The sequence below is a fragment of the Neolamprologus brichardi genome, chromosome 7 (genome assembly GCF_056152115.1).
Source record: "Neolamprologus brichardi isolate AB-2024 chromosome 7, ASM5615211v1, whole genome shotgun sequence".
Classification (NCBI taxonomy): Eukaryota; Metazoa; Chordata; class Actinopteri; order Cichliformes; family Cichlidae; genus Neolamprologus; species Neolamprologus brichardi.
Genome location: NC_142110.1, coordinates 49449815 through 49738172, shown reverse-complemented (window position 1 = coordinate 49738172; position 288358 = coordinate 49449815). Strand labels below are relative to the sequence as shown.

At 40.4% G+C, this 288358-nt stretch overlaps 14 protein-coding genes across 24 annotated transcripts in view; 10 read left to right on the top strand and 4 right to left on the bottom strand.

The window, feature by feature from the left end:
• The window catches only part of znf532 (zinc finger protein 532), a 15040-nt gene extending 10811 nt beyond the window's left edge, over window positions 1-4229 (top strand). For all 4 annotated transcript variants that reach the window (XM_087843773.1, XM_035907027.2, XM_087843772.1 and 1 more), the window contains 3 exons: window positions 132-244; window positions 493-622; window positions 709-4229. In XM_087843773.1, the coding sequence (XP_087699899.1) occupies window positions 132-244; window positions 493-622; window positions 709-1212 (747 nt within the window). In that variant the 3' untranslated portion in view covers window positions 1213-4229. The remainder of the gene's footprint in view (window positions 1-131; window positions 245-492; window positions 623-708) is intronic.
• grp (gastrin-releasing peptide) overlaps window positions 1-15944 on the bottom strand; it is a 40653-nt gene extending 24709 nt beyond the window's left edge. The window contains exon 1 of the transcript XR_015719365.1: window positions 15725-15944. The gene's annotated coding sequence lies outside the window, so the exon portion shown is untranslated. The remainder of the gene's footprint in view (window positions 1-15724) is intronic.
• Window positions 6046-11208, top strand: oacyl (O-acyltransferase like). Its single transcript, XM_087842710.1, has 15 exons — window positions 6046-6202; window positions 7718-7851; window positions 7941-8019; window positions 8120-8255; window positions 8420-8613; window positions 8785-8997; window positions 9077-9179; window positions 9265-9366; window positions 9495-9660; window positions 9754-9833; window positions 9976-10086; window positions 10268-10391; window positions 10541-10727; window positions 10878-11020; window positions 11116-11208. The coding sequence occupies exons 1-15, from the start codon at window positions 6046-6048 to the stop codon at window positions 11206-11208; spliced, it is 2022 nt and encodes a 673-aa protein (XP_087698836.1).
• Window positions 15945-17484: 1540 nt separating the features above from the next.
• On the top strand, window positions 17485-29112 carry alpk2 (alpha kinase 2). Its single transcript, XM_035906891.2, has 11 exons — window positions 17485-17567; window positions 19322-21204; window positions 22246-23785; window positions 23872-24019; window positions 24176-24303; window positions 24410-24454; window positions 24551-24849; window positions 26460-26548; window positions 26639-26856; window positions 26962-27010; window positions 27110-29112. The coding sequence occupies exons 2-11, from the start codon at window positions 19477-19479 to the stop codon at window positions 27315-27317; spliced, it is 4452 nt and encodes a 1483-aa protein (XP_035762784.2). The 5' UTR covers window positions 17485-17567; window positions 19322-19476; the 3' UTR covers window positions 27318-29112.
• Window positions 29113-31779: 2667 nt separating this feature from the next.
• nedd4l (NEDD4 like E3 ubiquitin protein ligase) lies at window positions 31780-74621 on the bottom strand. 7 transcript variants are annotated; one of them, XM_006789057.3, is made up of 32 exons: window positions 74281-74621; window positions 72455-72528; window positions 68445-68526; window positions 66009-66047; window positions 65246-65299; window positions 56193-56228; window positions 55495-55545; window positions 52973-53034; window positions 52624-52726; window positions 51675-51829; window positions 50661-50796; window positions 50361-50546; window positions 50167-50244; window positions 48630-48689; window positions 47208-47345; window positions 46086-46268; window positions 43462-43659; window positions 43140-43217; window positions 41350-41404; window positions 39990-40048; window positions 39595-39660; window positions 38564-38793; window positions 37746-37867; window positions 37524-37594; window positions 37232-37327; window positions 37047-37120; window positions 36880-36940; window positions 36405-36464; window positions 35989-36096; window positions 35145-35241; window positions 34679-34751; window positions 31780-33725 (listed from the first exon to the last, which is right to left on the bottom strand). In XM_006789057.3, exons 1-32 carry the CDS (start codon window positions 74323-74325, stop codon window positions 33623-33625), a joined length of 3033 nt encoding a protein of 1010 aa, XP_006789120.2. In that variant the 5' UTR covers window positions 74326-74621; the 3' UTR covers window positions 31780-33622. The 7 variants fall into 7 exon arrangements, with proteins under 7 accessions (XP_006789120.2, XP_006789121.2, XP_006789122.2 ...); XM_006789058.3 differs by lacking the exon at window positions 56193-56228; XM_006789059.3 differs by lacking the exon at window positions 56193-56228 and having other exon boundaries at window positions 48630-48686.
• A 6564-nt stretch (window positions 74622-81185) lies between these two features.
• On the top strand, window positions 81186-99965 carry prlra (prolactin receptor a). The gene is made up of 9 exons (XM_006789053.3): window positions 81186-81348; window positions 87613-87707; window positions 88030-88162; window positions 93902-94071; window positions 95083-95252; window positions 95458-95599; window positions 96319-96415; window positions 97909-97978; window positions 98089-99965. The coding sequence occupies exons 2-9, from the start codon at window positions 87635-87637 to the stop codon at window positions 99130-99132; spliced, it is 1899 nt and encodes a 632-aa protein (XP_006789116.1). The 5' UTR covers window positions 81186-81348; window positions 87613-87634; the 3' UTR covers window positions 99133-99965.
• Window positions 99966-101239: 1274 nt separating this feature from the next.
• Window positions 101240-118245, top strand: LOC102783298 (alanine--glyoxylate aminotransferase 2, mitochondrial-like). Its single transcript, XM_006789052.3, has 14 exons — window positions 101240-101419; window positions 101987-102075; window positions 102253-102443; window positions 104608-104731; window positions 104818-104912; window positions 106193-106286; window positions 106957-107050; window positions 107585-107685; window positions 107907-107999; window positions 108523-108655; window positions 109436-109524; window positions 109630-109779; window positions 116825-116923; window positions 117658-118245. The coding sequence occupies exons 1-14, from the start codon at window positions 101323-101325 to the stop codon at window positions 117757-117759; spliced, it is 1551 nt and encodes a 516-aa protein (XP_006789115.2). The 5' UTR covers window positions 101240-101322; the 3' UTR covers window positions 117760-118245.
• A 4401-nt stretch (window positions 118246-122646) lies between these two features.
• On the top strand, window positions 122647-138378 carry LOC102786751 (alanine--glyoxylate aminotransferase 2, mitochondrial-like). The gene is made up of 8 exons (XM_087842709.1): window positions 122647-122682; window positions 125505-125599; window positions 125671-125761; window positions 131718-131850; window positions 132634-132755; window positions 134635-134745; window positions 135509-135607; window positions 138277-138378. The coding sequence occupies exons 1-8, from the start codon at window positions 122647-122649 to the stop codon at window positions 138376-138378; spliced, it is 789 nt and encodes a 262-aa protein (XP_087698835.1).
• A 3905-nt stretch (window positions 138379-142283) lies between these two features.
• On the bottom strand, window positions 142284-155787 carry dnajc21 (DnaJ heat shock protein family (Hsp40) member C21). Its single transcript, XM_006789051.3, has 12 exons — window positions 155407-155787; window positions 154819-154912; window positions 154565-154688; window positions 152909-153040; window positions 152456-152760; window positions 152218-152369; window positions 147601-147694; window positions 147273-147428; window positions 146925-146973; window positions 146690-146823; window positions 143578-143662; window positions 142284-142740 (listed from the first exon to the last, which is right to left on the bottom strand). Exons 1-12 carry the CDS (start codon window positions 155501-155503, stop codon window positions 142579-142581), a joined length of 1584 nt encoding a protein of 527 aa, XP_006789114.2. The 5' UTR covers window positions 155504-155787; the 3' UTR covers window positions 142284-142578.
• Window positions 155788-160783: 4996 nt separating this feature from the next.
• Window positions 160784-164933, top strand: brix1 (biogenesis of ribosomes BRX1). 2 transcript variants are annotated; one of them, XM_006789049.3, is made up of 10 exons: window positions 160792-161230; window positions 162396-162507; window positions 162601-162644; window positions 162728-162798; window positions 162889-162938; window positions 163029-163102; window positions 163768-163818; window positions 164008-164109; window positions 164212-164340; window positions 164434-164933. In XM_006789049.3, the coding sequence occupies exons 1-10, from the start codon at window positions 160916-160918 to the stop codon at window positions 164677-164679; spliced, it is 1194 nt and encodes a 397-aa protein (XP_006789112.2). In that variant the 5' UTR covers window positions 160792-160915; the 3' UTR covers window positions 164680-164933. The 2 variants fall into 2 exon arrangements, with proteins under 2 accessions (XP_087699896.1, XP_006789112.2); XM_087843770.1 differs by having other exon boundaries at window positions 160784-161230; window positions 164212-164933.
• Window positions 163152-169137, bottom strand: rad1 (RAD1 homolog (S. pombe)). The gene is made up of 8 exons (XM_006789050.3): window positions 169035-169137; window positions 168431-168668; window positions 168209-168317; window positions 167962-168119; window positions 167643-167743; window positions 166750-166848; window positions 165469-165721; window positions 163152-164608 (listed from the first exon to the last, which is right to left on the bottom strand). Exons 2-7 carry the CDS (start codon window positions 168623-168625, stop codon window positions 165544-165546), a joined length of 840 nt encoding a protein of 279 aa, XP_006789113.1. The 5' UTR covers window positions 168626-168668; window positions 169035-169137; the 3' UTR covers window positions 163152-164608; window positions 165469-165543.
• c21h18orf32 (chromosome 21 C18orf32 homolog) lies at window positions 169105-170780 on the top strand. The gene is made up of 3 exons (XM_006789047.2): window positions 169105-169246; window positions 170025-170225; window positions 170442-170780. The coding sequence occupies exons 2-3, from the start codon at window positions 170046-170048 to the stop codon at window positions 170505-170507; spliced, it is 246 nt and encodes an 81-aa protein (XP_006789110.1). The 5' UTR covers window positions 169105-169246; window positions 170025-170045; the 3' UTR covers window positions 170508-170780.
• Window positions 170781-171569: 789 nt separating this feature from the next.
• On the top strand, window positions 171570-228582 carry dym (dymeclin). Its single transcript, XM_006789046.3, has 17 exons — window positions 171570-171772; window positions 172788-172994; window positions 177582-177634; window positions 177840-177933; window positions 179541-179677; window positions 180456-180522; window positions 183338-183463; window positions 186533-186672; window positions 194698-194883; window positions 195724-195902; window positions 196853-196978; window positions 197095-197208; window positions 198395-198489; window positions 201584-201683; window positions 216274-216456; window positions 219718-219831; window positions 227771-228582. The coding sequence occupies exons 2-17, from the start codon at window positions 172855-172857 to the stop codon at window positions 227918-227920; spliced, it is 2004 nt and encodes a 667-aa protein (XP_006789109.1). The 5' UTR covers window positions 171570-171772; window positions 172788-172854; the 3' UTR covers window positions 227921-228582.
• A 9701-nt stretch (window positions 228583-238283) lies between these two features.
• Window positions 238284-254607, top strand: smad7 (SMAD family member 7). The gene is made up of 4 exons (XM_006789045.3): window positions 238284-239809; window positions 240679-240732; window positions 243895-243966; window positions 253707-254607. The coding sequence occupies exons 1-4, from the start codon at window positions 239344-239346 to the stop codon at window positions 254243-254245; spliced, it is 1131 nt and encodes a 376-aa protein (XP_006789108.1). The 5' UTR covers window positions 238284-239343; the 3' UTR covers window positions 254246-254607.
• Window positions 254608-288358: the final 33751 nt, after the last annotated feature.

The window sequence follows — 288358 nt, the reverse complement described above, 5'->3', positions numbered from 1 at the left end:
CTGCTAGCAACCACTTGCAGCTGGTAGGGAATACTCATTTTCCCTAGCAAGTGGTGGTTTCCAGGCAGTTGCCAAACAGTCTCTAGGTCTGTATGATTTAGTCCTCAGACGTTCTTCCCTTCCCTCTGCAGATGTTGAAAAAGCACCCCTGTCGACAGTGTGACAAGTCTTTCAGCTCCTCCCACAGCCTTTGCCGACACAATCGTCTCAAACACAAGGGCTTGCGGAAGGTCTACACCTGCCCGTGAGTATCACTTTCTCTGCAACTGTTTGTGTATGCTTACATTTCCTGAGCAAGTCTCACTCTGTAAATGAGCAAAAGTAAGAAATTATTTGTGTCCATGGTCTCCATGACCAACTCACATTTTCTTGTAGGGATTTTACAGGTTTACAAAGTTCAGCATCAGAACAATGCAATGTGCCTTGTACGTAGTAAAGTCTGAAATACTTTTTTTTAATGTGCTTTTACCTTTTTAAATTGTGATTTTACAGGCACTGCCCAGCTCTCAGTCAGCCCTTTACTAAAAGAGTGTTGCTGGATCAGCACATTCAACTGATGCATGGAGTTAAAGATGTAGGAGGAAAGACTCATAACATGGAGGCTTTACCTGACAAAGAAAAGGTACTGTGGTACAATTTTAGAAGGAAATCACTTCTTTGTTTTTTCATGACATCTCTGAGCTAACTTTCACACAATGTCCTTTACAGAGCCTCGGCCCCAAAAGGAAGACAGAAGATGATGAAGGAGATCCAGGGTTGAACTCCAGGGGCACTATCTCGCAGCCACTGAAGAGGCTTAAGGTGAACATCCTCAAAGTTCACAAGTGTGCTGTCTGCAGCTTCACCACTGAAGATTTTGCTGCGTTCCAAGAGCACATTCCTCAGCACAAGTCTGACGGCTCATCTTACCAGTGTCAAGAGTGCGGCCTGTGCTACACCTCCCACCGCTCACTGGCCCGACACCTCTTTATTGTCCACCGGCTGAAGGAGCCTCAAGGCCTTGGCCGATATAACGGACGGAGCAAGGAAGATGAGGAGAGTCAAAGAGAGAACCAGTTCGATGTTACTGATGAGAACAGCGATGGGACACCAAACACTAAATGTAAGGTGTGTGGAAAGATGTTTGAAACAGAGGGAAACCTGAACACTCACATGAGGACACACGGGATGGCATTCATAAAAGCAAAGAGACTAAGTGCAGCGGAAAAGTGAAAGAAAGACACTTTTTACTCATTCCACAATTCAACTTAAACAGCTTGTTAAACCTACAGTACCTCCACTGACTGTGTTTATGTTGTAGGTACATCATGCAAATGCAGTGGTATATAACATGTATACAATACAAACTAAAAAGTATGTGATATACATCAAAGATCATTTAACGTGTCTGAGGAAATTGAACAAAATTTCTGGTAAAGATGTTTCTAAAGCCTTACATAGAACTTTTTTAGAAAGAGCCTTTTATGTGAAATAGTTTCCATAGTTGTCTTCTTGCTAGGACCAGATAATGTATGGACAATATATTCTAATGGGATTAATCCTCATACAGTCAGCAAACTTTCAATGCCCAATGAATGTCTGTCAGAAAAATATATCAAACTGTGGGAAGCTTCAGCTTCCCCATAGCGCAGCTAACTTGATTTGAAATTGTTTTTGAAAATTCACGAATCCCTTTAAGACTTACCTTCTACAAAAAGACCGCACTTCTTATAGCACACCCAGAAGAACATGTGTGCAGTAACTTTGAGCTGGAGTAAAAGTAAATATCAAACAATTCAGGACAATCGGTTAAAGAAGCAGCTTAGTGTCATTTGAATTTTCATAAAGTAAGCTGCTAACATATCAACAAAGTTTGGAATATGGAAACATAAATATGTGACGCAGCATACAAAAGCTAGACAAAGTTTTTTTTTTAATGTTTCCTAAAATTTCACAACTTCTCGATTAACATGCGAAAAAATATATATATTTATTTTTGATTATTTTCTATGAGGTTTAACTTTAGTAAATGATCAAACATTCATTACAAACTTCACGAAGCATACAAGTAACCGTCAGTCGATTACAATTCACAGGCAGACACACACAGACAGAAAAAATATTCAGCATCACTAAGGGGAAAATTTCGTTGAGTATCTGAGTTGCACTCTTATGCCTGAATTACACTTCTGAGGCAAATTTACATAGAGCCTGTGTTTCAGAAGGGTTTATGGTTACAACACACCTGCAGATACAGATTTAACACAGAAGTATAAATCCCCTGTCAGGCATGTGTAGGGTGACCATATTTTGATTTCCAAAAAAGAGGACACTTGGCTCAATCATGGAGAACTTGCTTAAAGAAACATATTTAAACAGCACCTTCTCTGTGCGGTTATTGAATTGTGGAATGAAATATGCCATATTGGCTTTTACAAGTCAACAAGTGCAAAAAAATAACTTAAATGGTACAGATAATGGTATGCCTCATCTGCATAAGTAAAAATTACCAGTACTGGGTCGGTACAAGGGAAATTTCTTTTGCAGTTCATCTGAAAAGATGGACTTGCGCTTTGGGATCTTTTAAACATCATTAGGTGCGTTGCTGCACGCTGACTGTCCCGTCTGTGAGTGCAGAACAAGCGCTCACAAAGCAGCAGTTCGGGGATGACGTCACACACATTCAATTCAATTCAATTCAATTTTATTTATATAGCGCCAAATCACAACAAATGTCGCCTCAAGGCGCTTCATAGATACAGAGAAAAGCCCAACAATCATATGACCCCCTATGAGCAAGCACTTTGGCGACAGTGGGAAGGAAAAACTCCCTTTTAACAGGAAGACACCTCCGGCAGAACCAGGCTCAGGGAGGGGCGGCCATCTGCCCACACCCACACATGGGTCCTCTGTCGGAATAGGAAAACCTGGACATTTTTATCAATCACGAAAATTCCCCCGGACAGAAAGTGAAGAGGACATGTCCGGGGAAAAGTCTGGCTGTGCTGTGTTTGATTTGAACTTTACAGCTGAGAGTTTTGATGTGAGGATTTGGGGTAAAATTGTGCATTGTTTATATGCAGTTTATTCATCAGAAGCACTTACAGAATCTGTATTTGTCAGACAACGAGACACGGTGAAGTTAAGATAAACACTGGCAATATCGTAAAGTCCCTTTCCTGTGCTGCGTCACATATGAGTTCAAAGCTCCCAACTTTACTGATCATAAAGTCAAACTTTACTATATCCTTTAAAGGCACTTGTGGGCCAATTTTTTTTGGAAGTATTTTATAAAGGATTGTGATATTTTTTTAAGTTGATGTTTCATTACTGTCTTAATATACTGTAACTGGCAGCTCTTTGAGATTACAATTCACTTAAAATGTTTATTTACCTAAATATTGTAAATATGAGACAAAGCACTTGTGTTCCTATGAACAGCAGTCCTCTTTACAGTATATTAGCGTAATTCTAACAAGAGCACAATAACATTAAAATTGTAACGACACTAGAGTATCATTTAATTTTCTGCCTTATTGTGTGGATGTGAATCTTTTCTCATTTCATGGTTCTTCAAGTTATGCGATCATGATGAATGTTCACTGACAGGAATTATACTGAAACAAACTTCTGAGGTATAAGAAAACGTCTATGAATGTACGCTTGGCTGTAAATAGGCGACAGCCAATTCAGTGAAATAAACACTGTTGCTCATTGTTTTCTTTGGTCTCAGCCTTTCCCAAAAGAAAGCCTCACTTTGTTTGTTTGTTGTTGTTGTTGTTGTTGTTTTATAATGACAATAAGACTTGAAATGTCTTGCGCTGTAAAACTGCATGCGAGGACCAGTCTGTTGATTAGAATGTGTCTTGCTGCCACTGCTGCCATTTTTAAACATTTCTGATGCTTGTAAACAAAATTGTTCTAAATGTTAATAAATGATGTCTATTACACAGGAGACATCACCTCTTCACTGGGGAAGAAATCCTGTCATGATCATCCTGATGTACCTGATTCTGCTTAATATTACTATTAAGACTAATGTCTAACAGCCAGATTGATATAATTGTACTCAATGATAAAAACAAGTAGCTCCCAGTCCATGAGATAGTAACATGAGGTGAAAAAGAAGGAAACTTTTAGCCACTTTTAGCAGAAATTAGTTTAGGGCAATCATTTTCTGTATGCCTTTATCAGTCTCTCACTTTGTTGTGGAAACATTCTGGCCCACGCTTGTTTCACAGTTCTCTTAAGGTCCCACTACAGCATTTCAATCTGCTTGACATCTCAGGTTTGACTTTGCCATTAAAATAACTTCATTCTTTACTTTTCAGTCCTTCTGCTGTTGATCTGCTGATTTGTTTGGGACCATTGTCCTATTGTGTGACACAGTTTGGGGCAGGCTTTAGCTTTCAGACAGACGCCCTCACATTTGCTTCTAGAATACTTTGGTACACAGAGGAGCTGATGGTCAACTCAGTGACTGTAAGAAGTCCATGTCCTGTGGCTAGAACACAAGCCCAAATCATCACTCCTCCACCACCGTGCCTGATAGTTGATATGGAGTGTTTGTGCTGATTTGCCGAGTTTGGTTTTTGCATCATGTCCAAACATCTCCACTTTGTTCTTGTCTCTCCAAAGGGCATTGTTCCATCAGATGCAAGAGTAAGCTATTCTGCAGTGTTCTTTTTATATAGAGACGGACTTTCTCCGACAGCCCTTCTAAACATACTTTTTTAGCCTTTTTCTAATTGTACTGTCATGAACTTTAACATTTAACATTCTAACTGAGCCTTCTTTTTTGCATGACTATACAATGTTACATCATGTTTTTGTTTAAAAATATAAAAATTTCAACAATTTCATCACTTATTTCAACACTAAATCCAGTAGCTATCAATGCAAAAGAATCACTGACATTTAGAAAAGTTTCACTCTGCAGTTCCCCTCGGCTTTTGCTTCATTTTTAGTATGTTGTGGCACTTTGTTATGGTTTGACTTCCTGCTACAAAAATTAAGAAAAACTATTCTTTTACTTTTATTGATTGCCCTCCTTTGATGAAGCCACAAAATGTGTGTTCTGTGACAAGAACACAAAATTGTTATTTTTTAGCCCAGTGTGACAATTCAAAATCCTCTTAATCAGCATGAAAAACATAAAATAAACATAAATAACCACACTGTACTGTTATCTTTTAGAATTAAATAACCCAGTAAGGACTATGAGTATCTTGCAGCTAAAGCCCAGTATTGCATAGCTCTAAAGGTACCAGTTAGCTGCAATGTAAAAACAGAAATAAATGTCCATTATTTATTAAAAACTCTCCTTTTCTCTATAGATTCTAATGCTGCACTGTCAGTGACAAAATGTTTTAATCATGCTATGGAGTAAGTAGTTAAAATAAGTGGTGATTGTAGGGTCTTTTCCTCTTTGTAAGAGACACAGAAGCACTTAAGCACTAAACTATTATTAATAGATCAAAATAGGGTTGCATTCTATTAAATATGTGTAATTTCCAATGCTGTTGCTAGGTAAAAACGAGACAGCCCAAGAATGTTTTATAGACAATCGCCCCCTCTAGTGGTCAGTTATTTGGAGTGCTGTACTCAGATGGCTGGATGTGGTGTTTCTTCCATCACTAGAGAAAAGTAGAAAATTGTAGTAATAGTTATAACTGAGCAGAGGAATTTTCAAGTAATTACCTTTGTGTCTCTGTGTCTATTTAATGCTATTTAAATGCGTGAATATGTAAAATAAAATTGGTATATAATAAAAATATAACTTAAAAATGTGTGTTTAAATGGTTATGTGGACTGGTCACCCGTCAAAGCTGCACTTTAATAATGTTGTTCTTGCGTAGTGAGAGAAATCACAGCCTGGATTGTTTTGTTAGCCTCTCATCCTCCTTCATGTAACCAAATCCTGTTTACACCTGCTAGTGAAAACCAGTTAAAGTCATTCAATTTAGCCATGGAAGATGAATTTCACAGTACACTCTGAATGGTGATGTGTTCCCTTCTCTGTTATTTAAACACCTTCTTCCCTAAAAAGAAACAGTCAGAGCCAAAATGATCCTCCGTTTGGTGGCGTTTCTTCTTTTTGTGGGGGGCAGAGGAGCAGTGGAAAACACACAGACTTTGACAGTGTCCCAAGGATGCTTGGAGGATACAAACACTTTTCTCCGGGAAATTAACCAGGATGAACCAAAGGGCTATGCTGTTCTAAGTAAGTGATTGTGATTTTTGTATGGCATTTCTTATGCGCTTGTGTGGAGTGGGCAAGTGGCATTTAATCCACTTTAGCAGAGGAGCCAAGATAGAAAAGTCAAAAATACAGAAATAGATTACAAATTCTCCAGGACAATGCAAGACCATAAGCTTACGTTCATTTTCACCTTCTCAGAGAATAAAAATACTGCTGCTGGAAGCTTCTGAAAATTACAAAGATTAGGTTTTTATGACTGTCATGCTTACATCAGAAATGATCAATGCATACATCAAATCTGTGACTTTAACCTGTGCAGCTGGTGTAGAGCCTATGAAACTGTATAAGTGTTCAAAAGAACCGTAACAATATTTAAATGGTTAAGATGACGATGTTGAAAGTGTTCATTTCATACCTACATTGTAACTAATTCATACTCATTGTGTGCTTATGTATTTTCAGTGAGACAGTAAAAAAGACCAGCCTTGAGGCTAATAACTAACTGTACTACCAGCATAAGGAGTAGCACTGGACATTGCGTGGTCAACACCACCCTCCTGATGGAACCACTGAAATGCAAATCTTTGCGGAGCTGTGATAAGAGGCTATAGCTAATAAATGTAGCTGTTAGCTAACACATACTTTTGTAAGCTAACAGCTAACTTATGAAGAACAAAATACCTAATAAATCAAAATATGCTAATGCTACTCAAGTTCAATGTAAATGTCAGTCACATGGTAAGACCGGCAATACCTGTAAATTTGGCTGCACCCTCAAATACGTCTTTCACTAATAGGCTATCAAGGCTATTTAAGATTGTTAACTGTAGTACCATTTTAAAAATGACCAGCAGCCCATATATGAAGAGCGAATCTGACTAATCAGTGATTTACTCACTACTAGAGCCACCAACTATAGACCTTACGCTCTTAGCTTCAAAATTCACCCCTATCTGTTTTATTTAACTCCCCAGTGTCACAGCAACATTAATGACATCACTGTTTGTTTCACACTTACTAATAAAAGTAGGTATGCCAGCTCAGCAGGGGTCTTAGGACACACGTAAATCCAACCTACTAAACCTACTGTTAATGCCCTACAATCCACCTAGAGGGCGCTCGTGAGTTAGTCTTCAGTGAATAGAGCCAAATGGCAGACTGAAGTATCTAAGCTTGCTCCTGCCACGGGGAAAAAAAATCTTTTTTTGTTATCCAGAAGTCCAAATTTGGGGTTATTTCCTCAAAATTTCAACTTTAAAATTACAAATTTCAAATTATTTTCCGAGAAGATACTAAGTCAAAATTTAACTATATTTTAACTATATTCAATTTTTGGTGGATGCACTAGTATGTGTATGTCGTTTTGTGATCAAAATTAGCAAGACACTTCTTCTTTATTTGTTATCTAAAGGGTGTCTTTAAAACATAGAACTTCATGAAACAGTGAGATTTACTTATATAGTAACACCATGCATCTTTATATCCAATGGGCCTGTGAATGAATGTCTTTTTTTCTTCTTCTGTGTGTTTTGTCAGTGTATGATGCTTTTGGGAAAGTGGGTAGCAATGTTGTAGGAGGTAACACCAACCAGCCTGGTTTGCTGCAGCAGTGCCGCTCTGCTCACGGCCCCAGCTTTTCTGGACAGTACTGCCAGGTGTTCCTTCGGCAGGTAACAACTAACACAATAAAAAGTCAAGACAACCAATAGATATTAGATGAAAGTAAGCATACTTTAAACTAAGTTTTCTTCTTAAACAGGGAAGAGTCCAGTACTTTGTCGGTATTTGTGTACCTGACTCCTGTGAGAAAGATGACGTGCAAACATTGGTGCTTTACGGTCAGTGATTTAAAAATGGATTTATGCGGTATCATCTATACAACACAATATCGCTTCTTTCTTCTTTTTTTAAACGTGACTAATTTTCACTTTTCGACAGACCAGCTTCAGTTTAATCAGATGTCCCTCATTCCTCCTTTACCTTCCATCCTGGTCAATCAGTCCACTCAGGAGATGATCATGACTCACTGTTTGTCCAGCAAAATTGCCCCTGATACATCTGATATCACCTGCCTGTCAGTATACGATTACACTGCTCTCACTTTCTTTACTGGTTTATCTGCATATGCACTTCCATTAGGGTTACCTGTGCAGCAAAGATGAGCATCTCTTGATATGTCCAGGCCTTTAGATCAGGACACCTTGTTTTTGTCTTGTCCAACTTTATTTTCTCCTGCAGGTTTGTCTGTTGTGTAATGGTAGCAATCCCTCTCGGAGCCACCCTGTTAACAGCTATGATAAGGTGGCAGTGGAAAAGAAAGGTCGAACCTACATTAGAGTCTTCCTGCTTAAATGCTGCGCTCAACCTTTACGGGACCCTGAAGACCAGCAGCTCATCTAACAGTGAAACTAATAGCTGGAGTTCAGAAGAAAGTAGTAAGTGCAAAGTGCATCATCTAGATTTACTGAGGAGTAGTACTGCATATCGCACATATTATGGTTACTATCTTCAGTAACCAAATAATACGATTATGTGAGCTGCAGTTATTACAGATGTATTTATATTGAGACAATACTGACCTTGTATAATATTGGTTTTGGCAGATAGCAACCACCCCACACGAACATGCGCTCTTCAAAGCCGTTTGTATGGCTGCCTTCAAGCAATCTCTATACAGAAGACCACCCAGGGCATATTTAGCACCTCCACATCAATTCCAGTCGGAGGCTACGCCTCACTGAATGGCATCCGTGTTCTTAGCCTGTTATGGATCATATGTGGCCACTCTGCACAGTTCCCTGTAATCAACAGCTTGGGTATGACAGTACATTGATGGTGTCATTACTCCATAACACACATATACTTTCACTTATGTTTATAAGACCTGTGTTGCAGATAATTACAAAGACTGGAGGAAAACTGTTGAAAGCAGCCCTTTCTATGTGCTAACCATAAGTGGACCTGTTTTCATGGCTGTCGATACCTTCTTACTGCTGGGGTGAGACTGGAACAATTTCAGATTGACAGTGTAAATATATATTTTTAATTATTTTATTGCCAGCTTAAGAAATTTGATGTTTTAGGGGTCTGCTTAGTGCCAGGTCCCTGCTGGGCTCTATCAACAAGGCTGAAGACAAACTGAGCCTCAGCCTGGTTGGGAACTATCTCTTAAAGCGGATTACAAGGTGTTGTATTTTGATCAGTTAACCAAATTAATTTGTGTCTGCATCACTCTATTTTTACACTCAAGTAAAAGAGGCCTTCTGCATGTGTTATTCGTTTTTTAAATTGCTGTTCTCTGTCCTCTTTGCAGGATTCAGCCACTGCATCTGTTCATTATGTGTCTAACCATTGGCCTTATCTCTCTGGTCAAGTGGGGACCCTACTGGTTCCCATTTATAGACACAGTGATGGATTGTAAGACATACTGGTGGGCTAACTTACTATTGATCAGTAATCTGCTCCCAGTCCATGAGATAGTAAGTTTAACTTATAATTTAGTCCTACATTGGGTATTTTAGAACAGATTTATTTACCTGTTCTTACCCTTTTATCTTCATATCCCTGTGCAGTGTATTCCTTGGACGTGGTACCTGTCTCTAGACTTCCAGTGTTATGCAACCACTCCTCTCTTGGTTTATTTATACAGACTGTATGTTCACATCCTTTAATATAATTCTGAAATACTGTTAAAGTGATTTCTCCATTCTTGACCTAGAGCATCACTAGGAGCAGTATACATTTTTATTAACTCTGTGGTTGTAATCCTATCCCCTCCATGTTTCATTTGTTAGAAATAGGAGTGTGTTTATGGTTGTGGCAGGTGGCCTCCTCCTGATGACTATTGTGGCCAGTGCTATTATGACTGCACACCTGCAGCTACCAGTCTTTCAGCCATCTACAATGTAAGATTCAATGCAAAACAGCGTAGGAGCCAAAAAGCATAAACTGTTTGGTGAAATGAATGTCAAGGGTTTTTGTTTCAGTGTTTCCTTTTTCTACAATGCAAAAACATAATTGAGGCTGTCTACCAACTATGCATCTCTTCTTATGATTTCCCAGAAAATGAACTTGTTTATTTTGCAGGACATCTGAGAATTATGTTTTGTATTACTATGTGAAACCCTACACGAGATACGGGCCATTTCTAATAGGGATCTTGACCGGAATATATCTGACAACAAAGAAAAATCCACTGTTAAAGCAATGGGTGAGAGCATTTTGACAGGCTTCAATCCCAGACCGTGGCATAGTCTTTTCTGAGAATTTAAAAACAGCATGTGCCTTTTGGTTTATAGCCGAGCCAGAATTTGAACATTTGCCACCACACTTATGTGCTTATCATGTCTGTTGTTTCAGTGGCAGGCAGCACTTGGTTGGCTCTGTTGTCTGTCACTTTTGGCTCTTTTGGTTGGATTGCCCTACATCCTGAAGGAGACGCCAGCCAATCCATCTGTGCCACATGCCCTGTATCAAGGGCTGCATAGACCACTCTGGGCACTGGCTGTGACCTGGATTATACTGGCCTGTGAGGAAGGCTATGGAGGTAAACCAGGTGTTGGGATGAACTAAATCCCATATCTTTACATTAACAGTAATAACAATATATGAAAGCACATAGTACGTTAAAGGAAATTGAGTCTGTATGTTCTTATTTGTATATGTCTTTATATTTTCTTGTTTTTTATCACTCCAGGCTTTATCAAGAGGTTCTTATCCTTGACTTTCTGGGTTCCTCTTTCCAATATCAGCTTCGCCTGCTATCTCATACACCCTGTCTTCATCATCCTCCACATTGGCTTTCAAGAGACCCCAATCCATTACACAGACATCAATTTTGTGAGTATTTCATGTTGCACGTTCTATTTTAGTGTGCTTATTTCAAATGATTTGGCACGGTTCTTCATAACATCAGACTTTTCTCCTCTGCTCAGATGTACCTGTTCCTTGGCCACCTGGTGCTGACATTGGCAGTGAGCTACATGCTCACTGTGTTAGTTGAGAAGCCCTACATGCTCCCAAAATAGAGCAGGGCATTGGACGTGCCCAGCTATTAACATCTTTAATAACTACCCTCATTATCTTTGTTTATGCATTGTGACACAGTAAACACAATTAACATATCTGACAAGTCGTCGTGGGTTGATGGAGAAAACATCCTGCAGGGTCACATGACATTTTCTTGACTACATTTTTATTGCCTCACACATCCATGTTCTTTATGCCTTGCAGATACCACACAAGAAAAAGATAATTTGTCACCATGTGTTAACGTAAGGTGCAGACATTTTGAGCAACCCCGCATTTCTTTATATTATTTCAGGAAAATGGGAAATATGTGCAGTGATTTACTGAAGCATGCCAACATAGATGGAAATACAGTAAATAAGGCAAGAACAGAGTTCAAATTCTGAGAAACTGACAAAAAGTTTACGTTTAGTATGACCACCTTTAAGCCCAAACTCTCTTTCTTGAAGTAGTCTTTGGGAGTAGTTCTCCAGGCATCTTGAAGGACATCTTTAAATGTTGGCATCCTTTTATTCTGATCTCGGTCAACATGATCCCACACTGCTTCATCAATGTTGCTGTTTTAGTTATGTCTATGTGCCACTGATTGACTGAAATCCCAAACCATGACAGAGACAGCACTGTGTTTATGGCTGTAGATACTGACTGGTCTTCCTGTCTTCTCTGTACATATTGACAATGATTTGAACCAAAACTTTCAAATTGGGATTCATCACTCCATTACACCCGTTCCCATTGATTTCCAGTCCAGATCTTTTGTAATTTGGGATACCTTAACCATTTCTCCCTGTTTACCCTTCTTAAGAATGGCTTTTTGACAGCTACCCGTCTACTGAGACCATTTTTTGGGGGGCAAACAGTAGATAGATCAGCTGAAGGACCAAATGTATGTCTCAGACCTTGTGTCAAGTCTTTGTTTCCTATTTCTTAAGTGCATGACTTTCAGACATTTTTCATTTGTTGTAGATAGTTGGGCTGCCACTTCGTCTTTTGTCCGGTTTCCTCAAATTTTCAAAGAACGCACGTTCTTTGGGAATCCCTTTGTTGCAAAAAAAAAAAAAAAAAAAAAACAAACTATTATCTTCGGTATTTTTCATAGATTTAATGGAGGAAACTGGGTTAAAAAAAATCATGTTCTTTGTAACAGGCTGCCAATATCAAAATGTTTGAAGATATAATTTGAAATTGGTTGTTTGCTAAGCTATGTGTGGACACAACACTGGTTCATCCCTTTAGGTCGATCGCTTTTTTATGCTTGAGTGATTCATACCCATATGGAAAAGATATATATAAATCTTATAAAGTTTGTATCTGTCTTGTATGAAACTTGTATGAAAAGCCTACAAGAGTGAAAACGCATATAAGATCCCTTGAAAAATTATATAATGAAACTTGTATGTTTTGGATACTTACTAAAAAAAAATATGAAAGTAATGAGAAAGTGGCCACTTTCATGAGTAAATCATATATGTTTTTACTATTTCTTTTCCATATGGGATAGGTCAACGTGAAGAGCATATTAAGAGATTTTTTTTCTAGCAGGAGAAAAAAAAGGAAGAAAACCTAAAACATGAGTAGTCATTTCAACACCAGTGCACTGATAATGAGAGAAAAAGTTGCCAATGTATAAAGAAAAGCTTTGAAAGCCTGGAGAACTAGTGCTCATGATAGTCTGGCCTTGGAAGCAAAATATAAAGAAATGAGCAATGGCTCAGGACTGTTGCATAGTAATGTAGGTATTCAAGCCCATTAGCCCTTTAAGAAAACCGAGCTCTGACTGTACATAGCCAGCCTGTAAGCAAGGTACAGATGTGGTTGTGATTATAGTTATATACCTAAAACAACTACTACATCATTTGTGGTTGAGATATATATATATATATATATATATATATATATATATATATATATATATATATATATATATATATATATATATATATATATATATATATATATATATAATTACAGAAAAATACATCAAACACTCCTCTTTAGTGTCTAAGTGCTTTTCTTGCAGCTGACTCATAGCTCACCCCACCATCCTTTCCCTACCATTAACTGTTCTGGTCAAGACAATACGTTTGAATTAGACCATGTTTTCACTTCACTTTCCATGTCAGTGACTCATCTTAAAGTGAAACTGATTGACGAGATCACGGCAAAAGGTTTTAAATGTTTGGTGACGCAAAACACACGGCTACGTTTCCATGAAAGCACTTAAAGTTACGACAAGTGTGGTTCTATCAAGATGCAAAATGTTTGGTGAGCAGCCTTAAAGAAAATCATTGTTTTCTCCATTGTGCTGCTTTTCTCTGCCACATACTCAAAGACACACATTACATTTTTACCTGAGTAGTCTCTGCTTTTGTAAAGTGTTGTCAAGTGGTTTAAAAACTCTTAATAATAGATCTGTTTAGCTCATGTTTGACACTCTAGTGATGGCAAAAGAAATCTGTATCACTCAAATTTTAGACAAGTTTTCCAGCTGCAGCATTTAGTGTGTCATTATGTAAATAATGTCTTTATACAACAGTGTAACATTAAAGCCAAGTATTTCTTTCATAAGACTGGTGTAATGCATTTCTCTGTTCTGGTGACCTCGCCTTAATTGGTTATGGAACATCATCCTTTAGCTGACGCTCTCACGTACACACAAAAACAAAACACGGCTGTGACGCACACTTCTTTCATGTGCGGGACCATTCTCACCCCCGCCATACTGCCCTAGAAGTTCTGGGAGACAGAGAGAGAGAGGGAGCACATGTCGGGCTGAACAAGTTGGTGTAACAACATGGTGTAAAAATACATCTTGCTTTGGTAAGATGATACTTTTCTCTCCATGACTACACGACTCCATGGGGCCACGTCCCAATGACATGCTCGTGATGGAGCAACTTGTCTGTCAAATGCTTTTAAAAAATAGTTTTAAGGTTTGTAATGCTGCAAAAATACTTTACGATTGTGTTTTTGTGTAACAAATAAAACTCTATCCAACCAACAGAACGAAGAAATTGGAATATGGACCTTAGGTTGACTAACATCTTCCTCTCACCCTCTGCTCTATGGGGTCTAGGGGACTGTCCAGAACAGAGCTAGCCCTCTTTACTAGTCTATTAAACCATTTCCTATCCCTCTCCGTGCTTCCACCTCCCCAGCAGAGAACCGTATAAAAGATAGCAGAAGCCATCACAGTGTCATAAAAGGTCCTTTGTAATGTTCTGCACATCCCAAAAGACTTCAGCCTTCCCAGCAAATGGAGCTGACTTTGGCCCTTCTTGTTTTGACCAGTCCAGTTTATTGTTAAGGTGAACACCCAGAAATGTGTACGTCGGTCCACTTGGTACCGATCAAGCCTGCCGCCATCATGAAATGCAGAGTTTTGGAGCCAAATACACATGGATGGAAACTAAACCAAAAACAAAACAAACTCTAACAAAGTCCGTTAGGAGGATAAACTAAATCCACAACTGGCTGGAGAAATGTGGGGAAGGTTAAGAGACGCACAGAGAAGGGCAACCTGGGAAAGCAGACATGGCTTCCCCTGGAAAGGGAAAAACTAAACTAAACCCAAGACACTGAAGAAATCCCCAAATTAAAACTAGAAGTGAGAATTACAAGTAAACAGAGAAACACCATCACAGGTATGTACTTATCATAGGGGTGATTAAGACTCAAAAAGCAAACTAAGACTCCAAAAGAAGAAAATATAAAGCTGAATGAAAAACACCAAACAAAGGATTCAACCACAAGACCCAGAAACAGACCTAGGCCAGGATCATGACAGCCACAGCACCCTGTGAATCTATGGCAGAAAAAATGCATATCCTTTAACAGTTACATTATAACAAGTTCAGATTTATTAAATCAATAATTTTTCCATCTATACAATTCAGGGGAGGTAAAACTCATTCCAACTGCCAATGGACAAAAGGCAAGGCGCATACTCAACAACACATTCACACCTACAGCCTAACTCCATGCATGTGTTTGGACTGTGATTTCATTTTTTAAATCTAAAATGTTACCACAAAATACCAAATCCGGCCTCAGATCTTTTTTCTAAAGTAAAATAACAGAAGATCCCAACAGAAGAATGAAAATTTAAGTAAAAACAAATGCAGCGAAGACAAACAGATACACACTAAATGTCCATTTATATTCCCTGTGTTGCTTGGTAGATTTTCAAAGCCCCCGACAGGAAAGCAACAGCTGTGAGGACGCGAGCGTTACATAATGGCACAAATGAGTAAAATGATATGACACGGTTTTAATGGTTTGTGTCCTCATCCAGTCATTCAGGAAACGTGTCACTGATTTGCATGCGCAACAAACAATTATGACGCAGTGCTTTGTCAAAGCTGTTGTTGTTGTTTTAGAGTTTGAAAGGATTAAACCAAAATTGTCATGGTCCTGGGTCGGTGACCCAGCGCTTTCAGTTGATGATTATCACTTTCTAGTTTATTTCTGATCTTGTATTGGTTGTTGGTGTTTGGTTGTGTTTATCTTCCCTACCTGCGTCTCCCTCGGTGCTCTGTTCATGTCCTCGTGTTGTTATGTAAAACAGTCTGTGTGTTTCCTGTTTTACTTTGTAGGGTTGTGTCTCGTTATGTCCATTAGTTCCAGCTGTGTCCCCTCCTGTGTGCCATTTCCTGATTACCTAGTGTGTGTATTTATAGTGGGTGTCGGTCTGTGTTCGTTGTCGGCTCGTCTGTGTTTCATGGTGTCCGTTCCTCGTCTGTGTCTCTCTGCCGCCCACCCCATTTGTATGATCCGGTTTGTTATTTAGCTATCCCAGTTTTGGTTTATGTTCTGTCCTGCCCTCAGTTCTGTTATATGTACACTGTAAATTAAACCCTCACTCATATCATCATATCGGCTGTCTGCATTTTGGGTCCTCCGTTTCCTCCACACCACACGGCTCACCCCGCCAGCCGTGACAAAAATAGTCATAGAAAATCTGTTACACTGATATTTTTTTTTCTCTTAGTTTTGATGTATTGCTGTTTTATTGGACAGTGCTGGCTCCTAAACTACTATTTACAATGTGCTGATTTTAAAGCGGTAAAATGATCTGTTCCCATCCTCTCACCTGTTCCAGGGAGGATGATGCAACAGCCTTGAAGCACTTAGTTATAAATCTGTCCATCCCTTAAAGACAGGAACATGGGAAAGATTAGCCAAGAGAGAAGATATTTTACAGTTTGTCCTGCTGATAAAGAGCTCCCTTATGACCACACCAAAGTAATGAAGTAATAGATAATAATAAATAACAGTTAACTTCCTGTTTTTTCACCATCTACTATTGGAATGTCTGTTTTGGTTTGTTTTGCTCATAATGGGTCCACAGTGAAAAAATAATCCTTTCATTGTTCATTATAATTCACAAATACTTTCAGTTTTATAATTAGAGGACTTGGATTAGATTTATTTCTTACAATTTTCAGCCCTAAGATTTGTAATGATCTAATTTCTCCATAAGCATTTCATTTTGTGCAGAAAAACTGAGATGAAGTGTACATTTTGAATTTCTTTTTTCCGATATAAAGATATATTTGAGAGTAAATGTGTAGTTAAACTTCTTTGGGCTGATAGAAAAAGTAGTTTCATCCACCTAAGAACAAAGTGGTCCATGATTTAAAATGAATTTGACATCACTGTCCTAAAGTAACCAAATGACTCATCTTCAGATTCTTTCTTCACATTTAGCATACGATGAGTATGGTATAGCACTATAAGACGATCACTCTCTGAATCCACATCTCAAAAGATAATTTGCTTCGTTTCCCAGGACTCTTCACTCTGACAACAGGGCATTGTTGCTTTGCCAGAGTAGTTGAAGAGGTATTAATTTCTCAAGGAAAATGTCCCTCATTGTTAAAGGTGTGCCGCTAGCACAGTTTAATCAGACAGGAACTTTAATTACATGAAAATAACTGAAATAGTATATGCTGTATTTTATTATGTGTGTAATATCTGTTTTTATTTAAATACTGCTGTAAACTGGGGTTACTGGGGATGGGACAGAAACAAACAAGATTTTAAGATTTTTTTTCCTGCAATCAGAATCTACAATTGAGGATAAAAATGATTTGAACAAGAAATCAAACAGACAAAATTAAACAACCGCAACTCAAGTCTTCAGTCTGTAAAGTAGGCCATCATTGAAACGGCCTGTAAATATAGATATCGGGTGTTAGATCGGCACATGTCCACTATATCAGGTAACCGACTTTGTACTTGTGGGGAGACAACATTTAAAAATAGACTCACACCCCGAGACCGCCAGCTCTGCCTATGCTTGTACTGAAGTCCTACATCATAGGTCTATATTCTCAACCATACGGCTATCAAAAGGGTACGTACTACTTGCATGGCTGGAAATCCCCCCCACCTCACCAGATAGACAACTGTTTTAATGCCTTGAGTAATAGTTATACTTTTATCCTTTATGATTCACTTGTGTCATGACTTGTTAGACATTTGTTTGTGGCTTTCTTTGGAATGGTAAACGTGGGCAGTCACACTTCATGTGGATAGGTGGACGCATAAACTCCGCTGTGCTACATGATACACAAGACACGCTTGGTTATTTATTATTATTATTATTATTATTATATTATTTCGGTTTTCATCTCCCTCTCATTTTTAATGTGTGACTGTCAGGAAACTCTTACATTATCAGGCAGCCTGTGCTGATATTATCAAAACTTTGTTCAAAATCTTTTCAGGCAAAAAATTGAAAATAGATGCAGCACACTTGGGGAGGTTATTTGGCTGAGGTTGGCTTTATTTTGAAAGATCCACAAGAAGATTTCAAACCCAAACACATTTACATTACGCCCTTCAATCCTGCCACCAAAACTGCTTTGAATTGTATGTGCAAGAGTGAAATGTGCTGTCATATCTTAACAAAGTCTCAATGTGGGGTTAAGAAATGCACGACATGACACAGATCAAGGAGATCAAGAAAAAATTCAATTTACTTTGGTTGGTATTAAGGTCATTCATCAAATTAACTGGCTTTATTGTGATACAGAAAAATAATATTGGTGTTTTTTACATAGATTTTTTTTCTGTCTAAAATCATTGTGAAATCAGTTTCAAATATAAGTTTGTCAATACACTCAGAGTAGGTAGGATTTGAATTTCATAGTAAACATCTGAGGTGGAGGGCTGTGCGACGTGTCCTTCCGTGCAGCAGGAATGAATGTGACAAATGCAGGTCACGGGTAAAGATGTTCTGGTATTTTTCCAGTGTCTGTGCCACTACCTCCCCTCCAGAAATCTTGTATATCAGTGTGCATGATTTAAAGTCTTCACCATCAACACTTCATATAATGCCCACTGCACGTGTGTCGGATTGTCTGCAATGGCATTTTAACAATGTTAAAGTCACGTAGAGACACCAAATAATTGCTGCTGTTGTCTGAAAAATAACAGTGAGGTATTGCTGTACAACTGAAATTGAAATTAAGATGAATGTGACTATACTAACTAACTAACTATACTATAGCAATAATGATAATAGATACAGACCAGAGATGGTACCTTCCCTGTAGCTTCATGAACATCAGGTATCAGGTTAGCAACAATCATTACATTTTTAATTAACTTTTTTTGTTTTCCCAAAGAATCCCAACTTTGCACCTTTTTTAAATGGTTTCCTTGGTGTGTAAGTAACGCCTCTGTTCATCAAATAAATAGTATATTGATAATGTAGTCAGTACACATTTCACCACCACTTGACTATTCAAGAAAATAGACTTTAGAGAGCACAATCTTCCACTGGCAACAAGAAAAGCATCACAAGGCAGACTTCTTTATCAGCAAAGAAGTAATGGCAGTAAGGCTTCCCGTTGATAAGATATGTCAAGTGTGTCTTAAACGTCCTTGAAATAGATGCAACATGCCACTGAATGAACTATCTTCTGCTGCTTAGATAAGCAAAATGCAAACTGACAGCTGAAAGGAGATAGTAGCTTTTGCTTCAGATACTTCAAGGAAGTAAATTCAAACATAAGACTCAAGCCAGAGATTCTCTTTCACATCTTTGCATTTTAACTGTTTATTTATTTGAATTTTATGCTAACCTCGTGTGTCACTTTGCAGATACTGAATTAGATAAACAAGGATCCAAATGTACTCTGGGATGGAATAATGACAGAAGGTGCAACAAATCTGTCACTGTACACAAAACTTTGTCGGCCTCATGTTGCTGTCAGTTTTTTTGACAACCTCCCCAAGACGCTCGACTAAAAGTCCCCATGGACGCATCACTTCCTTGCGCAGACAGCCAAAGTCAGCCGGCTCTGACAGACAGTCAGACTGTGGATTTTGACTCGGTTATGCACAGTCCCTCAGTAGACAAGCTGTCTGGAACAGAGACTGCGCACTGTCTTTCAGACGCCACTGATAAATCCACACATCCACATGTTTCTGCAGACCCACACAGCCTAAAGTCTTTATCGTCCATCCAAAATGTATCAGAGCAGTTTTCGCTTTCCTCAGAGGCTTCACCAACGGATGACAATTTCAGGGTTCAGCGCTGTTTGAGCCAGTCAGGAAGGAAATCACCTCTAATACGTCAACTCTGTCAGGACCTCATTTTACCTCAATCTGAATCTGCTTCATCTCTTCTCATGGAAGGACATACTCCACCTGAATCTTTTGGGGCTGTGTCACTCACACTTGAAGGTTTGATGGAGCAGTCTGTCACTGTCCCCTACTCCAGTCCCAGTTTCAGCTCTGAAAACAAACCTCCATTATTTAGGTCATTATCACCTCAGTCAGACAGTTCAGATAGCGATATGGCTGTAGCGCCTTTGTCAGATCTTTATATCTTTGAAAGTGACACGCAGGACTTCATTGTAAGCCCAAGTATAGCTCCCGGTGAGATTAAATGTTCTGAATACCAGCCATTATCACAAACAAGTGTGGAACAAGTGAATCGTGACTGTGATAAACATGTACTGATGTGTGATTCATCAGACGTGACAGGATGTCATCACAGCTCTTGTGAGGAACAATCCACAGACGTGAGTGAACACTTGGGGCTAAGAACACCTGCTGTAGATGCTTGTGAGGAATACTTTATGTTTCTAAATGATGAGAGAGAAAGAAAAGCAGAGGTCACTGGAGCAACCCCGCAGCGCGGCAACAGCCCTATGGAGGTCTGGCAGGACGCACATCAGTATCTGGCTGGTGATGATACAGAAGATCTGGATGTTTTGCATCACTCTGTGATCCAGGAAGCTCTCTCTCCTGCCAGTCACTTGTCTTGTTCCCCAAGAGAGACACAGGTTTCACATTACAACCCTGAAGGTAGCAAGGGGATTGGCTGGACGGGCGATGACACCAAAGGTTGGGGGCCACCGATTGAGAGGTGGTCATCAGTAGACAGCTGGGCAAGTGCACTCTCAGATTGGACTGGGATCATTGTAGCTCCATCAGAGGACTTCACATCAGCCTTTTCAGAAATAGGGGCTGAAATAGATGCATTGACACAGGCTCTATCAGAGGTAAATACTCATACAGAAGCAGAGGCTGTGAAAGAAGGACACAATCTAGAAACAACAGCTAAGGCACAAATGGGCGTGCAGGATCTAAGTGCACAAAACATCTCAGAGAGCTCCATCCACTCTGGGCAAGGCTGTCTCTCTTTGTGCCTCGACTCTACAGGACTTGAACCCCGTCACACAGAGGGGGCTGAATCCTTCTGCGATCCAATACCCACCACACAGGGAGACAAGTGCTCCCCATCCAGAGGTGCACCCGGTACAACGGTAGCCTCTTCAGGAGAAAACACAGCAGTTGCAACTGTGGTTACACTGATGCCGGGATCTACTTCTGCTGATCTGGACCTCTCTCCGTTTGATGAATGTGCAGAGTCCAAGGACACAGAACGTCTAATCATCGATGAAAAAACCCCAGTCGTACTGAGTATAATAGAAGATACAGATTTGGACCCTCCTACAGATTTAATAACCAAGGAGGTAAGATGATAGATCTTTGAACACTTGAGAGGTGAAAGTTTGTGATCAGCATGAAGTGAAAACATGAACTATTACAGAATAATTTGCAGTCGTGCTTGGGGGATGCGTGCAACTCTTTCCAGTCTGTCTGTTTGCATGATGACCAACAGCATCGTTGGCCAGCAGACAAATCAGTCATACCCTTTAGAAACACAGGCACAAAGTTAAAAAACATTCCTGCTCTTGTCCTTGTCGGCGTTGTCATACCTTTAATATCACTAAGCCAGTCATGAGTTGCGCTGAATATAAAATCCACATATGTCACCACACACCAGGCTCGCAAGCATTGTCGGCTTGCTTTGGATTGGAGCCATTCAGTTTGCAACCAAGTCCTTGCACCCACAGCCTTGATTGGATAAGTCGTTTGGCTCCCAACCTCAAAGACTGACAGCTGTGGGTGCTGAGGGAAAAATGAGTGCCTAAGAGGAAAACTTTGGATTGACAGAAATGGCACCTAATAATAGCTGAGAGTCCAGTGATAATAGCATGCATCCTTGGCGTGTCAGGGTGAGAGGAGAGCACAGCTGAAAACTGAAACACGACCCTCCATTGCCCTCTCTCTATTTGTACGCACCCTTTGACACACCCATTTCCACCACATCTCCTTTAAAAAGCCTCGATCAGGACCCTGACAGGTTCTTGGGGCCAGGAGACTGCTTTTGGTTGACTTAGAGGTGCAATTGCAGCTGGAGGTACAGTCTTTAACACTGACAGTCAGGGTTCCAGTTGCATGCAGGACATATGGACTGGTGGATTGGGTATAGAAGCATGGTGTTTTATAAACGTCTGATTTTTGGCTCTATAGAAAGGTACGTGCTAAAATAACAAATATCTGATGAGTCTTTAGTGTAATTGCCTGATACTGAACCCTAAGGCAGTATATTAACAGCACTGTTACAGTGTTCTGTGTTTGTCTACGTGCAGCCATAAAGGAAACTGAAAGAGAACTTTCTTTAATTCTCAGTTTAACACTTTGTTGTTCTTTGTCCTTTTCTCTATCAGCCCGTTGGAGATAGACTGTGTGAAGTGACAGATGAACACAGGCTTGTCCAGCTGGGCTCAGTGGCCGAGCCAGAAGCTAAACTGAGCTGTGGGCGATCTGAAGTTAATAGGGATGAAAACAAATCGATAACTGATTTTAGTGTCCTCACCGCGGACGCTCTGACAAACTCAAACGTGCCAGGTGGAGACACACAACCTGGCCTGCATTTTAATGCTGACAACTGCGTGTCTATTGACACTTTGCCAGACCTTGATAGAGCACGTCAGGTGGAGGCGCAGAGGGACAGTCCCACATTTATTATGCCCTTAGCTCCAGTCAGTATTGGCCCTTCCCTCAACTGTAGGACAAGCAGCAGTTTGGAAGGTGATCAGATTTGTTTGAAAGGCTCTCTCAATAACAACAGTTGCAATCAAGTAAGACAGAGTGCTCTCTTGCCAACCCTGGATGGAATTACTAACAAAGCATCTCTGGAAGGCGGTGAGGAGTTGATTCATGAAAAGCAGAATACAACAAAGACTGCTGAGAGATCTTCACCAGAAGGACTACAAGACTTGAAAACTAGTGACACTATAGACTCTTTCTTTTCTAGAAAGACAATATTTGAGGAGATTGATGACTTCAATAGGGAACTAGAAAACTTCATCCCTATCAACGCTGAAAATTTCTTCATTTCAAAAGAGAAACACATTGCATGCATCACTTTAGATATTTATGATCCATTTGTCTCCAAGCCCGTAAAACCCAAAGCTATTAAATCGGAGAAGACTGATCTGACTCATAAAAAGACTGAAAAGATGCCTCACAAAACCCACAAGAACACCTCAGAGGGAAAAACACGATCCAAAAAGGATAAATCGGCCGGTCATCATCATTTCACCCAACCTTCCAAAAAACAGGAAAGCAAATGTCACCGTGTTTCTGCTCAGCAGACCTCCAACCAGCAAGAAACTCACCCTACTATTGGAGAAAATCATAGCAGTGAGAACAGTCAATCTGGACTTGAGGCCAAGGAGGCTACATTGGTTATTGAGACAGGTGTAACCGAGAAGGCAACAAGCAAGCCACACAGCAAGAAGAAAAAGAAACATGGTCAGAATACAGCGCCGGGGGAGCCACTGGATGAAGTGGAGAGTGGAGCAAAATCAAAGACTGCAAAAGGAAGAATCGAGCTGTTCGAATCTAAGTTGGGTGCCAAAGCTGGCAAAGCTCAAAAGGAAAGCGAACAGCCAGATGTAGCCGAAATAAAGTCCCAGCAGCAATCGGAGGCTAAAGCGTCAGAGGGAGAACAACCTCCACATCCCACAGATGATAAGGGCCACCAGCCACAGAACTTTACAAGTCCTCTGAATGATGATGTGGTTAAAAGGCGACGTCTGTCAGAGGATAAGTTTGTGAAGATTGTGAGCATTTTGGAGTCTAAACTACCAAAGTCAGATGTGTCAGCAAAAGGAAAGGAAGCTGAGCTCAAGACGGATGTTGGAGGAACTCGTAAGAAGGCGTACAGTGAAGTGGTCAAACAGAGGATTCCACCCAAGGAAGGTACGGGAATTGATTAAACAGCTAGTCCTCTGCATGGAAACACATATTTCACATGGCATTATTAAAGCCTATCATAATATCTGCAGAGCCCAAGGTGGTGAAGCCTATCCAGGCAGTGCCCGTGAGTGGTGACCCCCAGAGTCTGTGCCTGTGGTGTCAGTTTGCTGCTGTAACCTCGGCCTACACTGTGACCTGGAGCAGAGAGGGTACTGTCCTGGCTGAGATGAAAAGAAGGTAATTCATATGACTTTTATGTTATTTTTAGCAATAATAATGTCCTACTGAGCTGGTTTAGCTTCCCTGCAGCTGCTTTGTATCTGCAAGCTGCTTTGCAACCCACAGGGCGTGTCTGTTTTCTTCTACTGAGTAACACTGTCCCTTTGTCTGAAGTGCAGGGGATGAGAGCAGAGTGTCCCTGACCATCAGCAATGCTTCTCACAAAGATCTGGGCAAGTACCTCTGCCAGCTCAGCAGCTTACATGGCTCAGTCAGCCTGGACTACCTGCTCACATATGAAGGTAACAAAAAAAATTTAGCTCATTTTTGAAAGTGAAAATGTTTAAAATGTTTACATGATGTATATAAATGAAAACTACATTTTTTATTTTCCCTGTTATTTCACAGTGCTCAGTGAGGTTGTCATCCCCCTAGCTCCAAAAACCATTTCATGTGAGTTAAGATTTAGGAGCATGTTACTTTATACAGCTGAGCTTTAAAAAGAAGACCCTAGATGTAATATTGTGTCTGTATTTTTTTCCTCCCCAGCTGACCCTGTTGAGGTTAGTAGTGAAGAAGAGGACGCCCACTTCTCCAGACTCTTGTTCAAAGACGATTTCTTATCCGATCAATACTTTGGAGACAGCCATCCTATCAGTATGATCACCGAGAAGGAACACTTTGGGGAGGGCATGCATCGGCGGGCTTTCCGGACCACGCTGCATGCGGGTCAGATACCCCTGTTACTGCCAGGTCACTCCTGTGTGCTCAAAGTGCACAATGCTATCAGCTATGGGACCAAGAACAATGACGAGCTTGTTCAGAAAAACTTCACCTTGGCTGTGGAGGTACGAATATCACAATTAGTCTGTAGTAATTCTTCATGGCTCAAGGAGTAATTATGAGATTATAGAGGACTGTAGGAAAACAGCCCTCAGCTCTCTTTGCACTACGTCCTCGCTAACTCTTCTGATGATATCTAGCCTCTGTCACTAGTTTCAATTTTACTTTCAATTTACTTTTAATTCTTAATTTTACAAAGTAAAACATGAGGCTAATTTTGGAAATTATGGTCTCCATTAGAGTCAAAAATTAGGACAAAGCAGATCATATTTTAAGGTAATTGCACCTCATTAGAGAGGGTGCATGGGGAGGGGTTGGTGGCTGTTGGAAAGATGGCACTGCACCAAAAACCTCCTTGTGATTGCTTTGGTTGCTAGCATATTGGTGCAGTCACCAGTATTTTGCATGGAAGACACTGACTTGTCTGCAAACACTTGCTAAGCTCTAGCCATGCAGTGGCAAACCTTGAGAAAGTACAACATGAACCAGAATCAAAGTAAAAGTTGTGTCTCGGTGCTGCAGTTGGCATGTTTGCAGACATGTTAGCATCTTCCATGTTATCATGTTAGAACCGCAGCAATCAGCCAGCGATCGAATCAGTCAAAAGAAGGTTTCTGTCAACTGACTGGGGAACACATTTTCTCTCTAGCAGCTGTGGTTGTTAGGAGTTTACCGACTAATCTCTAAGCCTTTGTTACTGGGGCTATCAATCTGAGCAACCACTCACCAGCTGGTTGGAGCATACCTGTTTTTCCCTAATGACCCGCGGTTCCCCTATGCTTTTAGACCAGTCTTAAGTGTGGCTGGGCCTTAGTGATGTGACTTTACACTGTCACACGTCCACTATGGTGGCCAAGTTAGTTATCGTTAGTTATCTGACTGCAAAACCTAATTTGGACTAATTGTGTCCAGTTTCAAAACAGTAAGGTAGTGACAGTGTTAAAGCTCAGGGTAAATCTTCATAACAGGAACCCAGTTACATTTTATACACAGTCTATATATAATTAGCTTTATGGTTGTTGCTATCATTTTTTTTTTTTTTTTGGAGACTGAAGTGACTCTTGACTGTGAGGGAGACATGCTAGGTAGCACTAGCACATTTAAATGTGCTAGTGTGTGGTCTAGCAGCTTAAAACAATTGTTTTAAGCTGCTAGACCACACTTGAATTTCAATCACCAAACACTGCAAAACGGACCTCTTGGGCCAGCTTTAACTGCAGTTAAGCCCCAGTACACCACAGTATTTGACAGCTAATGGCGTATTTAGCACATACCTGTCACTCAAAGTGGCCATTCTCTCAATATTGTAAACTTTAAGCCTGAACGAAAGTTAAACAGGACACTTTTGTAACATCTATAAGCCATAAAGGAAAGATCAAAAGTGCTCTTTTACCAGACTACAAAGGAAGCTTTACATGCATCATAATGACAGTATTCTTATTTTACAACTCCAAAGTGTCTGTAATAGACAGTATGCTGTTCTACAGAACATACTCGATTTTTTTCTTTGTATGTGTGTTAAAAGTTGGATTAAAAGATAAAATTCTCACCAATTGATTCAGTTCACTTCATTCTGTTTCATTTTATTATTTTATTTATTTTTAATGGTCTGCAGGAATGCCAGGTCCAGAACACAGCAAGAGAGTACATCAAAGCTTACACTGCTGCTGCTCAGTCCACTGAAGCCTTCGGAGACATCCCAGAGTGAGTGACACATTTGATAAGCTCGTTATAATTTCTTCACTACATTAATTCGCTTTTAACCGGAGCCACTTTGTTTGGGGCATTCACCAGGATAATTCCCATCTACCTGATTCACCGTCCGTCGAATGACATCCCCTACGCCACGCTGGAAGAGGAGCTAATCGGGAACTTTGTTAAATATTCAGTCAAGGATGGCAAAGAGATCAACCTGATGAGGTGTGATTCAGAGGCAGGACAGAAATGCTGTGCTTTCCAGCATTGGGTTTACCAAAAAACTGACGGCAACCTGCTGGTTACTGACATGCAAGGTCAGGGAAACAATTACAATAAAATTTTTAAAAATATGTTTTTTGTGGGAACTATTTCTTTGCAGGTTAGAAATCTAAACACCTATGTGATTTGTTGCTTTTCAGGAGTTGGCATGAAGCTTACTGATGTGGGAATAGCCACCTGTAAGAAAGGGTGAGTATGTACATTTTTTTGAGACCAAAGATACTCTACGTGCAAACTGTGAATTTGCACTAAACTGATCTCTTAATGTTATTTTTTTTTTCTTTGTAGATACAAGGGATTCAAAGGAAACTGTGGCACCTCCTTCATAGACCAGTTTAAGGCCTTGCATCAGTGTAATGTGTACTGTGAGATGCTAGGTCTTAAATCCCTGCAGCCCAAAGCCAAAAAGCCAGCGTCTGCTCCAAAACCCAAACCCCAGAGCTCCACTGCACCCAAGAAGAAAACATTTGGGCCAGTAGTTAAGGGGAAGTCATAACAGGAGGAGAATGCTGGACTAAGGATTTAATTATGAATTGAATCTGTTACCTTTTCTTTTTTTAGTGATTCGCGTGATTCTCTTTGGACTGAATAATGCAGAGTTTTGTGGACAGTTTCTATAAACTTTTTAGATTTTAGGAGACCTTTTAAAGGTAACAAATGTAGCACAAGCTGCGGCTGACGAGACTGTTGATGAACTGTGATGTCTTGACTGATGAGCGAGGAACGATTTCCTTTTGTTTTTCTACTCCTGGGATATTTTCAAACTATTAGTTCATTAAATTAATGGACTTTTTATTGATTGATTAGAGGAAATGTCTTTAAGTTAGGTTGTATGAATGGGTGTGGGTTGGTTTTGTGCGTGTGTTCGCTTTGCAAACTGGCAAATAATTGATGAACATGTATCCAGTTTAATGTTACATTATATTTGTTCATGTAACTGATTTAGAATGACATCGTGATCCTACTCTGGACACAAAACAAAGACATTTTTACCCATGAAGTTGATGTATCACTTCAATGTATGTAGACGTGTGAGCATCTCTCAGCATTTCTAAGTTAGGCTTTAGTGGTGTAAAAGTCCTCCAGCTACCCACATTCAGTGCATGTATAGGGAAAGGCACGTAGAGTGAACCCTATAATACCACATTCATCTGACATCGAGAGGCTTTACGATCCCAGGAGTATTCCAGCTATTCAGCTGCAGTCTAAATACATTATGCCTCTGATCACTCCTCACGTCTACCTTTCAGACCCCTGACCCACATTGCAAATATAGCACTCAGGTTGCAAATGTTTGATTTCTTTCACATGTGCGTGGTAGGACAGGTGAAAGATGTTGAGTCAACATTACTAGAAGGAATACAAATTCCTGCGTATGTTTGTTCACCGCTTGGTCTTGAAGGCGTCCGTGAAATGTGAAGCTCTGACAGCAACAGATCAAAAGCACTTTATTTATGATAAACACAGAGGCAAATGTGCAATAAGCGTTACATTTACAAAGCTGGCATCAGTAGTAGTAAACCAAGGCCTGTTTTAAGGTCTCCAGCAGCAAATTAGCACCTTGAATCCAAAAAGAAAGTGGGTTACACTCAGAGGCTCAGCATCACATACGATGCATAAACACACCAAATGTCTATTTCCATCTCCTGCCCTGGTGTAGTGTGCACAGAGTCATTGGCACAGCTGATACAGTCTTGCTTTACAGTTTGTACAACAGATTTAGAAAAAAAAACAAAAACAAAAAAAAAACACAAACACAAACACACAACACTTAAACCCAGAAGTGAAGGGGTACGTCGAGGGGCTTTTCACACTGTAGCTATTTAGTGTGATAATGGCGTTTGACGAAGAGGAAACAAACACCATTGTCACACTCCACAGCTCTGGAGGACAAGGTTTTCTGCAGACAGAGGCACTGTTGGTGCAAAGTGGTTGATGGGTGACCTGGTGAAACAAAAAGGGGGAAAAGTGCAAAATCAGGAAAGAAAAAAAATCCAGATTAAGTGAATTGTGCAGTTTATACTTGGCCAAAAAACCAAACCCAAAACAAAACAATAACAGATGTTGAAGGAAAAAAAATAAGCAAAAGCGCCATAGTGTCATGTAAATATTCTAGGCTTATTCAGCATGTTCAAAGTCCAGTCTAGTCTCCCCCCCAACTGATTGTGGGGATGACTGCAGCTGTGTGTGAAGGAGACAAAGACACCCATGTGAGACTCAAATACCAAGTTTGCTTTAACGTCTTTAACATGAAGAAATTAAAGACTGGGTCAGGCTGTATGCCAAATGAGCTTGATTGAATTTTCTTTTAATGTTAAACACATCTGAGCTGAATCGGCACAGGGGAGGGTCCCGAGCTCTTTACAATTTAAACCGTTCATGCACTCATTAAGCTTCAGACCTATTGGAGGGAAATGCCTACTCACCTTAATTTTCAAAAGGTCTTTCCAGATTCATTTATACTCAATAGTTGCACTTTTCCCTGCAGTTACTCGTCTACTCTCGGTCTCCCTGCTCATGCTAGCGTCTCTTTGTTAATGGCAGTTTTAAGTCCAGTAGAGCGTCTGCAGCTGCAGGTTCGTGAAGTGATCCGTGGTGGATTTGGGTTCAGGGCTGTCCCATCCAAGTCTTTATGTAGACAGAGCAGAGTTTGGACAAACAGCCAGTTGCACATTAGTGATAAGCTACGGGGGAAGTATTGATCGACCCTGACCAGAGGTAGAAGGTGGAGGGGAGACTTATTTAAAGAAAAAAAAAAAAAAAACAAAAAAAAAAAACCCTGTTCAGGGCCTTAATCAGGATTCACTGAAAGTCACCCTGAACTCAGCAACAACGAACGACAGGTGCTGCTCCCAAACAGATAGCAGTTTGGTGGAAATTAAATTTCTTATTTTTGTTGGCGGTAGGAATCTAAAATACTCATACTGTCATGTGCTGTTTCACATGTTCTAAATTTTAAACACCAAAGTTCCTATGAGTTTATTCGTGATCAAAAACATCATTCTAGGGTCACAACTTAATCTGCAATAGCTGCCAGGTGAATGAACAGTTAATGGCTAAACCACATGAATCCCACAAGTTTCAAAGGTCACAAGAGTTAGCTAAAAGTAACTTGCTGCAATAGTTGAGTAATAGATATGGCTGGTACTACGGCCAATTGAAACGGATGCTTGTAGTGGAGAGAAGTTTGAAATTGTTTTAAAACCAAAAATGAAATTGAGGTTGAATTAAAATAACAGACAAATGGCAAAAGTACTTGTTTATAATGTTAAATATAAAACCTACATGTAATTAGATGTAATTCATACAGTTTTTTAACCAAACTGAGAATAACAGCGTGCATGAATTTGACAGGCTTTTAATCTCACGGTTGTAATGCAAGGTAAACAAAGGCCTGTATGACACTGAAAACAGCTTTACATGAAGGGTCCAGTGTTTCACTCAGAAACAAGTGTTTAGCCTGAAATCAAATCTATTAAAAGTTCGTGCACCTACAAGAACAAAACAAACCTGTTTCAATAACACCTGTGATTTTTATTTATTATTAAGTGAGTGAAAGCGTTTATAAGGAGGAGCTACGGGAGAAAAGTTGGCTTTTGGTTTGTTTGTGACCAGATTGAGGGTAGGAGGGCTTGATAAAATGTCCCCGGACTGGCAGGGTGGCTTTTATTTGCTCGTCCTTGAAGCTGATAACTCTTAGATTGTCTGTGTGAATGAACTGAGGTCCCTTCACCGCCCACGTGCACACACACAGAAAGATGGTAGTAACTTTCGATTATTTGTCAATGCAGACAAATTTTCTGTAAAAAAAAAAAAAAAAAAAAAAGGGAAGCAGAAGCAGCAGCAGCAGCACAGATACCTGGAAACTGAATTGAAATAGTTAGAATTGAAGAATGTAGGTGGGGGGAAAGGTGTAGCAGCAGCGCTCCATCTGGGATTACAAAGATTTCTGAAACACATGTGAGTGAAGTAAGTTGGCAGAAGGGCTGAACTAATACACTTTAAGAGACAGTCAGTCATTTCTGAGGAAGGTCAACAAATGAGTTAAAATACAATAGGGATTAAAAATATAGGTGCATATTTATCGACCCAAATTTCTATGAACGATTTGTCAGTAATAAAGTTAGACAAAGTCTCTGAATACATGTTAAAAAATACACTCACCGGCCCCTTTATTAGGTACACCTCTTCAGCTGTTGATTGACACAAATGCCTAATCAGCAATGGCAGCAGCTCCAAAGCTTTAGCCAGTGGTTTGATTTCTGATCTGTTTTTCAGTTCCTTTAGGTCATGTCATGATGCCTTTCGAGGTCTTTTAGTCTACTTCACTTTGTCAGACAGGTTCTATTTAAATGATTTCATGATTGATCAGGTCTGGCAGTAATCAGGCCTGGGTGTGGCGAGTGAAATTTAAATCAGCTTTGCAAAAAAAAAAAAAAAGTTAGTCAAGTAAAGTGTTAATGTCATTAATTTGTTTCCACTTTAGGTTAAGAGAACTCATTTTCCTTTAATAAATGAAATCATTATTTAAAACTCAAATCTGGAAGGCAATCAATTTTACACACACTGCACATTTGGGCATTTAAAATGTGAGGAATATGTAGTTGTAGTTATGGCACAATTAGACAAAGTACCAATTACACAGAATAATCCTTACTATTGTAATTTATTATATTTTTACAGTTTTTGATTTATTATTGATGCAAATTACAACTTTGAAGCACAAAAGCTCAGCAAACTTTCATTTTCAAGGGAGTCGTGCAGGTGTTATGGAGGACTTAAGTCATACGATGCCAACCTTTCATATTTATAAGAAGCATATGCACAACTATAGAAAGCAACCAAAAGTTTTTGGCCAACGATTTATCCCATTTCTCCAAAGGGGCTTTATTGAAACAGTAAACAGTGTCTGTTTCATGGCTCTTCCACCTCGTTTTTAAGGAAAGTCGGATCTCGAATGATTAAACGACACAGTGTGTGAGAAGTCTGATTTTTATTTGACTGAAATTAAATGAACCACAAAGAGTTGCAGAAGTCAGCGAACTGTGAACAAAATGATATTAACCCTCATTTGTTTAAAAAAAAAACCCCAACAAAAACAAAACTGTACTGAGTCAGTCTGAGTGTTGGGATCATAGACTGGAAGAAACAGAAGGGAGAGAAATGTAGAGAAAGGGGACAAAGGAAGAGATAAAAGAATATTAAAAGACATGAAGGCTCAGCTTCATTTCTGTCAACTTTTTGTAGCAGCAGCCCAGATTTACAGACCACATATTGCACCAAGTGAGTGCTTTGAATAAGAGGAGGGGAGGGGGAAATCACATTCAAGTAAATGACAAGAGACATAACAGGCGACATGACCTCAGAGTGATCTATAAAGTGCCCTTTAGGTTCAATAGTGTTAGAAAAAGAGAAACAAGATAGAAAAAGGAAAACACTTCTTTTCTTGTAAGAAACGTGCTGCTTTATATTCAGTGGGGATCACAGCTTTTCTCTCAAACATCCACGCGCACACACACACAGCTTCATTTTAGTGTTGATCAGTAATACTTCTGTTAAATGTAATACATACATACATACATTAATTCATATAATCATGAAAGAACTTAAAATTGTTTTTAAATCTCCCCTCAAGTACAATTTACAGCATTATGAACAGCAACAGGCATGAGAATATTAATGTAATCGTGACGTCTCAGAGAAACTACCCCCCCCTTAATTTTAAGTTTTCCCTCCCCAACCTCAAGATCAATTACACTTCCAAATTATTACGTAGCAAACACAAGATACAGTTTCATGCTGCTCTCAAAGCACTACAATAAAAACAGTTTTATTAAACACATTTGCTATCACTGTAACAAATGATATGGATTCATCATTTCCCAGACTAGCCAGATTTTCACTTCACACACCATGGCATATATAGTTGTCAAAATAGCAAAGAACAATTGTTCATCAGTACAAATACACTGAGAGTACTTTCCTGGAAGAGTTATACCAAATGTTCAAAAGAAAACATGTTCCATGATGACAAAACGTTGCTTGTTTGTTTGTTTTTTTAAAGGAGAAAAAAAAATTTCCTATCTCTGGGAACTCATCCCCCATCTTTGAATCATTATTAGTGCCTGAAAAAAAAAGAAAACTTTATTCTACAAAAAGGCTGCATGGTGATCTCTGATCACACAGTGCAGACAAGGCTCTACGGAGGGGCGTGGCCAATTTCCTGAAATGTGATTGGCTAGCATTCCTAAGGTAATCTGGTGTTGGTCTAAGGATTTGAGAGAGTTGTGATCATAGTGCCGTTGCAGTTTCTTAGAGAAATAGTGCATGTAGAAGCCAAATTAAGGCCATGCGAAGCACCCCTCTGTAGAAGGCGGTGCAAATACTGTGCTATAGTGTACATAAAGGAGCTATTGAAATGCATTGGTGTTTTCCAGCACTGTAGATTTTCACAGGACGAGGGTAGAGGGGGAAGAAACAGCGGATCAGGGGCCAGCTCCCGTCATTCATTGCTCATGCCTGTGGATAACAGAATTCAGCATTCGAAACAGTGTGACACTCCCTTCCTTTCCCCAGCACCTTAAAAGGAGGGACCTACCCAAACTGAAAAGATATAAAGACGTAGGCATATTGGCTCGACAAGTCGCTGTACAGTCTCGAACCACCGTGCAGTGGAGGTGGCTCGCAGTCAGGCATTACAGTACAACATGCTTGCACAGAACTGCTACAGCAGCTGGTTTGACATCCCTGTTTCATTTTGTCTTATCGTTGGAGGGTTGGATGCGGTTGGAGGGAGCCGTTCTAGTCGACTCCCTCGAAGCCCTGCGCGTTCTCAACGGCCATCAGGAGCTTCTCTCTCAGGTCTTCAAATGATTCGTAGGTGGGTAGATCCAAGCGGTTAAAACTGGAAAAGAAAAACAGGTAAAACAATTAAGGTAACATTTAAAATAAATAAATTAATTACATTTTTTGGTTCTGTATGTGGCAATTTCATATCATCCACAGTGATCACTCAAGTCATTTTCATTTATATCGCGCCAAATAGTTGCCTGGAGGCACTTTTTACTGTAAGTTAAAGATCCTACAGTAATTCAGAGAAAACCCAACCCCGTCTCATTATTAAAGCCCTACCCCACAGCTCATGATCATAGTTAAGGTTGGGAACGTAGATCGACCAGTACATCAACAGCTTCACTTCTTACCAAGACAGACCAGTTCAATCTCCACATGACCATTGATGCACCACCAATCTGTCATATGAGACTATAGGAAGAACTGCAAATATGCAGTTAACCTCTGTACAAGACTTGTGTAAACCTTTCACATACAAAAGGGCTTCAAATACTATGGCAGTATATAAAACAGTGGCAATAGTGCTACACTGTGTTTGAGAAATAAGCTCAAAAGTACGATTTAGCTCATACGTTCTCCTGCGTGGCTACAGAAAAAAAATAAAAAATACAAATTCAGTCCATGATGCTAAAGAGAAGAACACAGACCGCACACACTGAACACACGACTGGATGACCGACAAACTGAAAACCAAGAATATTACTGCCGAGTTTAATTTGGTCAACAGGGGGCAAAAACATAAAAATGAATGTCTTCACACTAACTGGTACCATTCCCACATTCTAAAAAGATAACATTTAGCAGCTGCACACTTTTACCTTGCATGTGACAAAAACTCTGCCAAGCTGAGATTCCTGTCAGTTTAGCTTTAAGTGCCTGCTGGGACTGCCACTGAAAGTATGTCAGATCTTTTGCTAAGCACCACTGTGCGGTTTCACAGAGCTGCTAGCACAGCTGCAGACGCTCAGCTTTATTGTTCTGTGAGTGTGTGTAGCAGTGACATACCATGTGTGAGCTCTTGGCAACTTATCTGGTGTTCCCCACTGCTCGATGGTGAACAGCTGAGGACCATTAGAACCTGGCACAATGGGAGAAACAATTATGATTCCACTCTTGATGCACATACGAGGACAAATTAAACCCTTTAAGACCTTGGCTGCAGGAAAGCCTTTGGATATTTACTGAATTTTACATAAACATATGTTTTTTTGTTTTGAATGGAAATACTGGGTCAAGTAAAGCTGTATAAATAAATCTAAAACAAAGGATTTCTTTTAAAAAAATCAATGTGACTTTTTACAACTTAGCAAATCTTGACATCTCTTTCTATGTATAATAGAAAGTAATGTGGTAAATTGACCACAATTTGTTAGAAAATGATTTTTGTGACCTTGTCGCATCTTGTTCTGGCCAAGTATATGCTAACACTGCTACAAAAGTAGAAAACACCACACAAACACCAAACACATACCATAAAGCTCAGCAAAACCATTCATGGGCACTCGTGATGTTCCTGTGACAAACTGGAGGAGTCGAATTCTTTTTTCAGCGTCCATCAGCAGGACAACCTGACGAGAGAGGAACGTTTCAATGTCCCAAAAGTCAACAAAATTTTTCAATCAAACAATAAATAAATAACACTGTCTTTATTAATGTTTTCCCATCAACTCAACACAAAATTATATTTGAAGAAAGTTTCTGCATATAGTTTTGCAATCTTGCCTTTGCGCATGTCTGTGTGGGGATGAAGTTTTAGATCTCTGACATGAGGACATGGACGGTCTCACTTTGTGACCTTCAAAGAACTTCAAAGAACTGCTGGACTGCATTTTAGGGTTAACAGTAAGTTATTAAACTAGTTGTTAACTAATTGGCAAGCGGTGAGGGTAGGTTTATGTCAACGAGTGTCCTCACAAATATATGCAGATTATAAATGTACATTTGAACACAAAATAAAAAATTAAAGGAAAAAGTGATGACACAAAATTAAACAGAAGCGGTCGGAGCCCTTAATCAGATGACACGACAGCAGTCTCTGTGGCTAGTGTGTGTTTGCTGTGTGAGTGTGTTAACGCTCAAGTCAAGACAAATGATAACGAGGGGCAGGTACCACTTTCATCAGAGCAAACAAGCCTGTTCTTCCAAATAGACTTTGATCTTCAAAAACGAGGCCAGCAACTTCCACTCGCAGGCCAGATGGAGGGAAACGTGCTTTTATGATGAAACGTCCAGAAACACGTAGACTAACATAGTTTAAATGGTTCTGCTGCATCCAGTTATGAGTCTCGAACTGTGTAACTGAGTAATGAGCATACCTTCCAGAACCACTGTATGACGGGATGATTGGGACAGTAGCCATTCTTGTAAACGGTGTGTTGTCTCCAGTCGTTGACGTCAACGTCACCCAGACCACACATGAGCAGCTACAGAGAGACAGAGGTAAAAGAAAAAGACAGTATTTACACCCAGTGCCACATTTACCATAAAATAAACCCTTAACAAAAATTTTAACGAATCTTCCAGCTATAGCCTTAAATAAGTGGTTTAATATACGTTTCCCAGCAAGCAAGGTTACTTAAGACAGTCTAAAGATGACAAAGCAGCTTAAGAGTAGGATAAAATATTCTCACATAAGTAGAATATTGATTTAAAACAACAATTAATTAATTTTACCCACTGGCTAATGAATTAAACTTTTTTTTTTTCAGCTTTACTAGAAAGATATTCATACCTCCAGTTCGTTTTCGTCAAAGATCTTGATCAGATCTATTTGAATGAGCTCAGTGAAGCCCTGAAAATTAAACAAAAGGAATTATAATAATAGGTAAGCAGGTTTAGAAGAATTTAATTTCAACTCTTAAACTAAGTAATGGTAAAATGAACTGGTCCTTATATAGCACTTTTCTACTTTACCTGAGCACTTAAAGTGCTCTATACAACAACCATTCACACAAGCACTTTTCTATGCTTTGTTTATGTAAGTGCTTTCTAGCTCACATTCACACACATTCATACTTGGAGTTAGTATCTTGGCCAAGGATATTAGGCATGCAGACTGGAGCAGCCAGCGATCGAACCACCAACCTTTCGATTAGTAGATGACCTGCCTCTTAGGCTCTTAGCCACTCCAAAGGCTTAGGTAAACTAACTAAAAGTCAGTGGCCACATTGCCCTCAAGTGGTAAGCATATGACTGTACATAAATACCTCCAAGAAAGCGTTCATCTGCTTCTGGACCCGATTGACAAACCTCCACTGAATGACCAGACTGACGGAGGGAAAATTCATATTTATTATTATTATAGATGAGCAGATGATTGCAATTTTGTTTATAAATATGAGTCAACGGATGACATGAAAATAAAAATACTTACTCTATGTATTCCTTCTTGTTGTCATTGGTGACCACCATGTCTGAGCCACTGGGCTTTAAGTCAACCTGGTAGGTCTGGAAAAAACAGAAAAGCTAAGTTTTCTTCTGATACGCAATAACATTAGTATACTGAAATTAAAATGAGGTTTTAACTGATTAAAAGTGACTGCTTCGATGCCTGCACACCTGCCCAAAATTGTCCTCGTCAATGCAAAACCTCAAGTCCAGTTCAGTGGGATCATTCTCCAGAATCCACTTCAGAGAGTTGTAGTACTCACTGTCCTATTAGACACATAGAAAATTAAAGAATTTATTGGCCTTCACCTGTGAGAAAGAAGCGTTTGACTTCATCAATGTGAAACTGTTCCAAAGAAAGCTAAGCAAAAATATATTTATTTATTTTAGTAAAGCAAGTTCAAGGAATAAATATTTCACAGATCCAAAGTCACTGGCTCTGTAGTGCACAAAGAAACCTTACCACAGACTCCATGTCTTTAAGAGAGATCTGTTTTCCTAGCATCATCTTATAGAATGGTCGGATGAAAAAACCTGAAACATGATGATAATCATCAACATCACTTTTATTTTCTACATTCTACAACACATTTAAAAACACAAGTGACAAAAGTGCTTTAACCGAGCTAACATTCTGTGCTAACTTTGTAATATCAAAGCAATCCTCTACAATCAAGTCGCCTACCATCCAGCAGCTTTCCATGAAACACGGCCATTCCAGCAACACGCCCGATGAACTTGAAATAGGAGAGGTGATCCTCATTGCATAGGCCAGAGTTGGGATTAATTTGGAGAGTGTAGTTGTCCCTGGAAAGACATGAGCACAGATTTTAAAAAGTATTAGATTAGACAGTAATATCGATATCATAAGATTAGACGTTTAAAAGCATACACAGTACAAAAGTAAGTAATTTAGGTAAGCAATAAAAAGAAAAAACAAAAAACACAAACAAATAGGAACAGTGGAGTGGAGACAGACATCTTTTAAGGTGATTTCTAAAAGTTTTATTAGCTTTTCATTGAACCACATCTGTAGACCACTTTTTCCATTTAAAATTTTCAATTCTTTGCCCTTAAATGCCACCATTTATTTTCTTTGGGTACCTCATGTCAAAAATATGTGAGAACAAAGTCGTTACATATTGATGACGGTACAAGATAAGACACTTTGACCACCTTAATGCGTATTGTGTGTGGGAAACCCTTGTTCGACGTTGGCTTTTTGAATAAGAGGAAAAGCTAATCAAAGTAAAAGGAAACTTTCACAAGTCTCATGGGGATGACACGGCAGCACTGCCCCTCAACAGCCAACTCAATAAATGAGTAGAGATGGATGTTTTCATGGCTCAGAACAGAAAGAATGGTTCCTTTACGACTAGCTTTGTGTAACACTGTGTCCTGAGTGGTGTGTGATATCCTGTTGAATTCTCAAGGGTTCAAGGCCTTTCTTCAGTCTCAAAAGCAGCTCTTAAAGGAGGCGCACACAAACGAGCAGACACTTACGTGGCAGAGTATTCGAAAAGGCCGTAATAAGGATTGAACATCTCCTTAGATAAGAGGAAAAACCACTCTCTGGCCACACCACCGTAGTCTAGTCCTTTCTCCGATTCAAACTCGATCCATAGACGTGCCTTCAAAACATCTGGCCTCTTTAGTGACATGATTCGACGGTAAGACTCTTCAAAGATGTTGTTCCTGTGTAGCTTCATCTCAAATCGATTAGGGATGTCAGCCTGAAATGGTTAAAAGTAAAAACTGTAACATGTGTTTTGTTCGAAATAATAATAATAGAAACAGCTAAAACAAGACAGTTTTTAGAAGAAAGTAATGTCAAAGATCATCCACTGGAAAGTTTATATAACAGATGGTGTTGGCTCCCTGTCACAAAATTTGGATTCTCTGACAAGTCGGCGTGGTTGTTGGACAGTGATGACATTCACTGGTGATGGAAATTATGAACAGGAAAAATTTGCTTCTCTTTGGTGTAAAACACTCTTTCCAAAAGATTACTACTGACTACCAGCAACTACTTAGGGAATACACACTTATTCACCAAGAACCAGAGTTAGCTGGGGGGAGTCCCCAATTGGTCTCTAGGCATGTGTGAATCTTTTGTTACTGAAAAATGCAAATACATGATGTTGTGTCAGCAGACAGTCCAAACTAATTTTTGTTTAAAAACTATTGTCACTGTACACTTAAGATTAAATTCAGAAATTAAACAGCAACAGAAGTGAAAAATAATGGACAATAAGTGGTAATTAATACCAACTCCAGTATATTTTAAATAAAAAGAATGTGGAAGAATTGCAATGAATATTTATTTTTACAACACAGATGTTATACTCAGTTACCCAGTGTTGTGACAGTGTGAAGAAAACTGAATAAGTATGCAATCAAGCATAATCAAAAGAGAAGCAATTAGACTGCTTTGTGCAAGAGGAAGTCGGGAAGTTTGAATAACATTTATCTTTTGCATCATTATGCAAAAGTAGCACAGACAGAAACCAGAGACACAGGATAGAAAGTCTTACCGGTTTCTTTAATTTCTTTCTGAAGTAGTCATATTTCTGCTTGAATTCTCTGGAGTAGGGAACCGCCTGCAAAGACAAACAAAACACAGAAGTTAAGAAACAGTCAAAAATTATCAGTCTCCTCGTTGGGTTTCCTGATATAAATGTGTAAACACAAGCGCAACGTGGTGGCGACCTTCCAGTGAGAGTGAAGTCTGAAGTGGTACACAGAAGGACACCAGATTAGCATGTTAAGTGACAAATGCAACAACTAAGTGATTTATCTCTGCTGTGCACAGACGGGCCGGGGCTGATGAGAGTGCACGACAGATAGAACTGCTATGTTAAGAGAAAAAGCTGTCATTTGTATGTAGCGACTCCCTAAATAAGTGGGGCAGTAAGAGGAAACAACTCACGGGTCCAGTGATGGCTGGACTCTGTAGACGCGGGTCCTCCCACTGCGTGTTCTTTGTATCTGGATAAAATGAACACAACAGAACATCATTTCACTTCATTTCATTTGTATCTTTAAGAACTTATGTTCAGGGACACTGGGACGAAACAGGTGTTTGAAACCAGTTTGAGTAAATAAGAAACAAAAATAATGGCAGAAAAGCAATATAATGTGAAAAAGAAGGTTTTCATAGGACTCCATGCTATCCTGTAAAAAACTTAGTACACCCTTACTGCTGCCACAGGAACAAACAGGTCAAAAGCTGCTGAGAGGATGATGAGGATGAGGATGATGATGTAGCCAGAGTCTGCAGCAATGAGAAGGTTGTTTGTGATCTTGATGAGAGCAGTCTCTGTGCTGTAGTGTGTTCTGAAGCCAAAGTGAAAGGGTTCACTGAGTTCATGAATAGGCGTGTTGCAGGGATAGACTATTCAAAGGATTTGATGATGATGTCAACAAAAGCTAAAGCCATGCCCTAACATATCTACTAGGTCTGATTTACTAACAGACTTGATGTGATTAGATGGAACTCAACAAAAGGATGGCATGGAGGTCAGAGTTGGTGAGGTGAAATACTTGACTGTCTTCAAGTCAGATCAGGTGAACACCAACAGCTAGTTTGGAACTTAGCCTTCACGAGAGAGCCAAATAGAGGGAAAAGTCTATTCCTGAGTAGTCTAAAACAGTTTGTGGGAAGTGATGTAAAGTATCCGGAGGAGTTAAACATCCCGGCATTAAAGAAGAGTGCAGTCTGACTGCTATCAGAGAGAATGTTATTAGAAAAAGTCCAATGTAACATAGCGATGATCATAAACTGGATCCAGCAAGAAAGTACAGTAGAAGGTAAGTACACAAAATGTAGTACAGCTGTTAAACTGTAACAGAACAAGGTAACACAATGGGAAATCCAGATTCCCAGAACTCCAGGTAGAGATATCAAAATGGAAATATTCTGCCATAATCCACAGGACCACATTTGTTAAAAATCAAACACACCATCTTAGCACAGCTTAAATTTACTTTGCAGTCATTCCCCAGCCATGACCTGTATTCTAGAGTCAAACATGAGGCCATCTGTCTGACAGCTAAGGCTTAGTCAGGACAATAATCCCAAGCACAGCAGCAAATCTTTATAAAAAAAAAGGGTGGGCCAAAATTCCTCCAGAACAATCCGAGAGACTGATAAGGTCATCCAGAAAATAGCTACCTCATGTTTCTTGCTGCTAAATGTGGCTCTATGAACAACCGAATAACAGGGTGTTACTTGGTTTTTCACATGACTGCACACATAACCGAATGCAAGCATGGAAAAGGTATCTTACTGTGGTCGATGTAAAAGGTGCGTCCGTCTGTATGAACTCTTTCTTCCCATCCAGGCTGAAAAAGAAGAATAAGAGAAGAAGAATAAGAATCTACTAGAAAGCACCAATAAACAGGCCGTGCTCAAATAGCAATTTAAATCCATCCATTTATTTTTCCTTTTCTTCAAATTTATGTTTAATTGAACTTCAGTGACCATTAAATGGTCCAAACAATGACATCCCAGCACTGCAAGCAAGGTAAGCTCAATCAAACACCGACAAAGGAAATGAAAGGATTTTGTGCCTTATTTGAGTTCGGTCTGGCACATCAGCAAGGCAGGGATACGACCACAACATAAAGGTTAAATCACCACTACGAGTTCAAACCAGTATATCACGACTGACACGGTGACCACTCAGTACAGTGTCACAGGCCACACACACTCGTACGGCACCAGCAATCAAGCAAATAAAAACATTACAGTAGACTGAGTGTAAAGGGGTGGGGGGAAAGGCACAGTTCAATCTGTTGAACTAGGTGTAGCTACAAGACGTACGGTATATGTGTAAGTATGCTGCTGCTGCATGAGTGGAGACCAGGCTGAAAAAACTGAGAATACATGCAGCATACAGCCAATTCCTTCCTCTGATATATATGTATTTATATATATAGATAGATATATATATATAGCTCCTTGTGTTTCCTTTGAAACCTCCTTCCCTCATTGTTTTACTCCCATTATGTACTCTAGTCTCACTCCTTCAGTCAGTCCTACTCCAACAAATGCCTGGGAAATCCGTCTAGTGTTAACCGTTTCTCAGACATTGAAACAGACTGAGAGATCCAAGGACAATGATGGGGAGCTCCAAATGTTAAACACTAACAGAAGGAGCGGCAGTGGTGCAAGGAGGCTGCACACAGAGAGAGGAAGTGGGGTAAAATACTAAAAAAGAGGTAGAGCGACAATCCACCCATGCTGGTCATGAAAAAAGAAAAGATTGAAAGAAAGAAAGAGAGAAGAGGAGAAAAAAAAAAAAGAAAACAGAAGGCTGTCTGCAGGCATTTGACCAGACTGGACTGGACCAGACAGGTAGGCAGGCAGAGGGAGGGAGGCACCAACCAACCTCCTCTGGTAGGTTCTGCCAAACAGACATGGCCAGGTGTAGAAGAAGAAGCATACATTAGATCCATCAGAATGAAGAGAAAAGAGAAAGGGGGAGAGAGAGAACACATACACACATGCACACACACCACACAAGCCTGTGAGTTGTACAAACCCATAAAGCTTTTTTATTATTAATGTCATTAGTAATATTCTTATTATTAATACTCCATCTAGCTACAGTAACATTTTGCCCACTTCCAGGGAAGGTTTCACCTCCTAATAAGGTCATTACAGTCCCCAGACCCTCTTGGCTAAGCTTCACACAAACAGCTTCTGTTCTTACAGGACTAAAAATGGAAATGTGTAATGGAGTCTGATCACATGAACACATGAAGTTTCATATTTTACTGTCAAAGTAATTTCTTTCATATTTTAATTTTAAACATAAACAGACCAATCGCAAGCTGATTACAACATGCACCGTAACACAAAAAGCCAATTAATATGTTGGCTTGATTCTACTTTAGCTACATGGTTGTACTGCTCCAAAAGAGCAGATTTGTTACACACATTAAAGACAGAGTACATATTGCTAATGATGAGTGCACAAAGGTATGTAGTCTTTGTGATTCATGAGGTTGTTTTGCATCTCCATTGCAGGCCAAAGGTTAAATATCTACTTAGTCTTATAGTAATTGTACTTACAGGAAGAGGGCCAAGGTCACCAGGCTCCATTGAGTTCTTATTCCTCATATGGACCGGATATTTCAACCTGGGATCCTCCTGATTGTCAGCAGTAAAAGACAGGAAAGTAAACAATTATATTGGAAAAAGCACAACAAACTCTAAATGTGCACTCTATATTAAAGTTAAAAAAGCAGCTCTGTCAAAGTGTACATAAAATTTACCTTACCACCACCAGATGTCACTAAAAGACCAACACTAACTACTGCCCCACATTTTCTAATCACTAGATTAAAATCAGAGTGTTTTTTCCTCATCCCTAGACAGCAATGTGCTAGCTCACCCAGGTGGTGGTCCTGCTGTTGTGGTCGATGAAGAAAGGCCGTCCGTTTGGAGCTATTCTCATCTCCCATCCTGGGGGCAGGAAGCTCTGCTGGGTCTTGTGTTGCGACTTTGGGGAGCTGTAAGGGGACGGCTGGGGAGACTGAGGATTAGAAAGTGTGTCTTTCACAGCCCTCCGTACCTGAATGTTGTTGGCTCCCTGGGGGGGAAAAAAAAGTGATATGAAATAAATAAATAAATAAATAAAGATCATGTAATGCTATCTCCCATTTCATGATAAAATAAGGATACATATCGAAACTTAAACGGACACTCCAAAAGTTGATTCTGTTCAGATTCTGTTCATCTGGACGTAGCGTTTTCTGGGAGACTGAAGGAGTCACTTGGATGAGTGACGAAACGTTTCTCCCACAAAACGCTACGTTCAGATGAACAGAATCAACTTTTGGAGATTTACTTTCCTGGATGACTGAGAATGCATCAAGACGTTAAACGGACACTGACTGACAGCGAGATACAAAATTAGTGATCATTAACAAAGACAGAAACACATCTTCCAACAAATCCCTTTTTCTTTGTCTGCTCATAAAAAAGAGAGAAAAAGATTAGAATTCTTAGCACCATGAGATTTCCATCTAAAACTTGCAACATTTGAACATATCATCACCACTTTTCTCTTTAAACTATTATTTCAGTTAACACCAGGCTCAGTTCTGATTTCCATGTTCCATGCTGTTTACTCCATCAACCTGTAAATGAAAATGTCACACACATCTGATTTATCACCATTCCCAGATAATGCGTAAGACTTCTCTTGCTCTCTCTTGGTTACCTAGATACTGAAGAAGTACAAGAACAACTAACAAATGTTTACTTTAAATCCAGCAGAACTCATTAATCTAAATCTGATAACAGAGCTCTCTGTCAAGGCTGAAAGGAAACCTAATTACAGCATAATACCAGAAACTATTTATATACAGGAAAGTGAACATCTCTGGTAAAAGCTCCTTATGTCGTCCAGACTAAAAAATGTCCCTGCATCAGATAATTTTTTTTTTTTTTTTAATAGCAGTAATCATCACTGATTGACCTTTTTTCCCTTCTTTCAAACAAGAGAGAAGAGTGCATTAATTAACCACATCCCCTGCAAGTTGTAATTACAACAATCTGCTGCAACTATTTCGCTTCCTTTTACATCCACAATACTCGCACACCTTTTAATTAAACCTTGTTCAAGTCTGTTCCCTAGGTAGCATCTTCACCACCGAACGAAGTCATTAAAAGGCTGCAGAAGCACCAGATGAGATCATGCATTTCTACAAACGTGTTGATCAGACTTACATTTGCATTCGTAGTGCATAATTTAGGTTGAGGAGAAAATGTACGTGCAAATTAATGCGATGAAATTAAATTGACAACCTCAAAGGTTATCTGCATGATGTAGCCTGCAGCTTAAAAAAAAACAAACAAACAAAAAATAAACACATTAAAATGTGAAGTAGAAATTTCAATATTTTACCCAGGTGTTATACGGCTAACGCATTAACCACTTATGCTGTGTGAATATTAACACCCTCTGACCAATGAGTGAGAGAAAGCAGTCATGTAAAGCATAATGTTGGGAACAACGTAACATGGAGGCGGCAGGATGACTCTATGAATTGCTATTGGTCGTTAACATTCAGGTTATTAAAAAGCAGTAATGAAAAAAGCTAATATTTAATCTGTCCACTGGATGAGTCAAACACCAGGAATGTACACGGATTGGCTACATAAAATCTCCTTGGCAGAAAGACAGATGTCTATTAAGCTTTCTGTGTGCTTTGTTACTTCAGTTAGACCTTTGATGTTTTGTTAGCATAGAGTAGCATCGGAGAATGAATTAGCCTTGAACGCGGTCTTATTTATATTTATAAAAACTAGTGCAAACACACAGTAATATTGACACAGCCTTCCTTAAGTTCCTTATTTATAATTTGTCACGCCTTCCAAAATAAAACCGATTGGCCATTGCGTTACCAAAACAGTGTTTATTTAATAGTTTTTCCACTCCTTCACTTGTATGTCCCTAGTTTTATTTTAACAAATGACATCATTTGGGGCCCATTATCAATTTAAGTAATTTAGCCATCTTAGATTTACCACACCAGGTTCATGCTATTATTCTTTTAAACCATAGCGTGAATCAAGGTGCTTAAGGAAAGCTCGGATCATATTATTCATCTAATCAGTGTTTAGCTGCAAGGTCCTTTAGTACACAGTCATGAGCTCAACTTTCATTAATGAGGAGAAAGTAAGAGCAATATGAAAAAAGAAAACTGTCATTAATGGAGAAATCCCAACAACGCTTGAGAAGATTTCATTAAGTTTGGCAATGAGGAGAAGACAAAAGCAGCAACCTGAAAAGAGGAGCGCTAACAGGTGGAAATGTTAATCTTTAGAAGGAACAGGCAGAAGTGTGAGAAAGTGAAGATCATGATTTAGTCATTTGGAGCACATGGCAAGAAAGGACAGGAGGGTAAAGATTCAGGAAGGTAGGACAGAAATAGGTGGTCCTCAAGTATGTAGAAGAAAAGGAGATGGGAATGGTGGTGGAGAGGGACAGTACGGGGGGCTAATTCTCACCTCCAAGGGGGTGGAAAGGGTGACAGTAGGGGAGCTGAGGCTACGAGGTCGTCGGACTTGGGGCTCATGGAGGTGGTTGTTGGAGGCATTGGAAGAGGAGGAAGGGGTGGATGCAGGTGCCAGGGCTGAGGCTCCTCCTGATGCTGCTGCTGCTGCTGAAGTGCTGGCGCCGTCTTCAGTCAGCTGTCAGTGAGAACAGCACTTTTGAGGTTAGGTTGGGAAGAAATCAAGCATGCCATGCTGTTTGCCAAAAATAAAAAATAAAAAGAAAGTCTCTTTGAGAAGCATGCTTTTCTGCACTGGAAAAGTCTGGATGCAGGCTTTGTTTTCCTTGGGAAATAAGCCACTAAAATCTCAAAGGCAGGGGTCATTTCAGGGCCACAAACAAAACAACAATAGGATTTTATGTCCAACTAGAAAACAATGACAAAGGTTTGAAATAGTGAGATTACCACATAACTTTCACCCCTAGATGAGGTGGGAGGTACAGCCCACATTTACAGCGGGGTATAACTTCAGAGCAAACGCAGAGGAATTATTTGATAGATTTTCCTCTCCTTCCGAGTACTTAAGAAAACAGATGAGGATCAGAGAATGAGGAGACTATGACATTTATAATACAGTCACAGAGTTACAGAGTTGACCATAAAAAGGCACAAATGCAAGGGTGGATTTCAAAGGAGAGCATCAAACATACACCCAGTCCCCTCTGTCTCTCTGTGAGCACTGCTTACGTGGGGCTGCCTCACTTGCAGACAGAAAGGCAGGGTGGAAAAATGGAGTGGAAATGGGAGGAGGGAGGGAAGAGTAGTGGTTGCGGTCCCATGCCAGGGTTTAGAAACACGTGACCAATACACAGTTGAACTTCATCCTTGTGTTACACAAAATGCTAGACAAGAGAAGGAAGACGCACAGTAAAAGTTGGACAAAGTAGGAAACAAAACAACGCAGAACTTTGACATTTAAAAGCTCTCTTTCTTTTTCTTTCACTCTTGTACACAGAGAAAAGGAGAAACACAGGAGGGGGAATAGAGTGGGAAGAGATCCAACACACAGGCGAAGAATCATGGGGCCGGGTTACGGTCCAGCCAGCCCGACAGCTACACTTCAGACCTGCTGTACCTGCACAACTGGCCTAGTCCATGTAGTGGTGCGGTTGTTATGGTTGACGTAATAAGTTCTTCCTTTGGCATCCTTCCTCTCCTCCCATCCAGGGGGCAGGCCAGGGGTGGTCAAGGTGTAAGCAGTCGACGAGGGAGACTGGCCAAGTGCAGAGAGAGAGCAAAGCAAATATGGCTAATCAGTACAGACTAGTACATTTAGACAAGTGGAGGGGCTCTAATATTTTATATTGAGGTTGCAGGGAAAGACGTGGATAGAAATAAACACATTCAATTCAAGCTGAGAACTAGAGTTATACATAATATCTGATCATTGTTAATATTATTATTTTGTTTTGTTTTTTTTAGGTGGCAATTTTTACAAAAAAAAAAAAAAAAAAAGGAAAAAAAGAAACCCCCCCCAAAAAAACCCTCAACAAACTAGTACTAAAATAAACACCATGTGTGGGAAAAATGGTAGATTATTACAATCCAACTAAGTGAACTATTAACCATTTCCAGCATAAACATTACAGAGTGTCAACCAAATAATCACAGCATAATCTGATGATGTATTACACAGACAGCATGGCTGAACACTGGCAACATTTTACGATGCAGCGTCATGGCTCGTTATCAATGACTGATCAGTGGCATTCGTTATTTACAGCTAGGCTGTCAGTTCTTGGTCAAAACACAACAAACACAGAAACACACACACATAACAGACAACTTCTGGTCTAACACTGCAGATCACAATAAGAGAATAAAGAAAAGACAGGTTTTTAAGCTATGTGCTAATCATGATGATTTATGTTTCTAATGTGTTCAAAAGTAATTGCTTTATTAAGTTGTTTGTGTCCATTATGAAGTATGTGTAGTATGAAAGGGGCAATCTGTTTTTTGATGATTTTCTAAAATACAGATCATCATTTGGCACATGATCTGATTTTTAGGGGAATCAGAAATAATGTTCCTGTCAATAAATTAATAAGTAACAGTGCTGTTTAGGCTTTCCTGGTCCACAGGAACTGAAAAAAAGCTGTATTATTTTCTACACTGCAAAAAGAATTTAAAATGCACGCAAGCATTTCTTGTAAGTTTGTACTTCGCTGAATTTGCAAAGTGATTTCACGCTGTGAAAAATGGGATTTAAATGAATATTACTCCCTTGCATGGCTGCCAAGAAACAGCTACATGGCTTTAGTCTTGACTTAAAATGTGACTCAATTCAAACATTGTGATATCATTTTCTTGATCACACTGCCCTGCTCAGCATATGCTCGTACAGGACTTTACTGGAAAGCAACACTGGTGTAACAATGAGAAAATCTTCCTAATGAGTAAGCTCTAACTGAGTGCAGGATTTATTAGAAGTCATTCACAAAACTAGTCGGGTGACAGTCCCATCCTACATAGTGCTGTGCATAAACTGAGATATTACCATAGGCTCCTCACCACCTGAGACTGTTTGAGCTCTCGTTCTTCTGGACTGGGAACTCTGCTGGTGGTAGACAACATGGAAGAGGGTCTTTAGTTCACAAAAGGTTATGTTTTAAGGGTGTAAGTTAAGAGCCAAGTGTGGGCACAAGTGAAGGCTGAAAGAGGAAAACTGAGTGGACAAAAGGGGGGAAATTCATTCTCAGAGGAGGTGGGGAGTGGCAGAAAGACAAGAGAATCTTTTGGTTATGGGCCTAAGAGCGCAGTGACTGTGAACAGCAAGGACACAGGACACAGAGTGAAGCAAACGGCTGCTGTGATTGGCAAGAGGGGGACAAAAAGAAGTATCATCCCTGTGCAATCTTTGGAAAACAGATTTCCCCCTCCATTCAATGTGCAGCATCTTTAATTTCAACCAGAAACAGGTGCGTCCTGAAAATGTGCAAGCAGGTAAGTGATTTACAGTGCTGAAGGTGGAAAAAGGAACCAGCCTTAACAAAACAATCAAATTCTGAAGGAAAAAAAATGAAAGAAAATGTATTTTCTTTCATATACACATTTTGTTTCTCCGTTTTAAACACAGATATGCAACTAGGTGTTGTTCTGCTTACACAGAAGTACATAAACGATATCAGTCCTCCAACAGCAGCCTTTTATAAAGCAATTTAATAGCTACTACTGCCAAAACAAATAGAAAACTAAAATATGGGAACAATTTTAAATCTGTACCGTCAAATTAAAGCTACCTCATATCCTCCTATTAAGTTAATGACGTATTTTAAAGTATATTACAATCAAATTGACAAAAGAAAAAAATAATGAAATAGAAGGGGGGGGGGGGGGGGGGGGAGATTTCCTGTGGTTGCTCACTACGCCCACAGGAAAACATTAAACCTTGTATAGACCTCAAACAAATGCCCCCCCACCCCCTCTAATGGTTTCTAAACAGTCGTCCAGTTCTGAGAAACGTATCATGGAAGGGAAAGAAAGACACGAGTACCTGTACTGTCACTTCTTGACAATGCTAAAGCTCACTGCTGTGTCTCTGCTGTGTGACTGACAAACATCTGACTCAGATCTTGTGACAGTTTGTTAAGCTGAATCCCAGCTGACGCCATGACTCAGGACTCCAGGGGAACCCTGGTGCACTTCTTAATCTTACTTTTTTGTCTCAGAGTTTTTAAGTGGAATCATGATTCTGGTGAGACGTAACAAATCAAACACAGTGGAATGTGAATCACAAAGAGCAGTGATGAGAGACGAAGAGGTGTGGTAATCCTAGAGAGACAAAAAGTAAAGTAAGTAGAATAAGTGGTACAGTTGAAGCAGGGAAGAAACAAAGGGTGAGGTGGGTAGTAGCATCTGCTGGAGGTTGAAATGCAAGAGGAGCAAGAAAAGTGATTTAGCATGTGGTAAACTAACAGGACAGACACATCCACCAGGAGGAGGTAAATGAGACATTAGCAACCTGCTTAGACAACACAGAAAGAAGGAAAGTAGAAAAAGCTGGAGGAAGGGTTTGTGGCTTTAGAAATATGTACCGTAAGAGGAGGAGCCTGGGCCTGATCACTGACACCATCCGTCATACTTGAGGAACGGAGTCTGTTTGACAGCTGGCTCTGTTCAAAGGAAGCAAAGAGAGAATAAACACCACTGCCAGCGCTGCCTCTTGTTTGGCTGCCTACATTTATACCAGGTCTTTGACAACGGAAAATTAACGGTTCTCCAGTCTCACCAAAGCAGAGCTGGGCCCTGGCACTTCGCCGTTTGTATCGGGAGTCAGCGACAACCTCAGATTTAAGTCTTCTGAGAACTCCTGGGTGATGGGTGTTGGTGTGTGCTGTGGTGTCAAAACGGAGGAGGGACCGGGCAGAGATTGGGCCAAGCTGTCGTTATCCTCTTCTGTGATGAGCTCCCAAGACTACCGGCACAACAAAGAGACAAAATCTTGATGTAACACAGATCTTTAGGAAATTTTACCACTGTAGATGAGTTTAAGTGTGCGTGAGTGGACTGCTCTTTTTTTCCCCCTCACATTATCCAACTCCCTGGGCTCCAGGTGCTCGTTCTCCAGGTCTTCACTGATGTGGCGCCTTGATCGGAAAACGCGGTGGGCTTCCTGATGGATTTGCCGCTGTTGATTGTCACTCTCAATCTCTGAAATCACGTCTCTGAGAGAGATTTGGCGAGAAAATGTCAATGGAAACCAAAAGTTAATAATCATGAATTAATTCTCCTGTGCAGGATTATTTAGTAACAAGAGCCAAACACTGTTATATTTAGTTATTTCAACAACAATTTACAGTCTATCAGGTGTGCTCAGAATAATGATGATATAAAATATGTCCATCATATTTTGTGAACCGTGTATACTTTGTTGAAGGATTACTTTGACGAGCGATATGCTTTTTCATTTTACTGCTAAGAGCTACCTCAGAAGGTTAAAAGCATTTCTTCTATCTGTCTCCTAAATATAAAGCTAAGTCAGAAGGCTAGCCTAGGACAAACACATTAGATTACTGACATTCAGTCCATTCTTCTGTCGTCAGTTTTGTGAAAAGCTAAGCTAATGGGCCCTTATATGCAGGATTTTGTTTTTACCCTGTGTGCACTTATTTAGTTTTTAGCAGAAAAAGTGATAAAGCTCAAAAATTGAACTTTTTAAAAATATTGTAATAAATTTTCTTTTTAATATAGCTATATAATTAATAATTTCCCAATTGAGTGGAGACATGGAATATGGCATTATTGTGTGTATAGAGTGGGAATTTGTGTATATTTTAAAATGTCCAATTATCAATTTTTAAAGGAGTGTAACGTCTACAAATAGAAATAACTGTGACCGACAGTTATTTTGACGTTTAAAAAAAACAAACAAAAAAAAAACAACCTCTTAAATAATATTTTTGAAGAGTATTTCCTCACTAAGCTTGCAGTACATGGGCAAAAATCCTCAACAGACTTTAACACAGTGATTTTTTTTCATGTATAAAAACCAACAGTGACATGTGAAAGGTTCGAGGCTGTATTAGTGCGAGATCAGGCGTACACGTTGGAAGGCCGTTTCCACTGTGTAGTGCGGTTGTTGTGGTTTACGTAGTAGGTGCGTCCCAGGTTGTCCACTTTTTCCTCCCAGCCTTGAGGCAAAGGAGGCAGCAGCTGCTGGGGTCGCTGGGAGCCTGAGTCAGCAGACTCATCCCAACCCTGAAACAGTACGGTAGGTTTAAGCCAAAGATCAGAAAGAAGTACATTTAAGATTTAGCTGGTTATATTTTTCTGCTGTTTTTTTTTGTTTTCATGTTTTACTTAACATTTACTTAATGCCTGTGTTTCATAGCTGCCAGCAGGCAGGCGTATCTATGCCTACAATCCAAGACGGAGCTGATGTTTAAGCAACAATCTCACTCATAGTGTTGGCAATTCTACGCTTAATTTAATACGTAGGCAGAAAAAAAGAGCTACTACAAAGAAAAAAAAGCATTAGTAATGAGGCTTTAATACAATGAAAAAGAAAAAAGAAATACAGACAGTCGGGGGGAAAAGGAAATTTTTTGCAGTATGAACATGAGGGGTGCCATTTAAGCTTTCACGCTTTGGCTGCTAAATGTCACCTTATCTGTGAAGCCTTTCGCTCTCTAGCTCTCTTCCACACATCCAAGAACACATATTAAAGTAGGAAAAGCTCAATTTTCTCCAAATAACAGGCCACATCGTAAATGTTTTTTCCAGACCCTGACCTGGAAAAGACTTTTACCAGATGCTGGCAGTGAGCGGCTTCCCAAATTCTCAGAGAAATAATAAAAGAAAAAAAGAAAGATGCTCTCACATTACTTTTGGTTCACAGTGGGACATTTAAATTCAAGCTTAGAACTATGTTGCCTTCATGTGGCAGAAAGGAAGAATCTGGTTTGCTTTTATTGTGGAAAAAACAGTCCAAAGAATGTCTTAGGTAATGCAAAGTCAGCAGTTTATACTAACAACAGAGGATTAGACCTTACCTCAGCCTCCTCCCTCATATCTCCCCCCTCCTCCTCATGCCCTCCTTGTTTGGGCAGATAGGCCATCTTCAGACGCAGGTAACCCTTCACCCTGGACTTGTGACTGAAAGGAAAACATCTGCTTTAAATACTTCCTGCTCATCAGTCCTAGTTGGAATTCCAAGTTATTGTTGTCTAGACTCCAATATGGCCAGAGTCTAGACAGTGTTGTGAACCAAGATCTAACTTTAATAATGTGTCATTGTCTACTCCACTTGCTAACAGGGGGCAAACTAGACAGACACAAAAAAGCAGATACTATTTGCCATCTACATTTTCTCATTTTATATCAAACACAGCCAAAACTGACCTTCTTGGCCGCAACAGGAAGTCTTTAAACGTGTAGGGCCGCTCCATAGCAGGATCCTCTGTCTGCAAATAGAGGAGGTTTTTGCTGACGGCATTTAAGTGAACACAAGCAAATACACATGTTGCGATATCAGAATATCACAGTCGCCAGCTTTCAACAGAGGGTACAACCCTCTGCACAGACATCCCAGGATCATTATGCAATCCTGAGCTTCTCCTGTTACATATTGAGCAGCCTTTTGTAATTCACAGCAATCTCACACCGCTCTCTGACAGGGCCAAACCAGTCCATGCTGGCTGCTCACCACATAATGCCCTGTGAGATACCGCTGAGGCCAAAAGTCAGTTTTTATATTATATAAAAAAAAAAAAAAAAAAAAAGCAATCTTGAATGCTGGAAAGTTTTGTAAAAGGAAAAGGATGTGTGAAAAGAACCAGTGTAAAGTTTCCAAATAATGGACTTCAATTACAGTCAAAACACTGCTCTCAAAATATTAGGTGGGGCTCCTCAAAGCAGGACTATGAAATAGGTTGGAACAAAATTCCAACTCAAAATATTAGGGGCAGTATTAACATAAAATAATATCTAATATTAATTTTATCAATCAAGCTCCCATTTAGGATGGTTTCCTTGTGGACTAAAGCAAGTTCTGCAGACACTTTTCAGTCCATGGAGCTCCACTACGCCCTCCTCCAATCTGAAGAGGTTAAAGTCACGGGGAGGCAACTCTGATGAGACAGGTGAGTAGTGAATAAGATGGTGCACAGTTCAAGCTTTTTATGATGACTGGTCACCCATAGTTTGAGGTCATTATGGCATAACTCATAGACCTAAATCTGGCCTCAGTGGAGCAAACTGTGAATGTGGCAAAAACGACCAACGAGCTCACTACCTAAGCTCCTGTCCTAACCTTGAACATCAACACCCTTTCAATGAAAACACTGTTCGGTCTCCAAGTTGAGAATCTCTGGAGATTAGTTCTCATCAGCCTGATGATAATCCTTACTACAAACGTCAGCTCAGTTTGAGACAGAAATGCACAGTATGGATGTCCTGGCAGTTTCATGGTCCCATCTAAAATTAGCAGCAGCACTGCAAGAAGTCCAGAGGTGCAAAAGCAGATGGCTTTAAAGGGGAAATTCCAATCATACATGGTTTTTGATTTGCTAAACCTTCAGACCTCACATGCTTTTATTTATCTGGTCTCACCACATACAACACAGAGCCTGGTAAAAAGAAGTAGTTGAGTGTGGAGCCTGCTTAAATACAGACGACCAAGAAAAAGAGGAATGGCGTTGTCCTGTTATTTGCTAAGAGGAGGTCACGGTTCCATAAGGAAAATGTAGCTACCAGATGGACTCTGATGAGTCAGTATTCATGTCCTGTTTCATGAAAAGTAAAAGGACGTTTACAAGAAACTATTACGGAGAAAGGAGACATGACTAAGTTATGCCCAGTAACTATGAATAAGACGAGAAATTCTGTAATGCATGAAAAAATAAACCAAATAAGAACAGACGCATACCTTTTTATACATCGCGTATTTGTATAAGCATTACAGCAGGTTATTCGTGCCAAGCCTCCATGTTTAATCAAATTCATTAATTAATTAAAACCAAGCCTTGGTTTTTTTTTTTTAAGCATAAGTCACATCAGGACTAAATATTATCCATGTTGTCCCAAGGCTTCAACTCTCAACGTGACTCAGCTGTAAGCTTTTATCTGCTAATAATTTCCTGGGCTTGTGGGACCCAAATAGGGCATTAATAATTAACCCCAAAAACTTTTACTGATAGGCTTTTAAGGTCGACAACTAAGACAGAACTTTAGGGAGCTACAACCAAGCTGGCAGCAAAGCTCTCAAATGTGCAGAGGTGCTGCTGCTTCAGGATGATTTGTAGGTCTCTTAAGCCTTTTGCACATAAGAGCTCTACTCGGTTTTGCCATTTTCACAAGAAGCAACTTCAAATGTGTTCTCTGTGCAGAGTATACAGAGGACAGAAGGACATCAGACCCGAGACAACTACCTGGTTTACTCTTGCATCACACCGACTTACTACTAAGAAGGTTTTAAAAACAACAACAACCAAAAAAAAACCCTTCGTGTCCAGTCCAGCTGAACAGTTTCATATTTATTTCCACTACGTAATGTCGCAGGTGTGAGAATGGCTTGTGCTTGCATCAGACCTCAACTGTAAAAATTCCCAAGCACCCTGATTCTGCATGTCAATATTGTGTGTTTACATGCTAGACAGCCCGCTTTCCCTTTCTAATACAGAGAGCGCTGTTTGATCACAACAGAAGCATTACCTGTGACTAGCACTTTCTCACACTCAAGATGGGAAAACACAAACAAACTCTCTCCCTGACCTTCACAGAGGTTAAGCGGGAACAGCAAAATTGTAGATAAGAAACAGCTGAGCATTCAAAACAGTGCTAAACCAGCCAGTGCATCCACACGCACTCACGCTTTACACACATACAGACGTAAATAAATGACAGCAGAGATGTAAATAACTTACTGGCAGATGACTGAGAGGAACATCAACTTGTCCCAGGAAATCATCTCTAGTCTAGAGGGAAAGAAAAAGGTCACGTTTAGAAGCTGAAATTTTAAAAAAATGACTTTTTGTTTTGTTTGAGTGTGTCTGTGAAAAGCCCGAAGTATCAGTAGGGATAATGAAGGGAAAACCACAATGTTGAGGTAAAAATCACCAGATTATCCAGCAGCATTTTGTATGTATTAAAGACAGGTGGAAAGAAAGGCAAAAAGAAGTTCATTTCATGGACAGCCCCATCCAGAAACACAGTGACCTCCAGCCTAATTTGTGAACACATGTGGAAACCTGAGAATCTAAAGTTTAAAGGCAGTAAAGAAAAACTGTTCAAGTATTTCCACGCGGTCTTATTGAAAATTGCACTTGATTAGTTATGATTTAAGATCAGCTTCTCTATCAATCAGGACAGATTTCCACATGTGTCCAGACAGAAGGTTCAGAGCGAGATTTATTTATGGACAGGCCTTTTGCAACACTTTATGGGAGAAAAACCTGCGATCCCAGCAAGGAAAAAACATCTACAGCCACCAGATAAAAGCCAAATCAGCTGGAAAGAGGGAGAGAAGGGCAGATGTGACCACAAGGAAAAATTTAAAACAGGGAAGGTTTGTGTCTGAAATTTAAGAGGCCCATAGATTTGTCCGTTACCGAGTATGGATTACCTGTCCGAGATGGAAAAGTCCATTCTTGGAAGTAGCCTGTGTGTAGGACACAACTGATTTAGACAACAGGCATAAACTAACTGATTGACACACAAGCTGGGTTGAATGATGCAGTGACAGATTTACGCAAAGACAACTACAGTAGTGCAACAAAAAAAACTACTGACTGTCAATTATACGCTCTCCCACTCACCACAATTACAAAAAATTAAATTAAATTAAAAAAAAACAACCTTCAGTCTGTTTTCTACTTTAAAGACTGATTATTGTTAATGTACAACAGAGGAAATTTTTAACATTGTGGCACGTGTGAAAGTTGTGGAAACAATTTCCAGGTAAATTAAGTGTGTGGGACACTGTATATATGCTTAATCTGACAGTAAAATGCGATATTTTTGGTTACTTAACTTGAAATCAGCAAAAAAAAGTTTTCGGAAGGAATAAAAATCAAAAACTGACTTAGTTCTGAAAACAGTATTATACCTCTGGATGAAGAATAAGAACAAGCAGAATTTAAGCCTCTACAGAATAGACTGCATGGCCTGGAAAGGATTTTTTTTTTACACTGATTTGAGGTTAAGGTGTTTAAAAATTTAAAACAAAAAGCAAAACAAAACACCAGTTTATTCTGATAAACAAAGAAAAAAAAGAGCTGTGGAGTGACTGCACTGGGCTCCCACCACAGTTAACTGAGCTGGAATTCAGTAGTGAAAAGGTTACAAATGAGTCACATAAAAATGATGACTGATTAACGCACAGGCATGTAAACACACACACACACACACACACACACACACACACACACACACACACACACACACACACACACACACACACACACACACACACACACACACACACACGAAGTCACTCATCCTCGCACGTCCACCCACCTCCACTGAATAACACACTGTAAATGAGCCCTTCTTGGAAAACAGGAGTCACTACTGTGCAAATTACCGCAATGCATGCTTTCAATTTCTAAACCAACCAAACTAAACGATTCACTTACTGTTAACATAACTCATTTAAAGCAGTCCGACATAAGATTCCTCCAAGTTTGAGAGAGCATCAAAAGCAAACTTGACCACAGCATAACCACAACTCTTTTACCACATGATCACATAAGCAGCAGTAGCACTGTCACTTCCAGTGTATGATATAAGCAATGATATTATCACATGGAAAACAACACCTTCTGCAGGCAAACCTGTTTTGTTGTTTTTTTAAATGTCACTAACCATAACAAGCATTTCAGCTCTGACTTTATATACGGAGTTGGATTTAATTACAGAGTCATTAAGAAGTCAGATTTGAGTCTGCAACTGCCTCCCAGGACCAGGTTACACTTTGAGAGTGCGACCAAAGACCAACAGAAGGAAGTACGGGTGGACAAAGAGGAGTGGCTTGAGGTATGAGAAGAAAAAAAAAAGAAAAAAAGAGGAAGCTAGCCCAAAAAAGTTTAAAAACTGAACACGAGTAGGTCACCGAAACAATTGCTTTTCACATGCTTCTAATTTTACTCTGGCAAGTTTGGATGAGAATATAACCGTTTCAGAGATTTGTGCTGAAATATCACTGCAACATCTGTGGATTACAAATGATTTTGTGGTTCTCACAGCACCAAAAATGATAAAATTAAAGAAAATCCTAAATGCCGCCTGCAGCAACATCTCTCTCTGACCCTGTAATTAAATCCAACAAGCAAAAGCACCCAGACAGCAGCTTTCATGGTCAATGTTTATAGGATATTTTGCTCTTCACTTCAATTCACATGTAATGAACGAGTAAAAACCTAATCTATTATCATTCCTAAACACACTCCAATCTTTCAAGACTATAGGAAAGCAGCTAAAGTGCTAAGAACTGGAAATGCTATGAAGCTACAGGAAGATGTGGTGACAGGGTGTTTACAACAAAGGGCAATCTGGAGCAAGTCCAGGCTGGCACTGAGGTGTAAAAAGGCTGTCTCACCTTCTCAACAGTCTCCCTGCTGACACAACTGTATTACAATACCATGCAATTCAGAGAAGTCCACGCTGTCAGAGAAAAGCCCTTCACAACACAAGTGATTTGAATGCCTCTCACATGCTATCGGACCAAAATAAAAAGTGTGCCCTCACCCCACTCGTCCACAATCTTGCCTCAGGTAAATATAGCCAGCCTACTGGCCTCCAGGAGCTCTCAATGAATGGAAACCGAGGGGTACTAAGGCAGGGCTGTAACGAGGGCATGGCACGGGGGCATAGCCATTTGCAGCTAGTCCATCTGGTGTGCGCACACAAAAACACACACACACACACACGTCATCCCAAGCCCAGTTTTAAAAAGGGGCAATCCAACTCCAGGCAATCAGTTGGGGAAGACCCGTCATTATGGTGTAATTAGGGATTTCCTCATTGCTTGAGAAACGGGATGCCATGGAGTCTCACATCACTACCATGAGGGGCGAAGGAAAAGATTAATTTTTCCCATTAGATCTAAAAACTTTTTCTTTCTTTCTTTTTTTTTTTTTTTTATCAAAACCTAGATTGTCTATATCAACACCACCCTTGCCCTTTTCATCATCACCTTTGCTACTGCTAGCGTGCATCTTGGCATCTCCTTTTTCATCACCTGCATAATGTGAAATCACTGGCAGGACTGTGCATCACAGTATCTGCCTGGATGCAGACTAAGCTCAGTCAAAGTGAGTGGGAAGAGAAATTTTTTATCCAACTGGTCACAACTTCTACACATACAAGCAAGCAGAAACCGATGAGGTGCAATAAACTCAAGCTGATGATTAAATGCAAAAAACTGCAGTTCCTGGAGTGGCCACTTGAGGCTAGCTCCAAAAGAAAAAAAAGCATGTTTATACTTTTACAAATAACCAATCTGGTTTGTGGCGGGGGAATTTTTGGGGGTTGGGGGGGGGGGGGGGGGGGGGGGTGACTCAGATGAATGAAATCAGTGGTTTGGTCAGATGAACTAAAACATGATATGAGCAAATAGCTTCCTGTTTAGGCGGTCCTTCCTGGAGCTAAGCATCTCATGATAAACCTACATCCTGCTTGCTAAACTTCAAACAGTCAATGACGGCCCTATTATTTCATTTCAAAATCTACTATATTTAATTTTAGGCTAAAAATTGAGTTTACATCTCTAAAGTGTCATTTAAAAATAGCTTAAAAGAAACATCTTAAATGTTCTACATCGAAAGTATTTAAAAGTTTAATAAGTAAACAGCAAATTGGGTAACTCAATACAGTGATTATAGCATTCTAGCACCAGAGTTGGAGATATGCATAAGACAGGAGAGCAACACCAAAAGATTTCAGGCTTTGAGCAAACCGACGCTGCTTGTGAAACTTTTTGATCATTGTTTGGGCTGCACTGACATGTTAGTTCTTAATCGCCTGCTGAGCAGCTGCAACGATTCACATCCATACCAGCCAAGAACTGGAGAAGACATGCCGCTTGCCTGCTTTCAAAACCAACAAACACGGTCGAGGTAAACTAAAAATAGACACAGCCAGCTCTTAAAGAGTGCTGACTGCACTTAAGGGTATTATCAAAAACCCCAGTGTCGCATTTCTGTGAAACGGAAGGCAACAAGTGCATGGGAACAAATTATCCATTCATCCATTTCTTGCACAACTAAACTGGCTGACGTGTGTGAGATTTTAAGTCGTTCTGGTTATGAAGTGAAAGAAAAGCAGCATGTGTGATTTAGATCAGCAAGGTTGTCTGGGATTTTTAGGTCCAGGAAAGTCACCACCCTGTATCAGCACCACACAGATCTCTCCCTGTCTAGCCTATATTCTTAGAGTTAAATAGTACTTAAGCAACCACTGCAAATTAGATGTGTTAGACTGGCTTTTTCATTTGTTATGTTCATGACAGTGCTGGACCTCACCCTTTTGGCTACAAGAGGAACAAGCCAAGTCATATTAAACTAAATGTCACATGCCACCCGCTATTTTTGGATTTGTTTACTATTCATTCTAATATCAGTTTCTCTAGGAACATTAGAACAAGTCTATAAATGTTACATAACACTTTTGTAATTCAACAATTTTTCACCAAACATTTCAGAGGCAGAGTATGCTTCTACTAAACTTTTCCACACTCTTTACCTTGGAATTACTTGTCGTTGCTACACTGCCAAAGCTCACATCCTGATTTCCACCTCCACCCGGGGTAAAATATATCTTGAAATGTGGCTGCCTTCTGGAATTTTCCCCACTAAAGTTTAAAGTACAACCATCAGGTCTGTTTCTTGCTTCTGTCTCCACATCTGTTTCATTCTCGTCTATAGTCTGACTGTCTGCACCACTTTTCTGATTATTATTTTCCACCAGCAGCCTCTGATGAGACGAGCTTCTATGTAATCGAATTCTAGGGTAGCGCACCCTATGGCAACCTCTTGAGCTGTTGGGTCCAGCATCTGTGCATTGTTCTTGTGATGGATCATCCGGTTGTCTGCCCTGCTTCTGATCCTGGCTCTGATTTTGCTGGAGCTGAAACACTAGCCTCTGCTTTGTGCCATTAACACCAGAGGACTGGTCCAGGCTTTGCTGCTGGACAGACCAGCCGGTACCGCCATAGGGAAGGATTCTGAAATGCTGGACATCAGAGCTGTCAGGAGAATTCCTCTGGATGTAGATGGCACCAACACTGATGCCAGGCTGGCGTCTGTTATACGTACAATGACTGCTGGAACCAATACTAAAGACCCTGCGCTTGGGAAGGTTTGGCTCCGCCAGAGAAGATTGCACACTTAAAGAATCAGGGCTGTAGTATGGAGGAGGGGACTGCCGCGGAAAGTTAGCTTGACTCTGTGGTTCGGTATAGGCAGGCGCAGGTCCTGGAGGAGTATAACAGGGTGGTGGGACATCATCGGCATGACCACTGGAATCTCCATTACTGGATCCATTGGAGCGCTGAAGGGAGATGTGCATGGATGAGCTCCTAGTAGGACGTGGCTCAGTGTAGGCGGCAAGCTGGGGTATGAACATGGAGGAGCTGCGTTTAAGCGAAGGCTCAGAGTGGAAACCAAAAGCCGCTGACGGGACGTGCTCCGTAGCAGAGTCCTGGGAAGGCCTCGATGCTGGATGTGGCTGCACGAGGTGTGCCGTGACCCCATCGTCGTCTCGCTGCTGCACCTCAAAGTCTCCTTCCAGTATGTCCGGGGCTGTGTTACTGTGTCCTGAGCCAAAGTACAAACGCAGACGCTGTGCCATTTTCACCTCACGTCCAAATCTCCCGTTGCCTCTCACTTTCTTACTGAGTGGCTGCTGGTTCTCTCCTCTGGCTCTTGCCTCAGTATCCTAACTGTTGCCCACTTCTCCTTTGGCTAGACAACTGATCCTCTTTTCTTCCATTCCCCCCTCCCCACTCCCCTCTCCCAGCCTCTTCCGCAACTTTCCTTCCCACACCAAGCTGAACTGAGAAAAGAAGTACTCACACCACAAAAGCAAAACAGCCACTGCAAAACAGCTGACAACTTTATACAACGCACTCAAAGGAGAGGGAGAGTGAGGGCTGATGGCTACGAGGAGGAGGGTGGGGGGGTGTGGGGTGTTTAAAAAAAAAAAAAAGGAGAAAAAAAAGAAAAAAGGAGGAGGATCCCTGTATACCAGTCTCTTAGCACCATCAAGCACTAGCGACAGACGGCAGAAATAGCCTGAGCCAAGTGACAGCCAGCATTCCCGACATGATTGGATAAGAGTGGCCGGCACTCCTGGTTTCCGAGGTGACAGTGGATTGCCTGGCAGTCATGTGACTACAAATGGCCCTGCCATCTCCTGTTACGACCCCATAATGCCCTCACGTACCAAATACCCCCCGCCCCCCCCCCCTCCAACAACCCCACCTACATCCTGCTTGCTTACTCCTATCCATCCTCCCCTCTATTAACATGAACTTTTTCTAACCCCTCCAATTCCCCTGCCTCCACATCTCATTAATGTCCTTTCATCTGACTTCATGAGTTTTTAAACTATTTTCTTCATAATTTAAACATCATCTGGAATTTGATTTCATTTGCTAAAATTGATATCTCAGTAAGAGTAGCTCAGTTTCCCCAGAGTAGCAGTCAGAATCAAAACACCACTCACCAAGAGTACACCTATTAAATTAAATCGTAACTCATTCCTTTTTCAATATTGTGGCTCATATTATTTAACAAAAGAAGTTCCCAACGTATTCATCTTAAATACAAGTCATTTCGTCTTTTGACTGTGGATTTCTTTGACTGTAAAAATAAGTTAATAGAAACTTAACTAAAATGACAAATGGATGAACTACTGCATGCTCACCTACAGAAACGTTCTTCTATCATTGACTAAACACTCTTTTTGGATCAAACTGAACTAAATGGCAAGCAGCTTTGGATTTTTAGGGAGGGGTGAAAGTTTAGCAATGTGATCAAAATGGGAAAGCTGGATCAAATTAGAGCATTATTACGAAAATGAGTGCAGCAATGTTGGCAATGCCAGTCAGCTGTTTATTTGCTCCCACTCAACTCCTCTGGCATTGAATGGTTCCAATCATTCAGTGCTGCCTGCAATCAGGCTGTTCTGCTGTGACATGCTGTGAACTGAAGGAGCAGAAAGAAATGGAAGGGAAAAGGAAAGCATCAATAACTTCTAGATTCTAGATTCACAGCAAGGTTACTTGTTAATTGATCACCAATTACCATTTGGTGCCAATCATGTCAAAAATTCAACACCAAGTCTGGAGAATATAATTTATCCTATAATGAATAATTATTTATCCTATAAACAGAAAAAAAAGAAGCATAAGGAAGTTGGTGCTAAAAATGGATCAAGAATAAAAAAAAGTGAGATTGAGAGTAAAGAGCAGAGTATCTGACAGATCACAGAACAGCATGGTCCTCACTCGGAAAAGGCATGTCTACTTGAAACAGAATAAACATGCAATGTCTGCCATACACAGCCAAACATTTGACGCTGCTTTTATAGGTCATTCCTTTTGCATCCAAAAGCAGTCCGAGACACAACTTGGCTGTGATCCTAGCCTGTAATGCTGAATGAAATCACGCACAAATTCTAATGCCTAACTCCAAGTTGCAACACAGAAAAAGACGCTTTGTATGCAACATACTGTACATTAATGTAAAAAACGCTCCTACAATTTGATTCACCACAGCATCATCATGTGAAAAAGTGGGAGTTGGACTACTTTGCCCTGAAGCCAGAGTTAGTGGGGGAGTCATCCGCCTCCGTGCACAGAACTGACAAAGCCCCTATCACATCTTGCCATTTCAGAGCCACACACTTGAAAAGTAACTGCCTTGTTTTAACCGCTTGGACTGGTTCAACCTATGGCTTAGACCACAGTGCGTCACCTTATCTTTTTCAAAAAACAAGTTGCACCCAGCAGCCGGTAGTAGTTCAAACGAATGAAAAAAAGAAATAAATATCAAAGGTCTGCATTGTGGACAAGAGGGCATCAAGAAACAATACTGACTGGACAAAGAAGCCAAAAGAAAGACATTGTAATACACGAAGACTCACGGCTTGGCAGCCAGTTACACTTAGTGATGACACACTGCCTGCAGTGTTAGGCACAGTCAATAAATGTGTGTCTGTGTGAGAAATGTTATGGGGAATGTTCTGTATAAAAGAAACAAAATGCCAATGTGTGGTCCAATGGCAGCGAGCCCAGCTTGCCAAATGACATAACATGCCTGCTTCAAACTGCACTGTGCTGTAGGTCTATTCAGCCGCTTCTTCAAATTCAACCATCAGTGTCATACATAGTTCTCTTATATTTGTACTATGCTCTAGTACAAAACGAAATGCTGACCAGTGGTGGGGGAGCTGCCTTGGCACGCACCAAGAGAAAGACAAAAAGCACCTCTTCGGACATATAAGGAGAGGACCGTGCTTGAGGCTGCCTGTGCTGTGCTCTCGTCTCATCCTCTTATACAGAGAGTGTTCACTGTACTGAAGGAAAATTAGAGCTGCACTTTTTAGAAGGGACGGAGTGCAAATGAGCAAGTTAGACATGTGTTACATGCTTAGATCAATGAAATAGTCATGTCTTTATATGGTTCACCTAGAAATCGTGTTGTTACAAAAAGACACTCCCAAACAAATCCCAAATGTTTTAACCTCCCACGATGGTCCTCAGCAACAGCCCTGAATCTGAGAGGCCCCGACAGAATGTGCCTTATCCAGCCAAGATCACCAAAACTATGTTGGGCTGCATCCGTTTGTTTGTTTTATACAACATCAAACCCAGGACCCAGAGTTACTGAGAAGACATAGGAAACAAATAACACTGCTAGCAGAGCCTTTTGCTTATTCTACAGAACAATGACTCCACGGTGTCAGCAATCACTTCTCTTATGCACGCCTTCTCTGAAGATACTCCAACCAAGGTGACGTTTAGAGCCAAGAGTGAATTAGTAAATTGATTACAAGACCTATTTGTGATGGTTTTACTCACTGCAAGACTTGACAATGTGCAGACATTTAATTTAGTTGTCAAGGCAACTGAGGGCCTAAAAGGGGTTTTAATTTCACAAGTCAAGGAAACCAGTGTTCTTGTCTGTGGGGGAAATCTGAGAAATCTGACATAAGAGGAATGTAGGAGCCGTTAGTGGATTACAGTCCGAAAGCAGAGTACCGAAACTAGCAGTCAAACAAACTGTACGCTGTTTATAATCTACAAAGCCTAAAGCTGAAATCATGTCATGTTAAACTGGGAAAATGGTTCACATCTCGAAAACTGTTAACACAAGAGGGAGGGCAGACAAAGTCAATAAAACTTCTTCTAAGTTATTGAAAATCTCTGCGGTATAATGAAAGCAGAACTGTTTGAGACAAATTTAGCAATATCAGTTTTACAGTCATTATGTTTTATTGGCGTAACTGAGACTAGAGAACAAAATAAAGTGCCTCTTGGAAAGCAAATGATCACCATAGGACATTAAATGAAAGACAATATATTGTGCAAATATTTCCAAGGAGAACAGATTGCACGAAGCAGATTAAACGACACGAGACAACTAAATAAATCTACAAAAGTGGGAATCTTACCAATCTGTTTTCATCAAACACCTCAAAGAGTAGCCTGTGATTCTGTGGACACACCTGTGGGAGCAACAAAATAAGAAGGAAGATGTTAGAGACGTTGCTTGCTGTTTATGTCAAAGTGTATGTGCATTTGCGGGTAACTGGCTGCTTGCTTTTTGTTTTGTAATAATTGAAAACTGTGCAGAGTCTTAGAAGGCAGTCAGCTGTCTAATTATCGAAATAGAAGCCTGAGCTGCACTCATTTTACTATAATACACAAAATCTGTTTCCTTGCAAACAATTCCTACACTATCAGGAGTTGAGCAATCAAAGTTGACACAAAGGTACAGCTTATACTCTTAAAAGGCTGTTATCCATATTGCACATTATGACATCATTATGCGACTTAACTACCTAACAACAGGAAATGACCAATTTGTATCATTTATTCACCCATGAAATCTTATAAACTATTCTATCGTTTTAATTTCACAAAATGTTATTGATTTATCTTCACAAAACTTGAATTATAGATGCCTAGCAACCACCTAACAATGAACTAAACACCCTCAGTCTAGAGTTATCATATGTATGTCACTATACTTATAACGTCCTGTTTGATTACAGGGGTGGAAGACGTGGGTTTCATCGCCATGTTAAACTGCAACCAAAGATTCACAGCTATACAACTCCTGCTCCAAAGTAGAGCAATAACAGACTGTCAAAGCAAAAATAAATAAAAAATAATAATCATCATTCACGAAAGCATTTCAAAATCTGAACTCACTCTAAAGTAGAATTCTTCGTTCCATTTTGGGTTGAGGGTCTGAAACACAGTGTACAGAAGCCACAATGAATAACTGCATTAAAACACAATAAACAGCATCATTAGTTTACACAGAAAAGAGAACAGATGTATGAAAACCATCCCACTCAGAGTGAGAGAAGAGAGGCCATGTGCAAAATTAGGCTCTATCTGGCATGCCAATGATCCTCTCTTATATTGTTAGAGGAGGTTTGTAGCAAACTTGCTCCTGTGATAAGAATAAGCCTTCCGATTAACAGGCGTGAGGATTTTCACCCACTTTCTGGATGCATCAGCTCAGCAGTTACACCCCCCCTCCAATCCACTCTCCTTCTGCCTCACACATTTGATGTTTTTATTAGACTGGGAACTAAGTGACAGTTCTCATTAAAATTCCTTTGGTGACTCAAATGACTTAAACACTCAAATGTCAATGAAACCTGAATTCCACAAGTTACACTGAATAATAAACATTAAATGTTTTACAGCAGTGATAAAATAACATCTGTACTAAAACTACTGAGATACCACAATTACAAATTAACTCGCTGTACTTGGATGAACAATATTAATGAAATCTGCAGCTCACGAGGCAAAAACAAAAATAAAAATATCCAGAACAGCTTAACCTCAGCTCTTCTGTGCTCAGGGCATCATCTAGCTACTGATGTTTGCCTCAGATTGGCTTTTTATTTCTTTGTCATATCCCATTTTTTTATGTCATCTTGCCACAAGCCAAACTCTTAGCTTCAACAACAAAGATGCCATCAAAGGTGTCCCACTTAAAGACACATGAAGCCCACAGAAGAGCGAAGTACCACGGCTTCTTTTTCTGCTCCACATAGCAGTGCTATTGTCAGCTATTTATATCCTATAAAGAAAACCATGGCCACTGGCAGCATATGTTTGGCTGCATGTAGGCCTGAGCTGCTTGACTCGAACACAGGCTTTCGTTGGCAGCTTCTTATAACCAACTTTACTACCAGGAAGTAAGAAACTGAGTCAAGCTATGCTTTAAAGTTTAACCCCTGCATATTATAAAGTACAGCCTCAGAAAAAAATAAAATGGAGTGCAGCAGAACCCAGTACATTTCAGATCAAATTTAAACCATGCAGCTCAGAAATTCAAAAATCCTGGAAATCAATATGCACTTCCACTCAAATTACAGCTTCCTTTGAATTGGAAATATCTCCTGTCCTGGGTTTACAATAATGGCAAGTAATAGCTCCCCCTGCTGTGAAGAGATTTCCTCCTCAAAAATAGGCCACGGGGGAAAGAGCTCGACCAGTGTCTCCCTCTATACTGTCAGGATAACAGATAAAGGAAGCACTACCTTTTTGTGCCTTTCTGGAGCTTTGCCTTGATTGGTAGGTGTGGGGGTAAGGAGTGTGTGTTGGTATTAAGATGATCTGTGATCCCACACCTGTGACTTTAAAAGGGACTCAATAAGTGCACATTTAAGTGGCTGAAAAGGCCCATCTAAAGTGCAGGTGTGGAAGTAGATTAGTTTGGCAGGAGTGGCCAAGCTAGCCAAGCAATACAAGTAGGTTCATTAGAGGTCATTGGGCTTTCAAGGCTCAGGTGGTCGAGCGAGCTCTCCACTAATATAGGGGCTGGCCATTCGATCCCTCCATGTGCCAAAGCACCATCAGGCAGTACAATGAACTCCAGATTACTTCTTGCATAGCAGTCTGCTGCCATTGGTGACTGAGTGTGTGTGACTAAGGAATAAAGCTACGGCTCTGTTCTCACCTGGAATTAACATGCATCTTGGGTGATCCAATCACAAGGAGAAACCTCCAAGTACAGGTGTGGGAATGCACACGCAGATTTGACTGCTCACACCATATTCAGATATGCCGTGGGCTACACAATGCCATTCGCTTGTTTTAGCAGTGTGTACATAAATTTATCTGGAGCCACATTTAAAGAACGCCTACACAATCTGTGTTCTTCCTACCAGTGGAGAAACACAACGTCCTCCTGCACTAGTACTGGCTAACAGACTTATTCCCAACAACTCTGTTTACAACTGTAAATGTACACAATAAGAAATCTCACCAGCACATTAGTGTGATAGCATGAAATATCTCCAAACTACTGCCCATTTCCCGTTAGCTTCCGCCATTTATAATAGTTCTCCCATTAGCGACAGGTGCCCTGCTGGTGAGACCGGCTGTAAAATGAACATAGAGCAGCACACTGTTTTGAGTCAAGATTAATTAGACTTTAATTTGAGTCCCTGAATAATTAAGCAGGTTTGCAAAACTTCTGTAGGCTGTATGTTTATTTGCAGAGTAGCTGTCCACTTGTGACTGCGTCACCCAAGACATAAACAGGACCTCTAAGACAACAAACATCAGACTAAACATGCTACAGTTCAACGCTTCAAAGTCACTGTTTACTTATGGACTTACCTTTTTAATTGTTTTTGTTTGGACTAGGGCAAGCTCTCTAGTTTCATCAGCAACATAGAGGGAAAGCTTGACATAAGGATCACTGCAAAACCAAAGCAGAAAAAAAAAAAAAAGTCGGAAGCATATCCAAATTCAAACCATCTGCTCCCAGCAATACATATTTACTAAACAGCATACATCTATAATAAATAAGATACATACATTTCATATTACATTTAATTTCCATATCAAAACAATGATTTCCAAAGTGATAAAAGACCAAAGCAAATTACATATTAGCATATACAAACAAATTAAGTTTTTTTTCTCAATGCAATCAGTTATAGTTCCAGTGTAGACAGTTCACACTTAGAAGAAAAAGAAAATTGCGATTGGTGCGCCTTAGTTAGAAACTCCTTCCATTTGAGTATCCTGAGAAATAGAAATCCTGCCTTATTGGTAAAGACTGCTAAAAATAGAAACAGCTAAACATTTTGAGGAGAGAAGTACAAACAATAAGCAGACCATGTGTGACTGTGCTATTTAAAACTTCCCACGTGGCTTATTTGAAGGTGCTGACAGGGTAGAAATCTCCAGTGAGCTCTGGTCTGAGCGGCGATCTACTGTTCACTGCGAAGACCAATTAGTCTGATGTTAGTCACAGCAGGCAACACCTGGTACCGTGTCACACTTTGCCAAAACCCTTCCTTGGGAGAACTGACTATTTAAAAGGTCTGTGTACATGTGGAGGGGGTGGCTTTGCAAAGTTACATAGTCCTACATGAAACTTTCACGTTAAAATTACAGCGCAATTAACACAGGATGCTTTTACTTGTGCATTTGTATATCTAAATAGGATATCTTAAAGCATCCTCTGTGTTAATAACTTTTTATTGATCGAGTTAATCAACTAGGTTTACTGAAAGCTAGAGTTTGGAGGTTAAAAAAAGAAAAACTAAGAGCAAAGCAAGAAAGAAGCTAAGCAACAGCAGGGTTTCTGCACAGACTTTGTTTTTCCTTTGCTCAACCTAATGTAATAAGATATTTGTGCTGCAGAGACAGTTTGGTGTGAATTACACTTTTCTGCATTTGCAGGTTCAACTTAGTTTCTCTAGTAGTGTTAGAAGAGAGATGGCTATATTGACATTACAGATTTATTCAGTGAAAGCAAATGTAATACACTTTAATTGGTACCTCACAGTCCACAATTTATAAAAGCAACTGTAACTTATTAACAGATGCATATTACTTGCATTACAAATGAGTGGTGACTTGCCAACTTGCTATCTCGTCAATATGTAACCTGGATTCCAATCAAGAGAGCCAAGTCCAGACTTTAAATCATTAAAATATATTCACACACCTTAGCTGTTCCCCAACATGATGAAGAGAACTGAAATTAAGTGGTATCAACACAGCTAATATACGTGTTAGCCACCACCAGACACTGTTATCTGTGGTATATAAAGATGATGTGGAAGATAATGTTAGTAGGGCAATTTAGGCAACTCAATAACTGCCTACTACTACAATAACCCTTCCCCTGCTACTTACTCTTCAATCCACTGCAGTCAAGAACACGACTGCTTTGGCTTCAGATGTCTTTGGTCAAATTAGCAGTATGCTGAGTTGACGCAGGTGAACGGTGCGATTGCCGTTTTGTGTTGAGATGATGATTTGGGGTTTCTGGCACGACCCACATGGCACATTTCAGCACCCTTCACAGAATTTACTGCCACAGCATCCTGTAATAACCTCTTGTGGTCTCAGGAGCTACAATTGTGGCTGCTTAGCAAGAACTGCTTAGTGTAAGGTTAAATACAGGATTTTAAACACTTTTTAAATATCAAAATATTAGAGAATGGGTTTTAAATCTATTCAGACATAATTAGTAACCATAGCATTATGACTGACCTAATCAGCAATTCAATTTCACTTCAAATATACCAAAATTAGATTTTGCCTGGCAGCTACAGTGCAGTCTTACTTTCATTTGAAGGAAGCAGTTGAGATAAAACAAAAGAATAAGAACGAAATTAGACGGGCAGACAGATATTGAAGGAGTTGCAAACATACCCTAGGCAAAACAGGTGCTGCTAGTTAACATCTTCAGAAACCCCACAGCTTCTAATTGTGTGTTTGTGTGGTTCTGTGATATGTTGCGACTAAACAAAAACAATGAGACCACTGTATCCCAGCTGCACGGAGACTTCTTGTCTCCTTCCTTCTATGAGCAAAAATCCTTCTAAGGGTGAGAGAAAGGCTACTTGTGGTCAACACAAGATTAAAGATACCAAAAGCAGCCGGAATCAAAGCATAGCCCCGTACACTTGTTCTTTGAAGTTACTTCCTTGAGTTTCTCTCATCGCCGCACACAAACGGTGAAAACAAAACCTCAGAGTGTTTCATTTAATCTGAAACAACAGAATGTAACACACGAGCCACAAAGGAGCACCGACAGGAACACACTGGGAGCAAAAAGAAGAAAAGAACAGGCTGGAACTGTTTGAGCATCTTATGAGGTGACAGACTGCCAAGTCAGCACTGTCTCCTGTGGTAGCTAGCCACACATCAAGACCTCATTCAGTGCACTGCATTACAGTTCAGCTTTCTCCTGAGCCAGGCTGAGCTGTCCTGCCAGCAGGGCATCAGGATGCTAACACATGCACTCTGGCATGCGAGTAGCACTCACACAGTGCTACACATGCCAAGCTCTTCCTCAGACAATGTCTGCATTCTTACAGTTCAGATACATTACTGTGATCAACAGTAGGCACAGAGCTCAAATTCAGAAGAGGCTTCCAGTGCTCCTGTGGTGATTTCAGACAGATATACAGTTTAATATAGTTAATTTTTTCTTTACAGTCTCATGCAACATGTTACTTTAAAGAATGGTGATAAGCAATCTTCAGTGAGTCTGTCCTGCGAAGTCTTGCTACATGTTTTGCATTGCAATCACATTTGCAAACCTACTCAGACATTCAATAACATGTAGCTAAAAGACCTATAACAGCAAAAAGCGGTCACATGTTAAGATTTAGATCTCTTCAGCTGAAATGCTGTGCCATTTAAGTGACTTACTGGTCACTGCTATTTCTAATGGATGTTTGCGCTTCAGCATAATAAATATTCCATATTTAGTTTGACACTAGAAAGCTAGTTTCTAATTAAGAAGAAAGTCTCTGATTGGCACATGGAAAAATACAACAACAGCCAGCAGGATGGCAGAGGTGGTGTTGATAGAAGTGACAGCGAGTCATTCAGCATATTATTAGAGCAAAAGCAAAGCTGTGGGTAATTAAAATTCAAGGAGCAGAAGTTACACTGCTTAACAAAAAAATTACAATAACTAAAGTTATTATGTAACATTATGTACAAGCTGTATTAACAGTCTGTTGCACTTCACAGACTCACACATGGGAAGGGGATATTGATGGACATAACGCTTCAGAGATCATCAAATGTTTAACCACACTGTGTTCCCACATGTGGGAAGGTATGTGGCATGTATAAGAATTAGTCAAGCGCTTTTATCTGGAAGAAGGGTAACAGAGGTGGGTTATGAGTAGGACAGGAGAGGCAGGATGAAAATCATTCATTAACACTTGAGGTGCAACGTCTGTAACTAGAGGGAATGTAGGAACTGTGCATAACACTGTGCTGCTCAAGGTTAAAAACGACTGATGAACCCCAAAGAGTTGGGATGCTAAACACAATATTACAACTAAGGCCTGTCTAGTTTTCCTTAAGCATGGATTTCTTCATGTAATGATCCATGGCGAATCATTATTAGTGAGTGAAGTAGCTGACATGTTTGGCATGACCTAACTGTGATGATGTGTATGCAATCTTGAAGGTCTCAAAAGACCTAGTTTTGTGAAGGAAGAGAACATGTAGAGCACCAGAAAGAAAGAAGCCCAAGTCCACTCACTAGGCCTTCACAATGACAGCAGGAAAGCAACCTAACACTTCTATTATTAACACAAAAACAGTATCTTCCGACGTGTTCTCAAAAATTCCATGATACGCACCTGGCTCCAAGGATGTCTTTCTTCGCCAGATCAATTCCTGCAATGACCTTAACGCGTAACACTCGTGTTTCATGCTGCAGACAGAGGGAAAGAGATGATGGGTCAAAACATTTAATCAGCTAAGTTAAGTCATCTAAGATATTTCAAGCAGCCAGCTGCAATGAGCTGCCTTTTAAATCAATAAAGCTCACCTATAAATAAATGGCCGTTTGTAACTTGGCACCAAAACTCAAACGCAGTATCCGAAAATATGTAGACACTTAATACGCTAAACCACCTCATGCCAGGCTGTGACTACACTTTTCTCCAAGTCACTGCAGCTGCAATTAATTTACTGGGGAAGCCTCTGATATAGTTAATGATGTTAGCATAACACCAGATGCCAAAGTGAGAAGAAAAGGGGAGTGGGGTGCCTTACTGAATGTTTACCTCATGATCACAGTAAATGCTTTGTTTCATGGTATAATCATCAGTGAATACTATCCCCATCTGTTTAGTGTGTGTGAGGGATGTTTTTACAGACAAGCCTCATGTCAGCAGGGTACCACAGAGCTATCAAAGTGGGTTAAATGATAGGGTTCACCTTTACTTCTAATGATTATTTAAAAAAAATATATAATAAATACAATGTTAACATAAGAAGGCACCTAAATTCTACGCCAACATTTCAAACCTGATGTTAAAAATATTTTCTAGCCAATAAAGATCCTTCCCCCTGTTATCATGATTTTGGTGGTGCTGTTGGTATTTGTTTCCTCTTTGCTGTCACTGAAACATTTAATTCACATAACATACTAAAAACTGGAAGTGACAGAACAAATTACCAGTGGCTAATACAACCAATATTGATAATCGGGAGCTAAATCGGCCAATCCCTACATAGATGTTAGAGAAACTAACGTCACAGGGTTCAAAGTGCATCTACGTAACACAGATTCAGTGAATTGCTGAAGCTGAACCCTCTTACATCCTTCCTGGTCAGACTGACAGAGGAGTCAAATGCAGGCAGAGTGCAAATTCAACAATCAAGAGTCACACCCCTATTTCCCCTTTGAGAAACCATTAAAGATATATTTTTAGCTGTCCACCAGGATTATCCAAAAAAAAAAAAATCCACACTGCTTGCCATTTGAGAGTACACTGCTCCGATCTCACATATAACAGCTCCCCTATTTAAAAAAATGTTTGGACTCTCATAGATGCCCAATGTTTGACTCGTGACTATGATGCTGCAGTATTAAAAACAAAAACAAAAAACAATAACGCTCGAATTATTTCATAATTAATGGCTACATGCTTTATGTAAATCTGAATGCCATGGCAACTCAGTCGTCTACATCCAAGATCACCTCACTTATCAGGCAGCCACGATTACAAACAAGAGGTAGTGTTTAAATCTGACACAGCGGTCGAGCTTGTACCGGGATCGAGCCATCGCACCCGAGAAATCGGTCGGTTTCCCTTCTGCACATCTGGGATTCAACAGAGCATTGCGAGGTAGCGGTTAAGCTCTAAGTCGCCCATAAATTGAATTAAACCGAGGATGGAACGAACCAACAGAGGCTGCTCGACTAACTTGGACTGCTTGGGTTCACGACTGTAGGCACAGTGGTGAAAGCGCTACTGAAAATGAGCTGAGAAAACTAGTGGACACGAAGACAGGGAGGAACTGACAGCTGCCGAACATTACACTGGAATGTTATCCAGGGTAAGGGGTTGTTAGCTTGCCTATCGGGCTAACGCTGGCCATCTCTGGCTGCACCCCTCTTGAAGAGACTCCTGGTTGTAGTATACTTTTTATGGGCCCGGTTGAGTTTAAAGCTTACCTCATCTTCTGAAAGTCCATATATCGGTTCGTAATTCGCAGCCATATAGCCTGCGGTCCACGCTAAATACACACAAAAACAAGCCGCTTTGCAAAGCTAGCTAGCTAGCCTTGAACAATAAAGTCCCACTCTCCTCTCTGTGCCGAGCTGTGAAGGTAAAGTCCACTGTGAAAGCAAGTCCTCGGCACGCCGCGGGTGGTTGGTTCGCAACCGGATAACGTAATCCTTTCCCGCGTGGTCCGTCCAGGAGCCAAATTAGAAATGAAAAAAATAAAAAAAAAATTACAGTGTAGCGAAATGTTTCGACTGAGGCAAACCGCTTTTGTCAACTCCAAGCTTATCCCTCCCGAAATGTTGTGACACTTGACTTCCTCCTAAGAGCTCAGCCAATCGTGTGCCAAGAACACGTGATTGCTGTCAAACTCAGCCAATAAAGTGCGCCTTGAATTCCCTAACGCGCCTGGCTGGCCAATTAAATAAGAAGAGGACGTCGAAATTAAGTGGGTCGTTTAATTTTTTCTCGCTCTTTTTGTGTTATGCAGAACTATGTCTCACTGTTGAAATAGCCAGAATGTGTAAGATAGTTTTCACATATAATATCACCATCTCCACCTAACTGACGTCACGGAGAACCCGAAGGGGATCGTGACGTGGGCGGGGCTTGTAACAGGCAGCCAATCACGTGCTGCAGTCACAGCAAGCAGCAGGTCTGGTCTGCTGCAGGTATTCATCTGGATCACGAAATTAATTGAGTACAGGATGGGCGAAAACTGAGAGTCACTTTTGGAAATCGAGTTAACTCAGCTCAAAGAGGAGTCAGGTATTGTATATTCATTGTATACCGTAAAATTACAACTATAACTTTTATTGCATGTGCGATCACATATGTTGGTGGAGTCTGTGAAAGTGACATTGTAGAAGTGGTGAGTAAACTCAAGAGTAAAAAATCCATGGATTGTGACGACCTTGACATATCGCTAATTAAATAAGTTCTTTATAGTGTCCTTCAACCGTTAACATATATTTGTAACAAATCATTTCAAACTGGAATTTTTCCAGATAAAATGAAAATTGCCAAAGTGATCCCATTATATAAAACTGGTGATAAACAGATTGTGTCAAATTATAGACCGGTATCTTTACTGCCTCAATTTTCGAAGATTCTTGAAAAACTATTTGCAAACAAACTAAATTATTTTATTGATAAATATGATTTATTGAATGATCATCAGTATGGGTTCAGAAGAAATCGTTCAACATCTCTAGCTATGGAATTTATTGAAAATATTGCAATGGCTGTGCATGAAAAACAGTTAAATAGGTGTGTTCATTGATTTACGTAAAGTCTTCTATATGATAGATCATTCTTTACCTTTATGGAAGTGTGAAAGGTATGGTTTAAGAGGTGATGTACAATTCTGGTTAAATAGTTACTTGAATAATAGGTTCCAATATGTGAGTATTAATAACATGAAATCTAAACTTAGAAAAGTAACTTGTGGAGTTCCGCAAGGATCTGTTTTGGGACCTAAGTTATTTTTATGTTATATAAATGATATTTGTACAGCCAGTGATACTTTAAAATATGTGATGTTTGCTGATGATACAAATTTATTTTGCTCTGGAAAGGACATAAAGAAATTACTGAAAACAGTGGAAACAGAACTAATGAAGTTAAATAGATGGTTTGTATTTAATAAACTATCATTGAATGAAAGTAAAACAAAATTTATGTTATGTGGGGGTAGTAAAAGTAATATTAAAGTAAAATTGAATTTAAATAATGTTGAAATTGAAAGAGTAAATGAGACAAAAAATTTTAGGAGTAATTATTGATGATAAACTTTGTTGGAAGCCCCACATAGAACATGTGAAACGGAAATTATCCAAGCCTGTTTCTATTCTTTATAAAACAAGAGACTCTTTGAACAAGAACTGCCTTTATTTATTGTATACTTCCCTTTATTTGCCTTATATGACTTATTGTGCGGAAATTTGGGGGAACACATACAAAACATATTTGGATTCAATTTTTAAATTGCAAAAAAGAGCCATTAGAATAATAAATAAAGTTGGATATAGGGAGTCCACCAACCAGTGTTTTGTAGGATCATCTATGTTAAAATTCATGGACATTATATTTTCTAAAACTTTAGAAATGATATATCGAGTGATGAAAAAGAATGTTCCAATTCGTATTTTAAGTATGTGTAAACTAAGAGATGGAAAATATGATTTGAGAGGGTCTTATGTGTTTGAAATACCTAAAGGAGAACTAATGTTTAGTATAGATTTGTGTCAGTTTTGGGAGTGAAATTATGGAATGGACTTAATGATGAACTGAAGATGTTTTTCTTTGACATTTTTCAGGAAGAATTTAAAAATTTGTATCATACAAGGTTATAGAAATTTGGCTTGATGAATAATTTTGTGTTGATTTAATTTCTTGATTTATCATCGATTTCTTTTCAAATTGTTACATAACTTATTTATCAATGTTATTTATTTTCTTGGTTAAGGATTTGATTATTCCTATGGGGGTAAAGGACAGGATAATTATAAGCCACAAGGCTTCAGCCTATTCCTTTTTCAGTTACTGTTTGATTGAGTACTTCTATGTAAAATGTTTATCTGTTGTTGTTGTTGTTGACCGAATAAACTTAAACATAAACTTCAAATTACGATTATTCTATTATGCAAACTGCTGTGGAAAAGAAATCTGTCCGGTAACACTCCCACACATTACAAGCTTGTTCAAGTAAATGATTTGCAATGACAGAAAGAAATGACAACATTTCCTTTCGTTTCTTTAAGTAGTCTTTAGGAATAGTTCTCCAGGCTTCTTGAAGAGCATTCAAAGCTCTTCTTCTTTAAATTTGCCTGCCTTTTTGTTCTGTTTCCTGTCAAGTAATATTGATATCCAGGCTCTGAGGAGGCCCATCATTGACTGATAGTGTTCTACTTTGTGTTTTTCTATGCTTTTACCGCACTGGCATTGAGTTTTGGGATCACTGACACTGAAAAAAAAAAGCTGGTGATAATCAGACACTTTCCAAATGATATTTCATTGTAGATCGAATCCTAATGGTGCATTTCTGCATTCACAATTCCACCAAATTTAACAAGGTCTCCAACACCACTGGCTAAAATGCAGTTCCTATCATGACAGACCCTCCACCCTGTTTTACGGTTAGCTGTAGACACTCATTGTTGTATGTCTCTCCTGACCTCCTCCATACATATTAACAATAATTTGAGGCAATATTTCAAAGGTGGATTTATAACTCTTGTTGCCATTCATCAGAATGGTTGCCACTGATTTTGAGTCCATTTCCTGCGTATTTTGCCATACCTCAACCTTTTCTCCCACTCCTTTCTCAAGAATTAGGTTTTTGATAGCCAGCCTTCTTCTGAGACCATTTCAGATGAGGCTTCAGTGAACAGTAGATGGCTCAACCTTAGAGGCAGATGCATCTCTCAGGTCCAGCGTTAGGTCTGTGCTGGATTTTTTCTTATTTTTAAGGACATGATTTTCAGATATGACTGCCATAGATAGTTTTTTACACCTACCTCTTCTCCTTTTTCTCTCGAATTGTCATCATCTAATTTATTAAGGACACAGTGGACACCATGATGAGATATGCCAAGTCTTTAGCTGTTTGTACAATTTGAAATTAATTCTTTGTTATGTGTAGACATGATGCGGGTTCATCCCTGGAGCTAAGTGCCTTTTTTAATACTTGTTAGGGTTGGCTGAAGACTCAGGACTTTAAAGGAGAGTTAGCACTTTAGAGGGTTAGACATGCCAAACCCTGCAGCTGGCATAGTAACAGATACCTGAACCATTAATAATAGATTGATTACACCATGTAAACCCGTTATTAAAGAAGCCTTATCACAACTTGCACACTATGCACTGACTATTGTGTGCAATGAATACAGGAAATGAATCTGATGATCTGATGAGGCATGTTTGTCTTTCATTGATCTTCCATTCATAGCGCGCCAACATTTGAAGACTGCAAATGATTTTTTGTGTGTTTGTGTGTGTTTGTTTCACTTTTTAGGAGCAACACTGGTCCTCTTCTACGGTCTAGACGCTTTCTTCCCTAATTAAAAGCTACCAGCGCATACAGACAGGCCTGCGACAAACACCCGGCTTTTATCAGCCAAAGCAGATATGTTTTATTTGAGCCTTTGATTTGGTCCATTTAACAGACTTTAATATTTAGAAAAGAAACAGTTCCAGGAAGTAACGCTAGATGCCACTGTAGAGCTGTAATTGCTGTGTTGTTTGACCCGTTCAGTCCTCGAACTGGTGCGCTTTTAGTTAGAGAGCGCAGACATCTATGAAAATTAGACCTCCCTCGCTGCTGTTATTTTCGAGGGGGACCTCAGTCCTTCATCTATGGTTGCTTGACGTGCCTCAGGCCTATTCCACTGCAACAACGCCAGCACAAACGGACGTGCACAGACACGAAGGTTCGCATACCAAAACAACTTTCCCAAATAGACGCAGTTTATTGGAAACGTGTATAAATGGGTTTATAAATCCGCGCACCTGTGAGCATTTCAACGAAGGGCATCCCATCAAGGAGCATCCTTGTTCAGATGTTGACTGGCTTGGCTTACACATGGCGGTGTGGCAGTGATAGTTTTGAATCCACGTGGAAGAGCAGATGGCCATATTATGTAACATTGTTGCATGTAAGCAGAGCTGAAAAGGGGGACGAAGAGAGATTTCCCAAGCTGCCACGGTTTGAAGGCCTCCAACACAAAGCGTGCTTTTACTGTGTGATTACTCACAAATAGTTTTTTTCTGATGTGAATGAGTCGCTCAGAAGCTCATCGATGTCTCCAAAAGCATTATAATGCTGTTTTCATTTGTTGAACAAGAAAAATACGAGAGGATTTTTGTAGTGATTGATTGCAGATATGGTACATATTTGTGTATATTAAGGGTCTCAAAAAGAAACCCCCCCAAAAAAGCGAAAAAAATCACTGAAATGTTGCAAATGGAATAAATATACTGCATGAACAACAACAAGGTTTCACAACGCTTATATATCCAAATAGATGCAAAGCGTATAGAATATCTGCTGGCCTTTCATTTTATTATCAATATTATTATCGTGACATATACACAATAGCGCCTATTTCATTACCGTTTTCCAGGACCTTCTATTCTTTTGGCCCCCATCTCTGGCATAAACTCACATGTGGGCTGGCATCTGAGCCTGTTAGATCTCTCTAGGTGTGGTTTCCAAGAAAGTAAACACAATGAGAAGAAACGAAATTTACGTCAACAGACAATGATCGGATACACGTACGATCCCTAAAGATCCCGAAAGGAATCTGTTCCTGTCTCCGTCTGTATCCTCGCTGCATCCAGAGTCGATTTGGAAACAAAGTCGCTAGAAGTGTATTCATTTCTGCAAACGCTGCAGCGGCAGGTTTGGGATCTTTTTTTGCAGAGATACACATAGAGATACTTGCCGTCTTTCAAGCGGGAACATAATGTTCAGGGTTATGCTACATCCTGTTGTAAAGTTTCAACAATGCGCCATTCTTTCGAGTTATTTGCACGCTTCTGTGCAATTTTCTGTTTTACTCTTTTTTTATATACAATTAAAAAATGCACTCAGTTCTTTCCCATTCAATCTCTGCAGCTAGTGGTAGCTGACTCGTCCTGTGTATAACCTATGTGAGGATGACCCCGTATAAAGGCCTGAGGCTGATGCTGCTAATAAAAATGGAAAAAGAGAGAGAGAGAGGGAACAGTAGGGACAAATCTTCCACTCACACATGGCTGGAGCATAAATTAAAACAGTGAATTACGGGCGGACGGTGTCGCCTATGAAGAGGGGAAGAAGGACTTCAAATAAAGCCTACCGGGAGACCTTACAATGTTTACAGCTCCCCGTGAGAGGACAGGACGAGCGCTGTTTTAGCAGGACACATTGTTCTGATTGTCTGATTATGTGTTTTACAATGTTTGTTAATACACAGAGGGGGTAAAAGTTACTAAGGTCGCAGCAAAGAGGCCGTGGCTCTCCTCAGCTTGAAACTTGTGTGGTAGTAACCCTTACCAAACCATCAGTGCCGAGTCTTTGACGCACTTTCACATGATTTTCATTAAAGTGCAAAAAAAAGGGAAAAAGAAAAAAAATGTGACTAGAAAAGATAGAATATCACATGTTACATTCTTGTAAGAAAAAAAAGCACATGGGCGGGCAATTTGCCCCCACAACCACACGTATGCACACACAAAAGCATGACACTCAAAGCACAGTACAAACACCATGAGCAGCAGGTAAATAACAGTCATCTTTGTCATGAACCATGTGGGGGGTTTTAAAAAATGTTTTAATACAAATGCATGTTGTTTTTTATGTCGTTTTTGTGTGCAGGGCATCCACCAAACGTATACCTTCACACACACACACACACACACACACACACACACACACACACACACACACACACACACACACACCTGGCCATTTATTTTGCTTTGCGTGATCGTTGATTTCCTGGAACGTTACCTTAACCATAACATGTAACCAAATTCCTCCGGGTGACACAAACACGTGTACAAATAAGGGGGGGGGGGCAGACAGGGGAGGGAGAGACATTGCTGTCAGCACTTATTAAACATTCATAAATCAACTTTATCTACAAGACTTTACACTAAACGCATTCTTTCTTCTTGTCTTTTATTCTTTCCCCCACATGTCGTTACGCCTTCTGATGGCTCCATGTCAAACTTGTTCTGCCAGTCGATAGTACTTCCTCGAAACCTCAGGTCCCCGGTGTCAACCTTAACCGTACATGGGCGGAGCTGCCATACCACACCCCACCCTACCCGGGATCAGAGCAGAGCGCACAGTGGATGTTGGCGATAATCTCGCTGACAGGACGGCTGAGCTGACCGACGCGCGCTCCTCTTCTCAGCTGTCGGTGAAACGCTTTGAATCGCAGGCACAGGTCGGTGTCTAAAAGCCCGCTCTCCCGGGAGCCTGCGGCGAAGTCGCTACGGCGGCGGAGACTGAAAAACTTTCGATCCAGGTAAGTCATAAATGCTCTCTATGCCCACTCCATATTTTATTATCGGGAACAAGTGTGCGTGACGTGGAGGTGACTTCTCGGCGCGCTGCCTGCGGAGTTATAAAAAGTGAGTGTAATAGGATTTAGTTCTGGATGAAGACATATTCCCTTGCTGACAGCTGACACGCAGGGGTTGAGATTGTCGACCTCCCTCCCGGTGTGGGAGGATGATGATGATGATGATGATGCGCGGGGTCAGAGGAGTAATGAGGTTTCCTGTGTCTGTTCCATGCTTTATTGGCTTTAAGTCTAGTTAGGAAAAGGTGAGGAAGGCCACTGGCCCTTATAGCCTCAAGCTGATCAACTCAGTACTGGATTACAGTGTTAGTTCCCTGCAGCTCACCGAGTCTTTCCGCTATTAGCAACCCACACTGAGGCTTTATAAAACCACAGCTATTGCGTGCAGATTGCTTCTGTGATATAAAGTCCATGTAAGTTTCTTCACTTCTGCCGTTTTGGCTTTTTTTGTCACTTCACCAAAAAGTAAGGATCACAGTTGAAGAGCAAGGGCAGTGCGAGTGTTCCAAGATCCAGCCTGTTCAGTTTAACAGATATCATTTGTGTGTGTGTGCGTGTGTGCATGTTAGGTGCATGGTTGACTGGCTTTATATTAACATCCATAGTAGCTGGAGCTTTTGCGGCAACTGTTGCTATGGAAAAGGTTGTAATTGGCGTCGAAATTAGTGATGACTCACAAAAATTAAGCGCCTTCAGAACCTCTTTTCCAATGCTGTTTTGTAAGGGAATTACATGCTGATACACACTTCTTATAGTTTCCAATTAGGCATTCATTTTGGTCTCCCACCACTTTCCAAGTGCATTCAGCCCAGTTAGTTTATGCTTTTGTAATATTTCACAAGAAGAAACCAGACAGAGGTGCACTGGGATGTCAGTATACACCCACTATAAGAAATGCACAAGGCAGCAGATACAATTAAACGCTGTTAGAGCCACCTACATCAAGTCTAACACATGCCTTAGGTATTTAAGGAGACATTTCACTATCAGAAAATTGTTATAACTTTAAAAACATGGAGCTTTAGACCAACTAGATTTGTCATAGAAGCTCACAGGAGACACTCGAAGGAATATTTCTCTTCAAAGACAGACGCAAGACGGCCCTAGTGGTCAATAAATACATGTTATCCCCCTTATCGCACAAACCAATTTCTTATCATAGCAAGGCCGAAGATCAGTGGGATCATTATTGCTGCAGGTAGTGAGGAGTGCATGGTCTGACATCCTTAAATCTCTTTTCCTGCAATTGAGTGGCTCAAAAACACAAGAGGTCACAGGATACAGGTTGGCCAAGAAAATGAGGCAAGTATCATTTCACAAGCGGCACCTTATAATGCAACAATGAAGTAAAGCTAAAGAAAAAAAGCTGTTCCTGAATGAATGAAAGAGGCAACCCATGATGGATTTTCTCTGTGATCTGTACTTAAGAGTAAAGAGAGCAGGATCTGTTTTTACTGTTTTGGTTCTGTTTTCGCTGCTTTGCCTTTATTGATATGATATCAGATAAACAATGGACACTGCCACTGGTCTAAGCAGTTATCCTAGCAGCACACAACAAGCCCAGTTCCGAGTGATGGATTAATGCATCCACAGTCTGTATGTAAAAGAGGATGGAAATAGCCTTTAGCAAAGGCTGTTGTGACACCTCAAGCTGAGCAATTTTGCCATTGCCGTCGTGGTGTTTCAGATTTGAAATTTTAGGAACACGAGGTGTATCTGTCTGACAAACAGAGGGACGCTGCACTGCCCGTAGTTACCAGTGTTGAGCACACATTACAGATTGTCCTGCTTTATCCATGGGCTGCGGGCTATTTAGACAACAAATTCATTAGGAAAGCGATGACTGAGATTACGGAGCAGGGCTTGTTTTCCCACTTTCCTTTGTTTTTCAATGTCCGCACTTCTTTTTGAAACCAGAATATTGCCCCCTGTTAGCCATTAGAATGAATGCAGGCCTCATCAGACCCCATACACTGTATTAAAAAAAAACAACTAAGAGTCTTTATGAGATATTTTAAATGTTTTACACCATTTTATGCACTATGCACCCTGTCTTGAAGTAGGTAAAAGAGCAGGTACTTAGCAGAGCACTTAAGGTGCCCATACCTTAGAATTAGTGGAGCTTAGAAGAAGTTTCAACAGGGAGGCAGCTTGCTGAATCTGGTTTTGGTTAAGATGGCTGGTCATTCTTTGATTAGCTAAGCAGACGTTATGGAAATGGGTCACACAGTCATGTAAATAAGTAATGGAAGAAAAGACAGGACTACAAGCTGGGTGGGCTTTTCAGGCCCATCCACGTATCAAAAGTTTTATGCTTTGATTGCTAAGGAGCATTCCAGATTCTTGCTGTGCATAAGATTTGCCCTCTGGTTGTCATTTAGTCACCTCTAAGTTAAGATTGGCTTCAGAAAATGGTGCCTGCCCATTTCATATCACCAATGGTTAGTCGGCCTGTGATGGCTTTAAGTTGATGAAAATAGGGCACTAGAAGAGAAGAAGTTCTTCCGCACATGATTGGGCCTTTCTTACTTTTCCAAACCTTCCATTTGGCACATAACACATGGAAAAACACAAAAAGCATAATACGGACTTTGATACATGTGAAAGTTGTTGCACTGACTTTATTCAAGTGATGAATAACCAGATTGGTGGGCTGTGTTTTTCTTTAAAAAGAAAAAGAAGAAGCCAAGCTGTCATTTTAGTGGGATGCCACTATATCCTAGTTACTGTGTAATTTAAGCCCTGCCAGTGTATTCAGTGTTATCTTGAACCTTTTCCACAAGTGCCACAATGACAATAAAAGCCTGGATCCCCAACAGACCTTTCGCTCTGCTGGTTATTTATGGCAAAATATGGACTGAAAACAGCTACCTACAGTACAGTGAACCTTCTTAAACACAAGCACGGGTCAGTGTAATTTGCCAACTGTGACTTAAAGTTTGTCCTAACAAGGTCAATTGAAGTGATCAAAGGCCGTGTTTTTGTAAAGTTTAGAGGTTGTCACTTTTAGATTTGTTTAATTGCTGTGAAAAATGCTCTGACATAACTTTGCATGTCATTTTTCTGCTGGTTTCTACCCTTGATTGTTCCTCGAATGCCACTGGAACTAGTGTTCAAACCAGTTTTTACTTCAGTACCAGGAAGTGTTTTTGGTCTGTTCCAGTCTGAGCAGGAATGCAATCTGAGTGATTTACGGTATCTTTTTTATATATTCTTCACCCAGACTGTGCAGTAAGTCATGGTCAGAAATACAAACTGTACTGTACAGTTTATTATCCTTTTACAAAGATAATTAACTTTGCGAGCTAGATCATGGCAAACCTGCGGGCTTGTTAAATCGATGTCTTCTCAACGATACTGCCCCGAAACGCTCAAATGTATTAGTGCCTCCGCAGACGTGCTTACGCCCCAAGGAGGGGAAATTGTTATTTTCTAAATAAGGACATAAGTGGATGCGTAGTAAATGATTGAAGATATGTTATGCACTTTGCATGCTCAATCTCTATAACCTTCCAGGAGAGAAAAACAGGTTCCCAGAAACACGTCTCCCATAGCTCAGCTGTGTCGGTCAGGTCTCTTGAGAATAGTGTGACCCTGCATAAGAAAGAAATGTTCTTTATTCATCAGCTGTGCAAAGGTGAGCTGTTGTGCTGTGGAGCTGTTGTACAACCACATCAGACGATGCTTCACTGCTCGCATTTTACCACCTCTTCATCCAGCACGTGTACCACGACACTGGAAGACTGCTGACAAACAAAAATCCTGAATGATTTATAATCTCTAGCATGAATCTATTTTCACAGTAACCCGACTGAGTGATTTTGGATATTTTTGTCATGCGTCATCTTTACATTGCGTGTGGAGATCATGCTAAAACCAACAGAAGGTTTATCGGGCATTGATTTCCCAGCTTTTAATTTTTATTTCTATTTTTTAGATGAAACCTTATGCACAACAGCAACTCTACCACCTCTCTGCACGTTTGCCTTTTTACCTTAGAGGTCGACAGTAAATGCAGTTACTTATTTACAGATCACGAACAGACATGTCTGGGTTTCATTCTCAAGACGTGCAGCATTTTATTTTATTTTTTGAATGTTACATTACATGTTAGTGACTCGAATGCTGTTTTTTCCATAATGCATGATGCAGGTCTCATCATAGTCAGGAATGATATTAATAAGAGGCAAGATGTTAAAAAAGTACTACAGCAAACTTTAAAATTCATAAATGTGGTGGTAAAATCTTTTGTTTGTTTATTGCAAAACACACTTGAGAATCCATACAGTGAGGATTATTCCGTAATATTGAGGGAAGAGCTTCACTCTGTTGGCCAGCACTTTTCCAGCTTAGCAGCTTATTCAGTTTGGACTACTGGTTATGTAAGAAGGCTATATGCAGCAGGAGGCTAATCCAGTGCCTTGATCTTAATGCCAATTATCAGATCATGGTGACGTTAGTAAAATGAAGGCACCATAATAATAATAATTTTTCTTAAAGTTAGTAACAAGTTAGTAATACTGTAGGTTAGCATACCACACTACACATAATATGACAGCACATGCCCAAGCACACCTGCGCCTTACACCTCAGCACGTCGTTAATGTAGAATTTACCTGTTGTGAAACACATGCCATTAAAAAACTTGACATATTTCATGAAAAAAGGTCAGTCTGTGCCTGTGCTTGTCTAGTTTTGTGTTTTTTCACGGCGTGTGTTAGGTTGTCATTCTTAGAAATAGCATGTATGCAGTTTTATTGCAGCGCTCTCATGTTTCCACCCACGCTCACTGTCGACGCATTAAAGCATGCACAGCGAAGTACTTCACATCATGTCATGACATGTCAAGGTGACAGCAAACATGCCACGCACATCTAGGAGATCTCTTGAGTCAAGGTGGCACCTTTTAAAACAAACAGCTCAGTTTGGACACTTTGTAATGAAATGGTTATTTTATATTCTTGATTTTAAAAAAAAGTCTAATCACAGAACAGGGCCTCTGTCCTGTTTTTTATTTTTTCACATGCAAATAACAAGCAAATTGCACGCTACCCTTACACAAATTTTCTCATTTTTGAATCTCCCTTTTTTATAGTTTTTCAGAGCTTTGTGTTGAAGAAAAAGTCTTATTTGCATATTTTTGCATATGCTCAGGCTAAACTGCATCAAGTGTTCCTTAAGAAACACACAAAAAACACTTCAAGTGTGATCATACCCCTCTTTATATTTGATCTTTTTCTTGGATGTACTGGTGGTTGGGGGTTGGTCAAAGGATCCTTGCATTTGACATGTCAAATCCTGGCTTAACAAATGTTCAGGCCCAGCAATGAAAGAAAAGGGAGGCAGCATGTGAGATAACATGTGAGGGAAGTGTTTTTTTTTTCTTTTTCTGTCAGCCTTATCGCTCATGCAACATTAGCTCTCCCATCTATTTAACCTCTAACTAATACCCCCTGCGTCTACCCTACCCCTGCTGTCCAATGGCTTTAGAGATCAGGGGTCGTGCAGAGTAATAACTGATACTACATCAGCACATGCCGAAGCAAATGCAGATTTTCCAGTCATGAGAAGATGAGTCAAGCCAGTCTCCAGCAAGGCAAATCAGCCTCCTGCTGTGTGTGTTGTCGGGGCAAAAGCCCGACCACAGGTTATGCAATCAGTTACGCTGTGTGTGCCAGCTGGTAGAGGTAGTCAGAGACAGAGTGGATGCTTTTTTTTTTAATCCTTAGTGAAACAGCACATTATCCTCTAGAAGGTGTTTCGTCTTTCATCAGTTTTTTACTCTTCGTTTACTCAGATACTTCGTTTACCATTTTGGCTTATGATTCATATTCATAGCAACTGATCAAAATGGTTTCTCAGCATAAACTGATCCAACGTATCCGATATTGGATATTTCTTTACCAGTGACTATAACGTTATTTCACCTGTGGTTAAAATCTTTTCACACCGTCTGTTTCTAAATGCGGAGGGCTTTGAACTAATTTTAGCGCTGCATGTAACACTTCACCGTCAAACAGGTTAGTGTCACAATAAGAAACCACACGGGCTGCATGTTCCAGTTTTTGTTTGTCATTCAAGTGTGTTGTAACTCAATACAAGATGTGCAATCAACATTGTGGGTCAACTGATTTGTCCAGAGGGCAGATCAGACAAGTCCTCCGTCTTCACCTTTCTTTCTTCCTTTCGTTCTCTCGTTTTTTTCAGCCCAACAAGGTTTTGTGGTGCAATGATGACGAAAGTCGGAGAAGTTCTCCTGCTGTTGTTGCTTCCAGCCTTTGTGCCGCACACAGACGGAACGCGTAAGTGTTTTGGCTTGAAACTCGGTCTTAGCACCTTCTTAGGTTTCTGACAATGAGCTAAGATATCCAAGAGGTGTGATCTAGCTGGTTAACACATGAGCCAGATCTGCATAATTAATAAGCACTAAGCAACGCTGAGTTTCATCTGTGGATATTTTTTGTGTTTCATATTACTCTCAACTCACATTAAAGTTTTATTTCTTTCATCTTCTTGTCTAATTTAAAATTTTACCTTTTTTCATTGCTTAGGCTTGACACACTGTTTAGGATGTAGTCTAGTAAATTCCTATGTTTTCTTGTTTCCATCTAATATCTGTCTTAGGTTATAGCTTACCTGGCAAGCCCACAGAGATCAAATGCCGTTCTCCAGAGAAAGAGACCTTCACATGCTGGTGGAAGCCAGGATCTGATGGGGGCCTGCCTACTACATATGCTCTCTACTATCGAAAAGAAGGGTGAGAAACTCGCGCAGAAGCACCCAAGCTTGTTATAATTTTACTTCATGTTATCTGGTAGCCACAAACATTGAGTAATAGTTTTTTTTTTAGTTCATTCATATAAACACGGATCATAATATTAGTATATCAGGGCCCTTTACATAATGTATTATAAAGGGAAGTGTAAGCACTTGGCAATTGTTAAAAAAAAAAGATTTTTCATATTAATAAAAAGAAGAGTTCCATCAGTACAGCTGGCACAATGGGATGTTCTTGTTTGTGGTTTATTAAATGGCAACAATCCAAACGGTGTCAGAGGATAAAGATTGCAAAGTGCTAAGAGGTGCCCGTGAACATGGATTTTTAAATACTTCAAGGTTGATACAGGTGTACAGAGAAGGAGTGGAAGTACTAGCTTATTTAACTACAAAGTGAAAACACAGTTTGTGAACACTGTAAACAATCCAGGCAGGCCGTGGTCATGCAGTGGTTAATAAAGGTGTGATGGGGAATACTGTTAAGACTGGAGAACACTGGGACACTAACTGCGAAAAGAAAAAAAATCCACTATGAGTACACTTGGAAACAGGTGTTTTAGATTAAAACAAGTGATACTAATGAGGGCAAAGCAAACATTGAAAAAGGCAGGAAAGCAATCAAAGGAAGTCAAACTGACAGGAATATAAGAAGGCAAAAAAACTACAACACCCCCCCCCACACACACCCAATAAAATAACAGAGAAAAAATGAACAAAACTTATATTGTATGTTAGGCTGCATGTGCTGCATGTGAAGAGGCTGATAAAAACTGAGCCACACACTGACAAGATTGATACTGAACTCCTGATATGCAAAGCATATGGCCACATACTGTCATGGTTTTACTGTGGCTGGACTCAGAGGGAATCAGACAAGTGACATGAAGTTTAAAAGGTTTATGTACAAAGTATACAAAATCAGTACCTGGAAAGGTGTGGGGAGATTAACAAAGGGAATTAGCAAAGTCGGGCAGAGAGAATCTGACTGCAGTAGCTCAGATTGTCTTTGAGTGCTTACTTGTCAGCAGTGAAAGTCAGACTGAGAAAGTGGTCATTGGCAGGAATCGGCGGGAGGCTGAGAAGAGTGGTCCGGCAGGTGATTTTCAGGTAATTCCTTTCTTTCAGAGGAAGTCATGTAATTAAAACTGTGACTATGATTACCCAGCAGTGGCTCTTAAACTAAAAAAAAAAAAAAAAGATTGTCAGGGTGAGGTTAGCCTAGCGCTAGCACCCGGGGCCTCACAAAATGCTTTCCAAGCTTTAGAGATGAACTGGAATGGCCCAGGATGGAAGTAGGATGAGTTCTGGTTCAACAGGGTCTAACTCTGTGGAGAATTGACGAGACAAAGCATCAGGTTTCACATTTCAGGAGCCAGGTAGATAAATTATGGTAAAGTTGAAATAAAGCCATACATATAAAGAATAGTTGCCACTTTGCTTGTCTTGAGTCATTTGGAGATAAACTAGGTTTTTATGATCAGTCAATACAATAAATAGTATTTCAGCTCTCACTGGCCAGTGCCTCCACTCCTCTAAAGCTACTTTGATAGCAAGTAACTCTCGGTTGAATACGTCATAGTTTTTTGCTGGAGGCAAATGCCAAGAAAAGAAGGCATGCAGCTTACCGTCGGCTTCTGTACATTAGCACTGTCCCCACCCGAGAGACCTGCTTCAATAATGAATTGTTTTAACAGATCGGGATGGTTCAGTACAGGTGCAGAGTTAAACCTGTCTTTGATCATTTGAAATGTTTGATCTGCTTCCTACTTCCATTTCATTTAAATGGCCTGGAAGAGGAAGTGAGTCGGTTAATGGTACTGGAGCTTGACTATAATTCCTGATGAAGCAGCATTTAAAGTTTGCAAATCCAAGGAACCGTTGTAGCTGTTTCCAGGATGTGGAGACAGGCCTGTCAGTTACAGCTTTCACCTCCATCTCCAAGAAAAGTCACATGGCTAGCATGAATTCCACATTTTTTGGCCTTAACGAAGAGTTTGTTTTCAAGTAGTCTCTGTAGTACCTGCTTGCAGAGACATGAAGTTCTTCGAGGGTCTCAAGGTATCATCCAAAAAACAAACAAAAAGATGTTTCAAACGTCTCTTAAGACATCATTGACCAGGCCTTAAAGACAGTGGGGGCATTGGTTCAACTAAATGTCATGACCATATATAGTGACCTAATGGAATGTTAAATGCCGTCTTCCATTCATCCTCCTCCCGGACGTGGAACAAATGATAAGCATTACGTTGATCTAATTTTGTGAATGCTGTGGCTCACAGGCTGAGGTGATTAAGGGAAAAGGATACCTATTTTTTACAGTGATTTGATTTAACCCTCATAGTCAATGCAGGGTCGCCGAATCTCTTTTTTTCTACAAAGAAGAAACTCCCACCCACTGGAGTGGAGAACGGTTGAATGATGCTGTTGTCAAGGGAGTCCTTGATGTATTTATCCATGGCAAGGTGTTTAGGACCGGAAAGATTGTATAGACGGCTTGAGGGAAGAGGCACCCCTGGGAGGTTGTTAATGGCACAGTCGTAAGGGTGGTAAGATGCAGAGACTAGAAATGGTCCTATTTTCTTGTACACGTTCTCTGACGTGGGTATCGATAAGGTCAGCAAGGGCTATAATTCCTCAAAACACTTCGACTTATTGCAAGAGGCCAATTCATCCTTCATTTGCTCATTAAGGGTATCATACAATGTCCATCTTAGGGCTTTTTTCTCCAACCCTGTCTCAGCCATTACCCTGAACTCAGTAGAACCTCTGCTACAGACTTTGATGTAGGTTGAGTACATGTCAAGCTGCTTCTTCCTCATTTAGAGAGTGTTCACAAACTAACTTGAGATTTCTTAATGAATAGTGTGTAGGACACAGACTCTATAGGGTTTCATAGTAAATATGCTTTAACGTATTTGAGTGCCCAGACCCTTAACTGTAGTATTTTGTGAACAATTGTTTGAGAAGGCCAGTGGAGAGCACTGAAACAGTAGTGAGTACCAAAGCAAAAATCCACCCCAGTGACCTGGCTCTCCACCAGATAGTTCAGGTGAGATGGGGATGGCTGTGAAAAGGCAACTGCATCAGGAGAGGGCACACTGACCTGAACCGGAGCATCCGGGATGGGAGAAGGTGACAGTTTGGAGTGAATTATTTACAGTGCATTACCCATCTGTTCTACCCGCTGATGTGTTTCACGTAGCTGCTGAACTATAGATGTTAAAGCCTTCTCATGTTCACCTAATACAGTCTGACGCGTCCATGGGTTGTCTACATTGTTCTGTCAAGGTTTTACTGTGGCTGGGCCCAGAGAGCAAACTCAGGCAGCTGACATGAAGTTTAAAAGGTTTATTTACAGTCCACAAAATCAGTAAGTGGCTGGTGAATAGCAGGCCGAGAGAGGGGTTGTTGGTAGGCAGACTGGAATCAAAGGACGACTGAGGAGACTTGAAGGAGAGTGGGCAGGCAGGTGATATTCAGGCAAGTCCTTGTTTCCACAGGAAGCCTCAGAATTAGATTTGGTGTACTGTCACTGTCCGGTGGTAGCTCTTGAACTCCAAAAAGGTTGACAGGTGAGTGTCTTGATGAGCTTGCCAAGAATTCCAGATGGACAACACGGAAGTAGACAAGAAGCAGGAATCACTAATCGAAACAGCTGCAAACAAACGGCAAACATAAGGCTCTAATTTACCACCACACAATGGTGGTAAATGGTGGTAAATTTTACCACCATTTACTCTCCACTCATGGGCAGTGGCAGGAGCAATCTGCCCACAACTCAACCTGAGAGCAAAGAGGAAAAGAAAACAGGGAGAACAAGTCTAGCCTGCCTTAAACCTAACAGAGAGAGGAGGAAGTTAACGTTCCTCATATCTTTTACTAAGGCTCTGATTAGCTTAGCATAAAGGCCTGAAGGTGATGCATATCTATTTTGTCACTGCTCCCTGCCAAAAACTAGTCCATCCCTTAACCCTGTATGGCATATAGTCCTTTTAGAGGGCTATGACTTTTGGGGTTCTTTTCCAACTATTCCAGTCTTCAATGGCGGATTATTCATCTTCCTTAATATAACACATAAGCTAACTTACAGTATTTTCTAATACTCCGAGTACAGTAGAGAAGATATGGCAGTGGATAAACCATGGCATGAAGGCACCCAGAGGTTGAAGGCCACTTCCTGCTGGGAAACACTAGATCCTGACATTGATGTAGATGTTACTTTGAGCGATAAGAACTACCTAAACAAATTGGTAGTCCTTGTGTTGTGATGGTGGTGGTGGGGGTTTATGTCTTTTGACCGTTTTCACAATAATATAATGCACCATGCTGCAAAAATTGTTTTTGAGGTTTAACTGTGAAGCTCCTCAGATCTGAAACGATTTGGATATCATACATTTTTGAAATAGTGAACCACCCGTTTCACCAGCCTCAATATGTACTAAATATGTTAATCAGTAATTTTGTTCTTGCATATATTTTTAAAAGTCTCGCACCACAACACAACGGTTTTGTGGGAAATTTCATGAAGAAAATAAAAAGTAAAAGATTTTTCATCACACATTTCACCTGTAAGAGAGACATCTGCAGTGAAATTGGCTGCAAATAAACGTTGCACTTTCACAAACCACAAACCTCGAAGATTCAGCAATTTCCTCTGCTGTGATGAAACTCCATCACTTTGTGATTTTGCTAGGAGAAACGTATATTGCCGCTTTCAGTTCGGGAGCTTTTTGCGTCGAGTCAGTGGCTTCCAATCTCTGCTGGTTTTTGGACTGAGAAAAGAAATCACAGACTGGCTCTTTAAACTACATGAAGAAGCTCTCAGTCCTCCACCGCTCTTGAGATTGTCTACCTTTAACATCAGCTTTCCTGTTTTTGTTTTAATTTGATGATCTTGCATTTAATGTTCTGCCTAAACTGCTTTATGGCGCAGATTTATTAGGATAGGTTTTTCCACTTAGTCAGTTTTGCCATGGCTTCCTGACACATCACATGTGCTTCTTTCAGTAACTCTATAAATAAATCAAAGTAATACCATTATAATGCTATATTATTGGTGTAGTATTTTGTATTGTTTCTCATTTTTTGATGTCTTCTTGTATTCAACTTTCAGTTCACTGTGGTATAGTGTGTAGCAGCAGAACAAATACACTTTGATTAATTGGTTTGTGCAAGTTCTGCTCACCATAGAGATGACATGAGTCACTTTCCCCACTTTTTCTGAAATCAAACCAATCAAATGCATGCGTTTGTCGCAGGCAGCTTCACCAGCATTCAGAGGCGCACATTATTTTTCCTCATGTTGTCCTCACCTGAACACGTCCCCCGACCAGTCGTCACTAGTTACTGCGACAGCAGCAACAATTTGTTTCCCATGTTCTATATGCAAACACTCCCAGTTGTGTTCATTATAACACCCAGGTCTACTGGGATATGAACCTGCAGTTCAAACAGAAAACAATACCAAAGTTATTTTCTGTGTCTCCTTTAATTAAATACAACATTGTAGCAGCTTAACAGTAAAAAAAAAAAAAAAAAAAGATGGCCTCCACTTATTCTGCAGTCACACTTTCTCGCCATCTGTCTCCTCTCGTCACTCTCACACACATATGCAGTGTCAGGAATAGGGAGGATGTACACTGTTATTTTAATGTGGCTGTGCAAGCACAATGCCAGCGCACACCTGTGATTGCATGCTGCTCCTCTGCCTCTCTTGCAGTTCTGACGTAGTGCACGAGTGTCCTGACTACCACACAGCTGGGAAGAACTCCTGCTTCTTTAACAAGAACGACACCGTCATCTGGGTCAGCTACAACATCACCGTGGTGGCCACCAACGCACTGGGCAAGACCTACTCTGACCCTGTGGATATAGACGTGGTCTACATTGGTGAGGGGACTGGGGGCAGGGGTAGAGGGGTTTTCATAATTTCACCACAGGGATTAAAAAAAGCAGCTCCACAGCTGCTCGGCAGCACACTGCGCTACACTGTGGCAAATGCTCTTGGAGTTTAGTCACCCCCTCCCGTTATGCTGTAACTGCTCACTAAAGGTCACCTTTTAATGTCCACAGTGAAATTTCCTTTGCAGCGATTAAAGGACTAGCTGGTGCACGATCTACAAAATCAACTGAAATTAAGTTTAGCATTAACTAATGCTAAATTAAACAAAATTAAAATATTATTGTGTTTTGAAATTGTAACAAGAATTTCTTTTACCTCCTTATCATTTATGAGCTTCTAATGTGTTTTTGGTGGGGGCCAGTCACACTTGAGCGTGTGTACGCTTGTTTACTGCAATGGAAAATCTGCTCTCTTTTCTCCTGCTTCAAAAATGCACACTGTCTAGTTATTTTAGACAATCATTTACTTCACTAACAGAAATAAAGTACTTTAATGCAAGTAATTCAATACTTTAGTAAGAAGTAGTTCCATCTTTCTAAACAAAAAGTATATTCATGAAATATTTAAAATGGGAGAGTAAATTAACAGAGAAGTATTCATCTTTTACTTGAGCCTCCTTAACTGGAAGTGTGTCGAGTTGTTCTGATCTGCTTATCTTTTTCTTTGTGTTACCTCACAATTGTCAGATATGTGTCTCCACGAGGATAGCGTAAAGCCCAAACAGTGACATTTATCACTACTATATGTCATAATACACACGTCGACAAATATGTTGAAGGTCATTCCTGCAATGCTGGTGCTTATCCGCTGGGAGTGTCCTTTTGTTAGCTGTGTAACAGCTGATAATTCACCCTGCAGTGGTTTCACCTGCTGCCGTTCACAAGACCAATGCCTATTGGTTTTTTTGTTTGTTTTTTCAGTAATACAATCTTTATTCATTGTTGGATTTGCTGTTGCTCTGTCTTTCTTTCATTCACATTTTCTCTCTTCTGCTCCAGTCAAGCCTCATCCTCCAGAAAAGCTAGAAGTGACAGTAATGAAGGATCAGGGCTGGCCTTTTCTTCGAGTGTCTTGGGAACCACCTCGTAAGGCTGACACCCGCTCTGGTTGGATCACTCTAATCTATGAGCTCCGCGTCAAGTTGGAGGAGGAGGAAAGTGAGTGGGAGGTACGTAGGTCTCAGCGCATTTCAGGGTGTGGTATGCTCTTTGAAGTATTTGCCTTTCAAATTTGAAACTTTGTTCTAGACTGGTGTAAGGGAACTACACGATGTGTTAGTGAAAGGACAGGTTTTTTAACATTTCAGATCTGTATATTGGCAGCCTGACAGACTAACTGATTTGTGTGTTTCTGTTGGCTATGTGTGTTTCCAGAATCACGTTGCGGGCCAGCAGAAGATGTTTAACATTTTCAGCCTGCGGTCAGGTGGTACATACCTTATTCAGGTGCGCTGTAAGCCCGATCACGGCTTTTGGAGTGAATGGAGTTCCACTTCCTACGTCAAAGTTCCAGAGTGTAAGACATCCGCCAACTGTCTTTTGCATTAACTAAATATTATATATTGTATAGGATATATTTATTTATTAAAGGAACAGTTTAACATTTTGGAATCTATGTTACACCACTTTCTTGTTGAGAGCTACTCTCATAATCCAAATAGCACTCAGTTAGTTTACCTTAGCATGAAGATTAGAAGTTAAAGAAGGAAGCTAATCTGGCTCTTTGCAAAGGAACCAGTTTAATCAATTTAATTATCACTAGAAATCGTATTCCTTCATTGTGGTTTTACTGCCTTTTTTTGCGCTTAGCTGTTTCATTGTTTCATGTGCTAACTGGCGCATTTTTATCCTTGACCTCTTTATTTAATGTTAATATCGTTATATCTCACACATATGGCAGTGTTATCATAACTCACTGCCAGAAAGTTTATCTATGTGTAATTAGATATTCCCTTTAGCAGGGGCAGGATATTTATTTTTCCAAGGGGCCACATGACAAACCGGAACTGGACGGTCGCACCAAAAAGTGGAATTCTGCTCAGTATTATAATATTTATACGATTGTTGGTACGGCCCTCCACAACAATCCCAGTTGTCATGCAGCCTCTTGGGAAAAGTATTTGCTTGCCTCGCTTTAGCATGATGTAATGATAATAAACCCAGGAAGAAGAAAAAAAGATGGATACTGCGTTGTTCTGCTGAAGCACCCACACATTGTTATGTTGCATCTTTCAGATCTCCATCGGGAAAAGTCTGTCTGGATCCTCATTTTAGTCTTTTCTGCCTTCATTTTACTGATCCTCATATGGCTGATACACATGAATAGCCACAGGTAACAATGATCTTCTTAACCACTTTGCTTTGTTAAAATGCTGGTTATTATTTATTTAAATGTATTGTTTCTGTACAATTTCAAAGCGTAATAAGAAAGCACGCCCTCAATCAGATACAAGCTTTTATGTATAAGGACAAAACAACTGTGATGATGTCTTGAAATTAGGTTAACGCAACCTCGTATTAACAACAGCAAATGACAAATGACATAGACTATGTCCCTTATTTAACAAATATTAAGCCAAAATGCAGAAATTACTGCTTCTATAGAAATTAGGACGGTAAGTAGCAGCCAGCTTCTGATAATCAAATGCAAGTGTGATGAACAGAGGTTTTGTCAGATTTGCTCCACAGTACCACATTTAGTGAAAAATTTCAGCACAGGGACCTCATAGCACCTGTCAAAGACAGCGGTGAAGGGCTGATGATTTGCGCTTGCTTTGCAGCCATAGGGCCTGGGCATCTTTCAGTCAAGGTCGATCATGAATTCCTCTGTATACCAAAGTATTCACACGTGAGGCCATCTGTCTGACAGCTTGGCTGAATCTAGGTCATGAAACAGGACAATGATCCCAAGCACAGCAGCAAATCTACAGTGGAACGGCTGAAAAAGAGAAATTAAGAATTAAAGTGCTGTGATGGCCCAGTCTCAAAGTCCAGCCAGACCTCAACCTGACTGAAACGCTGTGATGGGACCGTAAAAGAGCTGTGCATGAATGAATACCTGCAAACCTCAGTGAAGAGAAGCAATACTATAGAGAAGAGGGTGCCAAAATTCCTTCACAGTGAAATGAGAGATTGACAAAGTCAAGTTAATGCATTAGTTTCATTAGTTTTTGTTATATAAATACTTATAGAGTGTAATAAGTCATGAGCTTTTGTCCATCAAAGGTTGCATTTACCTGAGCTTTAAGACCTGCTAAGGACTACATAGTTATTTTTAACACTGTGATATGCAAAACCTTAGAATTGACTGAGGACGTAATTATTTTCCACCATGACTGTACTTTGTCATATGTTACATAAGCCCAAAGCATTTAGATCCTATGGTAGAATATTATTACTAAAATACTGCAATTACTTAGCTATCAAATTATTTTAAATTCTTTACATTTTTTTATGAGTTGTGGCTGAATTATCCCTTTACCTCAAGAAAAATCAATACTCCATAGTGGTGCCCATTATTCACACTGTCTGTTCTGTAAAACCAGACATGGCTAAAGGATATTTCTGTGCAGAGACTTCAGTCCTTCCTTTGTTGTAAAAACACAGAATGATCTTATTCACATGTATAAATTTCCATTAGTAGGAAAGAAAAATCTGATTAAATGTCTCACAGGTAATAAACTATAAATAACTGTATTAGCTCATGCGATAATGTGACCATTCTGGGCTTTGGTAGCATACTGCAAGTAAAATACTGACTATAGTCATCACATCTGTCATATTCAACTCCTGCTAACAAAGCCTTTTGTGTGTCTGTGTGTAAAGTCTGAAACACTGCATGCTGCCACCAGTCCCTGGTCCTAAAATCAAAGGCTTTGACAAGCAGCTTCTCAAGGTAAAGGGGTAACATTATGAACACTGTCTCGATGGCTACTTATTCAGAAAAAATGTCTATTTGTATAGTGCTTTCTATCTGCATTGAGTAGTTTTACTCTTTGTGTGCAGAGTGGCAAGTCTGACGAGGTGTTCAGTGCACTGGTGGTGTCTGACTTCCCACCAACCACGTCTAACTATGAGGACTTGCTGGTAGAATACTTAGAAGTGTATGTGCCAGAACAGCAGGAACTGATGGTCGACGAAGGCAAGGATCATGATGGCTGCCTGAAATCCATAGGCTCGGCATCTGACAGTGACTCTGGCCGGGGCAGCTGTGACAGTGACAATCTGTTGATGGATAAGAGTGGCGCGGCAAAAGAGGAACAGCAGCAACAAAATCAGGAGGGAGATCAAATTGGGACGGAGACACAAGGGCCCAAAGAAGCCTGGGAGAAGGAAACGATGCTATGTGCTAATGAAGATGTAGTTAGCCCTGATGCATCAAGTAAGAAGGTTAAGACCTGGCCTTCTGTGTTTTCCCCAGTGACTCCGTACAGCCCAAGCCCACTGGATCCACACAACTCACTTGAGATGCACAAACAGAATTGCCTTTCTGACACCCAGTTTCCTCCGGGCTCCCCATCCTCAGACCACTGCATCAAAAAGGCTCTCCAGTCAAGCTACTGGGAGGTCTGCTTTAATAATAATCAACCTTATCCCCAGACAGATGTCCACCAGCAACTCCAGGCCCACAGCGATCGCAACATCTCAGCCATCAATGACGGAAATGTGCCCAGTAATCTGCTGTTGCCCACCCGGATGACAGAGTATGTTGAAGTGCAAAGGCTCAATGAGGAGAATAAGGTGCTTCTCCATCCTATTCCTTCAGGCCATAGCCGTGAAAAAGCCTGCTCCTGGGTAGGACATAGAGACAACTACAGCAAAGTGAAAGGGGTAAACAGTGACAATGTGCTGCTGCTCCAGAGAGACGTGGTGGAAGAAGAGAGCATGGAAATGGCTGGAGCAGCCGAGAGCTGCTACACATCTTCCATCGCTATTAACACTCCTAAGCCAACAACCTGCAGTCACATTGCCCTGCCGGTCCAGGAGGAAAGGGTTCTGGCAGTAAGTGGGTATGTCGACACTGCCACTATGTTCTCCCTGGACACTTAGTAGACATGCCAGCCCAAATTGGCAGTTGTAGAACATTGCAAGAGGCAGGGACTGAAAGATACGAAAAAGCACTAACACTCCTTAAAAAAAAAAAAAATTGCCAAGACAATGTATATTTATTTTTTTATCTTCTTCTCCTGTAAGAGACATGTCTTTGCTGAGGGCGAAGCAGTAACACACTATTGATTATCAAATAATTGTTATTGAATATCTTGACTAATGAGCTTAATTGAGTTTTGTAATTCTTCTAAAAATCCACGTGGTACTTTATATGATCATCCTGATTGTACTGGATGTCTATCATGAACCATCCTCTCTGGCACATAAACGTTGTTTTCATCGATCCTATTGATATACCGTATAGTAATTGTGATTATCTGTTAAAAACTGCAGAAACCCCAACCTTCTACTTTGTCTCAGTTTTTTGTATGTGAGTGTATTTTCCCTTTTCCTTATAGAAACCAACACTACATTTTTAAGCTGCTTTCTCCAAAGCTACAATATGTATAGCATTAAAATTAAAAACAAACACAACAAAACACAGCAAAAGTGAGAATGTACTGCTCTATTTTTTCATTCAGAGAGAATGAGAATGTTTTTCTGTAAATACACCTTCTGCAGTTTTAATCTGCAAAGATATTTAGATTTTTGGAAGGCGAAGTAGTGTTGTATTACTTGGTATGGTAATGTACAACACTGCTCTTTATTTCTGTATGCACAGATGTCTGTATAGCTTACACGTACCTATATAAATATATGTATAGTTTTGAAATGAAATGTAAAATCTTTGTGGAAAGTCATGTTTATAACAAAATAAAAAAAAAACCCAGTAATGGAATTTTGTTTATTTTTTGTGTCCTTATTTGATACTTACATACGTGTAATATTACTTGGCTGACAATATTAGTAATGAAAATACATGTAAAAAAGCATGCATTTACCCAGCAGCAAGCAGGGGTAGCATGTTGTTTAGAAGCAGCCCAGCATAAGGTGGTATTCAGGCCCCTGTATTGCTTTGCAGAGTACTCATTAATAATTGCAAATATTTACCAAAATGTTATTGCAGTGTGGTGATCCAAGCATTACTACATTGAATTGGTAAAATATGAAAAGATCAAAGAATTTCATACATTTCAATCATAGAAAAGTAAAATCTAATTTTTGTTTAGTTACTAAATACATACTAAGGTTCTTCTGTGCTGTTGTACATACAGTGGTGATCAGTAAGGCTGTGGGATAATCAACGATTTTTTTTTTCGAACTTGCAAAAAAATTAATAACGTGACAAAATAAGCAACACAAATGAATTTAAAACACAAACAAGAAAAAGGATAATGAATTATGTACTTATGCAATCCACTCGGTTTCTGATTCACTCGAATAGGATTAATTGGTCATCTAGCACCAAATCACAAGAACATTCTCATCAAGGGTAAAGAGCCCACAATATTAAAGAGAAAACAAATCAGACAACCACCAATGAGCAAGCACGTGTGGACCGAAGTGGTAGCCCTCTGCCAGGCTTTGGGTGCAGGGAGGGAGAAGAGAGCAGAGAGAGGCAGGACAAAATATACATCGTGAACAAGTGTTATTTATTTATCTATTTATTTAAATGTTAACATTTCAATTTGTTTGTACTTTAAAATAAATCTGAACATTTTAATTGGTGTTCCTCTGATTTTTTCGGGTTAATTTTTTAACATTTTTTTGGGGGGGGGGGGGGTTGGGTTTTTTTTTTTGGCTCACTCGTGAATAAAAATGGACACAAATAAAGTACACAACACATAAAGTACATAAGGTAATGACACATTTTTATATTATGTATCCTTTTCACACAATAAAAAACAAAGGATACCCTTCTCTTTTGCGCTTTTGTCGACTCGTTTAAAAACCAGTTTACACCAGTTAAAAGCCTTTTTTGTTGATACTAATTTACTATATTCTGTATCTTCCATTGGCGCATAACTTTGTGAGGTTACTGTTTTTTTCCAGTAAATTGCTAATCTTAAGCGGGACAAGTTCAGGAACAAACAAACCATGACGTTGTGAGCGCGCGCGAGGCACGTCGCCGCCCACTTCAAACACTTTTTTTTTTGAGAAAGAAAAACGGGCACCCGCCTTATCTCCTTTTGACTGTCAACACGGTAGAAGAAGAGCACTTGTCGTGTACCCCCCCAGTGCCTGCTCACCATGTATAAAGCTATATCGAGTCTAAGCGGACGCTGTGCTGCTTTAACACGAGGGTCCTGCTCAAGGCCCAGTTTGGCCTATTTCCACCGGGCAAGTGGTGAGTTCTCCCTTCTTCAGCTCCAACTTTTACCCTCACTATATAAGTGTGTTAAGCTTTTTGGTTTGTTGCTACTACAGTGCAGGAGGAGCATATTTCAGTTAATTGATTCAACGATTATTATTATTTTTTCTTTTAATAATATCTCAATCTGAAGATCTGTCACAGCCATGCCATTGTAGATGTCTGCTAGAGGTTTCACAACAAGCTAACAGGCAGCATTACATCAGTGTGCTGTGAGGTCAAAGGTTATCTTAATGTGGTCCCATCCTGGCTTCAATATTGTTCAAAAGTGTGAATGAAATGAAACCAGTAGCATCAAAGGCAAACACAGTTTAAACCTGATGTGTGTGGTTTTTTTTGTTGATGATTAGAAATTACATTTGGTAATTGGGTGTTAAATATTTGGCATTTGTGTCAACAGAAAGATGTTTCACATGATGTCACTGTAATGTCACGCCAAAGCTTTGATCATCCTCTGCCAGATAAAATAGAGAGCTCTATGGTTGTCAACCAGCTGTTCTTCCGTTCTTCTTCTTTTGTTTTTACGCTGCAATTAATTTACAGGCGCATTATGTCAGAAATCAGCCTTCAAGCCCCCCTCTACAGACGTGCCAGAGATGCCCCCGTGCAATTTCAGTCCAGAAAAATACACGGTAAGAGCAGACTCCTGCTGATACATTTGGCCTTGCATTATGTAATCGCTTCAGTAATAATAGTACTTAGTTGGTTGAATAAATGAGAACTTCAGCCCAGTGAGTAAAAAACCTCAGTTACAAAAAAATAAACATCCCATTCTGCAACCCTTATCTTGTGTACTTGTCTCTATCAAGGGTATGTCCAAAGACCGTATGATAGAGATCCGCAGACAGAACTGCAACCCCATGACCATGAAGGTTACTTATTATAAGAAGCCAGTGTTCATCCACCAGGGGTACATGCAGTGGCTTTGGGATGTGGACGGGAGACGATATCTGGATCTGTTTGCTGGTGTGGCGACTGTCAGTGTGGGCCACTGCCACCCGTAAGATCCTTTACAGTTTGCCGTGTTACACATGGAAAAGTATTTAACAAACACAGGCATCCGATGGATGAAGTAGAGACACTGACATGAGTCGGTTATTGTAACATTTATGCACCACTTTCCACCCAGCATACAGTGCTATTATAACAGCATGTTTTTTTTTAAATAAAGCATTTTGAAACATGCCCGTTTTCTTAAGAAAGCATACATTATTTAATAATAATAATTAATTAAATAATTATTTCAGAAAAATATATTTATCAGAGTCATAATTCTTAGCTCCCTGAAAAATTGACCAATGTGCAATGATGTGCTTTAACTTTGTAATGCTCAGAGTTACAACAATCCAGTTACAGCCAAGGTTATCTTCAAAGTGTCAAGAACTGGAGTGAGAAGTATCATAAAGGAATTCATAGAAAAAGCCCCACAGTACAGAACAAACCTGGCATGATTGAAAGGTTTTAAAGACTCTGGAAATAAAACTAGTGAGAGATGTGCCTAAAGACCCCAGAACAACTGCTGAGACATGAGTGAATGACCTAAAGAATAAAATCTTAAAGAAGACAATCACTACAAGTAGAGATGCCTTTAAGGCAGGCTGAAGTACGCTAGGAGAACCCGGAGAAAGATTATGCAAACTGGACACGCATCCTGACACCATCCCCACAGTGAAGCATGGTGGTGGGAGTATTATGCTGTTTGTCTTTCAACACGACAACAACAACCCAAATCAGATGTTGCTCCTGGTGAAGAACTACCATAAGAGGACCAAAGTAAACGTTACTGACTATTGACCATAAAATCTAGAGGAGGCTGAGAGATTAGTCAAAGACGAATGGGCTGGGGTTTCTCAGGAGATTTGTTGAAAACTACAACAAAATCTGCTGCAGACTGTTATCCAAGAAGATATGATACATGTTTGACTATTAACATCATGGGACTAATAGTTTGGAAACTGATAGTTTAGGTTTTTGTTAAATAATTTTGTTTCTATGTTTAAAGTAAAATAATGTAAACATCGACAATAAAACAAAGATGTTTGTCTTAAAAATCCCTTGCTCTATTTAACAGATACTCTGGAAATACTTAACCAAAATATGGGGCTAATAATTCTGTAAGCCTCTCCTATAAGACCTCTGTCTGTCTAGCATCCCGAGTAGTTTGGTCGTTTTAGAGAATGCCCTACATCAGTCGTCCCCAACCTTTTTGCACCACAGACCGCTTGTGTAATATTGTCAGACCGATGTCTGACAATATTTTCACGGACCGCCCTTTAAGGTGTCACGGATAAATACAACTAAATGAAACCAGTACCGGTACGAAAAAAACAAGATTTATTCATAACACACGGGAAAAGACCCAGGGAATCCGAGTTAATGATAAAAACGATTTAAAAAAAAGCCGAGCCTCAACTCTCACGGCCCAGTATCAAACGACTCCCAGTCCATGGCCCGCCGGTTGAGGTTGTCTCCTGGTTTCTCTTTGCCTAAGCTAATTTATTTTCTGCTGGACACAATAAGAACATCACTTATTTTCCACATGTCAGCACCAAATCTACTCCATAAAACATCACAAAGCGCTAAAAAAAACTCCCCACATTCTTCATGCCATTACAGAACCTGTGTAAAGTCCCCAACCTCCTTTCCACCTGATTTTTTCCCTCACTGTTGTACATTTGTTAATGAGTAACACCTTAAATTAGATTTTTTTTTAAATGCTAACATAAGCCAAAGGTAGTTCGTTGGTTCCAGCTGTTTCTAGACATTTTTAATCTTATTACACACCTGTTGCATTAGACAGCAGCAGCTGGTAATATCAATAATTACTGATTTATCCCTGCAGAAATGTCTGCATGTAACAAGCAACATGTACCGCACTTCAGACAAGTGAGCTATGAAAGTTATAGATTAGACGCTATAGTTTTATAAGCCCAGTTAGGTTGTGAATTCTCTAAAGAAACTATGAAACCATTGTTCTACGTTGAGAAAGGTTACTGTGAAATGTTGCGCTTAGTACTGTACAAGGACTTTGGCAAACACTCTGAATGAATAAATCTAACATATTTAGCAAAGTACTTGTTGGAAGTTGCTGAAGTACTTTTCTAATTACTAAATCATCATATTATATTATCACAGAGGAAATGAAATGGCGTCTTTGTTCACAGGAAAGTAACAGCAGCTGCAGAGCAGCAGCTGAAGAAGCTGTGGCATACAACTAGCATCTATGTTTATCCAACGCTTCATGAGTATTGTGAAAAACTAGCCTCCCACTTCCCAGATCCGCTAAAGGTAAGGTATTGAGTTTTTCATTGAATTAGCTGTCATCATCGGCTGAGGCTGTCATTAAACAGTGTGCTGGTCTGTTCCTTGTCCAGGTGATATATCTGACAAACAGCGGCTCGGAAGCCAATGACCTGGCAATTTTGATGGCTCGTCTCCACACAGGCAACTACGATATAATTACTTTAAGGTCTAAATTTTTCCTTTTTTCTATGAATAACAAAGGCATCCTACTCACCTCCTGATGAAAGAAAAATGTAAATTCTGTAGAAATGTTTGATTTTTGGTAACTTTGTTAACTAACCTTCATAGGCATTGTTTACTACGAAGCAGGGTCAACATACCCAGAATAATCAGCCTAATCAGTCTCATGAAGGTGGTTATTGACCCAGGGTTTCGCATGAAGGGGGTGGTGTTGCAGCAAATGACCAATCACAAACAGGAATGGGTCTACTGACAGTGTAGCAGCTCATTTTACAAAGGAAGATAAAACTGACATGATTGGAAATATTAAAGAGGTTAAACATGTAATGCAAACTAAAGTCAACACAGCAGCTGCAGAAAGTGAGCAGAAGTGTGAGTGGCTATACTAGAAAGTAGTGTAGTATTATAAATGCTGTATGAACGTGTTTTATGCTCTTCTGCATATCTTGATTGCAATAAGTGTTTATTTGAGTTACTGACCTCTGGCATCAACGATGCATTTTCACCCAGAGAACTGCCGCTCACTGGTTATTTTCTTTTTTCTTCTGCAGAATAGATCAGCAGTTTCTGAAATATTTAAACCAGCCCATCTGGCACCAACAACCACGCCATGTTAAAAGTCACGTTTCCTTATGATTCTGATGCTCAGATTTAACTTAAGCAAGTCACGATGTCTGCACGCTTATCAATGGAGTTATGGGGATACCAAACAAACTGACCAGGGAGATGCCCTGATTCAAGGATCTTTAAGACTTAAAAAATGATTTTAAATTGTTTGCAGCCAACAGAAAAATGCAGGAGTAGGACTGCTTCAGATGCCATATATCTCACAGGTGTTCCCAAGGAAACAACAAAGGCTTACAACAATTATAAAAACCTTTTTGTAGCCACACTGAGCGTTCGAAGGCAACCTTCAGCAATGTTGCCGCTATTTTCCAGAGAACTGGCAGTACTTGTTACTTTATACTTGTTAATCTAGTTAGACGTGCAATATAAGTTGTCATGATGCCACATCTTTGTAATATTGAAATTGCTAATGTTGAAGCGGCTTTGCTAATCCTATAATCTTGTTTCGTACTACCGGCCTCAGGTTTTTGTTTCTTTTATTGTTTTACAGTTTTTACTATTGTCCTTTTTTCTGCTATTAATTGATGTTATTTTATCTGTTTGGCACTGAAAAGAGAAGCACGGAGTTAAAGTAAATCATGAAAAACAACGTTGAGGATTGCGGTATTGTTGCCAGTAATGTGTATTTTTGTCTTCTAGAGGGTCATATCATGGTAGCAGTCCACAGACCATTGGCCTCACTTCCAATGCAGCATATAAATACCCTGTTGCCAGTGGTTTTGACTCCACAAATGTAGGTACTGCAAGAAGACAGCAAAAAAACCCAAAAAACTTTGTTGTATCTGAAAACTGGAATATTTCCCATTCAGTGCATGAAGACACATATAAACAAGAGTGACAAATTAAAGAAAAAAACTGCAATAAAACACTGGCATTAATTTATTGAAAATCTTTTCAACTTTTAATCGAACATTACTCGCAAAAAGATATTACCTCATATGCAAATCTCCTTGTTGTTCAGTTGGGTTGAGTACTGATGGCTCCAAAGGCAGTGAGTCAAAAAAATTTAATTTTTAACTCTAAGCAAACTTTACATTGATCCCTGGTGCCCTATGGATACTGGGTGTTGTCCATCTGGATGAATCCAGTTTTAGCAGAAAACATTTAATCGAGATAAACATGATTTAGAAACGTTAACAAAGTAAACTTGTAGGTGGCATCTGGTTAATAATTGGCTTAAAGTGACACATTTAAGGTTGAAATGTGTTGAAGGTATTAGTCTGTCACTGAATATGTTTGCATTATTTAAACTAATTCATTTGCACATTTTATATCTACTTAATTAAATATAATTCTGAAATGGGCTGAAGGTGGCCGATGCTTTCGCAGCAGTAAAGTTTGGTGATGCTTTATTTGTGCTGTTAAACTGAAATAAGCAGACCTGATTTCTGTCCAATGAACAGACCATGTGTCCCGATGTGTTCAGAGGGCCTTGGGGAGGAAGCCACTGCAGAGACTCCCCCGTTCAGACCATCAGAGAGTGCACTTGTGCCCAAGGTACACAAACATGTGCACTTGTGGCTCAGGTGCTAATGCACCCGTTCTGTTCTAATAAACAGAATAAAAGGGGGAGATGTTTTTAATTTTTTATAATAGTCTGTCTGTATCCAGGTGACAAAAAAGGAGATCTGTTTGTTTGGGGGGGCGGGGGGTCCTTTGTTTTGCCTAGATCATTATTGATTGACACATGCATCTAAACAAAATTATATACTTTCATTTTTGTAATTTTCTGTTTTTCTTTTGAGTTGTGAAACAAAAACATGCACTTCTTTCAAAATACAGAATAGGGTAGATTACTTATAACCCCGAAAACGAGGTAGCTGTTGAGTATTTACTTCTTTTAATGTTTTACCACTTTCAGGAATGTTAATTATAACCTGTCTCTACTAGACCACTTGAAAATGGTCCCATTGTCAGCACAATTTCATGGATTTTTGCACAAACCAAACATCTGTCGCAGCAAAATAATATCTGAATCAGCCAACCATCTAAACTGACAAGAAAGTTTTTTGTGTTGTTCCCCCTACACAGGTCACTGCATGGCAAATGAACAGTACATTGCACAACTCAAAGAGACATTTGCTACAAGTGTCCCAAACAGAATAGCTGCTTTCTTTGGAGAGCCGATTCAGGTACTTTATTCAATTGTAGGGTTAGGGTTTCTTTAAATATTTCCTTTTATTTGGGGGGGGGGGTTAAACACGTTGTTACGCTGAATGGATTGTGATTTCATTTAGAACAGGCCTTTGTTAATATACTGTCTATGTTTGTTGTTTTACCTTGTTCAGAATGGTCGCTGTGTTTGTGTTAATTAAGATGTGACAGTGGGATGTGCACGTGTGTGTTTACACAGGGAGTGGGAGGAGCTGTGCAGTATCCTAAAAACTACCTTAAGGACGCCTACAAACTTGTTAGAGAGCGAGGAGGAATCTGCGTTGCTGACGAGGTTAAGTGCAAATGTTAAATAGGTTTTCTAATTAAAATTTTTTAGCTACATTGTTTTGTTTGGGTCTGTTTTTTGTTTGTTTTTTAAACTCTTAAAAAAAATCTTTAAGCCTGCCACAGCATATTAGAAAGTGGAGATTAAGCACATTGGTACATGTGCTGCTATACGTGTTGAACACAGCAGTTATTTCCATTTAAATAAAGTGCTCTAAGGTAAAGCACTGTTATAAAATATGAATGTATGTCTGTGACAGTATTATGTTCGAATCACCACTGAATATGGAAGGAAGACAATAGTGCTACAGGCTAGTATTAGTGAATGAGACTCAGCGTTTGAAGGGAAATGTTTTATTATCTTGATTAAATTACAGATTCCTACAACACCCCGAATAGGTATTAAATTCTTATGGACAATTAAGGGTTGTTTTTTTTTCTTTTTTTCCTTCCTTTACTGTAGTACTCCAAAAAGGGGAATAAAGAAAGAAAGAAAGAAATCACTTAATCATCAGTTTTTCACCTGGCAGGTCCAGACTGGATTTGGACGAACAGGAAGCCACTTTTGGGGTTTCCAAGGCCACGATGTTATTCCTGATATGGTTACAATGGCAAAGGGCATTGGCAATGGATTCCCAATGGGAGCTGTTGTTACAACACCAGGTGAGAATATACTCTAGTGTTTGGAGATCTGCTTGTATACTCAAGAAACATAAACAAATAAATTTAATTACATTATACATTATTTTCAAAATGTAACTGGCGAGACAGCATCTGTCTCTTTCTGCCAGGTAGTGATGGAGCTTTTTGAACAATTGAACATGTATTTATAGATTATCAAAAAAAACAAGGACACCACGAAAGCTTATTTTTTTATTTATTAATTATTTTATACTTTTCAAGCAACAAGCAGACCAGATTTTCTTTTTTTTTTTACTGAAATTGCGAGTGAATGAAATAATCGACTCTCCAGTTGTGACTCACCACTTCAGCCAAGCTCTCAGCAAGAAATTGAGGAAAGGAGACAAGGAGGAAAAAGTAGTTCCACATTGAATACCTAAGACATAGATTGATTTGAAGAAAAGCTTCTAGTACTTGTTCCATTAGCACAACGCTGCTGGAGCCCTGGGAGACTTGTAATGTTGTATTAATAATGCTGTGAGCCTCAATGTGAGCCTCTCTTTGTTTATCATATAGTAGCTGTATGACTGATGTGCTACCTTGAAAAGTACCATCAGACTTCCATTTTCATCCATTTTGTATTGTTAGTGTTAAACAATACTAAAAGACCTAGCATCAAGTTGATAAAGAGTTCAACATGAATTCATTTTTCACAAAAGTATTTTATATATCTTATATTTTGAGATGTAATTTGAACGGAGCAGTCGCTGGAGGTTTGAATTTGTTTTTTCATTTTTTGTTGTTTTGGTTTGCTTTTTTTAGAAATTGCAGCCTCCTTTGCCAGGGGGCTTCACTTCAACACCTTTGGGGGAAATCCTTTGGCTTGTGCTGTGGCTTCATCGGTGCTTGATGTAGGAATTCTTTAACCTTTTCTAAATGAAGCCTGTTCAAGATAACAGTGACAGCAGCGACACTGAAATACAGAAAAAAAAAAACCCTGCATTTTTCCTTAACAGACAATCAGAGAAGACGACACCCAGCAGAACAGCCTTCGTGTGGGCACCTATCTGATGACAGAGCTTGCGAAACTCAGAGACAAGTATGAGATCATCGGTGATGTCCGTGGAAAAGGCCTGCAGATCGGTGTGGAAATGGTCCGAGACAAGGTGCTGTGACCCTTGTGCTCATATGTTTATACAATACATATTTGCATGGTGCCTCCCTGGGGGCGTTGGCCAGCATTGCCCCAGTTAACTGTTTTCTGCAGCATGTGTGCCAGTCTGATGGCATTGTGGCTGCAGTGCATGCACTTTTTTATTTTCCTTTAATATTTGAAAGAAAGAAACAAAGAAAAGAAATAATACAGACTCTCCTGCCAGAAAAAAATTGCTTGTTAAAAGATGTATTATGATGCACAGACAGACCAGAGCAGAGCTGTGTTTGCAGCTCTGTACATGCAGTGGGTGAGAAAAGAGAGGACGCAGGAAGCTTATTTCCCATTTTACAGCCTATACAAGCAAGAGAGGTTAATGTTGTTCACACACATCAAAGAACACAGGTGGGTGGGTATCAGCTGTTCGGATAAAATTGTTTTCAGTTGTAACGCTTTGCCTGGTTCTCAGTGCCTTCTTTTCAATCATCCTATAGGTTTTTTAACATGTAAAGAGTACATGTATTAGCTAAAAAAAAAAAATATTATTAATCCCCTTGCTTTGTCTCACTGGGGAATCAACAGGCCATTCAGGCTCCTGGAGCTTGCAATACAGTGGCAGAAAGTCTGCTCACTGTTGCCCTGGAGCTGACGCTTATATTTCAGTGACTTCGTTTTTGAGAGATTTTGTGATTGCTGCTTGGAAAATATCTTGCTGTTGTATTGTCGTTAATGGTGTTATTTTGACCAGCGTTTCTCCTCGCCAGCACAGTTCATTTGTGCTTTGCAGGCGGCGTCAAAGGGCTGTAATGTGGAAATTGAATTTTAGTGTGTGAAAGTGATACATTTTGATAGATAGATAGACCTTTATTTGTCATGTGCATATGCATTGAAATTGGACTGCAATGTAATTTTGGCTTCCTATCGTGAGCAGCTCGTTAGTTCCGATTCTGTTTTTGGCCTTTCGGGATTGGAGGACGAACACCACGGTTTCTAGAAAAAACAAACAGCAGGTAATCAGCAGCTGTTTCCATGACTTAATTTAAAGGATTGGGAGTTCAGAACAACACCACTGTCTCTAATCAGCACAAGTGTAATGTATGCGTTTTTTTGCCCCCCCACCACCACCACCGCAGTTACGCCCCTCTATTGTTCGAACTAGCTAGCAGTGTCGTGGTGCCCTTCTTTATTTTGCCCCCATGTAGATAGCAACGTTTGTTTCAACCGAAGGTTTATTGATTGAAATTGCTCAGCAAAGTCAAAGCCCTCAGGTGCATCATTTAATTGTTGGGACCCCGAGACACAGCGAAGCCCTCTATTGTTTTTGGAAACACCCACCCATATAAAATTACCCTAAATGCTTCAGAGTCGCAGCATTTCGGTGTCAGGACACGCTACGGAGCAGAGCATTTTTCCAATCAGCAAGACTAACAGAGTTCTTTTTAACATGGCCTTCATAAATGGTACGTAGAACAAGACTATTTCTGTATTTTAGAAATGTGTGTCATAGAATATTATTGGATTTTCTATTTTCTTTTCTAAAATAAAAGCCTGATTTTTTGGAGCCTGTGAGAACGGCGCAGGATATGTTTCTTCAGAAACACACGATTTTATAGGTCAAAGGAGTCCTCTAACAGGCACAAGGTGTGTACAGAATTACGTCTGTTTAAATACGTTTTTTGGTTTTGTTTTGTTTTTTTAATTATGTATTAACTGGGCTTTTTCTCCGATTTGCATTCAGGATTTGCATTCAGGAGGTACATATTGATATGTGTTAAAACATTTTATATACGCACTGTGTCGTTTCAAAACAGAATATACACGTCTTTTTTTCTTTATGAGTATACTCACCGTTTGGCCTGTGTTATTCCGGATGGGCCCGGTTCTCCACACGCATCGTGCTCTGTCTCAGGCCTGTAGGTATAAAAAATGGTGGGCAATAGAACATTTGTAATTATTTAAACCTTTCTTTGCATTTGCATCAGGATTTTATTAATCCTGAATGCAAATCAGAGAAAAAGCCCAGTTAATACATAATTTCAAAACAAAACAAAACAAAAAACATGTATTTAAACAGCCATAATTCTGTACAGAAGAAAATAGATTGAATATCCTATAATATCCTATGATACACATTTATAAAATACAGTAATAGTATTGTTTTACTTACCATTTATGAAGGCCATGTTAAAAAGCTCATACATATTACTTCTGACATTCCCACCTGTTTTGCTCAGATGTCATTCTAAATCACACTCTTGCAAATCTCTGAACACAAAGTGCATCATTTAGCACACTCTCTTTCACCTGTAGGAACACTGGCCTTCAAAATGCAACACACTGATTTAGAAATTGGTTCAACTCTTTCTGCACCTTTGCAAACTCAACTGGAAGAACAATTTAATCATGTGTCAGAGTATAAAAGAGGCTTTGAGTCATTTCTTCAAGTGTTAGGCAAGAAGCTGAAACAGGAAGAACAAAGAGGAAGAGTGAAAGGGGGTCTGTGAGGAAGCAGCAGTTTTTTTGGTCAGTTCAGCTAAACACGTATTGCAGTAATACACATATATTTCTTACAGTTTGGGATCTGTGTAGGGTTTCTCATTGTACTTGCAATACATGGTGAATTTAGTAAATTTGCTCAATATATACATTAAATAGGTACTTTTTTTATTATTCTTTTTTTGGGATATTGGTGCTCAGAATCATTTGAATACGTAGCATGACCTCACCAAACCAAAACATATATGAGCACTTTTGATGGTACTGTTTTATATTTATCCCTATGATGGTCTGCGAGAAGACATCAGGTAATATCTGTGTGTATTGTTTTTGTGGAAGGAACCCGTTTTGAGAAGAGAGGACATGTTTTGCTTTTTTGAGTGCTGTTTTTATTTCGCAAGAGATGTGTGGGGTTTTGGCAAAAGCAGCAAACTCTTTGTTTGTGTTTGGAGTTTTGAGAAACGGAGTCACAGTTTCTGGAATGAACCACATGAATAAACATTAGGAGAAAAAGTGTAATGAGAAACGAAGTGGGTAAATTTTTCATTCTGAATCAGAAGATCCCAAATATAAAAACATAGTCAGTGAATTTTTTATTTATTTAATTATTTTTTGCTCCCATCTTTATTCATTTATTTATTTATTATCTGTGTACCAACCATCTAGTTAAATATTTTTTCTTTTGCAACATGGCTGCAGGTTGTGAACCATATTTAGTCACTCAGAGTGTCTGTCTTCTCAACATACATAATTCAAGGTTAAACAAATGAATTCAAATCCATTCACTCACTCCATTTGAAAGCTGAAAAGAATTCCTGTCTGTATGCTCTTTCAGAAGGTTTGTCATAGACATTTGTGTCCTTACTTTGGTACATGTTGTCATGAGCTGTTGTGTGAAGCAGGCCGGGTTAGGACCCAAATGTAGGACCCAGAAACTGGACTAAACTTAAAGGCAGCTTTATTGTTAGACTTACGAGAAACAGAATACAGGAAACTTAATTATTCAGAGACTAGTACCCTGAATAGGAAATACTGGACATGCAGAACACAGCTAGAGGGGAGGTTGCCATCAGAAACTAAAGAAAACTGAAGACTTATTTAGACACATGAGGTAAGGGCAGAGTGGAAACGTGGTGAACAGAATCCACTAACAATCCAAGGGAAGCAATGCGGAACATCACACACACAAGATGAAGGACTATTAAACAGGAAACAACATGAGACAGACATCCAAACTTAAGACATACAAACTTGACACAGGGAAACGGTGAAGAAATGCAGAGACATGACTGAATGGGGATACAAGACTCACTTGACACAACAGGTAGACCATACAACCACAGAGACAGACAGACACATGTTAAATTTATTTCAACATTCTTGTCTTATACCATATACTGTGATTATTAGACCACCCTACACTGTTCCAAAAAATAGTAATGTCAAAGTATCTTACGGTATATTTTACAGTTTTGTGCTGTCTTTCTAGAATATCATTAAATTTACATAGGTAGACTGTGATTTTACATGTCAAAGGTAAAATAACATAACATCACTGTAAATTTAGTAAAACACAATTTACTTGTTTTTTAAATATATTTTTTTGTACATATGCATATTTAGATTGTAAAAATACATTCAGAAATGCATCATAATTTCACAAATATTTGTCCGTTATGTGAGAGAATGATCTGTTAAATCCAAATGTAATACTATGGAAAAATATATAAAATGATCGAAAATTAATGAGAACAATCAATAATTAAAGGAGTAATTGAATTATAATTTTGCTGAAAATTTCATGTCATCTAGGTCTGATTCAATAATTCAGAGGTAACAAGTGAAAATATAATTAATAGGAATAAAAACCAAAAAAACATATAACATATACAAAGTATATAACATGATTCCTATAAGCTTGTGTTACATCACATAAGTATTATTATCATTGCTATTTAGGGCAATTGTGGCTCAAGAGTTGGTAGTTGGCCTTGTGATCAGAAGGTTGCCGGTTCGAGCCCCGGCTCGGACACTCTCGGTATTGTGTCCGTGGTCAAGACTCTTCACCTACCGCCTGGTGCAATATGGCAGCCTCGCCTCTGTCAGTCTGTCCCAGGGCATGCAATCCATTATTATTTAAACCAACTGTTAACTGTATATTTCTGTACATTTACGTATTATGATTCATATTGCCGCATTCATTGACCTTGTTTATAGGTAATTTCATTGTTTGATCACATTAAAATGTTCCTAATGTAAAATTAGCGCAACAAACTCAATTTTCATTACTGAAAATGACTGTATTTTCATGAGAAAGTTATTTTCTGTTATTTTACAGTAGTATTTTGGCGCCCCAGCTGCCGGAATATTACTGTTTTTTTAAGATTTGTTTTTTTTCCTATTTATAGATAATTTCATTGTTTAATCACATTAACATGTTCGTAATTTAATGTTTACAATCACTTGAAAAGGCAAGATCCCATGTAAAATTAGCACAACAAACTGTATTGTCATTACTGAAAATAACCGTATTTTTATGAGGAAGTTATTTTCTGTTATTTTACGGTAGTATTTTGGTGCCCCAGCTGCCGGAATATTACTGTTTTTTTAAGATGTTTTTTGTAACAGTGTAGAAACAAGGAAATACAAATATTTTACAAATCTGTCACACAAAAAACTTGCTTAAAACTAAAAATTATATTAGTTATTCAACAAACAACTACATAGTCCTTACTTACGTATAATAACCAAAAGACTTAATGCCCCCTTAGGCATTGAACAGCTTGCATTCTTGCTGGCTTTGTTTTTAAGTACTTGGTGCACTTTGACAGGCTCTTTTGATATTGACTTTCAGATCATTTCTAACTAGTCCGAGAGACCTGCTGTAAATGAAACTTTTGTAGAGTCTATCTTTGAGTCCATTGTAGGCCTTGATTTGGCCACTCCATCAGTTCGAGTACTTCCTTTTTCTTGTTTCTTTGTCAAAGAGTCTTTGCACAGCTTTGATGGATGTTTGGGATAATTTTTTTGTTGGTATATAAACCCACAACAAGTCGGTTTCAGTCCAGAAGGGATTCTGGGATGTTGAGGTAGACCTTGTTTATGGTTCACTAATGTCAGTGTTCCTGGGTAGTTCACCCAGTGTTCTCAGTTTGTTCATGTTCAGTTTGTTTTGTCACACGTTCTCATTTCCTGTTTTGCTGTTCCAGTTACTTCCATACTTGTCATTAGTCAGATTAAGCTCAGCTGTTCACTCACCGGTCTCTAATCACTAATCATTCAGCCTGTATATTTAAGTTCAGTGTCTTGTGATGTTGTGGTTGCCGTGTGTGCTTTCAGCTCAGTCAGCCATTCAGTCATTCAGCCAGTCTTTCAGTTGTCTAGTCAGTCAGCCATCTCATGTTCTGTTCATTCCTCTGTTGTCTACAACGAATCACCAGTCCTCACCTACCTGCAACTTTTTGGTGTTGACCAAAAAGTTCAAACTTAGATTTCTGTGTCTAGACTTCCTTCTTCCAGTAGTTTGCAGTACAGTGTTCATGCTTCCTGGCAATTCTGAGGTGTTCTGAGATGTTTGCAAGTCTGAATAAGGTCTTCTTAACAGCTATTCTTCCCTTTAAGCCTTATTCATTGAGTCCTTTGCTTGTGGTCATACTGGAGTGCGTCTCAGACTCTGATTTAGAAGCTCATCTCTGTCTGAAGATCAGCAGTGGTCTTCTTTCTATCTCTAGTAATTAAAACCTCGAGGTGTCTGACATCTGCTTCAGTCAGCTTTTGTTTTCTGATTTTGTTTTCTGCCTCCAAAGCACACTTGACCGCTCTGTGAGAACACTTTATGTCTTGCCCTACTTGTCTCAAAGACCATGCAGCATCACGGAGTGATTTCATACAGACACTTTCCTTTCAGCGAGTTCTCAGCGGTTTACCATTTTGGCACACTGGCAGTGAGAAATTAATCAAGCATAGCATCCGACCACTAAAAACTACTTTTTTGCTCAGGAATCCAAGTAAATAACTGTAATTTGGCATCTTAATCAAAAAATAATTATTTTCTTGATTATTTTTTCTCTTTTTTTAATAAAGCTGTAAAATTGAAAATTGGTGGATAAAAACATTTATTATATGTTAACATTAAAAATATCATTTTGGTTAAAGCGCTTGCACATACTGGTGGATTAACTTTTACAGAAACGTTTAAAAAAAGATTTTTGGCAAGTACTAATACTGTTAATATAGGACAGATGTGACATAAATTTTACACTGGGTGGTACACATACATATACTATGTTTAGTGTTTAACATTATGGATTAGGGCTATAAAGAACAATGTTTTCTGTCCTTATTTTAAAGAATAAATAATGTTACGTATGACGTATACTGTCACACACCACATCTCATAGAATTTATCAGTGATGCACCATTTTTTTCAGGCAAATATTTATTTCTCCTTCTATGTTTAAAGTTACTCAGGACTAGCCATTTGGTAAAATTATCATGGTAATTGGATAAATTACTGTGCTTACCAAAACATCCACCCACATCGTTTTGTCTATTATGTGTAGGCCAGCCGAGATCCGCTACCCCCTGAGGCAATGGCTGAGATTTTTGAGGATGTCAAGGACATGGGAGTCCTGATTGGGAAAGGAGCAATATATGGACAGGTAATTTCACTCACCCTCTAACCTTCTGTATACTCATGTATGTGCTAGACTGCAGTGTGGCACCAATACGTGCTGTGTCTGCAGCACAAACCTAGTCGTTTTCTACAATTCAAGCACACTTGTCATTTTGCTTACTTTCTTTTTTCTTTTTTACCTTGGATCTAAAATAGACGTCTGAGCAGTGGCTCACTTTGATAATACATTTAATTACAGAAAATGTTGGTTTTGGAATTCTTCATTTCTCTGTCTGTAATTGTGCCTCCAGCTCTCCTCTTCATGCATTCGTGAGACATTGTGATGTCAACACTGCTATTTAGTTCTTCTATTTATGGCTTTAGAAAACAACATGCTGCAGGTATTTTTGTGGTAGCAGAACACTGATTATTTTCATAAAGGAGAAAAAATCATGATGTTTTAATAGTCCAGAACCCTACAGGACTCACTTCTTAACTTGATGTTAACTGAAAAAGAGAAATTGCTGTGTGTAAGCCGTTTGGTTCACCTAAAATGTATTTTTATATCTAAAGTATTGGGACAATTTCTAAGTATTTTTTTCTTTTCTGTATGCCCCCCACCCCCCAAATGATGGATAATTCAATACAACGGTGTCTACTGTCCCAAACCTATAACATTATTATGAGTGGATGAGTGATAAAGTCTTGTGTTTTCCTGTTAACAGTCTAAATCACTGATGCTACATAATCTCTGTTGTTCTGCTTTTATCACTCTTTAAGACCTTCCGCATCAAACCGCCCATGTGCATCACAAAGGAAGATGTTGATTTCTTCATGGCAGTCTTTGACAAGTCTGTCCGCAACTACATGGAAAAAAGATGAAAGCCCGGGAAAGGTCAGACGGATTGCTCCGTGTTAAAGAGAACCTGGTCAGCCAGAGATGACCTTTTTTCAATATAAATAGTAAAAGTCTCCGTATTAATCTTAATAACATCATTACCTCTGTTTATACCTTTGTGATTAAGAAGATGACATTTTCTAATTATGTTTAACGATTTTGTTATAACAAAGACTTAAACGGCCTCACTGATAAAATTGATAACTAACTTTTAGTTCATTTTGCTCTTTTAGATCTGATAACTGTGTATGATCATTTATAAAGCGATGCTTTGCTTATTACTTATGATACCACAGTAATAATGAAAGCTAGAAACCAAAACCAAATCTGGTTATTCAGCAAGTTATACTTAATCATCTTACTAGGGATGTAGATGTTTTCTTCTGACAGTGGATTTATTATCTTGTTATCAGTGTAAATAAATGGATAAAATCCTATTTCCACAGACCAATAAAACGTGATATTCTGGAAACACTAACATAGTGTCCAGCTGTTTTCATTGCAAGCATACAAGTGAAATAACTGTTAATGTTCACTGAATCACTGTGAGGAGCATTACGATTCCATGTAACACTGCTGCACTCTGCAAACTGGAATACTGTTGTACTTTCAAAATCTTATTCTACTGTGACGCACTCATGTTTATATAACACTGTTTCAGTCTTACTGACCACTCAAAGTGCTTTAGACCATACATTCATATAGTGCTTTCAAGGACTTTATACATTTAATACTTAAAACACTTTATCTACCTCACATCCTGAGCCAATTTAGAGTCACCAATTAAACCAACATGCATGTCCTTGGACTGTGAGAGGAAGCTAGAGTATGCAAAGGAACCTCACACAGGAGGCCAGGGACCGGCAAGACAACTGTGCTTATTAATATATATATAGCGTCCTCTCTGCAGTCAGTTGTGGCTTAAAACTGTTGTGTTACAGAGGAGAGAATATGCTGCAACTTCATGCCGTAGCAGAAAGTGATCACAGTCCCTAAAGCCATGCTTCTGTGTGCACCAAAGCTGATATGAAAATGACTGAGGCAACTAATGGCATCTAATGCTTGGAAATATACAGAAAAAGAAAAGGAACATTAAAAAGCAAGGCAAATGTTACCGTCATTACCGAGCAATGACATCCAGGGAAACAAAAAGAAACATGAGGCTGTGAGGTTCATGGACTGAGTGCCTGCAGTTTATCGGTTTATGTGTGTGTTTTATTACATGAGTGGCAAGTTATTGTTAAGTGTAATTCTCTCTTCTATTGTTTTAATACTGGCCTGGGGAACAAATTTTGTTCTTGTTTTTAGCATGTCAAATATCTCTCTATCTCTCTATCTCTCTCTCTCTCTCTCTCTCAAAAAATGGATTGTACACCGTACTGCAGGGAATAAAAAAGCAACTAGAACCGAATTTAAAAAAAAAAAACACATTTCTGTCCATCTTGGCCAAAATGCTTTGAATAGACAACCTACAAGGTACTAGTGCTGCAATAAGTCCAACTGAGTCTTCTGAAATCTCACCTCCACATACTTTGATCAACCTTTACACATGGCTATAATTTATCCTTGAATGCAATGTGGGGTGAGAACCTCTTAGCTGAGTATTAGGGTTCACATATGGAAGAGCTGTGACTTTCAAAATGTAAAATAAAAAGTTATTAATTAGGAGAATATTAAAGTAGAGGAAAAGTGATCCTGAACAGCAGGATTAAAAAACCCCCAAAACAAACCCTTACAGTCCCAGCTGCCTAAGAGCATCTTCTGTACTCGTAATCAGGCAAGTACCAGTACCAACCTACTATCTCAAATGGTCAACAGTGGTTATCCATTTGAGATGCTGTGGGACACTACAAAGACACGTTGGTACCATCACCATTGGCTGCTGCCTGCCCACCCATTCATCCATCTTAGAAAAAGCTCAAAGCTGCAGGTTGGCGTAAAACGGTGAAGGGAGAAGAGCTGCTGTGTGTGTGTTTGCTCAACATGTATAAAGTGGTCTCATGCATAAGTGGCCTGTGTGCAGCTTTAACAGGACAGTCCAGCTGTTTAACCAGTTTGGCCAGATTTTGCCTGGGAAGTGGTAAGTTACCATGGAGATGAGCCAAGGACAAAAGAAATGTTTGTCATGATGATCCATTAGATAGCCTTTATGTAACCAGGAGCACACTTGACTTTTTCCTACTTAAACTTCTCAGCTTGTTGGTTCATGATTTATTAAAAGTACTTTCAGGGCTACGTGATCTGTGTAAAATTGCTGTTAATGCAAGCTGCAGGACAAACACAATATATGTGTATTACTCCTAAAACAGATATAAAATCAAGACTACTGTGTTGGGAAGGTTACTTTTAAAATGTATTCCACTACAGATTACAGAATATATGCCCCCAAAATGTAATTTGTAACGTATTCCATTACGTTACTCAATGAGAGTAATGTATTCTGAATACTTTGGATTACCTATTATATTATCATGCTTTTTACAACTACATGAATGTACTATTGCTGTGTTAATTATTACTTTTACTGAAGGTTACTCGCCATACCAATACCAACTAGATTTTTAAATCTGAATATATTTGCAGCGATCTCATATAGAAAACTGTTCCACACGTATATAAAACAGGTCCGCGGCTCCGAACCATAGTAAAGGGACCTCTGGCTAACACGTCAGGTTCCGTGTCGGGCTCGTAGCTTTACTTTGTTGTCTGGGTCAACTTTGCTTGCGAGAGACAGACAGAGGCGTTGAAAGGCTGCTCCAACAGAACTTATTGTTTGGGAGGAAAACACGAACACGGTGTACAGTCGAGTCTTAATAGCTTACTTACAATTGGGCTTGTCAGGCACTCTTTTTGGCTGCAGTGGTTATTATTATTTTTACATGCTTCCAGCTCCCGTTTCTGCTCAGTGACAGCTCGTACTTTTCCTTTTTCTCCCTCCCTCGCTCACAGACACATAACGGGTATAGCAGTCCATTCTCCCTGCAGCACCTGACTACACTGCCCATGAAGCTACGTTCTTTAGGGCATTGCCTGTAACACTCTGCCTATTGCCTTCATATTAAATCATTTTTGTGAATAATTTTTTAAAATATTTCTTCACATCATTATGCGGACCGCAAGAAGGGCTGACATGGGCCGCGAGATTGACACCCAGGCATTAGAGCCTCTTAATGCGTGTTTTTTTTGGGGCGTGGAAACCAAAAATAGAGAGGACATAGCCGAACATATGAAACAGGAAAAGACCCTTTATTTCAACAAAGTAACTGTATTCTGAATGCCACCTTTTAAAACGGTAACTGTAACGGAAACAGTTACTCATATTTTGTATTTTAAATACGTAACGGCGGTACATGTATTCCGTTACTCTCCAACACTGCAGGTGGGAAAAAGTTCCAAATATATAGCACAGATCATCCGACGGTGTTAAAGTGTTTGTTTTTTTATCTGTATATAAACTCTGCTGGTCTTTGCTCAAATAAGATTTTTTACAGTGAAATCTGCCAAATGTGTGAGGCACATTTTACATTTCATTTCATTTGAATTCAAGAGTGAGCTGCTAAGTATTTGATGGTCAAGGGCAGAGGTCACTGTGATCTCACAAATCATGATTTCATTAGAATCTCATTAATCTCATTAGAAGCTACTTTCAGCTGCTCCGTCATTCATACTTCAAATTCAAATCAAATTCAAATTCAAATTTTATTTGTCACATACACAGTCATACACAGTACGATATGCAGTGAAATGCTTAGACAACTGCTTGTGACCTAAAGAAAAAAAGAAAAGGCTATGAATAAGATAGCAAATAAATATGAAAATTAAAAAGGGTAAATTTAACTAGGAAGGAATCAAATAAAATAAAATATAAAAATTAAGTTAAAAATGAGATAACTGTACAACACAAATTAGAATGAAGGGTAAATTTAACTGGGAAAGAATAAGATAAAATATATAAATTAAGGTTGAAAATAAAATAACTGTACAACAAAATACACAATACACAGTATAGAAATATATAAGAATGTATGAAGAAATATAAATATATATATACACAATAACAGCAGCTGTACAAGTATTAACTGGAAATGAGGAATATAATGTCCAGTGTTGTGCAATCCACATTATTTAGTGTCTTGTGCAGTGCAAATATGCACTTGCTTTGCTCAGATTTGTTTTAGACTAGAACTACAACTCCCAGAGGGATTTGTGTCTGCAAATCAATCAAAGTTGTGATCTTTTGCTTGTTAGTGGAAATATGTGAAACGCTTCACTACGGACCCGCCACAAAAACAGCTTATAAGATAAGAAGGGATAAACTGATGGCATTTTTTATTTCCAAAATGATGTGCATTTGCCAGTCCAGTTATTAAATGTTCTTGTCTTTGAAAAACAGAAAGGATATACTTCCTCTGTTACACAATGTGAAGTTAATGTGGTTAAAGCACTAACCAGGTTGTAACCTGATTAACTATTAACTAAAACATTCGGAAAATCAGGAAAACAACAAAGGTCACGGAGCACATTTTAGACCTGTATTATTCTGAAGATCTTAAGGGCACTGTTTTCAGTTTTCTGAACTGCTTTTTCAGAAATTGAATGACAATTCACCATAAAATGAAGATCTGAAAGGATTGCCAGACTACAATGAAGGGGCCAAGAATACAATTGTTATAAGACACTCAAAACAGCTTTCCTCAAATGTCACAGAAATGCCACAGTAAAGGTTTGATTGGTTCACAGAGTGTTTCAGAAACCCGAAAGCTTATGCTCTTCACTTTTCTTCATGCATTTTGATGTTTCTTTTTTCTTTTTTAACAGGAGCAGCACGTCAGAAATCAGCCATCAAATATTGTACGGTAGACATCCCAGAGATGCCCCCGTGCAGTTTCAAACCAGAGGAATACAAGGTAGGAAGTGATGGCACATTCATGTTCTTCTGCAAGCCCTCTCACAAATAAAAGAAAGTCCTCAAATATAAAAAGAAACATACGAATCCCCAAAGACCGGGGCCAGAGCCAATCTCAGGTTTTCCTGAAGTTCAGATACATTTTTCTATGAGGTAAGCTGATCTTTCCCAGATGATCTCTGAGATGGTTCACAGTGGAGCAGCAGATTAGAAATTTATTTTGGACCTAACAAATTTAGTGCTTTGTTAGCCAAACAAAGAAAGTTGGTGTAATAATGTAAGAACTGCACTGATTTGGTCTTTCCTCATCTCAGTGAAGATTCTACTTATGGTTTTCTCATTCAGCAGCAGCTGTCTAAACAAGTGTTCAGAGAAGTCTGTACATACCGTACTAAATCATGCCAAGGCAAGTCCTAAAATTCCTTATCTGTTCTTAAGGTGAAAGTGGGAGGATTTGTCTCACTGGAAGCTATTTAAGGTTTGGCCCAAGTCCATGACCTAAGACCTAAATATATGGTCTTCATCTTTCCCTCCTGCCTGGCAGCTTCATCTTCATGACCAGTATTCCCCCTATTCCTTTTCTGCACATGTCCAAACCATGTCAGCCTTGCCTCTCTAACTTTAAACTTTAAACTGCTCAACCTGAGCCATCCCTCTGATGTACTCATTTCCCATCCATCCTGGTCGCTCTCAATAAAAATCTTAGCATCTTCAACTCTGTCACCTCCACCTGTTATTGCTGTGTTTCTGCTGGTGCCACAGACTTTAACTCACACATCAGAACAGGTCTTACTACCATCTGGTGAATCTTACTGATATTAAATTATTATTGCTAGAGTGCCTAGGAGCTGACGATACAGTCCCTTGAGAAATCAGCACCGCTTCGTGCCTGGTGTCTTGAACAGGAAAAAATATATATTACATCAGTTCAGTTCAATTCAATTCAATTTTATTTATTTATTTTTAAAGGTGCTTTATATTGTAAGGTAGACCCTACAATAATACATACAGAGACAAACCCAACAATCATATGACCCCCTATGAGCAAGCACTTTACGACATTGAGAATGAAAAACTCAGGAAGAAACCTCCGGGAGAACCAGGCTCAGGGAGGGGCGGGGCCATCTGCTGCGACCGGTTGGGGTGAGAGAAGAAAGACAGGATAGTAGCATAGGAGCATACACCTTTTGCAACATAAGAAAGAGAGGATTCAGGGTCACCTGATCCAGCCCTAACTATATGCTTTAGCAAAAAGGAAAATTTTAAGCCTAATCTTAAAAGTAGAGATAGTGTCTGTCTCCCGAATCCAAAGCAGGAGCAGGATTTTAAATTTAATTCTGGGTTTAACAGGGAGCCAATGAAGGGAAGAGTTACATTAAGTCACTCTACATTTTATATGTATAGAATTCTTGTGATACAAGACACAGAGGATGCTTTTCTATTTGGTTCAACTGAATCTCACTGCTGACAGTGTCTGACTGGCCTTGTTCTTTTATACGTATCTGAAATAAATCTGAAGTGGTTTTATTGAAAATACCAATGCTGTGCTGGACATTATTTAGATAAGCAAGAGATCTGTACTTCTGACTGACACAAGTATCAACTCTTTTGACTTCATACTTGTCAAAAGACAAGTATCAAGTATCAGTTGTGAGATTTACCTGAGAGACACATCAACACAACGGCAAATGTCTTTAGTAGTGAAGTAGCTATAGGAACAATAGCACTCCTCTGGGGCTGGTGGTGTTGAACCCATGCCACAGAGAATGAAGACTTTTCCGAAGACAAAAGATAATTTTATGCCAGCAACAATACTTGAAAAAAGTTGCATTGCTTCTGTCTTCAACAACTCTGTGTGCATTTTGGAATCAACGACACTAATTGTGATTTTCTGATTCTTACCTGACATAGTGTTTTGGATCCTCAAAGTTCAGCAATAATGGTTCCTTCGCAAATGTGCAAGTCACCAGTGGGACTCCAATTCCAATTACTGATACTGGTTCTTGTATGGTGCGATGAATGATGGTCCGACACTGTTTTGGCCTTTGTGTCCTTGAGTTGCAAACAGAATTAAAAATTCTGGCCATGCGATAGTTTTCCACTTTGTCTGACTCTATAATGTACCTTTCTGGATCTTATAGAGGATTTTGTCAGTAACCCAAATCTAATTGTAATGTTACATGCGAGTACTCACTAAAAAGTTAAAGTATCTGCCCCAAGCCGGCTGATTATTAGTGCACCAAAGTCAATGTTTAAATCTTTGAATGATTCTTTGGCTTCACTACTTTTGGGATCAAGCTGCTGCCATTGTCTAGGATATTACATGTTACATACAAGGACAGTAAAGTGTCAAGGCACCCTGGATCTTATTGCACCCTTACTCAGAATCATAAGGCAGACCACACCCATCTTTGAATTTTCCATTTTTACTACACACATGTAAAGTTTTGCAACTGTTATCTCACATGGTCGTGACGCTTTTGCGTTAATAAACTCTGTCCAATGTCTTCCAATAACAACCGCCAAAGTATGTAAAACCAGCTTTATAGGCAAAGAAATCAGGAAGTCCTTCTTTTATCCTTTAAATGTACTACTGTGCTAACACTAATAAAAAAAGTTACGACCTTCCCACTCTGTAACATCTCTTCTGCGTATTTTTAGGGTATGTCCAAAGAGCAGATGATGGAGATCCGCAAGCAGAACAAACTGTGACAAACTGGCCTCCTACTTACCTGATCCTCTTAAGGTGCTCTGCTACAGTCCCTGAATCTACTTAGTATGAGGGCTGCTGTTAAAATGTGTCCTCTCTGTTTTCTCATCCAGATGATTTATCTGACCAACAGCGGCTCGGAAGCCAATGAGCTTGCGATGCTGATGGCTCGCCTCCACACTGGCAACTTTGATATAATCACCTTCAGGTAAACGTCTCATTGTAACCAAGCTTAATTTGTGTATAATCATGATGGATCTTTTGTTTTTTACCTTCCAGGGGATCATATCATGGTGGAAGCCAACAGACCATGGGTCTTACTGCAAACTCATCTTCCCCATTGCCACAAGTTCAGGATGTATACATGCAAGTACAATGATGTAATGCAGGTGTCTTGCTAAAGAAAAAGCCCTGCGACAGCCTAAAGCACATATTGTATAATATAGGATAATATATTAGATTATGGTAAATGGATTATTATAGATTTAAAAAAATCTATAATTTAAAAAAAAAATAAAATAAAATAGAGACTTAGACTTAGAGACTTAGAGCTTTTTATTGTCATTGTGCAGTTTCTTGCACAGCGAAATTGGGTAGCTGAACCACAAAGGTGCTAAAGTAAGAAGAAGAGAAATCAATATACAACAAAGGTGGAAAATAAATAAATAATTAAATAAATAGAATAAAATAAAAAATAGTGTATATGTATACATATGTGATAAATAAGTAAAATAAGTAAGTATATATATGTATATGTATATATATATGTGTATATATATATATATATATATATAGGGAGAGAGAGAGAGAGAGAGATAGATTTGCTTTGCTTTTTATCACATTACCCTTTTTCAGGGTAAGCATTGATATACTCTAATATGAAGCTACACAAAGATGTAGATGTGCATTCAAATTCATCCCCTTTGCCACAGGAAATATAACTGAATAATTTTCATTATGTTCATTCATTACGTCACCTTTTAATTTTATTTGAATACATTACTGGACAAAATTTAGGCTTCTGGACCTGTTGCACCATGATACCTCTGCAGAATTCACATTTTTAATCTTGTCGTGACTTTATTATAAAAGCACATTATTCAAGTGTAGCTTTTTAAATTTAATAAACTGTGGAACTGTGGATAGTATTATACTGCTAGCAGCCCCCTGTGAAACTGGAGGAGAAAAATAGTTAGTAAGAAGCAGCATTAAAGGAAAGGGTGCAAAAGAGCAGCATTAACCACAGTCTTCGTAATTATAGACAAAAAGTAGAACTAGGTGATGAACTTGTTGTACGTCAAGCCTCTGTATATAACCAGTCACACTTTATAGGATGAAGACAAGTGTAGTGAAAGAGACAGAATCATAGTGTAGCACCATAAAAGGAAAGATAAGAATTTTAAAGGTTGGAAGAGATGTTTTGATCAAAACTGTGTATGAAGGGTACAGGAACACAGAGTAATAAATAACGGGAAAAGTAGGCGCTGAATGAGGAACTTTGAAAACGTATATATGTAAGAGATCGAGAGACTGCCCTTCAAATCTGCAGGAGGCTTTTGCCTGTGCTTATTCCCCCTTGTAAATGGGATAATAAAGAAGCTGTTGAAATGAAAAAGTCTGTCTTGAGTCGCGTATTTTCACCAGGTCAGAATCAAAGGATCAGGAGCGGCAACTGATCCAAACAAAATCCATTTACAGTCGAAAAGAAGAACAAAAAGAGAGGATGGAAGGAAGGATGGATCGACGGATACAGTTTAAATGGGAGGGGGTGGGGGGTGCTCGCTACTCATAGACATCTCAAACACAGCTCCCAAAGCCCCACCCAATACTGAGCTAGCTTTTTTTAACCCTCTTATACAGCTTCTTACAGTTTTTATAAGTGATGTTGTTACCCCAACAAAAACCGGCAAAGCTGACAACACTGCCAACAACTGCATGGTAAAACAAGTGCAGCATTTTATTACACTCAATAAAGAATTAGTGTTTGCAGAAAAAGAGTCCGTGCTGCCCTTTTTTATTGAGGGCATCAGAGTTGATAAATCAATCCAGTTTGTCACCAAGTTGCACACCAAGATATTTGTATGACTACGCCACTTTGATGTCCGGCCGGCCGGCCATCCATGTCCTACCGCTTATTCAATTTTGTGTCACAATGGCAGCAGTCTAACCATATACACCCAGACTTCTCTAACAGCTCATCCAAGAGATGTAATCTCTCCAGCGAGTCCTAGGTCTACCCCCAGGGCCTTGTCCCGGTAGGACATATCCGAAACACCTCAACTGGCTTCTTATGATGTGGAGCTCCACTCCAATGACCGAACAATGACCAAGAGGGCGAGGAAGCTGGTGTCCATCCGTTTAAATACTCGCTTCTTTAAATTTTCCATGGCCATTGCGTACCTATGACCTCATTGCTTCACTGCCCAGAGCTTGTGACCATAGGTGACGGTAGGAATATAAACTGACCAGTAAATTGACAGCTCCGCTTTTAAGCTCAATTCTCTCGTCAAGTTTTGATTGTATTCATCATGCGGCAGTTCTCCTTACTCCAGTTACAGAAGGCACTGACCAGGTTCCTGTATTCTTCCACCTGTACGTTCCTAATACATCCCACAATTGCTGTGTCCTCGGAATATTTTTGCATGTGGCTTATGTTAGACTTATATTTCATATTCACAGTGTATACTGTGAAGAAGAACAAATAAATGCTGGTGCGTGGCACCCTCAGGAAAAGCTGTTTACATGCATGCCACCATAGTGGTTCATTACAACCTTTCTCAGTATGTTTCCTGAATTCTCAAAAACCGATGCGGATGTGCCGTCTAGCGGTAAGGGTTTGTTGTTGGTGCGGGTACTTCTTGAGCAGGCATTGCAAATAATCTTATGGGCAGCATTCCAGGTTTTATGATGTTATCTTTGTTCTGTGTTAACCATTAACTGTCAGACTGACCCAGCTGACTTGGTTTCTGCCCAATAAACAGACCATGTGCCCTGATGTGTTTAGAGGTCCTTGGGGAGGAAGCTACTGCAGGGACTCCCCTGTGCAGTCCATCAGACAGTGTAGCTGTGCTCAAGGTACACACACATGCACCCCTGGCTTATCACACATCAATTATCTTTATTGTCGCTCTCATAAACAGGAACATTCATCTCCATGGTCTGCACTAATAATAGCTTGCATGTGCGTGAATTGTGTGCTTACAAGAAATCGTGATGTTTATAACACTAAAAGGATGTAAAGGATGTATGGTTGTGGTCAAAAGTTAACATCTGCTCTTCCTGTGTACGAATGTTATGGTAATTTGACCCTTTTAGTGATTTCTTTGAACAGTTCTTTTCCAGGTTGACGTTATTCTACATAATGACTTAAAAAAACAAAAGAATTGGGTGCACAAGTCAGAATGTATTTATTTATTTAACTTCTGGTGCAAACCCAGTTATTTTGTTCTATAAGCAGGCCTGAAATATGACAGAAACCACTCAGTTGAGAAAAGAGCTTCAAGGATTACTCCTAGTAGGATTTCAAATGGGGAAGAGTTAAAGTTCCCTTGAAGTTGCACATCAGTTAGACAGTTTTGGAAGCCATCATTGAGCATTTAATCTAAATTTGTTGGTAACGTTGATGTTAGGGCTTTGGAAAGAGAATGAGTTTGGCTCAGTCAGATGTGTAGCCAGCTTGAGACCAGGAGGGCCAGGTTCGAATCCTGCTCACGGAAAGGCCATTCCAGAAAGTTCAATTGTGTCGAAGCTTCGACATGAAGTTGAAGAATTTGGGTGTAGTCCTCCTTCATCATTATTCCAACCGCTTTATGTAATTTACCTGTACCTCTGACCAGTGTTGGTCAAGTTACTTGAAAAAAGTAATCAGTAACTAATTACCGATTACTTCCCCAAAAAAGTAATCCCATTACTTTACTGATTACTTATTTTCAAAAGTAATTAATTACTTAGTTACTTTTTAAAAACACGATTTACAACCTGAATAGGTGATAAAGCGATAGATCTTTCAGCCCAATTCTACTTTTTCTGCATAATCCATCATACAAAATGTAATCAAATGGAAAAGTCCTTTTTTAAAACTTGTTTTATTAGTTTTAATCTTTTAACTTTATGCATCAAGCAAAAATGTAATTATATGCAACATTCTCTGACTGGAAGAAATTTGTTTAACATTTAAACTTATTTTCTGCACATTCCAGCACATAAAATATATATATATATTTTGTGTTTACACTCACTCTTTCAAATAGATGTAAGTAAAACACAGCAGAAAATAAATAAGATCAAAGACTAGCAGTCCCTTTGCTCTATTTTCACCTGTAAAGCAGGAGTAGGGTAGGCGGAGGTTTGCTCTGGTGCAGGTGTGCCGCAGCGGTCAGTTGAAGAATCCGCGAGTTTCTCTGTGAGTTTCCCATTACGTGGTAGTGCACTCCCGGTGCCTGCTTGGAAGTTTAGGGTTTTTTTGCTATAAAAAGACGTTTTCTTCCCACGCACAACAGACACTAATGTTTTTGTCACTTTTTATGGAATCAAACTCAAAATAAGGTCAGTACTTCCACGCTTTAAACGCTGCACGCTCATACTCTCTCCCACACTTGATATAAGATCCACTGTTGATCTGCACACAGCTGTTGTCACAAACGTCGCACTCGCTTACATCACTGTCATGAGACATTCTCGCCAAAAAATCACGGTTTTAGTAACGCAGCGTTCATACGGGAAAGTAACTGTAATCTAATTACTGTTTTTGCAATAGTAATCCCTTACTTTACTCGTTACCTGAAAAAAGTAATCAGATTACAGTTACAAGTAACGCCCATCTCTGCCTATGACAGCAAAACAACCCCAGAGCATGATGCTACCACCACCATGCTTGACAGCTGGTATACAGTTCTTAGGTTTGAAAGCCTCCCCTTTACTGTTCAAATATTACCTTATTGTTGCCAAATAGTTTTTGGCAATAGTGATGCTGGTGTTCCAGCTGTTTCCAGTTCAAAGCAGGCTTTCTGGTTCCTGTGTTGGTCTTGAACATCCTAACTGATTTTCTCAAATCTGGGGATGACAGTTTGGGTCTTTTTCCAGACCTCGTTAAAGGGGACACACTTTCAAATTGCATCTACTTGCTTAAAATCTGCAGATGTTTAGAAATAGCTCCACAAGACCTCCCCAAATTGTGCAAGGCTCTTAGATCTTGACTGAGTTCCTTGGACTTTCCTATTGTTCTGAGTACCGGTCAATCCAGTAAGTGCTGTCAAACAAATCCTTTTTACTACCAGCTGTAGTCAATCGTGATCCCTAACAGGACCTTAACAGACCTTGGCCTTGTCAAGTTGAAAGACGTTTTTTAAACCCATTATTTATTATGCATTCTGTGCAATCATTCCACCCCAGAAAAGAAGAATTACCCAAAATCACCATGTCATTTATGGCCTTGATAAGTGGGAATTTTGGTTAAATTGTTTGTTTTGCTAGGTAAATTTAGACCTTTAATAAGAGTGGTCAGAGAAAGAAAGGTCAGCGAAAGAAGTGTTTATGCCCCTGCAGTTCAAACTGCTAATCATTCACTTGTTGTAATGGTTAATCATTCTGAGGAAATTTGTAAGCCTGAGTTTCACCTACAGTGTACCTGGAAATTCAGCATGCTAACACACCTGCATGAGAAATTATTCTGTCTGAAACATGAAGAAAAGGCAAGTTCTTGTGGTGCAATAAACACTTTTTGAAAACATACAGACATTTGTATACTGTTACTTTTAGAAAACTGTTGTCTCTGATCCCACAGGTGCTTGCATATAAACATTACATTGAACAGTTAGAAGAGACCAGCGCTCCAAGTCAAATTGCAGCTTTCTTTGGAGAGCCTATTCAGGTACTATATTCTTTTTATCCATGGCTATGGCTGGATTTATTTTTGACTCAATGTGATAGTAGCGGACAAACAACATTCATTTTACTAAATATATTTGTTATGCTATCACTCAGGGTTTTTTCTGCATGACTGCTTCTGTTTTTGATATTTTTTGGAATATGTTATATTATAATATTATATTATAATACTATAATAACCACAAAGGTGTTATGTTTTTCTCAAACAGGAAATAAAGCAAAAACCAAACAGTATTGCAAGGCTAAGCCAATGCAGTAATTATAAAAGCGAGCTAAACTCAATTCAATGGAATTTATTTTAGAAACTCTTGGTTTCTTTGAGTGAACTGTGGATAACTAATGTATTATGTAATTATATAATCCAATTGTGTATTATAATAATCAAATTATTAGTGAGCGATATATAGAATTGTAATATAAAAGGCATTTGCACTTGACAGGTCCAGACTGGATTTGGCCGAACGGGAAGCCACTTTTGGGATTTCCAAGGTCATGATGTCATTCCTGACATGGTTACAATGGCAAAGGGTATTGGCAATGGATTCCCAGTGGGAGCTGTTGTTACCACACCAGGTGAGATTACATGAAGATGCGCAAGTCCTAAATTCAATTAGCATGTATGGTAAACAGCCTGTATTTGTATAGCGCTTTACTTAGCCCCTAAGGACCCCAAAGCCCTTTACACTACAGTCATCCACACATTCACACACAGATGATGGCAAGCTACATTGTAGCCACAGCCACCCTGGGGCGCACTAACAGAGGTGAGACTGCCGGACACTGGCACCACCGGACCCTCCGACCACAACCAGTAGGCAACGGGTGAAGTGTCTTGCCCAATGACACAATGACCGAGACTGTCTGAGCCGGGGCTCGAACCGGCAACCTTCCGATTACAAGACGAACTGCCAACTCTTGAGCCACGATCGCTCTTAACCTCTTTTTTATGTATTTTTTTTCGCTGCCCTAATTAAATGTGTTTATGTGATCCCAGCAATTTTAAATTTCAAATGCAAACACAGACTTCTTTTCCTCAGAACGCCATGCAAATTCCATTGACATAAAGCATAAACGATATAAGGGCAAACACTGACTCACATGGTAATTACCAATACAGCGCTAGCCTTGAAAATGTATGTTTATTTCTGTGAGTGGGTGTGTAATAATAGGGTGCTGTGCGTTCATGGTAGAAACAGCTTTCACATACTGGTCAACTTTTAGATGCACGATTTATGCTCCTAAAGACCCCACTGTCCAAAAATTAACATGAAACCCCTTGATACTTACACAAATCATTTGCAATGCATGTATTTTGAGACATTTGTATTCTGAGGCTGAAGTTTTGATTACAAGCAGCAGTGAGCGGAGGTGTGAGCTTGTTTATTCATGTGTGTGCGTGTGTGTGTGTGTTTTTCCAGAAATTGCACACATTCGGAGGAAATCCCTTGGCGTGTGCCGTTGCTTCATCAGTTCTTGATGTAAGAACCGATCTTCTTATTTCCATAGATGAGTTTGAGAAGTTCATAATAAAACAGTCAGGCAAGTTTATAACTTGAGTTGAATGAAGATAGATTACATGTTTAGTTTTTTTTCCCTGCTACTACGCACACCTCTGTAAATCACACATGAGTGGGGAAGTATAGTGATTTATACATCTTTGTTTTATTTGTCTCTACCTTTGCTAACAAAGCAGATAAAGCTTATCACACAACACAGTGAACCAGATAAAAGCTGCAGCACATTATACATCATAAAATATACTGCTGAGTACCATTTTATATGCGGTACCATTTTTACTTTTAAAAAACACAATGTTTGCTTCGGCAGTGGAGAGTTGACGAGGGGACTAACAACTAAAAAAACATTAATCTGGTAGTATAAATTTATTTTTGAGCAACTTGGAAGTAGCTTAAAAACATTAATGTTTGCAAACTGATTTGAGTGGTTAACATTTTTCTTTGTACAAATCTAACAAGCTTGAAAGTCAGTATTTGGCATGACCACCTTTATTCTTCAACACAGCAAACTTTCTTGTAATTTCTTTAAACAGTCTTAAAGGACATTCAAAGCTCTTCTTTGAATGTTGTCTGCTTTTTATTCTGTTCTCTCTCAAATGATCCTACGCCGGTTCAATAATGAGGTCCCGGCTGCGGGGAGGCCAATCCATGACTGACAGTGTTCCATAATGTGCTTTACTATCCAGGTATGCTTTTACTGCAGTTGCCAGTCATATATTTTCCAGATGGAACTGCATAGTGGATCAAAATTTGATCCACTTTTCTGTGTTTACAATTCCATCAGTTTTGACAAGATCCCCAACACCACTGATTCAAATGCAGCCCCAAACCATTACAGAGCCTCCACCGTGCTTTACAGATGACTGTAGACTCTCTGTTGCGCACTGTTTTATCTCCTTCATACATAGTGACAATAATTAGACCCAAAAATTTCCCATTTGGATTCATCACAGACAGCTACCCGTCCACCGAGATAATTTCTGATGAGTCTTTGGCGAACAGCAGATGATGAACTGAAAGGCCATATCCATCTCCCAGATTTTGTCAGATACTGTTCATCATATTTTTTAGGCCAGCCACTTTTTCTTTTGTCCTTCACTTCTTCAGGTTCCTCATTTTTGGTGAATACACTGCACACCTTACTGAGATATGCCAAGGTTTAACCTAATAGCTCTTTCGAACCGTACAGTTTCTGCAGATTTGTCGTGATGCAAATCTGCTTCAGCACATCCCAAAGGTTCTTTAATGAGCTGAGGACTGTGGAGGCCATTTGAGTACAGTGAACTCATTGTCATGTTAAAGAAGCCAGCTTTAGGGGATCTGAGCTTTATGACACAGAGTGTTGTCCTATCCAACAGACGATGGGCACGCTGTGGTCCTACTGTCAATAAAAATTGTGGGGCTTGTTGCTTTTCTGAAGTGGGTTAATAGCTGGTCATTTCCCCTCCTTATTAAAAGTATTTGACTATATGATTAAAGATGCCAAAGACTCCAGATCACATTTCTCCAGGTGTAAGCTGATTAAAAAGCAAAAAAGGGGCAGTTTTTCCAAACCTTGAGAAGGAATCCTTTCACATTTTCCACCACGTAGCTGTAGCATGATGTAGAGCGTGGCATGGCCACAGATTTGGGGGGGTTTCAGCGTATTTGTTTTTGAAAATAAACAACAAGCACTGACTGAAAAATGTTTTTCCTAACATGCAAAACTGAACTGAATGTTGTTACCTTGTTAAGTTCAAATGATTGTACTGCATTATTTTCCTTTTTAGCAACTAGAATGGGGAAAAAATGAAGTAGAACAAAATGCTGCACATTTTATGTGGAATTAATTTCTTTTCAGACTATCAGAGAAGATAGCACGCAAATGGCTGAACTCAGAGACAAATATGAGATTATCGGTGATGTCCATGGAAAAGGCCTCCAGATCGACGTGGAAATGGTTAAAGACAAGGTAGTGCGTTCTAAACAAGTGACTCATCTCTTGTACACCAGTAGCAGCAGTTGCCATCTGCGCTTAAATATGTGAGCAGAGCAAATTCAGTTTGTTTTTAAAAATACTACAGTGGACCAGCAGAAGCTGTTAGCAGAGAAGATTAGCCAAACTATTCCTTCCCAAAACCTCACTGAATAAAAATCAGTCTGACTCTTCAGTTTACATATTTGGTTATGTCCAAAGGCTGATTTAACATTTCTGTCATGTTGCCTGTAAGTAAAAACTCTAAAGTCCAAAAACGTTGGGATACTGTGTAAAAACCCACATTTTATTCCAAATGAAACATTTTACTATTACCTCAAATAAATCTTATCTTATTTTGATTTTGATGGCAGCAGCGCTTCTCGGAAAGTTGGTATGTGGTGGTTGTGGGAATGAAAGGCTGGAAAAGTAACTGTTTCTGTGAACTACTGGGAATAAAATAATAACTATTCTGTTTTTAACTTACATTTTACATTTTCTGAATGAGGTTTGTGCACGCTGATCCAATTCATATGCGCCACCTTTCGTGATGTATTGTTAAACAGGAGAAAATGTGGAAGTCAAAAATGCCATTTAATACTTTAACTAAGCTTTCTGACTGAGGAAACATTAACATATTAGACCATAGAAGACATGACGCTTGCTTTAAGGTGCTATAGAAGTAGATGAGTAATATTAGTAATACTGGATAACACATCAAACACCGTGTGTCCTTTCATATCTTCTTTTTGAACCACAGGGCAGCAGACAGCCGCTGCCTCCTGAAGCAATGAGTGAGATCCTTGAGGACATCAAGGACATGGGAGTCCTGATAGGCAAAGGAGGAGTGTACGGACAGGTAGGCGGAGTCACCATGAACTGACCTATCCTCGTGTCAGTTTACAGTCATGTGGTGGAAAAGAAAAAAAGTTCACATGACTCCTTGCGAAAAACAAAATCACCCTGCTACTAATCAGATTCACTTTATTTACTGATCAGTGTTAAGTGTTTAAGAGGATTCGTCAGGCTGGCGTGGAACATTCAGCCACAATGCCACAATCTTCCCAAGAGCAATACTCGACGACACTACAAAGAAACCGTAGTTACAGACAGTGCAGGCTTCAGTCAGCATGTTGATGTTCATGGCAGTACAATTACAAAAAGCCTGTAGGGTTGCCAGGAGAAAGAACATGACAGCACCGATTAGGTTTGCAGCGATGCACCTAAAAATCACAAGGCATCTCCTTGGGAGATTTTGCCAAAGTGGAGGCGTTTGGCCACAATACACAGCATACAAGTACAAACCAATCTAACCAACTGTCCAGCACAGTGGTGGAGGGGTGATGATTTGAGCTCGTTTTCCAGCCACAGGACCGTCTTGCAGTCACCAAGTCGCCCTTGAACTCATCTGTATACCAGAGCATTTCAGAGTCAAATGTGAGGTCATCTGTCTGAAAGCTAAAGCCTGGCCCAAATTGGGTTATGATACTCAAGGTGCTGAAAACACACAGTCAAAGTCCAGGTCACAACCTCACTAAAACACTGATGAGAACTTGAGCTGTACAAACCACAACGAACTGAAAAAGGTAAAGACGAGTGGGTCAAAATCCCTCCACAACTATGTGAGAGTCATCAGAGAGTTATTGCTGAAAAGGTTATTTTACAAGAAACAGAATCATGGGGTGTTCTTAGTTTAAGAACCCAATACAGAGTTAGGAAATATGAGTGTAAAAATCAGCTATAAAACTATAAATATGGGACAAAAAATAACTAAATCATGATAGAGAATCTCTGTTTTGCCCTTGAGGAAGTTCACTCATCTAAACTCGTCAAACCAGCACTAGTCTTTGTTCTTCAAGAAGTTTTTAACTTACTAGACTTCACAAAAGAATGGTGGTGCACCAGCTTCTGCTTTTCTGTGCTTTAAAGCAGTTATTAGCAAAGATTTTTCAGTCAAACTTAGGTTTGTTTTCTTTAAAAAATCCAACAAGTGAAATATTCAAGGCTAAAACTTTGAACAGTCTATGCGACGGCACACTCAGTCTTGAACAGGACTATCAAAAAACATGGTGTTACAATCTCCTTGCCTGCAAACTCTGAGACACACATTACAACAAAAAGTCTCTGCAGTGCAAACCACAGACTGAGCTTCCAAACACTTTGCTATGTATCAAAGGAAATTATTTAACTTTTTGTAATTAACCATTTACAATGACCCTACACATTTTAAAATAAATAGGAGGGGGAAAAATAGCATCAGCGTCTCCAAGGCTAAAAAACCAAATGCACTACACTAATCTCCAGGTTGAAGCCGAAAATATAACATCTAAGCTAACGGCTGGCCTCAAAACAGCAATAACAGAGAAACGCAATAAGCTTCCACTAATGAACAAAACACTTTACAAAACAAGTCCCACAAGTTTGCCACTTTTAACCTCCAAGAGCACTTAAAAAAACAAAATAGCACTAACTCAGCATGCACACCCTTCTCAGAATCCAGTGGCTGAACAGCATTTAGCTCTTGCTGCTGGAGGTAAATCTGAAGTTCCACAAATGATCTGAATGAATCTGAATGAATCTGTGGCAATCAGGTGTGAGAAACCTGAGAGAGAAAGGGAGGAGAGCACAGCTGTCTTCCAGAAAGAGGCCAAAAGATCAGTGAATGTAGATTGTAAGTCATTGTATTCTGTTATTTATTCATTTATTTGACAGCATCCCAACCTTTTTGGAAGTTTTTTGGTGGTCTAACCTAATTACTGTGCTCGACAGAAAGTCTCTTATTCCCTTTCTTATAAATTGAACCTTTTAAAAAAATAATAAAAATGGTAATAGTAAGAGGAAGAGTACCCAGTTCATCAAAAACTTTATTTCACCTCCATCCCTGATCAAATGTCATTGTTTAAGAGAACGTTTTATTTCATACAGCGCGTCCCCGGCAGAGTACTTTGACTGGCTGCGGAAAATACTGTAGGCGTTTTATGTTACTCATTATGAAGTATTACACTGGATGAAAAACATTACATGGTGCACATTTTTTGAAAACTCCATTCAGTCGGGAATCAAAATGTCACTGCCACAATTGCTAACCTTGTATTGTTCTAGGGAAAAAAGTGAGAGCGTAACTTTTTAGATTTATTCGCAGATCAACAATGAATCAATGTGAAAGCCTCTTTACAATTTGTTTCGACGCTTAAAGCTTTTCAACTGCCTTGTCCTTGAGTTTAAAAGGCATCCTTTTCTGTAAAAGTAATTTTTTCTTTTCAATTAATGCACAGCTATTCATGTGTGATACAGTGAAGATAACAGGGACCTCATTTTAAACTTGTTCACCTATTACAAGCGATTGTTCAACAGAAAGGGGGGGGGGGGGGGGGGGGGGGGTGTCTCGATTTAAAAGCGAATGCCTTTCCCGGCTTAGATATTAATTTATGCGCCTGCTCTGCCTTCAGGATAAGAAAAGAAAAATAGATTATTTTGCTCCATGAGCTCCACTCTCACCTTCTTTTTTCCTTTCTCTCACCACTTTAGACCTTCCGCATACAACCCCCCATGTGCATCACGAGGGAGGATGTAGATTTCTTCCTGGTGGTGTTTAATAAAGCGATCTCGGGCTACACGGACAGAAAATGAGCAGGTCAATGCCGAGGAGTGAACTGGAATGGAAAACCATTCAGCAAGGGACTTCTCCTTTAAAAAAAAAAACAATTAAAAAAATGTATTGTCTGAATGTTTCAAATTATATAAAAAAGGCTCCACTGAAATCAGTCTTTTATATTCACTGATTTTTACTGTTTCTCTAACTTCGATGTCATTTTGCTCACTTCCGATTGAATGAATAAACATTTTCGTGATGAGACAGTAAAAATATTTGAGATGAACCGACCACAGAATTACAGTTTCATTTTGTTTTTGTCTTCCCGATAAAACTGCAAACATACGATGAAATGAATGTATGATTTTTATTATTTTTGGACACATCCAACAAGCTGTTCGCTGTTACACACGATTCCCAGAGGCATTAATGGAAGCAAGAAGCACTCCGAGAGTGCAAACCTCCACCATGAGCAGTATTTACTTATAAGAGAATAGTGTTGTATTTCATGTATATACTCATTTCATTATCTAAAACATACTGTAAGAAGTTTATATGGCAGTAAAAATCAGATACGGGCAACATGACAGATGTTTACATTGATTACAGAGACATTATGTAGGAGTAGGTCATGGATAATGGGAATTATCTCATTCCTTTTTCTCTTTCTGATGCTTTCTTTAAAGATCTAACACCTTTTGGGGTCAGCTTGAACGAAAGGCAGATGTGAGATTGTGAAATGTTAAACTGAGGTCAGAGGTCAAAGGTGACATGATGTTTGGTTGGAGCCTATAATGTGATATTTATGATCCCCATGTGCCAGAATCATTTCTGAAATGGTGCCAATAGAAACAGAGGCAGTTTCATTTGTAGCATAGTTTTAATGGTTAAAACAAAATATTTTTAAACATTTGACCCTGAAGAAGAGGTAAGAGGTCCAATGTAACATATTTAGAATCCCCATATATCATTCCCTATCATTGCCTGATCACTGATCAGGCCTAAGATTCTGACCGCTGAGACTTGAAGTCGATAACACCAATTATCTCCTCATTGTGGCACCTGTTTGCAGATGAGCTATACTAGGGAGTAGATGAACATTTTGTCTTCAAAGATGATGTATTAGAAGCAGGAACAATGGGCAAGTATCAAGATTTGAGAAGGTTTGACAGGGGCCAAATTGTGATGGCGACTGGGTCAGACCATTTCTGCACTGATCAGTATTGATCAAAAGTGGTCCAAGGTAGAAACAGTGATGAACCAATGACAGGGTCACAGGTGCCCAGCTCACTGATGCATGCAGGGAACAAAGGCCTGTATGAGCCGATTCCACAGATGGGTTAACATAGCACAAACTGTTGGTTCTGACAGATACAAGTGCATCATAGTCTGTGTATGGGACTGCATATGTGCAGACTGGTCATGTGCCCATCTGACCTCTGTCCATCATCAAAAGCACCAACAATGGACACAGAAACATAAGAACTGGACCATGGAATGATGGAGGTAGTGGCCTGAACTGATGATCTTCTACATCACATGTATGACCAGGTATGTGCATTAGCATCATCATCATTTTGCCCTTGAAGGAGGATTTAGAGGTCAAATGCACGATGATATTTTAAATGGTTTATATGATATTTTCTGTGTTTAACATTTATAAGTAGGGATGGGTACCAGTACCGGTTCTGACATAAACGGTAGTAACCAGACCGAAAAGCAGCGCACATTTCGGTGCTTTATTGACTCTGTGCACGAGAAAATGCTAACTTCCTGGTTTGAGACCGGATGTGGGGTTGTACATTTCCGGTTGCTTTACTTTGCGGTCAATCGCTACTGCGAAGATATACTCCAAAATCATGTCCAAAACTCGAAAACGGAAAGATCGCGTTAAGTTACAAAGAGAAGAAGGTGGGAACACTCACCACTGTTGTGTCATAAAAAATCTAATGATCAATTTTGACGTTTAAAGAGTTTAGATCATCAGTTGTTTACATCACAAGCAGAACTGCATTACTGCATGCAGAAGACGCATCGTCCACGTTCAGAAGCACATCTCTGTATAGTGACTGGTCTTATGATTTAAACAGGCAAATGTTCAGCATTCAAACTACAGGTGAAGAATAGTCAAACCAGATGTTTCCGCTAGTCAAGTAAGTACACACCTACACAGCATGTTAACAAACCGTGAAAAAAAGCCACACAAAAGATGAATGATTGCTGGTAACGGTTTCTATACATTCTATTCTATACATTAGTATGTACAAAGGGTATGTTGTGACTTACCTTAAAAATTACAGTCGTCCCTCGCTATAACGTGGTTAACTTTCTCCTCGCTGTTTCGCAGATTTTTTAGTGCAAGTTTGCATGCTTATTTTTTTTTACCTCACATTGTGTCCTGCATCCTGATCGCTGCAGACGATCTCCTCCGTCTCTCCTGTACAGTACAGAATCGCTGCATCGATCACTAGCAGTGTGACTCTGAAGTGCAGTACTGTATGTCCACGATGTCCACGAAACGTTTTGCACTGTCAAAAAATAAAATTGGCTACTTGATTTCACCTATCGCTAGTTATTTTTAGAACCTAACACCCGCGATAAACGAGGGACAGCTGAGAAATATAACATTTGAATCCATTTTCTCTTTTGCTGAGGCGCAGGGAAAAAATATCGACAAGTCGATGAACATCATTTACAGATATATTGGGTAAATGCCCAAGACATAGAAATGTAAATCGCCGCTTGATTCATTCATTTGCTTAACTTGTTTTGGACCGTAAACAAGGCGCGAATAGGACACCGGAAACAAAGCTCCCCACAGGAGTTTCCGCACCGGAAGTAGCATATGTTAACGTGCACATAGTCAATTTCGGTGCTTTTTTTCCCCTGAGCTGTGACACACTTTAGATTCTAGCCAATCATTTTACGTTTCCGAGGATAGTAGGCGGGTCCAGGTACATACGTGCTTTTAGAGCAGAGCTACAGATTAAAAATGCCCAAGGCGAAGCGGTCAAAGTCTGGCTGTACAGCAAAATATGAAAACTAAGCAGCCTGCAACAAGTGCTTTAAGCTGATACTGTGATACTGTGCAAAGGAGGTAACACCTCAAAACCGATGAAACACCTGGCAACGCATAGCGGGTTTTTTTAAAAGCCGAGAAATGCGCCGTATTTGATAGCTTGCTGCTAGACCTCACACCGTGCACATCTACTGCGGGTGTAGCCGTAGCCCTGCCAGTGTAGCAGAAATGATGACGGATGATGATGGCAGCAGCAGCCGTTCTTCTCTGCGTGAGTAGCTTAATGTTGTTCGTGTGTAATTTACGTTGAGTAGGCTAACCACGTTATTACATTAATGCATGTAAGGTGAACTAGCAAACATCATCATAGCTACATGCGGCTGTCTTCTTGTTTGATGGCAGATACTCCCTTCACCCTGGCCAAAAAGGCTAAAATGACCAAAGAAAAAGTGGAAAACAGTTAAACATGAGAGGTTTTTGGACAAAGTTGGTGTTTTTTTCCATTGTTTAAGCACTGCTTCCAGCCAAGAATGGTACCATATATGCCCCATAGCTGCAGAAAAGGTTAACATTGTTATCTTTTTACAAAAAAACAAAAAACAGCTGAACATGAGAGGTTTTTGGACCAATTTTGTGTTCTCCATTCTTTAAGCACCGGCACCGTTTCAAAAGTACTGGTTTGGCACCGGTATCGGATAAAACCTAAACGATACCCATCCCTATTTATAAGACTCATTATTTTTGAGTTAGAAGGCTTTTTGTCAAAAGTTAGCCTTGAAGACCTTGGTGGATGTAAGCCAAATTTTAAAAGACACACTAACAAAAACATAACCACCTTGATCGAGGTAATGATTTCAGGGTGGTATACCAATCTGAAGCATCATTTTTATTAGTAATACCACTATAGACAAACAAGGACAGAGGTTTCCTGGAGATGTACAGATTTAATATTGGAGATAGAAGTATCACATACACATCAAAAACTCTTTCTCTCAACTGGTTTCAGTATGAAGGCTGTCATAAGTTATGAAAGGCTGCTCGGAAAGTTTTAATCATTCCATTCTGGACGATTCACTTTTTGACACAACTGTATTACTGAACATTATAGTGTAATTAAAAAACAAAACAAAAAGCTACGAGTCAGCCAGTGCTGTCCACTTTAGACCTCTTTAGAGGTTTGTGAAGCTCTTTCAAGTTCAAAAGTCCAGGTCAGGATGTGTTATCTGTTCTTCTTCTTGTCTTTCTTGCTCTTGCTCATGGAGCTCTGAGGAGTATTTCCGGAGAGGGCTGTAGCGTGGCCGCTGGACTTCAGATGGTCAAACAGCTTGTTTCTTGTGGAGAACTCATTATTGCAAGTGACACAACGGAGGTTCACTTCCTTCTGGAGGTGGAAATGGAGATAAGTGATGAAAGTGACGATTGTTTTCTAACAACAAGTGCGGCATTTGAACTAATGAGACAGGGTGAAGCATGTCTCGGCACAGTTCTCCTCACATAATAATTAGGATTTAATTAACAATATTGTACAAAAGTCTTGAGCCACATTTTATTTCTTTAAATTAGGAAATAATGCAAACATACAAGGAAATAAAGCATATAAGGAAAAAAGTCTTCAGTGAAGAGTAGATGAATCAACTCAAGGTTCAGATGCATCAGATCATCTCTTTGCTGATTTTTTAAGATAGGCGATACGGTGCTACTTCTTTGATCCTCCACTACTCCTGTTTCCTAAAACGCTTTTAAGAACACAGTCCAATCCATGCTGAGATATTTCCAGCTCTTTGAGGAATCATTTTGTTTCCAAAAATCCAGGGTTTTTTGCCTGTCAAACTGTTATCCGTTTTTTGTAGATTGCAACATCTTTAGACACTGTTGCAAAAGTGCCTAAGGACGCCATTTAAAATAGATTCTTTGCCAATTTATCTCTGCAGTGTCAATTGAACACTGCTTTATTGCGTGAGTTAGATGCATGCTTTCTTTTTTGTTGGAATGATTCACATTTGTCTAGAACATTAACAAACAAAAAAATGTCTGAAGGTTCAGGTTCAAGGACTGGACTGCAAATGAGTGAAAAAATGTCTAAAGAAAAACTCTGAAAGACCTTCAGAAAGTCTATCTCCGTGAAAGCAAAGTATAAAGAAATGTGGGGCGACTCAAGACTTTTGCACAGTACAAGAAATATTTTTAAAAAATCATCTGAATTCTGGATTTTACAAACCTCAGGAAACTGTTCTCCTGTGTGCTGCTTGACGTTCTTTGGTTTGTCTTTTCCTCCTCCCTTCTTTCCCTTCGTCTTCCCAGTGCTGCAGAGGTAACATTCACATCAAGGATATATTTAAAAAAATAAAAAATGTTATCGCACCAAGTTGAGCCCCACACATCCTCAACACAAATGACAGAGAATATTATTATATTATTTTTTTCTCTCCATTTCTTTTCACCCTTTTCTTTAACCCAGAATGAAAGAACAAACACTAACTGTCACATTGCTACAACATGCACATTATTGTAAAGAAAAGTACTCTTGAAGGAACACAACTCAATTCATTGTTCTGTTCATTTTGTCCATCATTTGGAAAGATTTTGGGCCATGGTGACATGCTGTTAGGGCTGGGCTATATCATACCGTTCACGGTAATACCGGTGTAATTTTGGGCAACGATAGGAAAATGAAACATCGCGATAGGATATGGGTAAAACGCGCATGCGCAGTGCCTATGTTTACTTACGCACATGGCGGCGACGCAGAATGAGAAGAGCGAAAGTGGATCATTGAATGAAACGGATGAACCAGAAGTGGTTTGTAAAAATGCTGCAACTTCAGTGGTGTGGAACTGGTTTGTCTTTCAGCCGTCAGATACACAACAAAGCACTATTTTTGGTAGAGCATGCTAGCGGGACGTCGTTATTACCGTGTTTTTTGGAAAATACGGCACACTTAATCAATCCTTTGATTTTTCTGACAATCGACAGTGCCCCTTATAATCCCGTGTGCCTTATGTATGAATTCTGTTTGTGTTTACTGACCTCAAAATGATTTTATGTTGTAAAAATCTGTCAAATGTTTCAGTACGATTTTGCTAAGCTACGAAGCCGCACCGCTTGATGGATTGTCGGAGCATTGCGGCTATCGTAGGCAGGAGCCTCGCGGAGTGATATGTACTGTGCTTCAACATAATATTACCGTATTGTGTGTGTATAACCTCTTTTTAAGTTCTGTGGATATTATACATATCCACAAAACTATGTATTGTTGGCCAATTTCCACTGGAAATGCCTTTTGGTTAAACTGTCAGCAAGGAATTTGCATTTGCACTGTTAATTTTTTATATAACTTTAATGCACATAAAAAAGCTGCTTGTTTAAGTGAAAATAAATTGATGTTTTGGGGGGGTTTTTTGCACTAATAAAGTTGAGGAGTTGTAAAGTATTTTGTCTAGTGTCAATTATATCGTCAGTTATATCGTTATCGCACATTTTTAAATGTATATCGTGATAAATATTTTTGGTCATATCGCCCTGCTCTACATGCTGTCCCCTCACTTTTAATAGACTCAACAGGTACTCATGGCAGCTTTCAAACGAACTCAGAGTTCCTTGCTTCGTTAACTATTACACCACCTATCTCACTCACTCACTCAAACACACACATATCAAATAAAGTGCTTGGGCGCAGCATAAAGTTTAAGGACAGTCTTGTAAGTATAAAAGCACTACAGGAATCTGACTCCAGAACCTCGGGAACAGGAACAACACCGCAGAGTTAACGAGCCATTTAGAAACAATCTGCAGCTAATCAAAATTTGACATAAACATTAACAAGAGATTGTGCGTGTAAGACCGAGAGCTCATATATTCAGCCATGTAGATATATATGTGTGTTAAACAGGTATTAATTTTATACCCTGCCTGGCCAAAAAAGTGAGAGCCTTACTCTGGGTGATTACTGCAGTGATTAATGTCTCGGCTGGTAGCAGGTCATTTAACAGCTTTAGCAGCTTCTTAATTCTTGCCGTTGCTGTGGCGATGGCTTGGGGAAATAAGGGAGTGGCCAAGAAGTAAAAACAACTCAGAAGATTGTTGAAACAACTAAAATTGAATTAATAGCTGTCTGTGCGATATCAAAACCTGGAAGGGTAGTGCTGAAAGTGAGAGCATTTCCACACCTACAATATGAAGTTTACTCAAGGGACAGGGACTGAACAGCTGTGTAACCTTAAGAAAACCATTTATCAGTGAGGCTAAAGGACACAAAAGGCTTCAGTTTGCTAGGGAGGATTAACACTGGACTCAATGGAAAAAAGTCATGTGGTCCAAGTCTAGATTTACCCTTTGTCAGATTGATTGGTGCATTAGAGTAAGGGGGCTACATAAGTAACTGATATAAGAGGGCTGACGCTGTTGCTGACATTCACGCTTATATTTGTTCTTATGCATTATGTGTTAATTAGCGTGTGGTTTTGCCAGCAGATCAAAAAAATTAAATTCTGAGACTTTTTTCCACTCTTTGTTGTTGTCAGTTGTTTTTCTGGGACAAAAACAAAACAAGTAGCCAGAAATGCACAGGAGGAATGAGTAGTTGTTGGCTGTGTTGACTCAACGTGTAGTTCCAAGGTCACATCATCTAACTACGTCAGGTTAAGGGTGCAGATTTCCCACTGGAGCATAAACCCCCAGAAGCGGATGAAGTGATGCACCCATCATGCCTAGCGTCTACAGTACAAGTCTATGGTTGGTGTTATGATCCGGTGTTGCTTCAGTTGGTCGGGTCTAGCTTCAGCAATGAGGTCAGCTGACTACCTCAATAAACTGAATGACCACATTTTGTCCCACCATTACATTTTTCCCTTCCCTGATGGCACAGCTATACTACAAGATGAGAACACCAGGATTAATCTGGCACATGAAACATGTCCAGATCTCACAGAGAATCTTTGGGATGTGCTAGAACTGACTTTACGCAGCAGTCCGAATCTCCCGTTAATACAAGCTTTTGGTGAAAAAAAAAAATACACAAACAACAAAAATGAACAGCCATGCAGTGTATACCATCTTAGCTCAGGTTCTCAGCATGCTTCAACTCAGTGTTGCTACCCAGCAACTTAATGACCTTGCTTTGGTTTTTGCAAGACAGAAAAAACTAGTACCTAGCAAGCCAGCTGAATCTACAGCATTATCTAAGCTGCTGAATGCTTTCAAACAAAACAATGCAGAGAGACTAGTCGGTATGTGTGTCTGCGTTCACAAGGAGAGAGAGAGAGAAAACAACAAAACAAAAGCAATACTTGACCAGAAGACAGACCTAGAGACAGATGAGAAACCGAACTGACCTCTTGACCTCTGTGGGAGGTAGATCATCCTGCTTCTCAGGCTCAATGGGGTCTGCTGCTGACTTCTTGGAGGCATCTTCCTCACAGGTGGTCAGTGCTGGTTCTTCCTCGTCTTCCTCCCCTGGAGCACTTTGCTATGGCATTGGAAAGAGAGGGCAGAGATGTCTTCAGAAAGATTCAATTCACAAAACCAGGCACGAACAACACAAGCGATGATGGTGATGATGATACGCACTGGGGACGCTTTCTGCTGTTTTCTTTTCCGCTTCTGTTTTTTGGAGAGCCTACAGGAGTAGAAAGAGAGCTCAATAAAAACAACTCAACCTTTTTAATACAATGCATCACCAAGAAGTTAAAAAATTAGCATGCTATTAAATGGACTAAAAGTTGATTGTTTTCACTTATTTGTGCATTCATATTTGTATTACCTCTCCTTTGCATTTTCTCCACACTGCCTGATTTTTAAATTTCCTAATGGATTTCTGATTATATTATGCTTGCTAATCAGGGTAGCAGAACAGTAAAAATCAAGTTTTGAGAAGGAAAAAAGACATAAAAAAAAAATACAAAATTAAATATATACTTTTGCCTTGGCTTTTCCTCTTCCTCCTCTTCCCCCTCATTTTCATTCTCACTTCCCTCCAGATGCAAACCAAGTGCATCGTCTTCCTCCTCCAGCTGTTGCCTTAGCAAAGCCACCATCTCCCGATGCTTTTTGGACTTCTCGTGGTTTTTCATGCTGTGAAGAGAAGGCAAAGAAAGGGGGAGAAAAAAATATAAAAAGTGTGATGCACACAGATAATAACAGTGATTACGCTGTTCCAAACTCATCTGAGATATATATAAAACAAAGAAAAGTTTGGTGCAACCTTTTTGAGTGCAGTGCTGAAAAGGTAACGTTTCACACTCACGCTTTATCTGACTTGAAGGATTTGTCGCACGCTGGGCAGTACAGATCATCGTAATCGTCAATCGTCAGCTCGTCTCCATCCGGCTGCTCGGCCTCTGTGATTGAACATTTACATCCATTTAGTGTAGAGCGACAGCCAGCAAACAGGAGGCTTTGGTTTTTACTGTACACATAGCCAGAAAAACAGGCGGAGGTTTTTTCTGTTTGATTTTTTTTTTACCATTCTCCTATCAAAGCAGACCCTCTCAGTCATCACTGACAGCAGCTTTCTTCTGTTTTCTTGTTTTCCTTCATTAAAAAAAATGGCGCTGCAGCTCGTTCATGGAAAGAACATAGTTGGTTCTCTTTATGGCTCGTTTAGGGAGTCACAAATCACAACAGCACAGTACAGATTAAAATTCTACACTTGCTGCTGCCATCTTGGATTATAAAAGTCAGGGATTTTTGAGTGGGAACTTGGGTTTTCGGACTTCCCATTTAATATGGACCACAGCATTAATGTTGATATAATATCAGCACCAATTGTATTTATGTAGCACATTTATTTAAACTCAATATGCTTAAGACAAAAATCTAAAAACATACAAACTTGCAAGAGTTTAAGATGGAAACACAAAAAGTAAAATACAAAACACACACACACATAGTGTGTGTAAGTTATTAACAGCAAGCCTGTGATAATAAAAGTGGTTCAGTCTGTTTCTGAGTGTATGCACAGATTTGATTGACCTCAGGTTTGCAGGCAGCTTATTCCAAAGAACAGGACAGGACTCAGACAGTGTTCAGTTCCTGCTGTTCATGCCAGGAAGCTGAGGAAAGTTGTGACTGGATATGCTTATTATCAGAGATTTTATAAAAGGAGGAGATCTAGCACACAAAGGCTCCTGAACTTTATCCTACATGGGATGGTGGCTGTCCCACTTTGCTCACAGACAGCCAATTGGCCACTGAATCAGCTGCCTGTGGTGGCAAAAAGTATTCAATGCATCAACAGTTTTCTAAGTAAATACATTTCTAAAGGTGCTATTGACATGGAATTTTTCACCATATGTTAGTAACAACCCATCCAATTCACACATGCAAATAATTGGTGGTTTGATTCAAGTTTTGTGGAATAATGAGAAAAGACACAGGGAAGAAAGAGAGGTGCAATAAGATGTGGAAAGTCATAACAGCAGCTGAAATCTATCAGCAATTACAAAGCAATCTTGCCACTTAGTGCAAATTAATATCAGCTGTTCAGTCCCAACTGATGGCTTATAAAAAAGATGTTTCATTGCCAAGGTAATGAAACAAGAAACATCTCATGATGAGTAAAACCAGTGAGCTCTCACAAAACATACTGATAGCAGTACGTTTTGAAGGCTCCAGTGAGCACTGTTGGGGTTATAATCCAGAGGTGGAAAGAACACAATGTCATCATGAACCGACCATGTTCCCTGCAAGATAGACCAGGCTTAGAAGAGTTGTCCAAGAGCCAAGCGCCACAAATACTGGGAGAGTACAGTCTGGTCAGATGAGACCAACATTGAACCCTTTGGATGCCATAACACACCATGTTTGGAAGTCAAAAGGCACTGCATATCACCGCAAAAACACCATACCAACAGTGTAGTTTGGAGGTGGGAACATCACAGTGTGGGGCTGTTTTTCAGCATATGGCACTGGAACGCTTCATCTAATTGAAGGACGGATGAATGAAAAAAATGTACCGGGACATTCTTGATAATAATCTGCTGCCATCTAGCAGGATGATGAAGATGAAACGAGAGTGGACGTTTCAGCGAGACAATAATCCCAAACACACAGCCAAGGAGACTCAACTGGTTTCAGAGAAAGAAAATAAAGCGGCTAGAATGGTCCAGCCAACCACCCGACCTGAATCCAATTTAAAAATCTATGGAAAGAGCTAAAGCTCAGAATTTATAGACGGGGCTCACGGAGCCTTCAGGATTTTAAAGATGTTTGTGTGGAAGAATGGGCCAAAGTCAATGCATGCGAGTTTATCTCACATGGTTTATGCTCCTGATAAGCCTCACAAACTTAAGCCTTGAATATACTTTCAATAACCACGAGTCTGCAACGGTCTACTAGTTTCTCCATGCAGGAGGCATCTTGAAGGCTGCTAATATTCAGATGCTTGTCATATGCTCAACTATTGGAATATCTGTTCAGGACTTGACAGTAAACGATCAAAGCCATCAATGAGCACAACTGAAAAACTCACAATTGGCAATTTAAAAAATCTGATATTCTGATATAACAGCCGATTTTTTTTCCTGTCAGCCACACCAAACATCTCTTATAAGTAATTATTTATTTACTCTTTTATGCTCTACTGGGCTCGGGTCAACTGATTCTTGTGTTTGTGGCATTCCAATTGCGTGCCTAAAAACAGGGAAGTTGCAGAGTGGCCTCTAGTGGACAAACTTAACATAATCATAACATGGTTAATATCGAATATCAGCTGATAATATCAGCCTGCCAATAAATTGGTTGGGCTCAACTGAACATGCAACAGCTGCATGCAGACAGTGTCACACCAATAAAAATGAACACATCACAGCCATTAATCATAAATCAGAAACAAACAAGACACAGTTTAAGGCTACGGCTGCTGCGACTGAGTCACCCCGAGTCAGCACTCATGATCACAGACGATCAGCCTCGCCGGCATTCGGTGAACTCGCTACTTCAGTTTTATGCAGCCGCAGCGGAAGGTGCACCGACTCCCGCTGAATTCACCACCAGCTGCGCCGCTGTTTCAATGCACGATTAGCCTTTCTTCAGGGTCGGCCGTAATACAAACATTATTCCAAGTGATACAATATCGTCAGATAATGCAAAGGTCCTCATAAAAAATTTGCTCTATGACCTTTCGAGGCCATGCGCTGATCTACAGCCCAGCCTTGGATTTCTCTAACTCATAAAAAAAAAAAAGATGTATTACATGTCACTGAACTGCACTAACCTAATGACAATGGCTACAGTAACTGTTTACATTCCTACAATTATTTACTTTTTGATACAAGCAGCTTTGAGAAGACCATTCATTATTGTACTACTTGCCATATATCATTTAAAATATAAAAAACATAAAGCAAACAAGGAAATGCTTCCAGTATGTTGCAAAATCCGTGACTGTTTTCTCAGACATGGACTCGATATATGCTTGTGTCTCAGGCTACGTCCCCACGTACACGGGTATTTTTGAAAACGGAGATTTTCCGTTTTCGTTTTAAAAAAATAATCCCGTCCACACGTAAAGGCAGAAATGAAGGAAAACGCTGCTAGGAACATGCCAAAGCAACAGGTGGCGATATATTCCTAACCATGCAGAAATGTTGGCCAATCAGAAGTCTAGAAGCCTCGGTGGGAAAAAGTAAACAAAGCTGGGGCATAGAAGCAGAACCGAGTCGTATGTGTGGAGGGACAGTAACTGTGTGTGTATATGTAAGCATTTAAACACTGCAGAGAGTACAATTAACAGTAACAGTATTGTAGAAATTCATTTCACCGAAACAATAACGTGGCGCACAGTGTGACGTCAAAAAATGCGCACACCTTTGACGCTGCATTTTCTGTGTTTTCTCCGTTTTTCTCGTCCACACGTAAATGCAAAAACGGAGTTTTTAAAAATATCCACCCTGGCCGGAGTTTTTAAAAATCTCAGTTTTCAGTGACCAAAAACGCCGTTTACGTGTGGACGAAAGGTGCAAATGCATAGAAAAATCTGCATTTTCAAAAATACCCGAGTATGTGTGGACGTAGCCTCAGATGTAAAAAAACAAACAAAAAACAAAACAACAACAATAATAAAAAACTTATTTTTTTCAGTATCTGCATCCAGCATCAGTTCATCCAACACTGCATTTACTGAAAACTTTACGCCCACACGACCAACACAGCTTTTTCCCTGCAGACTGCGCCTCAACCTTCATAGTTAAGGTAGCTGTGTTACATCACTTAGAACTCCTAGTCAAGTGCAGTTATGGGAGTAGCATGTCCAGTTCATCTTTATATGGATGTCTCCGTCTCTGATGTGCTGTTGAAGGTTGGAAAGTTAGAAAGCCTATAAACAGATGGGATAAATCCAGGTTTTAATTGGTCTACTGTTTACCAGTAAATGTGTCATCACTGTTTACATATTTGAGGGACCGCATGTTGTGTAGCTATGGAGCTGACCTTCTGAGGGCCCCTTTATAGCTGCCGCTCGGCACGGCACGACAAAGTTGACGTCAAATTGACGTCATGTCTGCTGTCGCAAGCCGCAGTTTCTGCCGGTCGCGAACCTCTCGATTTTTGTAACCTAGCGTGTTGCGCCCTTGCCGCTGAGTTGCAGACATGAGTGCATGATTGTGTCGGTTTGTAATGATTTATCAGTGCAGAAGGTCAGAGACTGACACATTATACAGATGTTGCTATAGTTCTAAAAGATCAGACTTAACTGCTCCCACACCAGAGCTGACACGAAGGTTTTGTCTGAGTAACGACACCTATCGTTCAGCAGAATACTGCAGCGATGAGCATTAATACTTGTTGCTGTGTGGTGACGTTACCGACGGCGTATGACATATATTGGGGACACAAGTGTGACATGAGAGAAGGTAACCCTTACCTCCGCCCTCTTCGCTGTTCTTCTCCAGCTCCTCTTCCTCACTTTCAGATGCATCTCCAAACTCTTTTCCGTACTGAGCTTCTATCTGCTGCAGCTCCTTCTCGAGTTCAGACATGGCCGCCCAGCTCTGCTCCTTATACTCCTCTGCCAGTCTTGGATGGACATACAGAGCAGTGTCAGGAAGAAATTTTAAAAACAAAAACTCAAATCTGTCCCCAGCTACTCATCTTTTACTCACTTGGCCCGTTTGAGCTTCTGCTGCCGTCTCAGCTCCTCCACTTTCTTAATCTTCTCGGCATTCTGCTCCTCCACCAGTTTCCTGTGGGCCTGCACGCGGCGGTCGCGCTTACGCACAAAGGCCACCAGCTGTCGCACCAGATCGTTGCGCTCCTTTCGAGCTTTTTCTCGAGTCTTTTTGTTCTCCTTCTCCATGGCCCTCTTCTCCCAGCGGTTGGAGGCCTGCCTCGTATCGTACTCCTCCTTCCAAGCAAAGTTTTTGCGAGTGCAGAAGCTCTGCCAGTAGCCATAAAACACATGCACTACCTGTGATGCAAACACAGAGAAAGCAAGACTTGAAGAGCAGAACACAGATCTTTGTTTGTTTTACGCACGGGAAGTAGCAGCTAAAGGAAAACAAAAAAAAAATGCTTTCTGTTTGAAACAGCTGCTGACGTGTGTTTTAAAGCCTTACGGTATCGTAATCACTCTGCGAGTCCCCAAAGGGAGGAAACTCCTCTTCCTCTTCCTCATCTTCCACCTTGCTGTGTTCCATCTCCTCCTTAACAATGGACTCAAAAAGATTCCTGTAAACGGTGTAAAAGCCCTAGGGAGAGAGGAAACAGTAAAAGAAAAAATCTGAGAGAGACAAAGATTTTTCTTTCCCACAGTCCCTCACGGCAGCGCTGCCAGAACGATCAGCGAATGCTGATGCAGTAGCTGGGTTCAGGGTCAAGGCAGGGGCATGCTGTGTAGGCTGAGATGGTACAGCAATATACTTCAGAGTCTACCCCGACCCTCTAGTTCATTGTCATAGCAACAATATTCCACTAGGGGTCAGTCTCGCTCATCAGGCACCTTCAACAGCCATTAATGAGCAGTCCACTGAAGCACATTGAAGATGGGAAGATAAAGGATCTCAGATAAATCTCCATCATTAAAATTTACAGCTGTGATCTTTAATTCTAACAAACGACAATCAGCTGATACCATGATGCCGGCTTACGACCAAAAAACGAATTTGTAGTCTTCAAGTAGGATCTACTTTGATGGTGAACCCCAACTTGATTTGGACCAAGCACACATCAGTTTCATTTTAGACAACAGCGTGACCTCCAAGCCTGCACATACAGCTGCATTCAGCTCCAGTGGTTCTTTGTCAAATATATATTTTGGAAATTGAGACAAAAAATAAATAAATAAATAAAAAGCCTTGGTAGAAATTTTAATGCTTGGTTTCTTTTATTAATTCACTTTACTACTCTCTCCACACCTTGGCTACGTCCACGCTAGCCTGGATGAATTTGAAAACTGTGTTTTCATCTGAAAACGCTGGGCGTCCACACTATCATTTTCGGTCGTTTTCACAGAGTTGTGCGTCCACATTGAAACGGCCGAAAACGCTTACGTTCCAGTACTGCGCATACGTGAAACGCAAGACAGTTCAACCTACCTCATTCCTGTCTGCCGTTTATTTACTTGCCGGCTCTTTGAAACGTCGCAGCAAAATGCTATGAGGTGGAGTTGTTGCTGTGAGTAACACAAAAGTACAAAGTTGCAAAAGCGAAGAGAATTAAAGAATTTGAAGAAAAGCTCTTATCTCAGGTGTGAGTGGTGCCACAGCTCCTGAGTTGAGTTTCTCTTCCAAATGGCCCCAAACAACTCATGTGGGATTTGTTTTGAGTTCCAGGGCATTTTTATTACAGCCATGGTTATCGCACATCCTATTGAGTTTATCTCACATGGTTTATGCTCCTGATAAGCCTCACAAACTTAAGCCTTGAATATACTTTCAATATCCACGAGTCTGCAACAGTCTGCTTGGGTAAGAGTGACGTGATGTTTGTTGAGCGGTAAACACTAGGGTCCACATGGACTCCAGTAGATGCCATATCCGCAGTACAGTATAATGACAGCTTTAAAACAATTTCTTTTCACGCCCACCAACAGATGCAGCACAGAGAAAAAAAATTACATCATGTTGGCCGGTAATGTTTCTTGCCTTAATAAATTTCCTACTTGTTTCAATACGCATTTTTATCTTTCTTGTCAAAAAAACTAAATTGTGTTAAATAATCTGATGGCTTGAGGCAACACCACCCTTTGCGCACACGATCAAACCCACATATACCTTCTCGTCATCTCCGTAGCCTGAGTAACATGTGACTGTGAAGTACTGCAGCAGGTCAATGCTGTCGTCTTCATAATCCCCACTGAGCCCTCCTTTCAGCAAAGCCTCCCTGTGATTGTCATACCTGTAACACAGGAACAGCCAGAAGCACCAATATGATTTATCAAGTCTGCACAAACCAGTACAGCTCAGACTATGAGCAAGGCTCTGGAATCTGAGGGTCGCATTATTCGGACTGCCGTGTTTGTACGAACCAAGCTCTCTCCTGTGGGTCACTCAGGACGTCATAAGCTGCCTGAATCAACTTGAACTGCTCTGCTGCTTCCTCTGCATTGTCCAAGTTTTTATCTGAAAGTTTCAGAAGGAAAAAAAACAAAACACTTTGTATTAGAGGGACTCCCTTGCCTAAAAGACTTATGGATAACATCACGAAGCAGCAAATCATGATGGTGACATGTTGGTGCAAGAAACAAATAAAGAGATGAGAAATCAGACAAACACAACACAGTCTATAGCAGTGAATTACTGCAGTGATGTCACAGTTCTGAACTGACATCTTTTCCTGTTGTAAACGTTGTGATAACTATTTAAATGCTGTCCCTGACCAAACAGCCTAACTAAACAGGACTACAAATAAACTGAAAAGGGCAAACCCTCCCCGAAAACCAACTAAGACTAAACGGCTTAAATTGTGACTACAGTTTTTTAAGTAATCAAAAATTAGATTCTACGATAACTCAACATTAGATCTACTCCCACAATGCTAAATGTTATACACGTATATCCTAGAAGATGCTAACGTCTCAGTACCACTATTATACTGACAGGTTGCTACCACTCACCAGGATGCCACTTCAAGGCCAATTTACGATAAGCTTTCTTCAAATCATCGTCTCCCGCGTCACGTTTCACACCCAACACTTCATAGTGACACTTCATTTTTAAGAGCAATCAAATAAACAGAATCAATGATCACGTTGTCCCAGGCGAGGTTAACGGTAGCATTCGGCTAGCGACCGGCTAGCATACCCGCTGTATCTCTGAAAAAGTCAGACTTGTTTAGCGGTAGCGACAGTAGTGTGATGTTAGCCCTTACATGTTTACTGTTTCTGTCACTTACAAACAGCTTCTATATCTGAAGTTACTTTTAAACGCGTTTTGACACCGTAATACACACCACTGTGTGCGGGACTGTCTGAGCTGAAGCCGCTAAATCTCGCGAGATTTCTTCTTTGCTTCTTTCAAATACCAGTAAATTCAAAGGTGTGGCTGATCTTTGTTGCCCTCTATAGTTCAAACTTGATCTGTGATTTTTTTTTTCCAGACTCAGAAGTTGTTAATTAATATTAAAAATAAATACAATGAATAAAATTAAAATCCGACTTCTGGTGAAAAATACGTGAAGCATTCAAATCAAGTCCTTTCAGTTCATCACATTAGCAAATCCTGCAGGTTAGATTAGCCTTTCAGCATATGATTTGCTGCTTCGTGATGTTATCCATAAGTCTTTCAGGCAAGGGAGTCCCTCTAATACAATGGTATTTGATATGTTTTAATCCTCCCCCCCCCCCCCCCCCCCCCCCCTCATTTTCCCTTGGGGGTTGCCAGTTTTGCTGTTCTGTCTTCACAAACTGGCAGCACATCACTTTAACTTTCCGTGGTTACAGATCAGAAGGTATCACTACACTTCCTCTCATGCATTTATCCATCAGTTAACTAATTTCCTTTTAATCAGTCTGTATCAAAAACTTCATATGAAACAAAGTGTCTTTTTTGTATGTGCATCCTTACATTTGGTTTCAATTTCCTTAATATCCTGTGCATGCGCCCTGATTTTCTGTCATTTAACAAAACCCCAAACTTAAAATCTGTGGTAGTTTCAAGTTCCATTTTCAAAGTTTGACTCTTTAACTTTACATTTACATTCTAGTTCAATTATTAGTGTCAAATCATAACAAATGTTATCTCACAGTGCTTTGCATAGCAGGTTCAAGACATTTAAACTTCTCTTCAGTAGAAATAAAACTAGGGCGCCATCTGGAAGACAAAAAGCAGTGTTAATGGCGTGTACCAGTGACACACAAATGCCTGGAGAGTAAAAGAAAAGAGAGGCTATGTCTACCCACCTTTGTACTTTTAACACTTGTACTTCTTAAATTATCTCCTGGATTTTAAAAAGAGGCAATAAAGGGAAGCAAATGCGGGAGAAATACACGTGTTTTACTGTCACAGTCAATCTTTCACTCCTCCACATCCCTGTCTTCACGAGCTCATGGCGCCCTCTAGTGCTAACAAGAAAGCTTGATGCTTGTTGAAATAATAACTACTAAAGACCTCAATTTAGTATGTCCCTCGCTGAAAACAAAGGTAGTTTACAAGACACCCAAACTGCCACACCTCTGTGTTTTATTCTTTTATAATCAATCATTCACTCACCCACCGTGCTCCACCTTAGTCATTGTGAGCACATGAAAACCTCTGTACTTAGAACTAAACTTGAGTCCTGTTACAATAAAAAATAAAAAAGAGGACCTTACGTATTTTAAATCTGCCTTCATCTCATGTTTATGGAGGTCAAAGATGAAAAATAAAACTTATATATAATGTTCAAAAACAAGTAAAACAGCGGCTTGTGTCAGCGGGTTTTGGATTTAGTCCATGGTTACATAAATCTCTGTTTGGGACAATGCAGTAATAACTGCAGAGGTCTTTTGATTTTTAGTTTTTTTCCTAATCTGCTTTGTTCTGATTAATGCCTTTTGTGTATGTTTCTCCACACGCAACCCTTTGTGTGTCTGCAGTATTGTTTCCACCAACAGGAAGGAGCAGGTAATTCTAAGCAGATTAGGAAGTGGTAACAATGACTTGAATGCTATTCTTCTTCATATAGGAAAACATCCCACTGGGTATTGTCATCATCAGTGCCCAGAAAAGAAACGACATCAGGGCTCATGATGACATTAATAAGGGAATAATAAAAGGAAAGAAAAAAGACCTATGGGTGCATGGCTACAAGGGTTAGGATATATGTTGTGTGACAGCAGAGATGAAGATGAGGACTTGGTGTGGTACAGGCAGCCTGCAAACCGTGGCAGCAACATAAGCGTCTTGTCATACTGTATTTCAAAAATAACCAGCCATTATCAGCATCCTGTACCCTAACATTGGTGATCAGGATAAGCGGTCACACATAGCTGACCGCTTATCCTGATTATTCGATCCCTTGCAGAATTAGTTTGCTCGTTTACAAAGAAATGTCTCTAAAGAAACAGTCTCTAATCTTCACGGTAGTTGAAGAAAATATAAAACACACACACACGCACACACACAAACATTACATAAAAGGTATGTACTTTTATAGTATTTGGTGAAGAAGAAACACTTTTTGGCTAGTAAAGCGGTAAAACCTTTCTTATAGTTGGTCACCAGGTTGGCAACCAGATCAGGAGGGATTTTGGCCCTTCTCTCTAAATCCTTGTGGTTTCTTGGCTGCCACTTGGCAACTGGAAGCTTCAGCTCCTTCCACAGATGTTCAATCGGAAAATTGGACCTTTGGTGTGGTGAAGCTGTCTTGTACTTTTAGCAGAAAAGGAGCCTGAAAGCATGACGTTTTCACCTCCATGCTTGACTGTGGGAATAGTGTTCTTTGGACGTTACTCAGTATTTCTCTTGCTCCAAACATGCAGGGTTGGGTTGATGCCAGATAGCATGATTTTAGTTTATTTTGACCACAGTACTTTCTCCCAAGTCTTCTCTGCTTCATTTAGATGTTCACTGGCAACTAGATGGGCTTTAACATTTGCCTTATTGAGCACGGGGACCTTGGTGGTGCTGCAAGACATCAATGCACTGCAGCATAGTGTGTTATGAAAGGTCTTCTTAGTGATGGTGGCCTTCAGAGCCTCCTGTATGGTTTTAGACTGATCTACTACTTTTCTCATGATTATCTTCATCCTATGAGGGAAGATCTTTCATGGAGTACTAGACCGAGGGTGACCAATGATTATTTTATATTTCTTCCATTTCCAAATATTTGCAACAATTTTCACCTTCTCTCTAAGCTTCTTGCTGATGGTTTAGAGCTCATTCAAGTCTTGTGCAGGCCTCCAATCTGTCCCTTACATCCTTTGGCAGCTCTTTGGTTTTGCCCATGCTGGTGGAGAGATGCTTTTTTCTGGATTATAGGTTGATATTATCCCTCTTTCTATTAAAATGAAACTAGCAAAACAAAAAACAAAAAAAAAAATGAGAGAATGTTCATTTCTTTGGCAATGAGCAAACGTACAATTTCAGCAGGGGATCACATTTCCCCCACTGTAGGTGTGAGCACGTTCACATGAAAGGGGTGATTTGGCAATCACACTGATTATTATGTCCCCAGCTAAGCAGCTGATTTTACAAAGGAAGAATGAACTAGGATGTTAAAAAAATATAAAGTTGTTAAAAACATAACAGAGAATCAAAATAACACAGCTACTTCAGATAAATCAGCGACATGAGAGAAAAAAAACTGTACTGTTTCGTGTTAAAAGTGCTGTATGAATTTGTGAGTGCTTTCAGTGTTTTGGACAGTAAGACGGGAAAAGAGCTACATATTGGTAAAGTGTAGCTGACTTCAAGGCAGGAAGAAAAGCTGGGAAAAATGCCAATTGTGCGAGTTAACAAATTTATCAGTATCTCAACTTTATCATTTAGGAATTGTGACATTGATCAAGACTTCAGTCGGTGGAGAGTTCATACTGGCGTTGTGCCAGAAAGTGTTTTTTACATGTAAGATGTTTGCTTGTATTGGTAAACAGAGTGTAGTCAACAGGATTTACAAAGGGATTATGTTTTAAATAAAGAAATTACCTGTTTTAGCATTTCTCCAGTGCTTACAACACCATCCAGCCACGACTTTTGAGGGACAAGCTGGAGCTATTGGGAGTGGACCACCACATGTCCCAGTGGATACTGGACTATCTCACAGAACGCCCACAGTATGTGAGGACACAGAGTTGTGTCTCTGATACGCTGGTCTGCTCTTCAACCTCTACACTGCAGACTACTCCATCAGCTCCCCATGCTGCCACCTACAGAAGTTCTCTGACGACTCCTCCATAGTCGGCCTCATCACAGGTGAGGACGACTCAGAGTACAGACAGTGGACTCTGGACTTTGTGGACTGGTGTCAGCAGAACCACCTGCTGATCAATGCTGGGAAAACCAAGGAGTTGGTGGTAGACTTCCAGAGACTCAGAACCACCATACTGACACCAGTGAACATCCAGGGAGTGGACATTGAGATAGTGGGCTCGTGTAGGTACCTGGGTGTTCACCTGAATAATAAACTGGACTGGAGCCACAACACTGATGCTCTTTACAGGAAGAGTCAGAGCAGACTCTACCTGCTGACGTGGCTGAGGTCATTTGGAGTACAGGGAGAGCTTTTAAAGACTTTCTATGACTCTGTGGTGGCATCTGTCTTTTTTTACAGTGTTGTATGTTGGAGCAGCAGTTTATCAGCAGCTGAGAGGAAGAGGTTGGATAAACTCATCAGGAAGGCCAGCTCTGTTCTGGGATGCACCCTGAACCCAGTGCAGGTGGTGGGAGACAGAAGAACTCTGGCCAAAATAACATCTCTGATGGACAGAGTCTCCCACCCCATGCATGTAGATGTTGCTGAACTGCAGAGCTCCGTCAGTGAAAGATTGCTGCATCCTAGATGCATGAAGGAGCGTTTCCGCAGGTCCTTCCTCCCTGCAGCTGTCAGACTGTACAATCAAAACTGTTCCCAACAAACACAGATGTTTACATCAGCGCTGTAACTTGCACTATTTTATCAACCGATTCACACTACAACCTGGGTTTGCCTCTTATCTGTATTTAATTCATTTAATTTAATAATGGTACAGTACTCTGTTTTTGGTAACCATTGTCTTTGATGTAAATATGTAAAAAAAAAAAACTAATTTCATTTTCTACCTTGTAGCAGGAATGTTGTTTGTGGCTCAAGATGACTTAATAGCGATCACAAGGGAAACATTTGGCACATGCTTCACATGTTATAGGCCAACAAGTCAATTACAGCAATTAAAATAGAGTAATCACTTTTTGTGGCAAATACCAGAAAGCACTTTTTGGCAGACGATCACTTAAGGTTCGCAGAATGAGTTACCATGGCGATGTAACCTGGTAACTGATTGACCTTTTTAGTACAGGGAACCCAGGGTTTATCCTGGAGCTACTTAATAAATAGAATGGGTTAGTCAGGCAGGTGGAGGCAGGAATTGGCATCATGCCACTCCTGTCTCTATGGCAGGCAGGAGTTACATAATAAATGAACGAATAAATGAATAATTTTTTTTTCCAATGCCAGGGTTGAAAGGGGGATCTTTCTTTCTTTCTTCTAGAGCCTCCATCCAAAAAAGACGTTGGGGGTACCACCTCCAGGACACTAGAGGTCACTCTAACTTTTGTTTTATGTTATATTTTTTCTTCGGATATGTTTTAGGAGACTTGCGTGTGCGTGCAAACATGTCGCCGTTCAAGAGAAAACGTGCCGGCCAGGATTCCGTTGATTTCAAGCCGAAAAAAGGAAAACTGGTACCAGATGAAGGCAAAGGCCTAGAGGAAGTGGGAAGAGAGAAGGAACATGAGATCACGGTGCCAGCGCCAATCTCTCAGGTCAGCGTTATAGCGTGTTATTGTCCACTGAACTATTTTAGCTGGTGAGCCAACTTCAGTTTACCAACTACGCGCTACTTTACTTACTTATCTATAACCTATTCAGTGTGTAGCATCAGATAGAGGAATTCGTTATATCGGAACATTCCCAATCTGATATCGACACAGATATAAACCAAACTGCCCCCTTAAACGTACAGTCGGTATTTAAGGCTAATTAATAGTAAAAAGAAAGAATGTTGTGCTCATAAATATGATAGTGTGTTATTACGTTCCTTCCAACAAATTGATGCGTTTTAATAAACGCATCGTTAATCCATTAAAAATACATAAATGGCTCGTGATGTTTTGTGGAGGCGGCCATGTTCCCCCAGCTTATTTAAATACAGTGGCCGGGAAGGACATTTCCACCTAGTCGCATTTTACATGTGAGGCTAAAGCTCGGCTACATGTGTAAAACACCAAAGGAAGAGAACTCGTAGAACTCGAGCTATGAGGCTCCTTTAAATTCGTGCCTTCGTCTTCAGACTCAAGACTTGAAGGATTATGGTTGTGTTTTATAGTTGTGGAGAAGGGGTCCCCTTCATCAAAGAAACAAAAATGCAAAGGAGAGAGAAGCACCTCAAGCCTCATGTCCTGAACTCAAGCCAGGGCTTTTGTACATGGAAACAACATGCCAATTTATTCCTGATGTTGTTGCTGTTACTCATAGTCACTGGCTAAACAACAACAGCACTTGGTTATAAAGTAGACTCAGTGTCCCAAAAAGGTTTTGCTGTAATAAGCAGTTTGCTTACATCGGAGGGTTTATTCACAAAGCATCAAAACAGCAGCTTTTACCAACAGAAAGGTTCAGCATATCCTCAATAACTTACCTCAGTATGGAGGTCAAAGGTCACTGACCTGTATTAGACTACTTCCACAAAGTTTGACGGTCTCTTCCGGATTGAATAAATGTGGATCCCTCTTACCCAGCATTGACAGCTGAGGTAAACAATGGACCAACAGCCTTCTGCAAACAGGGAAAAACTCCCGGGCAGATCCATATCTGTTCTGAACCGTAGTAGAAGAACGCTGTTTCTTTGCTTTTGTTGCATTTTAAGACTGAAATTGCAAACTGGTATTGGTTTTAGTTCGATGTTCTGAGCTAAACTGTCTTTAACAGGGCAAATGGACCAACAAGGAAAGAGTTCTGATTTTCTCCTCCAGAGGGATCAACTTCAGAACCAGACACCTGATGCAGGACCTGAGGACCATGATGCCTCATGCAAAGGCAGGTTAGTGTCATGTAGCATTCACCTACAGCATTGCTTCACACAAACACCTGTGTTATCTGTCTTACCTTACTAACCCACAAATCTTGTGCCTAGACACAAAAATGGACAGAAAGGATAAGCTGTTTGTCATAAACGAGGTAAGTTTGCTGTTTAACATCTTAGTTTACTCTTATATAACATATATAAAGCATCCAGGAGAATAAAGTCATTTGTTTGGCAGGTTTGTGAGATCAAAAACTGCAACAAGTGCCTCTATTTTGAGGCCAAGAAGAAGCAGGACCTCTATATGTGGTGAGATTTTCATTGGCATTACATCTCGTGTACATCAGACTCGTAGGAGAGCCAATCTGAACTAAGTTCAATCATGTTCTTGTCCTGTAGGATTTCAAACAGCCCCCATGGCCCTTCTGCAAAGTTCCTAGTCCAGAACAGTAAGTTATTTCGCCACTAAAGTCCTCAAATGCAGCAATCATTTGTTATACGTTGGGAAAAATAATTGCATTGCCCCTCCTCTTTGACAGTTCACACACTGGCCGAACTCAAACTGACAGGAAACTGCCTCAAAGGATCCAGGCCGCTGCTCTCGTTTGATCCTGTGAGTAGAACTGGGTCATAAAGCCAGGAGTAATAAATTAGACTTGCTGTTAGTTTATAATCAGTATGTCTTTATTCTGAATTTGTTGCACTATGAGTCTCATCAACACCACATCAGATATTTATGGTTTAGTGTAGTCCAGGAAATAGGGATGGGAATTGGTAAGAATTTAGCGATTCCGAGATCAATATCATTTATCGATTCGATTACTTATCGATTGTCATTGGGTCCGTTTTGAAAGTCACCACATTTGCCAAGAAGCAATATAGAAATTACCTTCATGCAAATTAACTGCATGCTGTGGGTTAAATGTTTGTGCATGTTACACAGAACACTTTTCTTGCAGTAATGCAGTACATTACTTAATTACTCCCTGGAAAAAATAATTCCTTACAGTACTCGTTACATTACTTTCATGTTACTCTATAACTTAACAATTCCAAGGAATTGGACTTCTGGGAATCGGTTTTCTACATAAACCGGTTCTCGATTCCCATCCCTACAAATAGCATCACAAAAATCTGCACAATGTCTTCACTCTGATACAAAATTCTCGGTCTGTGATCTGAATAGTGAAAGTGTTTTTTGTGTTTAAGTTGAATTTAAGAAAAAACGCCTGGGCAAGAGCTGAAGTTTTTATTTTTGCTCTTTATTTTCTTCCACAGAAATTCGACAAGGAGCCTCACTATGCTTTACTGAAAGAGCTCTTCATCCAGGTGCGTTTCCAGGACAGCGTGGATGTAAACTGTGACTGCAGTTTTTGACACTTTGTGTCTAAAGTCCGATTACATATCATGTTTTTACTGTAAAGAACGGAGCAGATGTGATTTTTTTAAACATTTTTTTCTTGAAGAGTTGAACAAATTGTATTTTCTGACTGAACTCATTCGGTTTTTCTGTTGTAGACCTTTTCCACCCCACGCTACCATCCTAAGAGTCAGCCTTTTGTGGACCATGTTTTCACCTTCACCATTGCAGACAACAGGATTTGGTTTCGAAACTACCAGGTACTCTTCCGCCACACTTTTCTAAATTTCATTTGATATTTTATCCCTGGCTTGAGCGGATTCCGAATGAAATATTTCTTATTTTCCTCTGGCTGTGTTCAGATCATTGAGGAAGATGGCTCTCTAGTGGAGATTGGGCCTCGCTTTGTTCTTAACCTCATGAAGATCTTTCAGGGGAGCTTTGGGGGGCCTACGCTCTATGAAAACCCAGACTTCCGTTCTCCTAACATGGTAAAAATCCATTGCACGATAGCTGAAGTTACAATTAATGTTCCTGATATACTAACGTTCTTACATCGAACATCTCTCTGTATGCTCCTGCAGCACCGGAGAGAGATGCGACTGGCAGCGGCAGCCAAAGTGCGAGAGAAGCAGATGGTAAAGGAGATGCAGAAAGGAAAGAAGACGTCTGCGAAGGAGGACCTGGAAAGTGACGTTACAGCGGATGTCTTCCTGACACCGGCTGAGGAAAGGCCCGCTGACATTCAGACGGAAGCGCCTGAGTCGAAAGTGGTGAAGAAAAAACAAAAAGCTTTCAAAAGACAAAGGATGCAGATGGCACGTAGGTAACTGGATGGACTGCAATAAGCTGAGTGAATGCTGCTGCCATTATTCAGTAAAAATATGGGAATGTCACCACACAGTCAGGACTCAAGTACAGTATTAGAAACAGTCCTTGGGCAAATATGCATCATGTTTTGTTGCCCCAGTTTATGAACTCCTTTCTTCTTCTTTTTCTGATAAACAAGTTTTTCTTGATGTAATGTTTATTGAGTTGGAGTAAAAACTCTTTTCTGTGTCATAGAAATAAAATACCAACTTGATATCTGTATTCTGTGATGTATACTCCATAAAAGGCTTTTGGAATAGTGTCAGCATAGACTTGGAGGAAGTGTGTCCACAGCTTAAGAGAAATCACACCTATTCAAAGTAGGTAGAATAAGTGTTGTTTTAGATCAGTGAGCTGGGTCTAATGTGTCCTGTTTTACAGGCTGTCAGCCATCTGGAAGCATATGTCAAAAGACGAGCTCTGATATGCAAATATAAAGAGAGCTGCATTTAACAAGTAGACTCAAATTCAGAAGTAACATTCACAAATTGTGAGACTTATGACTGAAAACAGCTGAGTCACCATAGTAATCAATAGAGTACTTGAACACACATCGAACATGTCTCTGTATACTCCTGCAGCACATTGAGCTACGATTATGACGTGTGGCGTAATCATAGAGAGCATAAGAACATCAGCAGCAAATCACAAGCACAACATCTGTTTCTCTCAAATCTGGCAAATGATGAATCAGTTCATTTTCTGTTTACTCCACTGTGCCCATTACAAGTCCGGCATTTTCTCCATACCTGCCTCCTCTGGCAAACTGGCCTCCGGTGTGTAGTTAAGGTGCTTATTACAAGTCAGATTTGAATCTGGTGTTCTCAGTTCTCTTCCACCTCCTCATCGGGACAGCAGTAATATTCTACGAAGCAGATCTGTCCGTCGTCATTCCTGACCAGGTACTGCAGAGAGAGGAAGCCCCGGTTGTCTGTCCTGACGGAGACTTTACAGGACAAAGCCAAGGCTTTGGTGGACGGCTTCAGGAGGGACACCTTGTATCTGTTTGCAGACAGAATACAAACAAAACATTACACGGGGATACGCTGAAACTATGCAGAGATTTTTAACATGATACGATAGAAAGGCCAAGAAACACTTAACACCGGATCCAGGAGTGCTGACTCATTAGTGTCAGTATATCCAGTTGCAGTTGTAAATGTCATTATTTTTCTGTGCTTTTTATTCAGTTACAAGTCAAATGTATCCAGTCAACAAGCTCTATTACATAAGTCATAACAAGTCTGCTTTTAAGGAGATGTAAAGAGGACGAAGAGTCACCGGGGAAATGATTAAAATCCTAAACACCTGCATGCAGGTGCTGCAACGTCCTGTGGCCAGACCTCTGGTTAGAAGCCATGCTGGCAATTACAGTTTGCACACAAGTATACAACACAAGGTCAAACCATGGGAGTCTACTTGAGTGAAGTATTTCCAATTCCAGGAATTTCTAGAGCGCCTACAAGGTGAGTGTATACCTATCCAAGTTCATACATGGGTTAAGGACACTGGCACTCATTATTAGTGTGTGCACACAAGTGAGTGTCAATATTTTCAAAGCTTAGTTTGTTAATAATAAAAAATATTATCACTGCCCTTTGGTTATTATTAGTTTTCCAAAACATAAGCCACAAAATGCTCAGAATTACAATCAAATATAACAAACTAGATTTAAAGAAAATAAAATACTAAACAGTTTAATACAAATATATTCCAGCATTTCTTATGTTTCATTAAAAATGACTTCTACCATTGCTGGAGGTCATCATTTACAGTCTAGTTTGTTGGCATTACCCGACTGATGCTGGAGAATCTGATATACATCAACTTTGTTGTCCAAGGGTATATTTGACACAGTGACTGACTTTACAGCGAGAAAAAGATCACACATTTCCTGCTATGTCATTCACTACTGTGTATGACATTTGGTTTTAGTCGCTGTGTTGGTGCTTTCTGTCCTCCCAGTCCACCTATGGGTAGTTTGTGTTCTCTACAGTCTAAATAATCTGCGCATGTGTTCGTGTGCTGACCTGTTCGTTTGTGTCTCGGTGCACTTAAACAGCTCCATCATGTCCGAGTCTTTGGAGTAATCATAATGAGCATTTCCAGCATTCCCAAATGTTGACAGCCTTAGAAAATCAACAAATCAAATAATAATAATATAAATGAAAGGTAAAAAGAGCAGCACTTTCAAAAATAATGCAGAGGGGACAAAGTTAGACTGCAAACTACCTCAGCACACTGATAATGAATGACAGGAAAAAGATCTATTTTGTTACAACAACAACTGTGCCTACCTTTAGCTTAGCTATACATTATATTTACTGTTAGCTTCAATCAGATCAATACAATCCAGCATAAAACAGAAGATTTTGTGCGTTGATAATGTTTTTCGGACTCTGATATTTTTCAATTTTCAGAACAAGAATAAAGAGATCTGCCAATCAGACCACTGCATTTGGTAACAAAAGTGTACTTGTAGCTTAAAACACACACCGGTACTGAAAACCGGTGATGCAGCAAAAGTAAACACAATTTCAATACAGAAACACAATCAGTTCTACAAAATGACTTCTCTGGCCCCTCAGATGTGATCCTAACTCTGCCCACAAGAATTCAAACTACCCTAATGACATCTGGAAAGATGTACATACATAAGCGGTCGTGATTCAGCTTCAACTCCTGAATGAAACCGCAAAATTCTCCCTGTTGCTCTGAACCTAGAGTCTCTATTTCTACCATTTCAGTGTTTACATATGTTGTGTATTAAATTCTGAATTTCATCTGTTTTCCCCCCCGAATACTCTTGATGTGTAAAGGCCTTTACAGTCATTTAAACACAGTGATTTTTTTTTTTTAACTTCAGCAACGTAATCATAAACCAGCACGACACTGTAGAAAAAGTACAGTAAGGACAGCACACCTGAAGTATGGTTGGCTGGGGGACATGGTAATCTGTAGTACTTCACTAGTCATGTCCAGTTCAGAGAAGGCTTCCTTCAAACTCTCTGACTGCAAGATCACCTACAAAAGAGCCAGGGATACATCAGTTGTTACTGAGTTGTGTTTCCTGTTTTTCTAACACCTGCAAATAGTGTTATGCCCATTGGATTTGTAAAGTAAGGAAACCAGAGAAACTGTAATTTCTGAACTGATTCATTTGCATTGGTTTATTGTTTCCCATCTGATTTTTTTTGTATATTTAATATTCCAGTTTTAATAACAGAAAAAGTAAAATTAACCTTGTTCGTGACATTAGTGCTGCAGAACTCAAAGTCAATCGGTTCTTCTGGTTCTTGCGTGTTAATCTTGCACACGGTCACTACACCACCTTCCTCCAGGAACAACGTCAGAGGGAACCCATACCCCCTGTAGCACATCCGCAAGGCTGTTGATACACCTGCAACATCACAAAAAACAGATAAAAAGCATGTTGAGTCCCAACTCAGGTGGTTTTTTTTTAATTAGTTTATTTTTTATGAATTTTACCTGGTGTTGTGGTTCCACCAAATATATTGAGGCAATCGAGGAGAACAGTGAGGTTGATCTGAAAAGCCACCAGATCTTCTCTTATGGTGAACTCTTGGAAGATCTCAGCCTGGGAGACATGAGTACAGCTTCACTAAGGTATCAGTATTATAGGATTACACACAAAGTAAACATACCTGCTCATTTAAGTATGTTCACGGACAAAATACAAGAGAAACACACCTGGATGAAGGCATTGGCCTGCAGACATTTCGAGTCCTCCACTGTGACCTTAAGGCCATTGGTTGTAGCTGTGAAGATGGCGTGATCTTTGAAGGTGATTGCTTTCAGGATGTTGGAAAGATTGCGAGCATTGTCCAAATTCGCCACTAAAACGTACTGTTCGTCATCACCTTGCGACTGAGTGGAGAGAGGCATTGTAGCGTGGAAAAAAGGCGCACAGATACCCGCTGTGAGGTCCCTGTAAAGGTAAACACATCAAATTAGCCGCTCCAATCATACATCACATGCGCATGAAGGTAAAACTTTGTTGAATGGCGTATCATTTATATTCTAAATCGGACAGAATGTAAATGCGCCAAAGTGATTTGTGTTGATTCTACAACACACACACACACACACACACACACACACACACACACCGAACTGTCACTTTGCTTTTACTGAAGTACTAAGCTTGTAAGCTTTTTTTTTTCACTGTGGCTCGCTTGGAGTTTAAAACGACGTAAAACACAAATTAACGGTAATATAATTTACATTTGTACAATCTAGATTCTCCTATACATTAATGTATTTAAAATATTCCCCCCAGAAAAACTGTAACTACCTTCGTGTCTCTTATAAAGCTGTTATGCAGCAGTTCTTGTGATTGTTTTTGAAGAAAGGCGCCCGATGATGAACAACTTCCGCCTGTCGCTCTTCTTCTACGGAAGTTGGAGTTAAAGTACGTCGTACGTCAGCAACATTCCAGATATTTCGCCATAAAACATACTCTGCCCATCGGTAGTGCGTGACAACATCATTTTGTGATTGGGAGAGGTGAGAGTCTTTATTCTGTCTTCCTCGTGTAACAGTTCAAATCTTTTTATTTTCCTGTTTGAACTTTGGTGACAGTTTTTCATAATAAGCTACCGGGTGTGATATGACGCTAGCTTTAGCTCACTGTTTGATTTGAGCTTAGAGAGCATGAAACCAATAGTGTGTCAACTGTGTTAAAAAACTATCGAAAAACAATTTACAGCACACAACAACAGAAATCATGAACAGAGTAATTTGTGTAGTCGTGTGAAAGAAAGCTTCCTTCCACCGTTAACTAAGGCAGCTCGGGTTAGCTTTGTAAACGTCAGTATGGCTGACAGGTCGCTCGGTGTGGAGGACCCAAGCTGCCAAAAAAAAATAAAACAAACAAAATAATAAACGTCTCAGTACAGTCATTTTTAACGTATATACACCAGAGGAGTTTAAAATAAACGTAGGCAGTAATTGTTGTAAATATGCCATAAATTTCTTTTTTAAATTTGTGTAACCTATTTATAAAGAAAGATTTCGTTACTTTTCAAATTATCTACACATTTCTGTCATTTCAACCAATATATTTTTTGCATGTCGGATGGTTTGATTTAGGGTTTTTTTTTTTGTCGTTTTTGTTTGTTTGATTGTTTTTGTTTTTTAACTATTGTATAAATGTTAATAAATTAATGAAATGTTAATAAATCATTCTACAGGAACCTTGTAGCAATATCTCAACAACTAACCATAAACTTACTATGTTTTTTTTTTTTTTTTTACAACTCACAATTTTATTTCTCTGTTGTAGGTTTTTCCATTTTTATCAGCTATGGTGTGCATTCCCTGTATTGTGATTCCTGTCCTCTTGTGGGTCTACAAGAGGTTCCTGGAGCCTTATCTCTATCCTTTTATTTCACCCATTATTAATATATTCTGGAGCAAAAAGGCAGTGCAGGAGACCAGTGCTAATGACCAAAAAGTTAGTGAAAAGAGTAATGGGACTTGCAAGGTAAGTAAATGGATAATTTTTGTGATGTTTTCATTAAGAAACTTAAAAATAATTATGGAAATATTTCCCAGCTCTGTTATATAGAATATATCTAAAAATGATAGTGAAACTAATAGGAGCCACTCAAAGGGTCTCTGTGTTGTGTCATTTTTAACGTAAAAGTTTCATAGTTATTTGATTGCAAGTTTTAAAAAAAATTTCACACATGTTTTTCAGCCTGAAAGCAACGGCGAGGCCACTGCTAATGGATCTACTATAGCAACGGATAAGAAGACAGACTGACACCTCAAAATATATTTAATGCTTCAAAAACAATGTAAATATTTAATTCTTCTAGAGAAACTATAAATTAACTTATAAATCACCTTAAAATTAATTGCATTTTGTAACCTTCCAATTGTTATTTGGAGCTTGTTTTTATTTTTGTCATCCATCTTGTTGATATATTTTCTGTTAATCATTAATTGATACAGCTGTTTATTGTATTGAATGACATAGATTTTGTAAGTTAAACTTTAAGCATAAATAATGAATAAAATAAACAAGACCTCTTAAGTGCTTCTGCTGCTTTTTCTTCATTTTGAATAATGTGTTCTCTTCATATTTGAGTTGTTAAGAAAGCTGTTTTGTTCATATAACTTTGAAATAATTAAAATAAATATGAAAGAATGTTAGCAACTTGACACAAAAGTAGGTATAAACTAAAAATTTAGACCTGACATTTGTGTGTACTGCCAGTAGTAACAGTGTTCAGTAACAGTGTTGTATGTACAGTGCAAGAATTACTCCAAACATAGAAGCAGCTGGGAAACGTTTGTCTTTGTCACACATTGCTCAAAAAGGAAAAATATAGTTAACAACATTTAATATCTTTATAGTATTGGAATATACCCTACACTGATCACCCACATTTAAGCCAGTGAAGTAAATGCTATTATTGACTTGTTACTGTGTCTGCATATGTTCTGTTGTGTAACTTGGCTTCCCCTTATTCAAACACGTTCACCATGATGCTGTCAATTTTCCAAGATGCCTCAGGACACCCCATAATTCGAAATCTATATGCTTAAAATCACCTAGCAATAGCCTAAAATAAACATATAAACAACATGTACTGCCCCTATTTATTTTTTTTTTATCTTATTTTATTAATATATATTTTGCTGTTTGTTTGCGAACAGCCGAAACAATGCGATAGCATGGGCATGCACTAGTTATTTAAAAAAATGTAAAATAGAGAAGTTAAAAAATAGAGGGCAGCAGTTCTGATAGCTTCCAACCAGACGAACACACGAAGAAGATGTAGTAAACGCCCATATGTCGTCATTACGCACAGGGTGGCTACGTGGAAAACATGGAGGAAAGGAGTATGTAGAGTAAACTTAACTGTCTGAATTACAAAACAATTTCATACCCTTTCCTTTGTCATTCGCACTTAATAAATCAACTGGACTAAACTTCAGGTCACTTTAAAAAACAGTAGTCGCCCCTGAACGGTCCTGGGAGTCAGCAGAGCCGCGGAGAGCTGAGAGAAGCGTTTATGACAGGTAAGCTGAGCGGTCAGCTGGCTGCTCTCTGTATATGCGTTATTAACCACTGGCTAAACCAAAGCACTCCTCAATGAGAAATTTATTAGCGCCTGTTTCATTCTTATGTGGGACTTTGAGTTTATATTGTTTACTGTGAAAACTGCTAAGCGGCAGGCTATTTCCTGCGCTTGAAATCAGTACGGTCAAGCTAACGTCGTGCAAGTAGATTAAAAAAAAATAATTAAACAGTGTCATTTAAAGTAAATGTTGAAATAATATAATGAATATGAAAACGGAATTTTAGCTCTTGCTGGAGAAAGATAAATTGTCCTTTATGGTTTAGCACTGCAAATATTGTAAATACTGTACTCCACTTCACTTATGCTGACTACACCTGTGTGTCTAAGGTGTGTCGTTAGAAAAAAACAAAAGTCATGTCCTGGTTCAGTGTGTGTCGTCCTGCTGTGATGCTGTGAACTTTGGCTTTCAAGGATGAGTTTGTGTTTGAGTTGGTGACATCTGTTTTACAGTTTTTGTAATGCACGAACATGAAGAACCAGGAGTGTATATAGACTGGCTCTTACTCGTATATAGCACTCTTGTGCTTAAGCTCTGAGAGCACTTTATACAGCACGTGTCATCACAACTTTACACACAGACACACTCACACATATTCATACAAGCACATTTTATATGTCTAAGTGCTTTTAATCAAACATTTACACTCCAGTGAATGCAACTCTGGGTTCAGTGTCTTCCCCATGCAGCCTGCAGTAGCCAGGGATCGAACCTATCCAATTGAACCACAGTCATCCCTGGCACCCCTGGTGCCCTTGTTTGTTTAAGCCCAAAGCGACAAGGATGGCCTCTGTCTATTCCTATTTAGATCTGAGTGTAGGAGATGTATAAATGTAAGCAGAAGCTCATTCATTCTCACATTAACCATAATGAACATGCTAATTCTGTAGTTAATTCGAAGCCCAGTTGTTTATTGTTTGTGCCTCCAAAGATTAAAGCATTTTCTTTGTCCCAGGTTTTGGCATATGCCTGGTGAAAAAGCAGTGAAGAGCAGCGAGTCTGGCTGAGCACAGCCAGCAAAGATGGGAGCCAACACCAGTCAGGTCAGTGACCTGTCCGATAATCCCAGCCTCAAGGCCCTGGTGGGCACAGAGTCCATATCGGAGAATGACCCTTTCTGGAACCAGCTCATCTCCTTCACCTTCATCAGTCCCACCAGCAGGTAAAAAGGAAGACTGTGTTAAGGCACACACACCTGAAATTCAATACACCTGTCAGCCATCACATTAAAACCGCAAACAGTCATTGTAGTGTTCTACTTTGTCTCCAAGCATTTATGTTACTTTAAAAAGACCACTCACATTAACATTGTTGCAAACCAATCACACCCATCCATGGCAACTACAATCCCCGATGACATCCTACCCTACTAGCACATTAGTCCCATCAGACATATCTAGGATGTTCCATAGCAAACCGAATAAACAATTGCCCCACCTCGCAACACAATGGGGTGTGGGGAGGTGTCCACATAACTTTTACTTGGCATCACTCTGCTCATTTCAATTACTTAATTAGTAATTTATTAGCTAAGTCAAATAATTGAGGCTATGACATCTAAACACCACTTTACTGTACTTTTAAGACAAAAACCTTTTATACACAATGTGATGCTTTAGTCAGATGAAACCTTCACATATCAAAACCAACAAAACAAGCAGTAAGTCAGGAAGGCAAACAGAGTGGAGAAAAAATTCATATTGACATAAGTGAATTTTCCTGGGTTGCAGACCTTAGATGCACTGATGTTTTTAATAATGGTTTGTTCCCTCCACCACAAGGGAACAAAGCCTTCTAGTTAGAAAGTCCTTTTAAGATTTACACCCGGGATTTAAGATTAAACTGTAAACCGGAGGTTTGCAGAGATCACCTGAGCAACGATCTAACAGGGCTGCTGATCTGCTTGGCTGTGATCAGACCAGTTAACCGTTAACGTTTAGTTCCTTTGTAAACAGCACTGAGAAGGAAAGGCACCTTGTTCTTGCTTTCAGGTGGACCATGACTGATTGACTGATGTTACATATTAATCTACTAATGTGATGTTTTCCATTCATAAAATAAATATAGCTACAGTATCTACCAAGTAACAGAAACAGAAGACACATGTAACATTTTGCATTCATACTTAGTGTTTGTCTAAAATAAGACTGAGAAATAGTGTTGTCTGTATTAAGGCAAAAAGTTGAGCCCTGTCCAAGTATACAGCAGTTTACTGCTGTCAGTGGGGGTCGGTCATGAGTAATCATCACTTTAAGTCGTCCGTTTGAACATTGAAATTTCTGGTGTTAGTTTCTTCCTGTGTGTATTTGCCCTTACACTCTAATTGCTGCTCAATAAGATAAACACAAATAGCTAAAATATCAGGTTGCTGCTATATTGAATCAAACTACTAAATGGTAATTTATAATAACTAGTGCTCTTGGAGTGCTGTGTCGGCTACAGAAGGACACACAGAGATTTCTCAACAAATTTTGTTGTATGACATTTTAAGAAACCTCATGTTCACCTTTTAATGATGAAAGTCATGTGACTTGAACCCATTGAGCACTTGCAGGTTCAGAAAGTGGAACATTGTTGCTTTTTCTAATGGTTTGGTTACATATGTAGCACTTTCATGCAGCGTTTTATGCGTGTCATTCTTCTCCAGTATTGCAACAGTGGGTTTGGCTGTCCCTAATGGCTTTACTTCTGTTATTTGTTCAAAGGCTTATAACCCTGTAGTTGTGTAAGGCACTTGGCCTTTAAACAAAAAGAAATAAATCTTTAATTATTTGAGACGCAAACAGTCACATGGTGAGACGTGATCAAACAAGAGACTTTCAAACTGATAGTTTGTGGACACACATCTTTTTGCACAATTTCCTCTCGTTCTGAAAGTTGAATGATGGCCAGTGTCACTGTCTTTGTGCCATGATAAATAAGTAGTTGAAGCCAGCAGCTAGCTAAAATAGCACAGAAACAGGAAATGGTGTAAAGTAAAATTAGGTGTAGGTCAGAATAAGTGTTTGCTGTTGTCATGGTTACATTTAAGGGTAATAGTATGGGCTATTTATTAATGTAAAAGATGGTCAAGTCTGGCACCACACTTAATCAGGTTCCCACCAACTCTAAAGCCGTTCACAGGAATGGTTGTCAATACAGCAGAAGAACAGACAGAGATTTCTCAAAGTATTAGTAAGATAAACCACTAATGGTTTATCTTCCTAATAATCTGAGAAAACTCTGCCTCTTCTTCTGTTCTTCACCTGTATTGACACCTGTTTATCTGAGTGAAAGGGAAGCGCCTGCACGTTAAACTCAGCAGCTACGCACACCAAAAAAGCCATCGTGCACACAAGAGTGTCTGCTTTGGACGTGCTGCTACAGTTTTACACTCTCGTGGGTAACTCTCTGCTACTTACTATACTTTCACTGTCTGAAGGCAGAGCCTAAAGGAGGATGGGGGTCCTGGGGTCCTGTGACTGGTCACTTTGATGGACTCTTCAGTTTACTGGGCTACACTGAGTTACACTGGCAGCGACGGAACAATGTTTTAAACTTTATTTTTCAAATTGTAAACAAATAAAGTTGTCAAATTAATCATCAACAGTCACTGTTTGCTGTGCAGCAGTGAAAATACAGACAACTGTCCCGGTAATGTTAAAGAAATATTTTAAACCAGAGAATTCTAAGGCAAGTTCTGAAGCCTCTGCACTGCTGTCCCATTAATCTGTTCTACAGTATTACATATCTTCTATGATTTAAAAAAATTAAAAACAAAAATGTCATACAATGATCAGGAAAGGAATTTTGCATCAGAATCTGGCAATTGTAAGTTTGGCCAAAATACAAACATTTAAACCTGTCAACAAAAGGTTGTTCTGTCTGCAGCAAACAGGTGTAACTGCACATACGTGACTAGATGGGAGTGCTTCAAACATGCCCTGGAATTCTACAGTGTTTAAGTACAGAGGAGAAATGGCTTTTTAATATTGTTTTTGCTAGTCTCTTTATGAACTTTAGGATTTTAAACAAACAAATATATAAACTTACCAAACAAAACTTAAAATGATTTCTAGAACATTGTGACAACAGAAAGCAGATGTGTGACATGTTGATGGATGCTCAATCATCCAGGTAAGTAAATCCCAAAAAGTTGATTCTGTTCATCTGGACGTAGCGTTTTTAGTGGGAGAAACATTTGATCAGTGCTTTGATCAGTAGTTGTTGATCAATGGTCATGAGAATTTGCATACTAATGATCAAGGAACTCACCTCCCAGCCCATTGTTCATTCAGTGGTGCTAGTTTCAGACATTATGCAAATGTACTGTTTTTAAGGTTGGGGAAACCTGCAGTCAGCTGAGACTGAAGAAGTCACTTGGATGAGTGACGAAACGTTTCTCCCACTGAAAACGCAACATCCAGATGAACAGAATCAACCTTTTGGGATACAACAGACATGACTAAAGTTAATCATGTGGTTAGCAGCACAGAGATAACCACAATGCATAAAAAATTAGACACCTTGCACATAGCGGTTACAAGCATGCTTTGTAAAATAGTTATAAGAGCCTTTAGATTTACACAGCATCATAGCAACAACCTGAACTGTTTGTTAGACACTAGTTCAGACAAATGAGCTACCTACGAACAACAGCCTGTCACATCTTACTCTCCTATCCACCCCACAGACTGTCTGTTCAAAGAACCTGAAATATTATCTGGATGAACTATTACAGTGGAGCCTGAACCCACACTGAGTGGAGCTCTGTAGCCAGATGTGTACAACTGGTAGCAACAATAAACTATTTTATTTGTTCACATTTTATAAAATTAAGTTTACTTAATTAACTAAGAAACAATTTGATCTTTTTCTTAGAAATTATGTGCCTCTCGTTATGATGATTTATTTTTTTTAAATGATAGAAGCTATGTAATACTGTACAACAGATTGGGAAAGCGTTCTTATTTTTCATATTATAAACAAATACAGTTTAAAACAGTGTTTCTGTCGGTTCTACATCGTAACTCAGTTTAACGCAGTAACCTGAAGTGTCCATCAAAGTGACCAATCACATTAGAGCCCCGTTCTCTGTAGGTTCTGCCTCCAAACAGGTAAGTTTATTCGCGTGAGGAGGATTTCTCTCCAAGCACAGAGCTAGTGTGAGAATGTAAAGCTGTAGCAGGGCATGGAGGTTTTCATTGGTAGTGACCTGGATGGACAGGATTGGAGATGAGTATAACAGAAGGACAGCGCAGGTTGAGCATTTTGGAAACAAAATCAGACAGGGAAGTTAAGTTTTGTAGGTTTGGACATGTGCAGAGGACAGAGAGTGGACATCTTTGGCAAAGGATGCTGAATATAGAGCTGCCAGGCAGGAGGAAAAGAGGAAGATCACAGAGGAGGTTCATGGATGTGGAGAAGGACATGCAGAGGAGGGTGTTTGGGTTAGGTCAGATAGAAGAAGGATGATCCACTCTGGTGACCCCCAATGGGAGCATCCAAAAGAACAAGAAGATGAGCGACCAGTGCCTTTAACTAAACCATGATTTATAATTGAGTCATGCTCTGTATCTTTGCATGTTGTATGTATTATTCAGACTTTTTATGTGCATTTGTTTAACTTTGTTCTTTTTGTCCCTGTTGACTTGCATCTTATTGTTGTGTAGTACCTCGAGTTTCCAGCAGAGGGAAGGTTACTCAAGCAGTCAGCTCCTTCTGTCCATTTTAACCTGACTTGTTCTCTTTTCTGGTTTTTTTTTCACAGTGGAGAATCTAAGTTACTGGAAGAAGCTGTCATACCCCTGGCCAAGATCCTCAGTATGTTAGCTACTACATAAATAATTTCACATAATACGTGTTTATGGAAGAATATGTCTGAGTAGTCCCAAAGAAAACTGACTTCTCGAGAGTTTGAATTTTAATCATAACATTTAAGTTACTGAATGCTAAATGATCATATTTTGAGGTTTCTGTAGTTTATGTAAAGCTTTTAATAATAAAGTTTTGTCCATCCCCCCCCAAGTTGAAAACAATCCAAGAACGGGGAACTTTGGCGCTCTGGTGAGAATTTTCCTGGGAAGAACCAAAGAGCTGAAAATCTCTACAGAATGCCAAGAGTGAGTATGAGAACCTCAGAGGGGAAGTACTGACTGTCAGTGATGGATTCAGTGCAGGCCACTTATTGTTTGAGAGAGAGAGAGAGGAACGCTGAAGTAGTTGCACTTTCCCATGAGAAAAACTGCAGAGGTATAACTATCAACATACGTATGTGGCAATAATCAGCGCTCACAGCCAAAGCTCCATTTCCACAGAGACCGACTCTGCCCAAGTCACCAAATGTTTTGGGTGGGAACTCTTCCTTCTGTGCTGAGCAGCATTAGAAGTTGGAGTTATTGCTCCTCTTCTCTTTTTCTCACATTTCATAGCAGGTCTGTCCCACAAATCCACATTTTCTTGGTGTGACATAATTGGTGTGTGCAAATAGTTAATTGCAGAGACTGACATACACCTCAGTATTGGTCTTCAGTGGTTGTGAAACTTGGCTTGCAGTGGGTGGTTTCTTTCGTGTTTGTTTCTCAAACTTATGCAGTTTTGGGGAGTTACTAGGTACATGTAACAGAATAATTAAATGCAAAATATGTTTAGTTTATTCCTTTTAAAAAGGTTTTAAAAAGGGGATTAAGTATGTTGCTTCTTGGTAAGTTGCACTTCTTTCTCAAAACCCAGAGCCTTAGGTCGGGCATAGAATCCCTCTTAAATGTGCCACATCACAGATAAAGGGAGACAAAGCAGCTAAAGTTCCTCTAGTTAATTTTCCTTTGTCAAAAAAGAGGTTTTCCCCTACTAGCAGAGCTTTCCAGATGTTGGGCAGACTGTTTTTTCCCACTTAAGGATGTGCTCATGCTGTAAGGATTGCATTTACATATTTCTAGAGTTTGATAACGGTGTGATCTGGCTGCCTTCAGATGCCTTTGCACATTGTGTGTACATAACTATCCAGGTAAACATGTCATTTTAATGTCAGCTGTAAATGGCATATCAGAGAAGTTATGGCCTAGTTTTGAGCACAATGCAAAAATTCTTCACCCCCAGCTTCTTTGTGGTTGTGTCACAGTGATAATACTTCAGTCAGAGCTACTTTGCATTTAAGTTTGGATACAATCAATGGATCTTAAACATATGTTTCAGAATCAGCCCAGAAGTGTCACTGCGCTCCACAGATGTTAAAGTAGTGCCAGGTCTGTTCTTACAGAAGCCATTACAAGCTCTACACGGCACTTGAGGAAAGCAGGAAGCGAAAGATTAGTTTTCAAAAATAAAAGCCCCCATACACATGAAACACTTTTAAAATGTTCAGTGTGTTTAAAGCTGTATAAAAGACAAAACTGTGTCAAAGACTGAGCTTCATCGACATTCCTGGAGTTAAAGTTAATCAAGAAACTCTTAGATTACGAGTTCGCAAAGTTTTTATGCCAATTTAGAGCTCATTTATCACTTTTACTAGTAGCAGATGAGTGTAATATTCAGCCATACATACTTTTATTGTTACACCCATAGGCTGTGCAAAGACTTGCTATTGGCTCACTCTCAGTCGTCTGAGAGCCCTGATTTTTAGCTGAAAAGCTGCCACTAGTAATTTTTTGTTAAATGAAATGCAAATCCATCTTTAACCACCCAGAAACATGCCCTTGAGACGTCTTGGTTTTGTTTTTCTCTTCCACAGCCAGCTTTTTATCTGGCAGGCCCACAATGCATTGTTCATGATTCGCTGCCTGCTCAAGGTCTTCATCAGGGAGATGAGTGAAGCTGAGCTGCACCAGCAGTTCTCCTACCAGGAGAGGGCACCAGGATCCTGCGGAGGTGAGCTCCAGTATCTTTTTCACAGGCAGGGCCACAGACTACACAAAAGAGTCAGCTTGAAAAGATTTTGCTAAAAAAAAAAAAGGTGCCCTCTTAGAATCAGTAGCAATGTACAGAACAGCTGTGTTGAAAATTTAGTTTTTTGCACTTGAGTGCACCTTATGCAAAACATCATGTCATCTGTTAGGAAATCTTCAGCATTCTTTACGTTTTTGGATTCCAAGTGAGTTCTTGGAAGTGAGTGAACAGAGGTTATGGCCTAGTTTTAGATGTCTCATAGAAAAACTGTCAAATGTACAAGACTTCCTTTCATACTTAAGAGACATTCAGAATTGGCTTAAATTGAATGAAGTTGAATTAATTGGTCTTTGCAAAATGGTTTATCCTTCCATCAGTTTCTTGCTGCTTATGTGAGTTCAGGACACACTAATATAATTAATTATGTCATTAGGAATTATCGTGCTAAACTGCTGGAAAATATGATTTAACATTAAACAGTTTTAGACTTTGTTGTTCTACCAGTTTGTCATCATTTGTTCATCCTTTTGCAATTATAATCATGAGGAAAGTATGAAATGGATTCTGTGTGATATCCTTATTAAATAGTACTGTGTCATTTCCTCTGTTTAATGAACATGAAAACACAGAGCGACCTGTGGGAACTAAGGATTGGATTAGTGGCAGATTAGTCGAGCAGAGATGCGACAACTAACCCGATACTGTCTTATATTCAGTGTTTTTCATATATTTACTTTATCAATCCCTTGTGGAGAAACAGGAAGTGAAGACCTTCTTGAGGAGCTGCTGTCCAACCTTGTTCACCTGATCGTTGAAGTGCCACTGCTGTAAGTCCCTCCCGTCTTTTGCGTGAGGAAAAAGGTGAATTAAACACTCTAAAAAGGTCGGGCATGTCAGAGCTATTCTGAAACGGTGAGAAAGATGCTTACAGCCTAAATGTTTGAAAACATTGCCTGAGTGATTGGACTTGTAATAGTCCGTGATCACTTGTTTGATGTGTGTCATAATAATTGTTATAAAAAAATGTCAACGTTGCTCTGCTTTTCTATCTGTCTTTTAGTTTGTTCTTTCTGATGTGTTTTTTCCCCTGTTAATATGAGTAGCATGTTAGTGACTTAGGAGCAAATGAAAAGCAGTTTGTATGTGTTGTTCTGTTTGCGTGCTGCGCTTGCTTATTCTTGTCTTGAGTCACTAACCAAGAGAAGATGAAATCCATTAAGGAACACGCCAGACTGACATGCTGGAACTCTGATGTTGGCAACACGGCGATCCGAAAGAGCTAAAATAAGAGAGAAAGTGTTGGTTGTTTGGGGGAAGAGAAAAAGCTTGGAATGAAAGTTTAGGAGCATTTCCAAGGAGTGGGAGTGGAGGGAACATAATGTTTGAAAAATTGTATCAGGCTTTAGTCCCGCTGGGCGGTGTGAACACAAACATCCTCTGTGTTTACTTATCAATAAGTGAATGATTTTTTAAAAAGTACACGCAATATGTTTAGAAAAGCAATTCCCTCGAGCTTTTCAAAGTAAATTTGTCGAATCATGATTGACGTCTTCTTGTCACGGCATCTTCCACTTGTTCTGTGCGTCGTTCCGGATACCTTCTCTCACTGTCTGCCTCTATTTTCTCTGCACCTCTTCACCTTTCGCTCTCCTTTTCTTCTCTTGTCTCCAAACATCAAACTGTGGCTCCTGTGTAAATGCATTCAACATTCCAACATTATTCATTGTTCCAAGCTTAAAATCGGTCTCTGTTTTTCTTCCCTTCACCACTTTGTGGCTGTTAGCCCATTTCCCCTCTACGTGCTCCTGGCTTGGATGGGAAACCCACCATTCTTTTAGTTAGCTTCCCCCAAGTCCCAAGCAGACTCCTGTGCCTTTTTTGTGGCTTTGTCTCACGAGTACAAGAGTGGTTATTTTTCCATTCACAGGTATCCAACTAAAATAGTAGCTGATTGGTGACAAAGTGCTTTGCAAAGCTAAAAAACAGCGCGCAGTAATGGAATTAATATCAAAACAGAAATTTAAGTAGCCCATAAAACTGGCTTAAAGAGTGCAGTGTGCATGTGCAGACTTCACACAGAGCTTCTAAGTATGTACTGGATTCAAAAGACAATGTTTTGACATGACTGGGCCTTTATCATGCACAATGCACTGTTTCTATGCAAACTGTGAGAGCTGATCTGTCCGGGTGACATCCAGCTCACCTCGGCCCTGAATAGGATATTGGTAGTATGATAGATGTTTACTTAAATTAATTACAGAAATATTATGTAAGAGTAGGTCACGGATTGTAGGTTCTGATTTTTAAATGGCTGAACAGGAACAACCTGAGCTTCTTGTATAATATTACACTACAGTATATACACTATAGTATACAGGGTGGGCCATATGGATACACCGTAATAACATGGGAATGGTTGGTGATATTAAAGTCCTGTTTAGGCCCTCTTCCTATTAAAAAAACAAAAGTTGTATCCAAGATGTCCGACTTCTAAATGGCCACCATGGTCACCACCCATCTTGAGGAGTTTGCCCCCTCACGTATACTAATGTGCCACAAACAGGACTTTAATATCACCAACCATTCACATTTTATTACGGTGTATCCATATAAATGGCCCACCCTGTATTTCTAACTAACTAAGCAGCTCATTTTCTTTCTTTTGCCAATACTTCCTTTAAAGATACAGCAAATCTTGGGGTCAACGTAAAATAAAGGCAGATGTGAAATGTAAACGTTTGATCAGAGGTCAAATGTGACGTGATATTTGGATGCAAACTGTAATGTGATATTTAGAATCCCCATATACCAGTATCATTTCCCAAATGTTGCCAATACAAACAGACAATTTTAAAGATAAAGTTTCAAATGAAAAGTTGACCTTATTTGACCCTGATGAAAAGGTCAGAGGTACAATGTAATGTGATAGTTATAGGTTATCGATACAAACAAAGGCAATAAGAAACATAGTTTTAAATGGCTCTATATAGCATTATTATCACCTTCAGATCAATCTATTGATAGTGAAGGAGAGATCAGAGGTCAAATGTGACATGATAATCTTGATACAGCTATTTCTATATGTTGACAATATATGCCACACTAGTAAAATCATAGTTTCCAAGTTAAAAGTTTTGTCGGTTTTCAGCCAATAAACAATGGAGTTTATTGGCAGAAATCTAACAGACAAACTAAAAAAATCATTTTTCGTCACTGATTAATAGGAAGAAGGCTGAAAACTGAACTAGGGGTGCGTACATATGAGCATCATTTTATAACTCCGTGACCTGTAGTGTGCTAAGAATTGGCATTTTTAGCAAGGTAGGAAATGTACTGTAGAGTCTGGATTTTTTGATATAAATGGATAAACTGTTTACAAAAAAGATGTTTTTAGTCATAAAACAGGTCTGAAAAGAACCATCAAGGCATGATATGTAGTGCTGCCACCTTCAGCTAACTGCAGTGCTCTGTCATCCTTTTATGAAGCGATGTTGACATCAGTGCAGCCAAGAGAGCATATAAATCTATTCTGTTTGAAAGCATGCATGCAATGCTTATAAATATTAATTTATGCAGATGTTTAGCTATAAAATTGAGTTTGTTTATTTACATGAACTCTTTGTGTTACATTGTTTTCTTTAGTGACATCACCTATAGCATCCTGTTTGAGGCAGTGACCGTGCTGCTGGTATTCTTCTCCTATCAGCTCTTCCACAAAGACATCCTCAGAGATGGAATTATATACCAGCACATCATGAAGGGACGATGGTGAGGAAACGCACTCGCTCACACTCCACTGAAGACTACACTTAACTTGAAGTGCCCATATTAACAGAAAAGGTAGAAATGGAAGTGTTTTGTATGTGATTATGTGCTCACAAGCCACTTTATTAGTTATATCAAACTGGTCCCCCTTTTGGCTTCTGACCTGCTTGAATTCTTAGTGGCACAAATTAAATCTGGGTACCCTGTGGTCATAAAAGGATGGACATGGTCAGCAACAATCCTCAGGTAGTCGCAGTGTCTCTAGAAAATCTCCCCAACAGCATTGCACCATCAGTACCTTGAACTGATGATGCAAGGCAGGATGGATCCATCCTTTCATGGTGTTTATACCAAATTCTGACCCTACCATCTGAATGCTGCAAAGTTTTTCTTCTGTAGTCCAACAATTTTGCGAAGTCCATGCAACATGACAGGAGTGACCCCCGGTGTGCTCTTCTGCTGCCCCACCTGCTTCAAGGTTCAACAGGTTCCATGTTCAGAGATGCTCTTCCACAAAAATTTGCAATTTGAGTTACTGTTGCCTTCTTAAAGCCATTTGGCCATTCCCCTCAAGGTAGGGGTGTCCAACTCCAAGCCTCAAGGGCCGGTTTCCTGCAGGTTTGAGACAGCTTGTGAACATGTCTTGAAGTTCTCCAGAGGCTGGTAATGAACTCATTATTAGATTCAGGTGTGTTGTTCCAGGGTAATATCTAAAACCTGCAGGCACCGGCCCTTGAGGCCTGGAGTTGGACACCCTGCCTTAAGGCATTTTGACCCAGTGAACTGCTGCCAACTGCATATTTGCTCTCTTTTTATACCATCCTCTGTAAACCCTTGAGATAGCAGGTTGGTTTAAACATGCCTAAATGAGTTACTGTCACATCATTGGCTGGTTTCAGGACATAGTATATATGTCTGTCTTCCTCCCTTCACCTCCAGCCAGTCGCAGCAGATGACTGCCCCTCCCTGAGCTTGGTTCTGCCAGAGGTTTCTTCCTGTGAAAAGAGAGTTTTTCCTTCCCACTGTCACCTAGTGCTTGCATCTGTTTTTTGTTTTTCTAATATTGTAGAGTCGTTACCTCATTATAAAACATCCCTTGCGGTGACTGTGATTTGTGGCTATATGCAAATTAAATTGAATTGAATATTTTTAATTAATAAGCAGCTGCATAGGTATATCTATTAAAATAGCCACTGAGTGTACCTTCATGACTGTGCAGTGCATGTGCAGAACGCCTACAAAGCAGCCAGTTTGGCAAACCTTAAAATAAACAATGAGCTGCTGCTTCACAGTCTGCCATTTTTGTTCACTTGCTAGAGTGGCTTGTCTGACTCTAAAACGTGTAAGCAATGAGGAAAAACACCAAATGTTCTGTTGTTGGCTGCAGACCTGCAGAAGTCTTCAGGCACATCTGAGAAAACGAGACTCAGTGATTTATTTTTGTTTTTGATGATAATTCCACAGAACAACAGGGTGTTTGCATGCAGCATGGCTAATACCGTTCCATTAGCATTGATGCTTGTCACTGTCCAGAGCTATGGGGAACTTATTGTATTGTATCATTGAAGCTTGAAGACCCTGTTTGGGCAGAGGAATAAATGGTTATAATACATGTAATTGTGACAGTTGAAAAATAGGTGCATTGAAATATTTATGCGGTGGTTAATGGCTTGACTTCTGCAGGATTCACAAGGTGTTAGCCAAGAGCCCTCAGACTGCTGTGCTATACTATAAGTTGCAGTCCATAACTAATGTTTATGCCAAACCAGCTGATCAATAGATTGCATTTTTTGGGAGGGGAGCTGAAATGTCGGAACCTGTAAATAAATATAATAAGGGTTTTTGTATTTTTTATAAATACGGCCCCATAATATTTTTGTTTTTCAGTCAAATAATCTACTCACATAAAATTAACCTGTTGGTTGTCCTTGTCCCATTTAACTGATACCAAAAGAAGAAAACGAAACTAATTTAGCCAATCACAGCCACAGCAGTGTGAGAGCGAAACGTTAGCCTGTTTATTATAATAAATGTTAATGCAAGCCTGTACATGGAAATGGTTTTCTTGAATGTTATTAAATTTAGATAACTGCTGTATTTTGATGCATTTTGTTTGAGTCTAATAGTTGCAGTTTAGACTAACACAACCAAAGCACTTTGGCTCAGTGGATTGAAGTGATGAAAGGTTTTCAAGTGACAAAACAGCTTTGAAGGCCATCTAATAAGATTTAGTGTTTCCAGAAAGTAAAGCACAAACAGCGATATTAGATCCACAAGAAATTACAGCGTACGTGTAAAGAAGGGAAAACTGACTAAGATTGATGCCCAACATAGACACGTGTAAATGGAGAGCGGGTTGTTAGACGCGGCTGTAGACACGCACCTGCATGCACATATGTGCGTTTTGCTTTCTGCTGCACTGTGAAGAATATGGTATGATCAGCGACTAGGAAGGTGCTAAGGCTGACTTTGCAAAAGAGCTGATTTTTTTTTTCTCTCTCTCTGGAGAAAATCCTCACAATCTGTTCATATTCTGTTTCTAAAATTAGCATTTATTGTCTTTAGCAGGTAAGGAGCACTTTTAAACATGACCAAATAACCCCAGTGCTTTTATTCTCAGAACTTTTGCGGAAGGCTTCACTTATTATATATCAAATAAAGAAAACTAAAGTGCTAAAGATGAGAGTGATTGTCCCCGTGCCTCCTTATATTATTCAAAACCTTTATTGTTCAGCCCTTCAATTATTCACACATGATCTAATTTTAAAGAATTAAAATAAAGCTAAGACCACAACTGTAGGGCTTTATTCTTCATGTGTGCTTTACTTTTTAGGCCTAATCTAAGCAGTGAATATAGAGACAAATGATGAACCCAATACGACTGCAGCTACTACTCCATACTCTTTGTGATGCAAGAAAAAAGGGAGGATAAGGTCAAATAAAATAACAAGCCCAATTTCCTTTGACTTTTCATATGCACTGAGGTATAAATGTGCATTTATGTCTCACATTGAGCTGAGTCCAAATGTCCAGTTTTGTCTTTTTAAAACCGTTATCATCCCTTTTCCACAGCATGTGTTTAACCAGTCGACTGGTGAAGACCCTGCTCTACAACTTCATAAGGCAAGAGAAGTGTCCTCCTCCTTCAACCCACATTTTCGAACCAAAAGCTGAAGGCGGCTTGCTTTATGGCCTGGCGTCAGGGGTGGCAAGTACGAGCACACTCATCAACACACAATAAAAAAAAGGGAAAGCTTAATTATTATTGTATTTACTAATCAGGTTGCTAACCAGATAAGAAGGCAGATCCCACTTTTTGTGTGTTTATGTTTTTATTGATATATCTTTATTTTTAATTCGCAGTCAAAGTGTGAATATTTAAACAGTTTACTTTGTACATTTCTGTAAAATTTTGGAACTTTGGTCATTTTCACACCTTTAGTTTGTTTACTTGTAGCTTTTCCCCGTGGTCTGATTTGTTTTCAAATGAATCAAAATGTGTCACTGCAAACTACGTGACAATGTTCATTCTGCTCACTGGCCGCATGTATCTGTGGTGGGGTGCTGTGTTCTGGACTATTGGAGAACTCAGAGAATTTATGTTCAGTTCACGGCTAGTTGCTAGCCTGCACAGACCTTTGCACATCTATGGTACCTTCCCACACTGAGAATACAAAGGATACGAGGCTATGAGAGGTTTTTTAGCTCTACTGTGTTCACACCTACATAAATGAACCCCACCAAGGGGGGAAAACGAATTACTTTGATTTAAACGGACACACTGCAGGTGTGAAAACACCCTTAGATTACTGTATTATTGCGTTAGGGGACTGTGGTGAGCTTTTCAGATGCAGTCACCTGTTTTTTCCTTCCAAATTGTTGCCTAAAATGAAGCACCGATGTGTCTAGTCACATCCAAAGACTGATATGTTTCCCCGTCTCATATTGTTTCTCACACATACACACACTGCAAAGAAATTCAAATATAATAATTTCTCAATAACATGCCAAATTGAATTCACTGGCTGGTTGGGGTTTTCCTGTGGGAGTTTAACTGGGTGCCTACTTTTCTGTCTCCATAACGACTCCTTGTGTTCCTCACCCATTTTTGTCTTTTGTTCTAGTGATGTTGCCACTAGCAACACATCAAAATTAAACTGTTGGATTAACACATCCACACGCCGTAAGATTTATACATTACAGTTATGTTGGGGTGTGGGGGATTTTATAAAATATAAACTGACCTGACACAACTGAGAAATAAAAGTGAGAGCAACGCTGACGAAATGAATGACAAAAAAATGACCGGATTTTTGTTGTGTGCATTTTTAGCTGGTAATGTGCACTGTGTGTGCCTGTTTCAGTGTGAGAACAGGGCCGGGTTTCCCCCACGGATAAACGGTCTTTGTCGGTTGTTGGTGGCAGATTCCTATCAGTGAGCCATCACCATTCAAGCCAGCCTGTCTGTCTGTGGCCAGTGATCAGCTCGATGAGTTATGGTGCCCTGTCCTGTTCTGTAATCCTCTAGAGCCTGTCTGTCTGCAGCCGCCTCCCTTATACACACACACACAGACCAACAAAGACACAAGCCCTCTTATGCTCAGAGCTCAGAAACAACACTTGTTTTCTTTCTCTGTCTCTGTGTCTCGTATGCATGGAGGCATTTGGCACTGACAGAATATACAAGTGGGTGTTATTCTGAAAACAGTAACTATCAGATGACTTTCTTGAACTTCGTTATACTAGCTAACGTTTGGCTAGTTAGGAGAATTAGACCAGTTTCACAACTGAAGGACAGTTTGCCCCTCGTGGTTGGGATTGCTCAGCTTGCGAAAACGATTATATAAAGTCATCAGTCGAAAATAACTGATGATATTAAACTAGACTACAACTGTTGAGCCATGCAAAGCTATATTTATGCAAAATAGTGCTCTGAGTTGAATGATGGCATTTATGTTGAGCCGATTTCATTTTATCATCTCAGTCTACTGAACTAAGTAGCACAGAGGACAAAATACAGCTGAGGCAAAGAGCAGTATTATTCATCTGTATTAATGTGGCCGTGTACCAAAGGATGTCACAGAAAGATTTCACGGGCAGAGGTGAGAAGGATACACATGCTTTGTTCCTGTACTTGAGTAGAATCTTCGTCTATCTGCGCTTTACTGAAGCGTTTAGTTTTCTGACCACATTTTACTTTTATTCGTTACATCTGTACTTTCTACTCCTTGCATTTTTGAAACGTGCTCATTACTTTAGGTTTAAGACATTTGAGGAGAGTTATTGTTTCCTGTGAATGGGTGCGTTTCCAACAATAAACCAGTTGGAACCTAATAAAGGAAACAATAACACCATCTTATTGATGTATCCATCACTGAGGGTTATTGTAAAGGAAGAGATCATTTATCCTACTCAGGGGGTTAAAGTGACTTCGAACGATCCAAAATGGCGTTTTTGGCGCAGATGTGTGTAAATTGTAGTAATGGTATTTCAGCAAATAGCTAGCACTACAAACGTGGAGAAACATTTTTGAAGTGGAAGGCAATATTTCTAATAGCTCAACAAATATCAGCAAACGCACAAACTGTTTCTGTGCAGTTTTTCCACACAGTGGGTATGCTAGTTAAATTCACAGTTGTTTTATTTCTTAAAGAAAGGAAAGAATGTGTGAGAAGTTCATTTAGAGATGCAACCCCTAAACACACACACAGTTTGGTCTGGACTAGTTATGACACTACCTGTTTTGTTTTTTATACTTGCCATGCCTAAACACTTGAATCGTGGACAGATTTTTTTCCAAGAACCAGACACTGACCATTGGCAAAGCAAAGCAGTTCTTGAATTTCTTTGCCATTTTAATGTCTAAGGGGTAGGATGTCTGTCACACAGTCTGCTGTCTCAGTCTGAGCAAGCGTCTGCAGGGGGGATTATCACCCAGACTGGCAACTCAGGAGCTTTTCCCCCCTCCTCTTCACTCCCCTCCCTCTGCTTCCATAGGAATTCAATTGGTAATTAGCCACCAGGTGCTGATAATCAAAGGCACTTGTTTAACTGATCATCTGCAAGTGTGACCACCTCTATAAAAGGAAGAGATCTATCCGCTTGCTCGTCTGGACCAAGGAGGAATGAATTCAGCAATGATGTAAGAGAAGCAATTGTTGTTGCCCTTCAATTAGGGAAGGGTTATAAAACTATTTCAGAATAACTGGATTTTTCACAAGTGGAAAACTGTTAAGACAGTTGCCAAACTTCCTAAGAGTGGATGTCCCAGCAAATGTACCTTGAGGTCAGACTGTGCAAGGGCAGAGAAATATATATATTTTTTTAAATTAAAAAAAACAACTACATCCCAGACTCTTCAGGACTTAGCAAGTTCATAACAGTCCAACTAGAAGAAGACTTCAGGACTGTCATAAGAACAGTCATATTAGCAGAGCTTAGGTTTGCAAAGTTGCATCTGAACAAACCGCAAGACTTCTGTAACAAATTCCCCTGGACAGACAAATCAAAAGTGGAGATGTTTGTCTATAATGCACAGCACCATGTTTGGTCAAACATCCAGCATATCAACACAAACACCTCACACCAACTGTAAGGCACGGTGGTGGGGGTGTGATGATTTGGGCTTGTTTTGTACCTTGCAGGCATTGAGTCAACCATAAACTCCTCTGGGTACCAAACTATTCTAGATTCAAATGTGAAGCTATCTTTGAAGCTTGGCCCAAATTGGGTCATGCAACAATATAGCACAGCAGCAAAGCTACAGCAGAATGACTGAAAAATAAAACAGTAAACATGTTTCAGTGGCCCAGTCAAAGTCCAGACTTCAACCTGATTGAAGTGCTGTGGTGAGACCTTAAGATAGCTGTGCAAAAATGAATGCCCGCAGACCTCAACTGAACTGAAGTAGCACCACAAAGAAGAGTGTCTAGAAATCCCCCACATTCATGTACGAGACTGATAAAGTCATACAATTTATCATACAAGTTATTGTTGCTAAAGGTGCCTCTACAAGCTACTGAATCATGGAGTGTACTTCTACTTCCACATTCCCTCTTCTGCATTTTTGGCTTTGTTTTTGTTAAATATGTAATGACACAAACAGCTTTCTGATTCTGCAGTTTGTTATCTGCAGTCTACATGATTAATATTGAGTTAGCAGCAGCCACACAGACACGCTATGTGTACGTGTATGTGACATTATTGGCATAGCACACTTAACAGAAAATGATATATTTCTAGCTCGGACTGGAGACTGCTCTCATTTTGCTATTAGGAGTGGAGGATTTGTTGTGGCAGAACTTTGTATTATCATTATGACGGTTACAAAATCTGTGGAATGTTCTCATATGTCGAATATGTTTATGTTACCATGGTTTTGGATTGCATTTGGATAAATGCGCTTTGAGCATATTTTTTGTGAAGAAGTGTGTTTATTTATCGTCTGCACAACATGTTTCCCCACATGCATTTTTTAAAGATAATCATCAGAGGTTTGACATATCCACATGCACGCGCTTGTGTGTGTTTGTGTGCGTGCATGTGTTTGTATCAGTGTATCTGCGTGCTTGGCCAAAACATTGGGCTAAAGCCCTGAAGTCATATTTCATTCACTGTTATGCAAGTAAATAAGTAAGTAGCACACTGTGTCTGTCTCTGTTGACCAGTGTCTGTCTGTGCTGTGTTTTCAGCCGTAACTATGTGGAATCCTTTCCAACTCCAGCTCCCTTCTCTAGTGTCTCCACTGAGGTGTTCACATGTTCACTTTGCTCCTGAATTAGAAAAGCAAAAATTTAACTCGTTTCATAGAGATTTGAACTCTTGTATGTTTTGTTTTGTTTTTTTAAATAAGCCTGCTTCTATTGCTGGAATTACTGCAGCTGAAAAATGACAGTCGTCAGATGTTAAGGAGTACAAGCCAGCTTAATTAGGACTGAAATTTTTAAACATTACTATGTTCACTCCATTACTACAACCTGCATTATGAACTGCATCAGAAGAAATAAAGTGAGAGTCGAGGTCAATATCAATTCATCTAGGTGATCTGGACTTAGAGGGTTTTCAGCCCACCTAATGTTTTGATTTAAATACTCTGTGCGCCAGTATTCGCGTGTCTGATGGCAGTAGTCATTATGCAAGACTAAGGCCAAGTAAAGCAACAGCACCGCATGTTCTGTTGCAGAAACTTGCAGTGTGGTCTGGCTTTGAGTTTCTATAGACTGTGGGTGCACATTGTGAGGAGAAGTGCAGATAATGAAGAGGTTGTTTTGGTAACATGCTCATCCTGCAAGTAAAGTAAGGTTTTCTGGGGGCATGGTTTGCATGTAGCACCTTTCAGCACCCCCCAAGTCCTAAAGCCCAGATTCTCATTTCAGTGTAGCAGCCTCTGTGAGAGAGTGTGTGACCTTCTCTTTTCCTCACTTTCCCCTTCCTCCTCCTGGTGTCCTCCTCCTCCTCCTCTTTTTCCACTGGGCAGCTGGCCAGGTCCTGAGCAGCCTAAGCAGGGTAGCATTATTGGGTTTATGTGGTGGGCAGGCAGACAGGCAGAGGGAACCAGGCCAGATGGCTAACAAACAGCACCCACTAAGGTAAAATAGAGCTGTGTGTGTGTGTGTGTGCGTCAGATAGAGTGCAGGAAATGTGGCTGCCAGACCGGTCTCTCTGAAACTGCTGGGCTAGTCACTGTGGTGCCAGTGAAGAGATGTACGGGGCTCCGTCACAGCTTGGCCCTCTCTCGCTTGATCTTGTTTTCTCTCACACTCGCGTCTCTTTCTGGCCAGCAGAAATGAAAGCTTATCATGTGCGTGTGTGTGCGTGTTTGTGTATGTGTGTAAGGGAGAGACAGACTGACCAGTGCAAATTATGTAATTCATCTCTCGGGGTTATTTTTTTCTTCTTGTTGTTGTCAAAGCACTTTGCTGATGTTCTTTCACCCACATATAAACAAGCTTCGTCCCCTCCTCTATGGAATTGGGTTCACATTCCTAAACACAAACGTTGGAGTAGCTCTTGGCTAGTCATTAGTGAACCAACATGTAAACATAAGTAGAAAAATAAGGGGGGGAAACGTGTTTGAAAAGCTCCTTTTTCAGAATGCAAAGTCATTTAAGACAAATTAGTTTCAGGCGTCTTCAGTCAGAAACGTTATTTTTGTCTTGGACGCTTTTGTTTCCCATCAGTGCAAACAGGATACATGAGAATGCCTGTTTAATTTTCTTCAGTTATTTTTTTTTTATAATATGATGGGATGGCGGCTTAAACAGGCGTCATATCAGGGCTCAGGGCAGCTAATTAACATGACTCCATGTGTAACTTCAGCCAGACGTTTGTTACGCTCTTCCAGCCTTCGGCTCTAGATGGCAACAGATCTGCTTGGCTTGTTCTTGAGCTCACTAGTTGGATCATTGTGAGCTCACAACTACACTCTAGCACTTGGTTCACGCATTCTGTTTGGCTAGACGTGGAGGAGCCAGAGTCATCTGTGTACCTTGCTGTTCATGTTTCTCGAGCTTTCTCTTGATGCTTGAAAACACCAGCACTACGCTTGCTCTACAAGAAATTCTCTCATCTCTCTCTCATCACCCAACAAGAAAGAGGGGGGGGGACAAAAAAACCCTAACCCAGTAGTTCCACTTTCCATTTGTGCTGTGGCGCCGTCTGTGTTGTTTCAAATTTCAGGTGCTGCAAACCATTGTGCGTGACTCCATTGTGCCTATTTGGCCTTGATTACATCAGTCTGGCTGTGAATACTTTTCTTTTTTCCCCACTGAAGTGTAAATCAGTTTTTAAGGCTGAAAAGGACTCAATTGTCAAATGATTTCTTTGATAAGCTTTCCATGTACAAGCTAACTGCTCTTCCAACTGAATCTTACTTCAATTTTCTGTAGAAACAGAGGACTACAGTTTTCAGTCCAGTCGATCTCAAATATGATTCATGTTCTTACAATGAAAGTCTGAATGGAGTTACTTTTAATTTCTCATGTTTATGTAGTTTCACAGTGACTTTCATTCTCAAGTCGTGGTACACACACGTTTTCTTTTAGACTCCACAGGAAGCTGTAGGAACCCGCTGTACTCTAATCTGATCATCACTGAACAGCAGACACATACTGAATGGCAATATAGTTGCAAAACAGCTCAATGTTCAGGTGACAGACACCAAAAGCAGATAATCTTACCAAAACACCAGTAATGTTTGCCAATAAACTTCCACATCAACTTAAAAAGATAACGAAGCATCTGGGGTTTGGATTGACTAGTTTCTGTCATTCAGCAAAGCGTTTGTTCATCTATACAAAGCGTCGACCAGCTAATGTTTCTTTTTTCGGGGCTAATCGAGGGCGCTCTATGGGATTTGGTTCAGTGCTCTTGGAGGGCCGTTTAAACTTTGATTATTCCCATCTCTTTGCCTCTCAGAGCTCTCTGTTGCAGATCTTCCCCTAGCTTTCTCCACATAGAGTTTATGCTATAGACTGGTGTGAATGCAACTCCCTGAGCATGCTCTTTTGTACGTTTAATCTTGGTTTTCTGTAAGCTTATGAGTGCTTCTGCCGTGTCTCATCCCCTCTGTGCGAGTACTCTTTGATCCTACTTCAGATGTTCCGTGAATTGAGTTGTATCTTTTCATCGACCTCTCTCTTGTCTGAAGCAACCTTTTCCACTGTCTCACACCATTTTTTTTTTTGCAGTTATTCTATGTTGTCTAATGTACTGCAGGTCTTTATTAACTCAACTGTGTATGAAAGAAAATACCTTTTTATGCTGTTGTGATGAGTTCAGTCATCTTCTGTGTTCAAGCTAAAGATGCTTGACCTTTACTCTGAGCTCATTTCACTTGTTTGACTTTTTTTCTTTCTTTTTCTTTTTTTATGAACCAGCTTCAATTTATAGAAATTTATATTTAATATATAAAACCACTCGGCGAGTTAAAACTAATCCAGATACTCTTTGTTGCCATTTATAGGAAGTATATCCATGCTTTCTCATATGACAGTATGGTTGGTTGTTCTTTGTGTGTCTGTTTTTGTTTTTTTAAATTGGTTTTCAGGTTTTTATGCATTATGAGCATCATTTAAAAAAAAAAAAAACAACTTATTTATCTGTCTATCTGTACATAAGCTTTCTTGTACCTCTAATTGTGTCTCTAAATTCCACATTTCTCTTCTTACAGTTTTAAATAAAACTTAATAAAAGAGAAAAAACCCTTGGTGAAAAAGATTGTGTCTTGCTCTTTGCAGGCGGTCTGTGGAGTGTCTTCACATTGGGTGGAGCTGGCAGCAGAGCTGGGATAGACCAGGAACATGACCCTTTACCTTTGTCCAATCAGAGTCTCCTGTTACTGCTGGTATTAGCCAATCTGACAGATGGGCCTGAATGGCCCAACCCCTACCGCCAGGCTATTACTTGTTTCAGAAACACACAAGGTAATATGTACTAGATAAACAAGGCGTGTGTAACACGGCATGCGAAAATCAGATTAGACGAACATATCAAGAAAAAAACCAGATTTCATTATTTATCTTTTTATTTTCTACGAATCTCTGATTTGAAGAAGTCAAACTGTGTCTGTTCTTTGAATTATTGTGGTTTAGTAGTGACGCACATAGATACTCCGTCAGTTGTCGTGCGTTCGTAAATGATTAAACTTCTGATTTAAGACCTCCATTAGGTTTCTAAGAAACATCAGCCTCAGTCTCCATGGAGTTATCCCTCCGAGCTAAAGATGGATTTATAGAGTTGTAAAAAACAAGATAACATGATAAAAATGTGTATTTTACGTAGTAGCTGTATATGTTCTGTGTTATTGTCATGTTGTTATTGAGATTCATATCAGTACGAAAGCTGGATAAATATTAACTGGTAACTTACGGTGAAGGGGTAGTATTAAAAAGGTGTGCTTTTCTTCCCACTGCTCTTTTTCAATATGTAAACTGAATCAGAATAGATTCAGAGAGTGATATTGGAGTGCATTATTTTGGTTGTTTTGTTTTTTTCCTTCAGTACAAGAGATGTACATTTAGGTCAGAGTGAAAGTAATATCACAGACTAACCGCCTCCTCTTAATAGTTTTTATATAAATATATAACTGTACATACTTAAAACAGAATTTTGGTTTTTACTGTTTTCTGTCTGCATCTTTTTCTGCGCTGTGTCACATAATGTTTATGATGTTTCAAAACATATTTGGGACAGTTGTTTGTTTGAGATATGTGAAAGAAGGCAGTGAATACTAATCCTGATAATATTTACCATTGTCCATGCAGACACATCATCGCTGCCTGTAGAGCAACCTCACACTTTCCAGATCAATTTCAACAGTCTGTACACTGCTCTGTGTGAGCAGCAGCGCTCCGACCAGGCCACGTTACTGCTGTACACCCTGCTTCACCAGAACACCAACATGAGGACCTACGTGCTGTCGAGAACTGACATGGACAATCTGGTGGGTCGCATTGAAGTGAATCTGAATCTGACATTTTGGAAACAAATAACACACTTGCTTAATAAAACACATCATGCAGTCCTTCCACACACACATTCAGTGCGGCCGTGAAGTTTCGTCATTCAGGACCGATGCCGTGGCTCGGTGAACAGGCGAGATGTGTGCGGGGGCTGCTGTCGATTTTCTGCGTGGGACCGTGCCAGCTGTTCCTTATAAGATAATAAATTCAAAGATATTTAGTGACTGGAAATCAGTCTCTGGCATCTCAGATCAATTTACAAATGATTTAACATGGAGTAGTATAACTTTTTTTTGCCTTGTTAGCTAAGACGAGGAACAAACCACAACAGAAGAACTCTATGAGGTTGTTTCCAAGACTTGTTTGGAAATCCTCATAAATTTAATCTTCAGTCACATTTTGAAACTCTCGTTCAGAAGTAGGGAGGCTACTATTGAGGCTAGGCTCTTTGCTCAACACTAAAGCAATGCTGCATGACAGTGTAATGAGCTAACAGTGCTACTGCGTATGTTTATTGCTAACTGCTAACTTGTTCGCCTTTGGCACTATTAGTAAATTGGGTTAAATAGAATAATGTGAATAACCCCTTTTTGGAATGTGTATACATTATGTTTTATGGTAATTTTAAGCTGTTTAATGGCTTCTTTTCCAAGACTGTTTGCATTTTTGCCTAGTTTTGTATGTGTGGTTTGTCTCTGGTTAGATGATCCATGAAGAATTAGAAGTGTCACTAGAGTTGTTTTTCAGAGCTGTGGCTCACACCTCATCTGTTGGCCAGCTCAAATGTAAAATGACTTAGTGCCCCCGTAGTCTTGAACATGTCCTTCTTATACAGCCATGGCATGAGAAATCCACACAAAGTCAGAAGCCTTGCAGATGTCAACCCCGAATACATGTTTGACTCCTTTTCTTTTCCCGCTGTTTGTCTCAGGTGTTGCCCATACTCGAGATCCTTTACCACGTAGAGGAAAGAAATTCTCATCACGTCTACATGGCCCTTATCATTCTCCTCATCCTGACAGAGGACGATGCTTTCAACCGCTCCATCCATGAGGTGGTAGGTAGACGCACTTCACGTCTCAGCTGTTAACTGTCTCTCTTGGTGGTAATAGTCAATGATTCCTGATGTTTTTCACCTGGTTCGTCTAACTTCTGTCCCTCTCCATCTCATAGATATTAAAGAATGTCGCATGGTACACAGAGAGATCGCTAACAGAGATTTCTCTCGGCAGTTTGCTCATCCTGGTGGTGATTCGCACCATCCAGTTCAACATGACCCGGACAAGGGTAAAGTTAACACACGGTGATGAAGACGTTTGTACATTTGTGAAAGAGGCATATGTTACAGTCCTGTGCAAAATACTTTTTTTTTTAAATGAGACCCCTGTTCATCGAAGCAAATGAGAGAAAGAGCACAAGGATGTGACATTAATGAGGTGTTATACCGTGTACTTTGTATTTCAAATTGTTTCCCTTTGTGAAAATTGTCATGCAAAATGTTTCTCAGTCTAAATGTACTTTCCCTTTCTCTTGATGTCACATTTTACATAGTTGTGCATTCAGAGCTTAGCACATTATTCTCAGTCCCTGAAATGATTATTTGGTGCAGTTTTAATAGCTGACCTTAAACTAACTTTTCATCTAATTCCCCAGAGCTGGGGGAGATTCGAGGAATCAGAGATCATAATGTCTTTACCCGAAATTAGGCTGTGGTTTACTGAAATATGTATTGCATCATTCTTTCTTACTGTCTGTCATTGCAAATTCAGTCCTAACACAGACCTGATGTTCAGTGCATTCCCAGCTCAGATGATGTAGTGGGCAATAGTTTTCTAGTATTGGTATATCATCCCAAATGCTGCTTCATATTAAATTTAAAAAAAAAAAACAACAACAACAGGCAGTCATTTTCTATAAGAAGTTTAATCATTTGTTAATATTGTGAAATATATTTTGCTCTAATAAGACTTTATAAGACAGATATTATAGATACATTTTACTGAAACACACACGCTGCCAATTCAGTAAAATCATGCCTGACATACCAAAAGGTAGCTAACATCCGAAGAACAGCTTTGGCTGTGAAAAAGCCAAAGCTGAAGGACAAACCTTCAAGAAGCCTGAAGAGCTATAAATGAAGACTAGTTAATGAAATTACAAGAAAACTTGCCTGAGGGGGTTCAGGATAAGGTTAATAAGAATAACAAATATTGACTTACAAGCTAATACAAATGTTTTACATAATGTTTTTCCATGTATTCTTGCACATATTGCAGTAAATCGCTGCACTTATTTCCCATTGTCCTGGCAGAACATGAAGCAGTCGGGGTGGGTTTAGACTTTTTCACAGTACTTATTATGTATTTTAACACACATGGCATTTGGCATGATTGAAGTGTTTGAGTTAAAAGCAATTTTCAGTTTGATCTTTATGCCAGTATTGTCTGCTCGCTTGTGTGTGCGTCTTCTCCAGGATAAATACCTGCACACCAACTGTCTCGCTGCACTCGCCAACATGTCAGCACAGTTTCGATGTCTCCACCAGTACGCTGCCCAGCGGATCATAAGGTAAGCAATTAACTAAGGTGTACAAATAATAAAGCAAATGGGGCATGACAGATGATGAGATGTCTGTAGAATACCTGTATGAGATGGTTAAAAAGCAGGAAAAAAAGCACGTTCGCACAACACTCAGTAGTTTTTTTTTGCTGATTCATGTTGAGGCAGCACATAATATTTGTCATTATAGTAACTCGACAGTAGTTGCAGCAAAAGAGGCTAAAAAAATTGATTATTTAGTGAGTGGTAAGATTGTGTAAATGACATCGTTATGTAAGATGGGGGAAATTAAGGGGAAAGTGTTTGGCCCATGTGGAGACAGAAGAAGAGGACGGAGTCCAAACCACACACACAGATACAGATATCAAGTCATTCTTGTCTGTTAACTGCAGACAACAGGAAGGGAATGTTTCCTTCCCTTAAGACGTGCACAGACTCACGCACACTCCAGGATCGTCTTATCTCCCTGCCTGTGTCTCTATCCATATCTGTGACTGTGGTGTTTTGAGTCAGAGAGGAACAGCGTCTCTGTATTTCTACGTGTCTGTCCAGAAGTGATGTAGAAGAACCGACTCCATGTCTGATGATAATGATAATGGTGATGACTGCGATGGCTCGGGCTGGGCTAAACTGGCTGGCTGCTAGATAAAGGGAATTTCCTGCCAGGAATTTCCTAATGTCAGACTGGCAGGGCTGAACTCTGCTCCATAATTGACTCTCTGAGAGAATCGCGGCTGGTGCTGTTTATTTTAAGGCGGCAGTGGGTTGATTTGCCCTAACCACAACCCCCACACATCTTTCCTTACTAATTTAACGTTTTCCCTGCTCTCCATCAATATTTCCTTTCTGCCAAATTGTTCCTCTATCCCTGCTCGTGTGTCGGCAGACTCAACAAATGCAATTTAGGTCACTGTAATGCTGCAGGTAATGATCATCTTCAATCTGCCAGTTGTTTTATAATATTAATCAATTCATTGTTACGTTTATTAAAAAAAGTGTATTCATGAGATTTAATATTCACATATAAGAAGCTGAGTGTCTAAATAAACCAGTACAGCTAAATTTGTTGTAATTTTAAAAGCGATCCACGCTCATTTTATTCATATTTTAAATTTGGGGGAAAGGTTTTACTTTTATCTCTGGTGTGAAACGTTTGTGGACTGTTATGCCAGAATTTAACAGAATTTTACAGCGCATTGTGTTCTGCCTTCTGGTTGGCTGTAGACCATTGTCAATCAATCTCGTGCCGTATCTTCTGTACAGTACAGAATGCGTTCAGCTTGTCAAATTTACATAAATCTTCCATTGCTAGCCGAAAACATTTTGCACCATCAAAGGCAACCGTGGGTGCCTTTGGTTTTTTCATTCTATGATACTGGACTTGTTTTTCTATGAAGGTTTAAACTTCGAGAGTGTTCAAACAAGAGAGAAAAGTGTGGAAAAGTGTGTTCGAGCCTGTCGGAGAAAAGTGTATAAAGTGTGTAGTGAGGGGTTTTACAGCCATAAAACATCTATAATAACTGTAAAAAATAAAGTTGGCTACTTTGTGGATTTCACCTATCTCAGGTTATTTTTGGAACTTAACTACCGCAATGAACGAGGGACCACTGTATACCAAATGAGCATCATGTTGTATGAAATAAACAAGTGACTGAGACCATAAAGGCATGAGGAAAATGTTTACTGTGTTTACTGTAGGGTCATAAATAGATTTATTTTGAAACCATATGAGCTGATTTTAATAAACCCCTAAAATAAAATGGTGAAACTATAAATGAGCGTTCCTACATTTCAATTTTAGATTTAGAAAAGAATCCAAGCCTCCAGATGGGTATTTAAAATGAACGCTGTGTCATATATACAAACGTTTAATCACAATCGAGCATAGTGTGTGTCCATAACGAAACCTCTGCAGTGCTGGGAACAGGACGTCTTTAGGTCTTTAGTGTGTCTGTCATTACTTCGGCCTCATAACTGATTTGGGGATCATGCCAGTACTGTTGAAATCTTTTGTGTCACTGATAAGACAGGCCAGCTTGTGACAGTGTGTTATTGTGGGCATCGTCCCAGGTGGAGCTCACTCGGTGGTCTCTCGTTTAAAATGTGGTGGGAAACGAGCGTAGATAGTACAAGAGGTCCTTGAGTAGTTGTGGCTAATAGAGGCTTTGACTTTAGGTCTGAGGATGATAAGTAGACCTCCGTGTAGCTGCTCACATAGCTCTATTTCACCAATTATCCCGGATAATGAGTGCTAAGGGATTTAGAGTGTGAGTGTGCATGTGTGCGCTGTGCTGTGGTGTGCTGACAGGTGGGTAGGTGTAGCTCCAAGGGCTTATCAGAGCTCTGTTTGTGCCTCTTTAGCTTGTTGATGTCATTGATTTTAATTTATTCAGATTTTTTTTTAATCTTCTTGATTAACACACAAATTAAAGATTTAGCAACCCTGAGCACCCACAGAGGAGATTACAAAGTTGTAATTACAAGATAAGGTCACTAATACTTTTAATAACACTGATAATCAGCAGGATGCCTCTTCAAAAATGCATTTTAGAATATTGTCTCTTTTCAGCTATGAATGAGTTTACTGTTGCATGAGCAGAGCAGTAATGGTTACTCTCTGTGGGTCTGTGCATGCATTGACCCAAACTGTTACTACGCCCCAGGTGCAGTCAAGCAGACTGATGTTTGTCTGTGTCGTGCCATCATGCGGTCCCATAACAGCAGCGGTTTAGACAAATGCATAAAATAAGAGCCAGACATGTCAGGCTAAAAGGGGAACGACCATTTCCATGTAGAGATGTACACAAATAAAGTGTCGCATTTAGAAAAGAAAACACAAGTTGTGATTAAATGAATCTCCTGGTAGTTCCCTGATTATAGTGTCATTCCAAATAAAATAATATTCATTCATTTTAAAAGACTTCATTTACAAATCAAGCAGGTCTGCTTTTAAATTAATAAACTGTTCTGAATAGAAGTTTCTGTTCTTAGCAGAGGTAATGAAAGGTCATTGTTAAGTATAAAATGCCACTTGAGTTGTGTTGTTATTCATCTGTCACAGGCACACTCATTCCTTTTCCGTCTCTCTGTGTCTCCCCTGCAGTTTGTTTGCTTTGCTTTCCAAAAAGCACAACAAGGTTTTGGAGCAGGCAACACAGTCTCTGAGAGGCAGACAAGGAGAGAGCGCAGCGTTGCCAGACTATGTGAGTAAAACTTACAAACACAAACAGTCGGTCCCAGTCTGCACTAAGTTTAATCATATTTGCCAAATTATGTGTGTGCTTGGACTGTGAATAGTAATTAGATGTGGGCATCCGTGGCAGTTTAGCTGAGTTGATCGGTTTGCGTTTAAAGCAGCATATTTGCATCTTTTCGTTTTAAAAAACAGCTGATTTTTATTTTGGTTTTTTCAAGTCAATGATAAATAAGTCTTTCCAAAGGACGTAAGTTATCTATTTTTTAAAGAAATTTAGAAAATAGGCAATAGGCTAGGTAACTGTGTGTAGTCCTTAACTGGTTGGTGAGGGGATGCCGGTGGAAGTTGCTAAGTGAAACTGGTTGCAAAGAGTTATACAGTGCTGCAGCAGTAAAGACGTGTCAACGTGTCTGCAAACGCTTGGCGACTGCTTGCTAAGTGGTTGTGAAACTGTGAAAAGTGTGACACAAAATGGAGACTGTTCATCTTCAAAGTAAAACTTGAATTTATTGAAACGTGGAACCAGGAACCAGGCAGAGAGATTTTACTGCAGTGGTGAATATTCTCCTTAGACTGAGGGCTTAGCATGGATGCGCTAAACATCCATAAATTACTCCTGATGCCCATAAAACCAAAGGATGGCATTTCTCTTTGGTTGTTGCACGCATTAAAGGAACACAATAATAATATGTTAATTATTTCTTGGTTATTGCCTAAGCTAACTGTACGCTGGCTGTTTTAGCCTGCAGAGATGAGTGGTCCTCATTTTCTCATTTAAATCTTGGCAAGAAAGCAAATAAGTGTTAACAAATGTTGGACTGTTATGTTCTGATCAGTCCGATTAATCATTAAAATAACTCCACTGCCCGTTTGATCCTAATATTCAATAATGATGAAAAATGAGCATTATCATAGCCTTTGAGTTTTGATAATTAAGTTTTAAATGAATACAGACAAGAGCATTGGGTACTTCTACACTTGAGTTGGTTTTATTTGATGTATTTCTGTGTTCCAGGTTTTATTTTTTTACTTATTTATTTTTTTGTCTAATTCCACCTGATGTTTTTGAGGCGTTGAACATTTATAAAACAACGTAGACACGACTGGTTAAAAATAAAGAATGATTTGGCATAATCCAGCACCATAAAGCAACTTTACAGTTTCTGTGGAACAAAGTGAAAAGAAAGGCAGTAACTAGCTAGCTAGTTATTTTGCACATTATTCTTTTGACAGAAAAACAACAAAACAGACAGTTGAAAAAAATTAAATATGGTATTGACTGACAGCAAATTTGTCTTTTTAAATATGTTGATATGACAGTCACACCTGCCGAGAGCATTCTGTTGGCTATTGACAAACATATGTCGTCTGTATTTGCACGTAGACGCCGCTGCCCTCGGGTATGTTTGTCTGCCTTTCGGTCTGGCTGTCTCATTAGATTTGCTTGGTCCTAGATAAGCGTGCGTATGCAAACACATTTGTGTGTGTGTGTGTTTGTTAGTGCGAGTTTGGACAAGGTCCCCATAAATACCCTAAGGTGTTGGGGAAACATGAGTGTATGTGAGTGCTTCTTCAACCGTGTAGCGACTGTCTGATGAGGCCCCTTACAAGCAGACATCTACAGTACGCAACACACATGTATAAAGCATAATTATCCACCCTTGTTTGGATGCCTCCTTCCTTCAGGGTCTATTTTAATGCTCTTTTTTTATTTACAAACATGCATAAGTGGACATTTTATATGACTGAAAATCAAAAGGAGAAATGTAGAGATCGGTTTGCCACGATTGCATTTTCTTAAAAAAAAAGAAAAAAATTGTGAGTACAGCCGGTTATATGAGAAAATGGCCTTAAAGTTAATATAATAGAAGCGAAAAATTCAAAAAAGTCAAAGACGTGCTCATACATGGGAGTACAAGGTCAAATCATAAGGTCATCTACACAACAGCACTCTTTTGATAGAGACTCAATTTACTGCTCAAGGGTACATGGCAGATTTTCAGCTCGATTATTTCATGGGAATTTTGAATGAGTGTTTTCCTTGAAGTGTCTGACACATAGTCTGGGTCATAGACTTTAAAGACAGAACTGGTCAGCTTTTCTGATATTGTCGTTATCCTTGAGCTTAGACTATACTAACTGGCTGTGGCATTGGTTCCCATGTCTACTATCCACGTCTCCGTGTCCACACAGTGTGCCGTAACGAAAGGGAACATGTTGTATATTTGGACACACACACATATATACACACTCGAGGTGAGACATAAGTCGAGTGAAATTTTGTCTTGAGCACAAGCTCAAACAAAACTACACAATTAGCTTTCCCCTTGTTTTGAGTGGTGAATATCTTAGTTATAGGGGGTTTTGAGCAGTGGAGGAGATTTGTTGGAAAGAAGGGCTTTCCAGCCTGCTGTTGTCTTACATCTCTCTTTCACATTCAAGTAGCACAGGTGAAATTGAAAAGCAGATATTTGACAATTTGTTTTCAGAAATTAAAGCGATTATAGTAGTGTAAGAGCCAATTAAGGGTTAATTTTATTGGTACTGGTAAAATGATTAGAGGAGAAATATACATGTTTGATGTTAAGAATGTAATTTCTAGTTAATTTCAAAGTACTGTTTTGTTAAAGGTATAGAATATAAAAGTGCGACATTCTAATGCACTTTTTAGTATTTTGGGCATCCGGCACACTGTAATTACGTAGTTGGGGAGTCTGATAAGCTGGAAGCAACACAGTTTTTTGACCGAGTCTTGCCATGTAAATTAAAAGTTTCAATAAACATATTTTTTGCAAGAAAAGTACCTGGACTTGCTCACGTTTCAAATGCATGTTGCCGGACTGACTCTTAAAGGTGGTACAGAAGAGTGAAATAGAGACAGAGTGCCGCCACAACAAGTAGTGTCTGTTTATTTATTTCTTCACTTATTGCCATGTAACTTTGGATATGTGCCACACTGAGTATTGTCTACTTATCAGAAGGAAGCTCCATGGGCTCTCTTTTGACAAACATATGCCAACTAATAGTGTATGGCTTACCATGTTCTTATTTTCAGACTCCTTGGCTTGTTTTCTCTCCAAAATGTTGGCATTTGTGAGTAAGATTTAAAGTGTTGGATCGAGTGTGCTATTGGGTCTTTTATTACCAAGCAAAAGGAAGGACATTCCCATCAGTCTATTCTCGTGCCTGTCGATAAATGCTAGTATGCTAAACTAAAGTGTTTAACATGGTCTGCATCATGCCAGCTTAGCTTGTTTACATGCTGAAGGTGGCATTTAGCTTGAAGCACTGTTGTACAGCCATATAGAGCAGAAACAGAATAATGAGGGGTCACTGAAATGTAAATATACCTTTAGGCTCTGTACTGCTAGACCTTTTTTTTTTTTTTTTTGTTTTGTTAATTCTCTTTGATTTGAGGTTGGCATAGATGGAGAGTTTAAAATGTAGACCCGATTAGCAGCAGTTTGCTGCTTGTTAGCAACTTGTTAATAAAATCTCAGAAAGTAGTCGCTGTAAGTAGCTGATTTTTGTCAGAGCAACACTTAAGCATCCCTAAGATACTCATTATGCCCAGGTTTAGTATAGTATAAAGTATAGCCATTTCTTCTTTTAATAGTTTTAATGTTAAATTGAAATTCCTTCCTAATTTTCCATGTCTGGCCACTTAACATGACCTTACACGCCAGCTAAAGCCCGTCATTGGTTTTGAGAGATGTGACATCTGAAGGAAGGGCTGCTGTCTCATTATGCCGGCTCCTTTGTTTCCTCCATCGCCGGCTCTCATCTGCTCCTGCAGTAGTAGCGGATGTGGCGGCGTAATTGAAAGCAGCCTGCCCTGGTGTTACTCACAAACCCTCGCCTTAACTTGGGGAGGTGTGGAGGCTGAGGTAACTGTAAGGAGAGACAGAGGAGAGGAGAAGAGAGGAGAGAGCTGACGAGGGGAGGAGAGGGCCCTGGGGTGGGTGTAAGCGTGTTTTTGTGACAGGCATCTGGAAACAATGCAATTTGGCCGAGCCTGGCTGTGGAGAGAGAACTAATGTTTGTTTAATGTGGGATCGTCCTGGACGTATAATCGCTCTCTTTACGAGGGAGAGACCGAGAGGCGGATATGAAAACGTTGTCAAACTGCCCTAAGCTGAGAGTTAAAGCTGGGTGCAGTCTGCTTCTGTGTTAATGTCTCATCTTTCCCTCCGTCTCTTCTGTACCCCCCCCCCCCCCCCCCCCCCTTCTCCCTGTAGATGTCTGCCTCTTGGTTGCTGTCTCTCTCTCTCTGGTATATACACACACAGAACATGCCCCCTGTCCCTGAATGTGTTTGCGCGGCTGCGTCTGGTTAGTATCATGGAAGACAGAGCGAGGGGTTGGGGCCCTTGAGCCCCCACCCCCGGGGGGAACATCCAGAGGCTCCCAGACCAAGAAGGGCATCTCTCGTGGGATCCTATGGTTACCTCTGAGTCTGCATTTTTATTCTTATTTTCCTGTCTCATCCACTGAGATATGCCGAGGACATGCAGTTTGCGGTTGTACATGCAAACAAACATAAAAAGATGGAAGTATGTGTTGCATTGTTTGTCACTGTTTATGCTCCCAGCCAGTAATGGTAATGTTACTTCTCTGCCTCTTAGTCTGTTTACTGTTGCACATTTCTGGGAAAAGACTACAAGCGTGTGCGCACACACACACACACACACACACACACACACACACACACACACACACACATTTACATGTGCACAGACACTGCCAGGAGCATGGTGGACCACCCTGTCTATGTGTTTATGTGTCCTGGTTGAGTCACATTCTGTGATCTCTTTTTAATAGCTGGAGTAGACACATGCATTAGCTTTGTAGCACCATTCCTCTTGTTTAAGAGGAAAGCAGAGCCCGGGGATATATCAACAGATAATAAACATTATGCCTTCTGTTTATTATCAGGGCTTTCAGGAATGTGCGGATTTCTTAGGAAGCTACAAAATGATTTTTTTTGTGCAAAGTCCAGAATCATTCAGTGATGCAAGCTGTTAACTAGAAAGTGTGCTTCTGAAGCGAGCTATTATACAGTCTGCGATGTTTATGTGAGTGAGTAGTTGTAATCAGTCAAGCAGCATTAATGTTTGTGCTGACAGTTATTGTTTAGTTTATTTGAAGTGGCCTCGCCGCTTTTTTTTTTTTTTTTAATTCGCTTGTTTACGATGTTCTACTGCATTAAGTGTGTTGTAGGTCGTTTGATGATTCAAACATAGTTCACATGTAGATGGAAAAAGATTTGTAGTCCGAATGTAAACAAAGGGATGAAAATGTCTAGTTTCATATTTTAGGGTGTTACTTTAGTCAATTAGTATTCATAAACATTACTATTAAAATTGAATTAACACACTATAAAAGTTACAAGCTTATATACAATACTGTTCAAACGTCACCCCTCATTTCTTTATATTTAGCGTAGCCAGGCTGTCATCATTTTTAAAGTGTTAATGAGCAATAGTTCAGCTCTGAAAACTGAAAATCTGCAGCATCATTCATCCAAATTTTAGCTTTTTGCTTCAAATCATCTTTAGTATGTGTGGAGGAGGTAAAACAGGAAGTGTCTACAAATTAGAAGAAAGCTTGTCTAAGAGAGTTGAGGCTGTGTTGAAGATTAAAGACGGTCATAGGAGCTTATTTATACTGACTTGTAAGCTTGTTAGAATTGCACAAACTCAGTTTTTGCCTTTTAAACTGTATTTCCATGTGTGTGTACATGTTTGAAAAAATCACTGTACTTATTTCTCTTTTTCCCAGCAAAACATAAAGAAATGAAAGGGTGGTTCAAGACTTTTGCACAGTATTGTTGCACACAAAAAAGACAATTCATGAACCATTTATTACACTAGTTCAGGCATGCTGCTATCAGCAAAAGGTTGACCCCAAAGGATTATTTATAAACTGGTAATAAGATGAGGTCACAGAGGACTCTCACGTTATAAATTGTTGCACCAGGGAGAAGACTGAGAAAGTGAGACCTCTTCACATCCTAGCAACCTTAAACCACACAGCACACTCGAGCTTAAAGTTGACCAGATGAGACGGGTTAAACATAGATGATTGTTTCTCACTTTCAATTCAGAATCCCGGCTCAGTGACGACTCCAATCCAGACCACTTAATCACTTTGGCTAATGTGACGGGAAAACTTTTTTGATATTTTTTAAACTGTATTTTTATAGGTTTTACAGCTTTTCCTGCTGATAAAGACCTCCCCACCTCCCCATGTTATGAAATGCATTCTGCTGTTTATAAGGCTTTATTCAGACAGGTGTTATAGTTCGAAAACAAACAAAGGCAATTTTATTTTATTTTTTTATTTAACCAGGAAGATCCCATTGAGATTAAAAACCTCTTTTACAAGAGAGACCTGGCCAAGATGGGCAGCAGCAAGTGTCTCGCAGTTACAGAAATTACTCAATTAAAACCAGGCAGCAAAAATAAATGAAAACTATAAAATAAAATAAAATAAAATAAAATTCAGCAGTTCATCACAAAGTTGTTTGTCACCATATGTGTAAGTCACACATACAAACAAAGATCTGAACACTCTTCTATAAATCCAGAACAGATTATAACAGATTATTTCAATCTAACAACACCTAAGTAAACTATCAGTACTATTTGCTGATCTTTTATGGGCCAATCAATCAAGTGTACATTCCTGGAAAGTTGTGAAAGATAGAATAAATATATGTTGCTCATTTTCGAGAGGACTTCTTCATGCAAACCTTTAAGTTCCAAATCTGTTACTCGGATGGACTTCTTAAAATCATCTTAGTAATACATGAGCTGGGTTGTGTCATAGTTTAAGGAAATATAAATGTAGGACACCAGCATATTTTTTTAACTGAACTCCAATTAAGAGTTTGCCTATAGGAGACCAAGATAAATGAGATCTTTTAGAGTGGTGGTCTTTAACTGCTCCAAATGAACTCAACTTCAGGCTCCAGGCTGAGCAGCTAAGCCTCTAGTGAAATTGAACATAGAATAAACTAATCACATATAACAAGTAACCTCTTAACCTCTCTGCCACGCAATAAGTAGCTCATTATCTTCTCTTCTCTGTCTCATAAATCTGTTTCCTTGCATTCTTCTCATTAAGGTGCTTTCCTGCTGAGAGGTGAGAGTTAGCTTACACACTGACTCCACAATTTGGTCTCTGATCTTTCAGGAGTTACCCCTCCCTCACCCCCTCACCTGCCCAGTAACAACGATGCTAGGCCCAGTTATTAGTTTATTATTATTCTGTTAGCCCGTCTCTGTATATATGTGCCATCCTCTTCTCTTTTGTCATCTATCACTGCCTCTTTCAGCTGCTGCTATTCTCAGGCAGTAGGACTGCCACCCCTGCAGGCAGCAGGTGCTCTGGGGTCCTAATGATCTGCTGCTTCCAAATGGTAATTAGGGCAGCCCTGCTGTATTGTGGTCCTTTCGCGATCGAGGCACAGCAAAACAGAGCACAGCTCGTAGCAGATCAATTAGCACTGCCTACCTATCTCCCAGAGTGCTGTTGCAGCAGTTGGCGTCATCTTTTTTTTTATCATTATCACTCACGTTATGACCCACATGACCCACAGTACTGCCTTCATTCCCCACCCAAGCAACCCCGCTGTTAGCGCTAGCCAAGTCTCAGAAAAGTAGTGTGCCTATTTAATCTGGATAAGGTATATGGACGCCAATACACAGGATCCTGCCTTCACACACGAGACAGTGATGCAGAGAGCATCCAGCATAATCACATTGTGTTGATGCTGCTGTTTTTCTTTAGGGTCCAACTTTCACCCCCCACCCCCAACACACACACACACACACACACTTTTTTTCTCTTTTTCTCTGTGTGCATCCAACAAAGGATGTTTTGTGGGTATGTGAAGCTATGGGGTAATGAGAAGCTGACCTGAGCACAATGCTCTTCAAAATGGTGTGATTATGACATGGCTGTGGTACCATAATGCGGGTCAGACAATGACCTATTTTAAAAAAAAAAAAACCTCCCAAAAGACAAGGGCAGGCTGCTGCTGCTGCTCAGCCAGTCTGACCCTCTCTGTCTGTCCACGTGGCTTTTCCCCCCCCCTCTTCATCCTTTTCCTCCACTGTGCTTTATTCAACCTGTAGGTGTGGCTTTTCACTCTTTCTGTTTGTATCCTCATGCCCTTGTCTTCATCAGTGCTCTTTCTTAATATGTCTGGTTTGTCTGCCCTGCAACAGCCTACAGTGAGCAGCAGGGCCGGCCAGGGAATCACTAAGCTATTGGTTTAATGATGCCAGCTCCTACTTTACAGGGATTTTCATGTCTGTCTCTAAACACTCTGTCCGCACTCACAAACGCTTGCTTAAAAACATGTGTGGGTATGATAGAAAGGACGGGCTCTGGCTTTCTAGTCACTGCTTGCATCTACAAACTGTCAGTTGTCAGACACAGCAGAGGTCACCACGCCTGCAGATGCGACACATTTGCACTCGGTATGTTTAAGAATTAACAGCAGAATTGCACAGAGTTGGGGAAGGGTGTAAACCTATAAGTGCACATAAATGCTTTGCTTTCCAATAGGGTTTCTGTGAATGGTGATGCAAGTAAAACAGGACGGGATCATTGAGGCTAATTTTATGACTCACCTATGTTTTCCTGAGTGGAGAGAAGACGAGAAATAGCAGCATGAGTGGCTGTGACCAAACGACAAGGCACAAGGTTGGAAAACGATGTATGACTAAGAGAGAATGAGGCAAAAAGAGGAGGGAGAGGTAGGAAGAATATGCTGTCAAACAAACACATGTCAAGTGTTTTTTTTTTTGTTGTTTGTTTTTTCTGGCTGTGGATGCAGTTTGAAGAGAAAAAAAGTGCAAAAGGACAGAGTGGGAAGTGGAAGAGGAGGAGTCGCCAAGATATTTAAATCCTGTCTGGGTTTCAACCAGACCGTGGACCTCTTAATCTCATCCACTTGACAAACATACACACAAGGCCAGGCAGACGTCTAGCTAGCCTATTTTCATGTGACCTGAATTCCCCAGTGTGGCATTTTTTCCCTGCCAGACTAATCTCATTAAGCTTGGTGCAGAGCTGGAGAACAAACACACCAGGCATCGTTCACTCCTACTCTGCCTCCCTCTCCTGCTTTTGTCTCCTCTTCGTCACGTCCGTTTTCTCCATCAGCTAGCCCCCCTACCCCCCATACTCTCTTATCATCTATGCTACCATTTTTGTTGCTGTCCTCCTCCTCCTGCCTCCACATCCTCCTACTCAGTTGTCTCTCTTATCTGTCCCTGCTTTCTGTCTAATTATGGCCTGCCACTGCGGAAAAGAGTGGAGCAAGTATAGCTAGGCAGTGGAGTTGAGCTCAGAGAGCCACCTCTGCTTCCAGACGCACAATCAATCCTCATTAGAGCTGGCTCTCCTGCCTTCCTATTGCCTCTCCACGTCTGCCGGTTAAAGCTCAACACCTTCAACCACCATGCTTGTGGAAATCAGTGCAGCAATGTTATTGGATGTGTGTCGAAATAACTAAACTAGAGTTCCGTTACCAGTTACGTTGATGGTGTTCACAAAATCTGAATGTATTGTTTTCTGTAAAGATCATAAATCTAGAACTGTTCCATCCTTCTTCATCATTTTGCTGGGCTTGAGTGGCTTCTGTCAGAGAGCTACACAGGTCAGCAAAGCTGTTGGAGAATAGGATGGCTTACAAGGTTTACAGTCTTTATTTGACAGCAAAGTGTAGAGCGCAGACAGGAAAGCAGGGAGAAGGAGCGGGTGGTGGGGGGATGACATGCAGGAAGTGGTCTGGAGTGGACTCAAATCTAGGCTACCCCTGCTGCAGCCTTTGGGTCACACGCTCAGCGAGCTGAGTTATGGTGGCGTCCGAGCCTTCTTTTTCCTTGGTTCTCTTCCAATCAAATCGATGCACATTGCTTTGAGCAACCCGTTTCCATGTCTGCGACCCCACCTGTGATAGTTGGCCACATCACTGGACAAGAATGCCTTTCAGTGCTGGACTTCAGCATTTCTTTTCGGACACTTCTGACACAGATTCCAGCATCGCTGTTCACTGTGAAGCTTGTTTGTGCTGCTCAATGTAACACCTCTGTAACCTGCAGCAGCTGGATTTGCCTGGTTTAAAAAAAATACATTTGGTAGAAAAGTAATCACACCGTAAACAAAAAATAATAAGATACATCATTCTGAATTAATTTTAAAGGGTTGCCCTAGTAATTACATTTTCAGCAACGCAACCTAACCCATTATATTTCTAAAGTAACCTTTTTCAGTGCACAAAAGAATACAGCTATTTACTGTTATCTTAATCCCCCGGCTTTTTTTCAGGGACTGATTATGTGTATTAAAAAAAGCATCACAGCAAGCAAAGTTATTTATAAGATAAGAACGTCTCTCAAAGCAGGGCACTGAAGATGGAATATAAAATGCTACCACATGCAGTTCTGTTACAGATGATTTGCCCAGATTGGAGGTAGACTCGGTGGCCAATCAGCTCGCAGCAGGAGACTCACCATGTTGCTGTTTCGAATCAGATATTGCAAATTCTTGGTCAAAACAGGTCATCAGCAGAACAGTGATGCAAATGATTCACTAAGCATAAGTGTGCTGTGGCGAATATAAAAGCTCACGTTGTGCCCGGTTCAAGAATGAGACCTTGTGAAATATAAATAAATCTTTTTTTTCTTTTTCTTTATCAGAAAGCTTTGCTATCTCTGCTGCCTATTCTAATGAACGTTACAGGAATTTTACTTCAAGCCTGAAATGTGGCAGCGTGTAAACCCAGAGGAAGTTTCTAATGAGTAACTGTCTAAGGCGAGGCTTCCTGTAAAGCAAAGACAATGATTAAAGGTTTTCAGACCGACAGGCTGAACTGGTCAGTTAAACGTTTGGAAAAGTGACGTTAAATATGTTTTTGTCATAGCATTCATATATTTATGCACCATTGCCGACAGAGGTACATGTGAGAACACAAACGTGTGCTGCTTTAACCCAACAGATTCCTACTTAAAGGCTGGATGGTGTTGGGTTTTGGTGATATGCTGCATACTTTACCCACAATACGCAGCATTTCCTAATAGTACAAACGTGACTGAAACTGCCTATTTCCTGCTACTGTATGTGCTACATGTGAGAAAGGACAGCTGTGGAAAATATGCAATCGCCCAAAATTGCCCAAAGTTCACGTATGAAAACCACTTAAAATGACGCATTTCACACGAGACATTTTGACAGTTGTGAATAGTAAGGACTGTATTCAGTATAACTGCCTGCGTTTCACTGTCACACTGTCATAGTTTCTACATCCACATAAAGGACTGAGGTCATATTATCAGCATTATATCATTAATTACATTTTTGCTGTGGCACAACTAAAACAAGACGGGCAAACTTTAGCTGAGTAAACATCTTGTGATAAATGCACACTACTGAGCATTATTACACACTGAATTCATAAATGCTTTGGTATAAGGCACACCTCTTTCTCCTCTCACCCATCTGCTGGTTTTTTCAGACATTTCTTGGTTTGGGTAGTTTTTGCTAGGCACTGGGAGATCTTTTTATTGAAATTTTATGTCATGTTATTCTTACATATAGTAATAGTAATTATAATACTTTTTATATATTCAGACAACACTGCAAAATGAAGAATGTTCAAAATGGAGCACACATATTTATTCATATCTGCTTGGAGGCATGCAAGGATCTTTAAAGATCCAGGATCCGAACTAAAACCTGTCAGATAATCTACGTCGCGTGTTACAGTTGTGGTCAGACTACCGATGGACTGATTTCATTAGAAGTCCATTGCATTAAGCTAAGCTGCTTTGGATGTCCCTGACTCCTGCATTCTCTTAGTTTGCATTTTGTTGTCCTAGCTGCTTCTTCTGAGCTGCTTACAGAGGCGGCTCTTTGACTCCGTTTGGCCTAACATAGATGCTGTATACTGTATATAGATCAAATGCTATAGCTCATGTTAAAAAAAAATAAGTCGCTGAGCAGATTTTTAGAATTTCTTTTTAAGCAGTAAATTTAGGTATTTATAAGGCAGAGATCATATTTTTGTCTTTTTGGGAGTGAAGAGAAACTGACACTCGTGGTTAGTAGTGCTTGGTTTAATTGAGATGAGTCACGGTGTTATTGAGTTATATTTTTCTGGTTTCTCATTTATGGAGCTTATCTTGCAATATCATCAAACGTAGACGGTAGATTTTGTAACGCTCTGCCCACAGCTGTCACACCATGGGAAATCAGTCATGAACTCTGTTGACCAAAGTTTTTATCTCTCTGTAGATTATTCATTTTCCCACGCTCTCTGCTGTTTTCTTGTTGTGCGCCACCATTGAACACGCCAAAAAGACGTTATCTCATCACGGTGGCGTCTGTCTGTCTCTCTTGTAGACGGATTGTTGTGAATGAAGTAACTAAAGAACAATAAGCCAGATTTCTTAAAGCATGCCTTTTTCCATTAAAAGCAGGTTGTGTGATGAAACCAAACTCCTCTAGCTGCATAGACTTCCGTTAATGATGAAAGCCATTTTCAATATCATTAAAGGCTACAAGTAGGCGCATGTTTTACGAGTTACCACCACGCAGATTAAGGTCCAAGGTTTCTGTAGCATAAACACGCTGATAAGGTAAATGAAACCGAACTTTAAAGGTTGACAGGTGCAGACGTCTTTATCATCATTTAAAAACATCAGTGGCACTGAAAACCTTTCTCACTATGTAGAAAGGATTCTCCTACTGACTGCTTTAATTGCAAGCTGTTAAAAAGATTGTTCATCTAATTAATAACTGAAGCTATTGAAAGTAAAAAGAGTGGCCGAATGCGTCACACTACTCGCACTAAGTACAAAATTAAGGACTTTTTAATTTGTACACTTTTAATTATGAACATTTTGAATGCAGGGATAATAAAATATAATTTATTTATTTACTTTTATGGTTGGATGTTAAGATTAATACCACTGTCATACGTATGTGATCACTATGACGCTTTAGTCAGCAGCTAGCTGTCCTAGCTTATCTAGATTATCATAAAGGCTGAAAACACGGAGATGGTAGTTGGACTGTCTCCAAAGCCAACAAAATATTTCTGTTGCACCCGCATCTCTCAAGCTCACAGATTGTGTCTCTTGTTTAATCTGCACAAAAACAAAAATTTAAAAATAACAGATTGCCTTTGTAAAAGGGGTTATTTGTTGAACTGTTTCTTTGGAAGGACAAAAATAGCGTTTCACCGCTCTTGAGCAGAAGGAGCTACTAAAATTGAACATCATATTGCTGCAGTCACAGTAATAGTGGGAACAACCACAATTAAATCAACTATAAGTCAAAGAACCTGGAATCTTATTGGCTTTGAAACTGTTGCTTCAAAGCTGGGGACCAGGTCTGCAACCACTTGCAGTCAGCTGCCATAAAACTGCAATAAAATGCAGTCACGAAATGGGGATGATATGTGGACAAGTTGACAATTACATGCTGTCAGTTTATGATAATGCACTGGTTAATGCTGTCTACATATGCAGAAATTCAAATTAAACAGAATTGACAACCTACATTGAGAATCCAGTCAGAAGCTGGTAGATCTGAAACAAGAGTTCTTTCTCAAATGGTGACGTATGTGCTGCATGATGGTAATTTAACAACAGAATAAGAGAGTCAGTTTTGCTTTTACTTAGGAATATGACGGGAACCCGCTGACAACCAGTAAAATCAAGTCCACAATTATAAAAAGACGTGTCCCAGACTAGTTACACTCATTGTTGGAGACCGACTCAGACTGATTGCAACACGTTAGCGAATTGGCTCAGTTAGTAAATTAGACAACAGTCATTTTGCAAACCTTTGTCAATCTGTCTGAGAATCCAACCGGCATTGTTCGGAGACTGGAGGTCGAGGGTGCAACATGCTCGATCTCCGAGCGACTATTTGGCCGCCACAGCTAGTTGGAGTCACACAGTGAGAGAAGAAAGATCCTTTTCCTAGCTGGGAGGAGGTCGTCTGAACCTTCATAGATATTACATGTTATCAATCTTGTCTTCACCAAAAGGCAACTGTGCATATTTTTCTAAAATGTCAAACTTGTTTTTTGATGCTGCTTTGGGATTTCAGTTCATTTCTCCAACAATCTCTTGTGTTGATGTTCACATCGGGAAATCCTTATTTATGAACTTTTTGGGTCTATGTGTTGAGAAGCCTACTTAGTTTGAAATAACGCTGAAAACAACGCCATTATGTCAGGCGTTTTAAAACTCTTTATCTTTTTGTCCGTCCTTCTTATAGTCTTTGACTGTCACATGTCACTGAGTTGCCGTCTTTGCCACACAAGGAAACACAGGCCAACAAAACCTGATATCTGGTTTAAAAGATCACCCTTCTGCCACTTGCTAAGACCTTGGCCGACATTCATGCTTTACTTTTTTGTCCTTCCTCTGATCCCTGCTGCCATTTCTGCCATCTGTCTGTTACCCCCTGCTGATCGTTCTATCAGAAAACAATCATTTAAAAACAATATAATAAGTGGAACCACTCTAGTGGGAAACCAATTAACCTTTACATCCTCCCTCTCCCTCCAGGCCCAGGACCTGAGTGTGATTGAGGAAGTCATCCGCATGATGCTGGAAATCATCAACTCTTGCCTGTGCAACTCTCTACACCACAACCCTAACCTGGTGTACGCACTGCTCTACAAGAGGGAGCTCTTTGAGCAGTTCAGGACGCACCCGTCCTTCCAGGACATCATGCAGAACCTCGACACGGTCAGTCTGATTGAGGGTTGTTGTCTTTTTTGTTGTTGTTATTTGGTTTTTTTAAACTAGGAATCGCCCAAAGCATCACAAGTGAATTAAGAGAAGCCTGACAGTTTTTTCCTGCAGTGTCCTCTTTGTCTGCTCAGAAATGTTGAAAAAGCCGGGCCAGAAGATTGTAGTCAGGCAATAAAGAATGAAAGACTTAAGCAGTATGATTGAATTAATCAGTCCACTGGCGTCAAGTATCTCCACATTACATCTCAAACATTCAATGAGTATGTGTGGTGTATAAGTAAGAAGGGATGCGAGAAATCTGTCATTCACAGTCACGTAGAGAAGGGAAAGGAAGCTTTGGTGGGTATGAGTGTGTGTGCGCAGAGGATGGGGGTTGCTGCATACATTGCCACAGGCTTTTACAGTTATCCATAAGTATGAGGGAGGCATGCCTAGGTAGAATCCCTCGGTTAAGTCAGTTTCCCCGAGGCTATTCAGGATGCGAGGCGGCTTTTTTGCTCTTCTAAAATAAGCCCATATGGGAGGCCTTCTGAGTTAATGAAGAGATTAGTATTAGATAGCTGTAGACGCACATAGTGCATGAACTCTGGTGTGCTTGAAATCTTTAAAACAGCCCACACTGAGAAACAAAACTGCCTGTAGAAGCATTTTTTAATGTTGCTCTGACAAAAAAAAAAAAGAGCTTTAAAAGGAATTTGTAATAGTTCTTTTTTTTTTTTTGTAATTAAGGAACACCAAACATTTCTTCAGGGAAAAACTTAGAAGAGCAGTGGAAACACAAAAAATACTTTCTTAGATTTCTTCTTTGAGGTTAAACCCAGAAAGCATTGAATAATTTTTAATTCCAGTGAACTACTTATTTAAAATGTTTTTAAATAAAAGTTTTTGACATTTTCTACGTTTTTTCCCCCGCTGACAATAAGCAGAATTCACCCAGCTTTGCAAATCATCTCGATTTATGATCATCCGCAACTCTTTAAACATCTCATTGTAATGGCACCAGTCAAGCCAGTCCAGTCCAAAATTAAATCTACTCATTCTTCCAATTATAGCCACTTTTTTCTGTCTTCTAACAGGCTTAAGTGTAATTTGATAAACTTACACTATCATAAATACAATGATTATTTTAATGCTTGAAGCCTGAGGTTTGGAACACATGGATATGTGCCAAATGCTGGGTGGTCCACGGCTGCATCTTTACTGCAGCCATCTTTAGTTGCTGCTTGTTTGTAAGTCTCTCTGCCTTTTAGCCCTCGATCAATGAAAAGCACGCTCACTTAGGTTTAGGTCAGCTGACTGACTCATCCATTTAAAGGACGATTGCAGTTTATTCGAAGTGTCGCGCTAACATGGCACTCTGAACTGAGAAGGTGCCCGGGGCATCTGCGCACAATGTCCGCTCCAGTTTGAGGCAAAGTCACAGACGTGCAGATCTTTGTTCACAGTAAAAAGCTTTAAGGAGACCTGTGCATGTATTGGCAACCTTTACCTGGGGTGAAATGGCACCAAAAGAGCATTATGGAAAGCCGAAAGAGGTAGTGTGATGATCTGGACCATGATGCGCTGGAAAAGGTTGAGCCCTGGCATGTGGAATGTACACCTACTGCATACTTTAACACGTTGCACGCTACATACACCTTTTCAGAAAAGTAAGCAAAAGTATCCCCTGGTGGCAGTAACCCATTTCAGCAGGCTAATGCACCCCTGCCCCACCACAGTGCTTGTTTAAGATTTAAAGAATACAACAACAGACTTCAAGGTACTAACTCAGTTCTTGATCTGACTGAGCATATCTGGGATGTGCTAGAAAAACAAGTCTGATCCACGTAGGCCCCACCTTGCAACTTACAAGACTTAAAGGATCTGCTGCTCATGTCACGGTAGCTGATACTGCAGATCAGAGTTGTTTTTTCTGGTCCTACATAATATTTGGTAGGTGCCTTAATGTGGCTGGTTTATCTGAATAGTGTGTGCTGTGCTGTATCCTTATAAAGAAGCATTTACAGAAGCGAGTTACTGTTGCTAGGAAACATGGCAGCCCATGCACGTGTTTAAATGGCCGTTTATGGAAGCGGCAATATTTTTGCCTTAAATGAAAACTGCTGTCGACGTACTGTAGGTTCAGCACCGATTCCTCTAACGTGATGTTCAAACCACCTTTGGAACACTGACCAGTGTTATTGTTTACACAGCTGAGGTCTCTCAGGCCTACGCGTGTAGCATGATGCCATTTTGTTCCTAGATCCTCATATTGCACCCGGTGTCATCATATCGGGTGTGGCTACTGAAATATTAATGTGACAGCTCCAAACAGAGGGATTAGAAGAGTCGGAGAGGGTCGTGATGGAGCTGGGACTTGACATTAAAGCTCAATGAGAACAAGGTCCCGTGTGTGTATTAGGAAACACAGACAAGAGTGAATATTGATTTTTTATTTATTTATTTTTTGCTAATGCTACCAGCTGATTTATACTTACAAGTAGAACAAAATGGAACAAAGATATCAATAACTGCATTAACACAAAACCTGACGAGAAATATTTTAAAATAACCATTTATTTTTGAGGAGATAATCAACAAGAGTCAAATTTCATCAGTGAGTTGTATTTTCTTCTATTTTATTGGATAAAAAGTGGATTTTGCTTTGGACACTGCCTGCTTTATCACTATTTTTTGTTAAGACACTTAACTATGACCTATGATTCATTCAAACAAAAGAGACATCTTAATTTTGTGTCTACTCTTGAAGACAACTTGGCAAAGAACCTTTTTTTATTATATCTTTAGACAATCTGTTACTAGCAGCCTGTCACAATTCCCCCACATTTCCTTAGTTAAATCTACAAAAAATGCCTGATATAGCGTAATTTCACAAGCATAAAATAACAGTTTTTGCACCAACATATTGATTTTCAAGCTTGTAAAAATTATACAAACTGTGCTTTTGTCTTATATACTATATTCCCATGTATTCTTATATACTATATTCCCATGTATGTTTGCACATTTCAATAAATAACTGCACCTATTTCCCATTTTCCTGGCAAAACATGAAAAACTGAGGACACTGTATTGGTGCTAATTTGTATTTAAATTCTGTGTTTACCCCTAAATACTCCAACTGTATTCAGTCCAATTAAATTTTATTTCTATAGCACCAAATCACAACAACAGTCACCTCAAAGCACTTTAAGGCAAGCTAAAAGACCCTATGGCAAGTTTGTGATTGGCTATTTCCTCCCATTTGACCTTTAGGTTATTGGTTTCTTCAGTCAGCGTCTGGAGCAGGCTGGAAGTGACCTGTCTGTTGAGAGAGTTCAGGAGGTCATCATGAAAGGAGCCCAGGCACTGCCAAAAGACAGACTGAAGGTAATTCACTCACACAGACACACAGACAGCAGGGCGACAGACAAAGTGGAAGAGCGTGGAAAGCAGGAGTCATAAAATGTGGGCTTTGCTAAAAGGTTAAAAAAGAAGAAGAAGAAGTGGTAAATTTCTATGCATGTGAAGAGAGTCCAGTTGAACATTCGAGATGTTTGGGATTGGGATATGGACTCGGGCAATGTAATGATGGAAGGAAGCCTTTGGGAGTGGACACAAAAGGCCAAAGCCCAGTTCTCATTAGCATTAATGCCCATCTTCGTTCCATTTCTGCTTACCTGCTACATGTGAACATGTAATGACATTTCAAGGAGATGGGATGGGGGGACGGCTAACGGCACTTTGTCATGGGTACATCAGATTGGGGGGAGGGGACGAAGGAGACATAAATCTGCCACCATGCCTCGTTACCCAACACTCCTGGCGGGTTCTCTAACCCTTTCCCTTTCCAATGCTCCTCCATTAATCAGTAAGGAAATATGTAACCAGCGGTCTCCACAGCAGCTCGGAAGCTCTTAATTGCATGTTTTATCATGTGTTTCATGTTCCGTACTTGGCTGTTGGCTGCAAGCCATTTGTCTGTGGAAGAGGGATGGTGCGCGGCCATGAGTCCATGTTCTCTCTCTCTGTCGTGCTCACAGCGAGCACGTCAGAGCACTAATGTAGCGACCATGAATTCACAGAATTACCCACAGAGCCATGTGGATAACCCTCATGTCCTTCAGTGAGAGTGCTGTACCTGTGGCACAAGTCAATGTGGGTTATGAGTGTGTGTGTGTGTGTGTGTGTGTGTGTGTGTGTGTGTGTGTGTTGTCTCCTGCATTTGTGTATGTCTGCTGATGACCATCTGACTAAATGGCAGTCTACGTTTTTGTGCAAAAGTGTTTTTGAGTCTCACGCTGACTCCACATCAGAGTGCTTTCCAGCTCCACAGGGTGACGTGAAGTGAAAAGTATATCTGGGCAATGTGTCTTCTGGGAAAAGTCCCTACCATTTGATGGCACCATTTCTCAAACAAACAGCTGTCTCTCCACCTCTCGCCTCCCGTCATCCTATGAGCTCATTCAGCTTCCCCCCAATGTAAAAATCTATAGGTTAGATTAATGTTGTGTGGAATCATCGATACGTCGGCAATTACTCCGATGAAGCAGTACCCTGTTCCTCGCGGTTTCTAAAAAACCGGAGTGGAGTTTTTTTTTTACCCTCGGGTCATGTGAACATTGCATGTAAATGAGTGCATCAATTTTTAAGTTTTAAAGTTGCACCCATGTCTACACTAACAACCAAAATCAGAACATTTTGTTAACACTTGCTGAAAGCTGAAAGCACCACTGTGGTGTTGTAGTGCAGCTGGGGAAGGATATCTATAAAACTTCATTCCCAAACTGTATTCTATGGTTCTTCTTGCACACTGATAAAATCATCAGTGAGGTGACATTATTTTCAGATATCGTCTTTTTTTGTGGTTATTTATTTTTCAGCTCAGTTATGCAGTCACAGTGAGAATTCAGCCATTTATGTTGACATGAGGCGAGTTAACAAGCATAAAACAGAGGCTTAGGTGGAGATGATACTTCCCATGTCTGTGGGTCTGCTAGTGTCCGCTTGGATCCCACCAAAATTAATTTTATCATCAGATGGTTAGCACGCGGTGAGTGCATACGAATGTATCAGCTAGCCATGCACCCAGACAGCTGTCTTCAAGCAGACCTCCAAGAAGTGTGTGGCATAACAGGACTGATTACTACCCCATCGGGTCTCCAGCTGTCCTCCACTGAGAATAACTGATGCTTAAGACACAATTTACTGTTATTTCATGCAAATGTTTGGACATTTTTAGTTGTAAAATGATCTTTAAAATTACGTATTTAGATTTATTTTTTTTTAACAAAATAAAAAATCCACATTTAGTGTTAATCTGTATCAGCCTGTACATGGTTCCAATATAATAACTTCAAAATTGGTTGGTTGGGAACTACAGACACTTTTCAGGTAAACCACTGACATAAAGATAGCATGGACACTAGTTAATCTATTGAAATAGAAACATAGTGAGGATGCAGATTTTTAATGGGGCAAAATGTAGACATGCAAATTAGGCACTAACTGAAAGAAAGGATTGAAGGTGGTAAGTACCCCTTGGATGACCCTCAACACTCAGCTGCCTGCCTCTCATTCTTTGTGTGTGTGTTGTTTCAGGGTGTGTGAGGCTGAGTGGCGCTTATAGGCAGTGCCTGCGGAATGTGTTGTTTAGCCTCTCCTGCTGAAATCTGCCTCTTTGAGCAGCGATAGCCTACAGACTCTCTGGCTCCTCAGGAAGAGACGGAGGGGGAGGGGGGTTACCAGCTGTTAGTCAGTCAGTACCTGGGGCTTAAGAGGCCTGATGGCAGCCATTACTACTTTCCCACACACTGACAACACAGTTTCTATACATTTCTATGTAGAAATCCTCTTTCAGATGAGTGCAGTAAATTCAGAAAGCCCATGCCTAACTTGTGTAATACAGTCCGCCTTCAGAGCTCAAACTTAGGGCAATCGGGGCTTTGCAAAGCATTAATAGTATTAAGCAGTTTTCACAAATGCATTGCAGCCCCGAACTTTTGTAGTGCTTACCGAATGAAGCGCCGTGTAATATACGTCCACCGCTCTCTAGGTCGGAGATTGGCCGCTCTTTTAGTCTGCGAGCTCTCTGGTACAGATATTTTTCCAGTGCATTCACTGCTAGTGAGTCGCCGTCATGCGTCCCGGCTTCTTCTCACCCTGTCCAGTAGGCTCCTTCGCTTAAAGCCTTAGCCTGCAAAGTATTTCCAGTAATGCACGCATGTCTGAGGTGGATTGGATAGCTGTGGAAAATCTCCTGACCCAGTTTCACCGAAAATGTCCGAAATTCATGTATGAAAACAGCTCAACACTGTCGAAAGAAAGGTCACCCTGACGTTTTGTTAAATATACCAGTTCTCTCCTGTCAGATCTCAATACTTGAACATGATTTGAGCAAATGTAGAAAAAAATTATCAAGATCTGCAGGTTGAGCTATTGTTTATTTATTGATTGATTATTGATTCTGGCTTTTTTTTCTCTTTTTTTTTTGCCATATTTGATCATCTGTAATAACTGTTTTATACAGTTTGAGCATTTAGAGTAAGACTTAGGAGTCTATCTGATGTCACCTCTGATATCTTTCCCTGTCAAGAAAATTATGATGTTGCCAAAAAGAAAGATTTAATCAGCAGAAGGATATTTACTACATCAGTTTACCCTTCATTTTATCTGAAACATACAAAAGAATTATATCTTTTTAGTTTATTTTCAGCTGTCACTATGGGACATTGCCCATAAATATAACTAGCTAAAGCTTTCAGACAGTTGTGGTGATCGCAGTATATTAATATTTTTCTGTGAGAAAGCCACAGAGGCATAAAGTGATGTGAGATTGAAATAAGTACTTTGACTTTTAACTCAAACGTACTATTTGAGACAAACGAGAGTTAAATTCAACCACTGATCATTTTTTTAAAATGTATATAAAGTTTATATCATAATAAAATATTGATATAATGTAACCTGTTTATATTTGGACGATCAAAATGCAAGCTAGTCTCATGAGCTATGTTAGCAAACTAGTGTGCTTGCTAAAGTTAACATTACTAAAGGTGTTCTTTCAGATACATCACACACCCATGAAACGAACGAAACTTTCCCAAAGGACGTCTCTAAAAAGCAGAATGTGAATATAAAACCCACGACTTTTGTGAAAGATTTGTAAAGCGTTTCGAAACCTGACTTTTCAGTGTTGTGCGTGTACCTGCATGTAAATGTGTGTGTTTGTGTGTATCAAGTTCTTATTTGCTCCCTCGCCGCATTCTTCTGTGTCTGGCCACCGAGCGCTGTCAGCGAAAGCCCAGTGGAGGAAAGGGAACACAGCGTCCTAAGTAAAGATATGAGGCCAGCCAGCCAGTCTGTGTTCAGGGGCGAGGGCCTGACCCGCCAGGACCCATAACTAACTGATATGAGCCCGGGCCAAGTGGGCCCCAGCCAGCAGTCAGACTGAGAACAAAACAGAGAAGGGGAGGGAAGGGGAAGTCAGCAGAGAGACAGAGGAGATATGTACTGGGACAGTATGAACAGAATAAGGGACAGAGATAATATTAGTTACTGGATGTGGCAGTCTGGAGATGCTCTGACTTTATTTTTATTTTATTTTTTACCCCGAATTCACTCAAGCCTGAAAGCAACATTTTTGCTGTGAGGCACTTGCCATTGCCTTGTAATATGCAAGGCAATTACCCTGGTGGGGCTCTCGAACATAGATGTAAGAAGAAGAAGGCCGTTGGGATTCTGGGTCATTTTTCTCTTTTCTGGCTTTGTGAAATTTAGGGAAATCGGTCATGTGAGCGTGCGGGACTTTAAGTTCCCACGGTGGCGATTTTTTTATGTCATCATAGCTCAACAAGCATCATCTTTACCTGCCACTGAAGGGCTTCTGAGTTTAGTAAAGATTACCACTTTACTGCTAAATGTTAGATGAAAAGATGGAGATATAACATGGTTTCAGGAGACTGTAATAGCATATTTTGTTCACTAGTACAGAAGGTAGATGTTTATTGGCTTAAAATGGTTCATTTTAGCACGTTGCTAGGGGATTGCAATCCCTTGTGATAATAATAAAAAAACACATAGTGTATAATTCAGCCAATCGTGGATATAAATTGTGGATATAAATTATGTTATTGGTGTAAAATTAAACTATAGGAGTGTAAGGATGCTTTTTATAGATGCCTGCATGCTAAAAACTGTAATTCTAGCCTATTGCTAGGTGGTTACTAGGCAACATGGGATGTCATGTCTGATATGATATAGATAAGTGCTTTCAGGGGCCTAAGACGTACCTGTGTGCCAAGTTTTGTTGCTCAACTCCTGATTGCGTAGGAGGAGTTGGCAGCCGAAGAAACAAACAAACACACAGGTGGAGATTTTGTGTGTTATAGTAAGACATATTTAGGGCTTTGTTTGTGCCAGATTCATGTCGAGTTATTGTGATTGTCCACCAGAGATATCACTGTAAAACAGCAACTTCTCCTCTGTAAGTGTTTATTATTGAGCTTGGGACAAACTCTAATATAAGCTAGATGGCTAACTATAATTTTAGATTTAAAGTACAGGCACGAGTCTGGTATTGATCCTCGCATCCATATCAAGAAACACAGATTGGATGCCAAGCTATTCCTATAATTACAGAGGAATTCCTTTGCATCAGTGGCACCCATTTTTGAAGTAGTGATAATGTTAGTGTGTCAATACTAAAAGCACGCCAGAGATTTGTAAAGATCTAATTATAATATGATTGGTGATGTTTCTGCGTTTCCCATGAATAATAATTTAGATTCTTTCAATGAGGCCATGAAAATGATAAATTATGGGTTTAATACTAAGTAATAAGTTAAGCCACTCATATCTGTACTTATACAGATGTAAAGCATGCAAATCCGTATAGTAATGCTAGAGTAAATACCATTTGTGTGCTTGTGCTTTAGCTCTGAGTTTCTTTACCTTTTCTTTAAACTGTGACTGCTGTGTTCAGGGCTCATGATGGAGAACTACTTATATTCAGAGTGTTTAAGCAAGCGTTTACCAAAGTAGCCTCAGTGTCTTATGTGTGTCTGGTTTCTATGAAAAAAGGCGCTTATGCCGTATTTTGCTCATATAGAGGATTCGTTTTAGAGGTGTTAACATTGATTGCGCATGTACACATAATGCTTTACGAGTAAAAATAGGTTAATGCTGATGCTGTAACATGTGTTGTTTCAAACCTATGTTGACATAGCTGTGTCTGCTGGTTTATGCTTTGATTAACCTAATTGCCTAATAGCACAACTGGTTGTGCTTCATATGTTTTCATATATCACGGTGGTTGCCGCAGGGTATTAATCTGCTCGGCTGCCGTCTGTTCATGCTTGTAAACACGACACTGCTGAAGAAAACTATTTTCAATTAAAATGAAAAATTAAAGGCTGTATTTCTTCCTCTAAGCTTACAAGTAAAGGCCTGAATGTGTGGAGCAACTGTCACCAACAAGGTCATGTGAACGCCGGATGAGTCGTTAGGCTACGACACCTACACACCCCTGCCACTCAGATAATACAGTTCCTGCATTGTGTCTGGCCATCAACAATGGGAGTGGTGTGTGTGTGTACAGTTTAGCCTCAGTAACCTGGCATATGGCCTGTGACCCCACAGCCCCTCGGTCTATGTCATTGTGATACCGATAGTGAGGCCTTGAATGGAGCCAATCAGGATTGAAAAGACTGGACTCAGACCATCAAATAAAGGCTCACAGCATCTGTCTTTCACCACAGACTGATTACTGGCCGCGTGTGTGCACATACATGCATGTGCAGACAGGAGGATATAATGAGGTACCATTATGTATTATTGATGTGCTTCCCCGGCTGCCTACCTGCTGTCAGGTGGGCTGGCTCATGCATGCTTTGGTCTGGTCTGGTCTGGTTGGTGGGCTTCCAGAAGGTTTGGAAAAAGCTGGTGTTCAAGATGACAACTGATTACACAAAACATTAAATTTGTCAGATATCGATCTGTTAATTTGTGACTTTTAAACTCTTAAAATTCGTTTTCATTGAAAGGTTTTGTTAGAATTTTGCCTCAGTTTTACTTTTTCTTATGGTGAGAGGTTAAAAAGGGCACCAATTACAAATAGATGATATGAAACTAAACAGAGCTGCAATTGAATTTTATTTTTGTTCTATTTCTAAAGACAGCATGTCAGCCCAAAGTGGAGAAGTTTCCCCAAGTGCAGATCATGTTTCCTCTTTATAGGAAAAATAAAAAGAAGACTTTTCCTGATCAAACCAGGAACGCTTGCAAAACTTCTTCCCACTTCACAAACTGCTGCGAAGTGTCTTCCTCATATTTCACGGTACTAACAGTGATTTGAGTAGCACAGCTTTTCTGCTTCATGTGAAAGTAATTCATTCATTCAACAGCCAGCTCCAAAAAAAGGACTTTATTTCAGTGAGCTGTGTTTGGCAATCCACAGAAGAAAAAACCCAACAAATACCACGTTATTGTAGCGCAGCTCTAATACGCTGCTTCAGGTCTTGTTTTTTTACAGCATAAACTGCATATAAAAGATAGATGTAGCCACCGCGACCCCACCTGTTGGTTTATGAAGCAATTCAGCTCAACGTCTTCGGTTTTTTGGAGACAAAAGTGACCATATTGGACAAGAGTGAGATCAGTTAGCAAGCTACATTCATAAACTCCACAGCTATTTCACACCAACACAGTTAACTTTTAATTAGTGCTAATAATAGAGCTAGCTATTTCCAAAAACATTTATTTCTCACCAGGCTCTGAACATGTTTACTTACTGGGAATTTATAGGGATAATGTTGCACCATGTGGTTTAAGAGGTAGAGCAGGTCATCTGCTAATCGGAATTTTGGTGGCCTGGCTCCTCCAGTCTGCATGTCAAAGAAGCCTTTTACAAGATACTGAAGTCTGAGTTGCTCCCAATGCATTCTTCAGATTGTGAATGTTAGATTAGATGTAGAAACAAGTGTTTGCATGAATGAATGGGTGAATGTGACAAACTATAAACTACATACATATATTATAAAGCATCTGAATGCTGCAGTAGAGTATAAAGGCACTATATAAGAAACCCCCTCATGAAAAACAGAGCAGCTGAAAGTAGCTTTTAACATGAGAATGTAAAGTGAGCGTTCACTGACCACTGGAGGAACTGCAGTTTGTGCCGAGTTCATACTGCGTAAAAACTGCCGGTCTGATAAGTTAAAATATCTTCTTTGAAAAGACTCTGTGCGGAAACATTTCTGCATCAGCATTTTCTTTTTTATGACTTGCTCATCATTCCACTTTTCTCTCGCCCGGTGTTTTCTGTGAATAGAAATTCCCAGAGCTCAAGTTCAAGTATGTGGAGGAGGACCAGCCAGAGGACTTCTTCATCCCCTACGTGTGGTCGCTGGTCTTCAACTCTGGAGTCGGCCTCCACTGGAGCCCACACGGGATCGAGCTGTTCAGCATGGACTCCGGCTGAAGGACACATTGCAGCAGATTGCGCGTCTCCATCTCCGTTCAGTACAGAAAAAGGAACTGATGGCACGTGGGTGTGGGTGGGTGTGTGTGTGTGTGTGTTCTGGGTAGGTGTGTATGCATTACCCTTTATAGTATGTTCACGCTGCTTTGAAAGTGCCTCAACCTTGTAGAGGATGGTGTTTCTTTTTCATGCAGCACAACCTCGTTCTCCCTCGTATCTTCATAATCTCTCTGCTTCTACACTGTGAAGCTTCACCTGCACTTGGGTTACAGTTCCTGCGGTAGCTCCCGCTCATGCTCATGCTCACTCAGTCCTGCGCTGAACACCTGTTGGAGCGTCTGAGCTGCTTCATTTGGTTCAGCACATGCTGACTTGTGATATCACGAGGAGCTCAGGACGCTGGCATTGGCTAATTCAATAGGTCAATTAAAACATGTTACACTGCTCTGCTCTGACGAACATTCATTTACTTCTGCACTGAATACTAAAAACCTGCTGTGACTCAACACCTGCCACTCATCTTCAAATGTCCTATTATTGTTGAATTTACACGCGATTATCTCATAACTGTTTTTCTTTTCTTTTGGCGTACATTGTTCTCAGTGTACAACAGCTTTTGACACATTTGCGCTTTTGAATTAAAGAAATGAAGAGAGAGAAAACTCTGTTGTCATCATCAGTATGCAGGAGTTACAGTGTTGCCGGCTGTTTAATATCCCTCCCCACCCCCCACATTCAAGTACAGCTTAATTAAATTTCAGTCCCCGGATGATATAAGCACTCTGCATCACTCTTTAATTCGTCTGATTTCGTTGTTGCTTGCAGCTCATTTATTCCATACCCTGTTTTTGTCATTAGCATTTTTTTCCTGATGCTAACCCAAGGCAAATACTTAAACCGGGGACGGTCATTAAACCTCCTGTCCTGTTGTGCATAATTACCGTTGTCTCTTTAACCGGTTACGTTATTTCATGTTTAAGTAGGGACTTATTGTTATTTATTTTCATGTATATTGTTTTTATATATATTCACCATCCCAAAATGTAAAGTGCAGTAGTGCTGAAAAGACTACTATTACCGAAAGAGAAAAGCAATGGTACTATACTTTGATTTTTCCCAGACGGGGAAACTGGCTTTATATATAAATGCATATAATATGACGACAGCTGTCCTTTTTGTGGCAACGTTTACCTTGAAAATAGAAGTTTAAATAAAAATATGAGATCAAACCAGCCTGAGTGTCACGCTGTTATTTAGCAGTGAAATACTGCAGCATTCATGTGACGTTTATCACGTTTGTCTTAATTGTTTTAAAGTTATGCAACTTTGGACTGAAAGCCTTGTTTATGACTCTGTCAGCCTGACAAATGCAAAGTGTTTATCGACCACAAGCTGAGCAGCCTGTCTTGATTTTTATCGAGTGGATTGAAATGTCCTCCGGCCTTGCCCAGTTGCACAATGCTTTATGGCTCAGTCGCATTGGGATAAAAATATGACAGCAACAATCCAAACAATCCTGGTTTGACTTGGGCTGATTCCAATCGCTCTCAGACAGATTAGCGAAGGTTTGCAAATAATTGATGAACGCAGACAGATTAGCCAATCAGTCTGCAATCAAACAATCAATCTGAGTCGGTCTGCATCAGTAAGTGTGCAACGGGGAGCTTCGCTTAATTGGTTGGCCTCTGGTTGTATTCAGCGAATTGTCATATCATCACAAACAGAACGCGTGCGATTGCCGGCTTCACCCTATTCCAATTGAACACTGCTCTCATAACACCTGCGAAACCACCATAATGGTATTTCTGCACTTCAGTGTTAAATTAAAATGACTTTTTCAGAACACACACATCTTCAGCGAATGAGTCGGGGCGGGTGGGACAAATCCCATCCCCCCCAAAAAATCAGATGAACAGGAGAAAATGTCAGACTGAAGATGGAAACGAAGTCTGAGGAGGTGTAATTTCTTTTGATATCAGAGTGACCTTTTAAGCAGTGTAGAAGGAAGGATTAGAAAAAGATGTTAGAAGCCTGTATACGCAAGATTTAGATTTTTTTTTCTAAGACCTCTTAGACTCTTGATACCCAGTGGCTGGCCTTTTCTCTCAGTTATATTGACCTAAGTTATTAAAATATTTACCAAGGTTGCTGCTTCATACCTTCAATGATAAATATATATCTGTGTGTGTGTGTGTGTGTGTTTAGCCTTGGATTTCATTGCTGCTTGCCCGGCACATTTCAGCCACAGTCTTCTCTTGCATCTTTGCGGCACAAAAGAAAGATCATCCTTAAGACTGGACTGTTACGCTATGAGCAGACTTTACCGCGTGTCTTATTTTCGCCTGTTTTTATCATCGCTGCAAAAGCAGCAGAAACAGAGGCGGAAAACCACGTCGGGAGTGAGGCGAGGGGGGGGGGGGGTGCAAAAGTTTACGGCACAATGGCACCCACTGTGTCGCCGGAGCTCCCACTTCCCAAGAGAATTTCATGCCTTTCGTCTCTATTGTATTGGTTTTCATGCCTGAAATTCTCTTGTTCTCAGGGACAATATAATGGATGCAATTCGATGTAAAGAATGGCTCATTTTCAGGACGGGTTCATTGGTAGGTTACAATGAAACTGCACGCTCAAGGAGACCGAAGCCCTCTCCCTCTGCACTGACTCTCACCTGCCTCCAGCTCTATTATCTCTGTGCCAGATGGTTGAGCGGAGGTTTTTTACAAAGTGACATGGCTCCCCTTGTTCCTTTATGGCGCAGGGGTCACCTTACCCTCGGATCCCATTTCAGGTGACAGCAGGAAGATGGATGGAGCCAGGGATTTGGGGATGTATAGTTTTGTTGTTGTTGTTTGTGTGTGTGCATCTTTTTTTTCTCCCCAGATGTTGGTACTTTTTCCTCAAGGTCTAGGTGAGATCGTGTTGACTACCCAGTGGAGTGTGCTTCTAGAGCCATCGGTTATCACCAAACCAGAGTTTACAGCGTTTACACCAGTGAGACACATTGTCACAATAACATCGCTGGCTCACTCTCTGCTCTCGTTGACACGTAAAAATAAACCACCAAAGCTTGGTTGGAATTAAAGCATTGCATCTGTGGGCTGGCCCATAAGTGGAAAATATCAGTGAGATATAAAGATGAGACAGGCGTATTATCATGATCTTGATGTCTGCATCAGTTAACCTCGTTTTTGTGAGCACGGAAGGTTTGGAGGAAGTCAACAAGCCCTGACCAGCTGGCCTTGAGAAACTTCTCTTAGTTTTTTTTCCTTTAATCATACCTTACACTGAAAGTGTTTTCTTTTTTTCATCTTATAAATGACATGGCTTAATTCGTACAAGTCACCAGCCATCAGTCTATTTATGCAAAGTCATAAAGTAAGTAACGCTGTTCCCAAGACACTTTCCAGACAGTGTTGCATGGTGTTTTAAAATCTCATGGTGCTTTTTATGTGTTGATAAGTCACAATACAGCTTTGGTGAGATCCTAACATCACCAGCGGAAATGCAACCCCAAACTGTGATATAGTACCTCCACTGTGTTTTACAGATGGCTGCAGACGCATACTTCTCTCCAGACAACCTTCATACATACTGATGACGATATGACCCAAAAATTTCAAACTCTGATTCATCACTTCATCAGACCTGTTGGCACTGATTTTCAGTCCAGTTCTTGTGTAGTTTGGGCTACCTCAGCCTTTTCTACCTTTTCCCCCCTTCCTTAAGAATGGCTCCTTGACTGGCAACCTCCTACTGAGACCACTTCTGCTGAGGCTTTAGCAAATATTAGATGGCTCAACTGAAGGGGCAGATCCATCTCTCAGGTCCTGTGTCAGATCCCTTGAATAGGACATGGAATTTTAATCTTGCTGTATTTTTTTTTTTTTACTTTTTTTTTTTTTTTAAGGAAAGATTCTGTTTATCTGATGTATATGTTTTTTTAGGACTCCCACTTCTTTAATCCTCAATTAGTTCTGTTTTTTTAATATATTTTTTAAGATTGCCAAATTTTCTATAATAGATATTTGCAAATCACCTTGTTGGTGCAAAAATATTATTTTATGCCTGGCAAACTGTGTTAATAAAGTGCATAACGATAGAATTTAAAAACTTGTTCTTTGGCAAGTTGTCTGTCATGTGTAGATACTGATTCACCGCTTTACTTTTGTGTCTTTTTGTTTAAATGATTTATATGTCATTGTTAACAGTCTGTCAAATTCAAGGACTAAACTGAAAATAGGTGATAAAGCAGCAAATGTCCAAAGCAAAACTCAGAAAGACCTGCACAAAGTCTGGAGAACTATTAGTCAAGTCCCTTTTAAGAGAATATAGAGGAAAACATAAGTCACTGAAAATTCAGTTGGTTAAAAGGAGTCTGGCTCATCAGACGCAAACTATAAAGAAATGAGGGGTAGCTCAAGGCTTTTGTGCAGTCTTGTTTTTGTGATTGCAGGATGAAGAGCAATAACTGAAGGTGACGATGATAAAGAACTATAGAAGAAATATAATTTAATAAGCTCTATATATTGAACATTTAGTGTATGTAATGCCACAACATTCTCTATAAACCTCTGTGATCCCTTCAGGAATAATTGTAATCATTTTAGTTATTCTGTTTTTTCGAATTTTATCATTAACTCTGTTTTTCTTAGCCACTTCTGTTAGCATGTTAACGTTAGCCTGGAGAGCATGCTAACGTTCTGCCTACTCAAGGAAACTGTAACATTTTTCTTTTCTAGCATTTCTATATGAATATCGTCTTCTTTTTTTCATCTTTTTTTCTAAAGTTAAAACTGTGGTTGGACCATGTCCTTTGTGAAAAGCTGGCATTTCTTTGCAGAGTTGTCTTTCTGATACAAAACATTAGCACCTCACTAGATTTCAGTAGCTATAGCAGATGACGTATGCAGATTTAAGGCCATATTTTCCATGAAGCACAATGGGGAAATCAATGTTCAGCAGTGGTAGCCCACTACCAGCACACTAGCAGCTTTGGACAGCTCGTCTACCTGCAGTGAGCGTCTGTTGTCAGATGGCCCATGTGATAGTATATGTGACATAACCGGTCTGTGGCCTACTCAAATTTGCGCCACTCTCTGTATCTTTCATGCTATATTCTTGGGTCTTTAATGTTTTGGGGGGTTTTTTGTGCTTCGCTCCACTGTTGCTCTCTTCTCATTAGTGTGCCAGTCTGCATTCAACCAACTCACAGCATCAAGCATCAGTTGGGATTCTGCATGGGAACATTTTCATTGGTTGAAAGCCCCTTTCTACTGTAGGTAAATACCTCTGCAAGCAGGCACAAATGCGGTGCTATGAATTAAGCATAAGTGGGCGATACCATGTAGCTCCTGTGAAGGACTCATCCCCCACAAACAGTTCGTCCATAAACATCACGCAATTACTTCAAGGGACAAAAAAAACTGACTGGCATCAGTATCACAATTGAGCCAGGGCACTCTTCCATGTAGGACAGTTAAATGCATGGAGATCATCAAAATAGTTTCATGCCAGTGGCCTTTAAAGAGAACTAGGTCACTGAGGCCTCCAGCTTTAACATGACAAAGATGTAATCTCTTAACCCAAACCAGACTAAAGAAATCCGAAAGTAGATGCTCTCTGTGAGAGGTTTATCAAACAACACCTTACAGATTAGTTCATCTCATACTGAAAAGACCAAAGCCCGTTGGACAAGAGAAAATGCTTCCTAAATGAAAACTTGAATCTTATATAACATCTATAATAACTCTTTGAGATTAAGTGCACTTTGTACGTGTAATTGGGTGTAAAATAATATTGTTGCATCTCAGTGTGTCAGGCTCACTTTGATCCAACTTAAAAGTCTGGATTGATTAAAAGTTATTAATATTGAATTGAGGGGTTTCTTTGTGTTGACTGGCCACTGGCTGCAGGGCAATGTTTACCCAACATAAACTTAGCAGACTGATATAACAATGCATCAAGGTGAATTAGTGCTGTGCGATACTGCACACCACCAGTCTTGGTATTTATCCCATACCAAGTAAATACAGGGCCAGAATTACCAATACCAATACCGATACCAATACTTTTAACCTATAAAGTTAGCTTATGTAGGGGAGAGCAGCGTCTCACGAGTTTTTGAGATTTTCAAACTGAATTTTTTGTGGATCAAGAATTAAAAATGTGCCTGTACCTAAAGCTCTTTGTCAACTTCTGTTGTTTAAATGTGCTACAGGCTATAAGTCTACTAGACCTGGCAGGTGACACAAAAAGATTAAGTTTTTTCATTTCCAAAAGGATAAGAATTTATTTAACACTATTCAGTGGGTTACATACTGAATTTTGAGGATAGAAAGTATCGATCCTATTGTGCTAGTATCGATCCGATACCAATACCAGCGCTGGTATCGATATTAGCGATATTTGGATTGCTCTGGAAGTAATACTTTTAATCATTTTAGCTAAAACTGAAGATCACGACCTTTATGAAGGTAAAATTTATCGCCAGGCTGTTGCATTAGACTGTTTGACATTTTTACTGCAGGAGAGTAACTCACTCATTGAACATTCAGTTGGCTAAAAGGAGTCTGGGGCAGGTTGGTAGGTCTGTAGCTAACATTAGCATTCTGGGATAAAATGTGGGTCATACCGCATGTCTGAGGACAAGACTGAAGCTTTCTCTCATTCATTATAGAGCAAACCCCACTGGACATGCTGATAATGGTACATTTTTTCTCAACACACGATGAATAAGTTTTTTCCCTCCTTTTTTTATGCTTTTTCACAGCATGATTTTTTTTTTTTTAAAGAGGCTGCGTCATTTACCAGTGTGGGTGTTTTCAATCATTCCTGTTGTGACATCGGATGTGCAAGTTGTGAATTTTTAAAGTTTTCTCTTATCTATTTAATTAAAGTTGCCTTATTTCTATCATTCTTATCTCACCAGCGACTGGCTGCCTGCCTGCATGCAGTCTTCACCCTATTCTTAACATTCTCATTCACACATAATAAGCCTGTTTAATTGCATATGTGTGACCCCCACTCGTCTGAAACCAGTCACTGTGTCAATAAATTATAGTGAAGGCTAGGGCTGCTGTCTAGAATATTAATCATCCCTCTTGCTGTGTAATGCTGTTTTAGCCGACTGCACGCCCTCATTTGAATCACCTCTGCAGGGTCACTTGATTGAGCTTAACGAGGCTGTTAAAGCAACAGCTCAGCAGCTTTTAGAAATACATTTATTCACTTTTTGTTGAGACTTATATGAGCAAGACTGCTGTATATATGCCTTATGAATCCATAAGGCTAAAGCTAGAAGCTAGCTCAGCACAAAGACTGTGAAGGGGGGGGACGACATGAAACTAAGCCTGCTGTATGTAGCCTTAGGATGTGAGAACATTAGCACCACACTCCAGTTGTCAACCAGAAAGCACTTCCAGCTCCATTTTTGCTCTTGGACTCTGCTGGAGTAGCTTTTGCCCAGTTCAGAATAATAATTCATTTTATACTGGATGCTGGTACAGCCCCCTAGGTCATCTACGTTCTGAAATGAGCAGTTTTAATTCCTTTCTCTTTAAGCCAGCTTTCTCCTGATTGGCTGCCCCCTGCAAACAAAGGGTTTGAACACCAGGTGGATGGGACTGCTGCGCTAAAAGCTGGAGCTGTAATGATGAGATAAAATATCAGGGATATGAGCTCTTATCGGAATTGGTTTTAACAAATGACCTCATTTTTTTTTTTAAACTTTGCCATGCACCATTTGAACAGTGTGACAGAAAGTCAGAATGGAGAAGAAATGTGTTTTCAGTGTCTTTGAAGGTGGCATTGTTGTTGGTGCCAGACAGGCTGGTCTGAGTATTTCAGAAACTGTTGATCTACTGGGAATTTCATTGGAAATTTCAAGAGAAAATAACAAATGAGCAACAGGATAATGGGCAAACTACTTAAGCTCATAGGAAGGCAACAGTGACTCAAATAAGCAGAAGTATGCAGAAGAGCATCTCTGGAATCACAATGCTTCAAACTTTGAAGCAAATGGGTTACAGCAGCAGAAGACCACACTGGCTGCCACTCCTGTTGGCCAAGAACAGGAAACTGAGGCTACAGTTCACATGGAGTCACTGTACAAATCACCTTACACTGGTTTGTTGAACAAGTCAGTGAGTTCACTGTACTCAGATGGCCTCCACAAACACCAGATCTCAATCCAATAGAGCAGCTTTGGGATGTGGTTTCACATCGTGGATGTGCAGCCAACAAGTCTGCAGCAACTGTGTGATGCTATCATATCAGTATAAACCAAACTCCTAGAGGAATATTGCCAGCATCTTGTTGAATCTGTTGTACGAAGAATAAAAACAGTTCTGAAAGCAAAAAGTAGTCCAAAGTGGTTCTATCAGTATGTACAGAGTCCAGTGAGTGCATTTCGTTTTAATGGCTGTACTGTCCTACTGTCAAAAATCCAATAAAAAAGACCTTGACCTGTTAGTTGGGGGGGGGGGGGGGGGGGGGGGCAAGTTCCACAAATATAGTGCTCACAACACCAAATTACAGGACTCCACCAAGCATGTAAATACACCATCAGTATTTACTTCAGTTATTGTCAGGTGTGGTTTAAAAATACACGAAAACGTTATCACGCAGGGAGGAAAAAAAATATTAATGAATCTTTGTCCTGCACCTTATTGCAGACATTCCTCGCCAGACTGAAATGGAAACTGGTTAGATAAAATTGGCTACTTCCTGGAGTCTGGGGAATAGTCAGTCACACACACAAAAGGAAGGGCAGGGAGAAGTGGAGAGGGAGAGAGGGGGAGAGGGGAGGGAACAACGTGCGTCTGCAGCGACTTCCACAATACCTCTGACAGACCCTTTCCCCTGACTGATTGCTTCCAGACTTCTTTAACAACAAAAAAAGAGGCGCAGTCCCCTGTGTTGTTTGGGCTGTTGAGTCTCCTCCTGCTCGGCGCCAGTGGGTGATCCTGGGACAATGCGGGTAGCCCGACCCCCATCCATCGACCACAATGCACACCTCTGCCCCCCCAGCCCCGCACATCTCTGCAATCATCATTATCAGACACCCCTCCCGTCTGCCCCCGGGAGCACCCCTGTCACCTCCTCCTCTGGACTTGTCTCTGTGGAGGTAAACACATTAAGCCATGTAGGTGACACACACACACACATACATGCATATTATTCATGCGCACATTGCAAAGGGTTTGGTACATGCTAGGAGATCCTATCTGAGGGCCTCGGACACTTTGGGTTCAAAGTGCGAATCATTTATTTATTTATTTGAATAAAAAGTGAGTTTATTGAGAGAACAGATCATTTATATGTGCGCATATAGAGAAATAAGCTGTCACACTTAAATGACGTTGTTTGTGTTTTGTCTCTTCAGCGACACACAATACGGCAAAACAGATCGAAACGGTAAGAATCAAACCGCTGCGCCTGTCATAATAAATATGGATTCGGCCGATAATAAAGACAGCAGTCATGTGGGCACATCCCATCTGTTGTCAGGCAAGTCGGGAAAGTGATGGGCAAGAGCGCTGGATGAATAAAAGAGGGTGGAAACCGCCGTGTTGATGATTAAAAGGCAGAAAACTGGTGATGCTCGTCCCACCTGGAAACCAAACGTCCAGAGGGCGGCAGCAGCGCGCTCCCGTCTGACTTGGGACATACTGGCCTCTCTCTCTCTCCCACCCCCCCTCTCTCTCTCCCTGTGTTAAGTCTTTCAGGCACATTTTTTATACATTAAAAAAATCCCTAATCTGAACCAGCTCCATCTACAACCGACATATCCGGTGAGTGGTTGAAGTGTCGCCTTTGGGACTATCCCACGCAGCCCCCTCCCAAGCCAAAGCATCCTGAGTAATCATGATGACAAATGCACAAATGTTATATTACCAGAAGAAAAAGGTGGAAATCAGAGTGTTTCTAGCTTAAATGACGCACACATCAGCAACATAGCTGCTTTAATATGAAGCCAGTGTTAGTAAAGCTGAGATAACAAAGCTATTAGACGTGGTAGGAGCTCGAAAAGGACATTTGAGTTTACAATCATCAAATAAACTTAAAAAAAACGTTTATATGACACTAAGGGGCCAAATTTACGTCACTATCGCCCTGTTAATTATTCAGCATTAAACAGTGACGAGAGAAATTTCTTGTAAGACTTTATATCATGTCACAGTTTCTCAACTTTACCCTTCTGGCAACTTTTTGCCCCCAAACTTTCCTCCTTTCAAAGGTTTGTGTGTGTGTGTGTGTGTGTGTGTGTGTGTGTGTGTAAGTGCGCCGCAGGCTCTGCTTGATCTGTTGTTTGCGCAACACACAATCACATTTCTTTTAAGCGACAGGGTGTCTAGACACACACGTGACCGGGCGCGTCAATGCGCACTGGAGACTGGAGACGGAGCAAGGGCACCCAAACCATCCGCCTCATTTACAGAGAGCCTCATACTCCCCCTCGAGATCGCAGTCAGCGGCTCGCTCTCTCTTCCACGGAAACTTCGCGTGAGATACGAGTTTGGGATTATTTTAACGCTCAGAAAAAAAAAGAAAAGGTTCGCCTGTGTGTTGAAACAGGTCGAAACGCTCGGCTGCTGGACGAGTGTTCTCTCTCTCGCTCTCCGGGCTTTAGAAACGCAACTGAACTTGGGTGAGAGATTCAGACCTGGATTTTTGCTCCCTGGCTCATCTCAACCCGGGCAGACCACATCCTCTGCAGACGATTGGCATATTTGGACGATAGCGGATAAACAAATAAATAAATAAATAAAGCCTCCGCATGCCCGGTGGAGAACCGCACTCTGTGCAGTTTGGATCACGGATTTTTGTGGATTAATGCTCTTGAAGACACGGCAGCGAGCTTCGGTTTTCATGGGATAATTGCCATAACATTTTAGGCTTAATTAGGCCCCACGTTCTGTAATTTCAATCAAAGCTACTGCGAACTGGCAGAAAGCTTTTTTCGTTCTTTTTTTCTAAGGCAGTGTTTATTTGCTGAAAAATCTGCCTGGAGAATTTTTAAGGGGTCAGCTCACTGCTCTGGGTTGCACATCACCAAGTGAAAATTGTAACACATTTAGGTTCCGCGCAGCAGGGTTGCTCCCCCATTCGCTTTAAAGATCACATTCTGCTAGGTTTTCGTCATCAGACACAAGTCTTAAATTCCCGAAGGTGATGGTGACTTATCCCCGGAGGAAAAGTTAACTGTCCCGTGAACCCTGCCTGCTTTTTTTGGTGATCTGGTTTGCAGAAGACGGCGAAAGAGACTGGCGTATGCTACAGATTTCCTCTGCTTGTCCAGACCACAGTTTTTCCACCGTCTTTTCTCAGGCTGCTTATCACCGCCTGGACTCGGATCCCGGAATCTTCATGATTTGCGGACACAATGCTCGTTTTTTAGCCGGGAAACCCTCTTTTCGTCCCGCATGTTTAGGACCAAACGATCGGGGCTCGTCCGGCGACTCTGGAGGAGCCGTGCGCCCGTGGAGGGCGACGGGGAAACGGATAGAGGGACGCATGGCTCCGGGGGCTGCTGCATGGGCAAAACGACAAAGGTGGCCAAGTCCAACGCAGGGTCGGAGGCTGAATTGAAGGCGTTGACCCACTCGATACTGAAAAAGATCAAAGAGAAACAATTGGAGGTGCTTTTGCAGGCAGTGGAGTCCAAAGGGGGTGCCCGCAGCCCCTGCTTGCTCCTGCCCAGCAAAGTGGACGCCAAAGTGGGTCAACAGTCTTACTCTCTCCCCATGCTGCTCTACAAAGTGTTCAGGTGGCCGGACCTCAGGCATTCCTCGGAGTTGAAGAGGCTGTCTTGCTGTGAATCCTACGGGAAAATAAACCCAGAGCTTGTTTGCTGCAATCCCCACCACATGAGCAGGCTCTGTGAACTCGGTGAGTTGTGGATTTTTATGAAAACAGACACGTTTGTTTATTTATCTGTTTATTGGCAGCAAGTATTTTGAATTCTCTGGCCTTATTTCAGAGCAAGTTCAAGTTTAGATGCTGTGACATCATGTCAGAATTACCTAAAGAGCTAATTAGCCTAATTCAAATGACATCACCTCTGTTGGCACAGTTGTGTTGAGTTTCCATAAGGTCAAACTAGCGTGCTGAGACCACCCCCCCCCACACACACACACACACCCTTCCACCTTCCCATCTTTTCGGAAGTGTGGCGGCATTAAATCCGAGTTTGGCATGTCATTTGACTAAAATAATAATTGATTGATTGGCCGTGTTGTAAAAACGGTTACATGTATCCTAACCGTATCCAAACTTAAAGAACATGCTTTATTTTATTTTTGGCACTTCAAATATGCGCTTTCCAAACAACAACAAAGCCTTTCTGCTATTTAAACCTTTCATAGATGGCATTTCCAAAGTGCACAGGGCTTTACAGTCTTCCAGTCTTTCCACAGTGAAGTTTTTCCAGGGTCTCTGTGTGTATGTGCGTGCACGCGCTCGCTCGCTTGAGTGCGCGCGTTTGCTTGGCGTCCCGGGCCAAAAGAGGCCCGTATCTCAGTTTGTCCTAGACGCTGATAGTGGCCCTTCTGGCGCCAGGCGGCCCCCCCCCTGTTTATCTGCCTGCCAATGAAAGGCAATAGCCGCCCAGCCGGCCTCTCAGCCTGCCTCTCCAGGCGGAGCTGACAGACACAAATCTTTCCCCCCCTGAAAAATGACAAATCTTATCATAAAGTTTCGATCTCTCCCTTGTTTTTCCTTTTTTTCCCTCATGTACTCATTTTTTTTTCTCCATACAGAGTCTCCTCCTCCACCATATTCCCGCTATCCCATGGACTATCTTAAACCACCAGGTGAGCTTGCTGTTCATGCATAAATATATGCATTCATGTTATTGCCAGAAGCGCATTTGTTTTTGCATAACATTTCCATCTAAAAGGCTATGTTGCATTTATGAATGTTTGTGTTGTCTGTGCCTCTCCAGTGCGTGTGTGTGTGTAGGAAATGGCTCCATGTTATGTTGTGATTTATGATAGCAGTGGAGTGGCACGCCTGGCTGACTGGCTAGCCATTTCCAGCATGGCTGACAGCCAGGGCAAGGCAGTACAAAGTTGAGACACCAGCTATAGACTGACTGACTGGCACATCACCGGGGGCAGCCTGTGTGTTCCTGTGTGTGTGTGTGCGTGGCTAAAGGGGGGGGGGGGGGGGGTTGTTTGTGTGTTCGTCTATCTCTTGTGAATCGCAGCACAGGGAGAAACAGACAGACAGCGGCGTCTCTGGAGCCAGCCAGTCTTTATCAGCTGAATTAATCAACAGAATGAGGGTGAGGGCTTGTGTGTCTCTAGTGTGTGTCTGTGTGTGTATAGCTGGGGGTGTCACTGTCCCCATTTCCCGGTTTGATGTCTTACAGAACAGAAGAGAGGCTCTGTTGTAATTTCTTCCACATCTAAAGCGTAACTGTTGCAACAGTGTTAATTGTGCACTTCACTCCACACATCGCTCCTGCTGTCATTCTCTTCCTCTGTTCAGGAAAGTGGCATCAAGTTATGTCAAACAAGGCAAAAGTCAGTTTTCAGTGTGTTAAACTTCACACTGTAGCTAGAATAGTGTGAGATCTACATAATTTCCCATCCCGTCCTCTGTGTTTTGTGTTGTTTTTCTGCTCGTTTGCTCATCATCTTGCTGTCTACAAGTGCAGGAGTTAAACAATGACCAGTTAGGCGACCAGCCAGCCAGTTAGTCAGGAGAAGAGGAGAAAGTGGCTTTGAGTGAGTGGAAACAATAGGAAGTCATTGCAGCTGCAGCTGCGGTTCTTCAAAGCCCCCCTCCTCCTTCCCTCCGTCTTTGTCATCACCGCTTTAGCAGTGATGTTGTCCTTAAAGAGCGTTTTTCAAAAAGTTAAATACAAGTAGGGTTGATCTAAAGTGTTGGAAAGAAAAAAACAAAACAAAACAAAACAAAAAAAAGCCGCAGCTCAGTCCTCAGTGCTTAACACTCAGCTGATGTGAAGTCTGCCCTGTGGAGTTGCAGTGGCGTCTCCGTACGAGTTCAGTTGGAGACTTTCCCCTGATGAAAGGAAACAAGAATGTAAATAGGAAAAGCAAGCTGGATGCACACAAAGGAAATGATTATACAACTCATACCAGCCTGAATAGGAATTAAATCCCCCCCCCCCAAAAAAAAAAAAGAAAAACCCACAGAAAATGTGTGCGTGCAAACAGATGTGTCAGTTTTACGCCTCTGCGGAGCGTACCTGCTGCTCTCTTTCCTCGTTCGGTTGCGTTAAGTCCGCGTAGCTGCGGTTGTGGTTACTTGGAGACGACCCGTGTCTGTCTGCACGTCTCCTTATTGGCAGAGTAGGGTGAAAGAAGTATTAATAAAACACTGCAGCGTGGTGGAGAGTGCACACACACACTTGTATGCACACGGGACAAATAAGCTTATCATGCAAAAAAGTTAAATTAAAAAAAAAAAGCCAGGGGTTTTTCCCTACCGCCTCAGGGAACTGTCAGTCATCAGCTTGTTCACGTAGCTGGACGTCATTACAGTTTTCTGTAGAATTCTCTGTGTGTTTGGTTTATCCGAGGATGTGGTAAATCCTCATGACATTCAGAGAAATCTGCATGGTGGACGATTGGACGTTGCTAAATAATTTGCACGGAGCGGAAGGGGAATGAATTTTATGATGATGGTTTTATGATTCCAGCAAGCAGGAAGTGGGTGAGGGTGGGGGGGGTTATGCGTGTCATGGTGCCTGCCCACTCCAGCAGTGGCGGTCAATATGAAAACAGGCCTGACATAAAACGCTACCTTGTTTCAGCTCTGGGGAATATAAATCACACACTGTTTAGTTCCTTCTCTCTGATGCCCCCCCACCTCAGCCCTGTGGTCAGCTGTGAACTGTAGCCCGGGAGACCAGGGCAAGGCCGTTGGCAGCCGGTGAAAGCGAGGCAGGCTCGGGTTATGCCCGTGCATCTCGTTACCGTGACCGCAGCAGCATGGGCTGCGTTTGGACGGGCCGGGGTGGGAAGGGAGCAGCGAAACCGCTCTGGTTGGCTCTCTGTCAGCTGCTTTCAGCAGAAACACAATAGCACTCCTTGCCATATGTGGATTACTTCTGTAGGTGCAAATAAATATAACGCTTTTTGGCGCCTTGTTGAGCAGTCAGAGCGCGTGCTTTGGAGTTGGGAAAACTTCACTGACCTTACACTTCAGTGAGAGTGGCGCTGACCACCGCTCCATACTGTGGTGGTGAGCATTGTTGACGCAAAAGGAATATATCATTAATAAATCCCAAGCTACCAGCAGCAGTCTGCATTGGTCCTAGCCCTCTCCCAGCACATGCTGTGGTTTTGTTGAAGCTCCATTCAGGTGTCGTGTTGAAACTAGTCTACATTACAAGTCTTAGTGGGAGTTAAGCATTCAAATGCAAAGCGAAGGAGAGAGCAGGTCTAGTTTTCTCTCTCTCTATTGTGCCCATCTGCTGGTTCACCATGAAGAACATTTAGAATAAGCAACTTTTTGAGCCCACTAAATGATTTCGAGGCTTGTTTTTGCATTTTTGACAGCTCTGTTTGCTTTTTGGCGTGAAGACTCCGATGTCGGTTTGACATTCAGATCTTTTACACAAGCCCGGTCTACTCAGACCCAGAGCGGTCGTGTAATGTTGGGTTATTGAGCGGGGTTTATCGTGCCCAGACTGAACCCTCCGCTCAGTCGTTAGCAGAAAGAATACACCTCTTTTCGGATCAGCAGCTCGTCTGTGCAGGGGAAGCCGGGCTAACGTTCCTCCTGAAGCAGTGGATTATGGGGGATTATCAGGGGTGTGAGAAGCGCTCCGCTGTAAGTCTCCTGTGCGTATGTGTGAGGGTGCGAGCTTCGTCGTCAGCGTCTTCATTAGGCATTGATTTCACCAGAGTGATTGACGGCCTCGCAGCTGCTGCTGTGCTGTCTCCTCTCACTGCCATGTAAATGCACACACACTCATTCAAACTCTTGTCTTTCTCCATTAGATTCTCCAGACTCTGGACCTTCATCCAGTGAAACTGGAGGAACGACTTACTCGGCCCCTGTGGGGCTTTCAGGTAAATATTCCTACTATTACCCATTTTCTGCTCTTTTTCTCCCAATCCATTCCACTTATGTCTTCCTTTTCCTCTTCTATTGATTCTTCCCAACAACCACACGTATTCCCTCCATACTTGCGATGATGGAGGCGGTGATTGTGGGGGCCCCTGCTTCCCCTCTGTAATAAAAAAAGCCGTTGAAGGAGGGCGGCGTATTTCTCCCACATCCACATAAATTCCTCCCTCCTGGCTCTTTGAACAACGCTCCACTCTTCTCCTTTTCCTTCCCCGTTCCCTCTCATCCCCTTTCCGTGTTGTGTTGTAATGGAAGACAAACACGCTCAAGCGTTGTTTGGAGAAGAATATGTTCTGTGTGTGTGGTATTGAGGGAGGAAAAATGCGAGCGAAAAAAGCTGGCTTCGACAGACATGAGTGTTTGTTTGGGTGTGTTTGCGCGTACAGGGGACGTATTTGTTAGATCCTCCTTCGGGCTCTGTGGGGATAAGAGTGAGACACAGGCGTCTTTCTTTCTTCAACCTCCCTGGCAGGATGTATTTCGAGCTTCTTCGGCGTTTCCCGCATAATCTCCCTCTGGCAGCGCCGCCTTCCCTGCCCGTTGCCCCCCATCCGCAGACTCCAGACTAAGATGGGTGTTCGCGAGAGAGAAAGAGTTTGTTCGCCGTTTGCCTGAGATTGCTCTGTGCTTTTCTCTGCTTTCCTTGGCCTCAGATGGTTCTCATTACCGGGCCTTTAAAGCCTGTTTTATGTCAGTTGGTGTTCGCTGCCCGTTCCACCCCCCTCCTTTGTTTAGTGGTGGTGGTGGGGTTAGCCTGCTTGTCTGCCTGTGTGTGTGTTAGAGGAACAGAGAACCTAAAAATCAGTCTCTACTCTCCTCCGCCTCCTCTGCCAGACCATCAGATGGACACTAAAGTAGGCCCAGTGTGCATTAACTAAAGACACATTTTAGGCCCAGTTCAAGCGGTGAAACCCAAGAAGTGGAGTCTTAACAGGCCTCCTCGTACTCCCCTCCCTTTCTTTTTCCCCTCCCTCAGTGAAGTATACATGCCACCCCTCCTCCTCCTCCTCCTCCTACCCCTGTTTTCTTTCCTGGCGAGGGTGACATGGCAGTGTTTCAGTGAATGGGTCTCCTCAGTAAAAAGCATTAGAGGTAGAAAAGGCCAGGCGGGGTGGCTCCAGTGCTCTGCCCTCATGATTTCCCTGGCAAGCCAAGAAAAAAAATGGCTAATCCATTCGTCCTCTCGCTCCCTCCCTTCCTTCATTCCCTGCTTCCCTCTTTGCTCCCTCCCTCTGGGGCTCTGACAAAAGAAACATGGCTCTCCCAGAGGCCCGCTGCTGACCTTCTAATTCACTCACTCTGCCCTTTTTATGTTCTTCTCCAGACATATTTACAGAGAGGGAGAGGAGGGTGGCTCTCAGGGAAGGAGAGTGGGAAAGACTTGGGAGTGAGCAAGAGTTGTGCCACTTCTTCTCTGCTTTGGCGTTGTAGTGCAGTAATTAAGTGCTCGTTGTCTGTAGGAGAAGGCTCGAGCTGTAGATCTAATGCGCAACTGCACCTGAGGCGAGAGCAGAAGCTTGACCAAAGGGCATCAGAGTCGGGAAAGAGGAGGCTCTTTCTCTGCAGGAAAAGCCATCCAGGCAGGAAGGAGTTAAGTGAGCTGTGACAGCGACAAGCGCAAATGCAAACTAGGCTGCCTGCCAGGCTACCAGCTCCAAAGCTCCTCTCGCTGGCTCACGTCATCAGCTTGAAACAGAGTAGAGAGGAGGGAAAAGGAGAGGAGGAGGGGTCGATGGCTGGAGGCCTGGAGCTGGGTGTCGGGGTGCTGATCTCTGTTTGAGCTGGGAGTGAGGGCTTGGATCAGGGGTTTGGATTGAACCAAGAACAGAAGAGAGAGATCAAAAAGAGAGATTTTGAAATGGAGAGCAGGCCAGGGTTAAGAGGGTGCTGGACTCTGAGTTATGAATCTGTAGGGTGTTAAGTAACTCGTTAAAAGCCATATAGTGCATTCAGTTGAGTTTATGAGCAGATCAGGTAGCATTCACATTGCCAATCATTCATTTTGTTAAGTTTAAAGAGGCTTGCAATATGTTGTTGGTTGTGAGTTTTTGGATTCGTGACGTGTGAATTTGAAGATATGGAAGTCTGGATCAGACATTAACTGTCAGCTTTCTGCACTTTATTGTTAAAGCCTTCTTTAAAGTCAAGTTACCGGCCACCACTGTTGATGTTCCCACTCTCTGGGATGTATAGTGTTGTTTGTGTGTCGGTGGCATGCCTGTTGGTGCCATTGGGGACTGACCCGGAGTGCCTATGTGTAACAGGATCCTGTCTTGCTGTGGTGACATGTACGCATGCACACACGCACACACATACAGTTTTCGACACATACACACAGGCGGGCAGATAGAATGACTTGGTGTGAGCCCTGGCGCATGGCCGACTGTCACACAGGCGCTTCCTCCCAGTGCAGGTTAAATTTAGGTCCAGTTGTATTCTTATACCACCAACCAGTCACCTCACTCGACAGACAGTCGGCCAGCCCTGTAGTCAGTCAATTAGTCATCCAGTGAATCGGCTGGAGGTTTAACCTTCATCAGAGATTAAATTTAGTCCTGGCACCTTGGCTCATTAAATCAAACTAGTTCTGCTGTCATGCTGAAGGTCCCAGAGAAACGGCCCATTTTTGGTGCAAACCGAGGGCGAGATAAGGCCTGTATGTTTGGTATGAAGTATTAAATACCTAAGACGGCATCTTACTTTTTTTTTTTTTTTGCAAAAGAACCTCCAGCAATTAGGAGCTCAGCTCAGAAACAGAGCACCCTCAGTCTCCCTCAGCATTCCTGCCTTGTTTGGGTTAGCAGGGAGAGGAAAGGGCTGCGCAGGATATGACCTCATGTCTTTGAGGAAAAGGCGAGCGGACAGGGAGGCAGCTGAGGCCTCATCTTGACGGAAAACAAACAGTGGAGTGCACTGAATGAGGGAGAAAGAGAGTAACTGAAAATTTGTTTTCCTTAAACTATGAGAGAAACGCGTGCGGCACTCATTACGGTAGAGCGAATTCGCACTTTCCTGACCGTAACAGGGTTTCTGTTTTGGTTGTACCTTCATTCCATTTTGGTTAGATCTTCTTCTTCTTCTTTTTTTAAATTTCTCCTTTGCCTGAACAGTAAGAGGAAGGAATGGAGAGGGAAAGAAGATGGCGGCTTTGGGTGGAGAGGGAGAGAGGCAGAGAGAGAGGTGGCCGGCTCCTCTGCTCTCTTCTCTGTAATTTTGGAGGCTGTGCGTTAGCCAACGAGTTGAGCCGAGCAGAGCTGGGCCGCCCCGTGCCGGGCCAGGATCTCTCATTACTCCCCACTTCCTCTCCTTGCGCGGCAGCCAAACCGCCTCTTGGCAAGGGATTTAATTTTGGTTTTGGCTGTCCTCTGTTCCCCACCCTGTGTCATTATGCTGCACAAATCGAAAAAACAGCGCACACAGACAGCAGAGGATAGAGAGGTGCGGGGTGGGGGGTGGAAAGAGAAGGGGAAGAAGAGGAAAGCGTGTCTAGTTTTTGCGAAGCTTCACACGCTCCCTGTCCTCTCGCAGCATCGCTTGCAGTTGAAAACATTTACCTACCTTTGCTGAGCCCGTTGATTGAAAAGAGGCCCATGCAGATTTGGCCATGAGCCAAAGCTGGAGGGAAGCCCAGAACAAGATGAACATTGTTTTGGTTTGCAGTCACTCTGTGGAAGTGGATTTTGACATTACCTCAATGTATGAAGATATGAATGAAGGAGGGAGGCGAGGGAAAGAAAGAGAGAGGCAGAGCGTGCGAAGTGGAAAGAGGAAGGAAGGGATAGAAGCCGTCTTTAACTGGATAAAAACAGGAATGGAAATAAGTGGAGACACATGCCTGTAAACCTGTGTGTGTGTGTGTGTGAAATTTCTAGTGTGACACAAAGTACTGCCGTCTCCACCCTCCCGCCTGCTCATTCATGTAGCCGGTTTGTCTTTTGTGTACTCAGAGTGGAGGGGTGTGTATTTGTCTCTCCCTCTCGCTCTGTCTCTCTTCATCTTGGTGACAGGCCCAAACTCTGTCGGTAGCCACATCTCTATCCTGAGCATTGGCACAACCACCCTCACCCCCACACACACACACAAAAGTGCACGCACATGCATGCTCGCTCGCAGACGCGTAGAGGTGTATGACGATTAATAACAGAGTAAGAATGCAACAAAAACCTCTGATCACATGCAACTGGCTCTGCTAGCTGTTTAGTTCCCACGGTGTTTTTTCTCTCTTTCTGTGCCACAACAATGCAGGTTATTGTCTGTCCATCTGTCTGTGTCTGTGTGTATAAATGGCTCCTGAGATACAGATCCTGCGGGTAATCTCTCGACCTGTGCGTTTGCAAAAAGTGAGCCGATGACATCACTGCAGTCTGCCTGGCACCTTGTAGCCAACTAGCTGGTGTTTATTTGTCCTGTCACCCTGGGAAATCTGGGCTGCAGGGAGTGGCTGTGTGTGTGTTGGGGTCAGCTTGATGAAGTGTTGGAATAATAACTCAGCAGGAGCAGGGAGGAGGTGTAACACGGAAACAAGGGTGTCCTTGAGTGGAAAAAAGTATTGTGCTGCAATTTAGTGATAATGTGGATCCAGATGGAAGCCGCCAGCCGTCCCGTTTCATTACGAAACGGCCCTGTGTTTTGTCACAAGCCGCGGAGAACACCACGCCTGAGCGACTTCGAGACATGCGGATCGTGTAATTACGGCAGGAACGTCCACTCAAGAGAAAATTATACCATAGATGGAGACATTTTGGGGGGGAGGCATGCAACATTTCTTCTCCTTATCTCTCTCCCCCCTCCGTCGTGGCTGGATGGTTCATGTTAGAGATGGCGTGTCTGCAACTCATTCTCTCTATCTGTGTTTCTGCAAGGAGTCAGATCTGTTGATAGCGAAACCGTGCCACTCCCCTTGGTGGTTTTCCTGCCATCGGGGCTTATTTATGTTTCCTGAGCTAGGGGGCGGGGAGTAAGACTTTGCATCGTACCCAACCTGCCACTCTGAAGCACCACTTCCTCTGTCTGCTACTAAACCCACCGCCTTTCAGTTGTCTTCCTTTCTTTCTTTTTTTTCTCCTACTCTGCCTTTTGGTGCATCATTTCTTCTTCTTCGTTCTCTATTTGCAAATGGTGGCATTCGACAGACACAATGGGACACTTAAAGCAGTAAAAGTAGTTTCACTGCTTGATGCACGGTGAAAATGGCCGCATTAGTCATTTTTGCACATTTGCACCCCCCCCCCCCCCTTACTTATGCCACTTCTATAAATGGCTTGACGTAGCATCAGTGTGGACTTACCGAGAAATGTCAAGATGCATTGTGGGTAATGCAGGTGACTTGCAGGATTTTCATTTTCTCATCTTCTTTCGCTTTCTTGTTTTTGCAGTGTTAGCTTGAGTTTGTATTCTTTGAAGAAACAGTGCAATTGAGTTGATAAATAACATAATTTAGCCCAAGTTAATGGCTTTTTTTTTTTGTTAATGGCTGCATGCTCTGCTGCACAACAAGTAATCAATCACAAACAAGTGTAGACTTGGTCGTTGTCTTTCAGCACTTGAGAAACGCCAGCCAGACTGTATACTGTCTATAATCTGTGGTCTGTGCTAATGTGAGACAACGGTAACACGCAGAACAGCTGACATTTCTGTCTCTTGCGGTGAAAAAAGTGAGCTGATCAGCCAGTAGTAGTTGTGAGAAGGCGGAAAGTTTGCTGTTGATTACACTAAAATCAATGAGACTACATTTCTTTGTGAACACAGAGTGAGAAATGCCAGGCTTTCAGGCGCACACACACACAAACACACAGGCTTGAGCATATACGTCATGGCAGAGAGAGCAAAAGGAATGCCTCAAGGTTGACCCTTGACCTCTGGGATAGACTTTCCCCCCTGCTTGAGAGAGGGTGTTGACTTGGAAAATAAGGCACCGTGAAGGGCCCTTTCCCCCACCCCAGTGGTGTTGTATCCTTTATGTCTTCCTCATTCCTGTTTTCAGCTGCGCTCTGTGTGTGTGTGATGACGACAGGGTCATTACACGTCTGAGTTGAGACAAGCACAAACACACACACACACACACACACACACATAGCTCTCAGGGATCGATGCGAGACGGTTCTCAGGAGCCTCCTCACTATTTGCAGATGTTGAAAGTGTAGTTCAGAACAGAAGGTTGGAGGGTTTTTTTGTGTGTGTCCATGATGGCGTTAATGTGTAATTCTGTGACAGTGCTGACTTCTAAGAATAGAAACAACTTGGTGTGTGTGTGTGTGTGTGTGGAGTCAGACAGAGGTAATGATTAACCTTTGCAGACTGTGTAAGAGAAGCACCTAGTCTGCCACCCCCACTCCACCCCTCCTCCCTTCAAACTGAGTCCAATTGTCTCAGCTAGCGTGGCGTCCGCTCTTTAAGCCTGGGGACCATTAAAAACCACAGGGGAGCTAACACCCTGACCATTTGCCAAATCTGCTATTATGTGCTAAAAATGCTGCTCTGCATGGGATGTTTATTTAACAACATGTATTTATAATTTCCTCATATGCTGCAGCGGACTTATCTCCAAGCTGATGGTGCATTAAATACCAAAACTGAAGAAAAAAAAATACAGCTAGAAATATGCTGATTTGCTCATAACCAGTAGTCACGTTAGCCCGTACATCCTGCAGCATCATTTTGGCATTCTTCTTAGTAAACTAGCATGAAAACTGTTTTTCTATTTGGGGATAGTGGGGTGGGGGGTTACATGTGGACCCCATGGGACAGAGCAGCAGACAGGGGCAGAACATAAAGGGCTGGGGTGACAGATGGCCTGAGGGCTGCTAGCTAGCCAGCTTATCTCCAGTGATGAAGTAGCCTGAAAGGACAGGGTGCAGACGAGCAGGTGGGGGTAGGCCGGGGCTAAGACTTGGACGGGCAGACGGATGCACAGACGAGAGAATAAGACAGCCTTCGGAGCATTTCAGAGACCGTATCTGATGGAAACACGCTAGGACAGGCGCTCTGACGGCACAGCTTCGCACGCACCTACACCAGACGCACCTGAAATAGTGTCAGACGGTAACGCGAGGAGGCAGACTGGCAGACACCTCGCAAAAAATGTGTTAAAAATTTAAATCAGTTTAAATGAGTCTCGCCTCACGCTCAAGGCACATCAATATGGGGGCCTACAGATAAAGAGTGTGTCTTTCACCTATATTAATATATGTGTATGTGTCTGTTCATTTAATGTTCATCAGTATGAGGTGTAAGCTCATCTGCTGTCAGGACAACCTGCGAACATACTCTTCCTGAGGCGGCACCCTAAGGATCTCGGCTGGTTTCGGCTCTGCTGCTTTGCCGAACAGTGAAAGTTGGTGTTTGTTTACCTGTGAGGGCCATTTGAGCTGGATTATGAGTGGCATGCACTGTTTATTAGAGCTTGGATCAGGCCTTAACTTAACTGTCCAGCAAGACGGCACTTGTAGTGTTCTTTTAAAAATACAGTGGTGCAGCTTTAAGCTATAAAAGGATTTGAATCCTACTTTGCTGCTGCTTTGCTACCTGGCCTGTCTATTATAAGTTCCCTTTCCGTTTGTCTGCCTTGCGTACGTTTTATCCTTTCATCTCTTTTCTCCTCTGCGGTTCTCGCTTACCTGCAGTCTGAGCGAGCTTCTGAGAGGGGAGGATGACTAGGGAGATGGGGGAAGGAGAGGGTGGGGGTGAAACGCAGTTAGTGTAGTCCTGAATAGCAGGGTGTTTTCAGGCTGCAATGACAGGCTCAGACAGGCAGCCGCTCTAATGACCTCTGACGCCAGGCCCTGTCTCTCTCAGCAATAACAAACACACAAGGGCCCCACAGGTGAGCTCTGCCAGCAGACCCGCTGTCAGCTGTTAAGAAAGTCCAGTCCACTCGGTCCTCTTTGCCCATCAGCCCCTGTACGTGCAAGACTGTGTGACACCGGCCTGAGATACAGATGACACTTTCTGTCTCTTATCTCAAAGATGAACCTTTCGTTTCCTCCAGTTTGGCCTGAGGTAGACAGCTAGGTACTTAGTTTCCCCCAGCACCCCACGAGGATGGATTTACGATAAACTCCCCGAGGCTCGGCTCAGACCAACTTCAAAGAGCTCAGCCGCTCTTGTTTTATGGAAGGCATGCTCCTTTTTTTTTTTGGTGCTCCCTTCTCTCTCCTCCTGTTTCTGTCTCTTCCCCCGGTGTTGTCTTTGTCTCCCTTTTTCTTTTTTTTTTTTCTCCTCTAATGAAGGCTAATGACAGGCTGGGGTAAGTCGGCTTGGGCCAGCACAGATCCTGCCACATTAATGTTGCAGTTTTTCTCAGACGGGACCTTCCAAATTACCGGTTACATTCACAGCTACTGCCAGATTAAAGAAAGAGGGGGGGTGGGGTGGGGGTGGGGGGCTGTGGAGTTGAATGGGAAGGATGGTTGCAACTGAGAGGGGCTCTGTCCATTTTTTTTTCATATCTATTTCCCTTTGCAAACTGTTTTTTAACCTTTGCATGTCTCATTTTGTAAATGTGTATGTGTGTGAGGAAGACGGAAAGTATAAAAGATGGCCGAACAGTTAGATAGAAGTTGAGGCAATTATGCGATGACCCCCCCCCCCCAAAGGCGCAGGAGGCTCCTAAAAAACCACGAGAGGAAACAAAGTTGCAAAAGTAACAGTCAAAATATGTGAAAAGCCTTCCCTCCCCTGCCCACCCCCTCTTTCTTTTCCTCTCGCCCTCTCTTCTCTGTCTCCCTCTATTTCCCTTGCGCCTGACTGGCTCCCACTCTTCTCTCTGGGAGTAGCTGGAAGCCAGATTTCTGTGGAATAGAGATATGAAGGGTTGGGAGGGTGGCGAGGGGGCGCGAGGCATGGCGCAGGAGGCACTCTAAAGGGTGGTGTGGGGGGGGAGTTTGGAAACTGGAGCGTGGCCAGCGCTACACTTTTTTTTACGCTCAAGGGAAACTTTAGACTGCAGAGGCCTAGCTTGTCAACGATTCAGACAACTGGGAGGTTTCTGAGAGTTAACAGCCCGCCTTGCTCGTCAGCGAAACACGGTTTACGTGTTTACGGGAGATGGAGCCTTCCAGTTCCTCTTGCCATCTCAGGTTAATCTCCGTCACGCAAAAATTCGAAGACGGTTTCCTATCATTTCCTCCAGTGGGGTGAAGCTCGTTGCCATCGAGAGAGAGACGGGGAGACGATCGGACAGTCAGTTGACGTCAGCACATTGTTGGCCACGCCGCAACAAAAATACAGCGAGCCAGACAGAAGATAAGCATTTAATGCCTAGATAAATATTGTACTGCGTGTGGACGCTTGCCTGCCAGTGTCTCAGAGTTGCTTTTCTTGTCTGAAGTCCAGGAATTCCAACATGGTTTTCCTGTGTGGCAGAAATCGAGGATGACAGTTTAGCTTTGGCTCTTGACAAAAGCAAATTCCCCATTTCCCAAACAGGGAATGAGGAAGAAACTGTTCTGAAGTAGCAACGTTTTAATACGTTTTGGGAGTGTTTTTCCTCGACATAGTTGACTTTTTCTTTACCTCTTGATCTACTTTTACTAGCTGGCATGTTTATAAAACACTGTTCTTTTCTGGTTTTATGCCTCTTTACTCTCCTCTCCTTTCGAGTATTTTATTGCCTAATGTTTCAGTGTCATCGTGTTTTCTCGAATCTAACCCTCTCCTTCTCTTGACTCTTTTCTCCTTTCAGATTCCCTGGCATTGCAGGAGTCTGGCGAGCGGGCCCACTGGTGCGTGGTGGCATACTGGGAGGAGAAGACTCGTGTCGGGCGCCTCTACTCGGTCCAGGAGCCCTCTCTGGACATCTTCTATGATCTACCTCAGGGGAACGGCTTCTGCCTGGGCCAGCTCTGCTCCGAAAACAAGTCCCCACTGGTGCAGATGGTGCGGGCCAAGATCGGCTATGGCATCCAGCTGACGCGCGAGCCGGACGGGGTGTGGGTCTACAACCGCAGCTGCTATCCCATCTTCATTAAGTCGGCCACACTGGATAACCCGGACTCGCGCACGCTACTGGTGCACAAGGTGTTCCCCGGATTTTCCATCAAAGCTTTTGACTATGACAAGGCCGGCAGCTTGCAGAGGCCCAACGATCACGAGTTCACGCAGCAGCCTCGCACAGGCTTCACAGTGCAGATAAGCTTTGTGAAAGGCTGGGGACAGTGCTACACCAGACAGTTCATCAGTAGTTGCCCGTGCTGGCTTGAAGTCATCTTTAACACCCGATAGCAGCAGCAGCCTTCCCCCTCTTCTTCAACAGCCCTCACAAACGGACTACACCCACGTTCCTTGTTTTTTTTTTTCCCTTCTCTCCACGGGGGAAAAAAAGGATTTAAAAGAAGAAGAAAGTCTAAAATTCTGACGGGACTTTTGTTTAATAAATGACTAGGATTTAATTAAAGAAGCGAAAAAAATGTATTTTATGTTATATATAAATATATTATTAATTGTAAATATGAAGACGTTTTATATGCATCATTATTTATGTATTGTGCAATGTGTTGATGAGAAAAAAAATAAGATGCACTTTGCTTAATATAAATGCAAAACAAAGAAATGCCAAAATAATAATAAAAAACAAATACAAATAATATTTCTTGTCCGGTCTTACTTTGGAGTTGTGGTGGTCTCATTCATTCATCCATGTTTCCTTTCAGTGCATAATTCAAATAAGATTATTTGAATGGATCCACATGTCAATTCTTTAAAACCCATCTAATTTGATTCTGTCTTCATTACACCCAAAGTCAACAGTGGCTTAACTTTATATTACTGAGGGACTTTGATGTTGTGCCACGGATCTTAAAAGCATTTCCCTCCCCAGACGAAATGAGTCAGACAGTGACAGAGCCATAACTCACTGTCCGTGCTCCAACGGGCTCATTATGCCTTTTAAAATTGTCTGTTTTTCCTGAGTTATTTGGGGGATGAATGTCCCTCTTCCTCTCTGTCATTAAGAAACTGATGACATCACAGCCAGGAAGCCCTAATGACAAACTTCAGGAACCAATAAAGTCAACAGAGGGTCCGGTTTCCTGGAGGCGCAACTTTATTTAAAGGGCTGATAAAAACAAAAAGAATGCAGCATTAAAACAATCGCAGAAGAATTTGGTGCCACACCTAAGGAAATTAAAACTTTACTGGAAGATTGCAACTTCACTTAGACATCTTCAGATATCAGAGGGGTGTATCGAGCATGCACTTGGAGATGTTGGCACATTAACAGCCTATTTCTCAAAACAGGGCAAACCAAAACAGATTTCCTTCTAACAAACACGTATATGCGTGAGGCATGTGTGTCTGTCTGTCTGGGTCCCGTCCTGTTGCTAGTCAGATGGGTGTCTGTGAAGAGGATTACTACTGTAAGCCTGCTTTACCCACACACACACTGTTTCAAAGACCTACATTCACAAGACCCACTTTCCACGCCATCCAATCCCCTCTAACCACCCCATCCTGCACTCTGCTAAAGAACACATGGCATTTCATAGAGAATACCAGAGACAAAAATCATATTTACTGATAGCAACTTTGCAGTGGAGACAGAAAGATGTCTGTACGTTTTTCTTCATGTCCTCCTTATTCGATGAAACCCTTTAGAAGTGTCTGAAATATCAGACCTTTCAAATAGATCTTGTCCAGCATAATTAGTGGGGAATTTATGTGCTTATATGTTTCTTATTGCTGTATTTTGCTTGTCTATTTGAACAACTTTTAAAAAAAGAAAAAGACTGAAAAATGCAAATTTTTTGCTAGTGATATACTACACCATAAGACTAAGAATCACAAACATAAAGCCACATTGAAAAAGATATATCAGCAAGTGCTTGTGGCTGAAACACAAGGATGGATGCATATTTATATTCTTTCTTATTAAAGACTGTGCTCAACACCTACACAACTTTATATCTTTGTATCTCCTTCAAAACCCACAAAGAAACCTTCACACAGAGACAATCACTTAAATCAAAATCTATTTCCACATGATGGGACCCTTAAATCTCATGGCTATCTGTGTGTGTGTTGTGTGTGTCCTTCGAAACAATAATCCCCAACCCTGCTAATACAGCTAAAGCGGCTCGGAGCTGTGTGTGGTTGTGTGTCCTTATATCCATGACCCATGACTTCTCCAGACAGGATGACCCCGATTCAATAATTCCATTAAAAGTATTGCAGATTTCTCCAGAATCTCTCGTCAGCATGTACATGTACACAGCAAAAGTAAGCTGTTTGTGTGAATCGCTTCTAGGAAAAACATGAGTGATTTAGTTCCACAGTATTTGACTCAGTGTGTTTAAATGAGTCTGTTTTAGGAAAAAACAGCAAAAACGCTCCCTTCAACATCTTCTAAGGAAAGAATATTCAGCCAAATAAATACAATAATAAAGAGTTTTTTCTAGCTCTTTTTGAGAATGAGGTGTTGTATTATAAATTAGTGGAATTGGTGAAGCGGTGCCCCTAGTGGTATAATGCAGTAAATGGCAGCTAATCCCAGTAACGAGTGAGCAAACGAGTAGCATTTATTGATAAAAATTTGGCTTTAATATACAATATACCTTTTGACTGTCAAATGACAGTTATGCTACTGTGAAACTGTCAATGGTTAATGCTAGCTGAAGTAAGTCCGAAGTGAACTAAGAAACAGCCGGTCACGCCTTGTACCAATTTATTTACCTTTAGCACATCAAAATGTGGTGTAGCAAACGTTTTAAAAAACCGCCCGTTGTGTTAGCTTACTAATTTGCCATTAGCCAAATTTACAGGGGTAAGCTCCTTAGACTTCCAGTGGTATAAATAACATCAAATACCATGTTTTAGCTAAACTAACTGTTTGCTAGGGCTGGATACTTCTGTAAACAAAGTTCCCCAAAGTCACCTTGGGACAAGACTATCACCTGGATACTAACCACTTAAGCTCCAGCCACAAGAAGAAGTGGCTATCAGCATCAGGTAAGCAGTGTTGGGAATGGCATGTTACTGCCATTAAATATTTTGGTAATGCAGAAATGTAGCACATTATTATACTGAGTTCAGTAATCATATTGCAGTTACGGCATTTCTTATGTTACTTAAGTTTTTCAGATATCTGCCAGATGGGTGGATAGAAATAATAATAATAATAATAATAATGATAAAAATTTAAAAAGTCAAGCATGTCTATTTCTTCCTGTGCACTTCCACTACAATGAGCTAATTTCAGGAAGGAGGAAGTGGAAGTGGTAGAGTGGTCTCTAACTTTTGAGGAGTGTCGATATGGACTTTGCTTTTATTTCCATTGCACCAAAGAACAAGAGCCTAGTGTTAAAGTGCAAACTGCATTAGGACAGAAACAATACTCCTAGCACAATGTCTGTGCTTTGCAAGTGCCTGCACACACAGCAAAGAACCCTGAGTGTATGCCAACCCCAGCCCAGGAGCCAGACACTGAACTTCAATAGGTAACACAGGTAGCCTGTAGTAACGTAGCCTCCATTTCTATCTGTACATGTTTCCACAGTAGAATTACAGTGGCAGTAACTCTGAAGTTTCTTTGGGCTGGTTTTTCAATTTTGCTTTGTGTTTATATTTAAACACTAAAAGGAAGCTTGTGTGTGTGTGTGTTCATTAGGATGGGCATTAGTGTCACTATGTGGGACTGAATGGACTGTGGGTTTTTTATTGTTAACAATTAATCTACTTACAAAGCTTCTGAATAAAAGAACAGTAATGTAATGACTAGGGTAACAAATTAGTTTGTCCAGAGAGTACTCTTAAGTAACATAATGTATCAACAATCAACAATTAATGCAGTATTTTGTGTAACAACGTAACACCGCAGGTGAGTAAAATACATAGTCACTTGTCGTCCCCCCCCCCCCTCCAAAATGGCTTTATTGGTGCTTTATTCTGCTTTTTGAACAGCTTGTAAACTCTGCTGGGGGAATTTTGCATTTAAGGCTTGCTGGCAGGATGAAAAGAAAAGGAAAGAAAGAAGGCTTTCTGTCGTTCTTCTCTTCACTCATTTCTAGAAATGAGTGGAATCCAGAATTTTTTCACTTAATGCATCATATTTTAAAGGTGTAGCACCTGCAGAGATTCCCTATTTTGCAGGAGCACCTGTGTGATGGTGAACTGTGAGTATAAAAAAAATGAAATAAAACGAAATCTAAAAATACAAAATAATTCTTTCACATGAAATTAAAATGTCACAAGGAAAAGAGGTACTTACTCAATGGCTCTGGCCCTGCTGTGCCCCTGATTCACTGCTCATACCTAAACAAACCAATAGTCTTTCCTTTTGAGTCATGCATCAACCAAACCTCTTAAAAACACGTACTGCAGGGCAATTCCCATAGAGTAAAGTAAAAACCATCCAGAGCGTCACAAGTGGTGCTGGGACAATTTATACAGTGTTGTATTAGAAAAACAAAGTTCAGACATTGGTGACCTTGGTTACAGCCATGGTGGGAGGTTATAATATTTTTCTATCAGGGTCACTTCACTATCTCAACCAATAGTATCTCTATTCTTCTGGATTCTCGCCACCTTTGGCCGTGTCTTTCTTCTATTGCTATTGAACCACTGGGTTAGCAGCTAATTCAGTCAGTATCCATATTTGTCACATGTGCTATATGTGGGCCTCCTGTCCTTCAGTTTTGTTCTGTCCTTGTGCATGTATTACTTCGTCTACCTGCTTCTCAACAGCTGAGTGAATCCCATTGATCTGGGTGATTTATAGTTTGAAGTTCTGCTCTGCCACAAAGGAGATAGTTGTTGCAAGCTGAAGCTTGTAAATTAGTTTTTCTTTTTTTTTTTAAATTGAAGCTGCCTCCTCACTCACCAGGGTTGCAGGTCCAATAGTTGTTTTTATTGCTTAAGAAGGTTCCTAACTGACCTGGAAGTAGCTTCATAATGACAGCTGGCCAATTCAAATTAAAATACCAAATGCTTCCTTTATAACCTCCTTTAGTATAGGACACGCAATGGATACTCCTTGTAAAAGGAGGTGAGATAATACCGCTCTGTATTTCACACAACTGCCATTTAAAGAAAATCAACATAACTGACAAGTGGTGATAATCACATGCATGGTAATGTTTCTATTTCTTGCCACAATCCCTTCATATGTTTTAAACCTTCATCTACAGGCTTGTAAAACCCACGAGTGAACTATGAACTGTATGCTGCTGTAATAAAATGAGTTTATTATGAAGCAATTACCTTACCTAACATATATATATATATATATATCTATATATATACCTATATCAAGGTTGTTTATTTAGTGCGTTTAACTATTGCTGTTTTGCTAGTGTTTAGGATTAATATAAATTCTGTTCATTTTTGCCACAAAGCTTTAATTAATTGGCAGTTACACTGGATCGCCAGTCGTTCTGTTTCATGTGAGCCAAGTCAACAAAATCCACTATTACATTATAAAGTAAACCGAGCACCACATTTCTCTTTTCCCTTATACATTCTTTGTTGCATCTTTCCTTGACCTCATGACATTTCCTGCTGAGGTCAAGGTGTAGCGATTAGGAGAAGACCTCAGGAAGAGAAATCAATAAAACCCTGAAATTACATGGTGCATTTGTGTCACCGTGGAGGACAATCTGAAAGGAGCACTTCCAACACGCTGAAAATAACGCGTCCCTGGTTGGGGCCTCCATAGGTGGGGTTAGTGGTGGCTGCATTGTTCTGTTGCAGGTGTGTGAATATACCCTGACCTTTTCGTGTCAGGGATTATTTTTCAAATCAGAATCTAGCACTCAATCATATGCAGACATCCTCTGGATTGTTAAGCCAATTATTTCTTGAATATGAGTCATGTGACACCGTATAAATGCTGATGTGCAGTATTTATGGATGAATAGTTCCTGCATGCTTTGTCCTTGCATTTGCCTGGCGTGTCTCGCATGCTATTTGCTCACCTCTGCCTGTGTTTGTGCTCGTGCGTATATGCTGTCATATATTTGTGCACATGTGCCTGCTTGTGGGGGAGAAGCACAAAGCCCCGTGCCGGTAGACAAAGAGCAAGCCCCCATCTCCCTCTCTTCATCTTCCCTGGTGGGGAGATAAGACAGCCTGTGCCCCAAGGGGCGGCCAGGGCTTGGGATTGGGGGTGACGGAGGTGGTGGGGCGTGGACAGTCTAGCCATGTTTACATGCTGGGAGTTCAATAGGGGGTTTAAAGAAGATGACAGTCAGTTCTGGCTTTCATATGCTGCTTTAACCCCAGTATGGCCGCCCTCTTGTCTTTCCTGACCTGCACGTACTAAAGAAAACACAAAAAACAAACACAAGTACAGATGGGCTGAAAGGCATGCAAACACACATGCACACTGAAGTCCTGTTACATGGAAATAGTATGCTCTCTCGCTATGAAATCTTTCTGGGTGGTCAGTGAACACTGAAGTGCAGTAAATTAAAAGACTTTGCTATTACTGTAACTAAAATTAGCTGACACTAGCAGGAACACAGCTCCCTGATTGTAATTAGAAAAATGTTTTGAGCACAGCACTTTAGTGTGATGAATTTTGAGCCAACATTGATCTGGTTCGTACAGACAAGCTGGCTGTAATTGGAATTTGTGAGTTTCTAAACCAGTGCTTACTTACGTCCTCCGTTTGACTGTGCAGTCACATATGCCTGCATGTAGAGCACAGGAATACACAAAAGCAGGATCTCTTGAAGGTTTCTGAGGGAAGGTTTTGAAACTCTGTCTTTTAAACGGCAAAACGCAGTTACGACAAAGGACAGCACAGAAATCACCTCACCACACACCAATGTAGCTGAGAGAAAAGCACAATGTACACTATTAAACATTGTAAGTTCTCAAGTTGGATCCTCATTTGTCTTCACAGCTGAACTTATTTTCATTCAAGAAACAAATTTTGAGTTTTGTGACATGCTCCATTATCCTGCTGTAAATAGCCATAAGAAGATTTGTACACTGTGGTTGTTCTTAGAGGTTGTCAGCAACAATACCAGGGTAGGATGTGACATTTAAAAGATAGTCAGTTGGTATTACGGGGCCTAAAGTGTGCAAAGATCCATTACACCACAACCAGCAGCCCAAAACTGTTGATCTGTGCTTTGATATTGTTTATCCCAAATTCTCACCCAAACAACTGAATGTTGCAGCAGAAATAAAGACCACCGGACAAAACCGTCTTCTGTTGTCCAGTTTGGGTGAGTTGTGTGAATCATAGCCTCAGTTTCCTGTTCTTTGCTGAATGGAGCGGCGCCTGATGTGGTCTTCTGCTGTTGCCCACTGTGTTGTGCATTCAGAGATGCTCTTCTGCATACCTTGGGTATAATAAGTGATTATCTGAGTTGCTGTTGTCTTCCATTTGAAACTGTCTGACATCAACAAAATATTATTAGATAACTGCCACTTACGAGATAGTTCCTCTTTTTCATACAATTCTCGGTAAACCCTAGAGACGGTTTTGTGGGAAAATCCCAGTAGATCGGCAGTTTCTGAACTATTCAGACCAGCTTAGACGGAGTCAGAAGGAGTCAAGCATGTGTACCTAATAAAGACGGAACTGAGTTTTACCTCAAAATAATAACAGTAAGCACATTTTCATTTTTAAGCATTTTTAGCACACACAAGTAGAAATGTTCTTTCTGTATCACTGCACAGTTATTGCAGATAAAAATCATTCATCAATCATTTTTAGGAAGTTATTAGCACCAGATTTGCATTGAGACAGGGCTGTAGCCAGCTATTACCTTGATTTGCAGTTAACATATTATTTTCTCAATTAATTAATATGTTTCTGTTATAACTATTCTTTTAATGACTGGAAAATGGAGAAAAGAAGCACCAAAAAATAGGGATTTGTGTTCTAGGGCATACATTGTAAAACTTAAACACAAAGTACTAAATTATGGAGAACAACTAAAACAAAAACCAGCTGGTATACTGTGAAAACCCGTGCCGTTACAGATTTAGGCATCACAGGCTTAATGACGAAAGAAACAGGATGACTCGTCTTCAACTGTCTGTTGGCTTTTCACAAATATTGCAAGCCTCACACCGTATCTGATTTCATTTACTTAAGCAGCTGCAATGTCTTTCTGGTGGAGCAGAGTGCTAAATGAAATTGACTTGTAAGTGCAGACCTGCAAAAGCCATGCAATTGCCAGAGATCAAACTGGCAAACAACAAAAATTATAACACAATTTAAATTGTTTTCCCCAGCTGTGTGAATCATCATCTTAATATCTTTCTAAGTGACACTCCACCCAGAATCTGCCTTTTGAGTCCAAAATGCTCAGCAGGTCTGCTTTTAGCGACGGTTTTGCAAAATAAAGATTGTTTGGATTTCTGTATTCTTCCATAGATTCCCCTGTTTTATACATTATACCCTCTACATGGCCATAACATTAAATCATCACATACATCCCTCTCTCTGGTGCCCTTTCTCTCCCATTTGTATTGAATGCTGTGCGCTTATTATTACCAAGATAAATCAAGAGAAATGCCTGTGAACACTTGAAACATAACCTGTGAGAAATAATTCATCTGTGCAATATCACCGTGGGACAAGCTTGAGATCACTACAATATCGTATTCCTTTCCTTTTTCAATTATGTTAACCAAGCAGAGACATTCCCTAAGCTTGCCTCTTGATTATGAATTGCACTGTCCTCTGTCCATTTGGACCTTTCTCCCACAGGCCAACACTGTGATGTCACGCTACCTGACAGAGACCTGACTTTAATAAAGCAATGGGAAATTTATTTTCAAAAGGAAGGAAGCAGTGTTTGGCGACAAGATGACTGCCAAATACAAAGGTGAAGGCACGTCCTGCAGGGAGTGTGTGACCTTTTCACACACTAACACACAAACACTGATGTCTTAAATCAAGTGGTCTCTCTGAAAGAACACCAAGTCCTGTGGCAGCAACACGGAACTGTGCAACATGTGGGTATACGCGCAGCTGAGTCGGTGTCTCGTCGGCTGTCTGCGACCGCATTCCTTGCAGCAGGAGGGGAGCAGACAAGGTCGAGGGCTAAACCGCCACATTGCTGCTGCTCTGCTTACAGTTTGGTGCGAGGTGACAAACGGCTACATGTGGATTGCAGTATTATGGCATTTTACAACCAGGTTAGCACTGCAGTGGCAACACAAACCTCACCCGCAGTCGAAGTCATTATCCAGACTGTTGCGTTCTTGTGTTGTGTGTTGCATTTCTTGAGAGAATTTGTGACGGAGACAACTGGAAGGGGAAACGGGGATGAGAGAAGGGGTCATAAAAGTAATTAGATTTGAATGTTTTGAGTTAAAAGTTGGTTTAAAATTGGACTGGAGAGCCGTCGGGGGGTTGTTGGTCCTTGTGTTTATGTGTGTCTTTGTTCTGTGTGTAAAGCTGACTTTGCAAGATTCCTGTGTGGATTGGAGTAAATGAGGGCTGTGGAATTTGAGTGGAGGGTAATCATCAGACCTGCAGGAGTAACCAGATACCGAGCGCCAGACTTCAGAGGAATGGGAATCCCTCCACACCAACACACCGCCTTCTGCGAGAGACATATTGGCTGGGCCAGAACAAGCCGTCCAGTCTCCTTCCCCCCACATTCAGTATCTCCTTTTTTTGTGTGCCTCTAAAATTCACGTGTAAAAAGTCTCTGTTTACAGCTATACTGTAAACAGAGACATGAAGTATCTTAAATACTTCCTGGAATACTTTTAAAGAATCAAGTGTGAATTATGACAGTGAATCGCAGCATTTATTCAACACACTGGACTATCTGAGAAACTGGTTGCAGACGATATTAATCTGCATAAATTAGATTACTTTTACTGCAGATGCTGTGGGGGCTGCATGTGGTTAGATTCAGGAAATAGAAGAACTTTTATCAAGGTTAAAAAGCAATTTCTCTTTAACCCCCTGCAGATGTTTTGGGTGTTAAATCAAGATAATGATATTTCCATAACCTCAACACCCAGAATCGACCTGACCTTTAGGCAGTATTTAAACACAAATACTGTAACTAAACAGCACATTATGATAAAGTGGCTTCAGCAGAGAAATTATAGTGATCCTTTCTGGAGAATTGCACACTCTTGACTTTTTATTTTATTTTTTCAGTGTGAAAATAAAGCACACCTCTTGTTTTTCAATTCTAAGGAATGTTTTCTGTACAGAAACATAATAAAAATAATCTGATTGTTATCAGGTCTTAGAATTAGCTAAATACACCCCATATGAACAACAACACATAGTATGCTACATTGTATTGTCACTTGTTTAGCAGAAGTTCTAGTTATAGAAATAGTACATGAAAAATGAAGTACACACATAGGACTTAAGAGGTTAAGTAGCTGCCAAGTGCGTCTAATCAATTGCAATTGATCATCAGCAAGTGTGAGCCCTTCTATGAAAACACAAGTTGTAGTAGTTTGTTGGTCTGGAGCAATCAGGTGTGTGTTGACACATGTGCCAAGGAGGAAAGACATCAGCAGTGACGTTAGAGAAGCAATTGTTGCTGCCCATCAATCTGGGAAGGGTTATAAGGCCATTTCCAAACAATTTGAAGCCCATCATCCTACAGTGAGGAAGACCATGGAGAGGAAAGTATTCAAGAGAGATGCCAATCTTCCTAGGAGTGGACTTCCAAGCAAATCACTCCAAGGTCAGACTGTGCAAAACCCCAGAAACCACATCTCAGTCTCCACGGGCCTCAGTTAGCATATTAAATGTGAAAGTTCATGACAGTACAGCTAGAAAAAGACGGAACAAGTATGGCTTTGGAAGGTTTGGCAGGGGAAAGCCTCTTCTCTCTAAAAAGAACATGGCAGCATGGCATGGGTTTGCATATCAGTCTAAACACCTCATACTGGTGGAAGGGTGATGATCTGGGCTTGTTTTGAAGGCACAGGATTTGGGCAGTCTGCAGTCATTGAGAGTGCCCAATGTGAGGCCATCCTTAAATTTGGGTGGAACTGAGTCATGCAACAGGACAATGAACCCAAGCAGAGCAGCAAAAATTTAATGGAATAACTAAAAAAGATCGCCATGTTAAACAGCTGACCTATTTTAGCAGTAACAATAATTTTTGCACATCAGGTCATCTCACATATCAACCAGCATACTAAGCTCATACCGCTTTTGCACATAAATCTATTTAATACTTAAATTTTTCATTTTTGTCTCCATTTATTTATTCATGCTATTTGTATTTTATTGTACATATTAACCGGCATCTGTGTGTGGACAGCAGAGAAAGAATTTCATTGTACAGAGATATGCTTTTTCTTGGTACACATGACAATAAATGCTTTGAATCTTGAATCTTGAATGTTGCGATGGCCCAGTCACGGTCCAGAGTGCTTGAGAGCATAATGAACAGGTACGTTTAGTCATTAATGAAGAGTGATCGAACAGAGCTTAAAAGTAGCAATGCTAAGTAGCTAACATTAGACCAGAGGTGTTGAACTCCAAGCCTCGAGGGCCGGTGTCCTGCAGGTTTTAGATATCACCCTGGGTCAACACACCTGAATCAAATGATTAGTTTATTACCAGGCTTCTGGAGAACTTCAAGACATGTTGAGGAGGTCATTTAGCCATTTGAATCAGCTGTGTTGGATCAAGGACACCTGCAGGACACCAGCCCTCAAGGCCTGGAGTTTGACAACCCTGCATTAGACTGATTGGGTCTGGCATGTCTCAAATGATTAGGTATGTTTGAGGTCACCGGCTTGGGATTGTCTGTTTTCTTAAAATGATCCCACAAGCTATATCTTAAATCGGTCACCTTCATGCTTAGATAAGGTATTTGTGAGGTCCACCTAACAATGGAATATATACATGCAGGGATATACTAAAAGTACCTGGATGGTTTACATATACCGGTCAAAAACTTTATTGTGGACTAGGACACACAACTGAGATCAGTAGTATAACCAAATCACTAGTTGTTGGTGGGATTCCCTCTCTTCAAGTTGTACACTCCTCTTCTATTTGGTTAAAATAAAGGTGGCAGAATAAGAAGTAGCTGGAATGAACAATAGGAAATGGTACCATCAAATTATAGCTTAAGTCATGGGGCAGGGTTTCAGATGGCTTTGTGGTTACGCTATACCTACTGGATAGGTTTATCACAGAAAGTACACATAGTTTAAGGATAGATATATGTACTCAAATGTATACGCAAGCACATATTTAAATTTGTTCTGTGTCTGCTGTGTTAGTCCACCCTGGGGCCTTGTTATGGGAAGAACCAGATCAAAGCGTTAGTCCTGAATCAAGCAGGAAGAAGAGATAAAGACATATAAAGGGAGGGAAACACTGAATGTATCGGGATGAATGCTACACCTTCTGCTTTTATCTCCTCACTCAATGCCATAACAATTCATGTTGCAGATAAAGGCTTGTCTATTCAAGCATGCTTGATTACAGACCTGTTGGAAATCTGGTTTCTTTTGTGCTACACTGACACATTCGCCGTCTACTTTGCATTGGCCTCGGAGTGCCAAAAAACTTCCTTGCTTCTATAGTTTGACCTGTCTGCCTCCCCCTTACTATAACAGATTTACATTGATTTTCTTTTGCAACATTCACAGTAGTGAGAGCTAACATTGTGAAAAATTTGAAAATATTTCTCAGAGATCATGTTTTTGATACTCTCGATTCACGATCACCTTGTAGAGAAGTAACACACTCTCTGGGTAAAAGTGTCATGTTGATGCCAGAGGTCAGAGAAGAATGGACAGACTACTTTGAACTGAGGGGAGGTCAACAGTAACTTAAATAACAACTTGTTTCAACCAAGGTATGCAGAATGCACGACATGAATGTACAACACATCAAACCTGGAAGTAGATGGGCTACAGCAGCTGAAGACCACAGCGGACGCCACTTTGTCAGCTAAGAACGGGAAACTGTGGCTACGGTTTGCATGGTTTCACCAAAACTGAGCAACAGAAGTTTGAAAAATGTTGCATGGTCTGATGAGTTTCAACGTGGGTGGTAGGTTCAGTATTTTGTGTAAACAACATGACAGCATGTATCCTTCCTGCCTTCTATCAACTGTGCAGGATGGGGGTGGTGTAATGGTGTGGCGGATAATTCCTTTGCAACCCTTAATATCAGTTCATCTGCATTTAAATCGTATTGTAATCAAAGGGCCTCCATAGTCACCGGGTCTTGGTCCAATATAGCAATGCTGGAAGGTACTGAATGGTGATATTTTCATCATAGATGTACAGCCAAAAGGTCTGCAGGAACTGTGTGATGCTGTCATGTCAAGATGGCCCAAAATTTCTGAGCAAGTTTGTTAAATCTATGTGATGAAGAATCAAGTTCTATAGGCAAATGTTGGTCCAAACCAGTACCAGCAAGTTGTAACTAATAAAGTGGCCAGTGTGCATATGTGAATTGTTCTACCACATTAAAATTTGAGACTTCAGAATCGGCGTTCCTTTTTTGTTTAGAGCAAGTTAAATAATGTCATCAGCATACAATAACATTCCCAGAATTCCAATACGAACCCATCTGAAGCCTTAATTGAAGAACCTAAATCAACAACACAACAGGAAATAACTGAAGACAAAACACACACGTGACATGACAGCATCCACTCGTATCTTTATAAAGCAGCAGTTCCTTGATAAAGAGACTTAATGAGATTATAAAACTTTACAACAATTAAACATCCAGACATGATAAAGACAGGATTCAAAATAAAAAAATCTTTATGATGTAATAAGTCATTGATCTATTGCACTGTGCATGACCTCTTGATCCCTCCTCTATTCCCTCCATTTATATTTTCTTCCTCACCAACGTAGTGGTTTTGGCCCTTTGTCGTCCTCCTCCCCTCCTGTCTCTGCTCTCTATGAGAGGTCTTTTCCTGTTGCCCTTATCTACGAAGGAGCCAGCAACGTTGACGTACTTCCATGTTGTACTGGGCGAGCTGTACTCTCCAAACAAACACACTGGAGCAGAGAGAGACGGAGAGACACTCTGGCAAAAAGAAGATCAAGATAAAGGGGAAAAAAAATATACTGCCAGGGAGGGTCTGTTTTTTTTTTTTAAGCAAGATAAAAAGATACCAGAGAGAGAAGAAAGTCCTGGTGGGTTTGTTGTGCTGTGTGCACTGTGTGGTAAATATCAAGGATTACATATATAAATATAGTTTTTATCAACAGAATAAATATTTTTGTTCCTCCCCAAAGTTTCTTAGATTAAATCACAGGGTTGCAACGTCATTGTTATTTCTTAGAGTGATCTTTGAAGTTGCTTTGTACAAATCCTCTACTTATAGATTTTTTAAAACTTACTTTTTTAAATAATCAAACAAGGTAATTCTTCACATTTTTTACTGTGTTTCAAACAGCATACTGACAAGCACCTCGCTCCAAATCGCCACAGTCACACCCAACGGAGCTCATCATTCGTGAGCAACCCGCTGCTCTTTCATCTCAGCCTCCCCACCTCTTTTACACATCACTCTTTGGGTTGTGCAGCGATGCCTGATATTGAATAGTACTGAATGAAATGCTGGAGAGAGACTTTTTAGTTGGAGTGGAGTAGAGGCTGGCTTTCATCCAGTAACCTGCCATCATTCATCTGGGCAACAGGGGTTATTGAGAACAATCGCAGATGGAGAGAGAGAAGTGTGCTGACAGGCTTTATATGTGTGATGATGTGTATGGCTCCTTCTGCAAAGAGCCTGAGAAAATGTTTTTCATTCCGCCCTTTCTGCCATTGTTACAGGGAAGCCGACGATTTTGGAAAGCTAGATCAGATAAATAATTCTATGGTATGAAGCAAGAAATGCTTTACAGCAGTGTGGCAGCAGCAGAGGCAAGTAGAGAAGCAACAGGGGCCTGACTGGCTTGATGTTTTTACTTTGCAGCCCTTGCATTGAGTAGAAAAGAAGAAAGTCAGCATTGAAAACTGCTTCCACAGCTAACCTAGACTGACCATGTCTCCAGCCTATTACTAAACTAAGCACACAGATTAAACTGATGTTGACCTTCTGGTCTAACTCTGTGTGAACAAGGAAAACAAACACGGTGCTGTCAGACTTTTTTAAAGAAGAGTAATGTTACCGATATGAGTGAGCGCTGTTTATGGTTTCATCACATGGGTCCTTCCACAGATGTCTTAAAATTCATTTCTTTTTCTAACATTTGAACTTTGGTCACACTACTACAACTTAAAAGAATTTCTTTTAAATCTTTTTTTGTGCATTTAATTAAAGACCACATGTGCCGTCTCTTTGTGGCAGATATTATCGTACTCCTTCGGTACTTTGATGAAATATTATTTCTCTGTCTCTTCAGCACACATTGTCAGAATCACAGAAGAATAATGATATTTATTTTAACAGGTTTGGAAGTGTGATTGCATGATTTGCTCATTTGCACAGCCATGTAGTTTCTATAATAACACTGTTTCAAAAGTAGTTGTAAATAAGTAATCATGCAGTAGCTCATTCCAGTTTGTTTCTATGCTAAATTTAGTGTGTGTATGAGAGCTCATTTCTGCTGGACACTGCAAACATCCTCAAACTAGGGGACTGTTCATACTATTCATATTCTTTTAATACTGCAAATATTCACATTTTTACTTTACCGTTTAATTCAACCGCAGGTCAACCCAGCTTTGTCGGTATGGATTTTAACAGAGTTTTAAACACAGGATTGCCACAAGATTGTGTTTTATCACCAGTTTTTCTTTTTACATTTATATAAATAGCAGTACTTCCCGTACTGCAACAATGACTCTTTTAAAATGTGCAGATGATATGGCCCTGGTGACATGAGGTCACTGATGGAAAACACCTTAAAGCTTGTTATAGGCAAGTCAGAGGAGCAGTGTTGTAGGGGCAAATTGCGACATACATAACTCCAAGGACAGCTGGTAGAGCAGGTGAGTCTTTCAGATATCTGGGAACAGAGGTAGGTACCTCTCTCGCTCTCTTCTTGTATATTCTGACTCAATATACAAGATAACTCAACAGCCACGATTCAAACTCTGCCGAGGAAGGTCAGAAGTCTTAATATCAGTAAAGAAGTTTCAAGCCTGGTTTACGAGTCACTCATTGAATCTGTCTGGACCTTCAGTATTTAATCCTGGCATAATAGCCTCACTGTTATACACAAGACAAAACAGATACAGTTTAAGCACCACTGTCTGACTCTGCTGGTCATACAGCTCTCACACCCTCCATCAGTCCTTTCAGCTGTTACCATCATGGCCAGCAAGTTTACTTGGCTATGAAAAGGCAGACAAAACCTCCTTTATTCCCATACATGTGAAACTTTATATAAGATGTTATGACATAACCTATTTTAATTTGGAAGACTTTTTGGATGTCCTTGTATTATTGACTGTGATTTTTGGGTCTGATGCCTGATACTGCCTGTGGCCAATAATTATTAATCTTTAGAGCTAAAGATGTTAAAGTGTCTGAAAGATGAGTTTCTGCTGCTTTATTCTTATGTAGCAACATTCAGTGGATGTAAAATTATTATCATGCCAAACGAAACACATTTTATTTGATGCGACGGAAACAAAGCCACACGGTAGCACACGTAAGCCCAAAGATCCTTACTCTCCATCTTACTGACTGATGATCATCATAAGGAAGCAGTGACCGAAAAAGAGGCTTCCTATGAAATTATGAAATAAAAGAGAAAATAATTGTGATAAATTGCCTGAGACATTGTACTGACTGTGAATAATTCTTAATAGATCTTCAGGAAATTGGCTAAAGGAAGGTTTTCTTACACGGTAGCACCAGTGACACCAGTGCAATGTTGCGTTTCTTTCACGTGTCACCTTTAACATACATCGCCTCACCAACATTTGTATGTGTGACAGAATTTTGCCCTAAACATACAGCCCTTGCTCTGCTATACCCACTGTGGGTATAAACACTCCTGTGGTTCTTAGAATTCTATTTCATTGATTTAAAAAAACCCCAAAACAAATATTGTGAAATTGATAGCTCCAGAAGCTGTCCCTGCTCAAATAGCATTTTGTTTTATTTTATCATACCAATAAATTGTATTCAAGTCAAAATTTTCTCTAAAGATTAGGCTCTGTTTCCATAGAACAACTGAAAAATAATCGAATCTTCTGTAACTTGCCATACGGTAATCATGCTTCCTTTTATAAGATATTTCGTTGATGTTTTACCAGCTTTAATAGAAGAATCCCCATATTAAGCTGGCCTTCAGATCAACTGGAAAAAAGTAATTCATTTAGTCTAATTTTCAATTAGATAACAGCTATTATTATTTTAGAAGAATATGTCAGATTTTCAAACATCTGCAATTACCCGTGTGGCTTCTCGTCATCCCATTTGACGATTGTGACTGTTAAAGATTAAATTCCTGTTTCGTCTACAGAAAGTTTAACCTTGGATCAGGCAATAAAGTCACTCAGTTATTTTGTGACTCCATAACAGGAATCTGCCTGATTATCTCTTTTATAGAAACCATTAATAAATAAAACTTTAAAGCTTTGAAAAACAAGTCTTTATCTAAATGGGTGTTTCTGTCATGTGATGCATCCCTTCATGTTGATGGTTTTATGTTCTTTCAGTACAGCCCGGTTTCTAATATAGCACTGAGAATTTGATTACTTACCAAACACTGTGCAAACTTCCACTTAACTGTAAGAAAAAAGATCTGGGGATGTTGGATAATTACGATTTATGGACTTTATGGACTTCTTCCTGGACTCTAACAAAGCAAAGAATTTCCAGTGTAGCAGACATGGAGCAATGGAAATATTTACTGGGAACATTTTTGGTTTCCATTTTCAGTTACTGTTATTGATGGATTGACAGTAAAAGGAAGTTCAGGGTCTCCTAAAACATTTTTATATCTCATTTATCAACACTTACTGGAGTTGCGGAGGTATTCTAAGAATCCTAAAAGAGTCTGATAACCATGTGAAAGAAAATGTTCTTTAATCATAGATGCAGCAACCAGGCAGGAATATGATTTGGTTTTGTTTAATGATTTATAATAATGATGATGGCCAACAGAGGCCAACGTGGAGTTGCAGTGGTTGGCTTTGTCACCTAAGAGTGAAAAGGTGTTGGGTTTAAATCCACCTACAAGCTGAGGTCTGTTTATGTTCATCTGTGGATGCATGGATGTGCAATTATTATAATGCAAGGAGCAAGGTAAAGGTAAAAGACCCTACAGTGTTAGAGAGAAATCCCTATGACCAAACGCCAGGAGAGGGTGGAAAGAAAAAATGCTCTTTTAACAGGAAGAAACATCCAGCAGAATCAGGGTGTTTGTTTGGGGGCGAAGGAAAAGGGGGGGGGGAGGAAAGAAAGAGGGAAAGGGATGAAAGAAAGTAAGGAGGTGATAATAGAGGAGATAGAGGGAGGGTGAAAGAGGGAAAGGGTGTGGAAGACTGATTAAGATAATAAATGGACATGAAAAGGTGATAATTAAGCTAGAGAGAATGGGAGAGGAGGGGATATAAAGAGGTAAGGTAAAGGAGGAGGAAGAGGAAGTTGAGCTGCACCAGAAGCACCTCCAGATGCCACTCCAGTTCTTCTCCTTCTCATCCTGCTCTTTCGGTTTCTTTGGCTCTTTTTCTTTTTTCAGATGTTTCTTTGCTTCTTTCATTCTCAGCAGTTTCATGTCTATTTCTTCTTTATTTTTCAGTAGCATCGTTACTTTTACTTTTTAATTTTTTCCAGTTCTGACTGTTGAATCCTAATTTTGCCTCTTTCAGTTTCTTTTTTTGTCACGGTTTGGCAGGGCAAACCATGGGGATGTAGGGAAGGAGGACCCAGGCGCAGAGCTCTGTGTGTAAACAGTGCGTTTATTTACAGTGTATGGAAAAAACAACAATAAATCCCCGTGCTCTCCCCTGACTCCTGTGTCGTGTCTCTCCATGAAAAGTCCGTGTCTCAGCACTCCTCGTGCTGGCTGCTGTCTAGCGCTCCACACTTCTCCTGGGGACACAATAGAAGCTGCCATCAGGACGCATACACACTAACTAAGCTCAACTGGATGACTAACGTGGAGTCTCACGCAGTGTTCCCACGCCAGTGGGAGCTCCAAGACTCTCCTAAGTAGCTCCCCCGACGAGCCCTGATCAGCAGCAGGTGTGTGGCAGGAGCTTCGGGTGTGGCCAGTTCCCTAGCAGGGCCACACCCACCAGGCCTGGAGGTGCTTGACATCCATCCTACAGCCAAACACATATATACACACACACCCACACATACCTGCCTATACAGAAATGTGGACACAGAACAGCAGAACAGTATCACCTATACATATAACAATATAATTCATAGCTGCTCAGGGACCCTGGGTCGCTCTGACCCAGGGTCCCTGACATTTTTGTTTTTCCTATTTCTGTTTTCGTCTGTTCTAATGCTTTTTTCTCACCCCTGTGTCTTTCTGTGCAGCTTCAGCTGCTTTATTTGCCTCTTCTATTCACTTTTTCTTTTCTTCCAGTGCTTTTTGCACTTCTCTTTGCCCGACTTTCTTTATCTTTGCATTTATCCATGACTCCTTTTGCTCTCCATACAGATCTTTCTTTCCTACTTTCAGCTGTTTTTTTCTTTTCTTCCCTCGGCTACTTTGGTGTCTTCCTTGACTTCCAGGAGCTGTTGAGCTGTTTTCTTCCTCCAAGACTCTCTTGTCTTGCTCCACCTTCTCTCTCCTAGTACCTTAAGGTGTCCTCCAGAGAGCTGCATGTGTTTGTGAAGGCCTCGTCTTTCTGACTGTTTTCAGTGAGCTTGACAGACAGACTCTCCTTCTCTTGTTTCATGTTCAGGATTTTTTTTGCCCCTCTGTGGGAGTTGTTCTTTAGGCTGCTTATTTCCTTTGTAATTTTGAGTCTATGCCACAAAGAATGAAGGCAGTTCTGAAGGCAAAAGCAGGTCCAACCTAGTACTAGCAAAGTGTACCTAACAAAGTGGCCAGCGAGTTTATAATTGTACACAAACATTTTCATTGTTACCTGTGGGGACCAGAAAGAAAAAAGAAAAAGGGAGACGCAGAAGATGCTCTCTGCTTGGGGGTCGATGAAATCTGTTTGCAAAGGAGATGAAAACACTGAGATAGTGGGAGCAGAGTGTGCAGAGCGCAGCTGGCTGCAAACAACCATCTGAAACCACTGATGTCTCAAACACAGCGCATGAAAACTTAAATAGCAAAGGCAGACATGGTGAGATTAGCAAAGCAGCACTGATGAGAAGGCACTGTATTTCCTTGGCTTTGTGCAGTCTCTCCCTCAAAGCAGAACGAACACGCACAAACACACAGCAAATCCTGTTCATGTAATGAAATCGCCTCTGTTGGCCGAGGAATTTCTCCAAGGGTCCAAGGTCTACCTGTGTGTGTGAAGCTTTATCAAATATTTGGAAAGACAACAGACAGACATTCTTTGATTCTTTTTGAAGTGGACGGAGACCTAAAAGGAAGAAAAAAAAAACCTTGACCAGCTGTGATCACTAATGCACCGTAGAACCTTCAGCACTTGTTGTGATAAGTGTTTGTATATATTTGAGCCTGTATGTGTATTTTCAATCCTGTGTGGATTAGAGAAAAACCTAAATGTCATTAAAGAGTCCCACCTGGAAGAAGATCAGTACTTCTACATTCCTGGATAAGTCGGATTACTGAAGTCATAACTAATAAAAAAGCCTGCTAATCTGAACAAGTTGACTAGGTCCCACCAAGCATTTGTACCCAAGGTCTGTGTGTAGCATGTGTGTAGTAGAGGTGAGCAGATTGATCCAAAAATCGATAGCATCAATACCAATGTTGGTATTGGTATCCGATTGATAGTAGTGTGATGGGATCGATACTTTGTTTCGATCGTCCAAGTCAATATCAGTATCAGCAATACCGGCCCCATATTTACTTTGTATCGGATACCACACTAGTGTATAGAGAGATGGACCTTTGGGTTAAAAAATGAACACAACAAAGAAAAGCAGACACACACAGTCATTTCGATTTCAGTTTCCACCTCTACTAGCCTCTCATGCACAAACATAACACCCCGGGGACGGGGATGTTCAGTAGAGGGTTTTATAGCAGCAGACACAAAAGCCACACAAACACATGCAGTTTTTCTTTAGCTTCACAGTCACAAAAACACAAAGACGTGCACTGATTTTTTCATCGGAACTGAAACACGCTTTCTGTGATGTGTGTCTGTTACAAGCAAAGGTACGTTCAGTAAAGATAAGGACAAGCTACACAACAAAATATTGATTTTTTCTGACGTGTCCATGTACTAGTTTAAAGAGATGCCAAAATATGCTGTTTCTTTTCTGAAGCTAAATATTTCTCTCTGTTCCTGATGCTGTGACACAGTGAAACTTTGTTTACTCTTCTCATGTTAGCATACCAAGAAGCTGAGTGTGTTTGTTGAGCATATTTGAATAACTCCGTATTCTGAGTCAGAACTCATTAAAACTCCTTTTTTCAGCCACAACTCAAACACTTTAGTGTAAGCGTTCTCCCTTTGTACAATAAATAAAAACATGGAAAATCAAAACTACACAGTTTCATTTGAAGCTGTTTGTTTGCTAAATCTCGCCTAATGCTTTGGGGGTGTATTTTTATAAATGACAATTATCTCCTTAACTTAGATCTGAGTCAAAGCTGGCATATGCAGAAATGAAACCAACATGGATATCAGAGAAGGGCACACATTTCTACTGTTGCCTAGCAACTGCATGCCTCAAAGTCTGTGGAATTAAACAGTGGAAGAGATCCAGTTTTTCCTGGGGACTGATTTAAACGTTGCGCCTGTCTTGGAGGTACCCTGGGCGCAAGAGTGGAAGCCTGCCCGCTCGGTGATAGTTGCAGATGATGAGTGAGCCCATGTGACGGAAAGAAAGGCCCTGACATGTGAAGAGGAGGCCAAGTACAGGGAGAACATTGCAGTCAACATGGTCATATTTTATACATGACTGAGCCGGTGTTCCCACTCAGTACCCAGACATGCAACTGTTTGGATCTTTATTTGTTGGGGAGGAATTTTTGGAACATATTAAAGTCATTTCAGTTTTATTCATACAGCATCAATTCACAACAATAGTCGCCTCAAGAAGTTTTATATTGTAAGCGGAAAACTCTACAATATTAGAAATAAACCCCAATAAACAAACAGCACCCAATGAGAAAGCACTTGGTAATGGCGGGAAGGAAAAAACTCTCTTTTAACAGGAAGAAGCCTCCGGCAGAACCAGGCTCAGGAAAGGGTGGCCATCTGCTGTGACCAGGTGGAGGTGAGGGGAATGAGACAGAACAAAAGACACACTGTGGGAGAAAGTTCCAGAGTTTAATAATTACTAATGGTTAAATGCAGTATGCTGTATAAACACATGGAAAGTGAAAATGGCTGATGCTCAGTGCATCATGGGAAACTCTCCAGCAGCCTAAGGCTATTTAAGCACAACTAAGAGAGGGCTCAGGGTCACCTGTTCTCACACTAACTATAAGCTTCATCAACAAGGAAAGATCATATATACATAAATGTGGAAATGCATGTCAACACAGGTTGAGTGCTTCACATCCCACTCACCCACAGCAGTGATCATCACCTCATTATTGTTATATTTAGTATGACTTTTCCTATAAGTGGTGGTCATCGGTGCTGCCTAAAAACAAAGGAGACACTGGGTTCCAAGTGAAGGGATGGAAAATTAAGCCAACTGCAGCTTCCCTGGGTGGCACTTCACGTTGGACCCAAAAGCGAGTCAGACCCCTTACACTATATTAAAATATTAAAATGGCCAACTTTACAGCATATTTACACCCTGGTTCAAAAACACTTTAAGCTTCTATGGCTATTACCCCTCTGTCATTGCAGCTGTGAGTGTGGGGATTTCTTTTTTCTTTAAAAAAATAAAAATCATCCACTTGGATAATTGAGTTAGGGGTGTGGCCACTTTCACTGACATGTTTTCCAATCAGAGTCTCTTTCCAGCCGTTATCTAGATTATATGGCTAATATCATGACTTGCTATGTGGTACAGACTATTCAAGAAGTCTGTGCTTCAGCTTTGGTGAGTGAAGTTCTAGTAATTTATTAGCTTGCTAATTAGCCAATATGTGCCTGTGAGTTTTGCAAACCAAGTTAGCTAGTTATAGCTCATAAGGTTACTTCCGGTGCCAAAAACCCCAATATGGCATCAACCAAAACACTATTTTTGAAGCTTACCTCCATCTTTTAAACTGTCTGTTACTTGGATATTTTTATATAATTTATTATTTTAGATTTATTTGAATGATTTAAAAAAAAAAAAAAAAAAAAGTGCTGCTAAGAGCAAGCCAAAGCAACAGATGGTGATATCTTCCTATATGTGCATATATACCTGCATGTACTTTCATTCCTCCTTAATATGTGGGCTAATCACATTGTCACATATAGGCATATAGTTATTAAAAAATATTTATTATAAATCCCCCTTAATATATTAATTCATTTCATTATCTCATTGTGAATGCAAATTTTCACCAAAATTTTATTCAACTCTGGAAAATCTAAATGAAGACTTTTTTTTTTTTTAGTGATCCAAAAGGCCTTTTACGTTTGTACGAAAGGCCATATTGCATAGAAAGCTGTTTCCCAAAAAAACCTGTGTACGTCTAAGCTAAAGTGCAGAGAAGAAAATGACACATGAAGGTGGAACTCACAGGAAGCCATGTATCAGGTAAAAAACTAAACTAAGTTATTCCTAAATGCAGCAGAAATCTGGAGAGGCATTTTTTTTTTTTAGCTGTGCATGTTTTTTCTTTTCCAACTACAGCTTCATTGTATGCCATTGACATGCAACAGTTTCCATCCAGATGAAAAGCTTTTTAAGCAAAGAAATTGCTCTAGAAAAAAAATTGTGTGCTTTTCAGCTTTTAATCTTCAGTTAAATAAAACAGTTAATGAGAAGTAGATGTATTTATTTACAAGGATGCGTTTGACATTATCAGATATCCCTATTTAATGTCTTGCATAGAGCTAAGAGAGGAGATTTTCTGTATTTCTGTTTTGAAGCTACAACAAGCAGGCGTCCAAGGGTGTGTGTGTATGTGTGTGTGTGTGTATGTGTGCGTGTGCAATGCTTAGGTTTGGTTTCCTTCTTAACATAAAGCCAAAAACACTGCATTGTGGAATCTGTGGGCCACAGAAAGGTGTAACTTTGCATTGTGCAGAGTGGAGCGTGCTGTGCAGAGTGTGCTGTGGGATTTCCTTTCACTGTAGCGAGTGCTAGCAGGATCAGGAAATCCCATGTTCATAGAGCACTGCTGACTTCTGATCACTTCCCTGGGAGAAATGCTTCCTGATTTTGAAACTCTGAGTGAGGGTTCAGTCTGCAGAATAAAAAACCAAAAAAAACAACAACCAAGAGAAGTCATCAAAACTCTCACGACAATCTTCTTCAGTGCTTTAGTCGAGGCTTCGTTACAGTTCTTCCTCTTTGGAGTCTTTTGGAGTTGCAGAATATCCAGATCTGGATCCAGGAATATACAAAAGGATTGTTTATAGTTGTGAAATGGAGCACATTTCACACACATTTTGTACATTTTATATATATATTTTTTCCCTCTGTTAATACTGTCCATATGTATGTACAGTGGGGCAAAAAAGTATTTAGTCAGCCACCGATTGTGCAAGTTCCCCCACTTAAAATGATGACAGAGGTCAGTAATTTGCACCAGAGGTACACTTCAACTGTGAGAGACAGAATGTGAAAAAAAAATCCATGAATTCACATGGTAGGATTTGTAAAGAATTTATTCGTAAATCAGGGTGGAAAATAAGTATTTGGTCACCTCAAACAAGGAAAATCCCTGGCTCTCACAGACCTGTAACGTCTTCTGTAAGAAGCTTTTCTGTCCCCCACTCGTTACCTGTATGAATGGCACCTGTTTGACCTCATCATCTGTATAAAAGACACCTGTCCACAGCCTCAACCAGTCAGACTCCAAACTCTGCCATGGCCAAGACCAAAGAGCTTTCGAAGGACACCAGGAAAAGAATTGTAGACCTGCACCAGACTGGGAAGAGTGAATCTACAATAGGCAAGCAGCTTGGTGTGAAAAAATCAACTGTGGGAGCAATCATCAGAAAATGGAAGACATACAAGACCACTGATAATCTCCCTCGATCTGGGGCTCCACGCAAGATCTCATCCCGTGGGGTCAAAATGATCATGAGAACGGTGAGCAAAGATCCCAGAACCACACGGGGGGACCTGGTGAATGACCTGCAGAGAGCTGGGACCAAAGTAACAAAGGTCACCATCAGTAACACACTACAACGGCAGGGAATCAAATCCCGCAGTGCCAGAGGTGTTCCGCTGCTGAAGCCAGTGCATGTCCAGGCCCATCTGAAGTTTGCCAGAGAGCACATGGATGATACAGCAGAGGATTGGGAGAATGTCATGTGGTCAGATGAAACCAAAGTAGAACTTTTTGGTATAAACTCAACTCGTCATGTTTGGAGGAAGAAGAATACTGAGTTGCATCCCAAGAACACCATACCTACTGTGAAGCATGGGGGTGGAAACATCATGCTATGGGGCTGTTTTTCTGCCAAGGGGACAGGACGACTGATCCGTGTTAAGGACAGAATGAATGGGGCCAAGTATCGTGAGATTTTGAGCCAAAACCTCCTTCCATCAGTGAGAACTTTGAAGATGAAACGAGGCTGGGTCTTCCAACATGACAATGATCCAAAACACACCGCCCGGGCAACAAAGGAGTGGCTCCGTAAGAAGCCTTTGAAAGTCCTGGAGTGGCCTAGCCAGTCTCCAGACCTCAACCCCATAGAAAATCTGTGGCGGGAGTTGAAAGTCCGTGTTGCTCGGCGACAGCCCCAAAACATCACTGCTCTTGAGAAGATCTGCATGGAGGAATGGGCCAAAATACCAGCTACTGTGTGTGCAAACCTGGTAAAGACCTATAGTAAACGTTTGACCTCTGTTATTGCCAACAAAGGTTATGTTACGAAGTATTGAGTTGTATTTTTGTTATTGACCAAATACTTATTTTCCACCCTGATTTACGAATAAATTCTTTACAAATCCTACCATGTGAATTCATGGATTTTTTTTTCACATTCTGTCTCTCACAGTTGAAGTGTACCTCTGGTGCAAATTACTGACCTCTGTCATCATTTTAAGTGGGGGAACTTGCACAATTGGTGGCTGACTAAATACTTTTTTGCCCCACTGTATATAGTGCTGCAGAACTGTGCCCCCCCAGCATGTTTGCACTGAGTAGGAGATGCTCTGTATCCAGTGTTGGGGAGTAACGGAATACATGTACCGCCGTTACGTATTTAAAATACAAAATATGAGTAACTGTATTCTGTTACAGTTACCGTTTAAAAAGGTGGTATTTAGAATACAGTTACTTTGTTGAAATAAATGGATTACACGGCGGTACTTCCCTCTTTTATATTGTGGCGGGTCAGGCCTGTTTGGGTTTTGTTTGACAGCTACGTTCTGTTGTTCCAGGCGGCAGCGTTACGGTTGCCATGGTTACAGGGTGACGCTCTCTCTCTGCGTGTTTCCTGGGTGAGAGAGGCCTTTTTGTTGTTGTTGTGCTAAGCTAATAGGCAGAATGCTACAGGTATAGCTCTAAAGAATGTAGCCTCATGGGCAGTGTAGTCCGTGCTGCAGGGAGAATGGACTGCCATACCCGTTATGTGTCTGTGAGCGCGAGGAGGGAGAAAAAGGAAAAGTACGTGCTGTCAGGAGCAAAAACGGGAGCTGGAAGTATGTAAATATATTAATAACCACTGCAGCCAAGAAGAGTGCCTGACGAGCCCAGTTGTAAGTAAGCTATTAAGACTCGACTGTACACCGTGTTCGTGTTTTCCTCCAAAAACAATAGTTTCCGTTGGAGCAGCCTTTCAACGCCTCTCTCTGTCTCTCGCTAGCAAAGTTGACCCAGACAACAAAGTAAAGCTAGTTTTCAGCTAAGAGCCCGACACAGAACCCAACGTATTAGCCAGAGGTCCTTTACTATGGTTGGGAGCCGCGGACCTTCAGTAACAGTAATAAATCACAGCAATAGTACATTCATGTAGTTGTAAACAGCATGATAATATATTAAGTAATCCAAAGTATTCACAATACGTTACTCTCATTGAGTAACGTAACGGAATACGTTACAGAATACATTTTGGGGCATGTATTCTGTATTCTGTAATGAAATACATTTTAAAAGTAACCTTCCCAACACTGTCTGTATCTCATTGTACAACCGTATAGTGACAATAAAGGCATTCTATTCTATTCTATCTGGATACTGTCTATTATGACGGACTCACATTTACTACAAACCTTAAAGCTCTTACCCACCGTTGTACATTGATCGCTTGGGTCAGATTGTCTGTTTTTTTTTTGTCATATTGGAGACTCAGTCACTGGTACAGTTATATTTGCAAGGCAAGAATACCCTTATTAAGTGTAGGAAATAATTTTCTCTGGTCCAGCGACTCATTCCTTCTGTCTGCCCTGAAGGTTTGCACTAAATTTGGCAAAAGAGCATTCAGCATTCAAATTTGCAGCTCCTGGAATCAGCTGCAAAATCAACTGAAAGTTAAGAAGCAGGTTTGGGTGAATAAATGTAAGGTGATTTTTTTAATGACCTGGAGGCAGTTTCTTCAGGCTGCACATGTTTTGCCTATCACTGCCCCTATTTTTTTAATATTTTGCCCAAACAAATTGTACTGATGTTTTAGGTTTTATTGGTGCATAAATTCAGAGATTTTGGTTGTTTTTGTATTTTGCGCTTTATTAATTGTGCATTTTTGTGTGTGTGCGTCTCTGTCTGTGTTACTGGCTTATGCAGCTACAGTTTAATGCACTTCTACTTGCACTGTTATTGTTGAGGTAATTGCTTGTAAATGGTTTACTCATATTTTAATTGTACTGTCTTAATTAATTGTATAATTTCATTATATAAGTTTGCCTGTTCGGGCACAGTGACAGCTGTGTGTTAGTGGCTGCTGCTCCCAGCGAATGATAACAATGAAAAATAACCTTATGGTTAGTGATTATTCATGTTTCATTTGAGTCAAAATGATGGACGGTGTAACATGAACTCCGCCTCTTCGTCTCTAAAGTCCTTTTCGGTGACATGCGCCAGCAGAGCAGCCTTTGTAGGAGATTCATGTGAAGAGCGGTGATTCAGTGTCCTCCCAGCTGAGCCACACACAAACCCCCCAGACCATTTACTGTGGCATGCTGAACTCTTACTGAACCAGCGTGCTGTTAGTGGAGCTGAAAAGCACATCCAGTTCACAGCATTGATTTCACTCACCCAGTCAATTATCCAGCCATCCAGCCATCCAGGCGGCCGGTCAGCCTTTTTTTCTTTTTCTTTTTTGGGAACATTTCAGATGGGTGTTTGGGTGTGAGTGAGCATTAGGCATGCGATTTGAAGAAGATTACCAAGGTCCAGAAAGCTGCCTGGAGGCTTCATGTGCTTTTCAACAGAACTGCCACTTTCCAGGCTGCATTAGGCTATGAAATGTCTGGTGTGTCACTCTCTCTCTGCCCTTTCTCTCTCTCTCTCTCATTCGCTAAGTGGTTCAGACATTGAAAAACATGGCTGCAGGGCCTGGCGGCGATATCTAGGTCTTCTCTTACCTGCTCTTCACTCCCTTGCTCTTCAATGATATGAACTATTCCTGGTTTGTGTCGTCATCACCTCTCCAGTTCTGCAGACTGTCCTGTGCCTCTTTTACAATGACCTCCTATCTACTTGTGTTAAATTGTGAAAAGAGAGTAGCTGGGTGTTGCTGGCCTAATTATTCATGCTGCTGATACTTTCATCTTGCCAGCACTGCAGCTTACAGTATGTTGTTTTCAGCAGTTCAAAGGCCTAGGTTTCCCTGATTAGCTATGTTGTGGTACAGGTTAATAAAGGTGTGGTATTACAAAGCACAAAGCATGTCACTAGTAGTGCTTTTGCTGCGATTAAAGGTTTAACTTTAAGGGTGTGTCATCCTTTATCGAAAACCGAGCAGCTCTTTGGGCTTTTGTCTTTTTTGGGTGTTGAGATTAATTTACTCCTTCGCTGTTTCTGTTTGTGGATGTTGTGAGTTCAACACACCTTAATAGATGACAGTAACTGTTGATTTCAGGAGACGTGGTGGCAAAACGTCTTGTCGTATGTGGGGTACGACTGGGAAATCACAGATGCATGTGTTAAGATTCCAGAAAGCATTTAGACATACTTATTTGATAAGGTGCGTACCTCTACTCCGCCAAGTTGGGCTCAGATGGTTCTATGATTTAGTTAATTTAATAAAATCAGCATAATAAACAAATAAGTAGGCTCGCAGATTCTAACATGAGCAAACTCATAGACAGCGTTTCTGTCAGTGCATAAGCATTGAAGTAGTTCATATTTTAATTGATTACATTTGTTCTTGGAGATTAAAAAACAAAACAAAACAAATATTAAGTGAACTATTTGACTAGCTAATGTGTTGTATTGTCTTAGAAAAACAAATTTAATGGAACAATTAGACTGAATTTTTTAACATTTAGCGATTGACCTCAAGTAATTTTAGCGATCGGTTTCAATCACAAGACGATTGTACAACTCGCCAATTCTGGTACTTTCTGGTAAATGTCAGTGTGGCTTCACAGTGCCGGGCAGTGAGCGCAAGGCACAGTGAAGGATGTCAAGCCCTCAGGCCACCCTTATGAAGTCTTTGTCTCATCGTGTGGTCAGAGACATTCACACCAGTGGCTTGCTGGAGGTCATTTTGTAGCTCGAGCAGTGCTTATCTGGTTCCTTCTTGCACAAAAGAACAAATACCTGTCCTGCTGATGAGTTAAGGACCTTGCACCGCCCCATCGAGCTCTCCTGCAGTAACAGCCTGTCTCCTGGAATCTGCTCCATGCTCTTAAGACTGCGCTGGGATGGACAGCAATCCTGGCAATAGCACGTATTGGTGTGCCGTCTTGCAGGAGTTGGACTACCTGTGCAACCTCTGTGTCCAGGTATCGCCTCACGCTACCAGTATTGATACTGACCCTAGCCAAATGCAAAGCTAGTGAAAAAACTGACAGAAAAGATGAGGATGGAGAAACTGTCAGTTTCCTCCATGTTGCCTCTCTAGTGCACTGGTTAATTTCATGAACACTAAATCAGCTGAAATTGGTTAACAACCTCCTCTGCTGCTTAACCGAACTCATCAGTGTCCTGGAAGTTTACCTGACTCGATGCTATACTCTGATTAAAGTGGGCCTTTTTTTGAGCAATGTACATAAAAGACTTTTGAAATAGTGTTTTCATTATTCCCCTAATTTAAACTTTTTCTGTCATTTAGGTTTTATACATCACTCTCTAAGACTTAAGAGTTAAATGACCTTTACTATGAATAACTCATAAATGTGGCTCCACCATTTCCCAATGGCATTTTTCATCTCACAACATGTTTACTTGAGTCATACTAACAATCTCTGATAATTATGATGTTTATGGAAGAAAACAGGCCACCTCGTGATTAAATCATAGTACGACACATACGTAGCATGCATTACAAAAACCACTAAGTGTAATATTATCGGAAGATTGGAGCGGATCAAATAAGTTCACTGTTTTAAAAAAACAAAACATATTTAACCTCTGTCCAAGTGTCATAAATGCAATATTATTCTAATTGTGAAGGTTAAAATGTTTCTGCTTCAGTGAAAAACTTCTGGATCTTGGAATAAACTGGTCTTTATTCTTCAAGCTTGGGTCCTTCACCAGAGGCCTGTGCAGTATCTTTGCTGTTCCTAGGATTGGGCTCTTCTGGACAGAGATCTTGGTTATTGCTCCCGGGATCTGCTGGAGCCACTTGCCTAGCTTGGCCGTCTTCTTCTACTTGGCTACCACTACTATATCTGGTTGGTTAGCTATCACCAGTTTGTCTGTCTGTATATGGAAGTCACACAGGATTTTAGCTAATGCACAGGAAGAAAAGTGAGTGAAATCAAGGGTTAGCGTAACGTGATTCCAGCTATCAGTCGTAGTCCTCATTGGCTGTCAGAGGCTAACATTTGTAGTTTTTTCAACAAGCATGTATTTACACAAAGAATGTGCGAATGCACCATAAGAAGCTTCAGTCTTCCATGTCCTCTAATTTTTGAGTCTGCTGATTGTTGTTTGTCCTGAAACCAGCAGGTGCACTACCCCCAGTGGCTGGACTAGTGTGCTGCCATAAACCATGGTAAATTGTAGGATACAGCTGTGAATATCTTATTAGGATGAGTGTTGGCTGAGTGCACTGCATGGGATGCGTTTTTTTCTATCTGGCTATGCGACATTGTGCTCAAGTGCTGTAGATTGCAATTGCATGTACTGGGACGAAACCAACCGTATCTGGCATCCACGTGAACACTTTGTCCTCGTACACCCTTTACAACTTACTAAACATGTTTTGCCTTGTGAAATCCACAGAGCCAGTTTAGTGTAGAGAGAAACAAAGTGAAGTGTGGTTCAGTCAACAAGGCACCCACACAGGAAGTGGTGTTTATAAACCGGGTTACTCTTTGAGAATGCGCAGCACTTCCCTCAGATTAACAGTTGCCACTGCAGTGCACTTTACCTGCCCTGCTGCCTTCAGATAAGATGAGTGCTGGGATTTAATCACTGGAAGTGATAGTTCTCACACAGCATCCAAGCAGCTGTGGATGCCAGATACCACTGTACCGGTCTGGCCTTGTTGCCATTAGGGACTTAATCACTTAAAGTATGTGGAAGCTTCTTTGCAAACTAAAGACTGTATGTCTGTGTGCTGATACTGGGTTGGAACAGTGAGAGGAGTAAAGGTGGTATTCATGCCAAAATGACTCTAATTGGTACCTTCAGTCCTCTCGAATGTCCTCTGTGCTCATATTTGCCAGTAGAGATGTCACGAAATGTACAAAAAGGCAGAAATTGGGTGCTATTACCGCCTCACTGGCAGAAAGTCTTCATCATTTTGTGTTTGGGAAGAGAATGAATGCAGATTTATTTGCACATAATGTTTTTTACATGATGCAAAACCCTAAAGAAATGATGAAGACAAAAGTGGATGTATGTTGGATATTCGCCATGAAATTTAATGAGCAGGGCCAGTGGCAGATAACCCACAACTGAACCTTGTGTGTAACAGAGAGGGCGAGAGACAGAAAGGAGCGAAGAAGAGGAGGTGGTCGTGTGGGATAACTGCAAAAGAGTGGTGAGAAATGAATAGTGTGTGTGTGTGTGTGTGTGTGTGTGTGTTCGCTTGTCCATGTCACCTCCTCTCTCTGCACCAAAACTTGTGAGGGTGACAGCCTGTGAGAGGAACAGGAAGCAAAAGAGACTGTGGAGGTGTGAGTCTGTGTATGTGTTGGTGTTTGTGGGCAGTGTAGCAGCTTGTTGAGCCGGCTAGCACTTGATCTATTATTAGGATCGATATTTTGTCACCTTTTTGAAACAATTAAAAAAAAAAGTGCAAAAAATGCATTTGGGGAACAACAACTATGTTGTCAAAGTATATAAAAGTGTGATTTTAAAAAAAAAAAATTAAAAATCACAACGTTTTTAATCTCCCCCCTTTTTCTGTGCATGTTTCCTCCAAACTGCAGCTTGGCTGATGTGCACGGTCAGATTGTTGCTTTGACAGGTACATGCTGCACTTCAAAATCCAATATTAATTTTCTGAAGCACCTGGTTGCTCTTCCCTGTGGGACCAAAAAGCGTGTCTTTTGGAGGAAGAAAGCCACTGATCAATTATTGCATTTCACACTATTGTTTCTGCTAATTAAAAAAAAAAAAAAAAAGCTCACTTGGAGCTCCTGGAGGTAATGATTAATTGAATTCTCCTCCTCAAAGGAGCACTGACAATACTTTTATGTTAAAGTGCTAAGACAGTAACCATATAAAACTTGAATTCAAGAGGCACGCTTCATCAAAAATAAATCTTCATCAAAAGGAACCTTAAATATTTAATTACTATTTATTTATTTATTTTTTACCTATGGCTTCCACCTGCACAACATGTATAGACGTGCATGAACCATCACAGGTTCAAGGAAATTACCTTTTGTGTTTATTTATTTATACATACATAAATACTAAGGTGACATGATGGCAGCATTTGATGCAGGCACATCATCTGAAGCTGCAGGTCATATACAGTGCTTAATAAATGTATTAGTCCACAACATATTTTAGAAATTTTTCTTGTTTAAAACTAAAAGTAGTATTTATTTGGCAAATGAGAACTTGAATGAATGTTTTTATTGCCAAATTTGAGCTGACACAACTCCACAGAAATTAATCAAGCATAACATTTAACCACTAAAATTAATTTTTCTGCTCAGCAATACAAATAAATAACTGTAATTTGGCATCTTAATCAAAAACAATAACACATTTTATTATTTTCTCCTTTGTTGTAAAACAGTCAGTATGAAAATCAGTGGAGCTTAAACCTTAAGCATAAAGCTTATATTGGATGGTGGTATAAATAAATTTGTTAAGCATTACAAGTGGAGTTAGCCTAAGCAGCCTGATCCTTGGCTAGCAATGATGAACAGCAAGTATCACGGCTGATCAAAAAGAACAAGCAAGAAATACGTTTTTCTTCGTGATTTAAATGTACTCCATATTCATTAGACATTTAGTGAACATTTCAAGTCTTTTTTTTAAGTTTAATGATTATTCAAACATTGGAAATACAGAAAAGTTGGTTCAACAAATGGATGAGGGAACTGAGGCTGGTGTCAGTGCACCAACCGCGCTCAGACATGTTCAGGAAAGAAGCTACAACCGTAGCGTTACTAATATCGAGTCAGTCATAAGCCAGAGATCTTGCATGGGCTAAGAAGAAAGAGCTGGATTGTTGCTCTTTTCTAATGAAAGTCATTTTTTTGTGCATTTCATTTGGAAATCAAGGTCCCAGAGATTAGAGATTTATTTTTGCAGCTTAAGTGTTTCCACCTGCTTACAGTAAACTTACTTAATCTGAACCCCACAAGCAATCTGTGACGTTTTATCAATAGAATGATGAGAAAAACTCCCAAAACCCCCAAAATGCAGATGAGCTGAACCTCAGCAGAGCCACCAGCTGATCAACTCCGTTCCTTGTCACACTGATGTAGTAATTCATGCTAATATGAGTTGCAACCAAGTTGTGAATTCAGAAGTTGGACATTTCTGTATGGTTCTGGAGCTGGTGGCTGTAGCTCACGAGTAGGTCATCTACTGACTACAAAGGTTGGTGGTTCAATCCCTGACTGCATGCCAAATATCCCCAGGTTCCTCTCAGATGCACCCATGAGAGTATGAATGTCTGTCAGCATTGGACAGAAAGCACTTGAGCTCAGAAGAAAGAACAGAAAGAAAGTGCTTATATGAATG

Bases quoted from the DNA above. Each gene is read 5' to 3' on its own strand.
- oacyl (XM_087842710.1), top strand. From the start codon at position 6,046: ATGATCCTCCGTTTGGTGGCGTTTCTTCTTTTTGTGGGGGGCAGAGGA. The intron at 9,180-9,264 runs GTGAGACTGGAA...TTGATGTTTTAG, and splicing joins GATACCTTCTTACTGCTGGG to GGGTCTGCTTAGTGCCAGGT. The intron at 10,392-10,540 runs GTGAGAGCATTT...CTGTTGTTTCAG, and splicing joins ATCCACTGTTAAAGCAATGG to TGGCAGGCAGCACTTGGTTG.
- alpk2 (XM_035906891.2), top strand. From the start codon at position 19,477: ATGGACGCATCACTTCCTTGCGCAGACAGCCAAAGTCAGCCGGCTCTG. The intron at 23,786-23,871 runs GTACGGGAATTG...TAATATCTGCAG, and splicing joins GAGGATTCCACCCAAGGAAG to AGCCCAAGGTGGTGAAGCCT. The intron at 24,455-24,550 runs GTGAGTTAAGAT...TTTCCTCCCCAG, and splicing joins AGCTCCAAAAACCATTTCAT to CTGACCCTGTTGAGGTTAGT.
- nedd4l (XM_087843771.1), bottom strand. From the start codon at position 61,417: ATGGCACAGCGTCTGCGTTTGTACTTTGGCTCAGGACACAGTAACACA. The intron at 50,245-50,360 runs GTGAGACTGGAG...TCCTTTGAACAG, and splicing joins CAGGGCCCAGCTCTGCTTTG to AGCCAGCTGTCAAACAGACT. The intron at 39,661-39,989 runs GTGAGTTGTTTC...TTGTCTTTGCAG, and splicing joins GTCCAGCCATCACTGGACCC to GCGGTTCCCTACTCCAGAGA.
- prlra (XM_006789053.3), top strand. From the start codon at position 87,635: ATGATGACGAAAGTCGGAGAAGTTCTCCTGCTGTTGTTGCTTCCAGCC. The intron at 94,072-95,082 runs GTGAGGGGACTG...CTTCTGCTCCAG, and splicing joins TATAGACGTGGTCTACATTG to TCAAGCCTCATCCTCCAGAA. The intron at 96,416-97,908 runs GTAACAATGATC...CTGTGTGTAAAG, and splicing joins ATACACATGAATAGCCACAG to TCTGAAACACTGCATGCTGC.
- LOC102783298 (XM_006789052.3), top strand. From the start codon at position 101,323: ATGTATAAAGCTATATCGAGTCTAAGCGGACGCTGTGCTGCTTTAACA. The intron at 102,076-102,252 runs GTAAGAGCAGAC...GTCTCTATCAAG, and splicing joins TCAGTCCAGAAAAATACACG to GGTATGTCCAAAGACCGTAT. The intron at 106,287-106,956 runs GTAGGTACTGCA...TCCAATGAACAG, and splicing joins GTGGTTTTGACTCCACAAAT to ACCATGTGTCCCGATGTGTT.
- LOC102786751 (XM_087842709.1), top strand. From the start codon at position 122,647: ATGCCCCCGTGCAGTTTCAAACCAGAGGAATACAAG. The intron at 125,600-125,670 runs GTAAACGTCTCA...TTTACCTTCCAG, and splicing joins TTTGATATAATCACCTTCAG to GGGATCATATCATGGTGGAA. The intron at 125,762-131,717 runs GTACAATGATGT...TGCACTTGACAG, and splicing joins TTCAGGATGTATACATGCAA to GTCCAGACTGGATTTGGCCG.
- dnajc21 (XM_006789051.3), bottom strand. From the start codon at position 155,503: ATGAAGTGTCACTATGAAGTGTTGGGTGTGAAACGTGACGCGGGAGAC. The intron at 152,370-152,455 runs GTGAGTAAAAGA...TGTCCATCCAAG, and splicing joins CAGAAGCTCAAACGGGCCAA to ACTGGCAGAGGAGTATAAGG. The intron at 147,429-147,600 runs GTGAGTGTGAAA...TTCTCTTCACAG, and splicing joins TCCTTCAAGTCAGATAAAGC to CATGAAAAACCACGAGAAGT.
- brix1 (XM_087843770.1), top strand. From the start codon at position 160,916: ATGCCAGGGTTGAAAGGGGGATCTTTCTTTCTTTCTTCTAGAGCCTCC. The intron at 162,508-162,600 runs GTTAGTGTCATG...TCTTGTGCCTAG, and splicing joins GATGCCTCATGCAAAGGCAG to ACACAAAAATGGACAGAAAG. The intron at 162,939-163,028 runs GTAAGTTATTTC...CCTCTTTGACAG, and splicing joins AAAGTTCCTAGTCCAGAACA to TTCACACACTGGCCGAACTC.
- rad1 (XM_006789050.3), bottom strand. From the start codon at position 168,625: ATGCCTCTCTCCACTCAGTCGCAAGGTGATGACGAACAGTACGTTTTA. The intron at 168,318-168,430 runs GTGTGTTTCTCT...CATGTCTCCCAG, and splicing joins AGGCCAATGCCTTCATCCAG to GCTGAGATCTTCCAAGAGTT. The intron at 168,120-168,208 runs GTAAAATTCATA...GTGATGTTGCAG, and splicing joins TGGTGGAACCACAACACCAG to GTGTATCAACAGCCTTGCGG.
- c21h18orf32 (XM_006789047.2), top strand. From the start codon at position 170,046: ATGGTGTGCATTCCCTGTATTGTGATTCCTGTCCTCTTGTGGGTCTAC. The intron at 170,226-170,441 runs GTAAGTAAATGG...CATGTTTTTCAG, and splicing joins AGAGTAATGGGACTTGCAAG to CCTGAAAGCAACGGCGAGGC.
- dym (XM_006789046.3), top strand. From the start codon at position 172,855: ATGGGAGCCAACACCAGTCAGGTCAGTGACCTGTCCGATAATCCCAGC. The intron at 201,684-216,273 runs GTGAGTAAAACT...CTCTCCCTCCAG, and splicing joins GCGCAGCGTTGCCAGACTAT to GCCCAGGACCTGAGTGTGAT. The intron at 219,832-227,770 runs GTAATTCACTCA...TTCTGTGAATAG, and splicing joins TGCCAAAAGACAGACTGAAG to AAATTCCCAGAGCTCAAGTT.
- smad7 (XM_006789045.3), top strand. From the start codon at position 239,344: ATGTTTAGGACCAAACGATCGGGGCTCGTCCGGCGACTCTGGAGGAGC. The intron at 239,810-240,678 runs GTGAGTTGTGGA...TTCTCCATACAG, and splicing joins GAGCAGGCTCTGTGAACTCG to AGTCTCCTCCTCCACCATAT. The intron at 240,733-243,894 runs GTGAGCTTGCTG...TTTCTCCATTAG, and splicing joins GGACTATCTTAAACCACCAG to ATTCTCCAGACTCTGGACCT.